At 43.5% G+C, this 231,678-nt stretch overlaps 85 protein-coding genes and 2 non-coding genes across 87 annotated transcripts; 43 read left to right on the top strand and 44 right to left on the bottom strand.

The window, feature by feature from the left end:
- The first annotated feature begins 4,192 nt into the window (after nt 1-4,192).
- On the top strand, nt 4,193-4,265 carry BDB00DRAFT_t14. The gene has a single exon. It is a non-coding gene; the product is annotated as a tRNA-Thr (tRNA).
- A 12,302-nt stretch (nt 4,266-16,567) lies between these two features.
- On the top strand, nt 16,568-16,651 carry BDB00DRAFT_t15. Its single transcript has one exon. It is a non-coding gene; the product is annotated as a tRNA-Leu (tRNA).
- A 4,766-nt stretch (nt 16,652-21,417) lies between these two features.
- On the bottom strand, nt 21,418-22,297 carry BDB00DRAFT_802240 (Mss4-like protein). Its single transcript, XM_053121942.1, has 5 exons — nt 22,084-22,297; nt 21,974-22,021; nt 21,808-21,888; nt 21,695-21,712; nt 21,418-21,607 (listed from the first exon to the last, which is right to left on the bottom strand). Exons 1-5 carry the CDS (start codon nt 22,274-22,276, stop codon nt 21,438-21,440), a joined length of 510 nt encoding a protein of 169 aa, XP_052984134.1. The 5' UTR covers nt 22,277-22,297; the 3' UTR covers nt 21,418-21,437.
- Nucleotides 22,298-23,027: 730 nt separating this feature from the next.
- BDB00DRAFT_802238 (uncharacterized protein) lies at nt 23,028-23,959 on the bottom strand. The gene has a single exon (XM_053121941.1). It carries the CDS (start codon nt 23,908-23,910, stop codon nt 23,197-23,199), a length of 714 nt encoding a protein of 237 aa, XP_052984133.1. The 5' UTR covers nt 23,911-23,959; the 3' UTR covers nt 23,028-23,196.
- Nucleotides 23,960-25,295: 1,336 nt separating this feature from the next.
- BDB00DRAFT_755736 (uncharacterized protein) lies at nt 25,296-26,367 on the bottom strand (the record flags this gene model as incomplete). Its single annotated transcript, XM_053118850.1, has 5 exons — nt 25,296-25,585; nt 25,660-25,722; nt 25,790-25,880; nt 25,950-26,122; nt 26,247-26,367. The coding sequence occupies 5 exons, from the start codon at nt 26,365-26,367 to the stop codon at nt 25,296-25,298; spliced, it is 738 nt and encodes a 245-aa protein (XP_052984132.1).
- Nucleotides 26,368-27,577: 1,210 nt separating this feature from the next.
- On the top strand, nt 27,578-29,691 carry BDB00DRAFT_802230 (fumarylacetoacetate hydrolase). Its single transcript, XM_053121940.1, has 10 exons — nt 27,578-27,712; nt 27,802-27,918; nt 28,013-28,185; nt 28,270-28,359; nt 28,463-28,616; nt 28,702-28,801; nt 28,876-28,911; nt 28,973-29,146; nt 29,210-29,358; nt 29,454-29,691. Exons 1-10 carry the CDS (start codon nt 27,614-27,616, stop codon nt 29,658-29,660), a joined length of 1,299 nt encoding a protein of 432 aa, XP_052984131.1. The 5' UTR covers nt 27,578-27,613; the 3' UTR covers nt 29,661-29,691.
- Nucleotides 29,627-32,685, top strand: BDB00DRAFT_543332 (Six-hairpin glycosidase-like protein). Its single transcript, XM_053117796.1, has 7 exons — nt 29,627-30,778; nt 30,866-30,908; nt 30,983-31,125; nt 31,213-31,493; nt 31,575-31,894; nt 31,991-32,275; nt 32,414-32,685. The coding sequence occupies exons 1-7, from the start codon at nt 29,762-29,764 to the stop codon at nt 32,455-32,457; spliced, it is 2,133 nt and encodes a 710-aa protein (XP_052984130.1). The 5' UTR covers nt 29,627-29,761; the 3' UTR covers nt 32,458-32,685.
- A 75-nt stretch (nt 32,686-32,760) lies between these two features.
- Nucleotides 32,761-33,653, top strand: BDB00DRAFT_752503 (uncharacterized protein; the record flags this gene model as incomplete). The annotated part of the gene is made up of 4 exons (XM_053118641.1): nt 32,761-32,832; nt 32,910-33,161; nt 33,314-33,496; nt 33,564-33,653. Coding segments are annotated over 4 exons (597 nt in total), but the record flags the coding sequence as incomplete, so codon positions are not given.
- Nucleotides 33,654-34,285: 632 nt separating this feature from the next.
- BDB00DRAFT_881459 (S-adenosyl-L-methionine-dependent methyltransferase) lies at nt 34,286-37,694 on the bottom strand (the record flags this gene model as incomplete). Its single annotated transcript, XM_053128081.1, has 5 exons — nt 34,286-34,495; nt 34,609-34,897; nt 35,034-35,276; nt 35,352-35,915; nt 37,627-37,694. 5 exons carry the CDS (start codon nt 37,692-37,694, stop codon nt 34,286-34,288), a joined length of 1,374 nt encoding a protein of 457 aa, XP_052984128.1.
- Nucleotides 37,695-39,308: 1,614 nt separating this feature from the next.
- On the bottom strand, nt 39,309-40,597 carry BDB00DRAFT_802217 (integral membrane protein mpv17 pmp22 family). The gene is made up of 6 exons (XM_053121939.1): nt 40,517-40,597; nt 40,421-40,438; nt 40,147-40,311; nt 40,003-40,059; nt 39,798-39,898; nt 39,309-39,727 (listed from the first exon to the last, which is right to left on the bottom strand). The coding sequence occupies exons 1-6, from the start codon at nt 40,578-40,580 to the stop codon at nt 39,521-39,523; spliced, it is 612 nt and encodes a 203-aa protein (XP_052984127.1). The 5' UTR covers nt 40,581-40,597; the 3' UTR covers nt 39,309-39,520.
- Nucleotides 40,598-40,784: 187 nt separating this feature from the next.
- BDB00DRAFT_802212 (ribonucleoside-diphosphate reductase small chain) lies at nt 40,785-42,377 on the bottom strand. The gene is made up of 3 exons (XM_053121938.1): nt 42,187-42,377; nt 41,753-42,086; nt 40,785-41,590 (listed from the first exon to the last, which is right to left on the bottom strand). The coding sequence occupies exons 1-3, from the start codon at nt 42,325-42,327 to the stop codon at nt 41,019-41,021; spliced, it is 1,047 nt and encodes a 348-aa protein (XP_052984126.1). The 5' UTR covers nt 42,328-42,377; the 3' UTR covers nt 40,785-41,018.
- An 842-nt stretch (nt 42,378-43,219) lies between these two features.
- Nucleotides 43,220-43,977, bottom strand: BDB00DRAFT_543146 (uncharacterized protein). Its single transcript, XM_053117795.1, has one exon. The coding sequence runs from the start codon at nt 43,802-43,804 to the stop codon at nt 43,349-43,351; it is 456 nt and encodes a 151-aa protein (XP_052984125.1). The 5' UTR covers nt 43,805-43,977; the 3' UTR covers nt 43,220-43,348.
- BDB00DRAFT_802211 (nucleotide-diphospho-sugar transferase) lies at nt 43,799-45,453 on the bottom strand. The gene is made up of 6 exons (XM_053121937.1): nt 44,885-45,453; nt 44,753-44,809; nt 44,580-44,662; nt 44,243-44,513; nt 43,996-44,165; nt 43,799-43,929 (listed from the first exon to the last, which is right to left on the bottom strand). The coding sequence occupies exons 1-6, from the start codon at nt 45,382-45,384 to the stop codon at nt 43,844-43,846; spliced, it is 1,167 nt and encodes a 388-aa protein (XP_052984124.1). The 5' UTR covers nt 45,385-45,453; the 3' UTR covers nt 43,799-43,843.
- A 990-nt stretch (nt 45,454-46,443) lies between these two features.
- BDB00DRAFT_784376 (dihydrouridine synthase-domain-containing protein) lies at nt 46,444-47,732 on the top strand (the record flags this gene model as incomplete). Its single annotated transcript, XM_053120458.1, has 2 exons — nt 46,444-46,701; nt 46,782-47,732. The coding sequence occupies 2 exons, from the start codon at nt 46,444-46,446 to the stop codon at nt 47,730-47,732; spliced, it is 1,209 nt and encodes a 402-aa protein (XP_052984123.1).
- Nucleotides 47,733-49,276: 1,544 nt separating this feature from the next.
- On the top strand, nt 49,277-50,721 carry BDB00DRAFT_802207 (uncharacterized protein). Its single transcript, XM_053121936.1, has 2 exons — nt 49,277-50,537; nt 50,661-50,721. The coding sequence occupies exon 1, from the start codon at nt 49,550-49,552 to the stop codon at nt 50,450-50,452; it is 903 nt and encodes a 300-aa protein (XP_052984122.1). The 5' UTR covers nt 49,277-49,549; the 3' UTR covers nt 50,453-50,537; nt 50,661-50,721.
- A 246-nt stretch (nt 50,722-50,967) lies between these two features.
- On the top strand, nt 50,968-52,031 carry BDB00DRAFT_756046 (serine carboxypeptidase S28-domain-containing protein; the record flags this gene model as incomplete). Its single annotated transcript, XM_053118876.1, has 4 exons — nt 50,968-51,163; nt 51,233-51,372; nt 51,465-51,545; nt 51,618-52,031. The coding sequence occupies 4 exons, from the start codon at nt 50,968-50,970 to the stop codon at nt 52,029-52,031; spliced, it is 831 nt and encodes a 276-aa protein (XP_052984121.1).
- Nucleotides 52,032-52,075: 44 nt separating this feature from the next.
- On the top strand, nt 52,076-52,968 carry BDB00DRAFT_543118 (uncharacterized protein). The gene is made up of 3 exons (XM_053117794.1): nt 52,076-52,281; nt 52,356-52,648; nt 52,727-52,968. Exons 1-3 carry the CDS (start codon nt 52,245-52,247, stop codon nt 52,901-52,903), a joined length of 507 nt encoding a protein of 168 aa, XP_052984120.1. The 5' UTR covers nt 52,076-52,244; the 3' UTR covers nt 52,904-52,968.
- Nucleotides 52,969-55,166: 2,198 nt separating this feature from the next.
- BDB00DRAFT_802194 (uncharacterized protein) lies at nt 55,167-55,551 on the bottom strand. Its single transcript, XM_053121935.1, has 2 exons — nt 55,452-55,551; nt 55,167-55,377 (listed from the first exon to the last, which is right to left on the bottom strand). Exons 1-2 carry the CDS (start codon nt 55,511-55,513, stop codon nt 55,254-55,256), a joined length of 186 nt encoding a protein of 61 aa, XP_052984119.1. The 5' UTR covers nt 55,514-55,551; the 3' UTR covers nt 55,167-55,253.
- Nucleotides 55,552-57,069, top strand: BDB00DRAFT_802191 (S-adenosyl-L-methionine-dependent methyltransferase). Its single transcript, XM_053121934.1, has 5 exons — nt 55,552-55,971; nt 56,082-56,344; nt 56,419-56,473; nt 56,538-56,689; nt 56,805-57,069. The coding sequence occupies exons 1-5, from the start codon at nt 55,680-55,682 to the stop codon at nt 56,985-56,987; spliced, it is 945 nt and encodes a 314-aa protein (XP_052984118.1). The 5' UTR covers nt 55,552-55,679; the 3' UTR covers nt 56,988-57,069.
- Nucleotides 57,070-57,125: 56 nt separating this feature from the next.
- On the top strand, nt 57,126-60,552 carry BDB00DRAFT_802185 (Rgp1-domain-containing protein). The gene is made up of 10 exons (XM_053121933.1): nt 57,126-57,255; nt 57,334-57,834; nt 58,020-58,484; nt 58,556-58,639; nt 58,709-58,876; nt 58,976-59,110; nt 59,187-59,408; nt 59,489-59,616; nt 59,692-59,878; nt 59,970-60,552. The coding sequence occupies exons 1-10, from the start codon at nt 57,243-57,245 to the stop codon at nt 60,281-60,283; spliced, it is 2,217 nt and encodes a 738-aa protein (XP_052984117.1). The 5' UTR covers nt 57,126-57,242; the 3' UTR covers nt 60,284-60,552.
- Nucleotides 60,464-61,115, bottom strand: BDB00DRAFT_724062 (glycosyl transferase; the record flags this gene model as incomplete). Its single annotated transcript, XM_053118224.1, has 3 exons — nt 60,464-60,569; nt 60,657-60,795; nt 60,863-61,115. Coding segments are annotated over 3 exons (498 nt in total), but the record flags the coding sequence as incomplete, so codon positions are not given.
- A 535-nt stretch (nt 61,116-61,650) lies between these two features.
- On the top strand, nt 61,651-63,678 carry BDB00DRAFT_802183 (transcriptional regulator of RNA polII, SAGA, subunit-domain-containing protein). The gene is made up of 5 exons (XM_053121932.1): nt 61,651-62,141; nt 62,262-62,485; nt 62,569-62,671; nt 62,755-62,924; nt 62,990-63,678. The coding sequence occupies exons 1-5, from the start codon at nt 61,691-61,693 to the stop codon at nt 63,470-63,472; spliced, it is 1,431 nt and encodes a 476-aa protein (XP_052984115.1). The 5' UTR covers nt 61,651-61,690; the 3' UTR covers nt 63,473-63,678.
- Nucleotides 63,679-64,371, top strand: BDB00DRAFT_802181 (uncharacterized protein). The gene is made up of 4 exons (XM_053121931.1): nt 63,679-63,765; nt 63,853-64,041; nt 64,128-64,185; nt 64,273-64,371. The coding sequence occupies exons 1-4, from the start codon at nt 63,763-63,765 to the stop codon at nt 64,323-64,325; spliced, it is 303 nt and encodes a 100-aa protein (XP_052984114.1). The 5' UTR covers nt 63,679-63,762; the 3' UTR covers nt 64,326-64,371.
- Nucleotide 64,372: 1 nt separating this feature from the next.
- BDB00DRAFT_950852 (uncharacterized protein) lies at nt 64,373-66,118 on the bottom strand. Its single transcript, XM_053129579.1, has 6 exons — nt 65,856-66,118; nt 65,558-65,755; nt 65,311-65,473; nt 65,005-65,225; nt 64,803-64,931; nt 64,373-64,735 (listed from the first exon to the last, which is right to left on the bottom strand). The coding sequence occupies exons 1-6, from the start codon at nt 66,051-66,053 to the stop codon at nt 64,451-64,453; spliced, it is 1,194 nt and encodes a 397-aa protein (XP_052984113.1). The 5' UTR covers nt 66,054-66,118; the 3' UTR covers nt 64,373-64,450.
- Nucleotides 66,119-68,189, top strand: BDB00DRAFT_802174 (protein serine/threonine kinase). The gene is made up of 13 exons (XM_053121930.1): nt 66,119-66,176; nt 66,249-66,270; nt 66,357-66,448; nt 66,537-66,601; nt 66,707-66,824; nt 66,905-66,967; nt 67,048-67,155; nt 67,237-67,333; nt 67,395-67,461; nt 67,545-67,605; nt 67,710-67,790; nt 67,864-67,918; nt 68,002-68,189. The coding sequence occupies exons 1-13, from the start codon at nt 66,162-66,164 to the stop codon at nt 68,076-68,078; spliced, it is 921 nt and encodes a 306-aa protein (XP_052984112.1). The 5' UTR covers nt 66,119-66,161; the 3' UTR covers nt 68,079-68,189.
- A 1,602-nt stretch (nt 68,190-69,791) lies between these two features.
- Nucleotides 69,792-71,063, bottom strand: BDB00DRAFT_755888 (FAD dependent oxidoreductase; the record flags this gene model as incomplete). Its single annotated transcript, XM_053118865.1, has 2 exons — nt 69,792-70,749; nt 70,858-71,063. The coding sequence occupies 2 exons, from the start codon at nt 71,061-71,063 to the stop codon at nt 69,792-69,794; spliced, it is 1,164 nt and encodes a 387-aa protein (XP_052984111.1).
- Nucleotides 71,064-71,798: 735 nt separating this feature from the next.
- Nucleotides 71,799-72,497, top strand: BDB00DRAFT_802129 (uncharacterized protein). The gene is made up of 2 exons (XM_053121929.1): nt 71,799-72,025; nt 72,243-72,497. The coding sequence occupies exons 1-2, from the start codon at nt 71,926-71,928 to the stop codon at nt 72,446-72,448; spliced, it is 306 nt and encodes a 101-aa protein (XP_052984110.1). The 5' UTR covers nt 71,799-71,925; the 3' UTR covers nt 72,449-72,497.
- A 1,480-nt stretch (nt 72,498-73,977) lies between these two features.
- BDB00DRAFT_723993 (uncharacterized protein) lies at nt 73,978-74,130 on the bottom strand (the record flags this gene model as incomplete). The annotated part of the gene is made up of 1 exon (XM_053118223.1): nt 73,978-74,130. A coding segment is annotated over one exon (153 nt), but the record flags the coding sequence as incomplete, so codon positions are not given.
- Nucleotides 74,131-74,545: 415 nt separating this feature from the next.
- Nucleotides 74,546-75,759, bottom strand: BDB00DRAFT_542774 (uncharacterized protein). Its single transcript, XM_053117793.1, has 3 exons — nt 75,691-75,759; nt 74,985-75,525; nt 74,546-74,889 (listed from the first exon to the last, which is right to left on the bottom strand). The coding sequence occupies exons 2-3, from the start codon at nt 75,522-75,524 to the stop codon at nt 74,632-74,634; spliced, it is 798 nt and encodes a 265-aa protein (XP_052984108.1). The 5' UTR covers nt 75,525; nt 75,691-75,759; the 3' UTR covers nt 74,546-74,631.
- Nucleotides 75,760-78,351: 2,592 nt separating this feature from the next.
- BDB00DRAFT_802119 (uncharacterized protein) lies at nt 78,352-81,768 on the top strand. The gene is made up of 6 exons (XM_053121928.1): nt 78,352-78,976; nt 79,081-79,254; nt 79,358-79,781; nt 79,849-80,412; nt 80,489-80,873; nt 80,961-81,768. Exons 1-6 carry the CDS (start codon nt 78,667-78,669, stop codon nt 81,744-81,746), a joined length of 2,643 nt encoding a protein of 880 aa, XP_052984107.1. The 5' UTR covers nt 78,352-78,666; the 3' UTR covers nt 81,747-81,768.
- On the bottom strand, nt 81,769-83,753 carry BDB00DRAFT_802113 (ergosterol biosynthesis ERG4/ERG24). Its single transcript, XM_053121927.1, has 6 exons — nt 83,491-83,753; nt 82,871-83,399; nt 82,585-82,791; nt 82,474-82,507; nt 82,183-82,398; nt 81,769-82,114 (listed from the first exon to the last, which is right to left on the bottom strand). Exons 1-6 carry the CDS (start codon nt 83,718-83,720, stop codon nt 81,831-81,833), a joined length of 1,500 nt encoding a protein of 499 aa, XP_052984106.1. The 5' UTR covers nt 83,721-83,753; the 3' UTR covers nt 81,769-81,830.
- Nucleotides 83,754-83,847: 94 nt separating this feature from the next.
- BDB00DRAFT_784365 (enolase) lies at nt 83,848-85,385 on the bottom strand (the record flags this gene model as incomplete). The annotated part of the gene is made up of 3 exons (XM_053120457.1): nt 83,848-84,287; nt 84,391-85,080; nt 85,205-85,385. 3 exons carry the CDS (start codon nt 85,383-85,385, stop codon nt 83,848-83,850), a joined length of 1,311 nt encoding a protein of 436 aa, XP_052984105.1.
- A 1,143-nt stretch (nt 85,386-86,528) lies between these two features.
- Nucleotides 86,529-88,622, top strand: BDB00DRAFT_802107 (mitochondrial carrier domain-containing protein). Its single transcript, XM_053121926.1, has 8 exons — nt 86,529-87,079; nt 87,145-87,198; nt 87,274-87,306; nt 87,458-87,543; nt 87,614-87,649; nt 87,713-87,900; nt 87,995-88,287; nt 88,358-88,622. The coding sequence occupies exons 1-8, from the start codon at nt 86,965-86,967 to the stop codon at nt 88,591-88,593; spliced, it is 1,041 nt and encodes a 346-aa protein (XP_052984104.1). The 5' UTR covers nt 86,529-86,964; the 3' UTR covers nt 88,594-88,622.
- On the bottom strand, nt 88,623-92,437 carry BDB00DRAFT_969407 (ATP-dependent protease La). Its single transcript, XM_053129834.1, has 5 exons — nt 91,407-92,437; nt 90,735-91,324; nt 90,393-90,659; nt 89,422-90,313; nt 88,623-89,345 (listed from the first exon to the last, which is right to left on the bottom strand). The coding sequence occupies exons 1-5, from the start codon at nt 92,392-92,394 to the stop codon at nt 88,729-88,731; spliced, it is 3,354 nt and encodes a 1,117-aa protein (XP_052984103.1). The 5' UTR covers nt 92,395-92,437; the 3' UTR covers nt 88,623-88,728.
- A 395-nt stretch (nt 92,438-92,832) lies between these two features.
- BDB00DRAFT_802094 (uncharacterized protein) lies at nt 92,833-93,205 on the top strand. The gene has a single exon (XM_053121925.1). It carries the CDS (start codon nt 92,916-92,918, stop codon nt 93,174-93,176), a length of 261 nt encoding a protein of 86 aa, XP_052984102.1. The 5' UTR covers nt 92,833-92,915; the 3' UTR covers nt 93,177-93,205.
- A 1,581-nt stretch (nt 93,206-94,786) lies between these two features.
- BDB00DRAFT_802092 (chitin synthase 1) lies at nt 94,787-98,064 on the top strand (the record flags this gene model as incomplete). Its single annotated transcript, XM_053121924.1, has 8 exons — nt 94,787-95,120; nt 95,206-95,426; nt 95,546-95,794; nt 95,907-96,467; nt 96,545-96,802; nt 96,896-97,331; nt 97,403-97,707; nt 97,788-98,064. 8 exons carry the CDS (start codon nt 94,790-94,792, stop codon nt 97,980-97,982), a joined length of 2,556 nt encoding a protein of 851 aa, XP_052984101.1. The 3' UTR covers nt 97,983-98,064.
- Nucleotides 98,065-98,602: 538 nt separating this feature from the next.
- On the top strand, nt 98,603-99,151 carry BDB00DRAFT_950832 (GRIM-19; the record flags this gene model as incomplete). Its single annotated transcript, XM_053129578.1, has 2 exons — nt 98,603-98,760; nt 98,870-99,151. 2 exons carry the CDS (start codon nt 98,603-98,605, stop codon nt 99,084-99,086), a joined length of 375 nt encoding a protein of 124 aa, XP_052984100.1. The 3' UTR covers nt 99,087-99,151.
- A 957-nt stretch (nt 99,152-100,108) lies between these two features.
- BDB00DRAFT_755771 (uncharacterized protein) lies at nt 100,109-101,224 on the bottom strand (the record flags this gene model as incomplete). The annotated part of the gene is made up of 3 exons (XM_053118856.1): nt 100,109-100,350; nt 100,451-100,669; nt 100,762-101,224. The coding sequence occupies 3 exons, from the start codon at nt 101,222-101,224 to the stop codon at nt 100,109-100,111; spliced, it is 924 nt and encodes a 307-aa protein (XP_052984099.1).
- Nucleotides 101,225-102,726: 1,502 nt separating this feature from the next.
- Nucleotides 102,727-104,455, bottom strand: BDB00DRAFT_802086 (uncharacterized protein). Its single transcript, XM_053121923.1, has 3 exons — nt 103,862-104,455; nt 103,717-103,800; nt 102,727-103,583 (listed from the first exon to the last, which is right to left on the bottom strand). The coding sequence occupies exons 1-3, from the start codon at nt 104,292-104,294 to the stop codon at nt 103,126-103,128; spliced, it is 975 nt and encodes a 324-aa protein (XP_052984098.1). The 5' UTR covers nt 104,295-104,455; the 3' UTR covers nt 102,727-103,125.
- Nucleotides 104,456-107,450: 2,995 nt separating this feature from the next.
- Nucleotides 107,451-107,729, bottom strand: BDB00DRAFT_752706 (uncharacterized protein; the record flags this gene model as incomplete). Its single annotated transcript, XM_053118644.1, has 1 exon — nt 107,451-107,729. A coding segment is annotated over one exon (279 nt), but the record flags the coding sequence as incomplete, so codon positions are not given.
- A 2,276-nt stretch (nt 107,730-110,005) lies between these two features.
- On the top strand, nt 110,006-111,138 carry BDB00DRAFT_752709 (RlpA-like double-psi beta-barrel-protein domain-containing protein-containing protein; the record flags this gene model as incomplete). Its single annotated transcript, XM_053118645.1, has 3 exons — nt 110,006-110,150; nt 110,246-110,583; nt 110,662-111,138. Coding segments are annotated over 3 exons (960 nt in total), but the record flags the coding sequence as incomplete, so codon positions are not given.
- An 894-nt stretch (nt 111,139-112,032) lies between these two features.
- On the top strand, nt 112,033-114,391 carry BDB00DRAFT_881444 (glycoside hydrolase; the record flags this gene model as incomplete). The annotated part of the gene is made up of 6 exons (XM_053128080.1): nt 112,033-112,054; nt 112,745-113,099; nt 113,246-113,460; nt 113,536-113,634; nt 113,717-114,072; nt 114,305-114,391. The coding sequence occupies 6 exons, from the start codon at nt 112,033-112,035 to the stop codon at nt 114,389-114,391; spliced, it is 1,134 nt and encodes a 377-aa protein (XP_052984095.1).
- A 614-nt stretch (nt 114,392-115,005) lies between these two features.
- On the bottom strand, nt 115,006-117,684 carry BDB00DRAFT_867956 (uncharacterized protein; the record flags this gene model as incomplete). The annotated part of the gene is made up of 4 exons (XM_053126408.1): nt 115,006-115,959; nt 116,088-116,657; nt 116,927-117,318; nt 117,414-117,684. The coding sequence occupies 4 exons, from the start codon at nt 117,682-117,684 to the stop codon at nt 115,006-115,008; spliced, it is 2,187 nt and encodes a 728-aa protein (XP_052984094.1).
- Nucleotides 117,685-118,611: 927 nt separating this feature from the next.
- On the bottom strand, nt 118,612-119,273 carry BDB00DRAFT_541934 (uncharacterized protein). The gene has a single exon (XM_053117791.1). The coding sequence runs from the start codon at nt 119,080-119,082 to the stop codon at nt 118,729-118,731; it is 354 nt and encodes a 117-aa protein (XP_052984093.1). The 5' UTR covers nt 119,083-119,273; the 3' UTR covers nt 118,612-118,728.
- BDB00DRAFT_881443 (alanyl-tRNA synthetase) lies at nt 119,066-123,066 on the top strand (the record flags this gene model as incomplete). The annotated part of the gene is made up of 15 exons (XM_053128079.1): nt 119,066-119,264; nt 119,368-119,626; nt 119,696-119,872; nt 119,959-120,169; nt 120,261-120,355; nt 120,447-120,523; nt 120,605-120,904; nt 121,148-121,246; nt 121,316-121,539; nt 121,621-121,747; nt 121,851-121,981; nt 122,053-122,236; nt 122,326-122,420; nt 122,501-122,827; nt 122,926-123,066. 15 exons carry the CDS (start codon nt 119,066-119,068, stop codon nt 123,064-123,066), a joined length of 2,646 nt encoding a protein of 881 aa, XP_052984092.1.
- Nucleotides 123,067-123,466: 400 nt separating this feature from the next.
- BDB00DRAFT_541943 (uncharacterized protein) lies at nt 123,467-124,689 on the bottom strand. Its single transcript, XM_053117792.1, has 2 exons — nt 124,680-124,689; nt 123,467-124,555 (listed from the first exon to the last, which is right to left on the bottom strand). Exon 2 carries the CDS (start codon nt 124,434-124,436, stop codon nt 123,630-123,632), a length of 807 nt encoding a protein of 268 aa, XP_052984091.1. The 5' UTR covers nt 124,437-124,555; nt 124,680-124,689; the 3' UTR covers nt 123,467-123,629.
- BDB00DRAFT_935902 (uncharacterized protein) lies at nt 124,338-125,118 on the bottom strand (the record flags this gene model as incomplete). The annotated part of the gene is made up of 2 exons (XM_053129210.1): nt 124,338-124,555; nt 124,664-125,118. A coding segment is annotated over one exon (375 nt), but the record flags the coding sequence as incomplete, so codon positions are not given.
- A 1,224-nt stretch (nt 125,119-126,342) lies between these two features.
- BDB00DRAFT_802059 (uncharacterized protein) lies at nt 126,343-128,161 on the bottom strand. The gene is made up of 2 exons (XM_053121922.1): nt 127,387-128,161; nt 126,343-127,281 (listed from the first exon to the last, which is right to left on the bottom strand). The coding sequence occupies exons 1-2, from the start codon at nt 128,061-128,063 to the stop codon at nt 126,672-126,674; spliced, it is 1,287 nt and encodes a 428-aa protein (XP_052984089.1). The 5' UTR covers nt 128,064-128,161; the 3' UTR covers nt 126,343-126,671.
- Nucleotides 128,162-129,495: 1,334 nt separating this feature from the next.
- BDB00DRAFT_867952 (uncharacterized protein) lies at nt 129,496-132,598 on the top strand (the record flags this gene model as incomplete). The annotated part of the gene is made up of 10 exons (XM_053126407.1): nt 129,496-129,594; nt 129,674-129,788; nt 129,959-130,354; nt 130,436-130,507; nt 130,601-130,803; nt 130,916-131,202; nt 131,266-131,327; nt 131,401-131,647; nt 131,767-131,903; nt 131,982-132,598. The coding sequence occupies 10 exons, from the start codon at nt 129,496-129,498 to the stop codon at nt 132,596-132,598; spliced, it is 2,235 nt and encodes a 744-aa protein (XP_052984088.1).
- A 149-nt stretch (nt 132,599-132,747) lies between these two features.
- Nucleotides 132,748-135,694, top strand: BDB00DRAFT_784351 (tubulin-tyrosine ligase family-domain-containing protein; the record flags this gene model as incomplete). Its single annotated transcript, XM_053120456.1, has 11 exons — nt 132,748-132,822; nt 132,902-132,941; nt 133,035-133,119; nt 133,185-133,452; nt 133,544-133,616; nt 133,686-134,152; nt 134,237-134,538; nt 134,621-134,994; nt 135,106-135,261; nt 135,368-135,540; nt 135,614-135,694. 11 exons carry the CDS (start codon nt 132,748-132,750, stop codon nt 135,692-135,694), a joined length of 2,094 nt encoding a protein of 697 aa, XP_052984087.1.
- Nucleotides 135,695-139,520: 3,826 nt separating this feature from the next.
- Nucleotides 139,521-140,144, top strand: BDB00DRAFT_784350 (uncharacterized protein; the record flags this gene model as incomplete). The annotated part of the gene is made up of 1 exon (XM_053120455.1): nt 139,521-140,144. One exon carries the CDS (start codon nt 139,521-139,523, stop codon nt 140,142-140,144), a length of 624 nt encoding a protein of 207 aa, XP_052984086.1.
- Nucleotides 140,145-143,831: 3,687 nt separating this feature from the next.
- Nucleotides 143,832-146,573, bottom strand: BDB00DRAFT_802047 (natural resistance-associated macrophage protein-domain-containing protein). Its single transcript, XM_053121921.1, has 7 exons — nt 146,176-146,573; nt 146,045-146,054; nt 145,409-145,972; nt 145,153-145,298; nt 144,930-145,052; nt 144,415-144,821; nt 143,832-144,267 (listed from the first exon to the last, which is right to left on the bottom strand). The coding sequence occupies exons 1-7, from the start codon at nt 146,555-146,557 to the stop codon at nt 144,136-144,138; spliced, it is 1,764 nt and encodes a 587-aa protein (XP_052984085.1). The 5' UTR covers nt 146,558-146,573; the 3' UTR covers nt 143,832-144,135.
- Nucleotides 146,574-146,872: 299 nt separating this feature from the next.
- Nucleotides 146,873-151,184, bottom strand: BDB00DRAFT_755994 (DNA polymerase phi-domain-containing protein; the record flags this gene model as incomplete). The annotated part of the gene is made up of 12 exons (XM_053118871.1): nt 146,873-147,094; nt 147,210-147,850; nt 147,925-148,267; nt 148,352-148,690; nt 148,776-149,087; nt 149,167-149,541; nt 149,620-149,804; nt 149,891-149,938; nt 149,999-150,146; nt 150,226-150,432; nt 150,526-150,804; nt 150,909-151,184. 12 exons carry the CDS (start codon nt 151,182-151,184, stop codon nt 146,873-146,875), a joined length of 3,375 nt encoding a protein of 1,124 aa, XP_052984084.1.
- Nucleotides 151,185-151,543: 359 nt separating this feature from the next.
- On the bottom strand, nt 151,544-152,246 carry BDB00DRAFT_867945 (uncharacterized protein; the record flags this gene model as incomplete). Its single annotated transcript, XM_053126406.1, has 4 exons — nt 151,544-151,670; nt 151,745-151,947; nt 152,032-152,073; nt 152,178-152,246. 4 exons carry the CDS (start codon nt 152,244-152,246, stop codon nt 151,544-151,546), a joined length of 441 nt encoding a protein of 146 aa, XP_052984083.1.
- A 2,043-nt stretch (nt 152,247-154,289) lies between these two features.
- BDB00DRAFT_867944 (uncharacterized protein) lies at nt 154,290-154,908 on the top strand (the record flags this gene model as incomplete). Its single annotated transcript, XM_053126405.1, has 4 exons — nt 154,290-154,382; nt 154,494-154,530; nt 154,619-154,742; nt 154,818-154,908. 4 exons carry the CDS (start codon nt 154,290-154,292, stop codon nt 154,906-154,908), a joined length of 345 nt encoding a protein of 114 aa, XP_052984082.1.
- Nucleotides 154,909-155,003: 95 nt separating this feature from the next.
- On the bottom strand, nt 155,004-157,505 carry BDB00DRAFT_867943 (kinase-like domain-containing protein; the record flags this gene model as incomplete). The annotated part of the gene is made up of 6 exons (XM_053126404.1): nt 155,004-155,032; nt 155,109-155,834; nt 155,918-156,006; nt 156,075-156,112; nt 156,187-156,302; nt 156,374-157,505. 6 exons carry the CDS (start codon nt 157,503-157,505, stop codon nt 155,004-155,006), a joined length of 2,130 nt encoding a protein of 709 aa, XP_052984081.1.
- A 341-nt stretch (nt 157,506-157,846) lies between these two features.
- Nucleotides 157,847-160,354, top strand: BDB00DRAFT_802028 (PXA domain-containing protein). Its single transcript, XM_053121920.1, has 5 exons — nt 157,847-157,870; nt 157,985-158,492; nt 158,612-158,971; nt 159,059-159,657; nt 159,741-160,354. Exons 2-5 carry the CDS (start codon nt 158,016-158,018, stop codon nt 159,946-159,948), a joined length of 1,644 nt encoding a protein of 547 aa, XP_052984080.1. The 5' UTR covers nt 157,847-157,870; nt 157,985-158,015; the 3' UTR covers nt 159,949-160,354.
- Nucleotides 160,355-160,367: 13 nt separating this feature from the next.
- BDB00DRAFT_541228 (uncharacterized protein) lies at nt 160,368-162,442 on the top strand. The gene is made up of 3 exons (XM_053117790.1): nt 160,368-161,558; nt 161,648-161,998; nt 162,059-162,442. Exons 1-3 carry the CDS (start codon nt 160,436-160,438, stop codon nt 162,373-162,375), a joined length of 1,791 nt encoding a protein of 596 aa, XP_052984079.1. The 5' UTR covers nt 160,368-160,435; the 3' UTR covers nt 162,376-162,442.
- A 66-nt stretch (nt 162,443-162,508) lies between these two features.
- Nucleotides 162,509-163,699, bottom strand: BDB00DRAFT_755882 (uncharacterized protein; the record flags this gene model as incomplete). The annotated part of the gene is made up of 2 exons (XM_053118864.1): nt 162,509-163,138; nt 163,220-163,699. 2 exons carry the CDS (start codon nt 163,697-163,699, stop codon nt 162,509-162,511), a joined length of 1,110 nt encoding a protein of 369 aa, XP_052984078.1.
- A 538-nt stretch (nt 163,700-164,237) lies between these two features.
- BDB00DRAFT_802021 (RNA12 protein-domain-containing protein) lies at nt 164,238-167,288 on the bottom strand. Its single transcript, XM_053121919.1, has 8 exons — nt 166,729-167,288; nt 166,362-166,656; nt 166,209-166,284; nt 165,580-166,118; nt 165,282-165,476; nt 164,994-165,139; nt 164,803-164,905; nt 164,238-164,717 (listed from the first exon to the last, which is right to left on the bottom strand). The coding sequence occupies exons 1-8, from the start codon at nt 167,074-167,076 to the stop codon at nt 164,386-164,388; spliced, it is 2,034 nt and encodes a 677-aa protein (XP_052984077.1). The 5' UTR covers nt 167,077-167,288; the 3' UTR covers nt 164,238-164,385.
- Nucleotides 167,289-168,579: 1,291 nt separating this feature from the next.
- On the top strand, nt 168,580-170,023 carry BDB00DRAFT_867938 (mitochondrial carrier domain-containing protein; the record flags this gene model as incomplete). The annotated part of the gene is made up of 6 exons (XM_053126403.1): nt 168,580-168,726; nt 168,812-169,007; nt 169,101-169,174; nt 169,256-169,391; nt 169,494-169,619; nt 169,746-170,023. The coding sequence occupies 6 exons, from the start codon at nt 168,580-168,582 to the stop codon at nt 170,021-170,023; spliced, it is 957 nt and encodes a 318-aa protein (XP_052984076.1).
- A 4,437-nt stretch (nt 170,024-174,460) lies between these two features.
- Nucleotides 174,461-175,401, top strand: BDB00DRAFT_540988 (uncharacterized protein). The gene is made up of 5 exons (XM_053117789.1): nt 174,461-174,663; nt 174,791-174,999; nt 175,072-175,104; nt 175,181-175,203; nt 175,295-175,401. The coding sequence occupies exons 1-4, from the start codon at nt 174,564-174,566 to the stop codon at nt 175,187-175,189; spliced, it is 351 nt and encodes a 116-aa protein (XP_052984075.1). The 5' UTR covers nt 174,461-174,563; the 3' UTR covers nt 175,190-175,203; nt 175,295-175,401.
- On the top strand, nt 174,926-176,149 carry BDB00DRAFT_801996 (diacylglycerol acyltransferase type 2A). The gene is made up of 5 exons (XM_053121918.1): nt 174,926-174,999; nt 175,072-175,104; nt 175,204-175,782; nt 175,860-175,904; nt 175,979-176,149. Exons 3-5 carry the CDS (start codon nt 175,236-175,238, stop codon nt 176,140-176,142), a joined length of 756 nt encoding a protein of 251 aa, XP_052984074.1. The 5' UTR covers nt 174,926-174,999; nt 175,072-175,104; nt 175,204-175,235; the 3' UTR covers nt 176,143-176,149.
- BDB00DRAFT_801992 (phosphatase phospho-type) lies at nt 176,150-177,635 on the bottom strand. The gene is made up of 7 exons (XM_053121917.1): nt 177,498-177,635; nt 177,323-177,430; nt 177,159-177,237; nt 176,999-177,100; nt 176,757-176,904; nt 176,598-176,668; nt 176,150-176,505 (listed from the first exon to the last, which is right to left on the bottom strand). Exons 1-7 carry the CDS (start codon nt 177,533-177,535, stop codon nt 176,314-176,316), a joined length of 738 nt encoding a protein of 245 aa, XP_052984073.1. The 5' UTR covers nt 177,536-177,635; the 3' UTR covers nt 176,150-176,313.
- A 257-nt stretch (nt 177,636-177,892) lies between these two features.
- Nucleotides 177,893-179,091, top strand: BDB00DRAFT_751515 (DNA glycosylase; the record flags this gene model as incomplete). Its single annotated transcript, XM_053118627.1, has 6 exons — nt 177,893-178,072; nt 178,152-178,342; nt 178,419-178,521; nt 178,583-178,614; nt 178,677-178,773; nt 178,858-179,091. Coding segments are annotated over 6 exons (837 nt in total), but the record flags the coding sequence as incomplete, so codon positions are not given.
- Nucleotides 179,092-179,545: 454 nt separating this feature from the next.
- Nucleotides 179,546-180,847, bottom strand: BDB00DRAFT_784338 (uncharacterized protein; the record flags this gene model as incomplete). Its single annotated transcript, XM_053120454.1, has 3 exons — nt 179,546-180,018; nt 180,134-180,608; nt 180,674-180,847. 3 exons carry the CDS (start codon nt 180,845-180,847, stop codon nt 179,546-179,548), a joined length of 1,122 nt encoding a protein of 373 aa, XP_052984071.1.
- Nucleotides 180,848-183,037: 2,190 nt separating this feature from the next.
- Nucleotides 183,038-183,463, bottom strand: BDB00DRAFT_867933 (uncharacterized protein; the record flags this gene model as incomplete). The annotated part of the gene is made up of 1 exon (XM_053126402.1): nt 183,038-183,463. The coding sequence occupies one exon, from the start codon at nt 183,461-183,463 to the stop codon at nt 183,038-183,040; it is 426 nt and encodes a 141-aa protein (XP_052984070.1).
- A 1,220-nt stretch (nt 183,464-184,683) lies between these two features.
- Nucleotides 184,684-186,659, top strand: BDB00DRAFT_801972 (DAHP synthetase). The gene is made up of 6 exons (XM_053121916.1): nt 184,684-184,931; nt 185,012-185,110; nt 185,182-185,408; nt 185,490-185,554; nt 185,638-186,330; nt 186,429-186,659. Exons 1-6 carry the CDS (start codon nt 184,791-184,793, stop codon nt 186,590-186,592), a joined length of 1,389 nt encoding a protein of 462 aa, XP_052984069.1. The 5' UTR covers nt 184,684-184,790; the 3' UTR covers nt 186,593-186,659.
- On the bottom strand, nt 186,660-189,387 carry BDB00DRAFT_801966 (5' nucleotidase family-domain-containing protein). Its single transcript, XM_053121915.1, has 12 exons — nt 188,986-189,387; nt 188,840-188,897; nt 188,663-188,762; nt 188,555-188,599; nt 188,425-188,490; nt 188,242-188,363; nt 188,107-188,156; nt 187,810-188,037; nt 187,501-187,716; nt 187,038-187,395; nt 186,867-186,955; nt 186,660-186,799 (listed from the first exon to the last, which is right to left on the bottom strand). The coding sequence occupies exons 1-12, from the start codon at nt 189,282-189,284 to the stop codon at nt 186,736-186,738; spliced, it is 1,695 nt and encodes a 564-aa protein (XP_052984068.1). The 5' UTR covers nt 189,285-189,387; the 3' UTR covers nt 186,660-186,735.
- A 5-nt stretch (nt 189,388-189,392) lies between these two features.
- On the top strand, nt 189,393-191,771 carry BDB00DRAFT_801938 (interferon-related developmental regulator-domain-containing protein). The gene is made up of 7 exons (XM_053121914.1): nt 189,393-189,862; nt 189,951-190,230; nt 190,322-190,563; nt 190,643-190,757; nt 190,840-191,074; nt 191,177-191,241; nt 191,332-191,771. Exons 1-7 carry the CDS (start codon nt 189,720-189,722, stop codon nt 191,515-191,517), a joined length of 1,266 nt encoding a protein of 421 aa, XP_052984067.1. The 5' UTR covers nt 189,393-189,719; the 3' UTR covers nt 191,518-191,771.
- A 1,937-nt stretch (nt 191,772-193,708) lies between these two features.
- On the bottom strand, nt 193,709-194,175 carry BDB00DRAFT_540209 (uncharacterized protein). Its single transcript, XM_053117788.1, has one exon. It carries the CDS (start codon nt 194,084-194,086, stop codon nt 193,748-193,750), a length of 339 nt encoding a protein of 112 aa, XP_052984066.1. The 5' UTR covers nt 194,087-194,175; the 3' UTR covers nt 193,709-193,747.
- BDB00DRAFT_916219 (uncharacterized protein) lies at nt 194,176-197,040 on the bottom strand (the record flags this gene model as incomplete). Its single annotated transcript, XM_053128707.1, has 8 exons — nt 194,176-194,885; nt 194,983-195,585; nt 195,679-195,823; nt 195,933-196,166; nt 196,320-196,383; nt 196,489-196,535; nt 196,612-196,777; nt 196,868-197,040. The coding sequence occupies 8 exons, from the start codon at nt 197,038-197,040 to the stop codon at nt 194,266-194,268; spliced, it is 2,052 nt and encodes a 683-aa protein (XP_052984065.1). The 3' UTR covers nt 194,176-194,265.
- Nucleotides 197,041-199,550: 2,510 nt separating this feature from the next.
- BDB00DRAFT_801925 (ubiquitin-related domain-containing protein) lies at nt 199,551-200,831 on the bottom strand. Its single transcript, XM_053121913.1, has 4 exons — nt 200,698-200,831; nt 200,333-200,622; nt 200,063-200,267; nt 199,551-199,979 (listed from the first exon to the last, which is right to left on the bottom strand). Exons 1-4 carry the CDS (start codon nt 200,729-200,731, stop codon nt 199,936-199,938), a joined length of 573 nt encoding a protein of 190 aa, XP_052984064.1. The 5' UTR covers nt 200,732-200,831; the 3' UTR covers nt 199,551-199,935.
- An 805-nt stretch (nt 200,832-201,636) lies between these two features.
- Nucleotides 201,637-202,754, top strand: BDB00DRAFT_801914 (ribosomal protein S10 domain-containing protein). Its single transcript, XM_053121912.1, has 4 exons — nt 201,637-201,731; nt 201,815-201,873; nt 201,961-202,061; nt 202,135-202,754. The coding sequence occupies exons 1-4, from the start codon at nt 201,717-201,719 to the stop codon at nt 202,500-202,502; spliced, it is 543 nt and encodes a 180-aa protein (XP_052984063.1). The 5' UTR covers nt 201,637-201,716; the 3' UTR covers nt 202,503-202,754.
- A 309-nt stretch (nt 202,755-203,063) lies between these two features.
- BDB00DRAFT_540135 (uncharacterized protein) lies at nt 203,064-204,245 on the top strand. The gene has a single exon (XM_053117787.1). The coding sequence runs from the start codon at nt 203,188-203,190 to the stop codon at nt 203,836-203,838; it is 651 nt and encodes a 216-aa protein (XP_052984062.1). The 5' UTR covers nt 203,064-203,187; the 3' UTR covers nt 203,839-204,245.
- Nucleotides 203,916-206,303, top strand: BDB00DRAFT_784331 (uncharacterized protein; the record flags this gene model as incomplete). The annotated part of the gene is made up of 6 exons (XM_053120453.1): nt 203,916-204,093; nt 204,253-204,557; nt 204,708-204,966; nt 205,064-205,836; nt 205,915-206,026; nt 206,101-206,303. 6 exons carry the CDS (start codon nt 203,916-203,918, stop codon nt 206,301-206,303), a joined length of 1,830 nt encoding a protein of 609 aa, XP_052984061.1.
- Nucleotides 206,304-206,451: 148 nt separating this feature from the next.
- On the bottom strand, nt 206,452-206,884 carry BDB00DRAFT_867926 (uncharacterized protein; the record flags this gene model as incomplete). Its single annotated transcript, XM_053126401.1, has 2 exons — nt 206,452-206,541; nt 206,645-206,884. 2 exons carry the CDS (start codon nt 206,882-206,884, stop codon nt 206,452-206,454), a joined length of 330 nt encoding a protein of 109 aa, XP_052984060.1.
- A 1,292-nt stretch (nt 206,885-208,176) lies between these two features.
- BDB00DRAFT_756090 (uncharacterized protein) lies at nt 208,177-210,117 on the top strand (the record flags this gene model as incomplete). Its single annotated transcript, XM_053118879.1, has 1 exon — nt 208,177-210,117. The coding sequence occupies one exon, from the start codon at nt 208,177-208,179 to the stop codon at nt 210,115-210,117; it is 1,941 nt and encodes a 646-aa protein (XP_052984059.1).
- Nucleotides 210,118-210,336: 219 nt separating this feature from the next.
- Nucleotides 210,337-211,365, top strand: BDB00DRAFT_539860 (chromatin modification-related protein EAF7-domain-containing protein). The gene is made up of 3 exons (XM_053117786.1): nt 210,337-210,519; nt 210,599-210,729; nt 210,810-211,365. The coding sequence occupies exons 1-3, from the start codon at nt 210,426-210,428 to the stop codon at nt 211,170-211,172; spliced, it is 588 nt and encodes a 195-aa protein (XP_052984058.1). The 5' UTR covers nt 210,337-210,425; the 3' UTR covers nt 211,173-211,365.
- Nucleotides 211,366-211,482: 117 nt separating this feature from the next.
- On the top strand, nt 211,483-213,153 carry BDB00DRAFT_801903 (delta-12 fatty acid desaturase). Its single transcript, XM_053121911.1, has 3 exons — nt 211,483-211,899; nt 212,104-212,220; nt 212,295-213,153. The coding sequence occupies exons 1-3, from the start codon at nt 211,558-211,560 to the stop codon at nt 212,994-212,996; spliced, it is 1,161 nt and encodes a 386-aa protein (XP_052984057.1). The 5' UTR covers nt 211,483-211,557; the 3' UTR covers nt 212,997-213,153.
- On the top strand, nt 212,990-215,633 carry BDB00DRAFT_801898 (uncharacterized protein). The gene is made up of 9 exons (XM_053121910.1): nt 212,990-213,513; nt 213,605-213,909; nt 213,996-214,095; nt 214,160-214,453; nt 214,523-214,710; nt 214,770-214,843; nt 214,915-215,032; nt 215,112-215,177; nt 215,252-215,633. The coding sequence occupies exons 1-9, from the start codon at nt 213,341-213,343 to the stop codon at nt 215,539-215,541; spliced, it is 1,608 nt and encodes a 535-aa protein (XP_052984056.1). The 5' UTR covers nt 212,990-213,340; the 3' UTR covers nt 215,542-215,633.
- A 42-nt stretch (nt 215,634-215,675) lies between these two features.
- On the bottom strand, nt 215,676-216,827 carry BDB00DRAFT_755865 (NADP-dependent oxidoreductase domain-containing protein; the record flags this gene model as incomplete). The annotated part of the gene is made up of 3 exons (XM_053118863.1): nt 215,676-215,849; nt 215,939-216,331; nt 216,432-216,827. Coding segments are annotated over 3 exons (963 nt in total), but the record flags the coding sequence as incomplete, so codon positions are not given.
- Nucleotides 216,828-217,413: 586 nt separating this feature from the next.
- Nucleotides 217,414-219,768, bottom strand: BDB00DRAFT_801892 (kinase-like domain-containing protein). The gene is made up of 5 exons (XM_053121909.1): nt 219,521-219,768; nt 219,024-219,313; nt 218,906-218,930; nt 218,640-218,813; nt 217,414-218,548 (listed from the first exon to the last, which is right to left on the bottom strand). The coding sequence occupies exons 1-5, from the start codon at nt 219,666-219,668 to the stop codon at nt 217,662-217,664; spliced, it is 1,524 nt and encodes a 507-aa protein (XP_052984054.1). The 5' UTR covers nt 219,669-219,768; the 3' UTR covers nt 217,414-217,661.
- A 269-nt stretch (nt 219,769-220,037) lies between these two features.
- On the bottom strand, nt 220,038-223,815 carry BDB00DRAFT_881429 (Rho GTPase activation protein; the record flags this gene model as incomplete). The annotated part of the gene is made up of 11 exons (XM_053128078.1): nt 220,038-220,698; nt 220,796-221,312; nt 221,384-221,507; nt 221,581-221,647; nt 221,729-222,151; nt 222,229-222,323; nt 222,413-222,855; nt 222,944-223,030; nt 223,117-223,258; nt 223,335-223,570; nt 223,641-223,815. 11 exons carry the CDS (start codon nt 223,813-223,815, stop codon nt 220,038-220,040), a joined length of 2,970 nt encoding a protein of 989 aa, XP_052984053.1.
- Nucleotides 223,816-224,282: 467 nt separating this feature from the next.
- On the bottom strand, nt 224,283-224,962 carry BDB00DRAFT_755925 (uncharacterized protein; the record flags this gene model as incomplete). Its single annotated transcript, XM_053118867.1, has 3 exons — nt 224,283-224,481; nt 224,568-224,679; nt 224,857-224,962. The coding sequence occupies 3 exons, from the start codon at nt 224,960-224,962 to the stop codon at nt 224,283-224,285; spliced, it is 417 nt and encodes a 138-aa protein (XP_052984052.1).
- Nucleotides 224,963-226,396: 1,434 nt separating this feature from the next.
- Nucleotides 226,397-229,380, top strand: BDB00DRAFT_935875 (kinase-like domain-containing protein). The gene is made up of 5 exons (XM_053129209.1): nt 226,397-226,721; nt 226,811-227,824; nt 227,897-228,492; nt 228,571-228,759; nt 228,848-229,380. The coding sequence occupies exons 1-5, from the start codon at nt 226,589-226,591 to the stop codon at nt 229,226-229,228; spliced, it is 2,313 nt and encodes a 770-aa protein (XP_052984051.1). The 5' UTR covers nt 226,397-226,588; the 3' UTR covers nt 229,229-229,380.
- Nucleotides 229,381-229,535: 155 nt separating this feature from the next.
- BDB00DRAFT_801887 (uncharacterized protein) lies at nt 229,536-230,847 on the bottom strand. The gene has a single exon (XM_053121908.1). The coding sequence runs from the start codon at nt 230,790-230,792 to the stop codon at nt 229,674-229,676; it is 1,119 nt and encodes a 372-aa protein (XP_052984050.1). The 5' UTR covers nt 230,793-230,847; the 3' UTR covers nt 229,536-229,673.
- Between the last annotated feature and the right edge of the window lie 831 nt (nt 230,848-231,678).

Here is a 231,678-nt window from a genome sequence, read left to right as displayed (position 1 = left end):
CTTTGTGACACCAGGAATGTTCTATCCAGGCCCCCTGGTTGAAAGGTACGCCTAGATATTTAAAGTTGGCCACAAATGGAATGGGGGTGTTGTAGAGCTTGTATGCTAAGGCTGGCGGTTCTCGGTGTTCTAGCACAGCAAGCTCGTCAGCAATGTCGTCGTATGTTGTTCGTGGTGGTGGTGGGCCGATTACCGCGCATTTGGCAGGATGCCATCGATACCCCAGATCTTGTGAATGTTGCTCAGCAACTCGAAGATAGCGAACCATATCGTCAGGTGCGGCAATAATAGCAACATCGTCAGCATACAATAGCGAGGACACAACGATGAGCTCAGTACCTGGTTGATTTGCTCCTGGACGGCCATGGTTCGGTGGTGTGTATCGTATTTCTTGAGCAGATGCCTCTGTCAAGTTTGCCATCGGTGGTGCACGCAAAATCAACGGGTGAGTGATGCCAGGGTGGGCGATACGGAGCTGCTTTGGCAAGCTGTCAATGAACGCGGCATACAGAAGAGGACTAAGAATAGATCCTTGTAGTACACCGCGGCGAGGATTGATGTGTCGTGATTGATGATTCTGGAGGATGACGGCCAGCCGTACCTCATTGAATAGATGTCGGACGAGATGGAACAGAGCGCTCGGCAGGTTTCCCTGCAACGTTGACCATATGACGTCTCTATCTACAGAATCATATGCGGATTGGATGTCGAGGAAGGCGATGGCGGGATGAAAGTCGTTTTGCTTCTTGAAATGGCGCACCAGCATATTCAAGGAAAACACCTGATCCAACGCACCACGATTTTGTCGGAAACCACCTTGCGCAATGTCCAGCATTGGCATATGTTCAAGCAAACGAGGCAATAAACAGCGTTCGAGTAGCTTACGAAAGGTGCTGGTCAAGCTAATCGGTCGATAGTTACTGGCCTCAGTAGGATCGCCTTTCTTGAAAATCGGAACGACTTGGGCAGTACGCCACGACACAGGCACCCACGACCAACGCCAACATACTGTGAACAGCTGAGACAGAATCACGGCCAAGGGAGCGGCGATCGGCTTCAGCATTGCACCGGTGATATGATGATCACCGGGTGCTTTGCGAGGGGCGAGCTTGCGGATGGCGGTCTCGATATTGACAGGATGAAATGGTTCATCAGGGTCCGATTCACGACCAAAGCGGATCGACCATTGTGAGGGCGGTTGTCTCTCACCACCAAACACGCCCGACAGATGCGACACCATGACCTCAACCGCCTGCTGAGGCCCATCTGGATGCGAGAACGTGTGGCTGGTCTGCCGATTGCGACGCATATGCTTGATAGCACTATTCATCTCGGCAACTGGTGCTTCGCTGATTCGGGTACAGAATTGCTTCCAGTGACGGCGACGAGTGCTTTGGAACACGGAGCTGAAGGCTTTGCGAGCTGCTTGGAACTCGGTTCACCTTTGGGCTTTCACGACGATGTTGTTCGGTGCTTGGCGCCAACGACGGTACATATCCTCTCGATGGTCTGCGCGTTCTTGTAACTCTTCGGTCCAAAACCATCGCCAGTGCTTTGGCCACATCTTGCCTCGTGTGACACTAGCATCAAGTGCTTCATATATCGACGCGAGTAGATCAGTGCCAGCCTGTTCTATCTCGGCGACAGGGATGACGGTGTCTTCACTTGCAAGTCGATTTGAGAGGCGGTCTCGTAGTGGATCGGATAACCGGCGAAATTCCTCGACATACAATCGAACAACATCCGGATCCTCAAATCGTTGGAGTTTCCAGTGTTGACGTGCTGCATTAGGTTCAGGTAAGCGAGGGATGGCGGTGTGCGGGGCGAATTCAAACACACAAAAGTGGTGCGGTGTGTTTAATGAAACATTATCGTATATCTCCATATGCGGATTGTTGACGGCCTGTGCGCGAGATATGAAGAGGTCGATGATGCTGGTGCCTTGGTGGTTTCGGAAAGTCGGTTGCCCATACGCCAAAGACTGGTTCCACACGTGAAGACTGTTGTCCAAAAGCCAGGACGAGAAACCATTGTTGGTGCGCGCGTTGTTTTGAGTGTCGCCTATGGTGCTCATGCGTGCATTAAAGTCACCAAGGATGATTGTGTTGTTGTCGATGCTGAGACGGTCCAGCCATTCAGTGACTGCGGTGTGCGGAAGTGTTGGTGGTAAGTACAAGGCATGGATGGTGTACATGGCGAGTCGGAGTGAGAGAGTGTTGTCGTTGTGGTGGGGGAGTTGATGGAAATGCATGTTGAGGTCCGGCCTTACTAACAGCGATACGCCACCAAATCCCTTGTTGCTTCATTCATGTGTTGTTGCATAGGTGTGGTACTGAAGCCAGTCAGTAGTGAACCGCCCGCGGATCAAGAAAGTTTCGGTAAGAAAGACCATGTCAAGGTCTTTTTGGATGCAAAAATTAACAATTTCGTCAGGCGATCGGTTGACACCAGACGCGTTCAATAAACCAATGCGCAGCTGGTTTATCATTAATCTTGATCCATAGTGTCCGCCTCACCGTTATTGTTGACACTCTTGGGTGACAACAGATTGCGAGCTTCATCAACCGACGAAATCGATTGACGACGACGACGACGAGATGCTGGTTTGGGACATTGCTGCTGGAATTGTGTCCAATATGCAACATCAACGTGGTGGTGGTCATCTTCGGGCAGTGATGTGAAGTGGCGCATGATGGCGACTGCGAGATGCTTCTTGGGCATACGAACACATAGTGCCAGCATCCGTTTTTGGTACAGCTCTTTGGCGAGTGCACCACGTTCGTTTTCTGCTTTACCCTTAATGACGGAGGGGTCGCTGATTGTTGATGCTGCTGTTGGATTGAATTCGTCCTTGGGTGTTGTTTTCTGCTGCTTCAACTTTTCTCGGAGCTCGGATTCGTACGACGCATGGATCAACAGACCCACCACTTCATGCACTGGGAAGTGTACGTCTATCACGCGTTCTTGGTCGATCTGCAACAATCTCAACGAATGACGGACTTCTCGGTGTGTGACCCATCGTGGCGTGGGCAAATACACGACGACGTAGCCGTTTTTGTCGCTTGCTGGCTGGAATAGGCGTTGTGCGCGCTCGATTTGTTTAGGGGAGGGGGGTACCACCTTCTTTTGCTTTGGGGCAATGTGTTTTGCAGCGACTTTGGCGTACAACGACTTGGCCGTTTTTGCAGTCGACTTTTGTTGCTGCTGTTGCTGTTGCTGTGCTGGTTGTTGCTGCTGCTGCTGCTGGCGTTCGATTTTCTTGAACTGTTGCTCAAGACGACGGGCTCGTTGTTCTTCAAGACGCTTCGTTACTACTGCTCGCTCTTGTTTGCGTCGTTCGTATTCTGCATCCGTTAGTGCCCAACGTGATTCGCGTGCCCCAGTTGGGTCAACTTCCATGCCTTCGACAGGATGATCCGCAGGTGTTACGGTTGGTGCTTCTGCTGGTGTTGCACGTTGCATAGCATCCTCAAGGTTGGCGATATGGGCGTTAGCCTCTTCGAGTTGCGAGCAGAGCTGTTGATTCTCAGCAATTAAAGCATCCATTTGCTTTAATTGCTCCTCGGCGGTGTGCATTCTTCTTTCGTTCGTGGTGATGCGGGTCTCCATTTCTTCGAGACGAGCTAAGAACGAAGGTTGCTGGCGTGGTACTGCTGCTGCTGAGGCGACTGAGGCGATTGACAAGGATGATACCATTGAGTGGTCTGATGCCTGGTCAGCCTAATCATCATCCTGTTGTTGCTGCTCGTGTTGCTGCTGTTGGCGCTGCTTATAGACCGCGTATATGCCCCGTGTTGCGAGGCGGCTATTTTTGGCGGTACGCGGTGTTGTTGTCGATGTTGTTGTGTCCCGTCGGGTGATGCCACTAGCATGTGGGCTTGGCGAACGGGAAGTATTATTGGTTTTGTTCACACGTTCAGAACGACGAAGGCTAGTGCGGACGCCGCTCATTGGTGCGATAACGGGAATGTGGGTTAAGGTACGCGTGTTGGTAATGGCGGTGTGTGTTGTGTTTATTTTGCTTTGTGCAAGCACGTTGGTAGATTCGGGTTGATTAATTTTGTATGACAGCGTGGTTGGGTGGACGGAAAAGGTAAGTGTTGGGGCGGGATTCGAACACACGACCTTTGGGGGAGTGGGTTGGAAAAAAAAAATATGAAAAAAGGTGCTTTTTGCCGCGCACAGATGACACGCCTTCTTGGCTCAGTTAGCTGAGCGTCTGCCTAGTAAGCAGAAAATCAACAGTTCGATTCCGTTGGGAGGCATTATTTCTATCCAATAGAAATTACTTTTTTTCTGTTTTTGTTGTCGTAGCCATGTTTTTCATGTAACACACACTTTCTTTTGGATTCCGTTCCCTTTTTGATAAACTTCTTGGTTGCTGCATTTCCCAGCTGCTTTCTCCTCTGTTGCGCAGTCGACTATTACATCACTGCCTGTTGCGCAGCTATTCTTATCCTCATTAACAGTATATTTTTATGAAGCAAATTATTATTCTTCATTACTGCAGTAGTTGGACAAAAACATATAAATATCCCCTCTCGCCACATACAATAAGCATTATCTTTCAAGTCATCTTTTATTCTTCTCTTACACTTTTGTTATTCTCTCTTTTTATTGGCTACAGTATCTATCGAAAAGATTCGACAAGTTAAGGCCACGAAGAGAGAAATTATGGAGGAAGAGTATAACCACACAAAGTAAACATTTAGAAAATATAGCATACTAGCAGTCCTTCCTCACTTCGCTCGGATGAATGAGCCCCTCCGCTTTGCTTCGTGTCATTCAATGGAAACGCGTCGCAAGGGGGTTCCCCTCTTGACCCCCAACCCCCCTGTGGAGCGAGGTTGGATCAATGTTTCGGTTTTAAATGCTTATTGTCTGTTATTAAAAACAAAAGCAAGATCATTGTGCAGTGAGAAGGAGTATCATAAGAAGTCGTCAAAGTTGGATACTTAACTATCTCCAGTTCAAATGCAATGAAAAAAAGTGTAGAGAATGTTGATGTAGTGGTATTGATAAAACGAGAATAGGCGATAAAAAAGAGAATAGGCAGCAAAAGAATTAGAGAAGAACTTTGTGGAAAACAACATTTCGGGTGTTTTGGCCTTGATGATCTGCGATACTTGAGTTCTCGGGATCTAACATGATTCTAATAGATGATGGGTGCGGACGCGTGACATGGCTACATAAAGTAGACCGTGGGTGAAAGGAGGCTCAGGCAAGTAGAGGCCAACAGTGTTGAAAGTTTGACCCTGTGCGTTATTGATGGTCATTGCAAATGTTAGGCGAACAGGGAATTGCGTGCATTCAAATAGAAGTGGGAGCGTGTTAGTGAAGGTGTGAGTGTTATGCGAGGGATTAAGACGATGTTGCCAGCATGAGGTCCAGTGGCTATTTCAGCTTCAAGTACATATCGTTGGAAAGAGCGTACAATCAGCCGTGTCTTATTGCAGAGACCACTATGGGTGTGCAAGTTTCTCAAAAGCATAATTGGGCAACCGACTTTGAGTTTTAGTAAGTGTGGTGGGAGGTCGGATGGATTCATGGAATTGAGCAGCTCTGGTGGGTATGTGATTTGATCCTCTGAATCATCCACGGTATCAGCGCTCTGGCCTGGGAAATGGTCGAGTACCAAATTATCAATTGCTGTACCATAGACATTCTTGGGAGTCAAGATGGAGCGACTGATGAGGTGATCAAGATCCACGCGTGGCGCGTTCAGGTCGCCGTAAATCGCTTCTATAAGCTCGTACGTGTTGTAATGTGGCATGAGCATCCGATCTGGTAGCCGGACTCTGTCATCAGTGGTTAGCACCGACAGCTCAGCACCATCACCGATGCAAAGTAAATATTGCATAAACTGGCCATGCTCGTTTGTGTCATTGGTGTTGGCAGGTTGTTGGACGCGCATGTTGGTTTCAAGGCGGTGGACGGTGACACTGGGCCAAATTGAACGATTTAGATGCTACTGTACGATTTGCGAGCGCGATGCATTTGGTATGATATCATAGGAAGGACCTATCAACAGGTTTGATGCAGATACTTTGATGTAAGTACTACCGCTCGATAGTAAAAGGATGCAAAGTAGAAGAGAGAATACAATGTTGTATACCTGGCGAAAGGCAACACCAAAGACCATGATTTCTTATCAAACGGAACATCGGCAAGCGCTGGATCGTCATGTTCCATGAGATTTTGGATACTCCTGTATACATACAGTATTAAATACGATGATACTTGTATTCAGCGTGTTTAAAGCGATGGCACTTCTCAGATGATGAAGGATTTGAGGTGAACTTCATATCGTGTTAAGGACGCTTATCCCCTCGAGTCTTTCTTCAATGCGATACCCGTCTACTCACATAGTCATACATTCATGTAGAATAATTTTCTGATCTGGAGGAGCCACACACCTTGGCGCATCATAAACGTGAGAGAGTAATATGATTGGATAGATTGAACCGGCTCAAATGCCGCGTAGCATGTGTGTTCGTTACTACTACATAACCGCGCAGCCGCAGCAATCATGCCGCTCTTCTTCCTCTTCGTCAACTTTTCTAAACCACAGCTATTCAATGTGAGTGTCATTGGAACGGATTAGAGGATCGGAGGTGTATGATATGTTTATGGTGGTGAGTGAGCAGAGCGTATGCAACCGGTTGTGAGTATATAGTAATTTCTCAAGATCCGTTTATCTCACTTTCTTTCTTTTTTGACACAGACTTTCTTCTCGTCTTAACCTGGTCCCTCTCCACTCAAAGCACAAATGCAAGTGTAAGTACAATATGGAAAGAGTGACGTGTACTTTGAGGTTTTGCATGTGGATGTGATATACGAAGGAAGATCTGAATTTTGACGTGTCCAAAAAAGTGTGTGTACAGCATACAGCCGCTGATGTTATCCTTCTTTCTTCTCTGCTACTACTGTAGGATTCTGACTTTTTGAAATGGTTGGTTCGGTTTTGGTGTTTGCACCCAACCCTTATGCACAAGCAGCAACTGTAAGTACGGTAGGGAATGAAATGTGAGCATGAGCTGGAGAGAAGTCGAGTGTCTGTTGGAGGTGCTGATGCCATGACGTGTCAAAAGTAGCTGCATATTTAGAGCAGCCTACTCATGATCTTTCTTCTTTTCTTTCTACTTCAGGTTCCGCTTTATGCTGGTTGGGTTGATCGTGTCCTGCGGACAAGTAACAGATAGTAAGTATAAGCAAAAGGGGACTTGAACATTGGTTGGTGAGTAGGATGGCCTGGGTGCTGGAGATGACGTGTCAAAGGTGTGCAGTGAGTGTGCGCAGCAGCGTGATGGGAAAGGGTTCCTGATCATGACGTGTGCAGTATGGCAGTCTCTCAAAAATTTTCCCCCTTTCTTCTCTTATTCTTTTTTCAGAATTAGTCGGGCCCTTCTTGCTTTTCCTCTCTCTAACTCAAGGCTCTCTTTTTCCAAGCCAAGGATGTCATAATAGTAAGTATAGTTGGAAAGGATTTTGTGCTTGTGTTTGTCTTTGTGTGTTTGAAGAACCAGGAAGATGTGTGCCGTGACATGTCAAAAAGTGTATGCAGCTGCTCATAGATGTTTTCTTTTTTCTATTGGAGGATGGCTCTGCGGTGATCTGTTTGGACTTGGATTGGCTTAGACCCCATCTCTCTCTGTCTATAAATTTGCTGTAAAACGATAAAACAAATGTAAGTATAGCTGGACTCAACTTGGTAATGCCGTGTCAAAAAATAAAGATAGCACAGTGTGTGAAACCCTCTAATGATCTTTTTCTCGAGCTAGAAGAAGTGTTTTTGTCTTGGCTGTGATTCTATGCTCTACACTGGCCGGGTGTTCGGCTTTCCTGTGCCTCATCATAGAAGTATGGGTAAGTATAGCACAATAGAATTTTTTTTTGTGCATGTGTGTGTGTTTTGATAGTTCCCTATTAACTATTTGTCTCTTTTGTTTCTCAGAATGGCGATAGTGCACAGACACCTTCATGCTGGTCAAGATTGATGCTCTACTGCCATCCCGCTCCTAGAAGCCGACCTGTCAAGTAGTCCATCGGCTGTGGTCCAGATCTATCCATCCATCTGGTCGGTGGCGTGTGCTTTTTGCTTTGTCTTGTCGGACCTGAGTAAGTCGTTAAAAGCCTCTTCTTCTTTGCTACATATATTATATCTTTATTGCTTCTTTGTATATTTTATCCTCCTTCCCCTCCTCCCCTTGCTCTGACCCAGGAAGTCGTTAAAAGCGTCTATTGCGTTCTTAATATTGTTTATCCCCCTCCCCTCCCTTCCCCCTTGCACAATCCATATCGTCGAGTAGCCGCTGTTCCGTATCCATCTTCGGATGTTGCATCGTTTCATGCGAACGGCATACTCTCCACACCAGGCAGCCTCCGGGCGTAAGTCCTGTCTTCCAGACTGTACCCAGGCCACAGGTAAAAAGTGCGCCTGTGGTCCCCGTGAATGAATGCTTTGCGTAAGTGTTTACTTTCTCTCTTTCTCTTTTTCTGTCTGTAGATTTATATGGAAAGGGCGGGGTTTCCTTTTTTGTGAGTTACAAAAGCTAACTCGTAACTCTTTGATTATTTTTTTTAATAAATAGATGTAAGATGATGTTTCATTTAATAAAATGATTGAGTGTTTATATGTTTCCTTAAATTACAGCGGGTGCGATAGTGAGAATAGTGAAAAGCTAATAGTAGTACAATACTTCGGATAATAATATGTTCCTATTGGAGATGTGATGGAATGATAGACTTTGGATGCTTCGTAGTAAGAAGTATACTTCTTTGCATTACAATATTGATGTACAGTAAGATGGCGTAGTAATAAATGAAGTATCTCGGCGATAACGAAAGGCTACGACAATATTGATAGCCATCAATGCTTTTATTACTGCAGTTGCCAAGACGACATTGATGTAATGCACAGCTCCTTACCTCTTCGTGTACACCTTTGCTACGCGACAACAATCGTCACTATCATTACCTTTGTTTTTACTATCTTTATATCAGTAGCTTATCATTGTATTTATCATCATTATATGCGCAATATTGCTATATATTGTCAGTTTCAAAAAATTGTAGTATAAATATGGGCCATCTTTAATAAATAAAAGATCATCTTTCATTTCTTGTTTCCTTCGTGGCCATTCTTCGTGAGTCGTCTTATAATCTCTGTCGTTTCATCTGACAAACGACAACTTTCTTATCGTGAGCAGCATCAGTGTCGAAGTCCTCTTTTTGGTGGATCAATATCGTAACCAATATAAAGGCAGATAACAAAAGTAAGAATAAGAGGTGTTTATTATTTGCGATGAATGAAGGTTTTTCTATGTTTGTCTAAACTACTGCGGTGATATGATTAATATCAAGGATACACATATAGAGGAGATGACGACTGTGCAGGACAATTGCTAAGCTATATGTGATGTAATGGTCGACTACGCGACAAGGAGAAAAGCAGCTGCTCGCAGTATGACAGTAAGCAAGAAGTGTATCAAAAGAAAGCAACGCTGATTTAAAAAGGAAAGATGATGAAACTATGGCTGCACTGTAGCAATTTTGATGTGTCGATGTCGATCTTAAGATAACCACCATATGCCACACTTGTGTCAATCATATGATCGTCTGCACACAGCCTGCATGGATGGCTTTCTCTCTCTACATCGCTGATAAGTTCTTTCACATATTGTGCACGACGATCACTCATCGAGTGTTGAGAATTCGTCTGCGCTGCTGCCGATGTGGAAGCTTCTTAGACTATAAGGTGCAAGTCAGCTAGAAAGGTCCTTATGAGTCCCGACTTTAAAACCTTGATAACTTTTCATTAAAACACGTGATCACCACAAACGATAGCTTTGGAACAAAATCCTTTATCGCTGCTTAAAAACTGGCTGAGGAATTAACGTCAGAAGTTTCCTTATTTGGTCACTTTTTGCTGGGCAATTTAGCATTTTAGCACCTTACTTCCACACCATCCCTCTATACATTACTTAGATTAGCTTCCATTGCACCAATTTAACATGGCCAGACTGGAAAAAACGCTTCAAAATTGGCAAATATAACTATGTTGAGGGCAAACGCGCCAAACAGATACGAGTAACGCAAGCGGCAGAGCAGGAGTCGACACGAGATCTTGAAGAAGACGCGACTGTCAGCGATGTCGAGGATAGTGAAGAAGAAATCACGGACGACGACGAGAATGAAGAATACGATTTGGAAATCGCTGAGGTCGACCTTGTCAGTGCGAAAAAAAAGCCTGAACGACGCGTTAATGTGGGTTCCTGGCACTGATAAGAAAGGACGCAACACCTATAACGCCAAAGACTCAAAGCGCACAGTTAAAAAGGCTAACGAAAAGAAAGAGAGAATGCAGCGAGGCTGCCTACGCGTGGATGAGATGTTTTGGCAAAAAAGGGTCGAGATGTAGATCAAGAAAGAAGAGGAAAAGCGGGCTGATGACGACAAAGTTGAATCAGCAATCGCAGCACTTAGGCCTTATGCAGACTGCAGACCTATATCGAAAAACGCCTGATGTTGCTCGTTTGCAGAGAGCGCGTTTTGCCACGTTGTATCACTACTTTATGATGATATCAAAAAAGAGGAGAAGACAGGCGCATCGGAGAAGTTGAGCACACTTCATTGGAATCGTGGTCAATGGTTTGCAAAAAAGGATCCGAGGTTGGGCAAATAAGTATTTGAAAAACTGGGAAATTGACCCCCCTGGCTAAAGGAGCCCGCGTCAAGACTGAGTCTATACTTGCTGATGAGCATATCAAGGACAAATGCGTTGCTTTTTTCAGGTAACTGAAACCAGAAAAAAGAACGGTCATTGAGTTGCGAGAGTATATGCTACATGACCTCGTACTAGATGAGGCCAACCCTGAACAGTGCATTGGGATTGCTGTATCTGAATTCACTGTATGACGATATCTAAAGAAATGGGGGTTTGAAATCGAAGACAAAGCCTAAGCGCCATACATCGACGGTTATAAAAGAGAAGACGTCGTAATTTATCACAAGGAATGATGGGCAACGAGAATGCTTGAGCACAGACAGCTTATGATGCGGTATGATGAGGATGATGAAGCACAACGAGTAGCTACCAGGGCTTAGGAGCATGAAGAAGTACTGGTCACACATGACGAGACCTACTTCTACGCCAACGACTGCAAGCGAGGCGTGTATTTGGCTTCCAATGAGAGCCTAATCAGAAAGAAAGGTTAGGGCCGTGCAATCATGCTCAGTGCTTTGCTTATTCCTGCCATGGTCTTTTTCCATACAAGACGATCATTCCTGGTGCTCAAAACGACAGCTATTGGAAAAAGCCCGACATGGCCAACCAGTTTGAATCAGCAATAGAAGAGCTTCAAAAATTGCATCCTAACTGCGTTGGCGTTTTCTGCTTTGACCAGAGCTCCAACCATTCTGCAATGCCCAATGATGCACTTAATGCGTACAGAATGAATACGAGCCCAGGCAGAAAACAGATTGTATCAAAAAGCGGCGGTTACTATGCACTATGACAACAATAGAGAATGGATAGTGCAGCTGATGGTGGATGCTAATGGTGTGCCTTGAGGACTCAATAATGTTGTTGTCGGTGCTGGTATTACTGATGTTGTGCCGTCATCTATAGTTACTGAAGCAAGCACATTTTCATTGTCATCAATGACATTAATTTCATCATTTCTATGAACCACTTCTTTAGGTATCAATCTATAATAATTAATTTTACTGTAAACAGTAAATACGACAGTTGCCGTAGAGGAATCCGAAGATGTGGTGGTAATAGCTCTTCTAGCCGCGCTTTATTCTCAGCAATTATATATAAAAAGTTTTTTCCTCTATTCTGATACAATCTAGTTCTTTCTAAGCTAAGTTAAACAATTTTTTCGTGTTTGTAATTAAGGGAAGGGCCAAGCAAGACGTTGGTACCATGGGCGGGCACCCACCACATCTTCGGATTCCTCTACGGCAACTGTCGTATTGGTCTTCGTTCCTAACCCAATCCTTGTTGCCTCCGCTTCATCCTCTGATGTGGTGGTATTGTTGTCCGTACGCGAAAAAATGCTTGTTGTAATCTGTCTACCGCGATCATGTTGATTTCGAGGACGATAATAGTAAGATTCGAAAGTTGAACTGCGTGTGCTCCAATGCCCATGTTCCTTGACGAGTTCCACTGGAATTCCTCGTTCGACCGCTTTTGTGCTAGCTGCCGATCTGGTTGAATGGGCCTTGAAGATAGACGTATCCACGCCGGACTCGCGCATTATCTCCTTCACCCAATTGGCTACTGTTATTGGACTAATCGATCGTGGTGTTTTTCGAATATTCGCTAAGAACAATGTGTGATCTACGGGCAGCTTGTCGCGGAGTGTTATCGATTTTTGGGGCCACATTTCTAACGTCTTCACTGGGCACATCTCTTGATCGTCAATTGTTCCCAACCGAGACACCTTGCTTTGCGATTCCTTCGGTTCCCAGACTATTATTGTAACGCCCGTGCATCGAACACCCTCGTAGTGTAACGTAACGTCTTTCTTCTTGAGTCTTCCTATGTCCGATCTTGTACGCCAAAGAGTCGCCAAACAAAGTAACATTATCGATTTCCTTTGTAGTTTATCCAGTGGTAATACTGCAGATGGTCCCATGACCGCAATTTTTCCAGTACCAACTGAATATCCCAAATCTCTTGACTAACATTTGGTTGCTTATACGTGGCTCGTTTCTTACTGGCAAAAAACTGCTTGACAAGCTGATTTTCTGCAATGGGTGGTTTCCATGGGTGTGTCGCCTTGTAGACCGACGCAACTGCTGACCTTATGCCATTTAGGTAGTCATAAAACAGACTTTCATGTTCTACTAGAAATTCGGACAATGCTTTCGGATTATAACCTTCTGGGTCTATGGGCGGTTCTTGGCAGGTACGCCATCTTGCATATCGTAGCCAATAACGATTGTAAGCACGCCTTGTTGAACTACGAGTCGCCCTCGCCAAATATTCAGCTGTCTTCAAATTCACGCCTTGTGCCTTCCACGCACGCGCCATAATCTCCATGCGGTCAGCGTTATATTCTTGTTGATCTGGAAGAGTATCGGCGGTTCTCGTGTGTGTTATAGGATCATCGGCCACCAATACTGTGTCTGCCATATCGGTGTCACTAGTACTGCTTGATATACCCGATCCTTCTTGAACTTGTGTATAACCTTGGGGATCAGTCGCCAAGGTGGATGTAAATATAGACCCTTGCTGGGCCATCGTTGTTGGAAGGCATCTATCGCCATTGCCTTCCCGTCTGGATGGAGTGTCCAATAATTCGCTAGTCTGTGGTTGTGCCACGCCGCGAAGGCATCTATCTTGAGAGGTCCCCGCTGCCGCTGAATCTGGTTGAACTTCATCCGCGATAATGTCCATTCGTATATTAACTTGGACCTTCTGCTTAAACGATCCGCTGTCTCGTTCTTGACTCCGGGTACATGAAAATACTTGACTGTCAGGTTGTGACGGATACATAAGTCTTGGATTTGTAATAATGCTAGCTGTTGTAGTTTTTCTGACGCTGTGCCTCCCTGTTTGCTTGCATATTTTAAAGCTGTGATGTTGTCTGTGTGTATATGCAATGTCTTGTTCATGCAAGTCTTGGTATATATTTCTAGTGCAATCTTGATGACCGACAATTCTCTTACGTTTATTGATTCCGCTTGGTCTGCTGTCCGCCAATACCCCGCATATTCTCCTAGTTCGGATGCCACGCCCCAGCCAGATAGTGATGCGTCGACATGTATTGTTACGTCTAGAGGTCGCTCGGGTGCTCTTCGAATTGGTAATCCATTCCGGCTTTCTGCTATGTTTTGCCACCAGGTTAGATCCTCCTTGGCTAACCGTGACAACGGACATGCTGCTTCCTAGTTCTGCCTGCTCTTGTGTAGAATCTTTGTCAAATCTCGCTGAATATGGCGGATATGTAATAGTGCGTCGCCTATCGCTGGAAGCATCACTGTCATCTTTCCTAGCATGCCTGCCACCCAGCGGCAGGAGAATGTCTGATCTTGGACTTGTTTGATGCGTTTCATCAGTTTTTTCATCTTGTCTTGTGGTACCTTGATGATGCCTGTAATGGTGTTGAACTAGAAACCCAAGAATTTTTGGACCGTCTTGGGTTTGATGTCGCTCTTCTTCCAATTGATAATAAGGAGTTATCTTCGGGGATTGGCTTGGGTCACAAAACTGAGTCACCAGCCAAATTGTGACCTTACACACATAATCGCATTGTAGAAAAAAATTGAGTACCTGCTAGGTCACCGCTATGAATCATTTATGACACATCTTGTATATGCCTTTGACATGACATACATCCTTAGACTCAACAAGCGTAGCAGTAACAATACAATAACACGTACATTGACTCATTCTCAATTAGATGAGCATCAGTGTTTTCTTTGCTATCACAAATGATATAAATAAAAGACCATTTACTATTCTCAAAAATGTTGCCTTTATTTTTTTGCAATACATTTCCAACTTTTCAAGCTCTACACTTTTTTCTAACACATCTTTGTCAATTATGTCTCTCAACACCACTGCCAGCTCCTCTACGTATCAGGTCTCGCAAATGGCTATGCGTGAATCTATGAATGAAACGCACCGTGAAGCACTCGAAGCACACCCAGCCAACACGAAGAAAACCTATGTCAATAAGCAAATGGAATACCGTCAATGGTGCGATAGAAGGATGCCACATCTGCCTATAGAAACTCGTTATATTGTGTGTGCTATAATGTTTAACCATATATCTTATTGTTGATATCTTGAGTGGTGTATTAAGTGGTTCATCACAATATTTTATATTCAAGACTAAAGGGAAAAAGAAAAGGATTAGGGGTATATAGGGAAGTTGATTTTCAACCACACTTTAACTATATATTATGCTTTCTTTAATACATGATGTGAGCTAAAGCTAATTTTTTTGTGATGGCACAACCCTTTACCTTTAAAAGTAGATGTTACTAGCACTGCTAGGAATTTGCGTGCCATCATCTTGGAGAGCTATATATATGGAGTTTTGTACTTCCAGTGCTCAAGTTCAGGTTGATTGACACTTCCTTCATCACCACATCAAAATCAGTCTTGACCCATCAACCCGAGTTTTGACCTGTCAGGTTGAACAGGTTAGGTTGGGTTAGTGTTTTCTTGACTCATGGGTCAATAGGTCCAACCCTTGACCTGACCTGTCCTATCCAATTGCGATACCTAATTAGAAGGATACTACTTCTTAGGGGTCGCAATTGGACGGGTCGGGTCGGGTCAAGGGTCTGACCCGTTGACCCACGGGTCAAGAAAACACTGACCCGACCCGACCCATTCAACCCGATGGGTCAAAACTCGGGTTGACGGGTCACTACTGATTTTGATTTGGTGACAAAGGAGGTGTCAATCAACCTGAGCTTGAGCACTGGAAGTGCAAAACTACATGTATACACAGCTCTCTAAGATGATGGCACGCAAATTCCTAGCAGTGCTAGCAATATCTACGTTTTGTGTGATTATTCTTAAAGGTAAAGGGTTTGTGCCATAACAAAAGAAATCGTTTGCGCTCACATGCATTAAAGAAAGCATAATGGTTAAAGTGTGGTTAAAAATCGACTTCCTTTAAATGCCCGTAATCCTTTTCCCTTTTCCCTTTTCTTTTCATTTCTTCCTTCTTCTTTCATTTCTCTTTTCTTAATTCCTTCTACGTCTTTTGTCAAATCTCGTCTCTCACTGTCACTCTCTATTGTCTATTCTCATTGTACTATTGCTACTTCTTTACTTTGCTACTTCTTTACTACTATTACATATATTGCTTATAGCTTACTTATCTTACACTTTTGAATATAAAATATGATCCCACAATGAAAAAGAATATAAGTACGTTTTATGTTACAGTTCTATAGCAGACATATTGACAACTACATCTTTAATATAATGATCCTTTCCAACAAGAAGATTGACTACTTGAATACAAGTACCTCATAGATATCATATGTATACACGGATTACAACGGGTCAACGGGTCGGGTCAAGGGTTAGACGGGTTGACCCGCGGGTCAGAAAAGCATCAACCCGACCCGTTGACCCGTCCTCAACCCGCGGGTCGGTTTTGACCCACGGGTCAGATTGCGACCCCTACTACTTCTATAGATGATATATAAAAAATAATATAAGACTTGATATACCTTTTTATAAGTAAGTATATTAGAAAACCTTAGCAAAAAATGTTTTTTACAAGAATATTAGAAATTTAAATTTTTGTATTCTTCACTATATTTTTGAAAGTTATTGCACCCATAAGCTATTATTTAATACTAGACCAGGTTTCTCCAGTAGATACTGAAAATATACAGGGAATATTGTAGGAACTGGGAGCATTTATTGAACAAGGGATGATCGTTGAACTAATCCATCCTTGGCAAAACCAAAGGGCTGAACTATTTTACAGGTCGACCTGGATTCCTATGGCAGAATTATATTTTTTTTCGACGCCATTTGTGTAGCCGAATTAAAATGTTTCTATGCTACAGCATACCCAACATCTCCAGTTTGACCGAGTGGTCTAAGGTGTCAGACTTAAGATCTGATCCTCGAAAGAGGGCGAGGGTTCAAACCCCTCAGCTGGAAACATTAAAATTTTGTCAATTATTGACTTGAATATTTACTCATGTTTGTGTAACCTTCACAGTAGCGGCGGCCCAGAGCTTTTTTAATTGCGTATGATCCGGCTTATTACACGTTTCTTTCAATGTTGTATAAGCGGAAAGGAAAGTAAAACACAGCCTTTCCTGGTAGATAGCTTTTGCTGCAATAAATAGTAAGAGGAAATATTGAAAGAAAAGCTTTCTAAGAAGAAAAATAATGGCCACATTGTAATTTCTTAATCAGTCCTTGTACAATGGTTTTGCATACTCTTTTACTCCTCTATCACAATGAGCTCATACTCAACGACCAAACTTATAGAGCCACCTAGTTGTATAGACAGTAATTTCATATATCAAATTCCAGCAATCATCCGATGCTAACCACACCTAGAACAAACAACACGCGTACGTTACCATCAAAACATACTCGTTCTCTCGATGTATTACTTGTGAAATGATAGCTCGCCAAAAATCATTTTTCTCTTTTCTTTGTTTAAGTCTTGTCGTAATTTTCTTCTTTGTTGTGGACGAGGTTCATGAAATTGTAATTTTTTAGAGGGAGAGTAGTAGGCTTTTTTTCACGAAATCATCAAACAATTGGTAACTAAACAGTGGAATCTTAAGGTTCCATTCCGTCCCCTTTCACATCAATCAGTTTAAAAATAACGTCGGCCCACTAAGTCGCGACTGATTTTATTATTAGAATATATCCATTAGTGTCATGACCGTTTTTTGCTTCAACCTTTAGACTACTGCTTTTTCTTTAGACAGATAGTATGTCCCGTGCCCTAGGGGTCTAGTGCTGCAGTTACATTACCATATAACTTGACCAGAACAGGTCTCGAAACACAAGAGTTTCTTTGGGACTACGGGCTTTATTGGGAATAGACTATGCTTCAATTGTAGCTGCGAATAATCTCTGTTTGATCAATTGCATTGAGAAGGCTTATGGAATTTTGGAGAGACGATGTCTTTTATTGTTACCGGAGGGGTGGCACAGACAGAAAAAATTGAGCGGTGGGAAAGGGTATATATGTGATTAGGGGTCGCAATCTGACCCGCGGGTCATGTGATGAATAGAGCTTTAATATAAGATAATAAGGGACAAGATTAAGTATCTTTGAGATGATGTTTTATTCCAACAAAAGATAAAGCTCTTTTATATTCTAGCTATTAAGACGGCGATATCAATTCATCCGACTAATGGATAAACTATGTGATAGAGGATGGATCAAGGACGTATCAGAACTTCTCCTGAAGTCGTTATGTCAATCGGGCACATCTTTGAAACCGGCGTTAGCTGATGTAATGGCCGAGGTACCTGTTGATAGGTTCATTGTCCTGTTCACGTAAGGTGGATCATCTGAGTGAGAGATTTTATTCAATAGTGTTTAGCCGAGATGCGTAGTTCATACGTGTGTGCTATAATGTTTAACCGAATATCTTATTGTTGATATCTTAAGCAGTGTATTAATGTGGTTCACCACAGGTCAAAACCAACCCGCGGGTTGAGGACAGGTCAACGGGTCGGGTTGATGCTTTTCTGACCCGCGGGTCGACCCGTCCAACCCTTGACCCGACCCGTTGACCCGTTGTGACCCGTGTATACATATAATATGTATGAGGTACTTGTATTTGAGTAGTCAATCTTCTTGTTGGGAAGCATCATTAGTTGTCAATATGTCTGCTATAGAACTATAGCATCAAACGTACTTAATTCTTTTTATTGTGGGATTATATTTTATATTCAACAATATGGGATAAGTAAGCTATAAGCAATATATATGATAGGAGTAAAGAAGTAGCAATAGTGCTATGAGAATATACAATAGAGTGGCAGTAAGAGACGCGATTTGACAAAAGACAGAAAAGGAATTGAGAAAAGAAAATCGAAGGAAGAAGAAAGAAGTGAAAAGAAAAGGGAAAAGGATTAGGGGCATATAGGGAAGTCGATTTTCAACCACACTTTAAATATTATGCTTTCTTCAAATCATGTGAGCCCAAGCGATTTCTTTGTGATGGCACAAAACCCTTTACCTTTAGGAATAATCACTCAAAACGTAGAGTTGCTAGCACTGCTAGGAATTTGCGTGCCATCATCTTGGAGAGCTATATATATATGGAGTTTTGCACTTCCAGCGCTCAAGTTCAGGTTGATTGACACTTCCTTCATCACTACATTGAAATCAGTCTTGACCCGTCAACCCGAGTTTTGACCCGTCCAATTGCGACCCCTATATGTGATAATTTGATAAAGAATCGATAGTTATAATGATTTTATTTAAGGCTTTTTATCAGTGACTTCTTTACCAGAGAATACCTGATAACACTTGAACGCATCCATTCGATCCTTCAGTATCATTTATGGCAGTAATTGAACAGGAAAGGCTTGAAAAAACCTGATTTTATGTAGCGGAGGTGATTTATATGAATTTCATGAAGGTATTATGTATTTTGAGTGTTAACTAGCTGGTGTATTTTGCGAGAGTGTTTTTTCATGGTCTCGTAAGATAGGAAGATGCATACGTCGTTGGGCTGGCAATGGGTACCGGGAAGGTTATACTGTGATGTCTACGAAGACAGGTAGTGGTATCCTATGACGTTAATGATGGCAGCTAGGAACAATTACACAAATGTTTGGCATGTTGTGGTGACCCGGTAAGTTCCCGAGCAGAAACTATGCTAATGCTGGCTGACGCGAAGGCTACTGACTCTACTATAATTACTTGTAGTGAAGATGCAGATGAATCAACAAATCTACAACAGACCGTATGACACGAACGGGTGATTGTAGTCTGCGCGCATTAGCTTCTTGTAAGGTGCGGTACCTGAAAGAAGGGCACTACTACCGTCGTATACCCAGAGGAAGGCAACACATATTTCTGTTTTTGCTGCCCAATGTTTACTAAATGGAATTGCTCAACGCTGGATAAATTGATACTGAGCTGTTTCATCTCTCTTACTGCAAATATAGTAATCCGCACATGAATTTTTATTCTGGATTAAAATTTTAACTTCTGCCGTGCATACAAGCAAAAGAAAAGATCTGTAGGGGGTACTTCATCTCGAGTAGTGAGAATGAGGTCAGGGAAAATGGCTTGTTCTGTTGTCGTTGCTGTTCTATTCTGCATGATGGATGTAGCGAAGTTCAAATTGGTCCCCGGTTAAAATGTAAAGAACGCGAGGTTATATACGAAATCCAATTCATGGTAAAGTATTGATTTTCAGTTATTGCCATGAACAGATTGTGAGAATAACTATCCTTCATCCATTGTTTTTAGATAGTAAGTTTCTTCCTTATTTATTTACAGAATGGATAATGTATGGACCCAAGAACACGTCTTCTAAAGCGCATCACCAGGAGGTATCTAGACTCTCTCGATACACTTTAACATGATTGTCAACATTACAGGGGGCTGCAACAGATGATTCTTTTCGGCTAATCGTTTTCGTTCTTGAGTTGGAATTTGTTTTTTCTGTGATTGCTTGTAGAAGAAATGGCCTGCTGCTGAATCTTCTTCGAACTTTGTGTCTTATGATTCACGTGTCGTCTATCATTTCTTCCTCGCCTGTTTCTTTAGGTCTGATATCGACTTCCATAGTTCGGTTCATTGGATAATATGATTTATTACCGTACAGCAAATAATAGAAGGTTCAAAATGACTCGGTGCCTGGCGAGTAGTACGGTACGCGAAAACAGCAGCTGGTAAATACGTGTGCAACTCGAGTTTTTCCTCTTTGTTTACTATCTTCATCATTCTATCTGGCGCCAAAATCCAGCGCTCACATAGCTCATTGGAAGCACTGTTCTCAGGTGAAATGGTATGCAATTCTATCGAAAAGGTATTCATAGCTATTTGAAACAAAGAATTTGGCTTCCAATATCAGATACAAATACACGCGACACAGAACGTTTGCTGATTACATGATCATAAAAGAATAGAATAAACTTTTTGCAGCGTTTGCGTGCGTTGAAAAACCTACGGCTGAAATCACACCTTGGTGACCAGCACGTGAGAGGGAAAATGTTTGATATCAATGTAGACAATGTAACGCAGCTGTTCACATATTGCAGCCTTCCCAGTGTGTTGACACCTGTCGCACCGTCGTGCATGTCCCATAACATACCGTACCAATAATCACAACGGCGAGCAAATTCGCGCAAGTTTTTGAAAATTAAAGTGTTCACCGAAGGGGTGCTCATGCATCATCCATTATGAGATGTTGAGCAGTAGCTTTCTTGTTGACTACAAATTTGAGAGGGGTGCCGCGACGATAGAAACGGTCAATATAGATAAAATAATCTTTGCTATGACTAGAGACGAAACGACGTCTTTTAAGAATACATCCTTTGTATGGACAATGATAATCTGTTGTTGCACTGTTTGCTGGTATGTATTTTGAAATTAGCGTGTGCTAATCGTTGAAATATATATAATGATAAACATGAATAAATTGCTCCCGTAGCGCCGCTGTGAACCTGCATTGTATCTCTAAATTCTGCGAATCTTCTACATACTTACCGCTTTACTAAATAATTCTTGCTCGTACATGTAATCCTACTTCCCCAGATTCCTTGAATCTTAACAGCAGTGATGCTAATGTAGAGAGCAACAAATAAGAGTGGCGTTTAAGTGCTGTGTTCAATATAAACATAGCATCATCCCGTTCTGACCGATTAAAACAAAGTGCTCTTTGCATTGGCTCATATACGGAGCACTGACTAGGAACAGGGGACTTCTTAATCAAGAAAGATCCAAAGTTAAGATTTATTTGTCATGAAATTTGAGGCTGACACTGTTGACACAATGTCTTTCATCAGTGGGCGTATCAAATCCTTCGCCCTTAAAGACGTGACCGAGGTGACCACCGCAGTTGTTGCAAACAATCTCAATACGTTCCATTCCATGGCTGCTATCTACGTTTCGTCCCACAGCGCCTATTAAAGCAAAGAACCCGGTTATCTCCTTTAACAACCATACCTATAAAACCGTTGTCATATCCCATTTTCCAATCATATATTTACCAGGAATTGCATCAAAGACTACAAACCGTTAAATTATAGTACAAACAGATATTGAGTTCTCTCGCAATGCATATGCAATATTTCTTCATGCGCATATAAAAAAAGTAACTCACATGCGGGCCAGCCACAGCCGCTGTCAAATTTGGTATCCGAGACATACAGCGGGGCGTTGCATCCAGCACAGTTGTAGACACCTAGAAACAATACAAAAAGCTTAGAAAACAGCGCTTTCTCAAGTATCACGGCTTGCTCTTTCACTTTAGAGCAACATGAGCATACCCTTTCCAAAGTGCTTGTTATATTCACCAGTACCCGCCATTTCGGTTCCTTTTGGTTATTTTGCTGTTTGTGAATAAAACCTATAAAACTTTCGCACACTTTTGGTTTACCTTTTCCTCTAAGAATTCGGAATTGCTCGGGCGTCAAGACTGCTCTCCATTCTGCATCAGAATTGTTGGCCATTTTTATTTGTGTCGAATGCGTTAAATGTCTTGCTAAGAACGAGATTTGTGGTACGTGAGAATTGGGTCGATAAGTAATGACGGTCCTAAGGTATGGGGTTTTTAATAAAGCGCGGAACATGATCAGTAGCGTGTAACCGGGATTTCATGTGAGGTTAAAACAGGTTTCCTACCCCCCATCCAATTATTCGCATTTCGCAGGATGACACATAGCCTGTAAAGCTGTTTTGGCCTACAATGCTCTATTTTGTGTCGACCGGTTACTGTGGCATACCCCACGTCACATTGATCTATTCGATCATCTTTGTCACCTAAAGCTTATTCAACGTTAATTTGTCAGTAGTATAAACAAGTAATTGCATAAATTTGGTCATTGCGGTTTTTGCCTATCCATTTACCTGCTTGTTATGAAGGAGTTTCCAAACCTGATTGACTTTTATTACTACTATCATGAATGCAGCTGGAACGCAATCAAACAAGGAAATTGTTAAGGATGGCGTTTTGACAACACTGTATGATACGTATCATCTCGCTTCTTATCCTGCTTACTGCTATGTTAGTAGCTATCTCTCAGAAAGGGGTTGCAAGTAATAAGTAACTTCCTCTTGTGATACTCGAAGAACTGGTGTGCAGATCGTCAATGAAAAGTGATGTAAACGAATTGACGTTATAGCTTATATAGTTTTCAACTATGGTCCTTTGTCTAATACCGCAGTAACTGTCAACTTCGCGTATATTTTTAACGGGCTATCTATTTAGTCTGTTTTATATATATTGAGCAAAACAGACACAATGTACGATGTGGAGTTTTCATCATAACATAGAGACTATTGTGGTTTGTATGGAATGATATATTTTGCAGTATAGTGACGATGGTACAATAGTGATGAGCGATGGAAAAAAAGATATTAATAGTAATAGTAGAAAACAAAGACATACAAAGAGAACAAAATAATATATACAAGCTAATATAACAATGGTACAAAAAATTATCAACAATTGACGATGGAGAGAAATCATTGTGTTTTGCGCTTTGGAGAATTATAACTGTTGCGATAAACCGCTTTTTCTGCAAGGGGAAAAATCGTCGGTACGAGTAGGAAGATGTCGCTTGCGTTCGCTCTTGACGCGGCCGATTGTTAGTTTCTTCTGTCGTACCATTTCGAGCTTGACAGCAAGCTTCCGGATTTCGTCGGGATTGGATCGAATGTCTCGAGAGTGTTTGTGGGTAAACATCCAAGCAGGCAACACAGAGTTGTTATTGTTGTTGTTGTTGAGATGTTGTGGCGCTGTTTCATCATCATTAGGAGCAATAGGCTGCCAGCATACATGGCGATGTCTTTGTTTGAGTGTTGGAGGAGCGCGTTTATTATTGGAAGGACAGCGTTTGGTGCCGGTGATGGCGGCGACGGCGGCGGAATAAGAAGGAGAAATGATAATAGGAGAGGGCGCAACGATGATTGCCGATGATTTTTTAGCGCGCGGGTCTTGCGGCAGGTTAGATAAAGCAGATGCCATACTGCGAAGCGCACGAGCCAAGACATTGTCGAAAATGCTCCAAGTGAAATCGGATTGTTGGTGGAGCAAGGTGCTTGCATGGGTGAACGGATCGAAAGATACGCTATTGACGATGGGTGTTTTAATAGTGCTTTGTCGGTTGTCGCTTTCCGCATGCTTTTCGTCGAGAACGCATGCCAAAGGTAGTCTTGTCGTCAGAAGAGGTTGACGGTCGGAATGCATGTAAAGGCAGAGCATGATTTAATAGTATAAAGACAATTACGAGGAAAGACAAAGTAGATAAGAGCTATTATAAAGGTGAAAATCTGCACAGAAAAAAAAAACCATCATCTTTATATATTCTATCTGCAAGGAATACCCACGCTCTTTAACGCCACGTTCGCTTTCGTCAGAACTTGGAGAACCCCACAAACAATAAACAAACATAGTATCAGCTGATGGAGGAAAAGGTGATGGATTAACCGCTTAAAGAGTACCGCCCGATAGACAAAGAGTAAAAACAAGCAAGCATGGCCTGAACACATCACCACCTTCGCTAAAACGAAGATACATACTATTTAGATGATGAAACTAAACGTCTTGTGGTGGTTATTCACTTGCATAATATTGACGTTATCAAAAGATCCTGGTGGCAGTACAAGTAGTGATAGTGATGGTGACGGCAATAGCTAGCAGTGGAACCGCTGGTTAGTCTTATTGCATAGGCGATCGCTGAGAAATAAGCCAGATTTCTTATTTAATTTTTGTTGTTGTTATTGCGCCGTTCCTTTGCCGGCGCGAAGTTTGTTGCTGTTTCTTCACTCGCTGTACTACTGCTACACATACAAACCTCTCGGATAGCATCGACGGCATCCAGACCTCCTCGCCGCTCATCTTTTTTCTCCCGATGTTTACACCCCACAAGGTTTGTTTACTTGTTGTTTATCCAACTCTCAGACGCTTTATCAAATAAAAAAGGAAATCCAAGTGTGTATGTGCTGCATCCACCCAGATCTCATTCTTTTAGCACATGTGGTAGCAGCCTATGCACCATTGAGGAGAGCCATTCTTATCGCCTACTGCGATTATCAAGTCTTTTATCTCCGAGACATGCCAACATTTGAACCCGGCTTATGCGGATCACAATGGTAAAATTACAGAAAACTTGAGAGTGTGTATAACGAAATATACTGTTTTGACGAATGCACATGATATGACGGCAGGTCAACCCTATCACATGGATTTTTGTTCTTGATGAAATAATCATCGAAAGATAACTGTGAAGCTTATCGGGTCATGTTTTCATTTTGTTTACAAGAAAACTCGTAGTATACGCACACCACCATAACAGGCTTATCAGCGACACACACACACACACACACACAGAGGGAGAGAGAGCTGGTCAGTCTACCAGTCCAACTGTTTGAACTCTTCTATCTCCAAACACGTAAACGTTTCACAATCACTTCTTTCCCGTCGTCATGTATAATCCAAGTTCATAGGGTCTTTGGAAAGAAGAAAGTTAATTTTATGATACACTGAACTCAAGTGCAATGTTCATAGGGGGGTGATTGGCTGATGAGGCCAACTTTGACAAACTATAAACAGAAAAACGAGAAAACAGAAGACGGGCTTTCCCTCAGCTACTTTCTAGCAAATGTAACGCGCATAGGATGGTCGGGTCCGAAAGAATAACCAGCCAATCCACTCTTGGCAGCACCGGATTGCATTTCGCTTTCGTACTCGACAAAGGCAATGCTCTTTTTGGTTGGAATCATACGCACTTCCTTGAAACCAGGGTAAGCCTTGAACAAATCCTGGATCTGCTCTTGAGTGACAGTCTCCGGCAAATTTTGTAAAAACAGAATGTTGTTTGGTGGCAAGAATTCGTCTGGAATGTGTTGCGTAGGTCCGGGAGGACGCGGAACACCAGCTAAACAGTTTGATGCACATGTCAGTCACTTTCCATCTTCTTGTGACTTGTCACCATCTAAACTTGCTCCTTACCTGGTGCAGGTCCTTTGAGCGCCTGCTTGTTTGCGCCTGGGAGCGGCAGCGACTTGCGTGCCTCTGTACACAATAAGTCTGTTAGATCCTTTTCCACATACCGTAACACGATGCCTTTCCAATCATTTACCCTTCCTCTTTAAGCGTTCTGCATAGTGATCGTCAAAGTCTCCGTCTCTCTTTGCATGGACATCCGACTTGGTGCGCGCGTATTGCACGACCTACGTAAATATTGTATTTAGCTCCTGTTAGCTTTTTTTTGTGCATCGGTTTGAGTAAAATCTTTTTACCATAGGTTTTCCGTATAATGAAAAGTGCTGGAGCTCCTTGATAGCCTTTGATGCGCTTTCCTCGTCGCCAAAGGCAATGAATGCCTGACCACGCATACGAATGTTACTGTAAGCTACCACATCGAGCACCTCACCAAACTGGCTAAACATGTTTTTCAATGTGTTTTTCATCACTACAAGCGAAAAACACGTTCGTAATAACTTGAGTATTTCTCCATAAACGTTATCATTGGATCTAGATCAACCAAAGATCCCAAAAAAAACTTTTTCCTTTTTTGATTTTCAATCTTTTGTTACCTGGCAGTTTAACCTTTTCGTTGAGATTGCTGGCATAGATAGTTGGGCTTGGTGTGGTGTTTAACGTTTGCTTTGACAAGGGAATACCGCCGGCGATGGCAGCTTGAACAGGTGGTGGCATACCAGGTGGGAATGCTGGCATCCCAGGTGGTGGTGGAGGAACGCCTGCTGGTAGAGGAGGCATTGGGAATGGTGGACGACCTTGTGGAGGTGGCATGGAAGCATTAAGCGGTGGCGGTGGCCCACTGCCTGGAACACCAGGAGGTGGTGGTCCACCAAATGGTGGAAGTGGCCTTGGTGGTTGTGCCATTTTTTGTTTGACTGTGAACCTGTCGAGTGCGGCCATACGCGGCTGATTTCTTTTGAATTTAAAGTTCGGAACTGAAATTGAACTATCATACCTCTCTCTATTTCGATCCATACAACGACGAGCTTAACTTCGGGCAAGCTTAAACGTTGCAATTGAACCGAGGCTGTTAGCTAGAGTCATCCTTCTTTTTATCTTTTTATTAGAGTCTCTGACAAGCTACAGAAATGCTCCACTTGCTCAATTTAACCGATCATTAGAGACAGATGTAGACTTCATTCAAGGTGGCGATCTTGAACGTTGCGATGCTACACACATGCGTAGTATTGAGGCATATTGAGCGTTTAATTCTACAGATATGGTATCCTCAGAGACAGTAGCTGGCCATAGCACCGTGTATTGAAGCGCTTAGTCATAGTAGAGTAGGATATGAAGGTAAAGGGTGGTATCAAATGCACATCGTGGTTTGGCGTGTGTAATTATGAATGCCATCAAGAGTCAAAGAAAGGTCCTAACTGCATCGTACAGCAGCAGCAGCAGCAGCAGCTTATGTACCTTAGTTGCAAAACTTGAAAGGCATGCCGCTGCGGAGTAACATCCTCTTTACAACATGATTTGAAGCATTGTTGATGTCCATGGGTCAGTAGTAGTGAGTCCTTACATCATTTTTTGCTTTGTTTTCGAAGCAAAATAGGAGACACGTGGTATGTATATAAATGCATCCAAAGTACGGGAGGCCGATAGTGTTGTCGTCATGAGCATTAAAGTGTTCGGTTTATTCGATTCAAGGCAGAAGCATGCGCGCGTCAGAAAGACACTCCGGTAACAGAGCAACGAGAACGACTAAGTGATAAGGAGAGAGAGAGAGAGAGAGAGAGACTAGATGAGATGAGGATGACAAAGCCGATGTCAGTCTGCTTTCACGCAGAAAGAGGGGAGGCGTGGGAAACATGAAAATTCCCACGTTCGCTTCGAGCGACCTTATTCATTTTTTTTTCTCGGATCCCCAAGCTCTTTTTCCTTTCTTCTCAGCACTTGAACTCTACTAGCAACAGCAATAATGTCACCCCTTCTTGAAAGCTTTGTCACCGTCTCCAAAGACTCCCACTTCCCCATCCAGAATATCCCGTTTGGCGTCTTTTCGACCGCACAGCAGACTGTAAGTTGTTATTGCTGCATTTCCCTGAAGACAAAGAGACCATGGCTTTAACGAATCCTTTGGCTACAAACAAAAAAAAAAAAAAAAAGACACCCCGTGTTGGCGTTGCTATCGGTGAACATGTGCTCGATCTCGCCGCTGTTGCCCATGCTGGCCTCCTGAACAGCATCGAAGGGCTCCAGGATCCAGCCGCTGTCTTTGACAAGGTCGGTAGGGCGGATCCGATGGAGTAGTGTTGCATACTGCTTTCTATTCTTTTTTTGTTACTGACGCCCTAGCTTTCTTTTAACTACTCTAAAGCCTGCCTTGAACGAATTCATGAATCTGGGAAAACCAGTATGGCGCGCAACGCGTCTTGCAATTCAAAAGTTGTTGTCCAAAGACGAGCCAGCGTTGAGAGACAACACTGAACTTCAGAGCCGTGCATTGGTTAAGCAGACAGACGTCACGATGCACCTTCCTGCACAGATCGGGTAGCGTCCGTTTATTCAGAACGTAATGTCTTTGGCGAACTTTGCTCTCTAACACACACTGTTTTTATTTATTTTTCGATGCAGAGACTACACTGACTTTTACTGCTCGCGAGAACACGCCACCAACGTTGGTATCATGTTCCGAGGAAAAGACAACGCGTTACAGCCAAACTGGTAAATATTTGGAACGTTGTGTGCTGCACGAGTGTGTGAATATATGCGTGATTCAGAGGCTAAACAGATGATCGTGACGTGCGTAACGATCACCGCTTACCAGGCTTCACATTCCCGTTGGCTACCATGGTCGCGCATCGTCCCTTGTTGTGTCAGGAACCGATCTCCATCGACCAGCCGGACAACGCATCACACCTCAGAATAACACCGGTCCCTTTTTTGCACCTTCGGCCAAGCTGGACTTTGAGTTGGAAGTGGTGAGATGGATATCTTTCTTTCTTGTAAAAACCCAGTGAACGCAGCACTCACTGTTTGTTTTTGCTTGTCGTCTTTCCTTCAAAGGGCTGGTTTGTAGGTCAAGGCAATCCGTTGGGCAAACGTATCGAAGTTGCCGATGCCAAAGACCATATCTTTGGCATGGTCCTTGTCAATGACTGGAGCGGTGAGGATGGGAGAGCTGGAGAAGCGTTTAGCTGTGTACCTGACTTTTACTCAACTCTGGTTTTTTTTTCCTAGCACGCGATATTCAAGCATGGGAATACGTTCCTCTTGGTGAGTGAAGAAACTAGTGAGAAAGTAGTATGGGAAGGTCCTGATATGATGAAATAAATAGGTCCTTTCCTCGGCAAGAACTTTGGCACCACACTTTCTCCATGGATCGTAACTCTGGATGCGTTGGAAGAATTTCTGGTCGACGGTCCTTCCCAAACATCTCCAGCACCACTGGCATATCTCCAAGAGAAACATAAAACGGCTTACGACATTGACCTTGAAGTCCAAATTAAGCGTGAGTCTTTGTTTGCTACCACTAATGGAAGGCCCACATGACCCAAAACTAACGTCTACACAGCCAAGGGATCATCCAAATTTGAACGGACCACACTCTCCAACCTCAAATACATGTACTGGTCCGTCACACAGCAACTGGCTCATCACACCGTCAACGGATGCAACATGCGCGCCGGTGACATGTGCGCTACTGGAACTATCTCTGGACCTGTAAGGCACCACTAATAAATTTGAGGAGCAACGAAAAAAGAAAACGGAGAAAACGTAGTGGTAACCGGCGGTGATATCATCGATTTGTTGTGTAGGAAAAGGGGAACTTTGGCTCGTTGCTAGAGTTGTCATGGAACGGAGCTAATAAAATTACTTTCCAAGACGGAACGGAGCGCACGTTCCTTCACGACGGCGATGAGGTCAACATGACAGCGTACAAGGATAGCGCGTCTGGGTACCGTATCGGATTTGGCGACTGTCGCGGTAAAATCTTACCGTGTCTGTATGCGCAAGATGCATAAATAAAACAAAATTCTCCTGGCTTTCTCTCCCTTTTATCATTGCTCTTTTTTTTTTCTCTTCTTTCTTGTTTGTCCCAACTGTAAAAGACACACAGCACATAATGTCATCATCAAACGAGAGTGCGCGCTATGCTGCTGACGCGCGCAAACAGCCTGTCGGCCTAGAAGACAAGGCCGGAGACCAATGGCACAAGGATATGGAAAGCACACACTGCAACGTCCGCACACGAGGCTACCTGCCCATTGAGAACTACGGCATTATCGGCAACTTGCACACGGTTGCCCTATGCGGTACCGATGGATCGATCGACTTTTGCTGCTACCCCGAATTCGACAGCCCAAGTATCTTTGCGAGAATGCTCGACAAGGACAAAGGTGGCCATTTTGCAATTGCACCGGACTCGCACGTCAGCAACAAGCAGCAGTACATGCCCAAGAGCAACGTGCTTGCCACGCGCTTCTTGTCGGACGAGGGTGTCGCCGAAGTTATAGATTACATGCACCGTCCTGAACGCAACCAACGGCTTTCATCCAAACCGCTGCTGCCATGGATTATTCGCCGTGTGCGAATCGTACGCGGCTCGGTCAAATTGAAAATGGAATGCTACCCGGCGTTTAACTACGCCCAAGACTCGCACACGACTGAAATGCTGCCTGTACGGCCTCTGTCAGCTGAAGGGAGGCCCAATATGAAACACTATCCAGAGGATGAGGACAACTTTATTACGTGCCAAGACCGTGTCCAATTTGAGTCGTCCAAGTTGAGTATGGATTTACGATACATTATCAAGACGGGCGAGATGCCGACGCCTAAGCTCAAGTTGATTATCGACGAAGAGTCGCACGCACATGGACACAAGGGCCCGGGCGTTTATGCCCATTTTGAGATGCATGAGGGACAAGAAGCGTTCTTTATATTCCGCGAGGTACCGAAATCGACCGTGGAAGGTGTCCACAATGTCCACGACCCGCCGTTGACGCTCAGCCTCATGGCTGCGTTGTTTCGACAGACTTTGCGTTATTGGCAGAAATGGATCGATCAGATCATCTACAGAGGAAGGTGGCGTGAGAATGTGATGCGTAGTGCAATGGTTTTAAAGCTGCTTACATATGAGCCGGTAAGTCTGTCGCGTTACATAAAGTAACTTTTGTACGGAGCGATCCTAATATGCTTATCTTGTCTGCACGTGTCACGCTGTAAAAAGACAGGAGCGGTGGTAGCAGCACCCACATTTGGTATCCCAGAAGGTAAATGAAAGCGTTTGAAAGTTTCCAAACCTGAAACAATGAGGATTTTCTCACACATCATGCTCCTCTTGTAGCCATTGGCGGTGCACGCAATTGGGACTATCGGTACCTGTGGGTCCGGGACTCAGCGTTCACCATCTATGCGTTCCTTCGACTGGGTTTCACAGAAGAGGCTTCAAAGTTTATGCAATTTGTAGAGGAGCGGTGCAATGACTTGGTAAGTAGGATTTTACGAGTTATCGTAAAATGTTTGTTTGATTGCTATGTCCTAAACCAAAGCCACTTCTTTCATATAATGGGTTAGAACCCTGACGGGTCTCTCAATATCATGTACAGTATCCGTGGCGAGAAATATCTGGAGGAAGTCGAGCTGAACCATCTAGATGGCTACCGCAGCTCCAGACCTGTGCGAGTTGGTAACGGTGCATACGACCATCTTCAACTGGACATTTATGGCGAGCTCTTGGACGGTATCTACCTGTACAACAAGTACGGCGCTCCAGTATCGTACGATATGTGGTGTGCAGTGAGAAAGTTGGTTAATTTCGTTTGCGACAACTACGCCCAGCCAGATATGTCAATTTGGTAAGAAATTTGACCGTCGATCTCATTTGTCTTCCAGTTCTCCCAAGGGATCTAACGAATCAACTTTTTTTTATATTATAGGGAAGTTCGAGGCAAGAAGCAGAACTTTACGTATTCACGCGTCATGTGCTGGGTAGCCGTTGACAGAGGCCTCCGGCTGGCAGACAAGCGGATGTTCCCCTGTCCAGACAGGGACAAATGGCTCAAAGTTCGAGACGAGATCTATGAAGAGATTCAAACAAAATGCTGGAATCCCAAGCTGAAGATGTTTACCCAGAGCATAGAGTCTCCCGAGGCTGTTGATGCCAGCTGCTTGATCATGCCGCTTGTCTTCTTCAGCTCCCCTGTCGATCCACGCATGCTATCGACCATTGAACGTATTTTGCGTCCACCCGAAAAAGGTAAGTTTTCTCCAAGAGCACAATGATCACTTTTTAAGATGTATCAACATTCCAGAACAAAGACTGTCTAGTCGGCGCTAACCACAAATACACTAGGTGGATTGGTGGCCAACAACCTAGTGTTCCGATACAACTTCTTGACGACAGATGACGGGCTGGGAGGACTAGAAGGGGCCTTTTCCATGTGCACTTTCTGGCTCGTGGAAGCCATGGCACGCGCAGGCAAATACGACAAGAAATATCTGCAGAAAGCAGTGCTCATGTTTGAGGAAATGGTCTCGTATTCAAATCATCTGGGACTTTTCTCAGAAGAAGTTGCTCGGTCGGGTGAGCTGCTTGGCAACGTCCCTCAAGCGTTCAGTCATCTTGCTTTTATTAGTGGTAAGTGCCTTGCTTTGTGTTTGTGTGTGCGCTGATATGGCAAGAGAAAGAAAAGCAAAAGAGGGAAAGTGGTTTCTTTTGCAATTTTATTGTTCACTTTAGCGTGAATTGCTATATTGACGTTACTCTCCTACATAGCTTCGTTCAACTTGGACCGTGTGCTCGGGTCTTCGTCCAGCTAAAGCAGGAGGAATGGGAAATGGGCAGTTGGTCTATTGTCACTATTACTATATAATACATGCATAGCACTCCGTAGCATATAATGTTCTATATTTCATTGACGATATTGTTTAAAAATAATAAGGCCCAGCTAGCACCGGCATTTGAATCCTTCCTTCTGATTGCCATCTCTTTGGCTCATTGATGCTATTTCTATTGTTTCCTTCTTCTTTAAACCTGTGTGTACTTTATATACAACTTTAACTCTTTCTTTGCTTTCGCTTTTTTCTTCTTCTTCCACGGAATACACTCCCTCTTTGCAGATAATGAAGACTGTCCGGCTTGGATTGCTTGGCCGTCGTTTCGATGCCCAATACACCTTTGATCTCCAAGGCTATGTGAGTCCTTCATCCTGTCTCTTTTCATTTTTCATCTCTCCGCGTTGGATGTAGCATTTATGATACGATTCCAATAGTTGTCAGTCCGTGACTTTAATTCTGCCATGAGCCTGTTCAACGAAGCGGTTCGACGCCATCCTCCTCCGACCCACAAAGCGATGTGGACAGGGACACTGGTCACTCTGTGGGTGATCGTTGCAGGAACAGTTTACATTCTTTGGAATTTTCTTTTGTTAGAGAAGAATGCGTATATTCTTCTGATCGTGCCCTCAATCATGCTCTCGACTGCAGTTTTATGGGTTTGGCGGTATCGATATTTGCATAGCACTGTAGGTCCATTTGCTTTGTTTTCTCTGTTATTATTAGCAGTAGCCAGATCCCGCCTCCTCTATTAATCCTTGTCACTCTTACTACTAGTCATGCAAACTAAGAAAAAGTATTTCATCTTCATCACTAACGAAAATTGTTATTTCATCCACAGTTTCAGCGCAGTCTTGTTGAGCTATGCAGCCGAATCAATGCCAGCGAAAACATTCGCGGAGTCAACTATCGCTTGACGAAGCATGGAATGGATGTCGAACGTCATGCATATGACAGTGACAGTGTCGTTGCGGGTAGTAGTCGCAGTAACACCACATCAACTTACGGCAGAAAAACCCATTATGTAATCACAATCATCAACTGTACAATATATGGTATTTCTTATGGCTGACATCGTTTGATACATTTAGGCACTGGTGATCGAATTTGATGACCGATATCGCGCATTAAGATACCAGCAAGAACAAGCATTACGGCCGCCAGAATTCGTGTTCTGCCCCCAGCCAGCATCAGCAGCTTATCAATATTCTCCGTATCCTGTTGCATTTGGCTCATCGACCATACCGCCACCACCACCGCTAGATGAGAAAATGAGATCACCGACATGGACAACAGGGGATCTTCATTACGATAGCAGTTTTAAGGAGACCAGCAGTCTCACCAATAACTGGACCGGCTGTGAGAAGCAATAGTAATAAAAGTGACAGCGGCACTATTAAAGTTCAAGAACAAAGGGATAGAGATGCTATTTGCTGTTGCTTTGTTATTCTTAATTAGGCCGTTTGTCATATTAAGAAATGAAAAGGGGGGAGGGGAAGCCAAGCCCCATATCTTTTAAAGACGGCAGAAGCTTTAAAAAAATGCTGGTTCGGAAAAATGACGGGGTAAAAGGAGTTGAGGTTCTGGCATTAGCGTACAAGAGATAATTAGTGGGGGGGGGTGGTTGTTATATAGAGGCTGGTTTTTTTTTGGGCTGTTTGCTGTTGTATGGTGCTCATTTTTTAGCATTAAGGGTGGGAAGAGAGAGCTACAATATGGTACAATGAGAAAAAGAAAAGAGAAACCCGAGCGCGATATGTAATCCAACAAGAAAAGGGGGAAATAAAAGAAGAAACTGGTGGTGACTTTTTTCTTACGAAGCAGCGGTGGTGGTGGTGCTAGCAGGCTTCTTTTGAGCATAAGCAAAATGAACATTTTCAAACGTTTTGTATTCGTTTGCTTCACTCAAGCATGCCTTAAGATGCTCTTCATACTGCTTTGCAGGGATGGCCAGTGCATGGCAAATCTGCGGACCAAGTGCCTGGTAATAGGCCTGCCATGACTGCAAGGTCAGTTGGCCCAACTATGTATGACATGAAGCGCGGCATTAATTATAGATTACTTACTCTTGTTATCTTTCTCTTGCACTGCAATCTCTCTCTCCCTCTCCCTCTGTGTGTCTGTGTAATCCTTTACCTTGCCCGCCCATTGTCCACCCGGACAGGAAATAAAGGTCGTGGTCACGTTTGTTAACTCATCACGCTTTTCCAGTCGCCCCTTCAGAGATCTGCCCATCTGTGGGTCGATATGCTGCATTTCCATCACTTGCTTCAACTTGGTGCTCAACTCGAGTGTTTTAGGTCCTGCGCGATACAATTCCGTGTCTGGTTCTGCAAGCTCAATCCATCCTCCTGGTTTGAGTAATCGTGCAAGATCGCCGAGTATTATGGGCCATTGTTTGGCTCTCACACCGAGTCCGATAAAGCTAACACATAAGATTATTATGTAAGGCTTTGTTGTTGAGTTTATAATACACAGGAGTTTATTCTTCGTGTGTAATCTCGCGTACATAAGCAAAACCTAAAAAAAAAAGTAAGATCGAGCTCGTATCACAAACATACCGTATGAATATGTAATCAAAAGACGCATCTTCAAATGGAAGTCCATCGAGTAGATTGTACTGATGAAACGTGCAGTTGGATGGCTTGATATCTCGTGGAAACATCGGATTGATATCTATTCCCACCACTTGGGACTTGGGGTACTCGCCTGCGATCTCCATGCTCCAAGATCCAGGGCCGCATCCCACATCCAACACTCGTCCGCCCTTCCGTAAAACATCACTCACTGGCGCCAGATAATTGCTAGTACATTTATAAACACGCTTATTATGAGTTCTTTTGATCGTTCTTGAACTTGGCAAGGATTAGAGAACTTACCCTTGAATAGCAAAGCGGACCATAAAGTGTAACAGATGGAGTCGGTCGACTTCATCATCGTCGCATGGTAGCATGTATGGCGACGATGGTAACTGATGATATTTCCGTCCAGCCATCCACATGTATTGTATGTCGCTAATGGTTTCTGGTGGCGTATGCTGACTATAGGTGCTGACAGTATTATTGCTGTGGGTGCTGCTCGCATGTTGCTTGCAGTCGGAATGATGCGACGCCACTGGTGCTAGTGGATGCACGGGCGGAGGTACGGCGAGCGCGTCAACAGCTGCAGCAGCGGTCGCAATAGCGGAAGATGGTTCATTGTAATGCTGATGATGATGTCGGTTGCGTTGATTATTGTTAGTAGGATGAGACGTTATTGATGGTGAGTCGAAGCGAAAAGAGGACAATGCGCGGAGTGGTCGAAACCGTGGACGACCGCTCGACTTGTCGTAGGCGACTGGTGACGGTGAGGACTGTTTGCGCATCTTGACATGACCGTCATCTGTACTTGATGCGACGACGGATGGCAAGGGGTATTCACGCTTGTAATTGTTATTGCTGTTGCTATTGTTATCTGAAGAAGATGAAGTCGACGGCCATTGCTGCGATGGATATAGGTCAGTAACAGTGCTAGGACTTCGTTGACGACCAAAGCGAGAGTGTTGATTGCCCATTAAGACATGTGATATGAAGGAGGTAATAGTAGTGGTGATAATTAAATGGCGGGTAGTAGTGTACTAGTAAGTAATATATGGGTAGTAGTAGTAATAGTCGTAGTGGTAGCAGTGATAGTCGTAGTGATAAAAGAAAAAGGGTATATAGGTTATAAGGGAGCGGAAGGGGTAAGAGAACTGGGGTGTACTTTTTGTTGTTTGTGGAGAGGAAAAGAGAAGAAGAAAAGGAAGAAAAAAAAATTGTATGCCACCATTATGATAGAGTATTATTTTGGCGGGAAAGTAAACAAAATTGGGTTTCATGCGTTTTGTACTACAACGTGTCCCATCAAAAGATAGAGGAAGAGCAATAATAATGGGAACATATAGATATGACGTGGTGATTGTTGGTTCCAAGGAGACTGTCTGCAGGAGTAACTAGCCTTTCCTTTGATTAGCAGCCAGTAGGCAGGACTGGCGTGCGCTTATGCCATTTTAAGACATTCGAAACGATTTGCTCCGCTTTAGCATTTTCCACTGTGGTGGGTCTATTGCCACCTTCGAAGTGGCGGAAGAATTTTTTTGATGATGACGCTGTGTATGTGGGGCACATCTGACATGCCTGCGTGGAGTCCTCACAGAATTCATCACTGCTATAGCCCAATAATCAGGCGGTGCTCTGGAAACCTTGCTCCTTCAAATACAAAAGGATTTTCTTTCAGACGACCTTGTACCGTTTGACAGGGCGACGCTAACGCGCGGCGAGAATTTGCATGAGCTTGGGACAGCGACGGAATCCGATGTTCGTCCTCCCTCCAGACAGCCAAAAGATTACAACGCATAACGCGTGTACAATTGTGTGCGGGTTAAAGCTCGTAGGGAAAACTAGTCGATGATAGAATTTGAAGGTTTCATATTGTACAGGTTGGCCTTGTGTGTAAGCAGAACGAGCAAGTTATATATTTTTTACAAATCACAGTCGTGATTGTACGTTCACAGAGATCACTCACCTATTCCTTACATGAACGTGTCCGCTTCACCCGGTGCTCGTCCACTATGTGAAAGTATCTTAGCTCACGTAAGTTGGGAGTCTTTAGCAGTGTCTTCCGATATCGAGATCTTGCAGCCAAGGGTTGTACCAGTGATTAGCGACTCAACCGATCTGTTTTGGGTTATAACCCGCTGAGCCAATGATTGCATATTTGACAACTATAAGATCCAATTGCTGCTTTAGTGCATATACCAACTGTCCGATTTGCAGCAACTGATTGATTGATAGCCCTAATTGGCACAGTAGCTAGCCTGATTTCGAGGCGCCTTTTGACAGCATCGGGGACTCTATATTGCTTAAAATGGTACCTCCTCATTGCCACTGCCGCTGCCAACTAGTGGCAAACTCCCGAATAACCTTTGGGTTTTTGCACAATCGAGAGAAATTTAGTTTTATGAGGTTTGCAAAGTCCTAGGTATCGCAAAAAGTGAGGTCACTTCCTCAAACGTGTTCTTGTCTGCAATGGATCAAACAGTAATTTCACTAATCTGCAGTAAACATAAGCGGAGGGAAGTACGCGATTTTTATTCAATACTTAAAAAAAGTGTTTCCACACAAAGTTACTTCTTACACATCAGAAATAACCTCGACAACATTAGCCTGGAGAGAATCCACACCGGCCACTAAAGTTAAGAGCATAACTTTGGCAGTTTTTGAAGATGATTTCTCCTCGTCGAGAAGTTTGAAATATCACTTTGTATTCTTCTCATGTTCCTCTTGTGTTCTATGTACCTTTCGCCCGTAGTGAGTGCTAAATGCTGGAGCATCGGGTAGTACATTGCTAAGCAGCGTTTGAGTCTGGTACTTCAGTAAAATCCTTGAGCAATGGCTCTTTAAGATAGTCATTTTGTATTAGTTGCGTTGAATATTCGCCAGCCCATCTGGCAAGGCTAGAACTTCTCAATTATTTCCAACATATTCTCTTATCCCCAATGTGCGTATAACACTGTTACCTTTCTCTTCATTTTGTGTGTCAAACCTCAGCTGTTTCAAACTTTCTTGGACCCCCTTGCGAAATGGTATTTGTAGGAAAAGAAAAAATCTGTCGATTACATTAGGCATCCAAAGCTCTGGTTTGTCACTGTATTTTCCTTAATTCTTAAACCAGCTGTCTTCGCTAGTGCTGTAAGCCGCGATGGGGTTGATCGTCTGTCTTGAGTATAGACAGTGTGATTCCGTGGGTGACGTTTTGTTCCGAAGTCTGAGTATAAGATTCTAACACTTCATTGAATGCTTCTTAGCAGTTGGCTCTGGAAGTGGCCAAAGTGATTTGTTGTTTGCTTTCCCTCTAGGACTCCTATATACGATCAAACGTTTGAACACTGGTTCTTGATATCCTGACGGAGCCACGGACGTTGTTGCTACCAATGTACTTATATCAAACGGGGAAGCGACGCCCTTCACAGTGACCATGCTCCGTTGCCATTGTCTCATGCCTCCAAGATCGGATTTCGGGTGTTGCAAATGTTCCATTGGGCATGTTGGAAGCACTCTTTGTGGTCGGTCGTTCTCGTTCGCATTTGGTGGGATGATCACAATGAATAGGTCCTGTATCTGGTTCTACTGGCGACTATTGCTTCGTACTGTTTTCATTGCCCTTTTTCTCTTTCTCAGATTATTGATGAATTATGGTGGTAGCAGTTTGTGGCCGATTATCCAACATTTCAGATGGCAAAGGGTCAAGAGCAGCAATGGGTATTTTCGTCTCCAAAACACTTTATATATAGATTGAAATTACGGATACAGTGCCACCATCGAACACTTGCAGCCACCACAGCGTACTTGAATACACAACGTTTATTTTCTCTGTAGTGTTGAGAGAACAGGGTTCTCTTTTACAGAGTAAAACTTTGCTGCAGCAACGAGGGGTCTCTATATAAACTTTTTATATCATTTTCTTTTCTCATGTAATGGAGTATGGAACAGGAATAAACAGCCTGTGTGATATTTTGTTGTAATCAGAAAGGGTGTGTGTCCCAGGGTGTTTTAGAATCACAGGAGATCATAAACTACCCATACTTTCATCATATGTAAGAAATTATAAGAGAGGTATGCCTTAGCATCCTCGCAGATAAGTTTCCTACTGATTGGATAAAGAAAAACACTCCCGTATCCCAAGTACGACGCCCTTTTATATCTTTTTCTCAAGGAAAATTTTTTTTTTGTAGTGCCCGCTCCGCACTCCGACACTTTTGTTGCCTAGCAACCAGATGACCCTTGGTAGCGCAGGTTCTTCCCGTTTTCGAATACACACCGAGGCTTACTGTTTTGGCCTGCCTTTTGACTTTGGGTCACTTCCTTTTCCTCACTATACGCACTCAGGCTGATAAGTTATGGGTAGCAAATGAAACTACCCGCTCAGAAGGTTTCATTATTTACATTTTACATATACACATATACACGAAGGAAAAGATATTTCTACACTATTAGATATATTCGAGCTTCTTCAATGGATCAATTGGAACCTAAGCAACTTGTTTTAATTCCTCAACTGGAGCAGTAGACGACGACTGCACTTCTAAATGCGCATCAGAAGAAGAAGGGGCTGATGATGATTGCTGGTTCATATAAGAAAGATAAGCGTTCCAGCCAAGCGAAATAACGTTCGATACCATGAGTCGATGATTCAGGGGCGTAAAGTAAAAGTTGACAAATTGAACAGCTGGCCAGATCTATCAATATAATGTCAGCAAGAGACTTTGCAATGTAGACATGTGGTAGTAGGCTTAGAGATATACTTACTTTGTAGTTTGCCAAAACTGCCGTTGTATATCCGTTTTCTAGTTTCTCTTGGATTTGGGCAATGGATTTTCCTTCAAGAAGACCTTGTGCCGAGAAGAAGCCTAGTGGATGTATTTACCGAAATTTGTTTACAGTATGGATTAACCTCACTGATCGTCTCTCGTTGGATAACTACTACTCTGCTATGCTTTTGTTTCCATTATACCTGCGATGAATATAGGTGCACAAAGCAATTGATCCGCTGCTACCTTCTTTACAAGAGCTATATCAAATTTATCAATATAAGCATAAGAGATTGCATGCCTGACTAGTATCCATCTTGGGTTTCATCTTGAAGAGAGGCCTATACCATTGAGAGGTGTTGATCCTTTCACGTTGAGCTCAATAAAGCGGTACCAAGTACTCAACACGGGACCAGCCACTGCACCGCCGAACCCTGCCATACGCAAAGTTCTCGATACTTCATGATGTTCAAAGCCTCTTTTTTCGACCGCTTGTTGAGCAATAACATCACCTATTATCGTTCAAAAGTGGGTTTCAAGTAAGTCATTCTTTGCTGCCCGTGAGTTTGACCTGCGATTAGCTGTGAATGTTCGTACGGAGGGGATCTCCATATATTTTACCTGTGCCAAACAGGAATGCTAGCATAAGTTGAGAACGATTTAGTCAGCTATTCTCGGAACAACTTTTAGTCAATATGTATGTATATATATATATACCTGTGGTAATACACTGGACCAGAATAGGTCGTCGGGAGAGTGCTCTACTGTACCAAGTAAACATGCTATTCTCAAGCCATGATATCAGGGGCTCATGTGTCCTTGTTTATATAGTTTTTCAAAGAAGCGGGAAAATCTTACCGCGGAAGAACTTACTTCAGCGCCGTTCAAGAGTATAGTTTCAAATAGAATGTCTATGAAGCGCACAAAGCAACAGCACCGCCATGGTCATCTGCGTATTTCAGCATATGTAAACAAGAGCTCGTTATTCTTCGGTGCAAAACACCCGGATAAGTTTAATGCTTTGATAATAAAAATAAATGTATGTACAAAAATGCTTTAAAGAATGAGTGGGGGAGGAGGGAAAAATACCATGGAAAGAAATGGTGTGTGTGTAGTAGGAGAAGGAAGAGAATATAGGATATACGAAGGGGGATGGTTTCTTTTTTTTTTCTTTCTTTTGTATGTAGTGTACTATGGAAGTGTAAGTGGGGGGAATGTATTAAAAGTCTGCGTCCAAAGTGAACTGCTTCTCTTCAGGGGCCTTGGACATGACGCCAGCACGTTGGTAGTCTGAGACACGCTTCTCAAAGAAGTTGGTCTTGCCTTGAAGCGAGATCATGTCCATAAAGTCGAAGGGGTTGGTCGAGTTGTAATGCTTTGGCAGACCCAGGGCAACAAAGAGACGGTCAGCGACAAACTCAATGTACTGACACATGAGCTTGGCGTTCATACCAATCAATGACACAGGCAAGGCTTCGGTCAAGAATTCCTGTTCCAAGCCGACGGCCTCGGTGATGATGAATCGGATGCGTTCATGCGAAGGCTGGTTGCGGATGTGGGTGAAGAGCAAGCAGGCAAAGTCGGTGTGCAAGCCTTCGTCTCTGGAGATCAATTCGTTGCTGAAGGTGAGACCGGGCATGAGACCACGCTTCTTCAACCAGAAGATAGAGGCAAAGGAGCCAGAGAAGAAGATACCCTCGACGGCAGCAAAGGCTACAAGACGTTCAGCAAAGGAGCCGTTGGAAGAGATCCAGCGGAATGCCCAATCAGCCTTCTTCTTGATACAAGGAACTATAGTAGAAAGGGGGAGGGGGAAGAGTGATTAGGAATCCGGAGTTCAGATAATTCGTGATACAAAGTAACTTGTCGCGGTTGCGCGCACGACGCGTGCCGCGTAAATTTGAACGCGCAAAAAAAGGTAAAAAAAACGAAAAAGGGACGTGTATAACTTACTGGTTTCGATCGCATCAAAGAGCAATTCCTTCTCAGCATTGTCCTTGATATAAGTGTCAATGAGCAAACTGTAAGTCTCAGAATGCACGTTTTCAATCATGATTTGGAAACCATAGAAGCACTTGGCTTCACTGATCTGGACTTCATTGCAGAAACGTTCAACTAGGTTTTCGTTGACAATGCCATCAGAGCTGGCAAAGAAGGCAAGGACACGGGAGATAAAGAAACGTTCATCGGCAGACATTTTGTTTTCCCAATCGTTTTGATCCTTGGACAGATCAATCTCTTCAGCGGTCCAGAAAGAGGCTTCAGCCTTCTTGTACATTTGCCAAATCTGTTCAACAAAATAAAAAGCCAGAAGGAAGATCAGCAAACAGGTCTGGAAAGTATATTTGTGATGTATAGCGTTACATTTATTACTGTATAGTAACTACCTCATGGTACTTGATTGGGAACAGACAGAAGCGTCTGGGGTTCTCCTTGAGGATTTCCTCATCTTCATTGTACTTGGAGGGTTTAGATTCAGGCTTGAGAGACAAGTCAGAGAGTTGTTGGGAAACGTCAGTGGAGGCCATGGTTTTTAGTGGTTTGTTTTATGTAAAGAAGAGAGAAAGTGAAGTGTTCTGGAAAAAGAAGCGACCGTTCACTCACCCCTCTTTTTATATTTTCTACAGCCTTACAGTCAGTCCCCTTCAGTCGTCACGTACGACCCCGCTCAAACGCAAGTCCGTCCTCTTTTTTTTTTTGTGGCGACGTTAATTAAAAAACGTTCCACTTGCAGCCAAGCCATTGGTTCTACTACTATTTGCAGACTTAGCTTCACACCTAATTAAAAAAAGCTATGGTGTCAGAGAAGGATAGTCTCTAGTTGAGATCAAAGAAGTGTTCTCGTATGTTAGATTATATTAGCGAATACTCTCCAAGTGCAAGTGCATAAAAAAAGAGTCGTCAAGGAGTAGGAAAGGCACTACAGCATAAATTTCTTCCGAGCATTGGCTTGAGATACTATCATGTTGGATGAAATGGGGGATGTGCATCTATGTTTTTGCAACACAGCATGTACTGCTCCAAAATAAAGAAGACAAGCTCCCTAAAAAATAGTTCTTGTTCTTTCATTGTATCCTTGTATTGTATAGCGTGCTTGAGCTGGAGATCGCGAGGCGGGGATAACAAAATGACATACCACGCGCGCATATATGCAGTATACGCGGTTGGACACGTCGTCACGCGTCGAGACGCGTTCACAACCTTTATCATCATCGTTCCATTTTAGAAAAAACAATCCTGCATGCTCTGACATTACAGAGACATAATGGCGGCGATAACGGCGATATGGGAACAAAAGGCCCGTTAATTATCCGACTTGGCCGTGCTTTTTGCGGTGCTACTACAGTGAGTTTAGTTTTATCTGATCGGCGCCTGGCTTGCAATCACGCGAATCAAAAAAAAAAAAAAAACTGAAAGGCTTCCACCCCCGCTTGTGTGATTTTATTTATGCGGCTGTCTTCGGTGGTGTGGTCCGCGCGATCTAATAGCCCCGGCTGAACAATTTTCACTGGATTCAAAGAAGCGGACAGATGGAGCAAGCTCAAGAAGTCAACGAGGTTCCGAATGGAGAGTCGTCTTGTAAGGATGGAGCCTTCCGTATACGTGTATGTCTGCACAGCTAATATTGTATAATGGATGTGTGGAACAATGGAAAAAATAGCCTCCAGCCAACTCCCTGTCGTTCTCAACTTTCCCCCAAGTCTTCTCGTTACCTAGGACCAGTTTACTTGTTCGGTTGCTACAGTACACATATTCTGTTATGCACATCGAAATTGGCTGGTTGCCATTGACAACAGATGCATTGGTTGCTATGTTACAGTGTCGCCATGTGTCGTTACGTGGCAAGCAGGGAAATGTAATTACTTGTTTTAGAGGGTTTATGTTGCACAGCGAACAGAACGATTCTATCTGCGCCTTGTCGGGCAGCAGAAGGCCAAATACGCAAATACAAAAAGCAGGGGAACACGGGATGCAGGGAGGGCACGTACGATCTGTTTTTCTCATGAGTTCATTTCTTTATTATTTTATGTATATGGCATGTATTTAATTACGTTGGGCGATAAGGTAATCGGTTCGTTGTTTGCCTGTTACTTTGAGGTATTCGGGTGTGCAGCTGTACCAGTGCTTATCTAATAGAAACAAGAATACTTGATAATAAGCACTCTGGTTGTAAATAACAGAAAGTTACGCCTTACCGAAGCTATTATCAGGGTCACAGGAACATTTCTCCGCTGGCAGCCATTCAGGCTCGGAAGGGCATTGATACCATGGGTTGTGGAAATAGCCAATATCGTAAAACCAGTGCACTTCCGATTGCTTCAGCATCAGCGCCGCTGCAATGCTGTGTACGGGTGCATCTCCCCAGCTAGAATGACATTATAGCGATCAGTGAGAAAAAAGATATAGTGCAAAAAATGTTTTGCAGTCTTCTAGAAAACCTACCGTTCATAAAAGAATCCACCTGCACGATCCAAATAATTAAAGTAGTCCAGATATTCTTTTGAACGTAACCATGCCAGCGAGCCAATTTCGAAATTACTCCAAAAATGGCATAGGTTGTACGACTCGCCACCGTCATTACTGATCCATCCAAGCAAACTCTCCGGATCATTCTTGGGCACAACATGGTCAGGATGCTCGTTTATAAAGTTTTTGACAGTCTCCCACAGCGTCGGGATAGTTTCTACGTATTCTTTGATCGATATCGTCCAACCTACCAAAGAAAATATTAAGTATTTGCCATGATTCCAGAACATATATCCTTTTTACTCGGCATTACCGTATTTCAACTGTTTCTCGCGCATCACCGTGAAAGGATCGTAGTCAATGTCGCACGTAAACTTTACATGTGGTTCCACACGCCTGTTGCAGAATTTTTTTTTCAAGATTTAGCAGCTTTTAATTAATTCTGGTCAATGCCACGCACTCCGTGCTGTTGTTCCGGTTACATACCAGTAATAGTCGAAGTCGTCAAGTAAAGGATGACGGAAGAAAAAGCCGCTTTGGAATCTGCAGCATTGCGTCAGTAAATGCAATTGCAACACTCGCTTCTATGTCCCTCGTTGCATCTTCAATATACATTACCGGCACATGTGTCGATACGATTCGCTACCGCCATAGATGATCCCCTTTGCAGCCATATCATCGCGTGCAGCACGCGCCTTATCCTGATCAATCCACTCTGGATATCCCCACATGCTTTCATCAAATGTGCCGTAATACGTATCGCCCGTTGCCAACCCGCTGGTGAATTCTTTAAACTTCTCGTCAAACGGCTCATTGTTTAAAAAGATCCAAGGATAGCCAAACTTGCGATTAAACCGATCTTCCAGTTGTTGCATGGTTTCCCGCATAGAGGTGAGATCGTCGTTGCGTACCAGTACGACAAAAGCGGCATTCTCGCGCGTTCCATTTTGATGCGGTTTGGGATGGTAAAGCTGTCCGCCGGTGCTAGTGGTACTACGGTGGCCTGACCGGATCGCACTCCAGGCACCATTCTGTTGTGCAATCAAGAGTAGCGTGCATATAAGAGATGCTGGTATGATTACTTTTAAAAGTGTTCGACCGATCCGTGATGATATCATTGAGAGGAAAAGACGGTAAAAAGGAAAGATTTGTGTGGGTTTGGGTTTAGCTCAAGTCAGACATACGCGCCAAGAGCTTGTTCAAATAATAATGACCCTTATATCTCTTTTTATAAACACTCTCTCCGCATCATGGGTGGTTATTAAGCTCAACAGCCCCTTTCCTCTCTATTCGCTTTCACCCTTTCTTTCTTCCCACTACAATTGTACATGTGCTACATCGTGGTGCAGTCTATCATCTTGTCTCGGTTTCTTGCCTATCAAATTACTTCTATCTGATCCGCAAAAAAACTTAATATTGCAGAATTAAATATGCCATTTCAGAAGCATAAAACGGAAGTGATGTTGCACAAGCCAGAGCTGGTGTACTCCATTTGCCGATGCCATATCTTTATGTGGATAAATTATATAAATATGACTCAAATCCATTAGCTTTTCTTTACTTTGCGTATTTTGGCCTGGCTTGGTATACAACAAAGAAGCACTTCACTGTTTGACACAAGCGCAAGACCTGCAGCTAAACACCCAGCGAATTGGTCTATATAGTCTTGTCTTTGCTTGGTTATTTAATCTCCTCTTTGCACACACGTTGCTAGGATAATAGGCGAACTTCAAATGCTTCCAGCCGTTCTTTATTGTCCTGTATAGCCACGTTTTTCTTCTGCTGATTCAAAATCAAGATGCAGCTATTGCTATCTATTCGTTTCGTATCTCATTGCTAAGCAGCAATGCCCTTGGAGCTCAGAGTCTTTCAATTTTCATTTTATAGCGAGCGCTGCCTTAGCATGAGCATTTAATACGATATTTCTACTGGCTATGTTAAGAAGAAAGGGAATCACATCGGTAGAATTTAACGAGTAGGTCAGTTTGCCAAATGACTGGATATCAGACGTATGAAATGAAACATGAAAATCAAAAATGATTGGTTTGCCACGGGGGGTGAATCCTCTTCAGAATATTAAAATTAAGTGTGGCTGGCTTCGAGAAGGAAATTTTAAACGCATGCTTTCGGCCCTGAGATCTACACTCAAGATCAACAGCCGCATTCCACTCGCAACAATGACAGGTGAAAACACATCGCGCAAGTTGGCCGGATACGAGTTTTATGAAAAGACATTGGGCTCGCCCAAGCTTATCCTTGCTCCTATGGTCGATGGCTCCGAGCAAGCCTGGCGTATTCTGAGTCGACGTTATGGTGCTCAAACTTGTTACACTCCAATGTTCCATGCGAGACTTTTCAGCGATCCTAAACATGGTGAGAAGTACCGACTTGATCAGTGGAGCACAGACAAGGAGGATCGTCCTACTGTTGTTCAGGTATGAATGAATGCTTCGTTATAGCTTTAGGTGAAACCTAGGTAGACAACAAGTGTGTTCATCAAGCTTTTTTTAAATAGTTTTGTGCCAACGATCCCCAAATATTGCTGAGAGCTGCAAAGTTGGTGGAAAACGACTGCGATGCTGTAGATCTCAACCTTGGCTGCCCTCAACATATCGCCAAAAAGGGCAACTATGGATCGTATTTGCAAGACGAGTGGGAATTGATAACCAGTATGGTTTCGTTGCTCCACAAGGAACTGGCCGTCCCAATTACTGTCAAAATCCGAGTGTTCCCGACAGTTGAACGAACAGTCGAATATGCAAAGATGATTGAAAAGGCGGGCGCTCAATTGCTTACTGTGCATGGACGACTTCGAGATCAAAAGGGTCATCACACTGGACTTGCGGATTGGGACAAGATCAAAGCTGTCAAGGAAGCAGTCAAGATCCCAGTGATTGCCAACGGCAACATCTTGTATCACTCGGATTTCAAGCGCTGTATGGATTATACGGGTGTGGACGGTGTCATGACAGCTGAAGGAAGCTTGTATAACCCGGCCATCTTTGCCGATCGAGAAATGCCTCCGTTGACTTGGGAAATGGCCAAGGAATATTTGGAAATCGTACGTGATCTCAAGACGACCGTGCGCTCCGGCATCATCAAGGGTCACTTGTTCAAGATTATGCATCCAAGTTTGCCACATCATAAGGAACTGCGCAATCGTATGGGCAAAGCACGTGATTGGCAGGAGTATTACGATGTCGTCATGGAACTTAAGAATAAACTGGAAGAGGATCGTGAACGAATCGGCGAGGATGAGCTGCGGGGACAACCGGATGAGGCTGGGATTCGCAAATATGGTCATTGGCGGTGCCAGCCCTACATCCGTCCGCCACTGCCCGAAGATTATGGAAAAAAGAAGGCCAAGAAGCAGGAGAATAAGCGCGAAGCTGGAGAGGAGGAAGCAAATGATGATGAGGCTGCGAACAAGAAGCTGAAAAAGGAAGAAATCGCAGCCACAGCCTGAAAAGGTTCATAGACCAGCATGAATGCTTTCCATATGTATATAAATTCGTATACCGACCTGTTAATTATGTTTGTAAAACCACCACCACACTTTTTGCATATCAAAGAGTTCTGGGGTTTCCGACAAAATTACCCCAAGACTCTCTTATTTTTTTTTTTATGTTTTCGCAGTAATAAAAATTATGGATTCCCCTCTCTAGTAAGTCAAATGTTGAGGCGCAGCTGGACCACTTTCTATTTCGGGTTATTCAGCTTTTGATGTAACTTCAAGAATTACATGATCTTTGTTCATCATTGTTTTGATGAACAAGGTAGATACTCAACAGTCGAAGTGAAAGAAATAGAAGGAATGCATTATTAAATAGCTTTGAGGCTCTACACGAAAACCAGAAAGTGGGAATGAACAGTGTTTCCGTAATGTTGTTTAGATCAACAATTCTGTATCACACGGTTTTCTGTTCTGTGAAACTCGAGAACTCGAGAACAAAGCTTTTTTAGTCAAACTGATCTGTAATCTTTCTTTCTTTTGCCTCTTTTTTACCGCCTCCCACTACGCCATTATGACCGCTGCCCAGCACTATGACGACAGTAAGTGAGCTTCCGCGCGCATCGAAGGACACATCGTCGTTAACGATAATATGGGGTACCAGTGAATCTGGTAAATGTACGGTCGCCATCCTACGAGCATTCTATACACGAATCACGGTCGTCTTTCTCTTCAGTTTCCGACTCGGGTAGCTCAGTTCAAAGTGATGGAAGAAGAGCGCAGCCACCAGAGAAAATCGTCGAGGTAAATATACCAGTAAGAATTAAAAACGAGTATTCAACCTTTAAAAGAAAAAGTACGAATAAGCGATTCTTCATTGATTAGACAAGAGAGCGCATCAGTACACATACTTTGCTCGAAACGAGTGTACTACCTGTGCTGAATATTCTGGCTACACTTTCGTTAATTGTTGGGATTGTCTTCGTCTATGCTCGAGCAGACGGAAAACCAGTAAACTTTACTATGGCTAGCATTCCCGTACCTTCACTTTTGGCGCTTCTTGTCTCGCTTGCTGTCCTTTTTATTGGTGGAGGCATAGGCTAGTAAGTCGGGAGTGCGAAGAGACATAAAAATAACAGCACAAGATTACTGATCAAATCAAATTTATAATAGTGCTGTATCAGAATATAAGTGGGCTCGATTCCAGCGTACTGCTAGCCAGCTAGCTCTGCTAGATGCATATGATGCCTGCTCGCGGGGTGTTGGCGGTAAGTCAGCCTTGTTGTCGTTCCTATACATACACAAAGCTTGCTAACATGATAATGACAGGTGCCATCCGAGCGATACCTTCTCTACGGCTTGATGCAGTATTGCTAGCGACGATCATTTTCTACTTGGGAATTCTTGCCATTGGACCTGCCGCTCAAGGAATCATCAGTGCTCGAACATACGATATCTGCAGTAACGCAACTGAAGAATCGCTTTTGATGGTGAACATCAGCCAGCCATTTTTTGAGATCAATGCATCTACAAAGGATCCAAGAACTATAACGGGGGTCCGGGACTTTTACAGTGTACAGCTTGGTCTTCGACAATATTTCCAGCAATTGCCTGTACAGATAGCGGACAGTTGCAGCGTAGACGCTATCAATTGTAGTTACAATGGCATCGGTATTCCGTATATCGGATTTGAATGCACGCAAACTCCTCTCGACAATATTCGAATAATCGACGTGCACAGCAACAATATCACCACGGTGGAAGATTACATTGACATTTTGAACGAAGATTTCCTTTCCTTATCAGCACCTGGCTTCTTTTACGAAGCTTCCATGGCCGGTCGCACGCACTACGACTTGAGAAACATCTCGCTACCGTACAATTATTCATCAAGTTCCGAAGCAGAGCCCTTCGACCAGGGCGCACGAGACAGTGTCGGGGATGTAACAATGGTGGTCGTTAGTCACGAGAACACGATGAGTTATCAAGGTCTCGATTCTGACACCCTAGAGGCGCGAAGATGTACGCTTAGACCATACTACAACTGGACAGAGATATACAATGTACGAGGAAACATCGGTTTCAACATCTTGTCATCCGAGCCAGTGACAATGGATTACGACAACATTATTGGGAACAACGTATATCTGAATGAAGTGGAAGATTCGGACGTCAATGCCACTATCCAGTTAAACATGTATGCGCTACAGCTGAGTGTGATGCGAGCACTTGTGTTGGGCGAAGGCGGCATAGTGCATCCTGTATATAATAGGGATACTGTGGAACAGAATCTACGAAACTTTTCCAACTATCTTGGTCTCACATACGTTCTTACATCACCTGGTGGCTCGGATGAACTTATCACAACAACGGGTCCATATAAAACCACTTGCAAGGAAACCGAGCTTCTTTTTGCGTTAAATCCAGCGTCCTACTATCCACTGGCTTTATGTCTTCTCGTCCCGTTGGCCTGGTGGACAGTGACATGGATCGTCAGCTTATACCAAGTCAATGGCGTCTCCCGTGGACATTCCCAAGTTGCACTGCTAGTCAGTGGCCTCACCCCTGTAGTCCGTGAGAAGATGCGGGGTACTATACACGAGAATCAGTATGCTGTCATGACTGCTGCCGGCAAAGTCAAAGTCAAATTTGGTGAGCGCGCTTCGGATGGCCAGCCTACTTTTGGATTACCGCAAGAAGTCAAGCCTATTGGTGTCAGACGCATGTCATTTTGATCTCTTTTATTACCTGTACTATCACCCATCCATTCACATGTTCCCGATATATTGCTTTTAATTTAAGTATGCATATATCTTCTGTCTAAATAATGAGCTTAATAATGAGCTTATTTCTCACAGTACGTAAAGCTGTGTGGTGTAATAATATAGCCCATCAGCAGTAACATAATCAGAGTAAATCATCCGTTGTGTGGTAATGCAGTACCTTAAACTCGCTGCCGCATGACAAGAGGCGGGACTTCAAACGGTGTTTCTATTGACTCGCGTTCGCATGGGCATATTTTTTCAGGTGCTCATAGACCGGCCATCGGCTTTTTTTCGTTTTCTGGGAGGCGTACGAAAAATGCGTCACTTTCCTTGTTTCCTATTTCTCTTGGCCATCGTCGGGCTAAGTCATGCAATTTCTAGACCAGGATGGCGTTTTGAGTAGGTCGAAACCATGAGTTATAAATTAAAGAACAAAACGGGAAAATAAGAGTTTGATTTCCCTAAACACGGATACAATGCATAGTATGTTACAGCAGCAGCGCATTCGAGCAGCAGAAGCTTCCATATCACCATCAGCCTCTTCGACAGCCGCTGTCAATGAACGCTATGGCCCATTCTATTTTGATCAACCGGTCAACCATTCGGACCCGTCGGCAGGAACGTTTAAGCATCGCTACTGGGTAAACACCGATTGGTATGAAAACGGCGGTCCAGTGATTTGTAAGCACCTTACTCCTTCTTTTTACCTTGCTCCTCGCATATATAAGCTGTTAAACCGCTCATGTATAGTATATAATGCTGGCGAAATGGATGCGATATCACGATCTGTTTATGTGACAAATTCTTCCATGGCACAACTGGCCGAGCAGTTAAACGGCATCGTTATAGTGATGGAACATAGATGCTACGGACAGTCGCAGCTAGGAACGGTAAGCAAGAAAAGAGAAATTGCGATCATCTGTCTCCCGGGCACTCACCACATAGATGTACCCGTGCTGATATATGTGAATTGTATGAATAGGATTACTCGGTTCAGTATCTGCGTACATTGAACACAGAGCAAGCATTGGAGGACATGGCAACGATTATAAGAGAGATCAAGGTATTAACGACCACATTGTTTCATTTGCAGATCCTTTTGTTTCTGTCACTGACGATCTCTTTGCGGTAATAGTTGCCAAAATTGGAATTACCTCCAGCGCCTGAAACAAAATGGATCGTTTATGGAGGTTCTTACAGCGGAAACTTGGCTGCGTGGATGCGTTATCGCTATCCTGACATTGTCTTTGCTGCCATTCCATCATCAGCGCCGGTTCAAATGAAATATAACTACTATGAGTACTTCTATCCTATCTGGAAATACGGTCCGAAGCATTGCATCAACGCCGTTGAGGAAGTTATCCGCTATATCGACCATATACTTTTCAGTCCGTTCTCAGAACCGAAACATCGTCTTAAAGAGCAATTTGGTGTGAAAGACTTGGCCCACGATGACGACTTTGCTGATTGTATGCTTCATATGACTTTCTCTCTTTTTCTGTATTTTGTCATAAAGTCATCCAGATCCAGACAATTCACACATCATTAATCCATGTTGATCCATATGTAATCCTTTTGGTATACTTAGTACTCAGTTATCCACTTGGACTATGGCAGTCAATGACACCAGCAGAAAATCCGTTTGAGACCGAATTTTGTTCAGTTTTTGACGATGCAAAGGATCTGCATGGATATATTGATGCCTTTGCTGGATACACCGCCAATCTCACCCAATTAATGTGCCAGGATTATGCTTCCGTGAATGAGTGCCTGGATTCCCACGATCCAAAATCGCCAATGTATACAGATCTAAAATCCGAAATACGACCTTGGTTATGGCAGGTGTGTACTGAATACTCTTATTGGCAAACAGGCGCACCATTATGGATTCCTACTATCGTTTCACGTAAGTTGGATACCCGCTGGTACCAACGACAATGTCCTCTTCTTTTCGGCGAGCACAATGTGCCTGCCCGACCCCAATGGCGTGCTATCAACAAAGAATATGAAGGCTGGCATATCAAACTCGATAGAGTATTTTGGATCGATGGTGAATATGATCCTTGGAGAACTTTAAGTGTACAAAGCGACTGGGCTCCTGATCGACGACATTGGAATGAAAAGGATGCCCGCTATGCTGTATTACCACATTCAGTACATCATTGGGTAAAGTATTGCATGATTCCGTGCTCTATAGCAGTGTAGTATATTAACTGTAAGAGTTGTCCATTTTGTATATGTTAGGATTTCTTTGTTTCGGATTATGTATCCGAAGATATCAAGCAACTACAGAAGGATATGTTCACGACACTTAGCGCCTGGATTGCGGATGCCAATAATAGCAAGGAAAATGGTCAAGAAGACAACAATAACGATAGCACTCAGATACCATCTAAGTTTATGTATCAAAACACTCCTTGATAATTTGACACGGAATAAAGTCGTATAAATGCGCCGGTTCCGTTGTCTTGACAAACAATCTGGACTAGCAGTGTACTGCATGCTCTTACAGAGCTCAAACTGTCTATGCGATAGGAAGGACAAAGTATAGCCTGTTGAATCCCCCAAAACACCATGTCGTAGCACAAAGCAGACAATCTCGAAAAAGATTGTCCAAGGCGCCCCTGTTCGAACTGAGCAGATTGCTTGGAGCTCTTGCCATGATGCGTGATATCTTATAAATGGGGCGAAACCCAAGTGTGGCGTGCCTATATAACTTCTTTCAAAGTGATTAACAACTCAAAATTATCTATACAGAACGTCAAGCAGCAATTCGTGTGCTCCAACGTATGGACTCGTGCACAAAGCAAAGACACAATGGTGGAGCAGCCGGCCGGAAAGCACTTGCTGTAGACTGGTTTCATGGGCATAGGTTAGTTTTAAATTTGGGAACCATAAGGAACATGACAACACACTCAAGATACTTTAAGTGTAAGCTAATTGCATACGGTATTTACTCACAATTTTGGTCGGGGTTCTAAAGGATATCAAGGAGACTGATAGCAGTGCGTTTTTTGGAAGAGCATTATATCAAATTCACCAGGTATGCAATGGAATAAGATATGAGAACTGTTTCTGAAATGCTTAAAGGACAAAATAAGTTGATTTGGTATAACTCATTAAGTACTTATATACATGTTCACTTACCGTCATTTATTCAATGCACTCAACCACATCTACTGCTTTCCGACGAGCAAGCGCGTGGAAACTGCTGCCGCCTAGCATCAAATAATAAGTGCAACGACGAGACTTAGAGGTGACAAGCGGGCTTCAACATCTATTCGACGACGTTTTTTTTTGAAGTGCAGACAGTTGATTTTGGTACAATTTAAACTATACACATGTAGACGAGGAAAGACAACACGTCGGCTAACCCATATCGCAAAGGCTGCCCACTATAAAAAAAGCTATGATGCGATCAAGGATTTCAGGGTAAACATAAAAAAACATTGGATGGCAAGGTTTTAAGGCCATTCATCCGTGCACTTGAACATATATAAGTCTTGTAATGTACCCTACGTTTATAGCCACGTAATTATTCCTTTTAATCTACAGTATCGTAAATTTAAGTACTAATGTACCCGAATAATCTTAGCAATAGCAACTACAGAGGATTGCCAAAGTCGAAAGTCTATAAGAGGCCAAGCTCGATAAGTAAAAACTTGAAGTTTTGGGTTATGCTGTTGAAATTGATCCCTTTCAATTTCTAGCGTAGGCTTTTTGCTAAGCTTCTTTTTTTCTAGTCCAACGAAAACTCCAAGGTGTGCAAAGAGGCCAAGATTAGAGTTACGAAGTAAGATGTAGAGTATAGCGAGATGTATCAGATTTACAATGTGTATTTGAAAAGCTTATATTTTAGCGTTTACAGTACAAGGAACTATCAAACCGACATCGCAACGAAAAATGGAGAGCATTGGTACACAGCCAAAGCACCAAGTCGCCGTATATTTGGCAATATACGCAAAATCATGATTAACCAATTAACACCGGACTTGTAAGAGGATTCTATCAATAAATATATGATAAAGCTCTTATTCTATCGACGTAAACTCTATTATCACACATAGCTATTGCGATGTATTTAAATAGACTTTGAGTTGAAGGGCTGGGAAGCAACACAGTGCAAGACATCTATCAATCTACAAATTGATTCAAATAGTCTAAAAACCATAAAATCTAATGACAGTAAAAGCTTCTTGTTTTGTATTTCTCCATCATATGTTACTCGCATCTAAACAAGCAATGTAATGAAATGACCTGATGCTCATAATTCCGTACGCATGTAGCATATGTGAAACAGGGATTGAACCTGAACCCAATTTATGAACCGATGCTTATCTAAGTATGTATCAAAAATAAGGTCCACACACGCCAAATGCAGCTGATATTCCGGCTAATGCACGCTTTTTTGCTCTTCATGCAGTTTCCCACGATGATGCTAATAGAATAGAGACTGCGGGTGCATAGGATCGGGCTGAAGAAGACTTATAACTACTGGTGTCTATGTGACAATAAACACTGGTAGTACGGTGTGGGACAGGTTGCTCTGGACTTTTTGTACTACAAACGAGAACAAACCCAGTTCCAAGTATGTACACAAAACTTTAACCCTTTCCTTTTCGATATCTTTCCAGTGTGGGGGAAAGCACGCGACGTTGTGTTCCAGTATTCTTGGCCCGCATATGCCCTACTTGCCGATCGTTTAACAAGAAAAAGCGAGGATTGATACTTTACTATAAGCGAAGGCCGCACTACTAAAAAAGTGTATTTTTCAACCTCTCTTTAATATACGAGCAAGGTTGTCCCCCAGCTGGGATTTTTGGCTCGGGGGGAGGGGAAAGAGGGGCGATCTATATCCAGTGTGATGCAGCAGTAAACGTGGCAGTGCGTAAACAGTAAGTGGAAAATAGAGAGGTAACACGATGTGCTCTAACCCGTCCAGCCAAATATGATGAACGGGATAATGTAGCAATTACTCTCACGAACCAAAGGGCGAGCTATGATTGTGTTCGATAATGACGATACGAACATTTGATCGGAACACACTTCTTGTGAAACCGTAAACGACAACTTTTCTGTGCCTCCCGACCTTTTATTCTCGGCTTGCTTTGCTTCTTCGACCAACTTCTTTGTTTTGCAAAACCGGGACCTTCTCTTTTGAGAAATTCAACTCGAAATTTAAGAAATTCGGCGGACCATGGGGAATCGCATTTCTCGGAGGTCCAGGACATCTCAATCAGAGAGTGGTACTGGCGGCGACTCAGTCGATTACAGAGTTGGCGCCGTGTCTACTACTTACAGCGCACCGAACTTCCCCGAGCTGCCAATACCTGCGAATGAACTGGAGATAACACGTCAGAGACACGAGCACTTTTTGTTAAAGCACATTTTCCAGAAAAGCTATTTCGCCCCTGTGGATAGCATACTGCAGGATTCGAACGCAGTTATCCTAGATTATGGCTGTGGACTGTGCGGTACTTGGCTTGTTGGTAAGGAAAGAGAAAACCCCTACTACAAATAATAATACTTCATATGACATCTTATAGTCGTCGTTTCTTGAGTATTAACAAGTAAGATGTAATGAAAAACGTGTAAACAGAGATGGCGAACGATTATCCAAATGCCAGGTTTCATGGCATCGATATGTTTAAGCTTCCCGAACCAGAAGACGGGTTACATATACCGCCAAACTTACATTTTGACAAGGCAAACATATTACAAGGAATCCTTCGTCCCAATGACTCGTTTGACTATATCCATCAAAGGGCTATGCTACATGCCTATCATGGTGATGACATTGCTTACGTGATGCGTGAATTAATGCGTTTGCTAAAACCTGGCGGATGGCTTGAACTGGTCGAGGTAAGCGCATAAACTATTATCATTGCTCTAATTTACGCAGCTGATTGTTCGAACGTAACGATTCCTGTAACTAGTACGATCTTGTTCCTAAGCGGGCCGGTCCGCTTTTCGCAAGACTCTTTGACGTTGGTATGTCTGTTCAGAAAGCCTAGCAGGATGAAAAAAAAAAATTGACTAAATCATCTCTTGACAGTTTACAATTATTTAAAGTCTCGACAAAAGCATATATTTCACGGACCAAAATTACGTCGATTTCTTACGGACGGGGGCTTCCAAGATATTCATTTCGAGTATTCGTCCATACCGATATGTTGGGGCGGCTACTTGGGAAAACTCATGTACGAGGTATGTGTGTATATGCATTGAGTTTCTCTTTAATAAGTCGACAGACTAGGTGCTAGGTACGCATTTTATTCAAGGGGCAGTAATAATAAGAAATTGATAATACCAACGATTTTAGAACTGTTTAACGGGGTTGCGGCATCTTGGGCCTGTAATATATCACGAACTATTTAATACTGATGCCGGATTCAACGAGGCACACTTTGAGGAATATATCGATAAGGCGTTCGATGAATGTGTACAATACCAAACGTTTATGAATATTCATTGGGCATATGGTAGAAAGCCCACTAATGCATAGAATACTTATATTAATTAATAGCATTATACCTCTATATTTAATATCATTATTAATTTGTTGATAGCAAGCAAAATCTATTAATACAACCACAACAACTGCACCCAATTTTGTTTTCTTTCAGACTACTCGCAACAAAGAAGCGGGAGTTGTAAATGTCCTAAACTCAATTCTCTGGTTTGAGCAGAAAGAGGGAAGCGTGCATTTGCCTGCAATAGCTCTTTTTTTTTATTTTACTGTCTTTTTTCTACTGCTAGTATGAGCGTCCTTGGTGTGTATTAACCTCTCTAAATGCTGCACGCGTGAGCATTTCAAGCAAGAATTTAATAACTCACTTCATTCATTATAGTGACGACTACATTTTCACAAGGTGCTGTGTTTTATGCTGGTGAGACCGTTTCCTGCACAATCGAGTTCAGCAACCCGCTACCAACCCTTCCAAAAGCGCCGAGCGCTTCGTCGTCATCCTCTTCTTCGTACAGCAGACGATCAAGCACACGCTTTCATCAACCTTCACCGCGCCATCTTCAGGGCAATGGTGGCCACAGTCGCTCTCACTCTTTGAACTCTGCGTCAGACATAAGCGTGACCTCGTCCGGTAAACCGTCGTCCTCTTCGCCGCCGTCGCAACAACCGCAACAACCACAACAGTGGGAGCGCCAAACCAAAAGTGCTTCACGGGAAGTCGAAGGCTTGGCGCTTTTAACAGGGTCGACTACTAAATCGGCAACGACTAGTCTGACTTCTTTGGCGTCGTCGACATTTTCTTTTTTTACTGGAAATTATAAGCAAGACCAGCAATCTACGCGTCAAGATGGCCAGCGCGAAACACGTTGGGATGCACCACAATGTAAAGATTCAAATCAATACGGGGAAAACTGTATGGCTTGGAGAGAGAAAAGGTGGCATAGAAGAGAAAAGAAGAAGAGTGAAAGTAAAAGGGTCAAGATAGTAGCAGGAGGAGTGTGTGCTGGATAATGATGATGCTAAAGATACTGCATTTTTTTTTATTCTGATCAACTGTTTTGTATACAGCGGGCGAGCAAGGGACTATGATAGCAATGCAGGATGAAACAGTCGGAAACCCTGCGGGAGGTGAGCCGATTTCAATTGAGCTTGGCGATACCTTGACACCACGATCCAGTATCGATACACAGTCCATTCGCGAACCCTATCTGGACGCCAGTCGTCGTAGTTCGGTCGACTCTTTAGCATCCAATCATCCGTACCATACGGCAGCGCGAGCATCACAGTTGTCGGCACCGCGTCTTTCACAGTTTCTCCTCAGATCGTCCTCTGCCCCTTCTCTTGTAAAAAAACCTGAGCATCTTCTTTGGGGATTTGCTCAAGTGGTTGGAAATTTTATCGTTGACCCATCGCTCATCAATAACAACGAGTTTGCACCCTTGAAACGACGAACCATGTATCGTCCACACGGATCTGGCATGGGTGGAGGAGGTGGTCTGTTAATGGGCAAACCTGATGCGCATTCCAAGATTGGTAAACTGGGCGATATAGTATGGGAGAGTGCATTTGTTGGTTTTGGATAGAGTATTGACAGGGAATATTAGACACGCGAACGACTCCTGTCATTTCGACTCCACCCTCCATCCTTTTTGTTGATCTTGATCTGGCCCCGGGCGAAACGAAAAAGTGTAAGGCATACATGCATCTGATATCCTAGCGCTAAAAGTGGAAGCCTAATAGATAATTGTACAACATAGTTTCTTACAAACTCAAACTTCCCAATGATATCCCGCCATCACACCGAGGCAAAGCAATTCGTTTTACTTATTCACTTGTTGTCGGTACACAACGATCAAACTCATCTCCATCGAATGGCCAGGGTCAGGTTGTGCAGATACCTTTCCGAGTGCTGAATCACGTATCTGGTATGTGGAAATGATAATGTAATTGCTATGGTGAATCCACGGCTAGAAATGGTTTTCATTGAAACTCAACGTAAGGCGGATATGTTTCTTGAAAATTAGAGGATGGTTCTCGGCCAATATACGACTTGATGAACCCTGTGGTCATGTATAAAGATGAAGCTATTGTGGAAGCCTTTTCAGAAGAAGATTTCAAGAAAGCAAAACTGAGCATGAGGCGAACAAGTAGCAAAGCTGGTATGTTTATCCCAATAATAGCTGATACACATCTTCTTAAAAGAAAGGTACTAATCGTGGTTTTTGTGCGAGTTAGCAAGTGATAAAGCACGGAGTGATTTCCTCGACTATGTAAATGAGTTATCGGCCCACAGTTCGGAGAACGAATCATTTTCCGAAATCACTCGTCGAGAAAGTGATGCATATGATGAACCTACTGCAGAACAAAAGCAAGATGATGATGACACCGCAGAAAAACGGATGTTTGGTAGAGCATGCGCACAGATTGTATCACGGATAACAAATAGTAGTCGGAAAGGTACAAATGTTCTGCTCTCAGTGTTTTGAACTGCTGGTTGTTCTATATGCTTATCAACTGCGTTCTTTTTCTTCCTTTAGCTATGTTTGATATTTGCAAAAGTAATCAGCGTGTTGCACAATTACACATGACAAAAACAGCATATCGGCTAGGTGAAGCAGTACTTGGTGTACTAGATTTTGAGCATGCGATATTGCCGACTTATGAGGTAAACTAGAAAGGACAAAATGAAATCCGTATTCTATTGTTGTTCGCAGTAAACGATTAACAGAAATGCAAATAGGTATCTATCTTACTGGAAAGCAACGAAATTATTGAATCAGATATCGCCCTTCGACCTGCCCAACAAATTACAAGAATTTCACGAAAATGCTATGCCGAGCATCATTCATTTTGTCTTTCTCATCGACGTTTAGCGTTCTCTTTACCGATTCCTTCTATTGCCTCACCAGAATTCCAAACAACAGGAGGTAAATATATGTCCAAGAGACAAAACAGAATAAGCCGACTTAATAGAACTTGTTTTTCAGCTAATCATGCTCATGTATGTACATTTATTAGTAAAACTGCAATATTATCTCAAGTTTGAATTCATTGTCACCCAAAAACCCGCCGCTAATCCCGATACTACTACTTCCACTACCGCTAATCATTCCTCTCCTTCATCCTCCTCCTCCAACAGTACTACCGCCACCTCCAGCATCCCTGCATCCTATATTCCAATTAATGTTGATGAACGACATAGACATTTTCAAAGTGCGCAAGACGTTGACGTGAGCACATTTGATTGTCAAATCCCTATCCGGGTGTATGGATCACCGGGAGGAACTGATCGCGCGGTCTACGGTCGTCCATACACATTCCTTGTACAGTAAACCAATGTCTTCAACTCTTTTTCTCCTCGACTAACCCTAGTTTACCTTTTCCCCTCTCATTTTTTCTTCAACATGCACTTACGCACAACCTCATTCTGTTTGTTGCTGATTCGTTCCAACACAAAAGTGCTCTGGACCGAAGAAAGAACAAGTAAAACCACCATTTTGTAAACATTACGTGAACCCCATATGTGTATTCAATAAATTGGCAAATGCGCTGGTGGATGGAGGCGGTAGCCGAACCAGCTCTTTGCTACTGAGCTCATCAACAGCATCAATAAGGTTACTACCACAAAAAGGTATGAAACCAGCTCGTTAAAAAACTGCAATGCTGTATATGTGGCGTTTCGCGAGATTTCTTTGAAAAGCATACCTCGGGTTGCTACATATGCAATAGCCTTTGTCGCTCATTGCTTGTGCAAGTTCTTGTTGATGGTTATCCATTAGAAGGCTGTTGCTTACTACAATCAGTGGTTTTGGTATCCTTAGTGCCTGTAAAATAGATCCTGATCCTATATAATATTCTCGAGTTAGTGACCTGCAGTGTGGTGAATATCAAGCTTGTGTATATGAGTTTACCAGCATGGCTAATCACTAGAGAAGCTTTCTCCATGTCTTGCGTTATAGAAGGCTTGTAAGCATAGCCTTGCAACGTGAGTTTACTGTTGTTGTCATTGCTGCTGTTGTTCCTGTTGCGCTTAAAGATCGATTCAGACGAGCCGTACTGAATCAACAGCGTTTTATATCCTAAGCGCTCGAGCGCATTCAGAAATGATGCCGCGGTACATGCTTCTACAAGTGAGTCGAATCCCGTGGAGCCCACAGTGACGAAAACAGTTGTCATTGTGAAATCAAAAGTAAAGAAAAGGGCTGTTGGTTCCTGCGTGGAGGATCGGCACACGAAAAGAAGATAGGCGATGGTGCCTTGTGGCACGCGAGAAACGATATTAAAATATGCCCTGACAACATTAGACATTGTAAATAGCATGTCAAACTTGGCTTATAATAGTGCTGTGTACCGTTTTACTGTACATCGGTCAGTAGCTTTGCCAATAATCATTGATTCAGTGCTCTATACCTACACATCTTTCTGTCTCGCATATGGCATAGATTCAAGTAGTAATGTTTTGATTTTCGTTTCATCAATGTATTCAGACGACTATAAGCATGCCTGTATGTGAATGGGTTCCAGTCGTTTCCCTTGACACAGCCCAATGCCTTTATAATTTAAAAGCGTTATAAGAGCTGTGATCTGTTATGAAAACCAAAAGCAATACAAAGCAGTTGTCTGGCACTGAATCAAAAAGATTTACATACAAACCTCACCACGCTGCTGTCTCTTCTTGCCCCTTTCTAATTTCGCTTGAGTCACACACATACGCTCTTTGTACTTTAACAAAGTGGGAAATGCCTGCTGAAGTCGACATGGTGCCTGCTGTCGCTACCACCACAACTACCACGACGGCAACAGGATCAGAAGCACAACAACAACAACAACAGCAGCAGCAGCCTGATTCAGCAACAATTACAACAACGGCGGCGACACCAGCAACTACAACGACGCCAGCCCCTACTAATGCTCCACCAGTAACAGCAACACCACTTAACGATTCAACAATTGCTACGAGTAATTTGGAAATGCCATCAAAAAAGAAGCAACTAGTCATCAAGGGTAAATTTCCCAGTACCATGACTCCAACAGGACGACAGGACGTGATCGCACTCAAACAACGTCTCGCCGATGCCTTGGGAGACAATGGCCCGTTATACTGGGATGCTTTAAAAGACTTCGTCGCTGGAAAGCTTAATCGACAAGAATTCGACTTTTACGCTAATCTATACCTAAGTCATGAAAACGGTAAGCGCAACACCATAGTCAGTTCGTCACTGTAACAATAGACAGACAAACAAGTGTTTGGTTGTACCCATATGTATTTGCTAAACAAGAACATTTCTTTCTCCTCCATATTTATCACAGCTTACCTCCATAATGCCTTTATTCTAAGCACTGTTCATAACGCTCAAACTGCAACCCCTCCACCATCCAAACATCGATCTGTCGGCTGGGCCAAACGGAAACGTGGCAAGGATGGTAGTCTGTTAGATGGAGACAATGAAAGAGATCCTTTAAAGAAAAAACTTAAAATGGATGTCATGTCCTTAAGCAAAGCTGATCGCGACAAATTGAAAGCTTTGGTCAAGGTATGAAAGTAAAAAGGAGAAGATAAAGATTTATAAACGCTCATTGAGATCGATACTGAACAAAAGGGCTTACATTCAAACAGGCAGGAGACAAGGATAAATTGAGACCTTTTGTCGATAAGCTCTTAAAACCACGCATAAGTCGAGTGCCCCAATTGCCATTACCTGCGGAACAACTTCCACAAAGTGAGCACCACATTCAATCCCAAGGATAACAAAAAAAACAGTGGAATCATAGGATTAAATAACAAAACCTTGAAATTTTGTAGCATTTAATGCAGACTACGCACGAGGTTTGTTAGCACCACTTTGCACAGATTTAAAAGAACTTCCTGGTCCCGAAACATTACATGCAAGGATGACAAGTATTGCGCTGGAACAAGGGCTGGTGAAAGGAGTGACTGAAGAGGTCGTGAATGCCATGTTGTTTGCCACCGAAGTGGGTTGAATTTTAGATTTTTGGGCGTTGCTTACGATATCCATCGTTATTAATCGAGTATGTAGAGCTACATCAAATCTGCGATTGCTAACGCAGTAACCAAGCGACGAATCAATCGGTCTATCGGATTAACAATGGAAAAAGATACACCTGAAACGCGATACGCAGCAATGGAACAGATATTATCATCCCAACCTCTCCTTATGCCGGAAACTCAAAACATACCTTCACCATCAGCAGCTCAAAGTCCCTCCCTTGATAGCAATGACAGTAGCAGCAGCAGTAGCAGTAGTAATAGTGACAATAGTAGCAGCAGCGCGAGCGTAGCCAACGACATTTCATCCTTTTCCTCGTCATCATCTTTAGCTACACCCGTCGACTCGATTTCCTTACATGACCTTGCTTTTTCGTTCTCTATCTCGCCTTATGTTCTGGTGGAGAATGCTCTCAATGCCGAACGACTTACGGCACTCTTGACGGATAGTGAAGATGAAATAACGGATGACGACTTAGGCGATACTGGTTCTGAAGGAGATTTCGAATTATAGCAGCATTGCATTTTCTGTTGTAGTTTTCATACTTATGAATAGTAGCAGATGCTCATTGCATCATATTCTTTAGCGCCTTTTTCTCTGTATCACATTGGAAAAAAGCTTTAGGACAAACTTTTCACCCAGTATGTATGCACATTGTTGGAATGATGCTGACACCTACCAGTGTGTGTGCAACCTTATCCAAAATTCGCTTGTCGTCGCCTGAATTCTTAAGCAGCTTGGTCCCTTAGTGCGTGTGTGTCTTTTTCACGCCTTTTGAAAGAGAACATTACTGATCTTGGTTCATGGTATACACCATCCATAATATAATCACGCTTAACTGACAATAAGCATCTTCTAATAAGACGTTAAAATCTCGGGTGACTGTGCTTTAGACCATTGAAATCGACGAAACATTAAAACGACTATCGTCCCGGCGAGGCGTCAAAGCTGTTGTCATTTTAAACAGTGAAGGTCAAGCAATTCGATCAACACTCGACGATGAGCTGACGAAGCAATATGGGCAACTGATTTCTACACTTGTTCAACAAGCACGAACAACTGTTGCTACTTTAGATGAACAGGTAAAAACGAGTGCTGCTGTGTGTTCGTTTAGCTTGAGCTTGAGCCAGCTAGACTAACCCAAACTATGACTTCTTCTAATTGATAGAATGATCTTACGTTTTTGCGCGTACGTACGAAAAAGCACGAAATAATGATCGCTCCAGGTATATGTGATGTTTATTTCTCATTGTGTGATACGTTGATTATCGCTTACACTTTCTCTCTCTTTTTCCGTTTAATACATCATGTAGATCACGAATACCTCCTGATTGTGGTTCAAAATCCACAAGAAGCAATGCAATAAAAGTTGTTTTGTTATATTTTTTTTTTCTAATAAAGAAAAGAGTATATGTACAGAATGGTGATATTGTGATGTATGTAAAATGTTTGGCGTGTATGTGTGTGTATGTAAAATATGGCTGTAGGTAATTAGAGTGTCGGTTGACTTGTGTCTGGTTTTGTTGGTGACGATGACTCCAAACGCTGTTTCTTTGAGAAGCGCTCGTTGTTGAGTAGATATTCAAGATCATCTTCGTGCATTTTGCTTTGCAGATGACGCTCCAAGTCGTATTCGCGAGTAAACTTGTGGTTACAGTTTTTGAAAGGACATGCCCATCGCCGCCTCGAGTTTTTCTCGGCATAATCATAACCAGTGATCATATCTGCGATACTCCGCCCAAGCCCTCGCTGTCGTTTTTGGGATGCTCGTGGTCTCTAAAAGGGTATGATCTATCAGAATATTTGGATCCAGCTGTGTCTTCAATTAATTGATCTCACTAACCGAATGTGATTGTTCATGTCGTTCCAACAACGACCTGTATGGGAATCCTTTGTCACAGCCCTCAAATGTACATTTGTATCGATTGGGACGCTCATGAACCAGCTCGATATGCATTTTCAAAGCCTTTTTCTATAAAACGACAAGCATTCAGCAAAGGGTTATTCAACGAAGAAAGAAGAATTTTAAAATTCGTTTATCTTACCGAAAAAAAGGGTTTTGAGCATTCTTCCCAATAACAAGAAATAGGATCATGATCAACGTGCTTGCATTTGAAATGTCGCCTTAATTGAACTTGCTTTGCAAACGATTTGCCGCAAACTTCACAATTGACGGGATGATCGTGTGCAACATGATGGCGTAGCTCTGTCCACCTGGAAAATCTTGCAGTGCATTCAGCAAATCCGCATACATAGCGCGAATCATCTAAACAAGATATTTAACAGCCATTCGTTTCTTTCATATACGCATATGCATAGCCGACAAAGAGATTACATGATATTCAATGTACCTGAGTGCGTTATTTCGTGCTTTTTTAATTTGCATGCGGTATCAAAGCTTTTACCACAGCCTTCCATTGTGCATGGAAACGGTTTTTTACCAGTATGAAAACACATGTGATTGCGTAACTGGTATCGTTTGGCGAACGAATTACCACATCCAGGCCAATCGCACTATGTCATATTTGTCATTTAAATGAGTCTGGCGTTGATCTACCTCTACTCCTTCTCACGCATAAAACATTTCCAAAGTCTAACCTTGTGTGGTGTTGGTGCTGTATGCAAAGCTTCATGTCGTTGTAAATGTTGTTGCGTAGCAAAACCTTTACTGCAACCTGCAAATGAGCACTTGAAGGCAGTCGATGCGTCGGGATCATGTCGTCGTGCGTGTGCTGCTAAGTGGGTTGAACGCATATACGATTTGCCACAACCGGGGAACACACAAGCAAATGGTCGCTACAATGCGTGCGAGAGTTAAATTTATACAGCAGGATAACCTAAGAGTACCAAAAGAGTACCAAAAGGTGGCAAACTTTATACATAGTACAACATATACCTCGCCAGTATGGGTACGCTCATGCTCCTTCAGTTTGCTAGGCTTTCGGTAGCTTTTTTCACAGCCGTCGAGCGTGCATTTGTAGATCTTTTCTGGCACAGTTGTCAAGCTGGTTCTATTGATTTCGTTTTTATATTGTTTCTTCGAGTTTTTCAAATTCGATTCTAGCTGATTGCTCGTAACTTTAAGCGCAATCATTGATGGCGCTGTGCAAGCAAAAAGCTAAAAAACAAAAAAAAGCTAATTTGAACTCAGGGTGGCCTATTCCTCTCTTCTTTTACTACTGCTGTAACACACTACCAACCCATGGATAAATATCAGGTAAAGAATCAGTAAAGCTATAGATGCCATTGCTCGAATAAGGTATTGACCTATTCTCTTATAATTATATAGAAAATAGAAAAGCTAGGTGAAGGTGAGTATCAATTTAGTATTGTTGTTGTTATTGTTTCCACTTCTAACAGAAAAGAAACAACGCACACGACTATTTAATTCCTTTAGGCACGTACGGTATCGTTTATAAAGCACAAAATCGAGACACAAACGAAGTTGTAGCCTTAAAACGTATTCGACTGGATAATGAAGAAGAAGGAGTATGTTGCTATCCGTTGTGAAAGTCATCCCCTTCCGTTTCATCTGGCTGTTGTTGGCTGACTACATCTATTCTATACGTATGTCTAGGTTCCATGTACTGCGATCCGAGAAATATCGTTACTAAAGGAATTAAAACATGTCAACATTGTCAGGTTATTATCAGTAAAAATATCAAACTTATCTTGTGATGAAGCTGAATTGCACAAAGAGGTTAGAATGAAGGGTTATAACATTTATTGTACTTTGCATAATATTAGGCTTTACGATGTTTTACATACTGAAAAGAAGTTGACGTTGGTGTTCGAGTATTTGGACTCTGATTTAAAGAAGTTTCTGGATTCCTACGGTGGCGACATTGATATTATAACTATTAAAGTAACTTCCTCTTTTCGAGTTGGGTGGGTATCTAAGAAAAGAAGGGGACATTATTACTAATACGATTGATCCTATTGCAGCAATTGATGTACCAGCTGCTGAAAGGAATCGCATTCTGCCATGAACACAAAGTGCTCCACAGAGTATGGTTGCTTCTTTCTTTGTGGATGGCCCATGAATAGACGATGTGCGACTCACGCTGCAAATGGTTTTGTATGAATAGGATTTAAAACCGCAGAATTTACTCATCAACAAAAAAGGGGAGCTCAAGCTTGGTGATTTTGGTCTCGCTCGAGCATTCGGTATACCTGTCCGTAGTTATTCGCATGAGGTTGGTTTTGCTAACATGGAGTATCGAGAAAGATTCTTAGAATACATTGATGTTGAATGCTAACGAGTACCCCCTTTTTAGGTTGTCACGTTATGGTACCGTGCACCAGATGTATTAATGGGCTCCCGACAATACTCCACGTCTATCGATTTATGGTCTGCTGGATGTATCTTCGCAGGTAACTTATAGTGGCTCACTAAAAAAAGACATTTCTGAAATATTTAACTCGTGTTTAACAGAAATGGCGTCCGGACGACCCCTATTCCCAGGCAGCTCTATTCCAGATCAACTGCAGCGCATTTTCAAATATCCTTTTTATAATATTTAACATATTTTGTGGTTCATATAACCTGTGGATTGTTTGTATTTTTCCTTGATTCCATTTGCACAGTGTTAGGGACCCCCACCGAAGAGACATGGCCTGGCGTATCTCAATTACCCGAATATAAGGTAAAGCTCTTTATCTTTCTTTACTACTTCCTTTGCCAAAACAACTGTATATATAACACTCTGCTATCTCTCTTTTCCTTTCCTCACGTTTTTATTTCTACTAGCGTGACTTCGAGATGTTTGCCCGGATACCTTTAGAAACACTTCTCCCGAAATTGGATTCCTTAGGCATCGACTTATTAAAAGTAAGTGGTCAACAAATGCGTTGGAGTTTTACCATTAACATGATGATCTTTTTGTTTGTTGCCTTACTCTTAGCAACTCCTTCAATACCCGCCCGACAGACGCATAACTGCCAACGATGCCCTAAATCGTATGTCTACTGTCACTTACATGCAACATATGGATCATAAGAGAAGTTTATTTAATGTGCTTTGTTGATGTTCTCTTTTTTAGATCCGTACTTTGACGATCTTCGGAAAAAAGAGCAAAACATCGAGAACAGCCTCAGAGTTGCAAACGATACAAAATGAAGTAACTGACAGCACAACACCGATTATATGACTCAACTTCCAGCATCACCCTTCTATACAACCATACATATTATAATTACATTCATAAATAAAAAAAATCCAGTACTGTAATTAACTTTTGTGGAATTGTGTGCATCCAATTGCTAGGTTGGATTTATGGAAATACCTTCAATACTGATGTCAGCCAAAAAAAAGCACTATGTACATCCACTTAGTTTTCCCTTCATTCCAAACGTCTATCAAGTCGGCAAATACTGGAATTTGTCGGGATCATTGTGCGGCATGAGGCTTCGGACTACTAAGTTATACTCCGGCAAATAACTGTCAAACCTTAATTTTCTGGTCATATCGACTACACTTGTATCAACAACATTTTACATCCAAGTTGAGAGGAATACATGTTCAGTGAAGTGGCAACGTCGACAAGGTATTATACTAGTCAATACATTGGCTCTGGTGCATGGGCAATGGGTACTCGCTTACTATTCGAGACACACGAAATGCCGCACACGGGGCTGGTCATCCATCATCCGTGAGACAAGCCGACTTTCTCTATTATGTTGCACCATCATATCTCATGAATGATGGCATACTATATATACCATCATCCAAATATAGACAGTTTCTTATTGGATCAAACAAGAAAGATGGGTCATGAAAAGTGAGTACAGCTACCATCTTTTCAATTACTAGATGTCCAGCAAGCCGAACATGATGGCTATTACGCAAGACGTAGATTATATCAGGGCCGAGACTAAAGAGCCGGCATTCAATACCTTACAATATACACCGATTTATCAAAGCTTAGACATGAGCTCATATTGATGCTCCGTCAAGCGATCAATGAAGAACCAGCTAAAGAGTTCTCTACAGCTGACATCTTACTAGAAGGTGTGTTGTCACTGACGTACTGGATCATATATACCATACATCATTGTTAGCCACCGCCTTTTCATAAGCACTAAACGCACAGCATTCATATGGATCTTACATATTATGGGGTCAACAAAATCACTGAGTTGGCACAGCTCAACCTTCTTCTAAATGCTAGTGACCGGAAACCTCAGTGCCGAAGGCGCGCAGACGACAAAGGCTCGTAGAAATATGAACAATTATAGTCAAATAACAGCACTATGCATAATAAAAGCAACCAACAGATTTGTTTATCAAAATGGTCAAGCCACAAAGCGCACGCTTGAATAAGAAGATGCAGAATAAAAGAAATGGCACGTCGCCAGTAACGAATGACACTATGATGTAGTTGGTGCAAGAGCTGTTACTGCAAAGAAGAAGCGTCTTTGATTAAGACGACTTATGGCTTTGTGACAATCTTCTTGCTTGCTTACTATTCTCATTCGTTGCGCAGCAGCTTTACATATGACATACACAGCAGGCGAACAAGGATATGATGGGACACGATGAATGTTTTATTTTAAAAAGGCTATTACGTTTTTCGATTCTGGAGATAAATGGATGGAATAGTATGCAACAATAATACAAGACGTAGAAACAAAAACAACGATATTCTTCGTGCGACCTTCATCATCCCTCTAATAATACTTAAGATTCTATAATACATATTTTGCAACATAGGTTACTTCTCTATGAGATTATGTACGTATTCTGCGATTGCCATACTGGACGTCAAGCCAGGACTTTCGATACCGATCAGCGAAAAGAAGTTGGCGTATCCATCTTGCTTTTCTTCTTGGATCAGAAAGTCTCTAAATGGCTCACCAGGTCCTGCAAGCTTCGGTCTAAGAAGATGTAGCATTGTGAGATAAATTTGCGACTCATAACCAACGAGGAGCAAGAAAACTGTTTTTCTTTCCAGTACCTTATGCCAGCATAATCAGGATGTAATTTGTTAGGATCAATATGCGGCATGAAACTTCGAACCGCTTCCGCGAAGCGCTGCCGATCGTTAGAGTCGTCTGGTACATTGTAATCGTACGGGTCGTCAATATAATGGATATCGGGACCAAACTTGATCTTCCCCGCCATATCCACAGTCAAATGTGTGCCAAGGCCTGCGAGATTCTTAGCCGGACAAGGGTAGATAAGATGGTTGACTTTGACAGGTCCGTTGTATGCATAGTAGAATCCTCGACCGTAGTGAAGCTTGTATTTATCGCCCAGCAACAAGTTCGATACTTTGTCCGCATGCAAGCCGGCGGCATTGAAAACACGCTTAGCTAATACGGTAGTCACCTCTGCTGAACCTGGTGGCGTGGCGAGGTCGACAATATAACCATCACCACCCTCGGTACAAGGTTGGATCGCCATCGCCGAGGTATACAGACCCAAATCGCCCCCATTCTGAACAATTTGTTGCTCCAAATAATCCATAAATAAGTGAGAGTCGATGATGCCGGTTGTTGGTGATAGCAATGAAGCACATGCTTTGACTTCAGGTTCCATGGCAGCTGTCTCATCGCCAGTCAACATGCGCGTTTCGACACCGAGTTCGTTTGATTTGTCATGCAATTCTTGAAGATAGCTTTGCTGTTCTCCGGTTTGAGCGACGACAAGCTTGCCAATCTTGTTGTATGGAATGTTTGTGTGCGAGAGAAGACTGTACATAAGATTTTTGCCTTGGATGCAAAGCTGAGTCTTCAAACTATCTTTGGGATAATATATGCCTGCATGGATCACTTCACTGTTGCGGGAGCTATATCCCCGTGAATGTGAACAAATGAAAACCAGATATAGCTCGTGTTAACAAACGCTCCTTTCAATATTTGCACGCATATACCAGGAACACTATTTCCCGCCATACCTGGTTTCCTCGCCACATCGCTTGTTTTTGTCAACGACAATGGTGGTCTCTGAAGGTCGTTCGCGGGTCAACTTTTCGCCAATGGCCAAACCGATTACGCCGGCACCAATCACAAGATTGTCCACCTCCATGTCGGGTATTTTGATAGTTGAAAAGGCGCGTTGGAATTGAGGCACACTGGCTTTAATGGAACGAAGTAAAGACATTGTTTGTACAGGGCAGTGTTGTCATCAGAAGCATAATATAAGCGTCGCTGGGACATATCTCCGGAACTTGTATTAGACGTTTCGGGTGCCTTCGTTGTATGCTGTTTTTGGAGACATAGGAACATAGTTTAACCGTGAGCTTTGGCAACTTCAATAAAGCCATACTTCAATAACCAGCATGTTCTGCTGAATTTATTTAACTATACAAGGCTCATTATCGGATGCGTCCTCCTTCTCCTCTTCTGCTGTTTGCCCTTGCTTGATCACGTCTACAAGCCAAACGTGCGCGGAGAATTGTTAATATGAACAAACGAAACATGTTACGCGTACACGCTCGAATCACTCGTTTGACCTCGACAGTCTATCTGAAGACAGAGAGCACTATTATGAGCAAATTTGCATTTATCCTGATGTACTAACAATAACATATATATCAATTCTGGGAGAATATGTGTTCCTACCTTAAATGTAAAAAAGCCACATATTTTACGCTTCATATTAATTCAAGCACTTGAGAACTGCGATGGAGGAGCTCCCCACCGGGAATTTCGTGGCTCATGGATTCAGGATGAATACAGAAAAAGCATCCTGTATTTTTCTGCGCTATTGGGTGATACCGTGCGGCGACATGGTGACGTGAAGAAGCTTCTCGTTATTAGTAGCATTAAAACGCATATGAGTCTCAGTTTGAATGCTATCATCGACATTCTTTTCGAGAAGTATGGTGATTTCATTCTGTTTAATGACGCTTAGTTGGTATAAATATTCAAACTCGATACAATAACCAAGTTTATATCGACTCTTACTGGTATTATGTATAGGTGCAGCAATGACCGAAGCATAAAAGAATGAGAATGCTGACATGTCAAAGGTCCGTGTTTCTGTCGAAGGGGAATTCGGACGCGTGACGAATCTGTGGAGCGGGTTGGATCAAAAGAGGTTGCAGCGCTCAATGCAACTGTCTGTTGGTAAGCATTACAAGCTTGCCACATCTTAAAAAACTAAAGCATTGCATGAAGGAGGGGAGTCAAAACATCAAAGTTCTTTGGTGTGAAATCTCTTTTGCTTGAAGAAAACTTACGTTTGCCCAACGAGCAATACAGAAACATAACAAGTGGCGACTAAAGTAGCAATCAACCTTGTTTCTAGTATCTCTTTTTCTCTTCTTCCGTTCCTTACCTTTTTTTGATTATTCATCTCCATGCATATCGTTTGTCCCGACTTTTAAATATACACTTAAGTATTCAGATCTGTTGAGATCAAAACAATCCAAAATGATCCACTATTTCCAGGTACGCGTGAAGTTTACTGCAACGAAAAGAACCTACTATATTGATGCTGCTGTTGTTGCCGAAAAGGAGAGAGCGCAGCGACAAGGCTGTTAATGGACGTGGTCGTCTCGTTGAGTACAGCCGACTCTTGCTGCGACTGACGGAGGGCGGAAAAACTAGTAATTCTATCATTTATTGGTGCTGTTGCTGGGCACGCTGTTGAGAGCGACTCGTGACCTCCATGACCGCCGTCAAGCGATCGCTACGGTCGTCGACGACCCGGCGACGTGAGCACTACGCAAACGGGCAGCGACATTCGCTTCGTCTTCGTCTTTGTTGTCTAGTAGTTGCTGCTGCTGTTTGCGACGCTGGTGTCAGCCAAGAGCGAGAGCAACCATCTCTCTCAGGACGTTCTCCCCCTCCTGTCGCCCCTCGGCGACATGGTCCCGTTCCTTTTGCTGGCGGCGCGGAAGTCTTGGTACTTTGTAACAACAAGCAAATGAAGTGTAATCGAGCAATGTGCCGGCGTAATATTCTGGTAAGACATTATCTTTGTTTATCATCCAAAAAGAACCAACGTGGAAAAAGACGTCCGCGCGTAACAGGTCCAGCTCGGACGGCTCTGACCCTCCAAGGCCGGTTGCTGCAAACATAGCTTCTTGCAGATGCTCTTCGTCTTGCATCATCTCGGCAAAGCGCTCGCGGCAGTAGCGAACTGAGATACTCGCTACCAGCTTGCCGGCGTCGATGAACGGCTGTTGAGCCACAGTGCCCTTAGTAGCAGTGATGCTGCCGCGTAGTTGCTGGTAGTAAGGCTGCTGCGCCTCGATGGCCTGCAGCATGTGCATATCCAGCGTTTTGCTGGGCACAATCCGCCTTCTTGTCGAGGCGTCATCCACAGATACAGACCGAGTCAGCAATGAGGAGGTATGGATAGGAGCAAAAGAAACAGCATCCTGTGTGCCTCTGGAAGGCAATGGCTGCGAAGCGGTGGTGGCGGCAGGAGTGGTATACTACCAAAAAAACATATGATGTTCATGTTTTAGGATGATTCAGGCGTAGCAACGTTGAAGACGAAGGAGCTGTCGAACAGAAAAAAGAAGTTGAGAGCGAGCGAGAGGATACAAACAAAACAAAAGCAGCTTTGCTTTTAATCTGACAGATTGACAACTTCTTCATGATCTGGAAGGTTAGTATAATTAAATGAAGCGATTCTATTGGTAAAGCGAAAGTCTTTCTATTCTCAGTGGGATCCTATTTGGCACGCCTTGGGCCGAGACTTTCTAACGTGACGGATTATTTTGTAAGGTCATGTGTGTAAATAGAGTACGCTACGCGAAACGTCTCTAGTGGCTGCATGTCCGATTTCCGCCGAATCAATATTGCTCGTCGCTGTGTAATCAACAAACTTTGTATAAGCATTTGGAGGCCACAGCCAAAAAAGTGCTACAGATTTTATTGGTTTTCTTACTTGATAGCATACAGACATGAGGTACATACACACACACATATAGTTTGGGGAAAGCATACAGGAACTTAAAAAAGGAAGGAATATCATGAGTAACATATAAATAAATTTAATAGCTGCTTCAGCAACTACTACTGGTCATTGAATCTGCCGTTCCATCTTCATTATTACAAGAAACGTTGCGTTTGTGTCGAAATAACGTGTCTTTACGTGGAAACCTCGTACCGCATTTCTTACAGGTATGAAACTGTTTTTTCTGGTGTTTTGTTGATATGTGGCGCGCCACATCCCGTTGCCTGGAGAACGTTTTTGGACATTGGCCACACTTTGCGCGTTCCCTTTTCTTGCTTTTTACTCGTCCGTGGTTAATTTTTTGCAGCGGGCGTAGATCAGTTATGGCTGTGGTAGTCGTCACAGTAGTAGTGTCGCCATACGGATGATGGTGTGCGCGACGACTTCGGTTGGTGGAACGCTTTCTTCTTTTCGTCTGTTTATTATCGCCACTTACGTATTCAAAAGGGTAGTACGAATCCGATGCTACTGCTGCTGAGGCGTCAAATGGTAAATCGGTATCAATTTCCGGCATTAGTGCACTCGCTTCGCCACTCAATCTTTGCGGTGAAAGCGTGTCATGCAGTACTGCTCTGTTCGTACTCATAATACTACTGGCAGAAGTTGGGCCATCATTCTCGCTGCTGACATTGCTGCTGTTGATGATATTACCGTCAGATTGCCAGGTGCCGGTCCCGTTGAGAGCAGGAAATTGACCTGTGTTCTAAAGAAGCAATGAGAATCGAGCGCCATTAAAATGGCACGGCTGAAGTGCCTGTCATGATAGTACCATAGTTGCTGATCTTAGGGTATGTGAATTCATTACCTCGTCAATAACACCTTGATGATTCCACCAAAAGTATTCTTCGGTGGGTGTACATGGCGATAGCGATGACAATTGGGGATGACGCTGCTCTTCCGAAAAACTCGTGTATATTTGTGATGATGTAGCAGTGGTGTGGACTATTTGCGAGTCTAGGGACGGCTGTATACAGTAGTCTTGATACTGATGTGATGGAGCGGTAGCATAGGGGGTCTGATAAAAGAAATTGTGACCAACAAATGTAAGTATAATCGAGGAACAACACGGCGACATACACTGCTTCTGTATGGTGGGAAACAGAATCTTACATTTGAATATTCTTTTTGATATAGGACCGTGTTGTCGCCTTGAAATTTACTTTGGCTTTGAGAAAATGGTGATAAAATTGGATGGAATGATGTGTAAGTTGCTGCGGTATCTGCTATTGTCGTCAATGATTCTGGTGCTTCGGCTGTTGTGGTTTCATTGTTGCTGCTGCGGTTGACGACACTGTCGCACAAAGGTGCATTTGGATAGCTCGAGCAGTTAACCGGATACGCAAATGTTTGCGCCGAGAAGCTCTCCATAGCTGAAGGAGAAAAAGTTGGGAATGAACTTGTTGTAGCGACTGTTGTTATAGAACTAGAGGGAGTCATACTGGGTGCCGCTTCATCAGAGCTGAACGTTGTAGTTGGCGTCTCGGGAGGCTGCTGGTGGCAGATGCTGTTGATTGTAACACCGCTGCTGTTCTCTGTCAGCCAACGCGAAATAAAGCAATCGTCTTCTTGCAGCTCAAAAGAGCCAGCGGGAGGTTGCGACGTAGATGTCAAACCTGGTGACAACGCATCATATTCTGGTAAAGTGGCCATTCTAAAGTGCATGGTGCGAGCTTTTAATTAACAAAGTGCCTGTAATGATATGCATGAGCAGAAATGGCGCACAGTAATAACAACAGCACCAAATAACTCCCCATGATAGTCGTTGAATGTCTGCTCATAGCGTTTACAGAGTAATAACGAAGAAACGATGACCCACTTTATCTCAGAATGTTCTCTTTCCGCAGTATGCAGTGGATATAATGTGCAAAAGGTAAATGGTGATAATGGGAGGTGGAAGAATTATAAGAAAACTCATGTTTTTCCTGCGCCTTTTATATTGGATCCAACTGTCGGTGCGTGCACTGATGTTTTGCTTTGATTGCAAACATAATCCCACCTGAGTGGGGTCTTCCATTGTTACACCACAGGTCTCAACTGAATAAACAAACAACACAGTTCTCAAGGAGTATGAGAGCAAGGACGCAAACTTCCTTTTTAAAAAACCAAACTTCCGTTGCCTTTCTAAGCACGAGCAGGTTAGCAGCAATTACTGACTTCGGTAGGTGCAGATTACAACTTTCTTTTAAAAGGTAGAAAAAGCAAAAGGGCCCTTCCCACGATTTCTGGCATGTAGCACAAGAAGACAAAAAGCAACAGAGATTTTTTTACTTATCCCATACGTCAGCCCCTTTCAGCGATACTAGGTTTTGTTGGGTGAAAGCATTTCCGTTTGAAATGCCAAGGCAACCTTTTCCTTGGTCGGCGAAGAGGGACAGAACGGGCTGCGACGAATGAAGTCTTGGGACTTCGGGGATGGGGGTAGTGCGCCGCCTCAAGCTGTTCCACGCAGAACATCAACCTTGTTCGTGTTAGTTTGTAAGTTTTCGCTCAACGTTTTGGTCATTAGATAACAACGAGCTCGGTAACCTATGGATGCTTTTATTTTAAAACTGACCATGTGTCATATCTTGTCATGGAGATTCATACGGATACAAAATAGATTTATAGTAGCATATTCATGCACTACCTATTGTAAATGGTCCTCTGGATTTACTTGTAGCTTCTGCTACGCACAGCTTTTATTCGGCGTTGTTTCGGAGATGTACCTTTTCTAGCTAGCACCCAGGAGTTGGGAATACACACCAAATGTTCCTTACCCATGATGTGTCATTGTGATATTATGTCGCGCCCAGAAGTTATATTATGCGATGTAATGATCTGCATTGTTAACAAGGTTTATTGCTTCCCTTCCTCAAGTCGCAAACATAAGAGCTTTTGTCTGTAGCGATATTACGGGCTAAGCCCGTGAGCCCGAATATATTCTTCAATAGGGCAATCCGAGAATTTACAGCTATTTACATCGCTTTCAGACGTTTTATCCCTCATCAAATAACATATGATTCTACGAGCGCTTTATGCATATCTAATAACAACACCTTCAATGGATCACTGCAGCGTATGCACGTATAAGTTATAGTACCTTCCTTAAAACGCGTAAAGGAAATGGAAATGGACAACCGCGCGTGACAACGGATGGTTCTATTCAGGTTCGCGATTGAAACCTTCTTTTTTTCTCAAAACACTCACAAGTCATTGTCGCGCAGCATAAAAGAAAGGTATGGTTGGCTAGATTCGTTGATTATCCTGCAAGAGGAGGACCCAGACCTTTTTTTTTGCTGACACACTTTATTTCAGTATACATATTTCGGTGCGGCAGATTTTATACTGTGCCACTGATAATGGCAATAGTAAAAGCTGCATGAAAGACAACTGTGCATGTTTGAGCGAGAGGATGTGTTTGTTCTGTATTAGCTCTGTATAGTAATGTGATTAGCGCCACCCCCATCTTCAATCGTTTCACCATTGGAACACGGGTCATCTCCAGGAGTCGCCTAATACAGCATAGAGCGTCCGTATCGCGGAGAACAGGTTTTTATTTACGCAAAATTCGATGACATCAGACATATACATACGCAGTAACTTAGTTATGAAGTAGCACTGGTGGCTGTAATGATATGGGACGAGCCCGGGTCTCTAAAGGAGAATAATGATAATGCTAGTGGTCAGTGCACTTGGATACTTTCAATATGCTATAAAACAACAAAACAATTCATATAGTATGACGCTTCTGTGTATGGAACTGACAAAGAAGATGTGCAAGATATACGCTTTCACGATGTGTAACAGGAGTAGTATAGCATGACACAGAAGGAGCTCGTTACTCTATTTTTTACAAACGAACAGCCGGGTTGATTAATAGAGCCAAGAAAACGAACATAGGCTTTTAAAAAAGAATCTCTGTATCAGCATGTGGGCCCTGAGAACTGCGCAACCGGAGACGCGCTTTGGGACCTTCTTTTTGTTCGATGATGACCTGTGGATCCGTACTTGCCATCTTTTCGGAGGTAGATCCGGTTTTCGTGTCACCTCAACTTTGTTGCTATTATGCTCCCCTTCTTTCGCAAAAAGCTTACCCGCATGCGTTGTCGTGAGGTATAGGCTCTAATTTTATTAGAGATGTGCATACGAAATATATGAATTTGAATTTGAATGCGTTATATATTAATGCATTCTTTGTAAACTCTTTTGTATAAGATAAGTAGTGGTAAATAATGGCCAGATTTATGTCAAGGAAATCACAAGGGATCGAGTGGCATTTGCCGCAGTGCGATAGATACTTCTCGTTTTATATATGCTTTACCTACTACTGTCTAGTATGAGTGTAGAGGTATGTTTTATGTCTCGTAGATGGCACCACGTCTGCTAGAAAGCGATCGCCTGGATCTCCGAAGAGTACGCGTTTATGCAAACTTAAGAACTACCGTGCGCATTGACCCACAACAAAATAAACAGCTTGGCTGTAAGCGATAGGTGATGATAGAAGTTCAAATCACATCGTAACAGAACTAAGAGCTAGTGGATATAAAATGATTGTTGCTAGGATAAAAAAAACCTGAAGTCAAGTGTCACCCAGCGACGATCATGCGTTCTTCTTCAATACACAAGTCACTTACTTCTCCGTGATTAAGGTGCCACTTCGAGACCGACCTGACCTTCTCGTTTCTTTTTCTTCCAGGAGAGTTAAAAAAGAGAGATACAACAACACCATCCATCCATACGACACACAATGTAACTTTTATTACTCTATACTCTCGATAGGCTTTTCTTGAATCAATCTCTCGCAACACTATGCATGTTATATACGTATTCACATAACCGCTTCATCGTTTTCTTTTTATCTTTCATTTTCTTTGTCAGATCGAGGCCAACAATCCTAATGACTTCATACGAAACACGCTTAACACAACCGAATTCGGCAGGGACTAAAGGCTCCCTTCCAACCGGCAATGGACAGAATAATGTGAAAAAACTCAAATCTAAATATGCCTCGAAGCTATCTACTCTTAAAGAGTTATTCGAGGATTGGTCGGATGAAGATTTATTATTTGCCCTACAAGATGCCGATGGGGATCTGGAACTGACAATCGAACGGATTAGCGCGGGTAAGAGACTCGAAATCAGGAATACTTGTTTGCTCTTAGAAGAGGAAGCATAGAGGTTTACAGTCAATAACCTTTTCTCTTGTTGCTATTCCTTTTATTTCTAGGACACGCCGTTCAGTGGGGCGAAGTGAAAAGCAAAAAATCAAAGAAAGAAGCAGCTCAAAAGGCAAAGGCAGCAGCAGTACAACCCGCGACGTTATCGACCACTGCGTATTCACCACGTACGGAACGCACGCAAATACCACGAAATAATAATGAACGAGGTCGAGGATCTCGAGGTAAAAAGAAACGATGAATACTGTTATTACGTACCAGCTGAGACACGAAATGAATACTAACGGTTGCGGTTCTGATGAATCGATAATGACGAAAAAAACATAGGCGGCTCGACGTCAACTCGCAGTGCTCGTGGAAAGCCTACCGCAACATCACAGCAACCTTCACAAATACAAGCTGCTTCATGGGGAAAGCAAATGAAACCAGCACAATCTTCTGAGCGCGCAGCAGGTGGTTCCTGGGCCTCCATTGCTTCTGCCCCCAAGCCTCCAGACGCATTAGACGAGCCTACAACTTTGAATGATTCATTGAACACAACTTCGACGAACGCAACAGATGGCTGGCCCGCCACAACAACTCGCTCTCCTGATGATACCTGGGCAGCAGCAGCCAAACCATCTTGGGATGATAACGAAGAACCAGCGAACCCTACTCCTTCTCTCCATACCGAACAAAAGCCTCCTATTCCTACCGCAAACTCCTCCACCACTACCTCCTCAGCACCTAAAACTTGGGCAAGCCTATTAAAGTACGCGATATAAAAATGACTATTCGACTTTGACGTATCGGTAGTGACTAAAAGCTTGCTATTGTAGATCGAAACCTGCGCCTGAACCTGAAACGAAACCCGCCATCGCCGCATCTGAAGAACAAGCAGTCAAGGATAGTTGGAATGCCCCAGCTGAAGATACTTGGAGCGCGCCCACAGACAACGATGGATGGGACACAGAAGCAAAAATTACGGATAAGACGACGACGACCGATCCATGGACTGAACCAGATCAGCCAACCTCATTTGGTTCCGCACTGTTAAAGGAGGATATAGCGGAAAACACCAAAGATGAGCAGAAACAACCACCACCCCAAATTCCAGAAACACTGGATTCAACAACAGAAGAGCCTATGGATTCCACGGCTGAAGCAGAAACTGCAAACGACAAAGAGCAAACCGCATCGTCATCATCATCATCATCACCATCACCTCTTCCACAGCCTGTTACTGTAGATAGCAAAGTGAGACAGTCTGTAGGCCGTCGATTGCGACAGGATGAACCAGTGGTTCTTCCGAATAGCGCCACGCTTTCAGGTGTCGATGTAAAATTCGGCACTTTGAGCCTGGAAGATTCAACTGTAGGCTCTTCTGTGGATGTTAATTCTAGGTAAAGGCCGATGAGATATCGACTTTGGGTGAGTTGTAGGATTGCCAACCTATTTTGTCAAAAAAAATTGTGATAGATTGAACGAGCATGATAAGCAGGATCAAGTACAAGTTCCCGACGAAAAGCCAACTTCAGTGGAGCCACAGCAAAGTTATTTGAACCGTTATACTGCGAATGCACCAGCTGCAGTTGGCCAAACTACTGGCTTGGCAACCTCTGAAGCATTCGCGGATCAGGCATCCTATTTGAAGCAACAACAGCAAGAGACTATCCATGCACAACAACAGCAGCAGCAGCAGCAATCACAGCAGCAGGTCACTGGTATGGACCATCTTACGTCCGCATACAACTCATATATGCCGAATCAACAAGTTGCTGGTGTTCCTGGCTACGGTGTGAATCCAATGGGATCTGTACCTGATTATGGCGTCTATGGTACCGATGCACAACGCGCTGCCATGGTGAGTAATTGTGTCGGTGTTAAAGTTTAGCTTTCATAGAACATTTGCTCACCGCGAGATGTATGCGCACGCTATACGAACCGCTAGGGCTACTATGATCCCAATTCATTCGACCATTATTCGCCTTCCGTATCATCTGGCAACGCTTATCAAATGCGTGATAAGTACAATCAGGAAACTAGTGCCAACCAATCTAGTATGCAACCAAATGCCCAGCAAACGCAGGCTATTCCACAACAGGCACAGCAAATGTATCCAAACATGCCATACTATCAATACTATTATATGCCAAACCAGTTCGGCGCTTATCAGCACTCTACATATGGTCAGCCATTTTTGAACAAAAGCATGTATCAAATGTACCAGGGATCAAGCAAACCAAGCAGTGCATCAACGAGCAATACCCCGTACAATGCCCAGCAAGCACAGCACTTGTACAATCAATCGCTTTCTGGAGCCGCTGGTCCGACTGGTTACGATGACATGTCTGGTTTGCATCAACAATTTGGTAGCGGTAATATGGGACTTCATGACTATCAAAAGCCATCGTCGTATGGCTCAGGCCCACAAATTCCTGGTTTCCTCGGTGGAAACTTGTCTGGCGCTACTGCACAACAACAGCCTCAACAACAAGCAGTGCAACAGGCGGCCGGTGCCCAGCAGACACAGGGAAAGCCTGATCCAAGCAATGGCCAATATAAGCCGGGCGGTTCCCAGCAGCCTGGAATGCCAAATCCTTCCAATTATTTCAGCCACCAGCAACAGCAACAAATGGCTTACACACAACATTCCCAGCAGTTCCCCGTGCCCCAGCATATGGATAGTGCCCAGCAATTGCAACAGGGTCGTCAGCAACAGTATTGGACTCAATAAAGCGATTTGAAATATTTGAACTCTCTTATTATAAATATTACATTTAATTTTACTAAAGTACGTCTATTGGCACTACTATGGCAACTAATAGATGCCAGGGATGATTCTGTACTTTACAGTCGAACAGTACTTTTCCCAGTCCTCTCCATACTTCTTTCTGCACTTATCATCATCACGACGCTCGCGATGGATCAGCAAGATTGCAAAATAGATGCAGTAGAAATAAGGAATGACAGAGTTGAAACCGCAGGGCAGACACCAGGCTATTGACATGAGCCAATCGCCCAAGTAATTGATATGACGTGCCTTACCCCACCATCCAGAAGTAATAAGACGAGAGCCGGCTTTTGTTTCAATATACTTCAAGTCTAACATCAGGTACTGCGGGTTACTATTACATGATTCTATCTTTGAACAGAGTTCGTATGACTCTTACCTTTCACACTTGGATCGTTTGGATTCGTTCGGAATTTGTCCTTTTCGCTATTAGCAGAACGGAAAATGTAAAGGCCCAAAACTTCGATTCCCACGATGGCAATAACGCTGATGATAGGAAGATCTACGGGGAAATCGGCAAGGTAACGGGCCTGAAGACTGTACATCATGGGTACCCAGCACAAGTTACCAAAGGCGAGCATAAATCCAAAACCATCTAAAAATAAGATTCGATGAGCCTTCTGTTATCTGTCAAAAATTCTGTATGAACAATCAAAGCATAAAATTTTACCTGTGGTGATATCCATCGTAGTAAGGATCGAAACCTAAGAAGCAAGTTCCATCATGAGGACGTCAATAACACTCCAATTCAATCCTACAGAAAAGCAACTACTTCGCCTACCTCGTTATAAAGCGCATCCAGGACGTAGATAGCTTGGAATGCTACTACTAGGATCATACTGTTGGTGACCCTGTTCAATGTAGCATACTGCTTGAATGCCATGCAGATATCTATCACCAACCATCCAAGAAGACCAGGACGCAGTTCGGTGAAAAACTTGAGATCGAAATTACCAATACGTGGGTTTAGCTCGCGTCCAATCATGAACTACCCACAGAAATAAGATATAAATTTTGTAATAAGCAACAAGAGGAAGACATACAATTTAGGATCATGATAATCATACATCATAAATGGGATTTCCTGTGTTACCGCCCAATGCCAAGAGACGAGGTTTGCCGATAAAGCTGGCGACATAAACACCAATGGATACAGCAAACGCCACAATTAGTGAAGCAACTGCCAGATGCGGGAAGTTATGGTAGACCCACAAGGGAGCGTAGAGTCCTTGCGACTTATGAGAGAGCATTGAGATCATAAAACCGGTTTGTGCGGCCGAAAGAGCATTCAGCTTGTACGTGAGACGGGTTCCGTCGCGCAATTTGGTTCCTTGGACAGTTTCGCCAGGCATTGCGATAGAGTATGTGATGATTTGGGCCAAAAAACCTAGGAACCATAGTAAAGACGAAGGCTTCCAGCTGGCAGCTAAGGAGCTCAGCATTTCCCACGAGAAATTGCCTTGCACTATATCGGAAGCGAATGCATAAAGTCGGTGGAGCGGGTCATAGCCGGTACTGTCGCAGCCAAAAGCAAAAGCGAGAACCAGTACTGGCAGTAGCGTAATCATGGCAAAGGCGCCGAAGGGTCCTCCAAATCTAAACTGTCACTTAGTATTCGCAATGCCTCTTAATGATACCATTACTAATGCACTTGTAAAACTTTTGTGTCTAGTGCTTCTTCTCTTACTCGTAATGCTCAGTTTTGGGATTGAGCTTTTTCCAGTCGAGGGGCTCCTGCTTCACAGATACCGAATCGCTGTCCGAGCCCTTGGGCTTTCCTGTGTTGGCATTTGGCTGGCTCCGGGAAGCAGTTTTCGAAGCCTGTACATTCTGTGATGCAGATCCTTTCTTTTGCTTTCCCATGATGAGATGAAGAAAAACACAGAATTCTTTTGTAAAGCTCGCGCGCGCTCGCATTATTATTTGGTGGAGTTTTAATTTACATTTGTGGGGTTTGTTATGGATGAGTTGATTATACAAACAGTGGATGCTTCATATGGATTCTTTTTTTGTTCTTTCGCTATGGTATACAGAGTTAAAGTATTTACAGTTCGTGAGCCTTGCGGAAGTTTTCACCAGCGTAGATTGCGTTGTCACCGAGCTCTTCTTCGATACGGAGCAACTGGTTAAGCTTGGCCAAACGCTCAGAGCGGCAGGGAGCACCAGTCTTGATCTGGCCAGTGCGAAGACCGACCACCAAGTCAGCAATGGTAGTATCTTCGGTCTCGCCAGAGCGATGGGAGACCATAACGCCCCAGCCAGCAGCCTGGGAGTCCAAAGCAGCCTGGATCGACTCGGTGACGGAACCGATCTGGTTAACCTTGAGGAGGAGGGCGTTGCAGGCCTTCTTCTCGATAGCAGTGGCAATGCGCTTGGGGTTAGTGACAGTCAAGTCATCACCGACAAGCTGGAAGTTAGAGGTAGCCAGCAAGTGGCTCCAATTGTCCCAGTCATCCTGATCGAAAGCATCCTCAATGGAGACAACTATATATCACGCGTACATATAGCAAAAAGCAACTATTAGCCGACTACTCCCGCGTTATAACCCCCGACGCCCGCCGATATATCAAAAGCACACACTACTTACTGGGGTACTTCTCAGCAAAGGATTTGTACAAATCAGCAAGCTGCTTGCCAGTGAGGTAGTCAGCAGCGTTCGAGTTGGGGTTCTTGAAGTCCAAGTCATACGAGCCGTCAACGAAGAATTCAGACGAGGCACAGTCCATGGCAATCTTGACCTTGCCAGTGTAGCCAGCCTTTTCAATAGCAGTGACCAACAACTCCAAACCTTCCTGGTTGTCCTGGATGTTAGGAGCAAAACCACCCTCATCACCAACGTTGGTGGCGTCCTGACCGTACTTGTCTTTGATGACGCTCTTGAGAGTGTGGTAGACTTCGGAGCCGATCTTCATGGCCTCAGTGAACGAGCTAGCGCCAGTGGGCATGATCATGAACTCCTGCATAGCGAGCTTGTTACCAGCGTGCGAGCCACCATTGATGACGTTGAAAGCAGGAACGGGGAGCACGAAAGGCTTCTTGGAGCCAGCGATATCGGCAAAGTGGACGTACAATGGGACACCCTTCTCACCAGCACCAGCCTTGGCAACAGCAAGGGAAACACCCAAAATGGCGTTGGCGCCCAACTTGGACTTGTTCTCAGTGCCATCGAGCTTGAGCAAGAACTCGTCAACAGCCTTCTGGTCGACGACGTTGAGCTTAGACTCGATAAGTGCTGGGGAAATGATCGTGTTCACGTTCTCGACGGCCTTCAAAACACCTGATTTTTTTTCGTCAAGATTATTTGTCATACACGATACGCGGTTTTTTTATGCTTTAGTGAGCTGGTAATCGTGAATATAGCACGCCATACACACACAGAGAATTTGCAAGTAATAGCTTACCCTTGCCGACATAGTCTTCCTTGATCTTGTCACGGAGCTCAAGAGCTTCATGTACACCAGTGGAGGCACCGGAGGGGACACCGGCACGGAAAACACCCTTGGCGGTGGTAACTTCAACTTCGACGGTGGGGTTGCCACGAGAATCGAAAATCTGGCGAGCGTGAACCTTAGAGACAGACATGATTATTTGGGATGTCAAGGAGAGTAAGAAGACTAAAGACGCGTTCGTGACAACTGCCTATTTATACTAAGCGACTTTTTCCGAGAAATATTTCGATCAAGCCCCACATGAAAGCGCATGATCCGAATAACGGAACAGATTTGGGGTTCCGCGGATGATTCTGACGTCAATTGCTCGCTTGCCCCCGCAATTTGGCGGAGAACACCGCGTATTTGTCGGCTGTTTTAGGCGGTTGGAAACCAACCCGGTAGGCCACACCCGGATCCATTGAATTCAGGCAAGTAGATGAGGGAAGGGGGCACTGGTCGAGTATATGCAGCGTTGAAGATACCGATATACTGCTTCCATATCGCGTTATAAAAGTCACTGATGATATACTCATGGTAAAGGCGACATGTCTTTCTACCGCACCGTGTACAACTTGATCCCCATGGTCCGTGCGTACACTGCTTTCTCGACGACTATGTACATATAGTAATATAACATTAGGCTCAATTTCAGTGTAAGATGCATACAAAACGACTGTGCATTAACAGTTATATTCAACAATGTAAATATTGGACCCGTCTCGCGTAACAGACCGGGCGCTCAGATGCAAGCGTTCCAAATAAGGATTTCTTCCCAGAATGTAGTTTTTTGCCCTCATGCGCAGATGTGGTCGCGCTTAACACTGTTAAAGAGTATGCCATTAACAATAAGCGAGCCTGGGCGCTAAGTATCAGCATTAAATTCTAACTCTCTAATTAGAACGAAAAATCAGTTTCCAGTTTCGATAAGATATAGTGAAAAATCGATTAGGGTAGCGACGATGATCGAACCTGCACATCAGTAAATTGATCAACTGTAGTACAGCTCATCAAAAATTTAAGCCAGTGTCAAAGAAAGAGAGAGAAAGAAACAGTACGGTGTGACACTAGAAACTGCGAGTTTGTAAATTTCAGTAAAAAATAGTAAGTGCGTATGGTAGCACACACGAAGCGAGCATAAACATACTACGTATCGGTGTCGACTTATGCTTGGTCCATTTGCTAATCACCAGACCGTCGTGTGCTACAAGTTCCTACACAGTGTACTTCTAAACTCAAATTTTAAAAAACTCTTCGGGGAAAAAGAGAAATAAAGAACCTTTCGCAAACTTTCAATAAGAGATGTTGTCTTTATCCCGTGAAAAAAGATCGCTGGTGATGAGCGTCACCATAGTAAATGAAATAAACCGTTTCGAGCCAATGTGTTACTAACACCACCCCCTGAATGAACAGCTGAGCTGCCCTTTCTCGTTCTTGATTGGTGTGTATCCGATTGCCGCATTATTCCTCTTATCATGAAACGTATATTTATTTTTGTCATCGTCATCGCCTTGCATGTTATTAAATATGAAAAAGCATAGAGATGATTTTTGGGTTGGCGGGCTGGTAAGAAGTATCAGTATTACTTTATCTTTAAATCCCTAGAAGGAGATAAATACGTAATCTTGGGCAACACAAAAAGTCTCTTGTTTTTGATAACATACGTCTGATAAACGTACATATGCAACAAACACACCAGTCAAAGCTGAGTACACTACGTAGTAAATTTGTTAATGCACAAAGATTCCCACGGGGTTTTATATCTGCAACCCACAAACATCCATTATTTACGTCTCTTCTCTCTTTCTATTGTAAACTATAAAAACATGCTAGACATTGATGAAATACGTGAGCAACATAAGATTTCAAGTTATCTGCATAGAACAACACCATAGTAATCAACATGTATTTAGCGAGTCAGCATACAGAAAGTACAGTTCCATGTTTCATAGCAGGACTTGTAGGAGGTACGTCGTCTTATTGATTTGCCGATAGCCAGCCACTGTTTCAATAAGCTCAATGAAGGTACGATCGATGTATAGGTCTCTCTGGATTAGCTGTAGGACATCCGTTCGGTAAGAACAAGGCATAATAGCAGAAAAGAAGTACAAGAGTCAACATATATATAGGCTAACTTGGATATTACCGGAATATGTAGATACAGGTACATACACCTGGGAAACCTTTGTAACATCTCTCCTTTCTCACGATGTTATTGTATAATAGTCAAAGTGCGTCTGCAGACACAAAAGGCGTCGTCGAAATATAAAGGAACGGTGGACTGCTTTATCTCAACCATACGGCAAGAAAAGGTTTGCTTGTTTTTATATATACCAATATACCAGAAATCTACAATTACTCCAAGATTAACTTTTTTTGCAGGTTTTTGGTTTGTACAAAGGCATGGCCTCTCCCGCGGTAAGCATTACACAACTTTCCTGCAAAAGTATAGAATTTTAACAGATTCAATTGGTTAGTTAGGCCGGTGTCGCAGTAGTCAATGCCCTCGTGTTCGGGTCATTCGACTGGCTTATAAAGTTACAAGAAAAATATCGCATTAATAATGCAAAAGTCACTGATTGTGGTGATCAAGGCGACAAAGCCTTCAGCCGCCAGCCGTCACTATCACAAATCATGGCTGCAGGAATGGGTGCGGGTGTTATTACAAGGTATTTTTGTCCTTAGTAACAGGAAACCAGACAAAATCTATTGAGAGACAGATGTTGTTCATTTACTGATATCGCTGGAACTACTTTGATAAAGCTTCGTCACTTGCCCAATGGAATTAGCCAAAGTTCAACTCCAGAATCAAACACATAGTACGCCAATGAAAGGGCCTATAGATTGCTTGACACACCTTTACAAACGAAGGGGAATACGAGGATGCTTTACAGGAATGACGCCGACGATCGTTAGAGAGCTCAGTTTTGGGCCATATTTCGTCACTTACGAATGCATATCCAGAATTTCAGGCAATCGCGCAGTTACAGGACCAAAAGTGATAGTAGCGGGAGGTATCGCTGGTATCATCGCATGGTGCTCAACATATCCTGCAGGTATACTTCTTTCTTTAATGCTCATAAGATTCAAATAAAATATATCAGCTTGCTAACATACATCTCATAGATGTTATTAAAACACGTATTCAAGCAAGCCCAGGCGAGTATAAGAGTATGATAGATTGCGCCCGAAGGTGCTACCAGGCTGAAGGGATCGGTATTATGTTCCGAGGACTTTTCCCAACATTACTGAGGGCCTTTCCATCCAACGCTGCTACATTTGTTGCCTATACATGGACAATGAAAATGCTTACAGAAGATACTAGAAATTTGGGCCAGCAAAATGCCGCTGCAGTCATTTAATAAAGCTCACCGTCTTCACTGACCAGAACAATTACAGATTCTCAGTACTGTATGTCATTATGTTTTTATTATTTTGAGAGACGTGATATAGATAATGAGAAGAAGCATACGTGTATACAAGACAAAACTGGCTACTTATGATTCATTGTTGCTGTCACCTGACTTCTCATCTTGTCTGCGCATTTCTGCTTCTGGTAAGGCGTTTTCCCACACATTTTCTGCTTCTACTTTGGATACATTTTTGAAGCATATTTTAAACACATCGTCATAAGTATCCACAGGTATACCAGTGATCCCTTCTTTGACATGATCCGGAAGTTCGTCCCAATCAGCAAGGTTATCTTTAGGAAATAGGATAGTCGAAACGCTGGAACGCTTCGCTGCGATTGTTTTCTCTTTCAGACCGCCAATCTGTAACACCTTGCCGGTTACAGTGAGTTCGCCTGTCATGGCAATATCCGGATCCACCGACTCATTGAGAGCCAGTGAGATAAGCGAAGTTGCCATCGTAACGCCTGCAGAGGGTCCATCTTTGGGTACAGCACCTGCAGGACAATGAAGGTGGACACGGGCTTTGTCGAAAAATCGATTCTTGGGAAAATAGGACGCCATTAACGATTTCGCAAATGTATATGCAATGCTTGTTGATTCTTTCATCACGTCTCCGAGCTGACCGGTTTTGGATAGGTGTGGATGCGATTTGGGTGTGAGCGACGTTTCCAGCACAGATTCTATATAAAGCGATGATCCGCCTGAAATAGCAACAACGCATATCATTAACAAACCACCAAGCTTAGGATGTAAAAAAAGCATAAACAGTCCACTTACCCATACTGGTCCAGGCCAGCCCCATGATTACTCCGGGAGGTGTTTTTTCATACAGCCTATCAGCTTGGAAAACCGGGGGACCAACATAATCTTTCAATTTACTTGAAGAAATCTGGAGGTCAATGTCACCAGGAACCTCCAGGGGCTTTCTTTCCTCCTGCGTTTTCTCTTGACCGGTCTCTTTTTCGGGCGTTGTCTGCTCCGCCTTGATAGGATCATTTGATCGTTTGTCGTGAGGCAATACTTTGGGTGAATCCCCCTTCTCTTGTTCAAAATGATCTTCTCCAATATGCTCCACAATGTTGTAAGCCGCCTTTCGATACACCTTGTCGATTTGCTTCTTTAGGTTACGAACACCACTCTCACGACAGTAACTCTTGATTAGCGTTTCGACCGCATCCTTCGTCAGAACAACACGAACGTTTTCGAGTCCTGCTGCGATCTTTGCTGCTGGGGCAAGATAGCGCTCGGCAATGGCTTCTTTTTCTTCTGCAACATAGCCTGATAACTGGATCACTTCCATACGATCTAGCAGTGGTCCAGGAATGGTATCCAGCACGTTAGCTGTACAGACAAACAGTACTTTGGAAAGATCAACGGGAACATCCATGTAATGGTCCAAAAAGCTCCCGTTCTGCTCTGGATCTAACAGTTCAAGCAGGGCCGATGAAGGATCGCCTTGGTGGCCACGACCGATCTTGTCAATTTCGTCAATTAGAATAAGTGGGTTCTCGGTCTTGACCTTCTTCAAAGCCTGAATAACTTTGCCTGGCATGGCACCGACATAGGTCCGTCGATGACCTTTAATTTCAGCAACGTCCGACAAACCACCCACTGAAAACCGATAGAACTCGCGGTCTAAAGCCCGGGCGATGCTTTTGCCAACTGATGTCTGAATGTGAGAGTAAATATTGTGAAGGATGTTGGTAAGCATTATCCTCTACCTCTTTCGTGAAAGTGTAATGTACTACCTTTCCCGTTCCCGGAGGACCAACTAAGCATAGAATCTTGCCTTCGACAGTGCCACGCAGCTTGCCGACGGCGATGAACTCAAGAATACGCTCTTTGACATCCTTGAGTCCATAATGATCCTCATCCAAAACCTCCTGTGCGTGCTGAATGTTGTAATTCTCTCTTGATCTTTGACCCCAGGGTATCTGTGTAATCCAGTCGAGATAGTTGCGCGTAACGTTGAACTCGGATGCGGCAGGCTCGAGGTGAGCAAGCTTGCTGATTTCCTGTTGATGTAATATGAAAAGTCTAAGAAATTACACTATGATAGGCTGAACTGTTTTTCCTGTCTTGTAACCAACCTCATCAAAAACCTTCTTAACCGCTGCAGGCATGTCTAATTTTTGTGCTTTTTCCTTGAAATCTTCGACAAGCTTGTCCTTGCCGTCACTTTCTATACCAAGCTCCTTCTTGATCCCTTTCAGCTGCTCCATTAGATAGAACTCGCGTTGACGCTTGGCGATCTTGCTTTCCACCTCCTTTGAAATTTTGCTCTGCAGCTGAGCATTCATGAGTTCTTTCTTGAGCACGAGAAGCGCCTTTTGTAGTCGCTCTTCAATTGGTAATATTTCGAGAACTTCTTGTAGTTCTTCCGGTTCAGCGGCAGAAACAGCAGCTGCAAAATCCGCTAGCTTCCCTGGTTCCTCAAATACGTTTCCAGCAGATTGAGACATTGAAAAGCTGGCAATCTGATCTCTAAAAAGTGGGTTCAGAGAAGCAATGTCTTTGAAAACGGACACGATTTCCGATGTGACAGCTCGAATAGTTTGATCCTTTTTGGAATATGGTGGCTCTACTAGATTTTCAACGTTCGCTAACGATACATGATGCTCCTTTGCAAGGAATGCTGTTGCATATTGCGCTTCCTTCTTTTGATCTTCTGCTGTTTTTTCTATGGTTGTAGTAAGAGTGATAGAGTAATTAATAACAGCATCCTTCATATGTGAATCCTCACTCTTCGCCTATGGCATTACCATTATACTCCTGTCCTTTTTCGCTAATTGCGTAAACTTCATCTGTTGTCTTCATCTCTACATCTTTCTTCTCAGTTGCGGTTGGTTCATCGCTGCCGTTCTTTTTATGCGGTGGCTCCATGTTTTCCATTACAACGCCTGGAGGAATGAGGTCTGTGATTCTGATCCGCCGGTGAGGATACAGAACGGCTGTCAATCCTGCGTCTTGTTTATCTGCACTTGTTCCGCCTCCGGAATTCGCCGGAAACACACTCGTAATTTGTGCAAACACGCCTACATCATATACTTGATCCATGCTTGTAACGGTATCCACATCCAAGTTTTCATCCTTGAGCAAAAATGCGCCGACATATGGCTGACCCCGTTTAAGTAGATCCTTGATCGCCGAAGTCACATTTGGATCCTTGACAACAACAGCCTTGTAAAAACCAGGGAACAGTGGCCTCCTCCCGATGGGGAGCGCTAGGACTTGAGGATATACTTCTGGAACCGACGGCTTTTGCAACTGATTGTCGATGACTTGGAATACCGAGGATGGCTTCCCATCACCACTCCCTCCATCTTCGCCGTTGTTATTACCCCCACTTTTATGGTCATTGCTGTCACCATTGCCTGACGCTGCACCAGAGCCATCGGCAGGAATACCACCAGAGCCTTCGTCTTTAGGGTCTCGTTCGCGTAAAAACGCGTTAGTGGATACGGATCGAAACCGTTGTGTTTCACCGCCTTTGCGTATCGGTTGTAGCATAACGAGCACAGCTCGTGTTGGACTTGCTTTCAGTGTTTTGTATAGTGCGTCGCCTCCCCATACTGTCACCGGTGAACCATTCAATGTACTTGACGAGAATGCACGTACTGAAGCACCGCCACTACTGCTGCTCGCACTGTGCAAGGCCGTCGAATTTGTTTGTAATTGTGAGGCGAAAACATTATTTAGCTTACAGCGCGGAATCGTTTTGGAGACATGAAAGAGAAATGAATTGCTCATGGTCAATTAAGGAGTGAGGATTGATTCGTCAGCAAGAGGACAGCCACCTGCGTATTTGCATGATTTCTGTCTCAAATTTTCCGAACCATTGGGCGAGGGAGGTCGGTGTCACTAGGTTATTGCAAAATTTGTGTTCCCTAACAATTCTGGGTATCCCCTATTGTTTACTGTAGCTAGGCTACAGTACGATGTTATAGTGCAGGTGTCGAAACAGCATGAGTATGTGCGCGGATAGACGGGGGCTATTTCTAAATTCATTATGTAAAGATGTCTGAACTACTAAATTACAATAGCTGCAGCAGCAACAGCTTGTTTATGCAAGCTGATTAGTAGCCCCTCAATCCTGCTGGTTACCGGGTGGAACAATCAATTTATCTCTTGGGTTGTGTATATATAAGGGCAGTATCTCAATCCAAATTTCTCATACATCACTATCATCAACCCTAACAACCAAAGAGTATTCTTTCATTTTCATCCACACCATCACCACCACTTGGCACCTGTCATCGTACGTCATCAGCATGAAGCACTATACATCATTTGTCGTTTTTGTATTACTCTCTCTGGCAGTGCTGCTTCCCGGTAGCATCATCCAAGCAAAAGAAAACGTGCAGTGTCCTATTCCTGGAGGGAAGATGTATGCGCCCGTTCCTGGCAGCTATTGCGTCGACTACTATAGCTGTGCAGGCTCAACACCAACAATTATCAGTTGTCCTGGAGGATGGAGGTTTGATTCCAAAAGTCAAGGATGTGCTTCAAGCGCACAAGTTGATTGCAACTAGTAGCATCATTTTAGCTTTCTCTCTTTTTTCCTTGTTTTGTTCTTTTCATGTAAATTTTAGAGAAAATAAAGTCAAGAGAGTATAATTAGAAAGGCCATTATGTCTTGGCATTAATTCATGTCTGCATGAGCGTACACTCTATCACTAGGTCGATATCAAATTAAGAGAGAAGGAGAAAATCCACGGTAATGTAGTATAAGATTCTTCTTAACGGAAATTTTTCCAAGAAGCCCATATTAGTTTGATGAAAAAGAATGCAACAGCAGTACGGATGAATTATCGTTGATGCTGTCTTTGCGCGCAGAGTTTATAAGCTCCACTTCGCACTCTGCATCTTGGAACGACGACAGCAGTGATAGCCTGCTTCTATCTGTATTCTAGAGTCTGCGCAATAATATAGTATCTTTTCCAGAATGTTGAAAGAGCTATGATTAAACATTTGAAGTAACAATAGTTGTCAGGAAGAAGTATTACAAAAAGTCATTGCTGGATTAAGCTCTCGCTTGTAAACTTCGAGCAAAAGCAAGTAGGATCAGCGTTTGTGTTGCGCTTAGATTTCCTGTAATAGAAGGCGCGGGCGACATTGACTCTTGTCAAAGAACACCGAGTGGCTAATGCCACACACCCTGTTTTGTGCACCGTGCGGCTCTATCCTTAAATTTGCTGGAGGACTAAAGCGCTTTGAACCCGTACTGAGCGGAAGAACAAAAACCAAGAAACGCTATCGGCTCGCTCCGTTATATTTTGGCATTGAGGGCATATCAAATAGGAGCGTGGAGAAGACTGTGCTGATGAAAGCAAAGAGAGAAGTGGAGTAAGAAAGAGAAAGCTTAAGCGGTGTTAATTTACCCTCTCTAATTGATCGTGTACTAGTGCATATGTGCTAAGGGCATGTTCCTTTGTGTTCCGTAGATGGTGCGGCAATTAAACTTTTCCACGTACATCTTTACAGCTCAAAGTTTCTCATGACTGTGGCTGAATCAAATGGCCTATACATTACAACCGTCGTTGATAACTTAGACTAGTGTATATATCAGACGCTTGCTTCGTTCTGATACCTCGCTGAATGCATATGATAAAAACATAACCGATAGCTAACGGCTCTAGAAATTGGATGGCCGCATTGATCAAGACAGCACATGGAAATGTGTCCAGAAGAAGAAGACGAAGCAGGGCGGGCTTTAGTTGTGAGTTGAGAAGGTAAGTATGTAGTACAGATCAATTTGCGAAATACGAGTGGGACTTTTACGCGTGCTCCGTTCACGTTTATAGACTTTTCACCGCCGAGTTATAATTGGAACCCACTCTTTTATTTACAAGATCAGCTCAGGGGTCGAAAAAGCAGAAAGAAAGCTGCAATCATTTGCTCTATTATTGATTCCCGCTTTCGGTGTAACCATGTCATTTTCCTGGCCATATAAATTGCCAATGGTCCTTTCACTGTACTGTTTGCTTTTCCTTTTGCAGGTTGGATCGTTTGTAGGTATGCATTGATCGCAAATGGACCCTGCCAGTGAAGGCAATGGTACCAATGGCGTTGTTGTTGCTGGACGCATTTTGTATTCACCTCGTCTTTGTTTCGTCTTACTATGTCTTAACATCAACGACAGATCATGTATCATAACGACTTCGATTCAACAAGGTCGCCAGGTACACCACCTGTGCCTCCCTATTCCGAGCAATATCCATTGCAAGATACGTCATTCTCGCACCAACCACCCATGCAGCGTGGCAACGACCCATTCCATGAAGACCAGCAACAGCAAATTGAAACCATGAACCAGCCGTTGCTTGGAAGCCCCATGTCTCCTCATGTAGACTCGCCACGATCACCCTTCTCTCGAGTTGCTGGCGGCGGTGGCGGACTCCAGTTTGTAGAGCCGCCTTCTCCAGGTCCACGTTTTGGAGAGGCACCGCGTAGACAGCCACGACGATACAAGACAGGCAAGCTTTGTTATTCCCAAGCCGATTGTAGCTTTTACTATGGAAGATATGCTAACGATGGTGGTTTGTTTGTGGACGTATACAGTGCGAAAGGTCAAACTTACGGGCGGTAACCTTGTTTTGGACAACCCAGTACCAACAACTTATTTGGACCGTTTGCCCAACAAGCAGGATCATGAATTTACCCATATGCGCTATACTGCAGCCACTGTTGATCCATCCGAGTTTGTAGACAAGAAGTACCAATTACGACAGAACGTTTCAAACAGAGAAACTGAGCTTTTTATTGTGTTGACCATGTACAACGTAAGACAGCGGATGAGAGAAAGAGAATGAGACAGCAAGGGACCCCCTTTTTAGTGCAGTTTGCATCTGCACAAAAGGAAAGTGAAAGACGGAAGGAAACTGACCAATCGCATTTACAGGAAGACGAGGTGCTGTTCTGCCGTACATTGCATGGTGTGATGAAAAACATTGCACACTTGTGTTCGCGCACTCGTTCGTCGACGTGGGGTGAGGATGGATGGAAAAAGGTGGTTGTTTGTGTTGTTTCTGATGGACGTACCAAGATCCATCCGCGCACGCTGTCAGTTCTGTCGGCACTGGGCTGTTATCAAGAAGGTGTTGCTAAAAATATTGTCGAAGGCAAACCCGTCACCGCACATATCTATGAGGTATGTGTGCATATGAAGTTTAAAAAAAAAGAGCTATCACGCTCGTGCAGATTGACTCCTTATAATGATTAGCTTGCTCGCTCACCCGCTCACTCTTATCCGCATATGGTAGCACACAACCCAAATCTCTGTGGATCCCGACATGAACTTCCGTGGGTCAGAGAAGGGTATTGTGCCCACTCAGATGCTGTTCTGTCTTAAGGAAAAGAATCAAAAGAAGATCAACTCTCATCGATGGTTCTTCCAAGCTTTCGGCCCACTTATCAACCCCAACGTCTGTGTGCTTATTGATGTCGGTACTCGTCCTGGTCATACATCCATCTACCATCTGTGGAAGGCATTCGATATCAACAAGAACACAGCCGGTGCCTGTGGTGAAATTCGTGCTCTTACTGGCAAGGCAGGTGTTGCCCTGTTAAACCCTTTGGTCGCCTCCCAAAACTTTGAATACAAGATGTCCAATATTCTCGATAAACCGCTGGAGTCTGTCTTTGGCTACATTTCTGTGCTGCCGGGTGCTTTCTCAGCATACAGATACACTGCTCTCCAGAATGACGTTAATGGAAATGGCCCGCTTGAAAAGTATTTCTTGGGTGAAAAACAACACGGCAGCGACGCTGATATTTTCACCGCAAACATGTACCTGGCTGAAGATCGTATCTTGTGTTACGAGGTAAAAATTTCATTTATATGAGGAGAAGCTTCCATGAATTTGGTCTCTAATTACTCTATTTCTGTAAACACAACTAGTTGGTCGCGAAGAAGGGTGCAAAATGGACCTTACATTACGTATCAAATTCTTATGGTGAAACCGATGTGCCCGACACCGTTGCTGAATTCATTTCCCAGCGCCGGCGCTGGCTCAATGGCTCGTTCTTTGCTGGCATCTACGCTCTCGTACACAGTGGCAAACTCTGGCGCTCAAACCATAACTTCATCCGCAAAATCTTTTTCATGCTTCAAGGCATTTATCAAACTTATCAGCTAATTTTCTCTTGGTTCGCTATTGTGAGTTACAGTGTCTATTACTCAACTTACCAACAATCAATGATACTTACTCAGTGACTCGATGCTCACACGATAATGCAATGTGTACATTAGGGCAATTTCTATCTTACATTCTACATCATGACTACCTCTATGGAATCTGACTACCTCGATCCAAAACCATTCTCTTCCGATGTGGCACGATATTTGCATATCAGTTTTAATTACGTATACATTGTTCTACTCGTCATCCAGTTCATTATAGCCATGGGTAACCGACCGCAAGGTTTCAAATGGGCATACTTTTTAAGTATCGTCTTCTTTGCGCTGCTCATGGTCTACATTATGTTCTGTACCGTCTGGATCACGGCTGTTGGTGTCGACAGCGCCATTGACGAAGCCCAAGAATCGGATGACATGTTAATGGCACTCATAGGGCAAAGCGCATTCAGAGAAGTGATCATTGCTGTTGTGTCAACGTACGTCATCTACTTCCTTGCGTCTTTCATTTTCCTCGATCCGTGGCACATGTTTACCAGTTTCATTCAGTGTAAGTCCATTATTATTGTTATTTGAAAACTTGGAAGCATTCTTAACAGAAATTTGTTTTTTTAACTATAGATATCTTCATGTCGCCATCTTACATCAACGTGCTCAACATTTATGCTTTCTGTAACACCCACGACGTGTCCTGGGGAACCAAGGGCGACAACAGTGTCTCAACAGAGCTGGGTGTTGTCAAGGCAAAGAAGGGCAAGGATGGCGATTCTCATGTGGAAGTCGAAGTACCCACAGAACAAAAAGATCTTAATGAACAATACGAAGAAGCGTGTATGGAACTGAAGAAACAAGTCGTCGCGGCTCCTGAAAAGCGTGATGCAAAGACCAAACAAGAGGATTACTACAAGGCTTTCCGTACTCGACTGGTATGTCATTTTTCTTTCTTTCTAGTATTACAAATGACCTAGTGAAAATAACAACGATTTAAATTTCACTGTCATTATAGGTCTTATCATGGGTCATCACCAACATGGCTTTAGTGGCTGTTATTACAAACGGTCAAATTCTTGAATGGTTCGGTACTTACGAAGAGCGTAGTACTGTATACTTGGGCTTCATCCTGTGGTCCGTGGCAGGTCTTTCTGCTATTCGTTTCATCGGATCATGTCTCTACATGGTCTTCAAAATATTCCGTCGTTAATTAATCACCTGTAACTTTTCTTCCCTGTATCATCATCTTCATATACTACATCCCAATGTGCAGTAAAATTTTCATATTACGTTCACTTTTATCGATCAATGTTTATTCTTTATTTGCAAGCAGTAAAATCAGGTAATTGACAACATAAATTTATCAGAAGTAAATATTTTCAGTTATACTGTATACGTATCTCGGGGAGACCATCTGTTTATGCCACTTCTAGCTCAACGCCTACTTATAAGGTAGCGATAATAGTATAACGCCAAGATATGTCGTCCGCTGCTTCAATAGTTCACGCAGTTGCTGGACTGCATACGTTGCTAAATAGCGGTTCGTTTGATCAGCACACTTTACTTGGCGATAACAAAAAAAAAACGTAGACTGCTCCGTAGCCCAGGATGTCGTATCTGTCACTTATATAAGTGATGTGCTGCAGTTAAATCTAAGAATTAGTTTAAGCATTTGTAAAATGTAAAAGGGTGAAGAGCAAAACCAAGAAGTGCCTAGCAATATAGTTACGTCACAAAATTTCGGAACTGGGTCGAGTGTAAACAGAATCTCGCGTCTTTTTTAAAGCTGCAGCAAAGTCCAAACTCCCCACTCTTTATAATCTAATCGCAATGACCCAGGATTTACCCCCCAGTGGTGGATACAGCGAAGTACGATACCGCCGTTATCTTCCAAAGAGAGGCCCCTCCGGTCTCGTCGTTGTTGGTGGCGTTGCTGCCGTCATGGCCTTTGGATTCTACCGAGTTGCCCAAGGCAACTTGGAACGACGGTATGATGTTTACATGCGCATTTCCTTTTGATCGATGGTTTTGATGGGAAAAAAAGAAGAACAGGAACTCATCATACATATGCAAATGTTTGCTATTCGGCATTGTTAGAGAATTAAAGCGTGAAAACTTGTGGTCGCGCATTCACCTCATTCCCTTGTTGACTGCCGAAGCCGATCGTGACATGCACCGCCGTACTGTTGCCGCAAACGAGCGCGAAGCCGAGATCATGAAGGACGTCAAGGACTGGAAGGCTGGCGAGTCTGTTTACAACAACACCAAATATTTTACCCCTCCCAGCTACGTCGCTGTTCCCGAAAGCAACTAGTTCTTCTCTCGTTTTTCCAGTTAATAGACTCCATCCAAAAAAAGAAAAACATGGATTTTTTTTTTGTTTTCGATACACGTACAGACGCACGCCAATTTGCCTTTATTTGATTATTCTTTTACGAAGAAAGAAGCATCACTCGTCACAACACACACGCTGATCAAATGTCATGCAATGGTATGTTTGACTGAGGAGTGACTCTTTGAAGAATTTTTTTCCGCAATGGTTTATGACGAACATGAAATAAGTCAGTATGTGCTGTGTGGATAACTGCCCGCAGAATGGGAATAGAATATCGTGGCTGGAACTTTGGGTTGAAGGTTGGGGCCTGTTATGAACGCTCAGAGTGTACACAACCGGGAAGAGACATGTTGTGCAAACTAGGACTTCCTTTGCCTGAAGTTGTAGCTGTAGTCATATCTATGAGATGTACCTAGAAAGCTACTGCTAATCAGCATTGTTACAGGTTTGCAGATTTCTGTAAAGCTTTTACAGAGCTATCACACTCTCTTATCTCATGCATGCTAAATCCATCATCATCAACTTGATCTCAACACAGTGCACCCAAAACAGTTTGGTTTACAAGAATGACCTTCATATTTTTAACAGCGTATTTGGCGTGCAGTATGGATTGTGGCAAGATTTATTTATGCTATAATGTGTTACAAGATGAAATGATGGGATTACGGAAAATTGGACATAAGTATACAGTGCAATTATTTCTTTGCTGCTCTAGGCTTAGTAACTCGCTTTGTTCTCTTAGCAGCAGGCTTTGCAGCCTCGACTTCCTCCTTCTTTTGTGTTTCGTCAGACTCGGTCTTTTGACTTCGCTTGCGCTTATTTACTGCAGCTTTTTCCTCTGCAGCATTCTTGGTAGCAGCCGGTTTGTCTTCCTTGGCTTCTGCTTTGTCTGAGGTGTCACCCTTGGGCTCATTTGCCTTTGCCTTCTTGTACCTTTCATACTCGACAGCCTATATACATATATTGTTGTTAAAAACATTGATTTGTTCAAGCAAAAGAAATTAAGAAAGGCTAGGCAAACTTACGTAACCAGGGAAATCATAGTCGATGCCGAGATCTTTGATCTTCTTCCTTCGCTCATTCTCAGCCTTGACCAAGTTGGCGATACGCTTTTGATGCTTGTCTAACGACCGCTTTTGGTTGTGTTTCTTTTGTTGAATGAGCGAGGCGTTGGCCTTGCGGAAACGTCTTGATGAAAATTTGAAAAGGTTTTCATGTACGCTCTCCTTCGGCAAAACCTTGCCTATGTGTCAGAAAAGAAAAGAAAAAGAAGTCGCGCCTTTAGTAAAAGAAGCTAACGACTTCAACTCCTTCCCTACTCTATCCCAGTTATTGATATTTACATTGTAACAAGTGACCAAGCAGCAAATAGTTATCCATCGTTTCGGCAACAATCTCGGCAACCTGTGCTGACTGAAATTCGATAAAACCGTAGTGCTTGGACTGTCCATGCTTGTTGCGGGCTAATCGAAGTCTAGTCACCTTGCCAAACTGGCTAAAGTAACCCTTCATTTCATCCTCATAAAAACCATGGGGTATTCTGCCGAGGTAAATGACACCAACTTCTTCGTCCTATATCATCGTGAGCAGATATTATTAACGCTAAAGCTCCTAGAAGCATAAACGAACATAGCTCCATAAAATGCATTTATACACAGCGCATTACTTACAGTTTTGACTGGTGCCTTTTTCTTCTTGTCAAATTCGGCTTTAGTCTCTTCTTTGCTTTTCTTGACTTGCTCGGGATCAAGGGAAACGACATCCTCTGAGCTTTTGAATGCGTCGGTAGAAGCTTCCTGATCATCGTTATCACTATCGCTTTCATCGTCGTCGCTTGCCATGTCACCAAGAATTTCCTTGCGCAAGGCTTCTTCCTGCTCTTCGGTCATCACTTCTTCGTCAGCAGCGTCCTCGTCGGCGGACTGTTCTTTAACGTCCTCCTCCTTTTCCTCTTCTACTTTTTGTTCTTTGGCAGCCTTCCCCTTTTTGGTGGTCTCGACATTCTTTTTCGTTTCGGCAGGTTTCGTCTGCTTACCACGCGTCGATCTCTTTTGGACAGCACCGTTTGTAGGTTTGCTGTCGGCTTTTCGTACAGCAGCTTTGGTTTTGGGTGGCATGGTTGTAAGTAGTAGGTATGGATTGTACTGCAAGATCAGCTGAAAGGCAACTTTTTTTTTGCGGCAGGAAATTTGGACAAGTTGAGTGGCTTGCGGTTTCCAGATTTGGCATCAGCTGAGTGATAACTGCCTCTTGTGGTTGGCTATGCAAGAATCAATGTCGATAATATTACGACGTTTGGTGTATGTATACATCGTTTGTAAGACATAGCACCAGGTAGATGATCAGACATTTTATGTACATTATGCTGCCTTTACAGTACAGCGTAAGCAGTCCGCATAAGCCGATCTGTAGCTGACGCATAGTAGTCATATAAACCACGCATGTACGTACACTCTGCTTCCCTACTATAACCCTATAGCGTTTCTTTGACCGAAACTCCTTATAAATACTAAGACTGCTACCACTTGGAACAATGCAGGCTGTTATAGTGTGATCATCAAGGAGTTATCAAAGAGCAGATGAAGCTTATTCAATTTAGCGGTGTTGCTCCTCAATATTCATTCGTTTTCCTGGATGGCTCATGTAAGTCTGGGCCTGCGCTTCTGGAACTTAAATTCGTATCACGGTAGCAAACAATGGTTCGGAGAAACCAACCATTTCAAAAGGCCTAAAGGATGTGATAACATAGCGTCATAGCTTCCAGATTAATCATTGTACAATCGACTTGGTAATTATAAAGCGTGTAAGGATAACTCTTTGCTAGTTTCATACGATATGAGCATCAGAGAATGAAGGCTCACCTACCGCTACACTGAGATTCGTAATATCGTAACATAGCTCCCCTGATCAGTATGCCTGAATTGCAATAAGGGCTGTCGAGACGACCATAAAAACGGTCAGTTGGTCAACCAACAAGTCTCACAGAAAGAAGGAAATCGGTTCTTTTAGCACGGATAGAAGATATTGGGGGATGGGGCCAAGGCGAGAAGAAACATGAGGATGGAGATTTAAACAAAGACTCCTGGACTTACTCGGGTACCTTACACTAAAAACTCAAATAAGCGCTATTTCTCACGTTTACTATTGTTTTATTGATCTACAATAGACTTCCGCCAGCTTTCACCAAAACAGGCAACTAATAATTCAAGTTGACATCTGTATACAAATGTTTATTGTTGCCAGAGTCGATTGCAGAAAAGACAATCAGCTACTACAGCTTTCATTGTATACACCGATGATTTTGGCTCAACTCATATCTCACGCAGCAATCTCGACGCAGAAAACTTTTCGCTTGGTCCCTTGAATTGGGGAGCGGATCCAGTCGTAGGGACCAATACACGCGGAACCCAAAGCGGTTGTTTCAGATGAATTTATTAGACGCGTTTTGTAAATGTTTTCCCAGAGGTTCGCGACATACCTAGGATACATCGCCTTTCTTTCTGGTTTCTTACACATTTTTTCTCGGCACATAAACCTGGTAAGGCCATTATCCCTCTTGTCTAAAGCCACGCTGTCGATCAGAAGAAAACATCAAGTTGTGAACAATGTATGTGACATGTTTGAACGATAATCAATGAAAAAATTTATTGGATTTCTTTTTAAAAAATGGTGAACAAACAGGTTAACGTAATACATACAAGGTAAGAAAAAAGAAGGAGGTCTTGGCAGGATAGAAGGTAAGTATGGGAGAGGAGGGCGGTATAAGAGGGAGTGAAATAAATAATAGTATAGCACTAGCAAAAAGAAAAGATAGAGATTATAGCGTACGTAAGATACAGGGTGTGTCGGTGAGCGGGTGTGAGTTGAGATGGTATATCGTGCGCTGCAATGGATCTGTGCGTGCCGGTGTAGAAGGCATGTTTTTGTTGTAGTGGTAGCTGTAGTAGCTGTAGCGCAGTATGTGGTGATTGAGTGATGATTAGCGATGGATGGATGTCGTCTTGAAATAAACGCTCTTTTACAACGACACAAAATAACATGCAACAGCGACAAGGGCGACAAGTGAGTAAGCGGCTGTAACACGGGTGGAAGCACTATCACTAAGCTCTACTTCGTTCCCGACACTGTATTCAATGTTTTTATAATAGGTGTAGGTGTCAACGGAGGTAGCATATTTAGTGTCACCGCCTCCAAAGAAAGTGCTGAACATGAGGCTGGATACTGCGATAGCGTTGCTTGTTCTATATTTGAGCGATTGCTGGTTGATGACCAAGGAACCGTCTTGCCAGACTTGCAGGATGCCGTTGGATTCGGTTGCGTTGTTGATTTTGACGTACATTTCTAATTTCGTCCACTGGTTGGTCTTGAGTTGGATGACGCCACGGGAAAAGCTGATACCGTATTCGTCGTTGCACTGGACAGAGCCAGAACCGCAGATGCTGTTGTCGGGGATGTAGGCGTAAGCTTCTCCCGCTCCTATAGTGCGGATACAAGAAAGGTCGTTTTAAGTTCTGTGTGTCTCGTGAAGCTTTAAAAGCAGAAATACGAGCAGCGTGCATGTGTGTGCATTGCGCCTGTGGGATAAGAACATATACAAGACGAGACGTACCAGCTTCACGCCACATGAGACGCATCGAGAAGCAGTTGGAGCCGGTTGCTTGGTTACCGCCGGAGCAGCTTTCGTCCGGCGAGCCTAATTAGAAAGTTTAAATTACGATAAAGCTAAATTGATTTCGTTTGGGGTCCAGTCATACCTCCAAACAGACCAGGTAACTTGCCGCCAAGAACCCAATCAAAATTTTCTGCGAATGCCAATTCGTAGGTCAAGAGCGCGCTATCAAAGTTGCCGTCGATGGGCACCGCATTAAGCTCGACACCGCCCATGCTGCCGTCGTTGGACTTGGTGCCACTGGGCGAATACGAGCCTGCTGCGTACAGGACACTCAGTACCGTTCCGTTCTGCGTGATGGGATCGCTTTCGAACGAGACATCCGTGTTGCCGTAAAAGTTGCTCGTCGAGATACCCCACTGGTCCGCCATGAAGCTGGAGGCGCTGCTGCCAGAGTCGCCCAACGGAGCCGTCCATGTCTGCTTGAGTCCAAGTTCGCTGGCGCGATCAGAAAGCTGGGCCATTGACGAGGCCAGGATGCCGGACGAAAGAACCACGAATTGCGGGAGCCAGTGCATAATCGAAAAGGTTCTGCGTGAGAGAGGAATTGGAGGACGTGGGATAGAAAAGGTAAAAAGAGCGAAAGGAAAGGAAAAAGTGAAATAAAAGAAAAAGAAAAGGAGAAAAGAATTAAGGGAAAACGAGAGCGGCACTTTTGGTACCTGGAAAATGGCACGCACGCAGCGCACACAAAAAGACACAAGAGAGAGCCCTGCTTAATTTATACAAGCGCCTAAAAATAACAAAACACTATGGAAAGCCCGGTGCCATAACCCGTTGCGACAGATTCGGCCTTCTCTTTTTTGGATAAGCCCCATTTCGCCACCCTCCCCCCACGCTTTGATGCCCCGTTTCTTTGTTTTGAGGTCCTAAATTTTCTTGGGGTGAAGGTGAGGTAGCAAGAAAGCAGCACCGTTCGGAAATTGATGCTGCTGCTGATGAATGGTTGCTAGACACACGCTGAGAGTATATCGGAGGGAAGCACACAGCGTCTTCTGAACGGGGCTCTAATACAAAGTCCCACTTTGAGAAAATTTGCTTTTTATATGCTTAACGTTCTTGAGGGATTGGCATTTGACCTTTTGAACGCGAATGTTCTATAAAAGGCTTTTTTTTGTTGATACCGGATAACTCGATCGGACGTGCAGGAAAACTTGAGCTTCTCTTTGCAGCGCTTGTCACAGTTCCTGAGCCTGATTTCTAACCGCCGATGTGTGTTGTTTACATTCTCTTTTCCCATGGAATTACAAAACACCGCATTCCCATAGTTGGTTGACGCGAACACTGAGTCTGACGTGATGTCGGCTGGTATTGCGTATTGCGAACATCTTTCTCGCTGCGTTATGTTTGTCTTCATACCCTAACGGACGTGTCTCTGTTCCGTGTTGTTTGTTTTTAGGCCCGTTTTGGTTTCTGCAGGTACAAGGTGTTGTGCTATTACCTGTCCTTTTTTCCCGTAAGCGACCGGTATGCATAAAGTATATTTATGGAATACCGTATGCAGCCTACACTACAGGCATTGCCTCATCTCCACTTTTGCCCACGTTTTATGATAACTGAGCGTTTATTCACTGCCAACATGCATATGTGACGCGTGCTTTGTTATATCCTGCAACGAGAGGGCACTTTCTAGCAGTCTGTGTCTAACGCTAAAATTTTCATCATTGTGTGTGTTTGTGCGTGATGAGGGTTATCCCGTGCACTCAATAAACAGGCTTTCTGTACGATTTGATAATAAGTGCTCTCATACGTGACACAAGCACAATGAAAAAAATGCATTTATTACGGCGTACAGTTATAATTTTTCTGTGAAATGTACGTGACGCAAAAAGAATGATCAGAGCTGACTCGACTGTGGTCCACGCTGCAAAAGCGTCATTCCACCCTCTTGCTGATGGAAAAGCGTAATCATTAATTAAACAACCAACAAATATATATGATCATCATTTGATGTAATTATGGACAATAGTTGCATCCATGAGTTATGGATAGCGGGTCATATCAGTGGTACGTAGGACGATCGTGCTACTGTTAATTTCGCCATAGAAAGCACCGTGTTCTTTTTATTTCTTAAGAAGTAGACCTAAAAAGCCGACAATCGATGTTTAATACAATATTATACTCGATTATAGCTCTAGCGATAAAAAGCTTTGCTGTGTATAGGACGACCAATTTTAATCGCCAAGTAGAACCTTAGAGCTAACTATGTCCCTTTGATTATAAAAGACCGAAACAAATTGGATGAAGCATTTGTAACTATGATATAGAAGGGTTGCTTCTTTTACAGCCTTATCAACGTGGTAAGCATTTTCAATTTCAGATTCATTATATGAAGGAGCAACAGTGATTATTGATGATCCCTCCTTTATGAGGAAAACCACCCCATAGCACTGGTGTCTTAACTTAAAATGATACTGCTGAGTGCCAATATCCAAAAATATTAACGATGCTTTTTACTGCAAATAAGATGCATGTCAACAGATAACGCGCAAATTTTCATATGATAAACTCACGTTATAGGCCTCATCACGCATATGCCGCCGACTGCTTTTGGTAGCAAGGGAGTGTCATGATGAATCGAAATTTATTGTTGTCATAACCTCGTTGCTTCTACTGACGACGATGCCAGCTGAAACAGGTAGAGATGGAGGGTATTTCGTGTAAGTTTTAATGAATTTATCGTCATTCTCTTAGATGCATGTCATCGTTAGAAACCTCCTATGTTTATAGCTATCACTTTAGAAATACTTATTCAACTTAGAGTTATGGTTAACTGCATACTGTCGTGTTGGTAGTAGGTGGATAGCGTTAACAGACTCGCTTACGTATTAACGTATCATATAGGCACTGCAGTAATTAACTCATGATTATGTACACAATCTTATAATAGAACAGCACGTGATAAAGATCATCGGGGATACCAATAATAGAAAAGACGTTCTTCATCTGCGAGAAAATTTCTGCTTTGAAGCTTAGTCCACCAGTGATAGAAAAAGATAATGAACATTATATATCATCATCAAACCAAGTCGAAATATATGTATCTAGCGGAGAAAACTATAAAGAAAGTACATGGGGTACTTGACGTTAACCGCAAACACCTCGAGCTACGTCTTGCTCTGCCTGCTCTGGCTTCACGCAGTTTGAAGCAGGGCAATCAAACACGATAAATATTATATTGCAATATGGATGAAATATTCAGCTATAGATCCTATACATACACATTTAGAATGACTTTACCAGATATATTTTACGATAATTAAGTTTAGCGGGCTTAAAAAAGTATTCGCAGAACACTAATACGGTAGTAGAAGAGAAGCATCAATGCTTGTAAGACTATGATAGTGACAAACAAATTTGATTGGTAGCAAATGGTGGTGAAAATCATAAAGCGAAATGGTGGATTGAGCTACTAACAGATTACTGCTGATATATGTATTACTTTGATCCATACAAGATTTTTATATATGAGGGGAAGGAAACAAAGGCACAGGATGCGATGATTACAAAGATGGATATGATTAATGGTATAATGTGAGGGTAAAGGGGAAGAGATGATGTACATATTGTTAGGTTCGGTTTTACATAGCCATGTCCTCGCCTTCTTCGTCGTCATTTTCGACCAGATCAAAATTGTTTGCCCTTAACTTTTGTACGTCATACTTGTCTTCAAGCATCATACGTTTGAGCATTTTTTCTGCCATCATTTTCCCGCGCAATTGATCACACGTTGCTTTGAGTTGGTTGTTCTCTTGTCGGACATGCTCAAGCTGACGTTGCAATAGCTCGTTGTCGCGAGTAAGCGAGCCGATCGTGGACCTCATTTGTCCATGCTGCTGATTCTTTTTAGCACGGTATTTTGCAGATGCTGCCTTGTTTCTCTGTCGACGTTCCTGGAGTGAAAGTGTAGCTTCCGGCGACTGTTGCGAGAACGGTGGGGATGACGTCAAAGAAGATGACACGTTGGTATTCACATTGTCTAAATATGGGTGATACCGTCCTCGCTGTAAGTTCGACGACGACGACAACGACGACGAAGGTGGTAGCGATTGAGGTTTTTTCCGGTTATCTACCTTGAAATCAGATACCAATGGTCCACAGAGCTGAGACGACTCTGAGATTATAGAAGAAGACGAGAGGCTGGAAAATGAGTTCGTAGGACTGCTCAAGTCTTCACCCGCTGTATTATCGTTTGGTGGGGATGTGATAGCAGAAATGGCCATTGGGAAATGCATGTTCTCGACAGGTTTGGTCATTGTCAGCATAATGACTGGCGTTTTTGTTGCGGTGTATAAGAGGAAAAAGTAGGTGGGAAAGAAGAAGAGGAAAATAATCGAAATCGCAGCAATCCTTTTTGTGTGCGTGTTCTGCTATCTGTTTTATATGGAAAAAGGAACTTTTTTTAATTATTTGACAACACGCATTTCACGCGTTGATATTATTACCATACCGCAGCCTGATCCTCAAGTGCGCTTTATGGACATATTAAAAATTACAATAAGCAAACCGCATCATCACCATCATCACCATCTTAATAAGCATATTAGAATTCAGAAGCGCCACCGTGCACCGCTGCTGCTGCTGCTGCGTGCTTTTGCTGTGGGTGCCGCCCACACCATGCAACACAACGTAGCCTTCCATCATTAACAGCAGTGTAGGATATACAGCGCTGCACCCACAACACATCGTACAGCTGTCGAAACTTGTTTAGACAAATTCAGTTCATTCCCTGCATAGAGAGCAGGGTAACAATAACAATCATACAGAGCGTTTGAAAGTGTTTCGTGTTGGGGGGGGGGCTATATTAGTATCTCATCAGATTGTGTGTATGGCTTATTACGTAGTACGTACTACATACTGCCAGTCGTATGAGTATTTGTTGTGCTTGTTAGTAGGTTGAATGATCATGTTTACATCTCCCATGACGTCCAAAGTGTCTTTTGCTTAGCAACTGTCTGTGTATTGAGACTTTTGGAAAAGTGACATTTACTTGCGTGTCTATGACATCTCATATTCTACACACGCATACAACAAAAAGACAACAGGACTTGATTCTGTCCGGTTTAGTATCTCACAGACACAACATATGGGAAACTCAGCAGGTACGTGTGTACATAGTGCGTAGAGAGGATGCATGCACACAGATGCGGCGAGAAACACATCCTAGCATATTAATAACGCATTGTCCGTCAGACCTTTTACAGCATTACCTAACAGTCAACAAAGATGCCCTTGGCTGCATATATAATATCGGTTGCTCTTTTTTTGAGGTCTCACGCAATAATACCATCGGATCGCATCCGACTGGTGAGCATACAAGATTCTGAGACGCGAAATAAAGAGATGAAACTTCTGATGACCTGCCTTGATGTGTGCCAGCCCGCCCTGAGGACGTCAAGTGACGACGAACACGGAGAGGAAGGGAGGGAGGGATCGATGCATTACATTAGTTATTTATGCAATGTTTTTTTTGTCCTTTGCTTGCCCTGCAGGATTGTTTTTAAGACCTCGGCGACCGAGTTCTATAATAGTTAAAGCACGAGTTTAAAGGTTTCCCGGTTTGAATATTGATACTGCACATATTGGATTGATGTAAATGCGTACCGGACCATCGCCCCTCTCCCCCCATCATTGGTCGATCCATTTGCCATGCTTGTTCGCGACTCTCATTACGGCCTTTGCAAGCGGGGATTTTAGACCGTCTGTGTAACAATTTCCGGAAGAATGGTTTAGTGAACATGATTCCATTTACCACAGAGAGAGAGAAATGTCGGATCCGAGGATATTGTCACATAAATTGACAGCTTGCGGTTCGGCTGCTGCCTCATGCTAATCGTGATATTAATTATCTAATTATATTAGATAATCTAGAAGCAACGATCCGCAAGCCTGGGCTTACACGCGTCCCGCTCTTCCTTTATTATTTATTACTGCTAGCCAATATTGTCGTCGGAGAAGCAATGGCCTCATATAATCGTTTTAATTATTCGTTCAACATCGTCTCATCATCTAGAAATCGTTTCTTTTCTTTCAAAACAGAAGGATCGAAAAAAGATATAAAAGAAGAAGAAAACATCTATCCTTTTTAGTTCCTTACTCTCTCCTAGCATCTCATCACCACCACCACCCCTCCCACTCGTTTTACCTATTATCACATAACAAAACTACAGAGATGAAGACAACCTTCCTTGGACTTTTGGCTACTGTCGCTCTCGTCAGCGCTTATCCTGCAAGCAGCGGCTCTTCGAGCGAATGTAGCCCTATCTACGGCCAGTGTGGTGGCAAGCACTGGCAAGGCACGACTTGCTGCGCTGAAGGCTCGACCTGCGTTCCTCAGGAAAACAACGAGTACTACTCTCAATGCTTGCCTGGTGGTATGTTACCTTATTTCACATAGTCAAAACGCCAAACGCATATGTCCGGTGTAACCTCATGTATTTATACGCAACTGTTCGTGTACCACCCACAGTTGCTTCCTCAAAGACTACTACTACTGCTGCTGCTCAAACCACCACGACCGAGGCCCCCAAGTCTACGACAACCGCTGCTCCTAGCAAGACCACCACTACTGACGAAGTAGAGGTACTCACCACCACTTCTTCTAGCGCTGCTGCTACAAGCACTAGCGACAGCAGCAGTGGTAGCGATTATGCGGCTGTCTCTGGCGGCAAGGCTGGTGATGGCTCGACCACTCGTTACTGGGATTGCTGCAAGGCCTCGTGCAGCTGGCCTGACAAGGCTTCTGTTTCATCACCCGTGAGCGTCTGTGCTGCTGACGGTGTTACGTTGGCTGACGCCAATGAACAAGTATGTAAAGAACAGCAGCAAATGAATCATGTCATATCATACTAGTATACTCATGAAAACTTTTCGTTTTCTCTCCAGAGCGGTTGCAATGGCGGCGGTGGCTACATGTGCACCGACAACCAGCCTTGGGAGGTCAATGAAAACCTCTCGTACGGTTTCGCTGCTGCTTCGATTGCTGGCTTGGATGAATCTGGCTGGTGCTGCGGCTGTTACGAGCTCACTTTCACTTCGGGTGAGATCGACGGCAAGAAGATGGTCGTCCAGGTCACCAACACCGGTGGCGATCTCGGTAGCAACCACTTTGATCTTCAAATCCCTGGTGGTGGTGTCGGTATCTTTAACGGTTGCGAGTCCCAGTGGAATGCTCCCTCGAACGGCTGGGGTGAGCGTTACGGCGGTCTCAACTCTGCCAGCGGCTGTACCGACCTTCCCAAGCAGCTGCAGGCCGGCTGCGAATGGAGATTCAACTGGTTCAAGAACGCCAACAACCCATCGGTCTCCTTCAAGGAAGTCACTTGCCCAAGTGAGCTTACCAAGAAGACCGGTTGCTCCAGAAACTAAACACTTTCTGCAGAATTTTTGTTTCTCTTCATTTTTGACTTTACTTGTGAAAGCAACTATTCAGAATAAAAAGAGCACAAAATTTCATTTTTTTTTACTTTATAATCTTTACGGATTTGCGTTTGATTTATGCGCTCTCTGTTTGCATAATTTTTTTTTACCGTAGACAATGTTGATGGCTTGTTGTGAATGACCTGTTGAAGTTGGAGATACCAGTAACAAAATATAGTCATAATTACAGTAACTTACTATTATGTGTTGAGACCAATGGATCAAAAGAGTTCGCGTCTAGGTGTATAACTCAAGGCTGATAATTTACAGATACATGTAGCGATCAATGCTCGTATTGGTATGATATACACAATTTCACCAGCTGATCGTAGCCTCACTGTGGGATGACAAACCGATGTGTGCAATTGAACTAGTAAGGAAAGAGAGGTGCTTACTAAGTTGCCGTTTCCAGAACGTCTTTCAGGTTTTTGTACCACGCGACAAAATAATACTATGGCAATTCGGAATTGAGAGAGACACTCACAAGTACGTACTTGTCCGCTAATGTTCAACAAGATGCCACTTTTCCTCATTATGAGGAAGCTATAAAAGAACAGGCTCTCGCTCATCTATAGTATACAAGTCTTTATGTTCATGTATGATTTGTTACAGCTTAAGTACTTAGGATTTAAGGCCAAACACACTATCTCTTTTTTTTAGTATATGGAAATAGAAAATTGTTACATTAACCGCTAGATCATTCCGGCGCCTTGGATCAATTTGCCATACATGTTACGGAGCATCAACATAATGTATCATGAATTCGTAAAAAATGTCTATTTTTGTTATAGCCATGAGCTGAACTGGGAGAAGAAAGAGTTAGGACCTCTTGTCTTCATGTTCGCTACGGAATTCTTGAGTTTCTTTGCTGTATAGTTTTGGTATGTTATATATTGTCCGATACTGTCATTTCTTATTATAACGTTGATGGAGTTTCAGCATGCTTTAGAATATAAAATTGGAGAAAAGAACCCGGGGATTAGAGTTCTCTCTCAGGGGTTGCATGAGCTTGTGTGACACAAACTTAAATAATTGTGCATCACAATATATAGTTTAAAAGGAGCATCTTTTTTTTTTTTTGTAGAAAGGAGCATCTTTTTCTCTATTTACTCACATAATCTGCCAAAGTATATGACTTCCTCCATGATATCAAGGATCCCATATCGATGGAGACTCGTGTTCATTGGATTCGGTACAGCGTTTATTCTTGCACAATGCTGGATCTTAGCGACGCAGCCAAGAGCACAGATCCAACAGCAGTATCAGCCAAAACCAAAAGACCAAGACTCAACAACACAATCACTTTACGGAATCGACACCTTTGAATCGAGTTTACCACCAATACAAAGACAAGATTTCGCGTTTCGTACAGATCCATACCGGCAGTCAGAAGTGAAAAAGGCGTTTGTACATGCATGGAAGGGATATAGTACGTATTGCTTTTCTGCTTTTCATTGTAAAACAAGCAGCTGGCAGCAGAACAAACAAACAAAAGAAGCAAGCAAGCAGTATGTGTGTATACAGTATTATAACGATTCTGTGACAACAGTGAAATACGCCAAGGGTCATGATGAGCTCATGCCTGTTTCGCAACAATACAAAAACCCGTTTGGAGGCTGGGGGGCAAGTCTGGTGGATGGGCTTAGTACGTTGGTGGTGATGGAGCTCCATGAGGAGTTTGAGGAAGCTCTACCTGAATTGGCAAAGATCAATTTCACAGTGGACCAAAAAGTCAGCGTGTTCGAATCAACGATCCGGTACCTCGGTGGTCTGCTATCTGCGTACGAGTTGACAAATCAGAAACACCCAATACTGCTTCAAAAAGCAGATGAGCTGGGGCAAGCGCTTCTGCCTGCTTTCGAAACACCTTCAGGCTTACCGCCGCACGAATGGAATCCAGTCAAGTATGTATGTGTGTGTCTTCTTTTCTTTTTGGTTCCCAAAGTGATCATGTAATAGAGAGCGCGACCTGTGTGACCTGAGCAAAGGAAGGAAGAAAAGGGTGTATATGAGCTAATTGTGGGGTTCTATATATACTTTATGTATCCAGGGGTCTGGCGCCTGGCAATAATACCCTTATTGCTGAAGTCGGCACGCTGCAGTTGGAGCTTTTGACATTGGCACTGCACACGCAAAACCAGGTTTACGCAGAAAAGGCGCAAATCATCACCGACTTTATTGACAGCGCCGGATACGAGCATGGCATGTACCTTCCCGGACTGTATCCAAGTGGCTTGCGAGCGGATAAAGGCCGATTTACCGACTGTACGTATATATGTGGAGAGGTGGAGGGAAACGGGCATCAGGAACATCGTTTATTATGCTGACATGTGATCCAAGCCACCTGCAGTTTTGGAGCGATGGGAGATAGCGTGTACGAATACTTTCTAAAGGAGTATATCCTTACGGACGGCTCCATACCGCAATATGGGTACCTATGTAAGCTTTACTGCTGCTGGTTTTACAAAGAAAGTATACGGAGAGTTGGTTTGCATTAATAACCTTGAGGTGGAAAATGCAGATACCCGGTCCATTGACAGCATGAAGCATCACATGCTAAGACAACTGCCAGGGACCGAATTTCTTTTCTTACCGCCGTACGATACTCGGTCAGGCCAGGCAAAGAACTTTATGGATCATCTGACATGTTTTGTTCCGGGCATGTTGGCTATGGGCGCTCAGATCTTTGATCGACCAGAGGATATGGTGATTGCAAAAGGATTGTTGGAGACATGCGTTTACATGTATCGCAGCTCAGAGACTGGATTATGTCCAGAAACGTGGTTTGCTTCAGACACGGACAAGTATAATCCTTTGACATATGCCCGTTCAAAGGATGAAATTAAACATTCTCGCGAATGGTGGTACGCAGAGGGAGTATACCAGCCACATGAGCCTGCGTCCTCAACATCGTCATGGTCTGATTTGCTCCAACCCTGGTCTGCTACAGCCTTGGCTCCTGCAAAATTGCCCCGGCCTAACGGTTTACGCGCAGGCGATAAAAAGTACATGCTAAGGCCAGGTAAAACACAGGCGTTTTTGGATTTTCCTACTCAAAAAAAAAAAACTTAAAAAATACACGCCCTTTCTATGTGTGCACGATTTATAGAAACACTTGAAAGCATTTATATCCTGTATCGTATCACCGGAGACCCAAAGTACCAAGAGTATGGATGGGAAATATTCCAGTCGTTAGAGACATATTGCAAGACGGATGCGGCCTATGCTGCCATTTACAATGTGGATGACAAAGAGACGAGCAAGATGGACTCTATGGAAAGGTAATGCAAAGGACTACTACTACTACCGCATAGTAGTAGTAGTAGTAGTAGTAGATCCAGAGAACTCATCCACACATGCGATAAAGGCACCATCTGATAATTGTTCATTCTTTTTTGTTTTTTGGTTAGTTTTTTGTTTGCAGAAACGATGAAATACCTCTATTTACTTTTCAGCCCACCCGAACTGATTTCGCTAGACAAATTTGTCCTCAACACCGAGGCACATCCATTCCTTCGTCGATCCTGGGAGTGAAACTACCGCCTGGGTGGTTTATATGTTGTATTCTGTTTGTTTTGTTGGTTGCTATTATTATACATATACAGAAAGAAGAAGAAGAAAAAAAATAAAAGGATTGGGTGTGTAGTCGAGGGGGTGGGGGGATATGAATGTAGATTAAACAAATGTAAAGTTTTTCTTTAGGAAATGGTTGTCGTATGAAAGGTATTATTGGAGGGAACGCTTAGAAGAAAAAAGAATGAAAGCATAAATAGCGAGAAAGAGAGAGAGAGAGAGAATGGGATTATGTGATCAGAATAGTTGGTTCAGTAAAGAGTCTGTGGATAGGTAGCCCAGCACAACATCGTCATCATCCATCATCCGGGAGCCAATATGTGGATCGCCTGGCGTAAGCATATCATGTTCGTCTATGTATCGTTTGAGTAGCTCGTCCGTCGCCCGTTCTTGCTGGCCAAATAATGACAGACCACTACCGTCCATCAAGAACTCTGTGGCATTGTAGAAATCATTGTCAACGATACCGACCATGGTAGGTTGATGGCGTGGGGAGCTATGGTTCGATGGATTGCTGCTGCTGGTTCCACTACTGCTGGTCTCGACGCTCAAGTGGCAACTCATGTCGTCTGCGGCACAAAAATCCTGCGCTGATGCGGCAGCTGCAGCTGCAGCTGCAGCCGCGGCGGCCACCACATCTTGACTATCATTTCCTTGACATAACATGAGATCGCCTCTGGATGCGGGTAACATGAGATGATCGATCGCGTAATCCGCAAGATTGGCGTTGGAAAGGAGACCTGCGGATGGTTGCTGATGCTGATGTTGTTGTTGTTGTGGAGGTGGTGGTTGAGGTGTTGTTTGCTGCTGCTGCTGTTGTTGTTGTTGGATATCGTCGATGTCGTCGTCTTCAAGGAAGACAGGCTCATCTGCGACTTCTGGAGGAGGGGAGAAGCAGTCGCGAAAGTCAAGTGAGACGGTGGTTCCACTAAAGATGGATTCCTCGTCTTCTTGCCGACGCTGCTGTTGACGCTTTTCTTGGGCAGCCAGCTGTTGCTGTTGGGCGGCAAGCGTCTCGGCGGTCAGCTTGAGTGGTTGTTCAGACCGTGGCGGTGGCGCAAAGGGCGCAGGAGGCATCCGAGAAGCATATTTGCGAGGATTGAGATGGGGCGCAAATTTGATCCGGTAAATATCGAGCACACGCTGCAGCAGGCTTTTGCGATTGGCAAGTTGCCGTGGATTCAGCCAAGCCTGGGAAAAGAAAAGGAGGCAACACAGCACACACACACACACACACATGTCAGTCAGACAAACACAACAAACAAACACGACGGATCGTATACCATAAGTTCGCAAAAGGCCATGTTTGTTTACGCTACCAGTTTCCATCCCAGTTCGTTGCATCGTGCCTCATCGAGCTGGCGTTGCGTCACTGCAGGCGTGTTGGCCGTGATGTTGATAGCGCGTGGAAACACACAGTTGCTTTTCCGGAATGGCGCATCAATCACATCCAGGGGCACAGTTTCGACATTGATCCGTATCCGACATTTCGTGCCCTGCGGTCCGTCGTCGATAGAGATTGTCTTTGGCAGATATCGTTGCTGCTGCTGCTGTTGCTGTTGCTGTTCCATCGAGGCCATGGTCTTGAGCATCTTGTCAGCTGGTTCGTCGGCATGGCAGAGGAGATGATGGTCGTTCTCGGACTCGCGAAGTTTGCGTTTACGAAGTGTCCCGTTCAGCAGTTTCTCCTGTCGTGCCACGCGTCTTGACCGCATACTCGGATAACGGTTCCGGTAAGAATCGACTGCGCGCTGGATAAGGCCTCGTTTGCCAGCAATCTCGTTAGCATTCAAGCTCGCAAGCTTCCATCCCAAGACATTGCATTCGGTCTCGTACGCCCATCGATTGCCGCGATACGTTTCACGCGGGAGGTTGGCACGTGGATACACCTGAAATTTCCAAAGAAGAAAGAAGAGTATTTGAAGATCAGTGACACTGGTTTTCCTTTTTGCGATGTGTGTATGCGTTCAAAATCCTCTGTTGCAAATTGTGCTCCCCGTTATCCCCATATGATGCATTTGTAGTAGAACAGAGGAAACCAAAACCACAATGGGGATGGCAAAAAAACAAGAGAAAAAAAAAGACGTTTTCAAAACGCACTCCCTGTATCTATCCGCTCGCACAACGAGGATTTATTGTACAACGCAGCATTACTCACGCAGTTATCGCGCTTGAACGTTTCGTCGAGTTGGTTGACGTTCACCTTGTCCAGATCCGTTCGAATGCAGTATTGTCGAAGGATCCGATGATGCGAATACACAAAGCTGACCCATTCGACCCCGTCGCGGTTTTCAGTGAGGGGCTCATGGTGTGAGACAGTTCCATCAGTGCTGTTTGTATTGTCATTGGTGTTCGATGACGATGATGATGCTGTTGAGGGTGATGGTGGTGTTGATATTTCAGCATCGCCATTGTCATTATCGGTCTTGTCCACTGCCGATATCGCATCTGCCAATGCCATTGCTACTTGAGTGGCGGCACTACTCCATACATCCTGTGGCTGTTGTGATGATGATGATGATGATGATGATGGTGATAGTGGAGGACTCACTGCAGAATCAACAAAGGAGAGAGAGAGAGAGAGACTGCGTTTTAGCATAAAAGATAGATGATTACAAAAGGAGATTGTCGGAAACTTGTGGTACCTGTCGTCGTCGTCGTCGTCTTCTTCTTCTCTCTAATCTTGTTCAGCGTCTTTTCAATTATGCTCAGCTGCTCGGCGGTCAAGGATTCCAGTAATGATTCAGCCTTATCTGTTGGATGCAGAAGATCGTTGACGCAGAACTGGGTCTGTCTGGACTGTGGAGAGGTCGCGGCGAGGGTGGCTGCAACAATGGCAGCTGCCAACGATGTGGTGGTAGAAGATGGTGACACCAAATTATCTGTAGCGGTGGTTGCACGGTTGCTGTCGTCCATTAGAACAACAAGGATAGACACCAGACAGGGCGGGAGAGTGGGGAGGGTGTGTTTTTGTTGTGTTAGTAAAAGGTGGGCGTGTGGAAAACGACGCGTTTCCAGAAGCGAGGGGATGTGGAAGAGGTGAAAGAAGGGAGAAGAGAGAGAGAGAGAGAGAAAGAGAGTGGACCACTTTGTTTGCTTTGCTGACTTTGTAGAATTTTGAAAAAAATTGGGTCGGTTGTTGTTGCGGAGGAGGAAACCCGCCAAGTGCAAAATATATGTTTGTAATGAGAAAATCAGAAACCTTCGTGGATGCGTAGCGCGCTGGAGGGTTTACTTTGGCCAAATTCCTTGGCTCATTCTGGTCCTCGAGGTCCTGCTCTGAAGAATGGAACTAAATACTCTTGGGTCGTCAGAAATGTTGGGTGCCCTGTCTTTAGCATTGGCCCCCCTCCCCTCTCCTCTTCCGATGCCCCACCTTTCCGTTATGACTCTAACTAGGCGGGAGATCACTCTTCTCGTGACCGCAGTGACTCTATTCAAGCGTCTCAGAAACGAAAACGCTTCCGTTGTCTGTTACATGTCATCACACACACACACACACGCGCGCGCTTTTGTGATAAAGAGGGCTGGCTGCTGGGTGGCGGGGGCCAAGTGTGGAGTCTCAGAAAAGGGGGACCCACGACGGGCCACGACCTACCTACCGGCAATTTTCGGACAGGAAAAACAATTATCTTACACGCTTTTCTAATAGTTTTCAAGGCCATGCAGATCGCTCTTTCTTTTATCTCTTTTAAGCTTTGCATCTCGCTATAGCCGTGCCGCATCTATTTAGCTTCTTGACGCTATTCATGAGACGTGGGGCTGTTTTGCATATGTGGTCAATGCAAAGGACAAGCCATCCATCTATGAGCTTCGACGGGCGATCACCGCTTTTGTCACTCAGTGCAACGCCGGTAATTCTTCTCCGGCCCAATGACTCTTTTAGTTTGTAATGTAGCACAACAAAGTATGGCACACGGGAACACAAGAAAGAGTATGTTAGGCTAAACGTTTCCAGTCCTATCTGCACGGACTCCACGCGAGAAGTTTAACCGGCTCAGCCGGCCGCCGAAGAAAAAGCAAGACAAGCAAATTCCTGGTTTCCGTTATCTGCAGAAACCTGGGGGATGGGTGGGGAAGAAAGAGGAAGCCGGAATAAACAAGCGCAATAGACAAACTTAGAAAAGTCGAGTGGCATCTTTGTCGCATTAAGCGTATGCACAGAAACAGGGTCAACCCTGAGTCTTTTGGTCTGCACAGACGTTTTTCGTACCTGTGGTGGCTATTTCCAGACGGAACTTCATAATCAGGGCGTAAAAATTTCTCGTAGACCTTGATACTTACTATTCTCTCAGCTATGTACAAAGTCGGCATACTGCGGGCTGGTCCCCGTCGTGGACTTCACATATGTCAACCTGCTCGCTTTATCCAACGACTGTCCTCGCCCGAGCTGCGTTCACGCTTTGTCGACTACTTTGAAAAGCAAGGACACACTCGCGTTAAAAGTGCCAGTCTTATTCCTCACAATGACAAGAGTTTATTGTTTACAAATGCAGGTACGTCCATTCAATCAACGTTACCTCCGTTGATGTGTATGCCTTCATGGATAGAAGAAAGAAGCTCGTTTGAAACAAATGTGTGTCACCTCTCTTTTATTAGGCATGGTGCCATTCAAGGAGTACTTTATGAAACCTGACACTGCACCCTATAGTGCCGCAACGAGTGTACAAAAGTGCATGCGCGCTGGTGGTAAACACAACGATCTCGACAATGTCGGCTATACTCCACGGCATCACACGTTTTTCGAAATGCTGGGCAACTTTTCATTCGGTGGTTATGGTAAACAAGAGGCGATCGCGTTATCGTGGCGATTCTTGTTGGAGGAGCTGGAACTGCCACTGTCGCGTCTTCGAGTAACGCAAGTACATACTATAACCGAACAAAAAAGGAGGGAAACTTGGGAACTGACCAAGAACAAAATCTTTAGTGTACTAGAAAATGACGAGGAAGGATATCAACTCTGGAAAAAGCAAGGTTTGCCTGACGAGAAGATTGTCAGATGCGGCATGGAAGATAACTTTTGGTCAATGGGTGACGGCGAAGGACCCTGTGGACCCTGCACAGAAATTTTCTGGGATACCATGGACGACAGTTTGGATGAGAGGTAAAGAGGATTTACATAGACACACTTCTTGCTGCTCAAGGACCCAAAAAAAAACACAAGCTGAAAACATGAAACTCAATCGACAGATGGTTGGAGATTTGGAACTTGGTGTTTATGGAAAACTATCGGACGGCTGACGGCAAGCTTACCAAGCTTCCTACGCCCTGTATCGACACTGGCATGGGTTTGGAGCGTATGGCATCCGTTTTACAAGATAAGCGCAACAACTTTCAGATCGACCAGTTTCGACATTTGATTGGTGGGCTTCGTCAGGTCTTGAAGAGCAAGAACGTTGCGGTATGTGGACTGGGTGCATGGTGTCAAAGTGATGGGATGTGGATGTATTGGACAGCAAGTTTGATATTCACTGGGGCAACATCTTTCATAGGTGTCTTCTTCGGACGATCCAACCGCGCACGAAAAAATCATCGCGGATCATTTCCGTGCAATGTGCTTCCTTATTAGCGACGGTGTCGTACCAAGGTACACATAGAGAGCGAGGGGAAACATAAAGTAACGATAAGTCAAAGTTTTTTTCTCAAAGGGAAATGATATGTTGTATATATATATATAGCAACATAGGACGAGGCTATGTATTACGACGCATCATCCGAAGAGCATTGCGGTCGGCTCATCAAGTGGGTATGAATGGTAAGCTTTCTAATTTTTTTGTTCTGTGTTTGTGCAAAAAGAAAGTTTGTACGTACTTAACTGCGGGATCATGAATTATAGAACCATTCTTGACGGAATTATACCCTCACCTACTGGAAGGCTTTGTGGACGGCTCCTATCCGGAACTCGCCAGCCGTGCCTCCTCGATCTGCAACGTCGTTGCCAACGAAGAAGCTACTTTCTTGACAACGCTGAATCGCGGCTTGTCGCTTCTGAACAATGTCTTTACACACCCCGACCATCAGAAAAGCAAGACAATTCCACCAGATGTCGCGTTCCAGCTCTATGATACGTTTGGATTTCCATTCGACCTAACTTTAATTATTGCGCAAGAAAAGGGATGGACTGTGGACATGAAGGGTAATAGCTCTATCTCTCCAAATAATGGATCATTGGAACGAACCACTCATTTTTTTTCATGTTAGCTGTCGAGGCTCTTAAGGAAAAGCAAAAGGCACTAGGACGAGAATCATGGAAAGCGGATAATGCGCTCGACAAGGCTAGATTGTCAGGTAAGTGACCCGCCCACCAACCCAATCGAGTGGCAAAAGCTGCCTGACAAACAGCAAAAACAGCAATACTCAATACAAAACAAACTTGTAGAATGGCGCAACATGAATATTCTTCCACAGTTCACTGGATACAACCACGACTTATTGCATCAAGAGTCTCAAATTGTGGCAATAGAGGCAACGAAAAAGGGTAAAATTTTCACCAACCACTCGATGTGATATATATATATATAAAAGAAGACTGACTTGTTCTTTCAAGGTAAAAAAACGGATGTGACCTTGTCGATCGATCCATGTCCATTCTATGGTTTGGGCGGTGGTCAGATCCCTGACAGTGGCTCACTTACTTTGGCCAATGGAAGCCAATGGCACGTGCTCGATGTATTTCAGCCCTATGAGGGTGGTATTGCTCTTCGAGTTGCGCCGGCAGATGGCGCTAAGAATATCGACCGAAAACTGGAGCAAGACAAGGAATTCCTCGAGGTAAACTCAAAACATACAACAACATTCATTGGAAAAAGAGATAAAATTAGCTTAAAAAGGTGCGGGTTTATTATTATTTAGGCCGGTCAACTAGTACAGACTTCAGTGGATTTGGAGAAGCGTACAGGAGCTGAAGTACATCACACTGCTACACATTTATTAAATGCCGGTCTTCGAGCTATTCTGAAAACAGATATCGTACAAGCAGGTAAATATATATCTCGCTGAAACATATAGAGCGTAATGGAAAGGTTACGCGGAAGAGAGAGAGGGAAGGCCTTGCTGATCAATAATGTACGTGCATGCATTAGGCTCGACGGTGGAACCCAATAAACTGCGATTCGATTTCACTTACGGCAAGCCATTGACGCCATCTCAGTTGGATGCCATTGAAAGATGGATCAATGATGCTAGCAAGGCGGGTGGTGCTACAAACGTTCAAGTAAAGCATTGGCCACCTTCTTAAAAAAAGAGATTCGGTGGATGTCACACAAAGCTAATGTTTACGTGTAGCACATGAAACTTACAGATGCTGTGGAATCTGGTGCGATTGCAGCCTTTTCCGAAAAATATGGGGAGATGGTTCGAGTTATTGAAGTGCCGGGCGTAAGCCGGGAATTATGTGGAGGCACCCATGTCGATGATGTGCGTCGACTATATCCATTCAAAATCTTGAACGAAACCTCGGTTGCAGCTGGTGAGTGTTAAAATGTACACTGTCATGGTGCTGGCCCCCTTTTTTTCACATACCGAAAAGCTTACAAGCTCTTCCCGGAAACATGTTAGGCACGCGTCGTATCGAGGCGGTTGCGGGACTAGCATGCATTGAATGGTACAAAAAGACCTACGAGCCCGTGCCTGATATCCTAAAGATGCTACGGGTAAGGAGTGGTTGCAACCTCTGCCAAATAGAGCAGTAAGAAAAAGAAAAGATCATGCAATGCTTATACAAAAGTAACAGGCTAGCAGCACCAAAGATGCAGCAGCGAAACTAGAGAAAAGCATGCAACAGACCCGTGACATTCAGAAACGACTGGACTTGGTTACAGAAAAGTTAGCAACAGCAGGTGAAGTGATTGTGCACCCCATTGAAACGCAGCTGGAGAACAATACGAAGGTTCCTGTGCGAGTCCATTTGATCGACAGCGACCTGGATGCTGGCTTTATGCAGAAACGTGCCAATGTCTTGAAGGAAACGCAGGCGGGGTATGCGCATGTTTTGCTCAGCAAGAACACGATCGTGGTTGCTGTCAACACTTCCAAGATCCAGGACCACACGGCCAACTCGGTAAATGCGCTATTTTTAGTTTTTTTCTAGTATATATATATAGAGAGAGAGAGAGATGCTACGGTAGAGATACCCACACGTTAGATGTACAAAACTAGATATTGCGACACGTGCTCAAGAGCGTCAAAGGTGGCGGTGGTGGACAAGCAGAGTATGCTCAAGGACGACTCGCAGAAGCAGTCTCGGACATGGACGGAATTGAGTCCAAGATTATTCCTGCGCTCAAGGCCCGTGCGTAAGAGTAGCAGCAGCAGTAGCATTGGTAAAGTTGCAAAGAAAAATGATTAGAGATATGCAAGCAAAAAAAAAAAAAGAGATTCGCATTTGTACATACATGATATACTTTAGAAAGACAACCCACTTTTTGTAACTGTAGCCCCCTCCCCGCCCGCCCCCCCTTATCTGATACGGACGGGAGCGGCTCCGAAACGAGGGGAGAAAGAGAAAGAGACAGACAGACAGAGAGAGCGCGCGCATTTAAGGAGAAGTATTATTACTTTGTGTGCTTTAATTGGGAAACAAAAAGAGTGACAAGTCTGTGCAAAGTTTGATTTATTACATTAGCGTGCGAGTGGTGTGAGAGGGAAAAGAATGCATGTGTGAGTGTGTGCAGAATACATATGAGCAATGCCAACAAGATGAAAAAAAAATAAACAAAAAATATGTGCAGTGAAGTAGAGAAGCAAAATTGTGTGTGTGTGTGTGTGCAGTGAAAATGAAAAGCAAGGAAGCATGGGGAGAGTTTAAGGGAGGGAGAGCAAGTACAGGAACAAGACGAAGAAGAAGAAGCAGTTTATGGTATTTACAGGGCAACATAGGTCTCGAGCTGGGGCTTTAGTGCCTCCAACTCGGGTGCCACGTCTCCAGAGAACTCTTCAAGGTATGCCAGCACATCTTGAGCGAGGCTTCGCACTGCTGCTGCTTGATGATTATCGTCGTTGTCGTCGTTGTCGATAGTACTTGCATAGTGATTGTTACTGCATAGTTGGCGACGACGACGCGACGAGGAGGGGCACTGAGGCAAGTGTTCGTGCTGTGTCCAAAGGGCGGCCGTCTCGAGACTGACTTGGCTTCTCACAAGGTCAGCGACGGGTGGCATATCTGGCCCCGGGGATCGCGATGGCAACAATGGCTTTGGGTTGAATAACTGGCTCTTGGTGACAGTGGTTGTTGTTGTCAATGGCAACGGCGTAGTAACTGCTGAGGGTCTTTGTAGTAGAATGGCGAGCTGTAATTGAATGTGTAACCAAACAAAGACAACGCCCATACAAAGAATGGCATCCGTAGTACTAGCTGTAGTAGCAACGGTGCTGATATCACAGCAATCGTCTGAAAATGATGGCACAGAGTAAGATGAAGTGGAGGGTGTAAGCGAAGCGGAAGGGGAGAACTGGTCGTCTTCAGATGAGTAAGAGGATATATCATCGTTGTTGCTACTGCTGCTACTGCTGCTGCTTGTGCTTGTGCTTGTGGTGTTGTCATTGCTAATGCATTTGGGAGGTTGTTGTACGAAAATCTTCTGGAATCCGCGAGATAGAAAAGAGCGCTGTTCGTCAAAAGCATATTTGAGTGATAAGGCACTCAGTCGACGGTGGACGTTGGTAACCATAGTGGGGGAGATATGATATACTGGTGCTGGTGATTATGTAGAATGGTGTATACAATTGCTATGTATGAACAAGGAAGCAGGGAAAAGAGAAAGAGAGAATAGCCCGTTCTATTTGGCTCCTATCGTATTTAAATACAAAAAAAAATGAGTGGATGACAGTTGATGGGGTCCCCCACTGCTAAGGATAACAAAGTCCCTCCTCGACAAATTACCCACCCTCGACCTACCTATCTGCCTACCTACCTGCTTACCTATTCAGACCTCCCCTCTCCCCCAAATTTCGACAATCGAAGGAAAGAAGAGATAATTAGAAATTATGGCTCAATAGCAAAAGTTCTTGAATCCCCAGTTTGACAACAATGGGGAACACACGCTCACATACCTCATTCTGTGTGTACAAGAAGGTTTTTTTTAAGGGTTGTTCTTGGTTTACGAGATAAAAAAAAAGTGTCGCCACAAAATATAATGTAATATCTCGTGGTCGTTTTCTGTTTACACCGTATAATAGAGTGTGTAGACTGCATAGCACATAATACAGACATATATGCGATCTTCCAGGAGACACATTTACATAGTAGCAGTAGACACTGTTCAGGAGGCACAAGAGAGAGAGAGAGAGAGAGGTTCTCGGCCTGCTGCAACTCAGCGATGAATCTAAGGAGTCTTTTTTTTGTGTTTTGGCATTTTATGTATACATTCTCGGTCTCTGCCTCTCTTTTCTCTCCGTCTTGCCACGCTCCGGATAAATCCCCCCTCCCCCAACAACCAAGCATTACTACCTACTACCCAAAAATATTCTGCTTGTCTTACAAAACCAGTTTGACTGCATAAAAAATTTGGGTGTGTGCGTGTGTGTGGAATGATGATAGGCCAGGGTTCTTTTCTTTTGTGACACGACTGTCTGTCTCTCCCCACAAAATAGAGCGACGATCATCATCGTCATCCACCTTTTTCTTTACTCCTGTCTTTTTTCTATCAGATTTGATTCTGTTCACTCCCACATCATACAGGTTCTCCCTCCGTTCATTATTTATTAATGACAATCACCACTATCATCATTGGAATCTCTCCCCAATAGCTGCTCTGTCAGTCTTCGATAGCATGGTTGTGGTCACTGAAGAGAGTGTCATGAGCCCGGGCAGAAATGCAAATCTGCCCACAAAAAATTCATTTAAATCAATTTTATGAGATCTATAAACTGATACTGTGCCGCGGGGACTTGCTACTAGTGCCTTCTACGGAGCCTGCATGACAGCCGATCAAAACATGGTCCAATAACTTTCTGAATATTGCACACCGTAGAAGCTAGCAATATAGGGTCTTTGTATACAGCAATATTCCAACGTATATACCTAGTGTCACATACACACAGTTTACAATTTCATTTTCAACGATTGGTTACCACCTTGAAAATTATATGAAGCTTAATCTAGTGTGGCGCGATACACGGCTGTGAAAGAAAAAGATGTTCTAGAAACCCTTATTAATGAATTAACTGCTGATTCGCAAATGGTGCTGTTAGTTCAGGTACACATACCACGACAGCATAAAGGATCATGTATTACATATAAGCAATCCTCCTTCGCAGTAAGAATGCCAGGCACATCATCAGCGTTGTTTTTCTTCCGGATGTGACCACGTAGTATGTAGCATACATATTATCAATGGATGTCAGCTTTAGAGGTTATGTACACATGCGCTTTGATTGACATACCCTTTTTCTTCATCAAATATGATGTACATTCATTAATTTGGTCTCCTGACATCTCATTTGAGAAGAATTTTTGCTGACTAAAAGCACAGTGCATTGATACATGCGTAGCAAAACTGGTATTTGCCCTAACCCTTCATTTACAAAAAGATACGCTTGCGTTATATAAAAGAGAGGATTTGTGTAACTATGCCAATCAATTTAATGCTAAAATGGGTTGCCTAGGTTTTTAATACCGCTCTCTTTACAGCCCCGGCTTTCTCTGAGACTCTGAGCATCCAAGATATACACATTACTTGATCTTCGTTTGATTGCAGAGAAGAATACATTGACAATAAAAAAGTACAGATTAAGAAAAGATTGAAAGAGCCCGTCTAACGTAATAACGTTCTGACCTCAATATGACATATGACATAGGATATGTGTGTGATATAGAACTGTCTAACAATCGTCGTCACCGTTGCCCATCCGCCAATTTGCTTCGACCGATTCAGATCCCGTTGCGCGGCATAAATAATCAAGAATTACGTAGTTTTGGCCTTGTCGGGCGATCCATTTGTCCGTTCAACCAGCTTCTCGACCTCGACGACATAGCGTCTGGAAAAGACTTCGATATAAAAGCTCGCACCATTAAAGATGCTCGCAGTGAACATGGCCATGAGGAACAGGGTATGCAGCCAGAAGCTCTTGTACAAAAAGTACGTGGGTATGGTTGTCACGGTATTATAGAGAAACTGGAGGAACATGAACATGTACATCTTGTATCTGGCGCCAAAGATAAACGAAGCCTTTTGGATCAAGCCACGCTGTCCGTGCGAGTCATCCAGGAGCCACGAGTACGAGGTCACCCGCAGGCCCGACTCAACCTTTTCTCGTCTGCGCACCATGATAAACACAAAGTACAGCGCCTGCCAAATCGAGTAACCAACCATGGAATAGACCATGGTGTCCCGAAAGCTCATGTCACTGGCGTCCTTGAGTGCTGGGAATCGCATGTCGCGATAGATTTCTGGTGCCGCGTTGCCGCAATCCAGCTCCGGTAGCCATCGGATTGTGTATGTGACGAGTGCAGGAAAGATGTGGATAAACACGGAGGTGACCTTATCGAGCGAATGAAACACAAGTGAGTTGCGCCTAGTATACCCAACGCAATAATAAGTGTGAGAGAGATACTCTTACACTCCTTTGCCATCCCCATGCGTCCATCCATCGGCAGCCTTTTATAAAGAATGCACCTACCATGTGATAATGGCCCAGGCCACCGGTCCGTTCGTCAAGCAATAGGTGGCGATGAAAAGCGGAGTGGACGAAGGAAAGCACCAGAGGAAGAGTAACGTCATGGCATTGACGAAATAGCACAGATCAAAGATGAAATAGTGCCATTTTCGGACCTTGTAAATGAGGTAACGTAGCGACAACAGATAAACCGACTGGATCGTGTAGTACAGCGGGATCCACGTCGGCAGCCGAGCCGCCAATGCAGGCGACACGCACGCGTTGCCCACACCGACGACAAACGAAATCTTGTCTCGCAAACGCACCGTCTTGGCGTCGCGATTCATGCGTTCATTGATAGAGTCGTACTGTTTCATCAGCCTGCTTTGGATCTTTGTCCGTCGTTGTTCAAGACGAGATGTCTGCATCCGTAGCTTATCCTTGGTCTTATTGGTCCACTCGCTCGACCGTGCCCGAAACTCGCGCTGCTTTTCGTTCAGTTGGTGTGTCACTTGTTCCAGTGCCGCAGAGAGCATGTCAATCATGTCAAAGTCGTTTTCTGACACAAAGTCGGCTGTTGTCCATCCGTCAATCATGTCAAGGTCATGTTCAAACTCGAGTAGATCCTCATCGGCAATGCTACTTGTAGGTGACCCATTCAGTGAAGGTACTGGTTCTTCATTGGACGCTGGTGAATCCATGTTGCTTTAAATAATGAGTGTTGTGTACTTGTCTTTTTTTTCTGGGGCGAATATAGGAATCGCAAGAGTTTTGAAACGGGAAATAAGAAAAAGAAAAGAGGAAAGGGCGAAGCGTTCAGTTGCACTTGACAAACCCATATAAAGTAACCCAAGTTGTCGGTCCCGTCGGGCCTCTCACACGCGCCATGCGGCCCAGCTATAGTTTGTAAGCCCATCTTATCAATAACTAACCACGCGATCGCTTTCAATTCTCGAACACGTCCTTGTTGACCACAACCAATCCGGCAACGCGTACGGGGCAGCACCATCGCACCATAGGAGATGCATAGTATTTTTAAGCGACAGCTAATTTAAGCAGCCGTTGTACACCATGCATAAACCCTGACATCCAGCCGTCATATCAAGGTAAAAGAAAAGTACGCGGACATGCCCCCCCCCCTTGACTAGCATTGTGAATGAAATGCTATTGATAATAATTACAGTGCCTGTTGTTGTAACGAGGAAGAAGGGGAAGGGAGGGGTGAGGGTAAGTGATTATTGAGCCCGTTTACTTAGAGAGGCTCTCTTTACACAGCAGAAAACGATCGCGCTATCTAATTTGTTTAAGCTTTTACATTGTCATAATCATATGAAAGTGCAATACATTGAATCGGAGCCTACATACAGAACAGAGAGAGTGAAATGCACGGACGACATGGACTATATATGGCATTCGAGCAAAATGTAAGAGGTGGATGGTGTCCAACAACTTTCATATGAATGTGTAATAGGGAATTAAGGGTTCACTTTTCTAATATTAGATGCTGTCTAACACGAGCAATGTCCCGAAAAGGATACTCCAAGCTGATCTGTGTTCAACTCTGTCTCTCTCCATCTTATTGTTGTATGATTCGATATATATTTATCGTTTATCCGTCGTCTTCAGGAAGAGACCAAAAAGTGCATCATTGCAAGATGGAGCAGCAGCAGCAAGCATGGAGCACATACATTCGGCGTGAGATAGTAGCAATCAGTCCGTGGAAAAGTTACCCCAATATTCAAACGCGAACCCAACAATCCCTAAAATAAGTTGCAGCAAGCAAGTCCATCTCTCCCGCCTTTCTCCGGGGTAAATACGCAGGCAGAAGCAAAGTGTTTGATACGCACTCTGCCAGCCAGAATAAAAAGCAGCAAGTATTTATTTTGAGTACTTTGAGGCACGCTTTTCCACTTCTTTCTCCTTTCTTTCCCTTCACTCTCTCAATCGCACACACACACGCACACACACACTTTCTCGATATCTAAGGATCAAAGCAATAAAGCTCTTATCACACAGAGAAGCAACTTTGCACTATTTACCCTTCTATATACCTATACACCGTTCGTAATGTCACTGTTACAGAAATGGACCCACAGCTTTACGTACGATCTCGCCTTGTGGATCTTTAACCTCATGCTGGATATCTTCTTTCGAGAAGTTCGGCCACGCGGAGCACATAGAGTGCCTAAAGAAGGCCCTGTCATATTCGTTGTTGCACCTCACGCAAACCAGGTACACAAATATTAAAAAAAACGGCGCGTCACAACGACAGCAAACTAATACAACAGGAGAAAAAACCTGACGAATCTAGTTTGTCGATCCACTTATTCTCATGCGAGAGTGCGGTCGAAGGGCTTCAATATTGATTGCAGAAAAGTCAATGCACGAAAAAACGATTGGGTTTTTCGCCAGAATGGTTCACGCGAGTAAGTGTCTTTTTCCTTCTAATGTCGTTGTAGTTGTCGTGCGTATCGTCTACACACACACAAATAGAGAGACAGATAGATAGTGAAAAGAGAGAGAATGTGTGGAGAGGGGGGGGGAGGTATATGAAGCGGGGATGGGAAACGAACGATCTGAAACATTTCTTGCATAGTTCCCGTCACTCGCGCACAGGATCTCGCTTTCCCCGGAAAAGGGCGGATACAGCTACTGAACCGAAAATCGGAACCTTTACGGATCACTGGCATCGATACCCAATTTACTACCCAACTGCGTCCTCGCGACTCCATCACACTGCCCAAAAACGTAGGCAGAGCCGAAGTCGTCCAGGTCGTGTCCGATACCGAAATCATCATCAAAAAGGAGTTCAAGGAACTCAAGGCGTTAGATCTGTTGACATCCAACGACGGTACAGCGTACAAGTGCATGCCTCATGTGGAGCAGGACTCTGTATATCACTCAGTACACAACGAGCTTAACAATGGCCAATGTATCACTATTTTTCCCGAGGGTGGCAGTCATGATCGTGCTGAGCTGTTGCCGTTGAAAGGTAATATACACCGTCAATAGCTAACTATGATCTCACATAACTTATGAATTTTGTATGACGTATTACTAACGTGTTGTATAGCTGGCGTAACTTTGATGGCTCTGGGTGCCATGGCAAAATTTCCTGGACTGGACGTCAAGATCGTTCCTGTCGGTAAGTCATTACAGCGACAAACAGACAGCCTGACGATTTAATATGAAAAGGTCTAAACCAACAAACATCATGAACAAAAAAAATACAATCTAGGTCTCAACTACTTTCATGCCCATCGTTTCCGTTCTCGAGCAGTTATCGAATTCGGTAATCCTATCACCATTCCTGAAGATCTTGTCGAAAAGTTCAAGCTCGGAGCCGATGCCAAACGAGAGGCATGTGGCAAGCTACTGGATACCATTTATGGAGCACTCAAGGCTGTGACAGTTAACGCAGGCAGTTATGAAACACTGATGGTACATAGTGCAATAATAGGACAAAAAAAAGAGAGAGAGGGCCTTGTCGTAGCCAGCAGAGGATTCATTAAGCCTAATCTGACTATATTTAAACGGGACCTACTGTTGTTAGCTTATTCAAGCAGCACGGCGATTGTACAAACCCGCATACCGAAAACTGCATATATCTCAAGTGGTGGATCTGAACCGGCGGTTCCTGATTGGGTATAATTTGTTCAAGGATGATCCTAAAGTTATCGACTTGCAGCAGCGGGTACTGGCCTATAATCAGATGATCAAGTATCACGGAATCAAGGACCACCAAGTATCCAAAACCGATTTGGGTGGTCGACGAACGGTGGCACTCTTGATGAAACGTATATGCATACTAACTCTTCTCACGCTGTGGGCTTTCCCAGGGTAAGTCAAGTGCGATCAAAGAATACAACCTTTATCATTTGTTTAGCTAATTCATCGTTATAGAGCAATTCTCAATCTTCCTGTTGTCATAGTAGCCAAGGTTATCAGTCAGAAGAAAGCCATAGGTAACAAACAAAGAAACACAATTGACATGGTGACATTTCAACAGAAGAGCTAATATGCCATGTTGGATGTTAGCTGCTGTCAAGGGCTCGACTGTCAAGATTGCAGGCCGTGATATATTAGCCACATGGAAGATTCTCGTTGGCTTGGTCTTATTGCCAGCTTTATACGCTTTTTACAGTTTGCTCATGTTGGTTGCAGTATTCCAAACACATTGGGAGCTCAAGTGGAAGCTTATCCTTCCCTTGGCCACATGGACCTTGCTACCATTTGTATCGTATGCCAGTCTTCGTTTCGGAGAGATTGGTATCGATATTCTCATGTAGGTTTTCTTTTCTCTTTGCTTGATAACTCCAGTAGTAAACCTGTTCTACCTACATCAGCAGTAAACTTTGTAATATGTATTGCTCCCTCAATTTTATTCACTGTTTTTACGACTAGGTCCCTGCAACCACTTGTCATGTCAGTCCTAGACCCTGACGGCACCGAGATAATGCGAAAAAACCGTGAGAAGCTGTCGCATGATCTTACAGAGTTGATCAACGAATATGGACCCAAAGTATTCCCCGACTTTGATGGTAATTTCTTGACATGTGTTTTCACACATAAAGCGATAATAAAAACAATCCTAATTGTTGTTTATCTTTCTCTATCAGCTGATTACATATGCCGAACTACAACGACGGCAACTACTTCATCATTTACCACCTCTGCAAAACTACCAACTGCACGACCTGCACCTATCCGGCGCTCAAGCTCCAGCAGTTTCATCAACTGGTCATCAGCAACAAGTAGCAAATTGCCCAGAATCGCAAGCGGCTTCTTCCAGCAAGCAGTCCGAATGGGATTGGACGACAAGAACATATTCAACTGGGGCCGTATCGAAGAATCATCCGACATGGACGACAATTCATTCTATTTGGATCGTTTCAATGGAGGCATTACACCAACGAGCAGTCGGAGTCGACGTGGATCAGCAAGCGAATCCGATTCATCGTCACGACCTCGAAGTCGAACAGGCAGTTTTGCTGCTGCTGCTGCTAGCGTGGATGGATTCCGCGTCGAGGCAATGACGACCTTGGTGGAAAGTGGTACCACCGCAAATGGTAGTGGTGTGAAACAGCGTCCCTTACTTAAAATTGAAGATTATGATGAAATGGCAAGTGAGCCAGTAGCACAACAAATGGATGGCAAAAAACGTGTAGAGGACGAAGGATACGCTGGCGATCGTGAAGAAGATGGACCCATTGAATTTAACAAGAAGAATAAATAAATAAAAACGATCCATTGTTTCCGGCCTCTTTCTTTTACTGCATCACTTGGAGTTCATCGTCCTCTGGCTGAGTTTTCTGTCACAGCCTATCAAGATTTTTTTTGCATGAAATAACAAAAGACACAGTTTCTTTTGTCTCAACGAACATAATGTCGTCTGCTTTTGATGCGTTTGTCACTGTCCATCAGTATCAACTTGCTGCGATTCCCAAGGATCTATGGCTGGTTAGTAAACACTGTCACTCTTGTTTTCAAAAAAAGCTTATTACTCGAATTAATAAAATAACGCGTTATTTATGATTAGCCATTGTTCATGAAACTCGGTGAAGATTACCTCGATGCAGGTAAAAGATTCCCCTCTTTCTATGGAAACTTGACGATTCCCACAATAAAGTCAGAAATTAACAAGAGATAAATGAAACACAACAAACTGCTAGGCAACCATGTTGAGTTACATTACGGAGATCCTCTCGAAGGTTACTCGCTTCACGTCAAAGCTGACCAGACGCTCAAGAAGCACAGGTGTGTGAGACAGGCTTTCAAGAATAAAGTTCTGTCAACTAAAATTTTACTGTGGCTATTAATAGTGAAATTTTTCTCGTTGATCATGCATGGACCACCCAACCGGATAATGCGCACAAGGAACTGGCCGAAAACACAAACTTATTATCTCGCCTGGAAAACCTGATGGACATTGAATCTGAAGAGTTCCAAGAAGAGGAAGACAGTGACGAAGAGGAATTGGAACATGACGAAGATGCCATTAAAACCGTTGCAGAACAAGCCAATGTCAGCCGTGAAACGGCGCGTGAAGCACTCGTGACCGAAAAATACGAAGTGGTTAATGCAATCATGGTAAAAATAACGGAGTCCATAGAAAGAAAAAAATTAAAGTACCTTGACTGACACGATAATGGATCTATGACAAACAAAATAATTTTACCAGCGGTTGACATTGGATGAAGATTTCAAAAAGGAAAGCGAACGTCTTCAAGATCAAGTTCTTGGCCAACTCATTGGTAAAGTGTATATCAATGTTTATTTGCACATCAAGAATTACCTTTCTAATATGTCCATTTGAATTATAGCGAGCGGAAAAGCGCAAGAAAAGGAGGACAAGGTCAACAAGGAAAAGGAAGAGCGTCGTAAAACACGCCATGCTCAGTGGCTGAAGGAGCGCGTGGACCGTGTGTGTGATAAGATGTGGTCGTATTTGCAGACATACTCGTATTCCGTCCTCAAGCAGGATGGTCAACCTGAAACACAGACGGCTTGGTATATCAACGATGAAGTTGGTTCTGCGCTATCCCACTCGTCAGATCCAAACATACTGTGTCTGCCATTCATCTTTTCTCGAGGAGCAAGTGGCATGATCCCTTACACGGTCATGTTCCCTATCAAGGATATCGCTGCTGGCGAAGTCATGACATGCGATTTGGTTCCCAAAAACCTTGAACGATCGCTAGATAAAGCTGCTTATCTGCTGGCATATGAACACCGTGTCTTGCCTGGTCAAGAAGTTGCAACACCCGATGAGATCAAGTCACTCGCTAAGGTTTGTTGTTATATAAAGCTTATCTATTTCAATACTTTTGTCAAAACATAACATAAACCCTATGATATCTCTGTTTCTCTTTAGGATTTCCGAGATAAGTTGGCAAAGCAAACATACCAACCATCCGTTGCATTACCAGCTAAGAAATCAAGTGAGAAAAAGCTTGGAGAAGGTGATCCCATATTGGTTTACACAACGACTGAGTTCGTTCGTCGCAACTTGTCTGCACCTCACTTCAAGCTCACCGATGCTCTTGAGAAGGCCAATATCATTTGGAGCAGTCAGGATTTTGCCGAATGGGAGTCGCTCAAACCCGGACAAATGGTGAATCAGTTCCGCTACGAGAATTGCTTGACGTACAAACAGCAGTTTGCAGACTTGATCCAGTAGGTCTAATTTCCCCCTTTTTTGCTAAATGCTACTCCCTAGCAAAATACATGTATATACTTATGTTTTTAATCACTATAGGAAAACGTATGGATCCCCAGCATGGATAGTGCCTACTTATAACCTCAACACCCAACTTGCTGAATTTGTGGGTCACTACCTTAGTGACGACGGTGATGAAAATGACGACCAGAAGCATCACGAAAACCTTTGGATTTCGAAACCATGGAACTTTGCCCGTGGTCTTGAGATTTCAGTGAGCCGTGATTTACCCAAACTGATCCGACAACATGACTCGCCTACGCCAAAGATCGCTCAACGCTATCTAGTCAAACCATGCCTGTACAACAGCAAAAAGTTCGATCTGCGATACATTGTCCTTGTCACCTCAGACGGTACTGTGAATGTGTACAAGATGTTCTGGATTCGGTTGGCCAACAAGAAATACAACACTGGTAATAAAAAAAAGAAACTAGCTTATCGACCATTCCAACTTAAAGTAGAGACAACAAAGAGTATCAATTGCTAACACCTACATTGGAACGACTACCTGTAAATAACACTAGATGATTTGGATGATTATGAGGCTCAGTTCACCGTTATGAACTACTCGAACTACCAAATGACACAACTCGACTACAAGAGCTTCATCCACAACATAGAAAAGCAGCATTCCATTGATTGGAGCAAGGTGCAGAATGATATCAATGGAGCCATCAAAGGTAACAACAACTTTCCGTGATAATGAGGCGTATTGCTTAATCATTATAGTTAAGCGTCAAAAATGACAATTTACTGTTGACTAACAATATTGGGTAAATCTAATAGATGTGTTCTTGGCAGCTGCATCAGAACAGCAACCATTAGGATTGATCGACAACAGTGCTTCGCCATCCTATGAATCGTTTGGAATGTACGGTGTTGATGTGCTGCTTAATAACGAATACCGCCCCATCATTGTCGAAATCAACTTTTCGCCAGATTGCACGCGTGCATGCAAGGTAAATAAAAGAAAAGAAAACTGGGAAATAGTGCTCTGTAAAACTAATCTTGCTTGTATAAAATTCATCTTAGTATGATCCTCAATTTGTCAACAACGTTTTCGGTGCTGCGCTCGGTGATAAGAAGGGATTGGAGGCGTTTAATGTATTATAAATTAGTATATGTAACAGTACCATATCATCAATAGTTCGCTATGCTGCTTTATCTATAAATAATGCTGTAAACGTTGCAGCAATGCCACACTATTGTTTGTACGTAAAATACGGACGGGTATACAATGGGAAACACGTTAGGACGTTAGTGGCCTTACCAGACCCATGCTCAAGTGGTAATACAAGTACAGTCATTTCAAAAAGTAAAGTCGCTGATTTTGAGTTTGATATCGTGCAAAAAATCTTCGTGTGCAACAACAAAGTCGCTTGATCCAGCAAGGAAGTCGTAATGAGCTTCTTTTATTTTTGCCTGTCGCTTAGCAATTGGCATTTTTATTTGGGTATAAAAACGAGTGACATCCCCTTATTCTTTTAGTTCTCTCTTTTTTTTTCTTTCAAGTGACTTCAAAGGCTTTGTCTCCCATTCTGCCAAATGTTTTGTGACCTCCTTGTTCCTCATTCTAACATCGGCAGAATCCTCAAACCAACATTGACTCAATTTGGGAAGGAAAAAGAAAGTGGGAAACTCCTTCCGTTTATGGCAGGAGTTTCCCATTGTCGTTGGCTTGAGGATCAAAATCTTCGATCAGCGTGAAACTCCTTCCGTTTATGGCAGGAGTTTCCCGTTGTCGTTGGCTTGAGGATCAAAATCTTCGATCAGCGTGAAACTCCGTCCGTTTATGGCAGGAGTTTCCCGCTGCCATAACAAAAAAAAAAGGCCAGGCACCTTTTTCTTTCCTGACTCACAGGATGGAATTCATTACGCTTGGGGAAACAGATGCACGAGTATGCAATCATTCCGTTTGCTCTACGAGTCTTGGACCAGCCAACAAGTCTGGTCTCTGTTCGAAGCATAGAAACATCAGCGACCAGCAATGCTCCCATGACAACTGTATTGCAAAAATTAGGAAAGACAACAAATCAGGCTTCTGCAAAAATCATAACAACCTCAGCTCCTCCAAAGAATTATCGACCTCAAGTTCACAACCAGGTTCCTCTAAGTCCATTCCAACAAAGCAATTGATTTGGCCAATGGTTCTGTGCTCTTATTGCAACGTATTGCCAGTGAACGCACTTATGAATGAGAAACGCAAATGCCAATCATGCAGCAAAGCCAACAGCAGCAATAAAAACAATTGCAGCAAAAAGCGCCAACGAGATAAATACATGGCATTTTCATTTGTAGATGGATCCAAGCGCGCTTTCAAAGGCGCGTCATTCATGGACGATCGAGGTAAAAAGAAAAAAAAACACAACACTTTTGAATTATTGAGATTACTGACACCTTCTCTGGGCAATCACCAATCTTATCAGTGGACAAAGGCGGTATACTTATAATTATAAGTATTTAATAAAAATATTAGTAATCAATTACTCATGGGTAATTAAAAATCTTTTAAGTAAAAAAAAAAAGGATTTTTTTTAATTAAAAAAATAAAAACATCTAAGTTCTCTTACCATTTCAATAAATTTTTAAAATGGTAATTTTAAACACAGAAATTCTTGTATCTACTAAATCCTTAACTAAAAGTATAAGAAATCTTATGGAAGAGGTTATGAAGGAATATTTTGATGATGAAGTGTTGGTAGAAAAAAAAGAAAGTAAGATGAAGATTATGGAAAATAAAATAAATGAAAAAATGAATAAAGTTAAAGATAAACAATTTTGGTACTTAAATAGTAGTGAAAATGTTTGCACTTTCATACATACAAGAGGTAAGAAAGAAGGTCACATGTGCCACAGGAAGATTAGAACTAATATTGGAGATAACAAGCTTGATTATCTATGTTCTAGTCATAGTAAAATTCATGTGCCCAAGAAAAAAAATAAAAAAATTGTTTTACCACCTTGCATATCTATTGATAATGGTAATCCTAAAAAAGATTTAAAAAAAGTAAAAAAAAGAAAATCAAAAACAATACATGTATGTAATAGCGGCAACCTTAACTTGGAATATTTTATAAAAAGCTTATTACATTAACTGCAGACGTTATACATACAACAATATATCCTATATAGATATTCATTTATATATAGGAGGGGGAGATTATCGAATTATTTATAATGCACCAAGATTATTATTTTTAATATATTCATTTAACATTTCCTTTTCATTAAATTTTTCTATTGTTAGCCAACTATTATCACTATCGGAATAATCTTTCCATTTAACTAAAAATGTATATAAACCATCTTTAAGTTTATGGTCAATAACAGCTTCAATTTGATAGGATTTATAATTTTTTTCCTTTTGTTTTCCTTTTTATTTTCTTTTTTTAGACCTTTCATTGAATTTAGGGACATCTTCACCTTCACTTGAAATATCTTTATGATTATTAGAATCTTCATCTGAAAACTCATCAATAACCATATTAATTTCTGATACATTCATATTTAAGAAATTCATTTGTAATTCAAGCATTTTATCTAATTTATCTTTATTTTGCTTATCATTACTTACTACAATATCTAATAATTTATTTTCAACAGGAAATTCAAATTCATTTGATTCCCATAGTTTATGATGGGGTAAAATTGGTACATTAAATTTATCTACAAAAATACTAATATTTCTTAATAAACAGGCAACCTTAAATTGTAAATTGTAAAACTTTATATTATCCATTCTAACAACTGATTTATTATTATTAAATCTATAAAATTTATTACCTAACTCTGAAAACTGATTTTCTATTTTTGAATGAAAACTTCCAAAGGTCTTATTAAAATGGTCTTCAGTTATAGATAAACTTTCATTAACATTTTTTCTAATAGGATAAACAAAATTAGAATCACTATATGTATAACCTTTTTCAACAGCTAAATCTACAAATTGGTTTACAAACAAAGTATATCCGCCGTCGATAGCAATAGTATCTTTATCATCCATTTTGTGATATAATTTCATATTAAGAAACATTGAACCATCTGAACTATCTGAACAAAAATTACTTTTGGATATAAAAAGTATCATATCATTAATATCACTAACGATTTGTGTTCTTAATCTATTTTTTTTAAATTTGTAAGAATATAATCTGCTATGCTTAATTTCTGTATCCACATAATTGATTCTTGAATCGTGACCGTCAAGAATTAAAGTAATATGTTTAAACAAATCAGGATTGTATTTATGTACTGATAATATTCTTAATCTTATATTAGAAAACATAGTATCTAATGACTCATTAACAATTTTGTTTAACCTTTTATAATTATCTTCATCCATCTAAAATTTTTTATAAAAGCGATGAAATGTACTTTGTGGAAGATATTTATCTATTTCTTCTTTCCCAGCAATACCTGAAACTAAATGGTATAATAAGAATAAACCTTTTTCAATTTCATAGTAAGGTCCAGGGTACTCCTTATTGCCATATAATACTATTAAAAAGAAAAATACAGCAATATATCCTAATTTTTCTACTAATTTTTTTTAATAATGTCTATATAATTTATATGTTTCAACTCAGTTCTATGTTTATATTTATGATTAATAACAGGCCAATTATTATTCAAAAAAATCCAATGATTTATAAGAATTGAATTAATCTCATTTGTTATCAAGCTATTAACATCCATCATTATTACTTTTTTAATAAATAGAAATTCAATTTTTTTTTGGAAATACAATAGTAATTATAAATTTATAAATAGTCTCCTTATTTATAAAATTATTATTACTTATGGCTATGAATATATCCACAAAGCAGAAAATGGCGCAAAATTGATGGATTTGATACCCGTTAGAATGCACATACAAAAAGACTTGGCAGCTGCCACCACGGATCCGTTTGGTTTCTTCACACATTCTTGTATCAATGATATGCACAATGCAGATGTTGTATTTGATACCAAGCAACACCAAGGCACAACTTTGCAGGTCACCTTGCAGCTCCCGGAGGAGGAAGAAAGACCGCAGGCCGAATCTCATCAAGATGCGACGTACAGCATCGAGGCAGCATTGAAGCAGGCTGGGTTTAGCAAATTGTGCAAGGCAACCGGCCTGCTCGAACAACCGGACGATGAATTATTGGACATGTTGAGCATCGAGTTCCATGAGAAACCACAGTTGCTGGCAGGCATTGCGGATCTCCTTGTTAATGGGATCATACGCTACAAAAATCTGTTGATCAAGATTTTGACCGTGGAATCTTACTCGCGTCACGCATCTCTAGACATTCATAATGAATCGCAAGTATTGGAATCAACGTATCCCATTCAAGGGCGCCTTTTTTGTGGAACAGTGCCCGCTGCAGATGGCAGAGGTTTGAAACAAAAATTGATCGTTGCTTCCAAGACAATGAATGCTCTCTGGACTTGGGGTGTGCTGCCTAGCGTTACGGAGCAAGTGCAGAGAGCATTCATTGTCTTGGAAGCAACGATCAATTTTTGTTTCAAACCTCTGCCATCTGCAGCGGGCACTGTTCCACAAAAAAGGCGCCCTTGAATGGGATACGTTGATTCCAATACTTGCGATTCATTATGAATGTCTAGAGATGCGTGACGCGAGTAAGATTCCACGGTCAAAATCTTGATCAACAGATTTTTGTAGCGTATGATCCCATTAACAAGGAGATCCGCAATGCCTGCCAGCAACTGTGGTTTCTCATGGAACTCGATGCTCAACATGTCCAATAATTCATCGTCCGGTTGTTCGAGCAGGCCGGTTGCCTTGCACAATTTGCTAAACCCAGCCTGCTTCAATGCTGCCTCGATGCTGTACGTCGCATCTTGATGAGATTCGGCCTGCGGTCTTTCTTCCTCCTCCGGGAGCTGCAAGGTGACCTGCAAAGTTGTGCCTTGGTGTTGCTTGGTATCAAATACAACATCTGCATTGTGCATATCATTGATACAAGAATGTGTGAAGAAACCAAACGGATCCGTGGTGGCAGCTGCCAAGTCTTTTTGTATGTGCATTCTAACGGGTATCAAATCCATCAATTTTGCGCCATTTTCTGCTTTGTCCACTGATAAGATTGGTGATTGCCCAGAGAAGGTGTCAGTAATCTCAATAATTCAAAAGTGTTGTGTTTTTTTTTCTTTTTACCTCGATCGTCCATGAATGACGCGCCTTTGAAAGCGCGCTTGGATCCATCTGCAAATGAAAATGCCATGTATTTATCTCGTTGGCGCTTTTTGCTGCAATTGTTTTTATTGCTGCTGTTGGCTTTGCTGCATGATTGGCATTTGCGTTTCTCATTCATAAGTGCGTTCACTGGCAATACGTTGCAATAAGAGCACAGAACCATTGGCCAAATCAATTGCTTTGTTGGAATGGACTTAGAGGAACCTGGTTGTGAACTTGAGGTCGATAATTCTTTGGAGGAGCTGAGGTTGTTATGATTTTTGCAGAAGCCTGATTTGTTGTCTTTCCTAATTTTTGCAATACAGTCGCTCGGACATGGCCTTCCGGAAGGGGGACGATAGCGATAAACAGCCAATAAAATCCATATTTCGTGAGGATCAAGTCGTTCTTGGGGCTGTCTCTAGTTGCCCTGTTGATGACGACCTGATATCAGCAATACGCGATAAATACGATGACGATGCTAAGACCGCAAGAATCTTGAACCTCGTACAACACCCTTCCAGCATACCCAGGCAGCTTCACGTCAAGATGAGCCGGTATCGCTTCGACGATGATTCAGGATTGTTGTTCCTCGATGACCGCATCTATGTACCTGATGTTGATGCGTTGAAGTTAGAATTGTTGCGGCTACACCACGATCACCCAGTCTCAGGCCACTTCGGTATCGCTAAGACTTGCGAACTGTTGGCTCGGCGTTTCTTCTGGCCGGGACTACGTCAATTCGTCAAACGTTACGTCTCCAATTGTCGCACCTGCAAACGCTCGAAGCACTCCCGTCAAGCCCCTCTCGGTGAGCTCAAGCCCTTACAAGTACCTCCTCGTCCCTGGTCTTCCATCAGCATGGACTTCATTGTTGGTTTGCCATCCTCGTCAGGTCACAATGCAATTTGGGTTGTTGTTGATCGATTGACAAAAATGGCGCACTTCGTCCCATGCAAGGACACCATTACGGCCAGCGAATTAGCCCACCTTTTCGTCACGGAAGTTTTCCGTTTGCATGGTCTACCCAATGATATTGTCTCGGATCGTGGCGCACTGTTCACGTCGCGTTTCTGGCGTTCATTACTCGAGTTGCTCCAGATCAAGTCAAATATGTCAACAGCTTTCAGGCCCGAAACCGACGGACAAACTGAGGTAGTAAATTCAATATTGGAGCAGTATCTTCGCGCGTATATCAATTACCAGCAGGACGACTGGTCTTCCTTGTTACCTGTTGCCGAATTCAGCTACAACAATTCTGTCCAGTCAAGCACGCGCCATACTCCTTTTGAGGCCACCTACGGTTACCACCCACGTTTTTCTTTGTTGCCAGCGCCCCAGGGTTCAGGTCTCTCTGGTGCTACCGAAGATTTTTGTAAGGAGTTGAAAGAACTTCATGAATCGTTGAAAAGTGAAATTCGCCTCGCCCAGCAACAGCAAGCCGTGTTCTACAACGCGCACCATCGAGCCACACCAGTCTTCAATATAGGCGACTTCGTTTATGTCTCTAGCAAAAATATCAAGACTGTTAGGCCATCTTCGAAGCTTGACCATACTCGCTTGGGCCCATTCAAAATCATTGCGCGTGTTGGCTCCCATGCCTACAAGTTGAACTTGCCTGTTGCACTACGGGTTCACCCAGTGTTCCACGTTGCCCTGTTAACGCCTCGCGATAACCCGGCGACTCCGGACATTCAAGACCGTGTACCTGCGCCATTGCCTCCTGTAGAAGTTCAGGGCGAAGAGCATTTCGAAGTCGACAGTATACTTGACAGTCGCCGTCGTCGGGGTCAATTGCAATATCTAGTTGCGTGGAAGGGATACATAGATCCCTCAGAAAACACCTGGGAACCAGCTTCAAATCTTTGGAACGCCGCTGACGTAGTTCGTGACTTTCATATGCAGCATCCGACCACCACCATCACCTCGGCGTTCGACCCGCTCTCGTGTTACTCGAGCCTAAGAGGGGAGGTAATGTTATGAACATTCCTCGACCTCTACTAAGTGATCACCCTCAACCTCGATGATCACTTATTAAATCCCCAAGTAACAATATCATCCATCATCATCGTCCGAATTAACAACCCTAATACCAATCTTTCCGTTTATTCGCATTATTAAATTCCATAGTAAAAGATATATAAACACCATAGTCTTTGAATAATAAAACATCAGTCAGATATCTTGTTTCCATCCTATACCTTGTTCTTGTTTCTTCCCTCACCATCTGGTCTCCTACCTCCAGGTTTCCTTCTTGTCTTGTCCTGTTCTTGCTGAAAGCACCTAGCACATTCTCGTCCGGTCTTTCTGTCCCTTCTTGTCTTGTTCCTGTCCGCACCTTACATCATGGGAGCATTGCTGGTCGCTGATGTTTCTATGCTTCGAACAGAAACCAGACTTGTTGGCTGGTCCAAGACTCGTAGAGCAAACGGAATGATTGCATACTCGTGCATCTGTTTCCCCAAGCGCAATGAATTCCATCCTGTGAGTCAGGAAAGAAAAAGGTGCCTGGCCTTTTTTTTTTGTTATGGCAGCGGGAAACTCCTGCCATAAACGGACGGAGTTTCACGCTGATCGAAGATTTTGATCCTCAAGCCAACGACAACGGGAAACTCCTGCCATAAACGGAAGGAGTTTCACGCTGATCGAAGATTTTGATCCTCAAGCCAACGGCAGCGGGAAACTCCTGCCATAAACGGACGGAGTTTCACGCTGATCGAAGATTTTGATCCTCAAGCCAACGACAACGGGAAACTCCTGCCATAAACGGAAGGAGTTTCCCACTTTCTTTTTCCTTCCCAAATTGAGTCAACATGTTGGTTTGAGGATTCTGCCGATGTTAGAATGAGGAACAAGGAGGTCACAAAACATTTGGCAGAATGGGAGACAAAGCCTTTGAAGTCACTTGAAAGAAAAAAAAAGAGAGAACTAAAAGAATAAGGGGATGTCACTCGTTTTTATACCCAAATAAAAATGCCAATTGCTAAGCGACAGGCAAAAATAAAAGAAGCTCATTACGACTTCCTTGCTGGATCAAGCGACTTTGTTGTTGCACACGAAGATTTTTTGCACGACATCAAACTCAAAATCAGCGACTTTACTTTTTGAAATGACTGTAAACCAAAGAACAAGACTGTATTTTTTGTGCAAGATTGCGTATATGGTACATAGAAGTGGGAGATACGAGGAGAAAATAACAACAAAGGCGATTCATGTGGGTGTGCGTGAGTCGGTAATATAGTAGAATTGATGAAGTGATGTGATGGTAAATGTATAGTTCTGTTGCGTTGAAGAAGTAGAAATAATGGAAACGGAGAAAAAGAGTGGGGGATTGAGAAATTGCTTTATGAAAGAGTGCGGATAGGGTGCATTTTTAAGGTTCTTGTCGCAGAGAGATTTCTTCATCGTCACTGTTTTCTGGAATAGCCATCCAGCCATCGTCGTCGCTATTAGCGCCCTTTGGCACATAATCCAGGGGTAACCATACCATATAGGCAAGGAAGGCCTAGGCAAAACACAGGGGACAAAGAGCAAGTATGTGGCGTTTCAGCTTTTCTGATATAAAGTTTTCTATTGTTCCTTGCAGCAGAGTTTTCGCACAGACCACCTCCCTTTTTTGTTACTGCATGAAATTAAAAAACAATAAACTTACCAGGTAAACAAGACCAAAGGCACCAATCATAACAAAGGACCAGACCGATGTGATATGCGTAACGAATAAGAATACGTTGAAGCCGACGACTACGCCAGTTAGCAGCCAGCAGATGACATGCAGCACAGTTGACGTAGTAAATTCCGCAGACATAACAGCTGTGGAAGAACATAGTTTCAGAATCGGGATCAGGACTGGTGGAAGGCACACGCTTTGTAGTACATTCAGCAGTTCGCCCATGGTATCAAAATGATCGACGGCGAAAACTGCGACAAGCATGGAGGGTATAAGTGAGATACCACGCGTAATGGCAACTCGATGCCAGTCTTTGCGGAACATGTTGCCAAAGAAACCCTCGGTCACATACTGGCCTGCAAATGTGCCCGTCATCGTTGAGCTCTGTCCAGCTATATAACAATGATAGTAGTAGCAGCAGCAGCCATCATGAGATGCGTAAGTCCAAATCGAAAATGTGTATATTTATTACAGCAAGTACAAATTGTTTATATATTTACCTGCAAGCAAACCAGCACCCCAAAGATATTGTGCAGCAGAACCTAATGTCCGTTTCAGCACTGCATCTGCATCCGCCAAACCAGGCAGATCAATATTGTCCGGTGCATCAGGTTTGTAGAACACTATGTAGTATATCGGGAAAATGAAGCAGTTATTATCAGGGGGGTGGCGGGCATGGTACACTCTCTATGTATATAAACCAGACACATGTTCTTCAATTACCTTGGGCAAATACAACAACGATCGCCAAGTTGACCAAGAACGAAAGAAATAATGCCAAACCAGACTCGATTCCGAAATAGAAGTTGGCTTCTTTTCGCTTGCGCACGGTCGGCTCAGCTCCTAAGTCCCGCGATCCTACCAATGCACTAAAAACAATAGATTCTGGCAGTTTAAGCCTTTACGCAGAGAAAACAAACACTGCATTCCAATCCACCCATCCCACCCTCCGGGGGGCTTTTTCATTTTTCTTTTTTACCTGTGCAAAAACATATTGTGAGGCATCACCACAGCACCCAACATGCCAACAGCTTGAACTACCGCGTTCTTTGGTACGACAGGTACGGCCAATCCACGGAAGATCTGCGCCACGTCCGGTTTTGAAACAACCATTTCGACCCAAAAACACGTGGTCATCACCAGGATCAGCATCATGAAGAATGCCTCCATTTTGCGCATGCCGTAGCGCTGAATCATCATGAACGTAAACGTGTCGACTGTCGTGATGAGCACGCCCACCCAGAGGGGTAATCGGAGCAATATATGTAATGCGATCGCGGTGCCAATAATTTCCATTATATCTGCGCCAATAATCGCTATTTGAGCAAATGCCCACAGGACAACGGACATTCTCGTTGTATACGATTGTCGAATCAGTTGTGCCAAATGTTGTCCAGTAACTGTTCCGAGTCGTGCTGACAAAAGCTGAAACGCTAGGCCAGTGACATGTGCCCAAAACAACAGCCATAGTAAACTGTATCCTGCGATCGCGCCTGCTTGCAGATCCGATTCTAGGTTGCCAGGATCTAAATAGGCAATCGACCTATGTTGAAGAACAAGTCGTCAGTCGTCACAGCTAAATGAGAGGAGTTCCATATAGCAAGTCGTTTCTTACATTAACCATCCTATATAGAAAGCAAATATACCCGTCAGCATTCTTGGATACATAAACCAGAAAATTATACGAAGCATGTACCCTCTTTTCGGTAGTGCCTGCTCCTTGTGAAAAGTATAAAGACGACATACCTGGCCCTGTGTATTTCCATAACTTTTTAAAAGAGAAACATGAATCGGAAACACCACCGGTGTCGATCTCGGGTTTAAATTCCAAGTCTGCTGCTCCACCACTTCTCCGCCTTGCTCGTCGTCCACTGGTACTTTCTTCGGATAATAATGATGCATTTTCTGACCCGTCGCCATCTGGTTGCTGTGGTTTAAAGGAATAGGCGTATTCGTTCATGAGTCCCATTTCGCTCTCATCATCGAGATCGTCGTGCAAATGAGACGCATCGTGGGGTACCATTGGGCAAGTATATGAGAGAAGCGTCGGGAAAAGAAGAAGGTGGAGGAGGATAAAAGGGCAGGTAAATTTAGCGGCCGTCACAACATAAGAGAATAGTTTTTTCATTCTTTTCGGGAATTCATGTGAGATTCGAAGCGGGTCCCCCCGCATTTTATTTTATTACAGTAATAATTTGTTGCTTGATTGATTGATTGATAAAAAAAAACAAAGAGAGAGAGAGAGAGAGAGAGCGCGATTGAGAGAAAAAGAGGAGAACACCAAGTTTCTTTTAATGTTCGAATAATGCCAATAATTGTTTTCGTAGTGTTTCTAATGATGGCTTGTCGCCGTAGTTTTTGATGCTTGTGATGCGTGAAAATGATTCATCTACCTTCCAGGTACTTTGCAGATCCTGTTTCAATGGTCGTTAGTTATCTGTTTTTATTTCTGCTGCCAAGCCAAGAGAATTTTCCTTACCTCACTGCTAGCTAGCTTTTTATGCTTTCGTACAGTGACAAGTATGAACTTCAAGAAGGACCGCATGCTGTTGGTGTCCAGCACTTTTTTGTCGGTTGCATCGACAGCGTTGTCAATGGTTTCTTGGGCTATCTTTGCGATCTTTGGCACTAAGGCCAAAAACAGCTTGTCGTATGTTTCCGATGACTAAATGCGGGTCAAAAACAAACCAAGGGGAGCGGGGGAGGTTGTATTAGCAGGAGGAATACCGACACAACGACGACTACCAGCAAAAGGTATTTAGGCTGTAGGTGGTACAAACCTTATCAACTGTGCGGCTCAGCACGGTGCTGATCCATTCTAAATTTTGGGTATGTCTGTAGTTGTTATGGCAGGCACTGGGGTTGATGAATTCCAGTAATGAGTCGAGGAGAGGCCATGAGCTGTACGGGAAGTTCTTGGGGAGGAAAGCGGCAAGGTCGTATTCGATGCGGGTGTGTTTTTTCGATCGGTAGTAATCGCACAGGTTGGCGCAGTATATGGCGTTGGTCTTGTCGAGCGTCTGCTTTGTGTCCTTTTGCATATCGTCTGAAAGCATGATATCTGCTCCGCCGAAGATGCTTTTTCTCAGATAGATCGACAGTTGCACACCCATGTCCGCCAGCTCTTTGCTGTTGGCACCCTTGTTCTTGGTGAAGTCATGGACGGCGTTCAGGATCTCCAGGGCGCCATCGACATCGTCCACCTTGGGATACTCGGTTCCCTTGGCGAGCTTGTTCTTTAAGAATGCAATGATCTTTTGCAGGAACTGGTTCGTGGCAGGTCGGGCAGGGGTCACACGAAGGATGTTCAACAGTGGCACAATTGTTTGCAACACAAGAGGATTTTCCGGGTTCTTGCGAACAAAAATGATCACGAGATCAGCAACGCTGTTCTTGAATTGGTAAACATTCTGTTCGCCCTCTGCAATTATCAAAGAACCGTGGTCAATAAAGCCTTTTCTTCTTCTTTTTTTTTTTTTTACCATCGTCACTTACTGTTGTCTTTGCCACTAACAAGTCTCTTTTGCTTGAAGATTTCGGCCAGTTTATCGTCGAAACCAAACATAGCATCATCATCCAAGTTTTCATCTTCCGTGTCATCCTCACCGGCAAGAACGCCCTGGTTTCGCATAGCTTCTTCAACCTTGCGTCTCAATTCTTCATCAACCTCTCCGTTCTCTTCTTCATCGTCATCTTCTTCAGATCCGCTTTCATCCTCATCGTCGTCATCTTCCTCCATCTCAACGTCCTCGATCACTTCCACGTCGCTGTCAACCTCATCCATATCTTCGTCGAAAAGATCATTGCTTTCGTCCTTGCTATCACTCGATGACAGAAGCTGATTACCCACACATCCCAACTTAATTAGCACAAGAGTCCTTTTCAAAGTTTCAAGTAAAAACAACGGCATTCATCAACTTACATCGAACAGCAATCCCAAGGTCTGCTGAGTGACTTTGTGCGAGAACATTTCGAAAACTTGCTCGGCAAGGTTCTTGAGCATAGTCGAAGAGTTGGTCACAAAGCTGACCAAAATATCAACAATAACATCAATGGCTTCTGGCTCTGTTTCTTCGCCATCGCCCTTGGTTTTCTTGCTCTTCTTGCCCTTGGCTTTCTTAGTGGATGTGATCTTGTCGTAACATTCGAACAATTCGGAAAGCACGCTTTCTGTTTCTTCCTCGTCAATCATGTAGTGCAAAATCATGTGCAAGAACAAGAGTTCAAATCCACGCTCGATGCTGTCGTGCTTGTCGTCACCCTTCATTTTTCATAATAGATATATTATTTAGATCTGTATGAAATTTCAAGCTTTTTTACACCAGCATAAAAATAGGATGGTTTACCTTCTTTCGCAAACCTTCCATAAGATTGATTGCCTTCTTGCAGGAAGTTTGACTTTCTTTCGAAAGGTCTGTTCTGGATTGCAGCGACTTGTCCTTGACAAGCTTCTGTTGTGCTTCGTAGACACGGTAGACCCATAATTCACCATCATCCATTGTGCCGTTAAGTCTTCGGGATCGCAACGACTTAACACCAAGTTCCTTTGCCTTTGAAAGAGGAGGCGTCTTTTCCAAAGCCATCAATACCGTCTGGAAACTTTCTTTGCATTGGTCCACAGTTGCTTCTGACAAGGGCGTAGCTGGCTTATGATATCCCTATTAATACAAAGTCGTACTGTAAGTGAGTGTACTCCTCTTTATTGAGAAATAGCGTTTCGTCCAAAAAAAAACATACCTCAATAAACGAGCCCTTGGAGGACGACTTTTTGACTTCGAAAAATGCATACACCATCAAGAACTTGACAACGGACAAGAGCCAATCCTCTTCTTTGGGAATGGCATTGTTCTTGACAAGGAAAGTCATTTGCTTCAAAACCCAAGCGCGTGGCGCATCTGCCTGTGTTGCTTCGGATTGCTCAATGAACATCTGGGCAAGGTACTCGAGATATGACTTGATGCCTTCGCTGTCCATCGTTTTGAGGATGTTTTCGACAGTGCGGGTTCTGGTCAAGCGATCAAAGTCTGGACGACCTTGGTTGCCTTGTAACTGGGTTACCAAAGCAAAGCCGGCCTCCTTGTTCTCCTTGGCGACGTCTTGAATGACATTGGCCTACATGCCTTTAATGAGCCTTATTTCCGAACAGAGAAAGAAATTAAATCAACCACATCAGAAGAAGGGAAACATTACCGTATGAACCGCAACTTTGTTCAGATAGCGGTCACTGACAGAAAGGCTGTTGATGAAGCATCGCATAAAGTTCTGGGTGAAGATGAGCGACATTTGATCGGAAGTAAGACGACGAAGGACCTTTTGGACGAGCTTGAAGCCCCAATACTTGCGACCCTGGGAGGAGTTATTGTCAAACAACGTATCTAATATACGGTGATGCAGACAATCAATCAATATCACAAACCAGATTATCACTCAATAGTATTATCACTATCCTCATACAACTTACTGTCAACACAGACATCCCAGAATTCAGCAAAAGAAGCCGTCTTATCGCCTTCCGAGGGCTTTGCCTTGCTATCACCCTTCTTGTTCACACGGACCTTCTTCTTCGGACGATCCGACTCTTCAAGCTCGGCGTGTCCATTAGCTTGTGTTTGTGGCTCCAAGTATTTTGTTAAGAAATGATCCCACACGGAATGCAACTGTGGCTTCCAATCGGCAACCTTTTGACCCTTTTTCTCTCCATCATCTGAGGGCACTTCCTATAGAGTAGTCCAAGTACTTGAGTCATCAAATCAAACCGAAAAAACGAGAATAAACTAGAAGGATGCAAAAGTGTACCTTCAGAACAGAAGCGAGGTGGGGAAGGTTGGCTGGTGCGAGGACGTTGGTGCCTTTCCAGTCTGCGAATTGGCTGGACAGATCAACTTCAGGGAGTTGTTGTTGGATTGCCAATGCAAGATTCAGTTCGTCTACGTCTGCAACTTCGGTCAAAAAGAGTTCCAGAATTTTTGCCACAGCTTGGTCCTTATATTCCAGATTCTTGATCTTCAAGAAATTTCCCAAACAAAGAAGAAAATGTCAGTTATCCCGTAACCCTAATTGTATATACACCCAAAACAAAAGTGAAAATTCATTTACATGTGGAATCAGGTTGATAACAACGTGGTGACAGATTTCGCCAACGTAGGATTTGACCTGGGCCATTTCTTTCAAGCTGTCGAGCATACGTTCAATATCCTGAAATGTTGTCGTGGGTCTCGAGATCATGCCAGCAGCGACAATGGCGATCATTCCAAAAATACGACCAAACAACATGTCCCGCGTCTCGTCACCTGACATACCACTAGCACGCTCGGTATATTTGAACAAAAGATCGAGGACAAGGCTGACATTTACTACGTCGGTAATGGCGAGAAGCTGTAGTAACAAAGAAAATTTATGTGTCAGAAAAAAACCTACACGGTGTTCGGCATATACCACGCAATAAAAGCTACTGCTGTCAAGTGTTTTTATGGTAGTACCTCTGTCAATGCCAACGAGAAGCCTTGACGAGCACCTTGACGAGACGAAGGAAGACCTCGCAAAAGACGACGCAAGGCATAAGATACATCGGGGGCGCAAAGAGTGTCGAGTTCGTCTTCGGTAGTAGCGGTCTTATGCGTTCCATTTTGAAGAGCTGCTTCGTGATCTTTTTGAAAATCGGCCAACGATCGTACAAGGGACTGTGCAGCGTTAAGCCTTACAGCGGGATCGAAGGAGGCGAGATCCCAGTAGTGCTGTAATGTGGAGGCAGCCATGTGAAGTTGATAGCTAAGATACTCGGAAAAGCTGGCATTTTTTGAAATTTTCGAATGCCACTTTGGTCACCAAGCCACAACTTTAACCCAGCTTAATCCCAAATGCCTTTTCTTTTGCGGAAATGACCCATATGAAAGGAAATCCAAAGTTTATAGAAAGAAGTCTATACAATATATTGTGAACTGGGAGTGGTTTTTTTTTGTATCTACAGGCGTAAAAAAAAGAGTGTGTATATATCTTTATTGTTTATTGGTGAGCAGCAACAAAGCGCTTTTGAGCCTTTGAAACTGTTTCTTTGAACTGTTCCACCTCTTCCCAGCAATCCAGCGGTCGGGATGAGTTTTTCCTAAGCGTGATATTAGTACAGATATCGAAACACATCCAGGAACATAAAGATACAATATTGAGATGACAAATACTTGTAACATGCTACTACAGCTTCCTGGCGCTCAACAATTTCGGCTGGGGCATCCTTGGGTGATGATCTGAAGAGCAATAATAGGCAAAAAGTTAATATATGCATCATCTGGAACTTTTCCTTGTCGTCTTGATACATTACCTCTGGATACGCTGAATCATGTTTTCAATATCGGTTCCCATGGCAACCGAGTTGTGATCCTTTTCAATGTTGCTCTTTGCAAGTTCGCTGTACGACTGCTCGTTTACGTCGTTCTGCTGAGACTTTGCGCGTCCCAATTCTTCAGCAACGCGCTTGCGAACCTGTTCCTCTACGTCTTCCGATCGAGCACTGCTTTCGCTTGACTACATTATCACAGGTATATAAAAGTCAATCAATAAGCTGTCCGTTGTGAGTGGTGATCGTCGTCAGGCAGGAGAATATTTCACCTTTTTTCGGGATTCCAACGAATCGACAAGGCCTTGCGAGAACTATCAAAATAAAATAGCACATTATATTGAGTCAAAATTCCCTTCGCTGTAACAAAATTTGACAGAATAAGTGCTAATTGAAAAGGAGAAAAAAAGGGTATTACCTGCAAAGGAACGTTCTGGTTATAAATGATTACGGGCTCGCCTGCCGTCTTGGATTGCGTCGTACCCATTTGTGCAATTATTATTTTCCAGGTGGGCGGACCGGGTTTGGAAGTCGTGAATTGTGGCCAGCAAGCAGCACGAGCTCTGCTGTCTGATGTCATTTAGTAGTCACGATTCGTTTAAGTTGCTCGATTAGGCTTCCTTATATGGTCGTGCAAAGGTACCTGTGCTCCATATCGATTTCGCGTAGACAATGGTGGTTTCTTTCAAATAAAACCGATAATTAGTCAACTATTTAATAATGTGTTTCTATCAGTGCTTATCCCATTCATTAGACCGCTGATTTGCGTCGAAACGGGCCGTGTTGTTTTCCGTATACATTAGATTTTCTGCGGTCGTGCTACCCGCGATTGCTTAGTGGCATAACCACAGATACAAAAAGAATGATTTGCTCAGGGAACCACATACGGAAACGCGGGATTCATACCTTTGTATGAAAAGCATAAGTCGCATGCAGCAGACTGTTTCACAAGGAGCATCACAAATAATAGTATTGTCAACAACAATCAGGTATTGACAGTAGAAATTAAAGAAGACGCGTCCATTAAAATCTCTATTCGATCAGCACACTTTCACAATGTGTACGAACACTTAAATATATTATTCAAAAGTGAAAGTGGACCAAAGCGAAGTCTATAAATATAGAGATAAAAGAAGTCAAGTTTTTTTAAAGGTTGCTTGTGAATGACCGGCTTTCGTGAATTACTTTCGTTCCTCAAGGAAGGTAATTCTCCTTGCTTTTCACAAGCCTCAACTCCTGGCGAAGGTTACACCTCCACAGTTCCTACGAATAGAAGACACACCTTTCAAAGAAAATTTGAAGGCCTGTTAATGGTGGAAATATCCATGTACCTCTCTGCACTCTCGGCTTCTTTTAAAAGGATATAATGATGATCGCAATATACAAAGATAAAGGGAGCATAGTCGTCCGAAAACAACTATGATTAAGCTGTTTTCACCCGACATTCTCACTAGGACACTAGTCCTAGATAAGACGAAGAAGATGAAGCAAAGTGGCGGTTGTACGTCAAGATCATTAGCGAGTCACTTATTCTTTCTTGCTCAAACGTACACCATGTTGGGCCATTAAAACGGTCTCCTTCAGGTAGAATAATGTAAAAGAGCAGAAGTCGTGAATGTACACCGCAAGCAATAGCGGATATTGACTCTGCTCGTACATCACTTGGGTCGCTAGTACATGACAGTCTTTAAGAAAAGTACGGGCCGTTCATCAAAGCCATGTAAAACACCGTGCTACACATTGCCATAACCTGCTCAATGCAGACACTTCAAAGTACACATACTAACAGTTGTTTTCATTTTCATAAGCTTTGCCTCCTTATCGGAGCGGTCAAAATATATCTGTATTTATCAGTTGCTGATATCTACAACATTTTGTGTGCCAGTCATAATGACATTTATTGACCCTACATTATTTCATGTAAACACAAGCACCCTATGTACACGTAAACAGCAGTTGACATCGATAGATCGATCGCCAAGGGTAGGACAGGATGAACTCGTTGTTTACGAATTGACAGGTTTACATATCAGGTTTTAGGGTTCTACTATTGCTAGTCGCATGATTATTGGTCAATTGAATTTTTCCAGTCTGAATCTCCAGTTTAAAAAAATTGGATTTGCAGCCCGAAAAAAAAAGTCTTGCTCATTTTTCAAACTAACTGTTACCTTCAATGGTTGGTAAATATGGCATTCAAAGACGTCAAGTTGCATTATTACATAAGCTATGCAGCCTTCATTTGCACGCGCATTAATATCTCTGCGGTACAATCTTAGAAACAGACCGTGAATTAAAAAAATATAGCGGTAGACTAAGAAATGGTTCCCCCGCGTGAGGAGGATACACAGATTACGTGGTTCCGAATCGACTAGAAATGCAGCGAGTAGACAATTGTGTGTGGTGCGTGTGTAACTTGTGGGAAGCTCTCTCTTTTTTGCGGGGTCTTTCACGTGTGGTCGCTATTACTTACGAGAACAATTGGTTTGTAATTGAAATTGCCTTTTTCTCACTTTCCACACAACCCTACGGAATGGCAATCGTGAATCACAACTATTCGCTTCGAACAGAACCCGAAGGCGGCTTTAAGACGCTAGATAGCTTTTATCCTTACTATTTGGGAGAGGTATGTTGCTGTTGTTGTTCCGTTGCCATGGAAACCACTTGACGACCATCCACCAGCGCCAAGGAAACAAAAATAAGCTCACGTTGAGATTCTTCGCATGATCAATTGTAGCATTGCCACAAGACGAATCGTCGACTCCACATTATAGGTATAGCATGCATGAACCAAAAGTCTTAGAGCCAGTTGTAGATGGCTTGCATATTTGTTGACACACAAAAACCACACATCACATACAGGAACAACAAATTCCGTCCTTATTACAATCTTGGCTATTGTTAGAAAGCGTCCCCAGCTTCTGTTGCTGTCGCTGGTACAAGGCTACGCTTTAGCCTGGCTAGGCCATTTTGTGTTTGAGAAAAAGTAAGCTTAGAAAAAGAGACGAATGTTGGTAGTGTGGAGAACTAACAACGAGGCACATTACATTTTCAAACATAGCAAACCCGCCACGTTCAGATACCCAATATATTCGTTAATCTGCGACTTCAAGATGTGGTCTGAGGTGGTCACTGGCAAGCGCAAGTTTTAATCATGTATACATGGCATCTTGTAAAATAACAGGTCAAGAAGTAATACTTATATCTACTTTTGAGACACGCAAGTAAACATTGTATTATCATTATTTTATGATTCGGCGTTTTTTTGAGTTGTTGCTATATTTTCGCAGTGTACGCGACTTAGTATGTTGGCTGTAGGTTACGCTTTTTGTAAATATGGTACTGCTGATACTGTTGTCATCAAACGGTGGAGAGAGTCGGTCTACATGTCGGGAATTTGGAATAAGTTGCACTTGATCTTCTTCGGGCTCGCCATCGCTGTCTTCTGCAGTGACACAGGGGGAGTTCCTGCTATCGTAGCCATCACTGCGGTTCAGGCCAGCTTCTGCCATTATACGGAGATCATGTATATTTTTTTCACGATCCATTGGTGCTAGAGTATAGCACTGTGGATCCGCTGGCCATTTATTGGTACCGTCATCTATGGTAGAGCCATACTCCGGCACTTCTTTTAACGATACATTGCTTGAAAGTGAACTTTGGTCTGCCATGCAGACATCAGTGTCGTCGTCGTCTTCTTCTTGTATGCTGGTGTTGTTGCTGGTATAGGTTTGGTTATCGGTGAACGTATTTTCATTTGAGATTACGCGTAATTGTTGCTTCATGCTGACCGCGAATGATGCACTATGCAACTGCTCCACAAAGTTCAGTGCTTTTGCAGCCGTCAATCGTTTGCGTGGATCATTGTGAAATCCCATTTGCAATAAAGGACAGAACGCCCGGAGTGGCAGGGGTATCATCTCGGATTGAAAGTCGACTACTCCACGTCTGCGTCGTCGTCTTAAAACTTGGCTTTGGAAAGATTCGCTTTTCATTGGGCTCATCAAGAGTTCACCCACTATCACGGTTCCCATAAACACGTCAGAAGCGAGGTAGAACTTGCGTTCGTCAATCATTTCTGTAGTTTTTCGAAAATATTAATCATTATGGCGCAATGGTCGCCATTATCAGGTTGTCTTTTAGTTTTAGGTAACTTCTTACCGGGTGCTGCGACTTCATCTGTCCAATTTACACCATCTTCAGTATCTTCTAACATGATAAACTTCGCACCATCCATCCGTACACAAGAACTATAGCATATGAGAAAAGTAAATAATGCATATACACAAGCAAAGTTCGGTTTTAGGCTAAAGCTTACCCAAAGTCGGTGAGCACAGCCGATCCTGAGTTGTCGATCTAACATATCAACAAGGTTATTCATATGACTCCAAACTAGTCCCCACTGTTTCGATGTTTGTCGTTTGTTATACCAGCACGTTTTCCCGCTTGATGTCAACAAGGCCTATCCCAATATCGTGTGCGTCTGTTATAGCTGAAAACAAGTTGATGGCTATGCGTAATATCTCCAGAGGATGTAGTCGACCACCTGTTCCACAAGAATAGGGAGTGAGTTAGTCTAGGCCACACAAGAATATAATAGTAAAAAGCAACACGCACTGTTCTTGCTGTCAAGATATTCTAACAGATCGCCATGTTTATAATATCGCTGTACTGCAAAGTGCTCGATTTCGTCTTTCCCATGCTGGCATTTTCGAGGCGTCTTATATACCAGGTCTGAACGCTTGCAGGACAGCACGCCGACATACTGATTCACCGCCCTGCAAACGGAAAGCAAGGCAGCAAACTCTAATTCGCGCGCTAATCGTTGTTCGAATTGGATACGCGGCTGGTTTGTCCGCCGCGTCTTGCATGCAACGAGTAATTGACCGTATTTTGCAGTGACAACTCTGCCTATCCGTCCCTCACCAATAAGGTCGTCTTGGAGCACCAGCTGGTTAGGAAGGATCTTCAATGGATAGGCGAATGGAGAACTCGACACGCTTTTTTCGTTGTCATCATAGTTTTCTTTTTTTCTAATTTTTGTGGGTCTTCCCTGCTTCTTGGGAGATTCGGCGGGTGCTCGTTGTCCTTTTTTACATACACCCTTCTTTTTTTCCGTGTTCGTAGTAGGTTTCCTCGGTTTCCTTGAATCTCTAGGCTTTGAAGTTGTTGCTTGATCCTCCACATCTTCATCTTCGTCATATACTGTGTCGGTCTCGGATGTGCGTCTTTTAGACTTTTTGGGTGATGATGGAGCTAACGTTGTTTGTTTGCATCCCTCGAGCTCCTTACTATCGCTTTCCTTCTTGCGCTTTGCTGACATATTCGATCTTTTGTCTTGTATGAGTCGTGGAGGCCTACCTACTCTGTTGCGCGAGTTCTGTTGTATCAAGTCATCCTCGTCGTCGGCTTCGTCGTCCTTATATTCGTCTTCATATTCGTCTTGATATTCGTCGTCTCCGCGTTCGTCGTCCAAAGCCTGCCATTTGATAGCCTTCGATATCGTAGATCTTGCTATTTTGCGTGCCTGAACATTGTTAGGAACCGGTGCCGCTTTTTTGCTGGTTGTTGTTGTTCCCTTTAATTCCTGCTGTTTGTTGGCGTCATTAGCCATTTCGGTTTTCAACCTCCACGATTCAAATTCTTCTCGTTGCTTTCGAGTCAATCGTTGATGAATCATGCCCGATTCCTCCAGATCAGTAGCACACTGTTGGAACAAGGCAAGTTGGTAATCGTCATACTTGGACATAAAAGCAGGAAACGTAAAATAAAGGTAGGAAAAAGAGAGAAGGTCAAACCTATGCAGCGGAGCAAGTTTTTTAAAAAATAACTTAACAACCTGAAAACAGATCACGCTCTTTAAGGCTTTCGGAATCAAGCCAAAAATTGAGTTGTTCATCACTTGGCCCAACTTCAACAAGTAGAGTAGTAGCACATCCAGGACTGTGGGGTGCACGGCATCTGAGCGACGTGTGTATTACACACGGAGCCCCCCAATGACAAACACGATGCTCCTGTGGAGGCAAATGGAATGAAAACGTGTCAACGAGAATGACATATCGAGATTCCATACTGGTGTATTTGTCGGCGGCCGCTTTGGCGAATTTCATGCAGGTACCACTACTTTCCCTTTCGCGTATACGCGAGAAGAATACATTATCAAGCTTTCCATTTCATTCTTCAAACGTTTCATTGCTGTGAGAATCTTCTCCGATACATGGTGCAAAGCTTCTTTAAAGCCATATACGATAGATATACGATGGTTTTATCGAAGAAAGCTCGATTTCCATGGTTGGTCACAACGAGACATTCTACTACCGTGCCAATTTCGAAGCTGATCATGTCCCACCCAGGGTGTTGGGCCGTTTTCCTTCCTCCGCTCTTTCCTCCACGCTTTTCGATGGTAGAATCAAGTAAGGAGACGGCGACAGCAGCACAACGACAACAGCAGCAGCCTCCACCGACCACAGACGCTTTACGGTCCTTCCATTTACGAGTACTTTTTCCTCAAATATTATCTCTTCCGAAAAATGACCCCAAACGAATCAATGCACCACCACGAATTACTCGTTCCGCTGCCATCGATTCAGAGCTCTATACCTACATTGCGCTTTTAGTCCGGGACTTCATCCACCCTTGGTATCGTGTAGTTACCAACGACCAGGATTTCTGTGCGGAAATCGTACGCATTTTTACTCTTATTATACGCCAGCTGGAAGATCGTTTTTGCAATCAAGTAAATAAACCTCATGTCAAGTTAAAAAAAATCGTTATCTCGATTTGTTTTAAAGCGATAGCTTTGTCTTTTGTTCGCCAACCAAAACATATACCCCTATTACATATGGATCATTTTAGGTAGACTGGACAGAGCTGATTTTGATCAGTGCAGCTAACCTTGTAACGATACACTATCATGACTATCGCCAAGCCAAGATACGACTGCATATGAGCCACGCCGGAAGCACAGTCTCGTTGGAAACCTTATTTCATGGATCGCAACCGCATTTTGCACTTCAGAGGGAACGTTCTCCCCAGCAACAGACTGAGTACCTACGAGCACTGACTGATGAGATCCTAAAGGTGCTACTCGATCCAGCGGATTACAACAGCGATTGTGTTCGGCACGTTGTTCGTGAGTTGTTAGCAAACTTGGTTCTTGCCAATATTATTGAAGGACTGGCAGATCCGTATATTATTCATCTAATTATTTGTAAAGTAAGCATGATATTTCTTATGTGCGTATAAATGTGTGATGTGTCGTCTATTATCTAAAAAAATGTTGGATATGCGTAAAAAACCAAGCTCCTCGATTCGTATACCCCACTTGTTGAAGAACTAGAGGCTTCAAACCAATTTACCACTACACCACCACAACCGCCACAGCCACAGCCAGAACCGAGTGCTAAGCCGGACAAGCAGCCATTAAAAAAGCAGTTGGAAGAAGCACAAGCTACGGAGCTGACAGAATCCTCTCCAGTAGCATCCGTTACCAGTCCGAAGAAAGAAAGCTTACCTAGCCACATGCAACGCCTACAAGAAAAACGGAGGCAAGAAGGCGATGAATTGATGGATGCGGGGCGTGAAGAGCTAGATGCAGCGCGTAAGCATGAACGTCAGCGGTTCTCATTTATCTATATTACACTGCAAGTAATACTGTCACCCATCCGTGCCCTGTGGCTTTATATTATGGCTGCATTAACGCATTCACAAGAGCGGTATCAGCAAGTGGCAAAACATACAAAACGAACTCGTCATGTCCGGCTTTTGGAGCCGTGGATGTACTTTGTACGTGTCGCCTTCCTCGTAGATGATAGGCCGGTGCTACAGTGGATGTGGTACATGGCGGGTATGTTTTTGTGGCCCTTGGTACGAGTACTCGGTGGGGGCTTGCTCGTGGATAAGTAAGTGCATCACTTTTCTTTGTCTGTGCGCGTGCGTATGTGTAAGCGTGCTCTGATGGCAGTACTGATATTTTTTCGTGAAGGTTTCTGGAACAGGCTATTCTATATATTCTCAGCGAAGACAATCTTGTATACTACCTACAGCTCGGGCGGTATTTGCTATGGCCTAACGGCACATTCCTTCGAAAAGGCGAACCTGTCAGTGATGAAGAAAAGGAACAGCTACGGATAAGAGCGGAAAGACTACTGACAGTATCGTTCCCAGGTAACAGAAGAGATTCTTTATCATGAAAACATTGTAACATGTGTCGATACTTATCGATTTGAGATAGAAACCTTGGGGAAGATGCTGTTTGAAGCGGATGATCTGGATCAGCTGCAATTTCATATCCACAACGCACTTGAACCATTACAAAACCAATATATCAACAGACACCTCATGTTCTTGCTCGTAGACCTTGTCGCATCCAAGATACTACCAGAACTTGTAGAAGATTAATGTAATATGTATACATGTATGATACCTTGTGAGTGTTTCTATTGTCGCTGTGTCTGAGCTGGATACTCGGTTATTTGGTATGCGAGTTATACAATAATGTTATCCAATTGGACCTTGGTATTTATTGGTGGTCATTTATTATCATAACCTAAACTGTAAAAGGGCCATGACAACTTGAAAAAAATAATAATATGAAACCTGCAGTTGATTTTCCGAACGAATGCCGTTCCTGGGTTAAAGCTTTCTTTTTTTTTAGGTTCTCTCGCAATACATAATCTCATGCTTAGCAGACGATCACTTACGTGGACTACCATTGTAGTATTCATTGTAATAATCGGTCTGCAGACAAGCTCATATTTCAAACTTGCCATCTCAATACAAGATGACTCAATCGTACCTAGCGATTCAACATCGGAACCTGTTCCTCCTCCATCAAACTCACAAGGCTCAGTTGCCCATGTAACAGGCTACAAGCGCGATTACACAACAATATGGGGATATGCAACATCATTGTTGATGATATACAGTGTATATGCAGCACTACAACGGTGGTGCCTTCGCTGGCGACGGGACATCCTTAGCGATCGTGGCATATACTGTCGATTCCGACGCATCACCGACCGTGAATTTCGAATATTAGACTCAATATGGACCCTGGGCGAAGCTGCTCAAGTTTCGACACTCGTTTTGTTGAATAGTTTATTTATTCTGCGGCAACGAGTTCTTGTACAAGAAGAAGGCGGGCGAGACCTGTTCCATCAAGAGTATGCTAATCGGGCTGCTCAGCTAGCGTTGGTCAACATATCGGCTGCAGTTTGTTTATCGGCACGGCATATGCATAGCACCTATCGATTGGGTATAGACCAAACACTTGCATGGCATGCTTGGTTTGCACGACTTGGTGGCCTGTGCACATTATACCACGCCTGTTTTCAATTCGCACGCAAATACCATCTCAGCAACTACCACGGCATGTTTGACGTCTTAATGTCCAACGCACGTTATATAACGGGTACTGTTATGATAGCGGCCATTTCTGTTCTTTACATCGGCTCCCACCCTCTTGTGCGCGCTGTATCCTATCGCTTGTTCCGGGTGACTCACCTCCTTGCGTTTCTGACCATTGTCATGCTTGGCGTATTTCACCACTGGACCTTTGTGGTATTTTATGCTGCTGTCGCATGCGTTTGGTTTGTTGATCAGTTCAAGTTGTCCTGGCCAGCTCGGCTCGTGTCCGTGAAGTCTTTACCGAGCAACATTGTAAGGCTGCAAGTGGAACCATCCTTTCCAATCGAAGCTACGGATTTCTCACCTGGGCAGTTTGCATTTGTTTCGACTACGGGCAGATGGCTGACACAAAAGCTATACTCTCATCCATTCTCTATCAGTCGGTTCGATCAAGGTGGGTGCGCATAAAACAGAGAAAAACCAGTAGATTAGGATTGACTCTATGTGATCTGCTACTCTGCTAACACGCAATTCCGTATATAGAACCTGCAAGTAGTTTGTCAAGCAGCAATGGTAGCACATTGTTAAGCGACAAAGGAGGCAAAGCTGTTTTCACTTTCTACATCAAGGCAAATGGACGAGACACAGCTGCTCTATATCATCTTGCAAAGTCGGGAGACCATGCCTGTATAAAACATATGCGAATGAGTAAACCCCTCGGAAGGCCCTTTGTCGACATGGCAGGTCGCAGCTATGGAGACTTTGAAGTGGTGGTCTTGGTAGCAGAAGGAATCGGTATAACACCGTGGATATCTGTTATGCAGCAACTGGGCCAAAGGGAGCTCCATGTTATAACTAAATATATAACATTAATATGGAGTGTGAAATCGGCAGGTAACGTGTCGGAGAACTAGTAAGGGAAAGCAAGCTCTAACCCGAAAGAATTATGCATAGATACATGCGAAGCCTTTTTGCCAGAATTGCAGTCGCATCTAACAGATATTGATTACACCATCAACGTTTACGTTACTCGCGATAGTGTGTCAGACCCAGAAAATCCCTTGCCTTCTTTTTCTGGACTGGAGCTCACCAAGGGTCGTCCTGACCACGGGACTCTTCTCCGAGATATTCACCGTAAATACCCTACAACTGATACTGCACTCGGTGTATGTGCACACGATGAGACCATCCAGCGTTGTGGGAATCTTGCGCGAGCTTTTAGCACCGACCAATCAGTATGGGCAGTACGATGTGAGCGATTCGAGTTTTGACGATCGCATTGTTGTTTATATATATATAAACTGTCAATTTGTACATAGCATTGTATTTTTTTGGTTTAAAAACCATTTTATAATATACACACACAGATGAATAATTATGTAGAAATAAAGGATCAAAACACGATCACATAATAAGACATTCTGTTTTACGTCTCCTTCTTCTACTGGTATGGCTGCTCTCCGTGTCTTCCTGTGTAGGTGCCAGGGCTTTCAGTCGTCTCATAGCAAGCCGATGGCCCAAACAAGCTGCTTTGCGGTACCATAGAACGGCCTCTTCCGTGGAAGTATCTCGAGCAACACCAATTCCGTTCTCTGAATAATACCCAACAAGATAACAGCCATTGGCAACGGCAAGTTCTATCGGTTTCTCGCCAGCATAATAGTCTCTGGCTTCTATGGGAGCATTGGCCGCTCGCTTTGCCCACAAGTACGATTCTCGATCAGACTGTGGTAAAACACCAGGCGTGTTGGATCCCGTCAAATACCATCCGGATAACCCCAGCGCTGCCTGTGGATTTCCTTGCTTTGCTGCATTCGTGTACCAGGATATCGATTTAACATCGTCAACCTCGACCCACGTACCCGTCTCGTAGAACTCGGCCAATTTACACTGACTGGCTTCATAACCCATCTTGGCAGCACGATGCAGGAGCTGAAGAGCATAAGTTGTGTCTGGGATCAAGCTTGTTTTGTCACATTCTCCAGTCAGTTGGACCATGGCGAGCGCGTGCATGGCATAAGGAAGAGCTTGAGCCTCGGTTGCTGTAAGCAATAGAGAAGATGACGACGATGATAACAAGGACGAAGAAGAGAAAGGCGCCGCAGATTTGGCGACTATACTGTCGGCTGCACGCTGGATCCAAGACACACCGAGTCTTGCCTGTGGCGCATGCTTGTAATAACCATGAAGTAGAATCACTCCAAGCTTATACATGCATGTTGAATGCGATAATCTAGCACCCCTTTGATAGTATGCTATCGCGCGTCCGAAATCTTGGCGAGTACCAAGGCCCAACTCATGGCACACTCCCGCTCGGTATATCGCTTCTCGATGATTCTGTTTGGACGCTTGAATATACCATGCACATGCCTTGGCTGGGTCGTATACAAGCCCAAGTGCGCCAGATCCATGGCAGGATGCCAGCAAAAATTGAGCATCACTGATACCTGGCTCACCCATGTTATGCCCAGTCTTGCTCAGCTTACGCAAAAGCTTTCGCGTGTGTGTTTCCAAGGCGTCGCGTAGCATGGTTTTATCGAGATGAAGCGAACTGGTACTACCCAGATCATTCTTGGTTTTCTGGATCCATTGCATCATGTCAAGGCATAATTCGAGCTGCTGTTGTCTGTCGCGTACTTGCTTACAAAGGGTCTGAACCTCTTTTGCTGTAGTGGGCATCGGCCAGCGTCGTGTGCTGGTACTAAGACTAGTGCGCGACGGCGCTGTCGTCGCAAAGGTACTTCCAGAACGTGAAGAGGCTGCTGCTGGAGCGGGTGGTTGGTGCTGGCCATAAAGTCTGCGCCTATGTGGTTGAGGTTTCTGGAGCTGCTGGCCTAGCGACTGAGTGCTTCCCGACGATGAGGTGAGTATAGTCGATGACGACGAAGGATTAGAGGGTCGGCTGTAGACGTTGTTATTGATAGACAGTGACTCGTTGGTAGCGTTTAAATGCCGTGGAGCTTTTGCGGCTGTACATGGAGTAGCAGTAGCAGCAGCAGTCCATGCGATGCTTTCAAAGTCGAATGACAGATCATTGTTGCACAAAACAGGAGGATGTGCAGCAGCCATGATCTTCGTAATTGTTTGTTAAACAGGCAGCTCAACAAAGCAAAAGAAAAAAAAAGAAAACAAACGGCGGTGTGTTCGAGAAATCATTCATCTGTTTTTTTTTCTATTTTCTGTTTCCTTGGGCTTGAGCAAGGGAGAATTGTGGATCCAACATCCGTTTTGTTTCTGCGTCTATTAGAAACGCAAATAAATTATTGTTTATTCCGACTTTTTCAGGACGAGGTACAATCTTCCCATGCCACCGTGACCATATTGCGCGCTTCTGTAATCCTTCTCTCGTAAGTTTCAATATCCTTCTGCGTTTTGTCGATCTTGCTAAGGAGGTAGTTGATGCGGTTATTGATCTCCTTCGGTGGCTTTCCGTTGTAAATGTTGGATAGCGATGTCACTGTTTCCTCAAATTTGGATATACTATCCTCGGCCAATTTTTTGAGATACTGGTTTGTTTCAATCTCCATGGTAGCAGCAAACACTTTATCCGAAACAAGTCGGTCGAACGCCGTGTACATCACTGGTTTTCCTGGACGAACCGAGTTGGCGCGTCCTACAATTGCAGTATTTGTGTCACTCGTCAATGTATATGCTGGTAGTTGTCAGTGATCTAGTAATATTGAAATACATGTACGTACCATCTTTGTAAAGAACTGTGATGAGTTCTGCGCGCTCCATTGCCCAGAGAGGCTTCTCATCGCCTTTGAAGAAGGTACCGAATTTCAGCTCGTCAAAATTGACCTAAAACCACGATCGATTAAAATCAAAAATGTAGATCGTTTGATCATCAGAGCTCGAATACACGTGAAACCATCAACAGGAAGCTTACACTCTTGGTTAGGGATAGCCCTTTAACGATCTCCCAAAACTGAATTGCAGACCACTCCATTTGGTGCTCTTCAAGATCTGCTGTTTCATTGAAACCATATTTACGGATCTCCACGACTGTGCGTTGAACAATATCTTCAAGGGCATCTAAGAACAACAAACAATCATCAGTTAGTAAGCAATCTTTTGATGTTGACTGATTGTCCGTGAGCTGCTACTGTTGTAAAAAACCCCGAACAAAAGAAAGTATACAAACACAAGCACTATGCACTAACAAATAGTATTTTACCTAGTGGATCCATCTTCATCTTCAACTTCTGCACCAGTAACTCCAGTTCAGTAAGTCGGCCACCCAGCGCAACGACAACCGAGTGTAGTTTTTCGTTAAGCTCCTTTGTACCTAGCTGACGAGCAATAAACGACAGAGACATCTCTGGCGAAGCATCCGTAGTCTGAATGGTCTCAAAACTTCGTCCAGGCAGTGCTTTTCATTCAAAAAAGATAAGTAATAGTAATAAAAATGTCAATACCTACGCATGTATACATCCCATACTGCTGCTCTTTTATATCCCCGCTTTAACAAGTACCTTTGTTCAGAATCTTATTAACAGAAACGTTCGAGCTGACAAACACAACGTGTGCCACTTCATTTTCAATGAGCAGACTAGCAAAGTGGGAAATCTCGGTCCAAAGGTGCTCTGTCATAGAGGTCTCTCTGTGCATGAAATTGTCAAAGACAATGACTGGAATATCTTTACGCACATCATGTGGATCCCTCTTTTCGTCGTTTTTCATTTCGAGCTTTCTGCTAATCCAATATTTGATGCCATCGTAGATACCGCGTTTCTTTCTTCTGCCGTCCTCCTTGAATTCGTCACTTTGAGGGGAGACGTCGCGAAGTGCGATAGCTGCTGATTCCAAAATTTTTTGGATTTGAGCTTCTGGTGACGAAGCAATACCCGCGCTTTGGCCTGTCGATGCTGCAATAACCGTATCTAGGAGCTTTCCCATGGAGGAGACCCAGGTGAATACCGGGAAGTAGCCCAGCTGCTTGGCCAAATCGACGATCATCTCAGATTGGTTGCGGGTATTGGCAAGTGCTTCGCAGTCGATGAGAATTTTGTTACTACATCGTGATTTGGATTAAAGTGTCAGTCAGAAATGAGGGCCCTCTAATCCAACATCCCTCTTGAGCATTAAATCCATGTATACTTACTTTCGATCGGACAATGCAGCCCTTACTACACCAGTCTTTCCTGAGCCTCTTGGACCAGTAACAACAACAAACGACTCTATAGTGTACAAGGATGTTTAGTGTTTTGCTATCTACACAGCTATGATGTACATGTGCTGTGCTGTCTTTCTTTACCAGGAGTTTCATTGAGCCAAGATTGAATCTTCTTGATATCTTCGGTGTCTTCTTCGAACACGGTTGCCTGGTCATTGTGTCGGTCTACAGCAACAAGTCGAGCCCATGTTTCTCTTCGCAGCCATCGATAGAAGTCATATTCTTCTAGGTTGAAGCGTTGCATCACGCGCGAAGCAATGAAGAACTCACGCATTGGATCAAAGATCGAATATGTTATACCGGCAATGATAGCAGCGAGGATGGGTACTGTGATTCTTGGATGCTCCATAATCCATTCTTTGACCACATTTGTACGCTAGCATAGAGTGCAGTTTCTTTTGTTACTCATGCCATGTTAAGCAAGTATCAAATAGAGAAATTGACGTACCAGTTGTCTCTCATACAAAATGTTAAGTCTGTTACCTTGGATTAGATGCCCGTGGAGACAGTTGCGAGCACTTGTGGCGGATCGGACACGAGTGAACTGGACAATAGCATAACGGGCTGGTTCTTTAGAGGTAAACGGGTTAGGATGGAGGGCAATATCGTAGATTTTTCCATATTCTCGAAGATGCTTGTATAACCGCTCCACAGTGACAGGCTCGCCTTGAAACTCGATTCGCAATCGAGGAGATGGATATCGAGCGACAAGGTCTTCAAGGAAGGGTTCACCTTTGACCAAGAATGCCCGAATTTGCTGTAGATTGAATGATGCGACTACATTGTTTGCCTTCATATGCTCTTCAATTTTATGCACGATTTCCTGTGCCACTGCCTTTTTGTTTTCCAAAGTGCTCTTGAATCCAAACTCGACAACGGCTCCCCCATCCTTCGTGCTTTGAAAAGTTACGTGACAAAATTTCGTATTGTGTTAAGACCCCCATGTCCATCGCCATTGTTCCATTCTCCCAAATAGAATACTTACCGTGCTTCCATATGCGTCACTTTGAATCCGTGACCGATTTTTTCTGCAGAAGGTAGTGCCTTGGCTGTACGTGTATCCAAGCACTTTTTCGCATTGCGGAAGAAAACCTGTCGGATATCGAGGACGTTAAAGCGCAGCGGGAACACGTTGTCAAGGTAAAACATGGCCGTTTGCTCTTGCTGTGAAGCTTCTCCGCTTGCCTCTTTCGCAGCACCTTTGAGCTTTTAGAAAGAAAAATCTATCAGCAAACTTTCCTCATTTTGTTTGCCAAGTAACTGTCTTTACTGTTTTACCGGAATGCCGGTGACAGGATCGAATGGTCCCTGAGTAGCGAGGCGCCTGTTGGTGCATGCGAATCCGCGCCGAGCTGCAAAAGTATTTTGCAAGCCTGGACGAGTATAAATCCCAGGAAGGCGCGTCTGCTGACAACTAAACGTGCCGAGTCGTGAATACATTTCGAGATGATCTTCAAGTCAACAAAACGCAAAAAGATAAACCTCAATCAGGCCGCGCGGAGTCTTAACGTGCTGCAGGATTCTCATAGAAATGTTGTGGGTTCCATAGACGACATACAGCGCTGAGAGGAGAGTAAAGTAAGAAAGAAAGAGAGAGAAAGAGGCGGTAGGGAACTTCAATAGATCGCATCTTTTGGCTTTAAAAGCCGCACCCCCAATGCAAGCTAGGGGAAGTTTCTGTGCAGACTTAGAGTGAACCTTGTTGTCCGATCATGCGGGTGAAGAAAGAGTGAAATAACGAATGATGGCGATGATGATCAGCGTGCCGCCGTTGTTCTTGTGGCGTGCGGACCCAAGAGCTGCCGCTTCTCAATACATACATGAAATCTGCAATGGAAAGGTGAGTTATTGCTCGTTTGTTTACCAGAAGCGCTTATTGTTGGATTATTTTTAAATATGGACATTTGGGCAAAAACGACCAATTACAGCTTGAAAGAGACAAAGGTCCACTATAGCATCACTCGCGAATATAAACGATCCAAATGCTGAGAGATGTGTGGCAAATTGGTCAATAGGCCAGCAAACAGATAATTATCGACACCACCGTCATCTTCGGCATGGGCGTAGAAAGAATTACCGGGTCCAATCCCCCTTTTTTTCTGGTTCTCCAGGAGGATCTTGTAATATCACTCACTCTCCCTAATATGTGGTCGCCCACTCCCCCCCCCATTAAATGAAAATGCATGCCAAGTCTTGTCGACGTTTTGCCTATAAAAGCACTCCTCGGTGTTCTGATGCAGCCCGTGCCTTCTTCTCTTTCTTCTACCCTTTTTTTACTTTTCAATTCTATCAGACTATCATGAGCCGCGACAAGAAACCAACTTCATTAGTCACGCATTTGGTTGCCGGTGGCACTGCCGGTCTTATGGAAGCGTGTACCTGTCATCCGCTTGATACGATCAAAGTCAGAATGCAGCTTTCCAAGAACATTAACCGAAACATGGGGGTAAGATTCTCCTTTGCTGCTCTTCTGTGGCTATAGTACATATGTAGCACTATACTGATCTATGCTGCCTTATCCGTATCCATAGGGCAAGCGTCTTGGATTCGCAGGTGTAGGTCTCAAGATTATCAAGAACGAATCGTTCTGGGCTCTTTATAAGGGTTTGGGAGCCGTTGTATCTGGTATTGTCCCTAAAATGGCCATTCGTTTCAGCTCGTTCGAGCTCTACAAGTCCTGGATGGCGGATGCCAATGGCAAAGTTAGCACCACTGCTGTCTTCTTAGGTAAGTAAATGTTATTGCAAGCACCAACATTAGTTTCTATATTTGCTTTCTTCCAAAGCTAGTATACTGACTTGTACTGATCTATTATATTAGCTGGTTTGGCTGCCGGTACAACTGAAGCTGTGCTCGTTGTGTCCCCTATGGATTTGATTAAGATTCGTCTGCAGGTATTAGGAAGAAAATGTATTTATGATGGCATCATTTTGCTAGTCTAGTTAGACTAAAACGTTTGCGGGTATAATTCTTAGGCACAACGTCACTCAATGGCAGATCCTTTGGACATTCCAAAATACCGTAACGCCCCACATGCCGCATACACTATTGTCAAGGAAGAGGGTGTTCGCGCATTGTACAAAGGTGTTACCTTGACTGCATTGCGACAAGGTAGAGTGTTTTTGTTTGCTGCAGACATGGAATATAAACAGGAGATGGGATGATAAGGCTGATGCACATGCTCGCATTGTTGTTTGCTACTTTCATGTTTAGCCACCAATCAAGCGGCAAACTTTACAGCGTATCAAGAAATGAAAAAGTACGCACGTCGCGTGCAAAACCTTGATGAACTTCCCTCTTATCAACACTTGATTCTCGGTGGTGTTTCTGGTGCTATGGGTAAGTTAAGGGTACAAACGTGCAGAGTTTCGGGATAGAGAAAGTTGCACAACTCTAGTGCAAAAGGCAAGGCGGATAATGGGAAACGGGTAATTTTCTGAGATACTCCTTTCTACTATAATTTAGGTCCATTGTCAAACGCTCCGATTGATACCATCAAGACCCGTATTCAAAAGTCAAGCGCACCAGGAACTGGTTGGGAACGCTTCAAGACCGTCACCACTGACATTTTACAGAAGGAAGGCCCTCGTGCATTCTACAAGGGTTTGACACCTCGATTGCTACGAGTTGCTCCTGGCCAAGCCGTTACTTTTATGGTGTACGAGAAGGTCCGCAGCTGGATCGACATGTTCTCTGAAAAGCTGCAGGAGGGAGAGGTCACGAAGATGATCGCTCAAAAGTAAATTACGCACATATATTACACTTAGTATTCCTTTTCGTTACATCATTCATATACGATAATCATCCGCTTTCTCTTACGCTACTCTCTCCTTCTTTCTATTTGCTCAACTTCACCGGGCTGTACACTCTCTATTCATCCCCCATCTCCTTTCTTTTAAACATCACCATAGCCTAAGACTTCATACTTATTTTTTGTATGCCTTTGTGAAATTGCATCATCGGTGGGATCGAGTCTCTCCGTACAATAATAAAAAAAAGAGTTTTCCTTCACATTTGGTTGCCAAGAAAAAATTAGGAGCCCCTGGAATCGGCTAAGAGGAAAAGGGGATGGCGAAAGGCCACACCTAAAGCTATAATTCATCCCTTCTCGCATTAAGTTCAGCATGGCTTCTAAGGGAGATGACAGGTTACAAGAAGACTTCCGCGGACATCTTCATACATATACGCTTGCTCGTTTTGACGCTCAGATGAGCATCATAGAAAGGATGCTCAGAATGTTTGTTGCATATCGCATATTTTTAAAAGAACAGACATGCATGTATCTCGCACAATATGCACAAGATGCATCCAGAGAAAACGCGCAAGAAGATCCTGCCTTGTTAGTATATGTATCCCTATCAACTCAATGTTATAAATGAGCTCTACCTGCTGCCAATACTACTGCTTAAAATATATCATGCACGTGACGGCAGTAGTGCAATGTTATGATATAACTCAATGTTGATAACAGGTAATATCTTTGATAAAGCACTAGTGCTTTGATGAGATGATTTTAAGATATGGAAGCATCAGAAATCCGACCATGCGTTGATGTTTACATCTGATGTCCTAATTTAGTGTACACCTTTAGTTCACCAAAACAGTACGATCATTAGTACTCAAATCCTTCAAGATGCTCATATCCAACACACAGTGGTGATCCAATATGCTCTTTACAGTTAAAGCGGAAAAGGTTCTGGATACATGTATGCACTATTGGTACTTCTTATAGTATTAAAAGACAAAGCATAATTCAATGTTAATATTTATAGAAATGTTTTGTCCAAAAATAGATCAATAGTACGTAAAAAGCAACATTGTAATGCTGTATACGTATGTTTTGGGTATATCCTGACAAGAACACTAAACTAGGACAAATAGAGCCATGTCATTGTATTTTAGATTAGGATATGCAGAACACAGCCCATATTTATGCTTCAATATTTTTACGCCTAAAAGAATTAGCATAAGAGTACATGCGCTTCGGATATCTGCGTTTTGCTTTGTGTTTCACTATAAGATTTTTCACTTTTCATCTCTCTTCTAATATGATAACAACTGACACATATAGACAGCATAAATGCACATTGTTGACTACATGATCAAATCCCATATTATCTACATATAATATACATGATACATATGCACCCTTTTCGGTAGAGATATAGTAGAATAACGACAGAAACGCCACAACGACACAAAGGAGAAATACACAGTGTTTTGTGATTGTTGAAATTAACTTTCAGGAAACAGAGTAAACTATTAGTTCTCTATATGAGCAAGCCTCCTCCTTATTTCATCTTTCTTTACAATTTTACAATTGGACGTGCGTATACCGAGAATACGTGCCTCTTTAACATCTACAATTATGAACATGGCGCGTGAACAGATAAATCAAGATGCGCCCAAAGGAATCGTTGCATATACAGCTTTGATATACAGTACGTACATCACGCATCAGGAGCACAGAAGAATATGCTGACATTAAAAGGCTTAGACATGTCTGGTGAGCAAGTACATACGAACCGGCCAAGTAGAAAAACAGTTCCGCGGCTGCCAGACACTAACGTATGAATTGCGAGAATCTAAATATCCACTTAATTCTTAAACCATTAATATGAATTTATGGGCATGATTGTAGTTTTCGGAGGATTAACACAATTTTCCTCCTTTCCATGCAAAAAACAAAGATCAACAATGAGGAGAAGATAATAAGAAGAAAAACCGCAGTAATTGGATACGGTAGCTGATTTCATTAGAGCTAAAAAAAAAAGGTGGTATATATAAAGATCGACTTATTACAGGAACGCGTATTGATTGAGTCTTTTGAATTTTGGAGTTTTGACTTCTGGGTCTATGACTTTTGTGCTTCTTAGATAAACAGCAGCTAATGCTGCTTCAAGCAGCCTGAATGTAATTTGAATCAAAAAGTGAGTATTTTTGGACAATGTTGTCATCCACCTCACATGTCACTCTCATCTTTCGGCTTGTTGCTCGACAATAGTAACGGCCTTCCTTTGTGTTGCTTCATGTTTGTTGTTTGTGATTGATAGGTTTTCCATTTTCGTCATGGGCTGGTACGAATGGGGCTTGAGATATATCAAACAAGAGTGTTCGGTGCTGGTATCTTTAAAAAATGTGTTGTATGCGTTGTCCTGCTATGATATCAGAATACTAAGCAAGCACAATTTTTTGTATTGAAGTAAAAATTATATTTATTCTGCTTATATGTATATAAGTGCTGACATCTGTAAGTCCCGGTGCTTCAAGTGCTTTGGTGACATTCTTCGGAACCTTGACCCTTGAGAGCCACTTGTGGGGTACGTGGTGAATCCACACTTTTGCAACTCTCGGCAGAGGCAATCCCTTGTCTTCTGTAGCACCTTCTCGAGATGTTTCATCATAGTCTTACTGCTCAAAAATCTCCCGTTAACTGCAAATTTTTATTTTTCGCAACCTAGTTACCGGGAATCCCCTTGATGATTTCTAGGAAGAATGACCGCCGGCTATTACGCAAAAAGCAAAAGAGATTGTTTTAAAAGTAGACAATCACATAAGAGATTTACTTGAAATACACAGAATCTCTCTCCCCTTTTCTTTTGGTTTTTGATTACGCAGCGAGCCGCCCCTGTTCTTCTTCATAAAGAAAATTCAACATAAATAGAAAGATGGGGAGGCGACATGCGTGGATGCTCGGGAGTACACACCTTTTGAACTACAAGTTTCGTTGTGCATATTCATTAATAAATGAAGCAATGAATCATATTCCTTAATATAGCGTGACTCATTTGCTGTCCGGTAGCGAGCAGGTCTATGGGACAATGCCATAACCCCACAAGAACAACGATGCATGGCTCCATCCAATATGATACTGCAGAAAAAGAAGTTATTTTTTTTATGAATGACCACATTCCATTTGACATAATGACTTCTAAATGCATTGATATCGGCATCATTTGATAGCCATAAAGCTCTTACTACACTCTTTGAAGAATATGAGCAAGCATAGTCAAAGAAAAAGCAACTTGCATGGAATAAATTGACGGGAACGAATTGTTTTCCTTCATATTAGCCGTTCGTAAAATGAGTTGTGGGCATGTTTAAAGAGGGAACTTCACATTTTTATTAAGCGTGGCCAATTTCCCAAGCGATATCTTCCGGCATTATACATTGACATAAATGTAATGCTATCAAAGCCTATATAATTATTTCCTTTTTAATGCACATCACTGAAGTGTTATAAATGGGTAAAACAGGAGCAGACACGGGTGGAAGATTTGACAGGATTCGCGAAAGGGCAAGCGTCCGCTGCATAATTGTATTTTCATATTCAACAGCTACTTTCACCGGACCTGCTGGATAAGGCAGAGTGATTTGATCAAGATGACATGCCTGTTGATAAGTAGATTGTGCTTGTATAGCTCGATTAACAGGGAAAGATAGCAATGCTGGTGTTTCCGTGATTCGAGGGTGCTATTATTAGGGAAGGAAGGAACTCGCCTACCACATGTGTGGCTATAAAATTGAGCTTAGTATGTATGTCACATAAATATGCGCATAATACAGCCCATTTTTTGAGCCTCAAACGCTAAAATAAAAGTTAAAACATGGATGTAGTCTATCTGTTACTTTATATTTTTCCATCCAAATAAACTGATTTAGATTTAGCCTTTCTTTCATAAAGTGGACATCTACACGATAAGTTTCGTGGTGGGCTCCCATACCAGCAAAAAGATAAAGAACGGAACAACAGAAACGCCACATCAATGACCTACAAAGGAGACACAAACAGCTCTCTATGATCGACACTATTGACTAGAGATGACAATAGATATCAGGAGGAGAATCAGATATGCATTCAATATCGAGGAATTAAAGTGCAGTAAATCGTCACTTTCGCGTATGCCTCCTGCTTCTTGCAGTCTCCCTTTAAAATGATCGCTTCACTATCTTTCTTATTTGACTTAGACGTGCATAAACTCGAGATATACGTTGTTCCCCAACATTTTCCCTTTTTAAGTATGACGGGTGATAATATAAATGGGGGTGAACCCAAAGGGATTGTTGGATGGGCCATTTTATGCTACGTTGTACATCATACAATCAGCGCAGTTTCCTAACTACCAATCGCTATCTGTTTTTATGGGAAAAAAGAGGCGACGCATGCAAAGAACCCCAGCTATCCATTTAAAGACACGGCTCGATTTAATTCCTACACTTTCGTTTCTCGGCAGCATTTAAAAGCATCGCATACGATCTTGGTGGAATCCAACAAACGTTATCATGCCCAGCGAAAAAACTTCACAAACCACTGAGGACGACTTTCTGCCTCGCATGGCACCACTCAGTGTGCCGTGGAAACGTCGGCTTCAAACTGCAGCAGGTTGGTGTCATGACAGCAATGCATCTCTGAATAACTATGTCGTCGTCATCGTCGTCGTTTGACAGCCTTCTTATTATGGCCAACTCATTCCAAACTCATTTCGGACAATCCAAAAAACTATGTATAGTACTCTTTTGGGGAATCGAGCCAGCCCTTTTCTTTTGCATATTCCTATTCCTCGCAGCAATTCCAGTGTTCTGGCCTTTAGCTATTGCCTATGTTATCTGGCTGTGGATGGACCAAGCTCCTATACGAGGTGGCCGGAGAAGAGAGTTGGCTCGAACCTGGTCATATTGGCGTTATTTTGCTGACTATTTCCCTGCAATTATCACCAAGGTATTTTCAAGTACCCAAAATGCAGTTCAAATCATTTAAGTAGTTATCCTTGCATAAACGAATTACCAACAGGAGGCCGACTTGGATCCTAGCAGAAACTATTTGGTAGGCAAAGCAATGTCCTAGTTAGTTATTTCGTAACCCCAAAATTTGACCTCGCTTATCTGATGATGTATCAAAGTTTGGGTAATTTGCTTTTTTAAGGTGCTACACTGTTGCACAGGAGCCCGTGCGTCATGCCTCCTTTCTCGTCACTCATTTTGCTTGACATTTTGCGATCAAAATGCGTCTATAGCTACCATCCCCACGGAATCATTTCCGTCGGTGCTATCGTCACGTTTGCCAGTGAAGGCAACGGATTTAGCAAGCACTTTCCCGGTATAACGCCGTCATTGATGACGTTATCCAGCAATTTCAAAATCCCTTTCCATCGCGAGTACATTCTGGCTCTCGGCATGTGTGATGTCTCCCGTCAATCATGCAAGAATGTTTTAAAGTCAGGAGGCCCTGGTCGGTCCATTGCTATTGTAATTGGTGGGGCGTCTGAATCGTTGAACGCAAGGCCTGGTGTGATGGATCTGACCCTAAAAAAGCGTCTTGGCTTTGTAAGAATTGCATTGGAAACAGGTGCTAGTATGGTTCCCGTCCTCAACTTTGGCGAAAATGAGTTGTATGAGCAGGTATCGAATGACGACGGATCATGGCTTCGCAAGCTACAGACAAAAACCCAGCGTTTAGCCGGGTTTACACTGCCATTATTCCACGGCCGTGGCATTTTCAATTGTAAGTAATTCTATTTGAATCACTTTGATAACGGAATAAATCAAAAGGCTAACAACGGACAACTTTGCTCAATGTAGATGATATTGGACTCTTGCCGCATAGACGACCTATGCACGTTGTCTGTAAGTAATTGATAGAAGGGTCCAAAAGTCTGAGTGATAACACTGCTAAGTATAATGAATCCGAACAAAAATAGTTGGCGAACCAATCCACCCTCCTTTAGGAGTATCTGACGAAGAAAAGGATCAAGTGGTACGAGAACTGCATGACAAATACATGCAGAACTTGAAGACTCTGTACGACAAATATAAGGATGAATATGCACCGGACAGAGTTAAAGATATTGAATATGTCGAGTAAAAGCGATTGGATAATTTCTTGTTATTAAACTAGATCCTACACTGCAACATCTCCAAATCCGCTAAAGTTTATAAAATATGTGATTGTGTATATCTAAAGTATCTATTTATAAGCGGACAGCGGGTGTGAGGTGCGTTGGGGCGTTTCTAAAGGTACTACTGGACTGACTCATCACAATGAGGGCACTGCAGCAGGTTTAGCGACAGTTTCAACAATAACTGCATGATCCTTCCAATATGTCACTTGGACCAAGAGTCTGCCCGCAACCTCTGGTTTTGTTGTCAGCGCCCTGGCCAACTGCTTCCCGTTACGAACAAAGTATAAATCGGTGTGCTTCAGACGCAATCCAGGGCAATAGTCATTCTTTTTTCGATATGAAAATTATGGTCACAGATGCATTAGTGAACCATTTGGCAAGTCGAGTGATCCATTCCCATGACCATGCACATACATACCATTCCATCACCAACATACATGATCCTTCGGAAAGGACCATGGGTAGCAATGTACCGATCCAGTTCTTGGCCTATTTGTATTCATCATGCTGTTAGCAATGGTACAGGATTCTGGAAGAAGAATGCCTTCAATCTACTGGACTTGTGCGATTATCATACCTTTACAAATATTAACCGTGCATGTGTTGGGACAATTATGTGGCGCTTCAGTTGACAGAATCCGTCTGTTGATACGCAGCCTGCCTTGATCATCCGTATATGCGGGATTCGTAATGATGTCAGAAACAAGATCACGGACACCGTGGGCCTGTATGCAAAATAGCAGCAAGTCAGCCTATGATCGACAACTAATGACGGTACACATTACGCAATTTGATGAGTTGCAATATATAATGTCGTACACGCAAGATAACGTCTATGAAAAACGTATTGGCATCTGACAGGATAAGGACACGTGTATTGCTTGCTCGAAGGGACTCGAGTAGCTCCAGGGCAGATGGAACCTTGGATATGGATTAGTACGAGTATTCAACATTCCAATTGCATGCATCAAGTACATACCATTGGTACCCTCTGCAGCACTTTTTCGATATCATCGATTGAGCTACCACCATCCTGTATTTCACACAGCGTTTGATCTCTGTATTGTTACAGTATGTTCATATAGTCATTAGGTGCTCAGTGCTCATGATATATAGTTTGTTTTATCTTGAGGTTTTTCTTACATTAAATCCGTCCACTGCATTCTTTGTGCGGAAGGTGGCAACGAAGCCCACTTGTTAGGACAAAAGTGTTTGCAAACAGTAGCATCGCTATCAGCCTCAATTAGGGACCTATTATATTCATGTCTATCAGTTTGCTGAGTACTCCCAAGTCGAAGAGCTACTTGCGTGAAGTTACCAGTCGAAATCAAAAACTGCAAGATCTTGAACCGTCATTGTGTAAGGTGGGAAAGAGAACAAAGTGAGAAGAACATGCAGATTTTGGCTTTCCGATCCGTTTTTAAAATACCTCAAGCATCGGCGGCGGCACGAGGGCCGTGTCAATCCGGATTCGCTCGGCGCTGTGTGTGCGTGTTTTGAACCAAGAAACAACCGCACGTGTACTACATTCTTGATTCCTGTTTGAAAGCCATAATGTCGCTTCGCCGCAGTGGTCGTCTTATCAAAACAGCAGTAAAAACCGATCAGGTGAATGAATCAAGGCCGATCATAGCAGAAGAACAAAAACAAGAACGACGCCGTGGACGATCGCCACCTTCTGTGCCAACCGCAACAACGACAGTCAAGACAAAGACGAAAAAGCCGACGACGCCGATCAAGCGCGCCAAAATAAAAAACGAACAACAGACATTTGACGAGCCTCAGAATTGGCGCACTGTGTATGAGCGGATACGGGAGTATCGAACAACTGTAACTGCACCCGTTGACACTATGGGCTGCGAACGGCTTGCGGAGGACAAAGTGCCGGAAAAGGTTCGGCTCTTTTTGATTTTCATGCTATCTGACATAAAACGAGAGCATTTTATTTAACTATCGACCGGCATACTTGTAGGTATCGCGGTTCCAGACGTTGGTATCGCTGATGCTATCCTCGCAAACAAAGGATACGGTGACGAGTGCAGCTGTCAAAACTTTGCAATCGTCATTGCCAGGTGGTTTGACGTTAAACAGCATTCTACAAGTGGATGAAAAGGTTCTAGATAGTTACATCAAGAGTGTTGGATTCCATAATCGAAAAGCAAAGTACGCGGGCAGCGAAAAAAGGAAATGTGGGTAGAGGTGGCTCTGGTCAAAAGTTCTGATAGAGCTTCTTTTCAAGGTATATCAAGGACGCGGCTGTCATTTTACGAGACACGTATAATGGCGATATCCCGAACACTATTGAAGGGCTGACAAGTTTACCCGGCGTGGGACCTAAGATGGTAAGAACTGTACTTTAAGGATAAACGCATGAACTGAAGCTTATTTCTGTAATTTAATTAGGGATATCTCGCTCTGCAATGTGCATGGAAAATGTAATATAGCACGATGTTTGATACATAAGTTGTAATAACCTACAACGGGTATACATTTATAGAAATGCTGGCATTGGCGTTGATGTACATGTGCATCGGATCAGCAACCGTCTTGGATGGTGTGACACTGCCAATGGGCTACCGGAAGATACCCGAAAGGTACATAGCAATTCACTAGATCTTTTATTTCTCTTGCTCTTTATTGTATGTGCTTTATGTGTTAGTAACCAATGTTATCCTTAGCAACTGGAGTCTTGGTTACCGAAAGAATATTGGCGACCCGTCAATCCTTTGTTGGTTGGCTTTGGACAAGTAACATGTCTTCCCCGGGGCCCAAAATGCGGTGAGTGCCCGGTTAGCGAATACTGCCCGTCTGCAGTTACAGCTGTAAAGAAGGTCAAAAAGGTAAAGAAAGAGGTGACTGTCGATCCGGGTGATCATCATGTCAAGGTCAAACTCGAGGAAGATCAACATGATGCCAAGACGACTACATTTACTGGTGAACACGAGCCAAAGCTGATCAAGACTGAGGACAGTCCACTAGACTGGTGATAGACACGGGACATGTCTCGATCTTGCTCAATGAGACAGAAATAGAAGCTGGTTCGTTGTTAATAGTTACATGACTGTAAAAGTTTGTCTTCAAAATAAACGTTGATCAGGTGGGCTCTGTGGTATCCACATCGCCTGCAATCCTTTTTTGTCGCTATTCTCTCGAGTTAAAGAGGGAAGTTACACTGTAATTGCCTGTTGCTGCCAAGCTTGATTTTTCTTTTTCTTTTTGGGTTATATTTTGGGGAGAGATGTTGTGTATGTTTCAGAAAAGGTGACCAAGATGAGGGAGAAAAGTGAAATAGTAACATGATGATAATAATAGTAATAATTTACAGGATGTACAGAGTAGGTAAACAGTAAGGAAATAGGGGATGGATCAGGCTCGAGAATGCGGTACATCATTCTGCTGGCCTTCTACGAGATGAGGCACATGGCGATCGCCTCCATCGCTTGAGCCTTCTGGCCAGTATCCTCCTTGCTGGTGCTGCGGATAGCCACTGTATTCCTCTTGTAACGCGCTGGGATAATATGGCACGCCGGTAGATGGTGATGAGTACCGAGCCGATGTTTGTGGCGATGTGTCCTCGTAGTAAGCACCGCCAGGCGAAGGTTCCCGATAAGGCGCGTAGTTTACGTTCGGATCTTCCTCACCGATCTTGCTGACCGGCCGTAATGGTGCAACCAGTGGACGTGCGTTGCTCGATGCAGCACCGCTGCTGCTGCCGGGAGACATGGATCGGGCCGCTGCCATATCTGGGTAATTGGCATAGGGGTCATCGAGATCTTCGCCGAATCCGTTCTTCTTTTGTTGCTTTCGTCGTCTTCGGAGAAGGAAGAACACGAGTGCCGCTATTTTTTTTGAGAATTGGTAAAGGGATACCCAGTGCGTGGTGTAAAGATACCAAGCCATTAGTTCCAAAAGTCTTTTGCCAAAGAAAAAATTAGCGCTTTCAGTATGCCTTACCTAAAATGCCCAGACCGACTACTCCACCAACGACACCGCCGGCTATAGCACCAGCATTGGTTTGGTTCTCTCCAGAATCACTCCCTTGGCTAGTTTCAGTTGGGCTAATAGGCGTGTAAGATGTGGATGTGATGGTGTATACATTGGTTCCAGAGCTAGTAACGGTAGTCACATGGACTTCAGAAGAAGAGGGCTGCGGCTGCTCGCTTTGGCTAGGAGACTGTTCCGATGATGATGAAAGTGACGGTGACGGTGATGGCGGTGTAGTGGTGGTAGTAGTATTATCAGCAGTAGTGGTTGGGGCAGGAGAAGGAGTATTATTATCTGTTGTAGTAGGTGGGGCTTCATCAGTAGTAGTTACCGTAGTAGTGATGGGTTCTCCACCACTGTCAGATGATGTAGGCGGATTGTCTGAAGAAGTGTCTGGAGGGGGCGTAGTAGTCGGCTCCGGTGAGCTCGTAGTAGGTTCTGGATCCTGGAGTATGTTTCTATAGTTATATACACTGTTTACAAATGAATTCAAATATATCTTTGCCATACACTAGAGGTTGGAGGAGGCGTATCGGTAGTCGTGGGCTCAGGGCTTGAGGTTGGCTGAGGTTCGCTGGTTGTCGGCTCCTCAGTGGTGGTTGGTTCTGGTTCCGGTTCCGTGGTAGAAGTTGGTGGAGGGGCTTCGCTTGTTGTAGGGTCTGGGGCGGGCGAGTAGTCACTCATGACAGAGCAGGAGAGGGTGAAAAAGTGGAAGAAGAGGCAGAGGAAAAGGAAAAGAGCAAGGGAAAGGGAGAAGGTTTAGATAGGATTTGACATCGAACGGATACAAAAAAAACTAAAAGAGGGCTTGCAGCAGCAGCATCCATTTTGAGTAATTTCTTTAGCCCGCAAGTCGCACAACAGTGGTCAGGCTTGTTCTTTTTTCGAGCTTTTTCTTTAACTCAGCATTGCTAAGTTAACCGCCTTTCTCTTCTTTTTTGTATGTTCCTTGTGCTATATAAGAGCATTGGTTTGAACCTGCACACTGCACGCACCGCGGTTGTTTAATGAAGAACGTGGAGGGGGAGACTTGCGTGAAAGCCGCATGGCTTCTACTGCCGTTTTCTCGCATTTGGGCCAAATATGGATGGAAATGGTCAAAAATAGACTTGGCGTGCATTTATGTCGCCTATTGAACAAAGGGATGAACTGTTCCGTGATCTTAATCTCTCCGATAAAGGTTCTTTTCTTTGAGTAACACAGCACGTCGCGTCTCGTTGTTATACAAAGGTGATGTTGTAAGTTACACGCAGAAACCTTCTATTCTAATCCTCTTGATTCTGCGATGTCACATTAGAGACATGCCGCAGAAGCTATTCAGTCGCTTGCATGCTTTCTAGTTGTGATGCGTTTCCCCTTAGGAAGTGCCGTCTTCTCAGCAATCCTCTTTTTAAAAGATCGGAGTCAATGTACAACTTTGGTTTTCAACAGAGCACGGTTCACCCTGTCCCGCGCACGCGTTTTATTGTTCTTTTGTTTCCTATTTTTTAAGAAAAGGTTCGAATGCGACGAGAGTCAAGTTAAGCTAACGATCTTCTAGAGTGCATGATCGTCTTGCGCCTCAAAACTCTTCCTCTGTAATATGCACAAGCGTGTGCTGTATCTTGCTTTCGTGGCTAATTGAGTGCTTTGATTTTTAAAGAAAGGAGAGTAAGGTTGTGGTGATACTCCCCCCCAGGATCATTGTGGGATGTGCCCGCAAAGTAATACTGGGTGAATTGCGAGCTTTTCATTTAAGCACGGAAAAGAGCGGAGTTTTTCTCATTGTTACCCATCAGAGGATTTGAATTGGCGCGCTCCCATTCCATTGTATGCAGGGTTTCTTTGGCTGCGCTGCAGCTTTCTTGCTCGACCATTTTCGTCGGTGGGTTGGTTGCATATCATACAATATCATCAAGTAAATGTGATTGCAAGTGGCTTCTCTGAGCATGTTTAGCTGGCACTACTATGCTTAAGTTTATATTTCAATTGCAATATCTATCTCAGTTTGCGTCAATCAAGTTTGCGTTTTATACTAGTCACCATTACGTCAATAGGTCTGTCGGTTACCATAACAGTCGTACATCTAATCGCTATATTACCCGAGGAGCTCATATATATCAAGGCAACAATAAAGTGTATGCCAGCTCTGGCTTTAGAAAACGAGCGGGACTTACGTAATATCGCGCGAACTTGAAATCATTGTTTTACACTGTGCTCTCTTCGCCACAATAAGCAACTGGCTGTGCTTTTCTCAAATTGACCTGATCTTTTTCCAAGAGAGCTTTCTGTGAGTCGCTCAATCCGATTCATATAATTGGATTTGGAACATGTAAATGATGGTTGAAGCATTTTTACTGCTCGGTAATTAAGGTGCTTTGAGAAACACAACTACTGTATGATGATCCTCCTTATACTCAGTGTTTATCTGGAGACTTGGGCCATTTGCCGGCAACAGCTCTTAACATTCATTGTTTTTTGTACGAAGGTAATAGTCCCATTCTCTTTCTTACGATAAGAAACCCCGTTGTTGTGTTGCGATTGCTTCAAAATGGTCTGGTAATGAAAGCGTTATATCTTCTTAACGCTTTTTGGATACGGCGCGCAAATATTTGCCATCAATCGTGAATTGCGTACAACAACAACGTTTTCAAATTTAAGATAACTTGATAATACTGTACTTTAAGCTGAAATCCAAGGAAGTCTGAAAAGCTCTTCATTGCTATATATGAAAGATCATGCTACCGCTGCTATTGTTACTTCAAGTTGAAAGTTATGCAATCGCTCAATGCTTTCGTCAGACATATGATGAGTGGGACGATTTTCAGTATAACCATCATCTCTGCCCATAGGTTATTTGTGGTAGAATCGCTGACGACAACATCTTCCCAAGCATCAGCGCAGCTCATTATCAATTTCCACCAGACGTTTGAAACATACAAGCATGTGCCATCGCTTGCTTGAGAGAGTCGTGCTAGAATGGAATGTGCAACTTCCACTGGTTAATTTCGCGATAATATCGATACGGTTATCATTGCGCGCCACTGCTTTTGCTCTTGCGTCTTCGAGCTCTTCATGGCACCATTGATGATATATTGCTGTGCAGGGATGTGAACTTGCTGTAGAATGTTTCAGTCCCTCGTCGTATGCCTCGATTGCACGTATTTGATATCCGTACGTAGCATAGATATTTGCTTTACAAAGATATCCAATGGATGATATTGGGGCGTACCCGATCATTCGTTGTGTATCTGCAATGGCTGAGTAAAGCTTGCCTTGTATTGAGTAGGCATAGGCGCGAATCTCCAACAACTCGAGCATTTGCGCATTTCGTCAAGTGCAGCGGATGCCATGTCGATAATTTGTGAGAACCTCTTGCCGACAATGATGGCCTTATTGAGATTACAAAGTGCTGTTTGGTATGGCACCAACCTAATCGCGTGGATACGTGGTTGGGAAGCTGCGCCAGAATCCGTCATCGTTGCTCGGTGGTTGATTTGAAGAAAAAAAATTGTGACATAAAAAAAATTGGGATGGAGTCTCTGTACATAATATGCAGGAATAACTCATTGATGTATTTGAGAGTAGCAGAAAGTACGCTTTCGCTTTATAAAATGTTTTGTCGTCGACTTCACATGCAGAAGGATGATTCAAAAGAAAGATAGGATTATGCTTAAACAACAGCAGTTGAAACTTATATCAACGAGCTACAGATCTTGAAGTAGTCCTGCTACATTGGTCGCGTAGCTATGCTCGCTTGAGATTTAGTAAAGATCACGAGTCTTCGTCGTTCACGCATCTCTGTTGTTGCTGGACCTTTTCAATGTTCGAGAGCCACATCCTATTGAGCTCCATCTCAGCAGATTGCATACAGCGAATCAATCCTTATGTCGAGCTGCGTAAGTCGAATTTATAGTAGAATCCTTCTAGACAATTACATTACACTCCTGCTGCACTTTCCGCTGTATTAACTTGCTGGGAACATACTGCATGCCCTTCGTGATCAGCACATCCTGTTATACACATTTTCCTTTATATATTGCATTAAGATAATCTCGACGGGGCTGGCGAGACAGTATTGTAAGTTCAGTTAGCATAGCTATTTATTGTAATCTCGAGCTACGAAGTTTGTCTTTGACTCAGCCATTTACTGCATAGAGAGAACGTCGATCAATCATCACTGTTTGAAGGATGTATTGCTTTGCGGATATAAGCTCCAGCTATTATCCAGAAGGCTACTAATGATAATAAAGAGCTTTTTTTTTTGCTCCAGAATATCCAAGTGATTATGGAAGCTCCGTTTCTCGCTAAGTGCATTAATTCATGTACGTTGTTCGGCTCAGCGGAATTAAGACCGAGGAGCGCAAAATTATATCAAATTATGTTGCTTTCTGCTGACAAAGTTAAGGCTGAAGCTACATGCCTAGTTTAGTGCAAGTAGCTCAATATGCACCAGATACGATTATTTTGGAGTGCATAACAGACGTATGCACACTTCGCCCATTGTTTATGCGTTTAGGCTTAGTACACATGTTGACTCACAACGCAACAGTCACCAACTGCAATTTTATGAAATGACAACCTTAATAAGGTGAGCGGATTTCAACACCCTTTTTTTCTTTTCATTCTCCACAAATCTACCGTTACTATGGCAACTACTAACAACTGGTCTCCAGACAGCTGGAAGTCCAAGCCAATTGTCCAAGACGTCACTTACGAAGACGAAGCTCATGCTAAGCGAGTCGTTGACAAATTGGGTCGCTTGCCTCCCATGGTGTCAACAACAGAGGTATTGAATCAAAATCGCGGAATTAAATCAACTTTTCATCCCTTACTGATCCGTGCGCTGTTTTTCTTTTGCTGTGCTAGATCGAAAAACTTCGGGAACAATTGAAACAAGTTGCCCTGGGTAATTCGTTCCTACTTCAGGGTGGCGATTGTGCAGAGCTGTTTGACTATTGCTCTCAGGTACGTATACTATCAAAGGGAACAATTCTGTCAAAAGTTTTTTGTTGGTGTAACTAACACATGATCTACAGGACCCTATCGAAGCTAAACTTAAAGTGCTGCTCCAAATGTCCCTGGTACTGACGTGGGGTGCTCGAACATCGGTCGTACGTATTGCTCGTATGGCTGGCCAGTATGCAAAGCCTAGAAGCAAGCCTACGGAAATGCACGAAGGACAGGAGATTCTTTCGTTCAGAGGTGACAACGTCAACGGTTTCGATCCTAAAGACCGCAAGGCCGATCCGGAAAGATTGTTGGGGTAATAATACTTTGTATATGCGGAAGAGCCATATGATGCTACGATGCAGGATGATACTGAGTACAGATCCAATTGAATTAGTGCGTACTTCCACTCTGCTGCTACTCTCAATTACGTGCGAACACTGCTAGACTCTGGATTTGCAGGTATAGTTGAATGGAACAATATGGGCCTTGTTACTTGTGTCCAACTCATTGTTTCCTTTTATAATCCTTGCTCGCCTAAATAGATCTGCACGCGCCATCACAGTGGAACCTCAGCCATGTGCGATCAGACGCGGTGAGAGGCGAATACCAGTCCATCGTAACACAACTCACCGACGCACTCGATTTCATGAAAACTGTGGGTGCTGATAACGGCGGCAAAAACAACGCTTTACGATCTGTCGACTTCTTCGTTTCGCACGAGGCACTGCTTTTGGAATACGAATCCAGCCTGACACGTTTGTTGACATCGCCTTCTACTAACACCAAAAAGTACTACAACACTGGTGCACATTTCTTGTGGATCGGTGACCGCACGCGCCAGCCTGACGGTGCGCATATTGAATATATCCGAGGCATTGAGAATCCAGTGGGTCTCAAAGTTGGTCCTACTACCAATCCAGAGAACCTTGTTGAAATCCTCAATCGAGTGAATCCCAACAAAGAGATCGGCAAAGTAACTCTGATCACTCGCTTTGGAGCGGACAACGTCGAACAGTATTTGCCGCAACACATTGAAGCAGTCCGCAACGCTGGCCATATCCCTGTTTGGGTATGTGACCCAATGCACGGCAATACCAAGAATGCCAGCGGTGGCATCAAAACGCGTCATTTCGTCGACATTATCCAGGAGCTTTCTCAAACGTTCAGAGTGCACAAGTCATGTGAAAGCAAGCTCAACGGCGTTCATTTCGAACTCACAGGCGACTCCGTAACGGGTACGATACAATTTGTGAAAGAAAGTGCGAGCGTGAACATTGTGGGGTGAATTGACTGAATAACAATGTATGTATCTCAATGTTTTGTTACAATGTAGAATGTGTGGGTGGCTCAATGGATTTGACAGATGAAGATTTGTCGACCAACTATCAGACATACTGCGATCCACGCCTTAACTACGAACAATCGCTGGACGTCGCTTTTCTGATCGCAAAGTACTATCAGAACGAACGAAACAATAAAGATTTCCCAAGTCTGTAGATGGGTTGGCTGGTCCTCCAATTGAGATCGACAGAAACAAAAAAATACACAACTAAATAAAAAAAAGTGTCTATTGTTTAAGTTACGTTTAAATAGCATCAGCATCAATGTCTATAAAATTTTGTCGTGAGGGAGACTCATGCTTATGAGCTTCTAAGTAGCTCTTTGATTTTGCCTGTGTCGATAAGTGTTTCCACGAGACGTTCACTAATAGCAATAAGATTAGCAAAGAATGTCCACGGTATTCATACAATCCCGGGTTATAACGACTTACTGAGGCAAGTATGTACGGTCTGGATAGAAGACATAGTCAAGCGATACATGGTTCAGGTTTGCAACGTTAGACATGTAAATATCTGCAAACTAATGGCGTTTTCCATTGATGCTTAGTATTACTGCTGTTAATCCTCATCCTTTACCGCACTAAAGCTTTTACCAAACTTACTGTACGGATCTTGTTTGCAAAATAAGTAGGATTTTGGTAAGTTCGGAACACACTGCCAAAAGACCGGTTGAACACGTTTCGTAACTCGTGTCGGGCATTTCGTCTCTCTGATGACCATTCATTAATCAGGTTTTCGAGTCTACCATCAACATCAGGTTGTCCATAATAACTTTGTGCTTCTACGATAAGACGCTCGATACGAAGTAACCAAGCCAAGCTATGACGATAGCTTGAGGTATTACGGGTCTCGATCTCCGCAGCTAGCTCGTGAATGATAGCACCCGTACGCCATCCTTGTTCCACTGTAGGATCTATCAGATCCGAAAAAATGTGATCGCCAAAATAGAGTACCTTTTGTCTGTTTTACAAACCCCCACAGTAAATTCCAAAAAATTATCAGCATTTCTATATACAATGCATATTGTTCATATACACAGATACCACCGATAGAGTATAGATTTACCCTGACCAACCGGTAATGCGGCTGAAATCTGTCAAGTTTCCGCCCTGATAAACTTCTCCTTTCTCAAACTTATGCACTGGATCCCACATTGGTTCTCGCACTCTTCGGAATGGTCTCCTTGACCGGTAGAAATCAGGCTTTCTTGCTGATACGATGACACAATCAAACAAGTCTCGCCAATCTGGACTGGATGTTAGGTATTGCATACCCTTATCACTAGTATTAAAGATCAAATTAGTCAGTAATATGTGTATGTTTTTTGGCTTCTTTAGTGTTCTGTCCCTTTTTTTTTGAAAGAATATAACATACATGAATGGTAAGCTGCTATTTGTCAGCAAGAATGTCTTTTTACCATTCTTTTTAAGCTTTTTAAGAAAATGGACGAGCTGAGGCGACTTTTCAAGATAGTTTGGTATGTCGCTAAGTACCGCGTGATGTAAGCGCCCTCCAATTCCGAATGCGCTATTCATGTTTGATCCAGTGTGCAAGATCCGTGCCGCTTGATTCAAGTCATCGGATAGATATCGCGGGTGGAAACTACAGAATTTATATATCTCTGTGAAAAATCAAGTTTAATATAATTTATTTCTGTAGAAAAAGTATTACCTGATGTTATGTCTCTTGAAATATTGTTGCACATCGCTAAGCAAACAAGCCTGTCATAAAGATGGGTATTTAGAACACATTTAATATATGCTCAATGAAGAAGTCTTTTTTTTCGATCGCGGTATATGTCAGCACCTGAGGTATGGAAAATAAGTCATTAAGCTGAAACATGTTGGTCTGGAGATAACGCGGTGCAATATGCGTTCCATTGTAATAACGGATGACTTCTTCCGGATCAGACACACGATCTCGCCCAGCTATATTAATCGGATCCCATTAATTGGAATAGCGCGTGGCACACACACCCATCCTACTTACCATGAACTGTGTTTAACTGTATGTTGGCATAGCTATCTATTTTCATCAGCCAGCCCGTATTGATATCTGTGCAGGTAAATCATCGGTTAGTTACATATGACAATATCATTTGGTCGTGTAGATTCAATACCATAGTGAAGTCCTCTAATTGCAAAGGATGGATCGAACTCAAGATCTATAGTAATCGGGGTAAGTTAAAAAATCGAATGAATAGTTTGGATCGAGCCAGATAATATACCTTTGATATGTTTTGGATACCGTAGCATGTCGACCAAAATATCACGAAGTATATCATAGATTGTTCGGGAAAGGTTGTCGGTATAATTTGCTAGTGTATACTGGATACCGCAAAAGGATGATAAACCGCTTGTTACTCACATATTTAATAAGAGGGAGAAGTAAGCAAATATCGTACATCGTAATCAAAGCCATAGACTTCAGTATATTTAAGGTTGAGCTCGTTGTTAATAAACCTATATATAAGCCCTGTTAGTTATCTCCTCCTTAGAAAAAGCGGCATCAAAAGTAAGTAGGACAAGAAAAAAGTAGGTAAAAACGTACACTTGGTTTGGACTAGTAACGCCAAAACCGTAGATTGCCTGAGGTAAATGCTCATGCGTCTGTATTCCGTGTTGGTTATGACTTTCATACTGATCTGTTATGCCACTGACCGAGAAGATCTTGGCGTGATCGCGTTCAGCAGCGGCAATGTGTTGCTGTTTCTTATCGGCGAACTCTTTTCGTAGTTGTTCGATAATGGCGACACCATTGCTGTTTTCGCGTCGTTGAAAAGTCAATCGCGAGCAACGACTAGCAATTAATCGCAGCACTCTTTCCTTTCGCCGTAACACCGTGAACATTGCTGAAGGAAGGAAGAAGAAAAATAAAAGTGAAAGAAGAGTAGGCGGGGGGTTTGACCGAAGCGCACGGATGAATTCATGCGCTGGCGGGGAAATGTTTGCCCTTGACTTTTAAAATAGAAAAGGCGTATTGTTGTCTTGCTTTCTGTAAAGCGCGTCGCTGTGCACCATCTTTCGCCCCTTGCAATACCACTGTCAAGGGCGATAATTATAAGTGAATCAAAAATGCAGATGACTGGACTCACCCTACATAAAAGCAGTTTAATCTTGGTGATCCAAAGATGGGAGCACCTGCCTACATATAGGAAGTGCAATCATGCATGACCTCTCCTTATAAATTTTGCTGCACAGCAGAAATTTTTATTGTGGTGTTACTTTTCCCTTTTCTGTCTCGTATGAAAACTTTTTTGAGTCATTATCTTTCATTTGTTTACCATGCCCACCCGATACTCTAAACGTTCTGCACGCAAAGATCAAGACAGTGAAAGCACGTTTGAAGAAGTAAATGGTTCTCCTGGAGTTGGCTGGATCGATAATCTAAATCAAGCAATTGACGATCTCCAAGTGAATCGAACAAGGTAAACTTGCGCGCGCCACTTCCTCCTTAAATCAGACAACCCCCTTTGCTTTCTTTATTTCAATAACACGTTTTTTATAATTCCCAAGTGTGCGAGAAGAATCACTTGCGTCGATCGTTACTTTGCTCACTCGCCACTATGCTGCTGGGCCACTGCAACCACGAAACGAGGAACTGTTGACTCTTTTGAGACGATCGTTGAGCAAATCGAGCAGTGCCAAGGAATCAGCACTGGCTGCACAGGCGATAGCGTTGAACTTTATCAGTCATGGGGACGCCGTGGATGATCAAGACGAACTATATCAACAGATTTTGCCTGCATTGAAAAAAACAACCAAGAATGCAGACAGCGTTATCGTAAAGTCCAACGTAAAGTCGTAGTAATGGGAACGAGAGATATCAAAGAGATAATAGAAATACGAAAACTTACGAATGTGTATACTGGCTTTAACATTTTCAGTGCTTACATACCCTTGGCTTGGTGACGCTCATTGCCGGATCAGATATCGATACGCAGCTCGTGCGCGACTTTGTATTCGACCTCATAGAAACGGATGGACAGGATTTCAATGTTGAAGAACTGTCGCCGCAGCATATAGATCAACTGATGTGCACGGGGCTGCGTGTATACGGCATTCTTTTTATCAGTACCTTTTACGAAGGCGTTGTGGACCCAGAGGCACTTTGGGAAGAGATTGAAAAGTAAGTGTGGGGATTCGAGTCAATCATCGGTGTATGTGTGCATGTGTATCTAATAAGCGGTTTTGATTTGTTATCTCAGAGTAATGCCAATGCACGAAGTTCTACTTGAATCAGGAGATAAAGACGTCCGCACCGCAGCAGGCGAGAATGTCGCAGCGATGTTTGAAATCTTGCGGATAGCTACATGCAGAGATGTGAGTGTCCATATTAGCATTATGCTTAACCCCACCATATATATACAAAAGCTGACGAATATATGCTTGCTGTTGTATTAAGAATGAAGACGAGGATGAAGACATAGAGCACAACGATGATTATCAGTACGACAATATGGATGAGTTATTGCGCACCTTACGAGAGTTGTCAGTGGAGAGCAGCCGACGGCAGAGCAAAAGCAGCCGTGCAGAACAAAAATCGATATTCCGTGATATTGTCAAGAGTGTGGAAGACGGCGAACCTCCCATTGAAGTACTCAAAATCAGTGACAGAGCTATCACATTTCGTGGATGGTGTAAGTAGTCAAACAAGCAGACGTTTTTTTTTTCTTGATAACAGTGGTAGTAAAGTGTTCTTCTTATTGACGTTACTTTAAACATATCTATTTTTTATGCAGCCAAAATTTTGATCTTAAACGCTTTTAGAAATATAATGGGTCAAGGACTTCATCTTCATTTGCGGGTAAGTTTGTGCCACTTTAAAAACAATCCTTTATCTATTACAAATATGTGTTCCTTCTTTCTCATGTATACTAAATCACGCATACGATAGTCAAATGATCTTCTACGACAAATCTTCCGTTTTCCGGCTTGGTATTTTAGAGCAGGGGACGATGATTCAGACAACGACGACGACTTAAATCGCATGTCCAAAGTTGACCGGAAATACGTCTACGACGAAAACAAAAAGGCGCGATCAAAGCAGCTTAGAGACGCAAGAAGTTCCAAAAGGACCTGAACTGAACTCCTTAATACAAAGCCAAAATTCAATACTATATCACTATCATTTGTTGGCTCTATTCTTATCTTCCTGCGTATACCTCATCTTTATTTTCCTCGTCCACTACACATCTTCCCCTCAGAGCCAAAGAAAATTGTTATCACTACTACTACTACTATGTACTACTAGATTACTCATACAGTATATCCTATTATTAATAAAAAAGTATCTGCTACTTTGAGTGTATTTTACACTTATCTGTATAAATCAAGAAAAAGCACATGTAATAGACCGGTACCCATAGTGAGGACAAATTATACATAAAGCCTTCGCAGTAGCACAGGCTGGAGAATGACGTTTGTCATTAGTCACAACACAAGGCGAGTAAGAGAAACGATGACAACTTCTTACTAATGAGAAAGGTTGTTTTTGTTTTGCCTTTCTGCGTCAATAGCCACAATATAGAACAGGGTAGAATGATTATCGTCTCATCTAACTACATGGAGGAGGAGGCTCGATAGTTTGTAATGAATACCGCCGTAGAATTCTGAGCTTACGTGAAACTATACTTTACGGTTCTCTGCACAGCACAAAAACGCAGTGTGAAAACTCCAGTGTTGGCAATACTCACGTTGACCATTTTTCACGGACAGTAAGAATGTAACATATTCACGCGTGAATAATACATGCCAAATCAATTTTTACGCGTGAATAAACCTTCCTATACTTATAAATGGACTCTGGAGCCTTTGCTTTCTCTCTCTCTTGCTCTCCCTTAAGCATTTCCAATTGATGAAGGTTTATTCACGCTGGAATATCCACGTACATTTTTCACTTTTTCACGGCGTGATTATTAGCTCTCCGAATATTCACGGTGAATAATCCAACACTGGAAAACTCAATCATGATGCGTAGTACGAGATATGCTACTTTAGTCAGCTTACCATTAATAACGTTGTACATTGGCCAAAAGTTTCTCGGATGATTACTAAATTTCCCCCCTAACTTTGCGCATATGTCTCTTTTTGTGTCTTACCGATAACCTTGTTTTGTGGTTACAAGGACGATAGGGAACTTCAAAAATGCAATGACCATTACGTTTTATGGAACTCCTGTGCTGACTGATGATACTGTAATACGTTTGTGTCTAGTGTCATGAAATGTAAATAGAACAGAAGTAGTTGGTACCTTTAGGTGCTTTTTCGTATGCAATCTGTATGCTTTCTTAGATTCTCAATTATCAACGTTAAAGGATAACCAGTTGTAACATTCCAACTGCAACTTCTAAAGGGCGGTATTCGCGGACTGGACAAAAGCGAAAACGTTTTCTTCCGTCTCAGTCGATCATAAAAGGTAACCCAGAGGCATTCTTCTCTTATCCAATGCAGCAGCTTGTTGTACGACAATGTCTCCGACACTATTATGTAACTCAATGGGTTGTCACGGAATTCAAACCCCAATTGAGAAAGGATGACTGATCTTACTAGTAAAGGTAGTAGTAGCAGTCTAGTAGCTTTATATGATAGTGCTCATATTCGCCAGGTGAGAGATACAGTATCACTTCTTGCAACCCATACATATACAATATCTGCTACAAAATTAGTGTCTCTACAACTAATAAAGAAAACAGTAGACGCAATGTGTTATGATTATTATATGTAGCTTGTTGGCACATTTTATGTACTGGAACACATATACTTTTTTTTCATATGTAAAGCGAAACATAGCTGGCTTCATTTACGTTACAAGAATGTTCGCCAAGCACTTGTTATGCTTTGTACATCGTTGCTCCTGAGCGTTATTCGAAAGCAACGCTCTTTGAAAAGGGATCGAGCTGAGATACAGCGTGCAACGTTTGTCGAAAACCGGAGTCCCACTGGTATGCGTGTATCAAATAGTATTGAACGGTAACAGCTTTCAAGAAAGCTATCATGAAAGAATTGGGCACATATCCTTGTTAGTGAAAGTGCTTGCAAATACTTATCCTTGAAGTTGCACACTACTGACGAATTAACACAAAATCGCTTTGCTGCTTCCAATAACAGAAAGTTATGAAGGCGAACTATGTGTTCCTTTGTGGGGTTTCGTATACAGTCATTGTCGCACCTTGAGTCCAATTTATGTTAAAGGCCTAGAGTCCATCAAGTACCGATCGAGTCGCCTGGTTTGATCCGTACCTTTCTCTCCCAATACAACCTGACGAACAGCGTCAATGACAGGAGCCGAAGGCGTTGTTTTCGGCGATTAACTATACCCAGGTACAGTATCGGGTACAACGTAACACATATTTTATCTTTTTGTGATGGTGAAGCGCGGACATATGGGAAGCGAAGGTTCCGCAACGACAGCAGATTGAGTGACACTTTAGAAATCTCTTGACGTAATGACAGAATGCGAAATTACCACCTAAAAAGGATACGATCATGCATAGTAGCACATAATGACGGAAACAGGATGTATGGTTGTAGTCATCTAGTCGTGCGCTTAACTTTTTAATAAACTGAAAAGGAAATGAATGAAATGAATGTATGTAGAAAGAGAGAAGAAAGAAAAATGTGCAATGAAGGTGAGGAGGACATTCTATCATATTATGGGTGTGTGTACGTGTGGTCGTGTCATGTTTAACATAGACTCTATAATAAAATCTAACCTATTAGAAGGCAGGTATATAGTTCTATCGAGAAAAATATGCAAAAAAAGAATAGAAACAAGTGCTGAGGGAATAAGAAAGATGTACAGAAAAACTCATCATTCTACATAAAATCATCATGTTCTTGCTGAGCTTTTGGATGTGGGGGTAGCTGGAGGATCCCAGGCCAAGGATGTGACGGATGGTAAACTGGAGCGACGGTATTTGTATTTGGTGCTAGTAGGTGCGCTTTTAGTACTGATGGTTTCGACGTCTTCTGTATGTGACGGCAGATCAGGAGCGCCATAAGTAAAATGGTTGTGTATAAAGTCGTTGAGTGATGATGTGGATGATTCGCTACTGCTGCCACTGCTAGCGCTGACAGCGCTGATAACGGAGGAAGAGCCTCTTGCTGAAGAGGATCCCCAGGTGTGATAGTCGCGTTGTGTCTTACTGCTTCTAGACGGGGGATGGTATGTAGCAAATGAGCGGCTTTGTTTCGGTGTAGGTGGTAGACGGCGTCGTTCGGGCCTGACCGGAGGTTGGCTGTTTAAGGAGAGTGAGGACGTCTGAGAAATCAGAGAAGAGGCATAGTTGGATGGAAGTGTGAGTCGACGAGGCATACGTCCAAGTGCTTGGGAAGAGCTTGCGGCTTCGCCTTGGACCATTTTGAGGAACTGTTGTTCATCAAAATATTTGAGAGCTGCCCATGAAGGATTCAGAAATGCGAACCGTTTCTTCAGCATACCGAGTTTCTCTGCAGAGACAATATCAAATTAAAGGTTAAACATAGGCAGAATTTTTTGACTCTTTGTCATCCAAATGTCAATTGCGTTTTTCGAAGAAAAACTTACGTTTGCCGATACCGCCTTGAGCGCTGATACCATGGAGCGGTTTGTCAGGGGCTGGTAAAGTACCTTTTGTGCCTTGGCGTAGAGGTTCTTTTCCCTTGACCAATCGACAAATGTTGCGTGCAATGCAGACGCCTGCCAAAGTGGCAGCGTAGCCGGTCTTTTCCTCGATAACGTTGGTTACATCGCCGCCGGCAAAGATGTGGGTGTATTTCCAGTGGTCGAGCTGAAGCGTCGGCTTAACCCGAATTCTGCCCCAGCTGTCGAGACAAACGTCAAGATCTGAGCTGTTGAGAAGCAACGAGTTGTTGGGACGCGTTCCGGTAGCCATAAAAATCTTGTCATAGCCGCTATACACGCGGCCACTGGCGCCAAGGTAAATGCCACCGCTTTCACTGCCGTCTAGACCGATAATGCGTTCGTTACACACAACTTCGATGCCTAGATCGAGCAAGTATTCCATGGCCTTTTCTCGCTGCTGTGCTTCGCTCCGACTAATGACCATGGAATGAGACTCGACTAGCGTCACATGTTTATGAGGGTAAGGTCCAGGGAAGGTACGCAAAGCAATTTCGGATGCTAGTTCACATCCTACAAGGCCTCCGCCTATTACAAAAATCAACATAAATCGATTAATATACTTAGTCACCTCCGCGCACGTTCAAATATATTACTAGAGAAGAAATGTACTTGACATACCGACAATAAGCACGCGCTTTGCGTTTAATAATTCTGCGTTGCTTTCTTCCAAACCGGTGAGACGGTAAAGAACCGAAACGTCATAGGATTTGAGCTGCGAAGCATAGGAACTTCCGGTTGCAATCACCAGGTAATCAAAGTTAATCTATACAGAAGAATTTACAATAGCAGCAAATAAGTGATTCGAGGTTTTTACACTCTGCTTTGTTGTTTTGATAGAAAATGATAGTATCTTTGTGCAGAGGCACCCGTACCGTTTCACCGTTGACTTGGATCGAGGTTGCATCGTGGCCAATGTCTCTGGCGTAACCAATTATTACTTTGCCATTCCGAACATAGGCGTCGTGTCGTACACGCATTGAGCTTGTCGCTTCGGGATTTACAATGCGCCTAACAATGCCAGGGGTATATTCGAAGGAATCTGGGGTTGCCAAGCAAATCAGTAAGCAACCAGCAGCATTATAGACGGTGCTAATAAGTCGAAGTACCTTTCGTGTCGATTACTGTAACGTGAAATAATGGCATAGGGTCTAATATGGATGCTACTGTAAATCCCTGTTTGAGGTAAACATGGTTAACGTTGTACAACAGCGCTGTCAAGTACAGAAAATATAAAAAAAAGTGGGCTTTGGCAAACTTACGGCAAATCCACCTCCGATGATGACAACCCGTATTTGATTTTTCACTGGACGATGGTCGAATGCGCTACGGTAACAAAATCCACTCGTAAGCACATGCGCATTTCGGAAGAGAAAGGGAGGAGATAGGTGTGTTGTGTTGTGCGTCATTCATGATGTGTAATACACTTACTCGATGTGGATGTTTTTTGCACGGATAAAATCTTCCAGTTTTGTCGTCTTTAAAATAGATGTGTATTAGGAAAACGAGCGCTAAGTCGAATGTTTTATGATTGTTTATTATCGTGTGCCGTACCAAGACAGCAAGAATCTGACTTTCAGTATCTTGAAGAACTTCTATGACATCTTCGCGTCGAAGGATAGCCCATTGTAAGGCTTCCATGTCTCGTCGAACTTGTTCTTTGGTTGTAACATTTTTTAATTCAAGGCCAGCGCCCTCGGTTAAGAAGGACTTGTATATTCTGCAGTTGTTATTGTGTATAGTCAATACATGAAAATTTTCTCTTCCATGGGCATGTCAAGTACGTTAAGCTGTTGCCTCATTTTCGTACCTGTTGAGCGCGATTTCGCGGTTGGAGGAGTCGCTTTCGTATCGAAGCTGGGACATTGCTTCAATGAAGAGTAGGTTTTCGTGGGCGCCGCAGCGGCGCAAGTATGATTCAAAGGAGCGTAATAGCCTGGGGTCCGAGAGGACATCTTGGAGTAGGCTGGAGGTTGAAACCATGGCGAAGTTGAAAAGAGGTTTATTTTCGTTACAAAGATAATGAGCCCATATAAAGGATCTCTTGATCGGAGAGAGTATAAAGGAAGAGAGACCCTTAAAAAGAAATGGTGGGTGGGTGTTTCTGGGGGGACCAGCGCAAAAGGAAAAAGAGCGTGCGCTTTGGGTGGCGTGTTTGAGACGCACATCAGATGATTTTTTCAGCCAATCAGATCGGTCCCCGGCGCTGTCATGTTTGTTGCCGTGCAAAGTAAATTGTCCACTGGCTGTAACGTGGGGCGTTTCATAGCAACCAGTTTACCCGCCCTTTCTTAATAAAGCACCTAATTTCAGGCCCACACATATACCGGCCACCAGCAACTCCGGTGGATGGCATGTATTGTGACGCTCCTTCAATATTGTCTTTCTATTAGTTTCGTCTAAAAGAAGTAAAGGACGAGGAGGGCAGGAAAGCAGCAGCGGGCACAAATATGCTCCACCGTAAACCTTCTTTTTTTCGCTCGTAGAGGGAGAGGCGCGCGCACGTCTATCATCGCCAACTCTCCTCTATGATACAGCGACCTGCGCTGTGTGACAAGCATGACGAGCTTCACAAAGCACAGACACGATCGGTGCACTACCTTCTATTTTGGGACCAGGGCATGCGGATCTTAATCATGTCATGCGACCTCTGCTGCTCTCGCGTTTTTTTGCCCGGCCGTCTCCTCCTCCCCCTCTTTCATGTCAGCTCAGGGCTCATCGTTACGATATTGTATACGCCGATGATAACCCACATGCTAAGGACAGGGGCTGGATATCCACCTCTATGAGTAACCCGGTTCCGTTCTAAAATGGCGTCTGCGTGGCGGCAGCAATGACAAACTCTAAAATAGCAGCTGCTTCTGAAATAGCATATTCAACCCACCAATTTGGGGAAACATTGGGCTATTCTCCACGCGGCTGCTGAGAAAACTTTTTTTGTGGTTGCCTTTGTAATGGCGCCAAAGCGGACAACGGTAAAATAGCAAACAAATCTTCAATCCTTCTAGCATTTACTCTCAGCTCCCAACGTCTCTTTGTGTATTACACGCTCTCTTCGGGCGATCTAGTTGCGCGCCGGCTGGTATATCGGGGCAAAATGGTATATCATACTTGATTTCCCGAAAAACCTTGGTCTTTTTTTTTTTTACCGTGCATGCTATAATTTACATTCCACCCGCCTCCGTCTATGTTGGCGTATGGAGACGTTGAGTTTGTTATGGGATAAAATATTTAACGTCAAACGCATAACGGCCACCTGTCAAAAATAGGACCCACTACCATTGTTCGAACATAGACGTTGCCTGGTGTTTTGGGGTATATCTGTAAGTTCACGGGCCCGGGCCGATAGCCACCACTTTTCTTTTGCCATTCTGGTCTCCGTTTCTTCTGTAGCAAGTACTCTCGACTGATCAACAATGTACAAAATAAACTATTATTGACATTTCGTAGAAAAAGACGCGTCATCGAAGAGTACAGGTGCCCTCTAACTCTGAAGCTTAACTTTATTTAATGTGGTGGTCGCATAGTTATTTGAGCACGTTCAAGCTTTTTTCTTTCTTTTTTTTTCGATGGTGTCATTCCCAATGCTAAAAGTGTACCCGAGCTCCTATGGGCAAACAGGAGATTGTTTTTTTTTTCACGGTGTGGCAAACGCATTTTATCCGCGACGGAAAGGTTCTCGGGGGGCAGTGGAAACGGGCGTGATTGATCCCTGTTGAATCGACAACCACGACGCACAATTGACTTGTAGTCATGTCTGACGATCAGATATCGAACATCAACACAAGTAGAGTAGGTCATCATATCGCTCAGTCGGTTTCTCTCGGCAACGCTGTATACCGTGCATGACACACAGACTTGAGCCTTGAACCTGTTTGTTTAAGTTAATGCTGACTTGCAATTTGACATGATCACAGTGCAAGCATGATTGGTCCCATCATATTGTGCTATCAAGATCTCTCATATTTGAAATCATTTCCAAAACAGGATTGGAACGTATTATCAAAATGTCGGTTTTATCGTATAGGCGAAGAAGGTTATCGATCTTTCCCGAAAAGGAGGAAGAGCAGTTCCCGTAATAGCATCATTCACTCCTACTTTATGGTACATTTTGCGGATCTACGTTTTACATTGCTCTACGGAAGTAAGAGAATATGCAAGAAAAAGTATCTTAGGTAGTCAAGGAAAGATCCGGAGCTTCCAGCCAGAGTCGTATGCCAGTGAGCGATAGTGCACCACCTGGTGATTTTAACTCGTCTCCAAGGAGACTCTATGTAGCCAATAGCAACAACACATAGCATGTGTGAGCTTCAGAAATAGACACGTTGTAACACTATTTTTGCTCTTAGTCCAACCTCCATGAGGCTCGTTTTCTTGTAGGCAAGAGAAAGTTTCCACTGTCTTTATCTTCCGTCGTCTTGCTCCATCACGCGCTAATCGTTCTTCCTTATATAAAGAGGCGCACAAGAAAAAGATTTCTATGCTAAAACTGACTTCGAAGCAAGCATCATATCATCACGCGACAGATAAAGCCACTTTTTACATCAATGAGTATGCCTTGCAACGCCACGAGAAACAACATCGTCGATGCTTCAACACAAGGGCGGGGTTGGGGCTCGGCTCACTACAGAATCAGTTGTACTTATCACCCCGCAAAACGTTGAATAGAGATGTCATAATAAATATTCCCAAGCGCCTCGCACGGAACCCTTTATGAGTGGACACTTGGTCGCGGATGACTAAAAAGTGAATCCAAACTGTGGGGTAACATAACTCTTGTGAAAAAGCAAATAGGTAAGAATGCGATAAGTCTTGTGTGATAAGAGATGGATAATATATGCGCCCGCCTAATAGCCCATTTATTATGCACTCCCAGATTTAACGGTAATATAATTCCACGTTCATTCCATTATGTAGCTCATCTTAGGGGAAAAAAGAAACCAAGACATTACATGAGTCCCTGTAACCTTTTCCATACGAATAGAAAAAAAAACAGACGACTTACAGTCATCCAAGGTGATATGATCCTTGAACACCGTGTACCACTTTTTCAGCATAATCTTCTTCGGATCTGTGCCAATCTGGGCAGCAACCAGCTTCTTAAAGTCGCCGACCGTATCTTGAGGACTACATTTGACGCGCACTTTCTTGCCCAAACGGTCATTGACCTCGATTTCAATCAAGTTGTATTGTGGTGCCACTTTCTTTGGCTAAAACATGTGGGAATTTGTTAGAAAAATTGATCTAGTCGTCACAGATATTATTTATCTGGTACCTGTTCTACTTTCGACGGTTTGGAAGCCTTAGGTGACCGGCTGCGTCGTCGTTGCCGTCGTTCAGGCGATTGTGAGCGTCTTCGACGTGGAGATCGGTTTCGACGAGGGGATCTATCTCGGCGTCGTGGAGATCTGTCTCGGCGTGGCGATCTGTCGGACGGTGACCGGTTACGGCGGCGTTCTCGTCGATCGGGCGAGCGGGATCGTGAACGATGACGGCAGGATCGACGGCTGCTGTCGTCTTCCTTATTGTCGTCACGACGCTTTGAAGATGAGCTTAAATCTTGATCTAATATTCCATACTTACTCAGTTAGATAACCATTTCATGAATAGTCATTGTAAACATCTTTTGTGCAAATTTACCTTTATTATTTTCGTGCTTTTTGAATTTCAACATTATGTGTGAAATGAAAGGTTGTCTCGGTTCCAACCACCCCCCTGCGGAGAGAGCTTTAAGGCGTAACCATCCCGATTTAAACAAAAATTTATAACTAAATGCATATAAGATCTCTTGTTTCCTTAGTCTTTCCTGGATTACAAACAAAACTTTTCGTAAGTAAAAGTAGAACCAGTACATGTATACGTTTTTTCCTCTTTAAAAGGAAGGAAAGCGCTGCTTCTTTATATTCATCTTACAGTATAATATATAGATCTGCCATGGTTTTGTGTGATAAGGTACAATTGTATAACCGTATGAGTATTTTTCATATAGTGCACATATACAATTACATGCTCTTGCACCTGAAACTTCGATCTTAGTTTTCTTTAATAGTAAATTGATGATTAACAGGTCGATTATGGCTAAGATGTCCCTCCTATGACATGATAATCGTGATACTTGTAACCTTCATCAATTCTTCGTATATTGCAATATGTACCCACTAGCACCTTTTCAGAAGAAATTTGAAATTATTTGCAACAATTATATATCTTTTTGGATGCTAGTAAAGTCTGAAAAAAGAGTACTATATTGATAACGCTGGTAAGGAAAGACTGATAAATAAAAGCAGAAGCTCATCTTTGATATCTGAGTGCATAGTTACTTGATATTGGGGGAAATGAACACTCAAAAGTATTGGATGAGCAAAAGTGCTTAGAATACATTTCCTGCTTTCTATCATTTACTCATAGACAAAACATACATGGCTCAATGACACTATCCATACGCCTCTTGCCTTATTAATTATCTCAGTCAGCGTGGCGAATATCAGTTGCCAAAGTCACCTTACTGGAGCGAACCGAGTTAAAAAGCTGCCGTACTAACCTGTCATATGCTGGCGAAAATTCCAGCCAACCTGGCTACTCGATTTGCTCCGCTCCTCCAGCTGGTATCAAAACAAATATTTTTCTGCTTGCAAAAGTTCCGTTTTGTACTTTGAACAATGTCTTTGACTGCAGTACGTGGCTGAAAAACGAATAACAACGTCAACGAATGACAATCAGTCTGTCCGAAGCTAAATTTATATTTGTTGCATCGTAGTTACGGAAACTGCCCCTTCGTGTCGCCGGCCATTCATATACATCGGCACGATCGCTCGTGTAAGCCATTTGACAAAGAAAAAAAATACTACACAGGGCCTTTCCTATACCCAATAATAACACGAAAATCGTTCTTGTTTTTGACAGCTCAAAAGCTCAACCGAATCATGCCGAAGTAAATGAACACAAAACGATCGATTTGGTGCCACCCTCTTCGAAGCATGAAAACTCAATTGAAGTGTTTGAAGGTACAAGGAGCAAAGGCTCATTGGGAGGTGGTGCACTCTTCTTTTGTGCTAACCGTTAATAAATGTTACTCAGAACCCAAACGGTTAAAAGCAACACACGACATTCCAGTTTGCAACTTGCAAATGCGCGGATACCTGCCCCAGCAACTCGACTTTTACGCCGATTTTGCACAGCGTGCAGCATACCATCTGGGCATGCCGTGCACGGGAACCATCCGACTACCAACACAGACTTCACGCTGGACGGTGATTCGATCACCTTTCGTCCACAAGAAGTCGCAGGAAAACTTTGAGCGCAAGACACACAAGCGACTGTTGCAAATCAAGGATGCGCATCCAGACGTTGTCCAGCGGTGGCTCCGCTATTTGACAATGAACGCTCCCGCTGGTATCGGTTTGCGTGCCACCACCTGGGAGTTCGAACAGCTCGAGTCGAAGTAAACGACGTTTCAACCACAACCACAACAACAACAATTCTCGCTACACTCTCCTTATGCAACCTACACCACATCACATCAGTCGCAACACCACACGCCGAGCAACACACTTATTAGAATTCAAAAAATGAAAAATGTAATAAATGAGAAAAAGAGAGACCCGCAGTGCGAATAAAGTCGGGGGTATTGTATGAATTAGAAATAGTATGATTTTGCTGCTGTTGCCACCCATGTGTTTTGTCTCATCATTACTCTGGTGCTACACGATACTATTGTCATGCTGCTACTGCTGCTGCCAATTGCCCGGTACTCTCGAGAAGAGGGGTTTGCATCAGCTTTGAAAGCTTGGGGCCACGTGGTGTCGCCTCTTTTTTCCTCTTTTCTTTTGAGCCGTGCATGATTTTCTTCTCACCTCAGAACAAGTGCACATTTTCCGAATAAAGGCTGGCTGCTAGCAGTTCTCACACACACAACAATACACAACAGACACATCACACACACAGATTTATTATATATACGCACTAACAAACACACACACACACAACAACACACCACATCATCACCCGCTTGGCTACTCTCACCCATCATTCTCCCTCACTCCCCCGCACCACCCCACTTTCACACCACAACCACAACCACAACACAAGCAACACTGCTTCACTTGGCGCAATCGTATTACTCTGCTTTGAATGTCCTCGTCTACAACTTCCTTGGGCCCGTCCGCCCATTCTTATGCCGGCCCGTCGTCGTCCTACTCTACCGCGTTTCCTCCGCTCCAGTCGATCCCGTGGAACTTTCAACATCACCATCACCAATACCACTCGAATCAGCATTATAAAAAGCATTCAACGCACGCAAATCACCAGTCGTCACTCTATCAGTGCTTGGCTCCACCAAAATACCCGGCTTATTTAAAGCACACGCTCTATGCTGACTTGGCACTTGAACAATACAACTATTACCAGAACAAGCGTTCATTTTTTCCTTCCGACCATAACCACCATCATAGCAATAAAAATCACTGGGGTATTACTGCTGCTGCTTCTTCTTCTACTACTGATCATGACCCTATGCCGACTGCTGCCGAGTCTTCTTCTTCAGATTCACCGTCGGCTAAAACTCACCATGGACTTCCCTCTGCGTCCCCGTTGTCGTCGTCGTCTTCTTCCTCGTCAACGTCGCAATACGCGTGGGCGGAAGAAATAGATTTACGGCTACCCACCTGCTGGAATCAAAAGGCCAAGTCTCGCCATATTGAAATTGGACGGAACGGGCTCGACTTGTCGTACATTGGTACATTGATTGTTTTGGGGGTGGGGGTGTGGGGATATATAGTATGAGCAGAGTGTAAGATTAAGCGTGTGCTGTGCTGGTCAGATGTTTTTTTTTATTATTATTTCTAATTTGGATGGCTTTTATGACTGTGATAGGTCCAGGAAAATCTGAGACGCATGCTGCTTCCGTCAGAGCCAACTTTCCGATGCGTCGTCAGTGCGGAATCTATTACTACGAAATGCACGTCATTTCCAAGGGGGATGACGGATATATCGGGTTTGGGTTTTGCGGGGAAGACAATGAGTTGGATCGCTTGCCAGGTAGAGAATAACTCTATTCTCCTTTTTTTCCTCTCGGGCTTGCTAATAACAACCCCCCAATGCACCATTTATTTCCAACCCCACCCCCAAAAAAAAGCCTAATCACTTCCAAGCGCTAAATAAGCTTCAAATGCATTAACTTGCTTACATGCACACTAGGTTGGGATGCCAACTCATACGGTTACCATGGCGACGACGGTCACTCGTTCGCTGGCTCCGGAATAGGCAAAACGTACGGTCCCTGTTTTACCACGGGGGACGTTGTTGGATGCGGTGTGAATTTTGCAGAAGGCACAGCCTTCTATACCAAGAACGGATCCTTTCTTGGAAACGCCTTTGAAGAAGGCATTTTGACACCCGACATTGACTACTACCCTTGTGTTGGTCTGCGCACCCCTGGGGAGCATGTCACTGTGAACTTTGGCAGTGAGCCGTTCATGTTCGATATCATACAATATATCAAGGTAACTTACCTGTTCGTAGTGTTCTGCTTCCTGGGCATCAAATATACAATGATTTGATTTCATGACCCTTTCATTCTCACTAACTCGTACTCTGACGATACCTTTCCACTTTGAAATCGTTATCTCCATGCTATTTGTATGTATATACAGGACTGCAAAACGAGATGTTGGAAAGACATTACCGGAAAAAAGCCTTCGTCGCGTGAGAAATTCTCAATTCCCCGCCCAGGCAAAAAGCTCCACGAAACTTCGGAACGACTCGACCAACTTGTTCTTTTTTACCTGCTTCATCATGGCTATACCGGTGCTGCAAAGGCTGTTGTTCGTGATTCCAAACACGTTTCCGGCAAGACACTCGATGTGAAGAACGATCACTACACTAACGAAAGGGATCTTGAGCAGCGGCACAGTAAGCCTTGACATTTTCTAACATTCTGACGCCACTTTTTTGAGTGCTACTATTCAGCAAACAGTTAAAATTGACTTGATACGATGAAATACGTTAGGTATTCGTGCAGCGATTTTCTCAGGCAATATCGACGATGCAATTGAGCTTACACAAAAGTACTACCCTACAGTATTGAAACAAGGAGACAGCAAAAGCCAGGATATCATGTTTGAATTGAAATGCCGTAAATTTGTCGAGATGATGCGCGAGTACAGTGAGCGAAAAGACGACGAGGACGACCGAACAAGTGTTATCAGTAACAACAGCAGTGGCAACCACGGTAACTGCTTTTCGACAAACGGTATTCCTGAAGACGATGTTGCCCCAACAAACGACGTTAATATTATCGAAGAATCTTACAACAGTAACAACAACGGTCGCGATCGACGTCGTTCAATGAGTGGAGGTAGCTCTACCAGCCATGCCACAACACCTTCCATGCGCGTTCCTGGACGACGTCGCATGAGCTATGCTGCCATTGCAGCTTCAGCGTCACCAACCAACAATCACAACAACACGGCGATGAACGGTGGAGGCGGAGCTTATGTGCCTTTGATATCTTCACCGACAGATCATGAATACGACGAAGATAGCCATGGTCTAGCGGGTATACGGCGGCACCGGCGACTTTCTACACGTCGAAGCAGCACTGGAAGCAGTATCCTGAGTGTCAATAGTAGCAACAATGTTCTGCTCGAACAAGATCTGGAGATGGAAGATGACGACGACGAACATTCGCCTATCAGTATGAAGCGCATTATGAAATACGGTCAACATTTGCAAGACGAATACCGTCATGATGAAAGAACAAAAATTCGTGAGAGATTGGTGGTAAGCACATCTCATCTTGTTACACAGCTTTCTTCCTACCACATGACAAACAATAACAATGACACGACGGTCATATAGGATATATTTTCATTGCTGGCGTATCCAGACGTTGGCACAAGCCCTGTTGCTCATTTGATGCACAAGTCAGGACGAGACGAATTGGCGACTCAACTCAATGCGGCTATTCTTCGTAAGTGCATGGGATGTTCTTGCGATATCTTGCAAAGTGTATCTAATTAATGCACCCTTTGGATTCTACAACAGATAACCAGAGTAAGCCTGATATATCTCCGTTGGAACGGATTTTTCGTCAAGCGATGGTGGTCAATAAGGAGCTAGCGTATGCCAAATCCGGCAAAGCGGTCATTCTCAATGTTGAAGAGCATTGCTCTGCTAGCAACAATGTATGCACTGCTCCCTCTGATGCTATCAATACTAATACTTCTTCACTCTTCGACCAAAGCTGAGTGATGCACACACTTATTTACATGCAAATATTCCAATGGTGTCTCTTGCCTCCGCACTCCCCTCTCTTTCCCTTCCCTCCTTTTGTATTTCTGTCTTAAAAACATGAACATCAATATGTAATTACACAAAAAAATAAAAATTATGAAATTAAAAATCATTAGGATCAGTAGATACAGGTGCTTCCATCCCCTCAGGCCAAGTGCCATCCCGTTTCCATCCTTGGACAATCACTTTGACCTGGTAGAAGCAATGGCATGGTGACACAAAATATTGTTACTAAACCATATACTTCATGTCCATCGGAAATCCACACGAGAAATAAAACTGTAAAGCCACTTACAGCAAACTTGAGCGGAATGGGCTTAACGCTCTCTTTACGACGGACAATAAGGTGATCATAGCAGCCTAACAAATGCTTCTGATCGTCCAAGCGTTCGTCAAACCATGCATTCGCTTCGACAGCGCGAGCGTTTTGTAAGGCTAATTTATCGTCGGTTGCAGTTGTCCATGCCTTTCTTCGCGCATGCCAAGCTAGTTCTCCAGTTGATGTCGTCGTCGTTGTTGCATCATCAACGGCCATGGGCTGAACAGTATAGGAAAAAACGGAGTTGACAGCACTGTGTGAAGAGAGAGAGAGTGAGCTTTGCGGAGCTGTTGCATTTGCCGCGGCCATTTGGGAGAACCTGAAAGCGGTTAATTCTTCCCCTAAAAGTACAAGCCACTCTCGTCCTATTTGACATCACAGAGGCGTGTCTTGCCTGGTTCTGACTTGGCTGTATAACCAAATTTATTCCCTATAACCGTGGTCCCCCACCCCCAACTTATGAGAACTGCTGTGCGATGTTCATTCAGCTGAGCGAGTCATGCGTTCGCTCAATACACTATACGGGAAGAATACGCAGTTATCGCCATGCAGCAGCCAAACCCTTTCGTCTAAAAGGGCCATGTACAGCAACAGCAAGAGCAACAACACCACCACCACAACGATTGCTCCATGTAGCCAACCGTCGCCCTGACTTTCAATCCATGTCACCACCACCACGAAAATCTGTATTATCCCGTCCCATCGATCGCCACCCAGTTCATTATACCACGCTCGCGCTTCGGTCATCGCCTCTTTCCCCTGACGACGTGCTTGTGGATACCAAGGGGCGATTCGACGCCAACCTGCGACAACCCAAATCAGTAGCCGAACTATGGACCGCGTATTTGGCTGTTCGTGCCGCTAATAATACTACCACCAACACGACTCCTTCTGCTACTATTGACGACAAAACAACAACGAGCAATATCACCTCCGAGGAATACGAACAGTTTATGCGTCATTTGCATTTTCGTGCGCAAGAGACTCGGCGGTCTGTTCAGTGGCAACGAATTGTGCGAGTGTATCAGGATGCGTCGGACGACGGTGTTGTTCCCACCAAGACGATGATGTTAATAGCTATTTCAGCATATGGACGAACGGCACAGCTTGACGTGGCACGACGGACGTTTTCTGGATTGAAGCAACTGGGATGGGCAGACGAGTTGGCGTATTGGCACATGTTGGAAGCTTCATTGTATGCAAGTCGAGACAAAGAAGCGCATGAAATTCTTCAAGAAGGTAAATCCATCATGAGCGACGAGATGATGTCGCGTTGTTTGGAACGTTATGTTGAAGTCAGCATCAAGAAACGGAACGTTGCACGAGCAATGGCAGTGGTTCAGGAATGGATGCCAGCACACCCTACCGAACGATTGGCTAAAACCATGTGGACTGGCTATGTGCAACTGATGAAACGGCATGGTGGGCTTCTGGCTGCAACTGTGAGCGCAGGCGGTAATACTCATGTCAGGGATGCAAAAGATGGACTGCTTGATATGGAGGCATTTATGGGCGAGTTTGGGAGGCGCGTGTCAGACAGAATTGCACTGTCACCGAGTGTTCAGGCGATTTTCACAGCCAAACACCTGGGAACCCTTATGGATATTTGGACAAAGGCCCATCCGGATCATATACCATCACAGAAAACATATGATGCTTTACTGGCTATTTATGCTGCAGAGGGTGACATGACACGACTCAACAGTGCATTGGCGGATATGCAACAACACAACATTCAACCAACCCAATACATGTTGAACGCGCTCCTCCGAACATCTGTCACCAGCCCGTCGTACGCCAAGGCGCTTTACAAGGCGTCGAATCGGTCTAACAAGCTGGATAAGGAGGGTTATGCATCATTTATTCAAGCATTTGTCAATGCAGGGGACCTGGAATCGGCACAGCGCGTGGCAAAACATATGAAAAAACGTCCATTTACGGTCAGCACGAGCTCTCACATGGCGATTGTGCAGGGATGGGTCCGGCAAGGTCAGGTGGAAAAGGCAGCGGCTTGGCTCGCCAAATGCAATTACGCCAAACTGGTCAAGAACCAGTGTCAGGCAACGCTCGATCCGTATGCTATTGTCCTCGAGGGCTATCTACACACTGGCAAATGGGGCAGATGCATGCAGTTATTGGACTCAATCAAATATGAGGCTCCCATGGCTCAGCAGAATCGGCGTATTGTCAAGGCGACGCTTGCGGCACGAATTGCAAGGGGCGATTTTGGAGCCTGTGAGCGCATACTGCGCGAGAAACAGATCGATTTTACGCCAATGACGATTCAGCGGATCACACACACGACACTGGATATGAAGGAGAACAACACGTATAGCGTTCCGGGTCGATCGGTCGTGAAAGGATTGGAGTTGATGGAGACGTTGTTGGATCTTCGGGTCAGTGCAGCAGGCCTCAGTCGACTTATTGATAAGCTAGGCGAGCGGGGCGATATTCAGGCCGCTTATGATTTGTACCAACGCGCACGGAACGACGGACGTCCGTTATCACTGGGTGTTTTCCGCTCAATGATGGAGGCTGCGATTAAGAACAACGATACAGCCATGGCAGAAAAAGTTACTTACCATATAAACCAAACTGGAAGTGAACATCGACATCAAACGCGTCCTTCGCTTTCATCCTACAATATGCTGCTTAACGCCTATGCTTCACGGCAACCAGAACCCCATCTTGCACGTATGACGCGGACATTTCGAAAAATGTTAGAGGATGGACACAAGCCTGACGTCGTTACGTACAATACACTTATTAAGGCGTTTGTTCAGATGGAAAACCAAAAGGCCGCTCGCAGTATTTTTCAAGAGATGAATGCTGCTGGACACCGAGCCGACAGCTGGACGCTCAACACCATCATCCAAGGCTGGATAGCGCAAATGGACTGGCACAATTTGGAGCAGTTCATCAAGGAGATCAAGATCGATGGGTATGTTCTCGATACAGTCACATTTAATGTGATGCTGGAAGGTTTATTACGACTCAACAATTACGAGATTCGGATGACCAAGCTGTGGAAGCGTCAGAATCGCTGGTCGAAGCTGAAACAGCATGAGAAGCATCCCAAGAACGCCCCTTCCAGCAAGACTGTATGGGAGATCTTTGAATCGGCTGTTGGTGTCAAACGTGCAGATCTGGAGGAAATAAATGGCTCAGTGGAGCAGCAGCTGCAACAACTAGAAGAAAATCGAACGCGGAGGCGAATGGATGTGGATCAACAAGTGGCGTTTAGACGTCTTTCGCAACTACAGCAAGAACAGAACCATCGCCAGCAAAGGGTGCCACTGCAAGTCTCTACTAATGATGCATTCTATACGCTATTCCAGCATGCCAAGCCGGACGAAGTAACTTTTAAACTCTTCATGAAAGCATTTCACAACGCCAACGATGCCGAATCAGCGTCCAAGATCCATCGATATTGGACAAACCAGAACTAAAATTGATGATACCACCATATACCTTTCCTTTCTCTTTTCTCTTTCTTCTCGCTCACATGTACAAACAAAAACCGCACCCTCTTTGCCCGCAATAACTAGTATCCTGTTAATAGTCTACATAACCAATAGAATCTTCCTCTCATCATCAACAAGGCATTTTTTGTTGCTACATCGTCATAATCATATCAGAAAGTAATGCAAAAGGCCTGTTTCGAAATTTCTATCTCTTTGGCTGCAGCTGAGCTCTCTTTTCTTCTAGTACATTTTTTTGTCGTGCACCAAAATAAGTAAAACGCGCGCGCGACATTATGGAATACGATGACAGCATTACTGGTTCTAGAGATTGGGACGTGAATCTAGAATTGACGCTTTTGAATGCCGTTGCACGATGCAAACCTGTTGGTATGATGTCCACGCAGTATCCTTCTCGCGTTTCCTTTTCACTTGATGCTAACAATCTCTGATTGATTCATGTATACAGGTATCCATAAACATTTCCGAATAATCAGCATTCAGCGACAGTTCAATGAAAGAAGCCCCACACAGTTTTCACTACAAGAGATCCGTGATCGCCTGAGTGACTACTACAGCGTGGACGCGCTAGAAGAGTTGGTAAATATTATTGTGAGAGACTTGCGTAACGTGAAAACAAAAAAGTAGCATAAGCTAACACTGTTATACGTATATACAAGGACAAAGAGGACGAAGAGGACGAGGACGAAGAAGAAGACGATGCATCACTACACGAATTCAGTCTGCCGCTGGATGAATATGAGCAATTGATATCCGAGCATCGACAGGACGAAGAGTCATCCCCCTCATCATCCCCCTCACCCGCAAAGAAGGCCCGGACGATGATTAAAAGGGAATCGTCTCCTGTGTCGTCCATGAGCCCAACCCCGACTCCGGAGCCGGAAGAAGGTAAGATAGCCAGCCCTTGCTGTCTCTGTCGGTTGATTGATTACACACACACACACACACACGCACCCCTCCCACGCGTCCACTTTGACCTGATTACTCCTTGTTTTCTCCGCCACTGCACGGTTGTTATCTGAACAGGCAGACCAAGTTCACGGCGATCCGCTAGAGGGTCTACAAAGAAGGAGAGCGGACGCAAGAAACAGAGCACGTCCTCGTCCAAGGCTACGGCCAGCACATCCTCGACCCATCGACGCAGGAAACGCTGAGATAACACACATGTGAAAGACCAAGCCAACGATCTTCGTTGGATTCAAACAGCCAACAACTTTTGGGGACCAATCTGCGCGGTTCGCTGGGACCATCGTAGTTTCAATTTTTTTGTTTTTTTTATTCCTTCAGAGAGAGAGTGTGTGTTCTTCCCCCTTTTTTTCAGAATAAAGGCATCTTCTTTACCTGTTCTCTCTGTCTCCCTCTTTCTCTCTCTTTTCCCTTTCTTTTCTCTCCACTCAGAAGATTCCGATGACGGCAGACGATAAGACGACGAAGACGACGGCACAGCCGGTGGTTGATGAGGCTATCGAGCGGGGCTGGGAAATCCCCAATTTTACTATCAAGGAGATCAGAGATGCTATTCCGGCCCACTGCTTCCGTCGAGACACATTCCGTTCATTCACCTACGTATTCCACGACGTCTTCATTATCGCCGTCCTGGCTTATGCTGCGACGTACATTGATACTATCCCATCAGCAGCTGCCCGTGTCGTGCTGTGGCCCTTGTACTGGATTGCCCAGGGCGTCGTCGGCACCGGTGTGTGGGTCATTGGCCATGAATGCGGCCATCAAGCCTTCAGCCCGTCCAAGGTACATCACATCATTTAAGCTCTGTTTTTTGGGGGGGCGGGGCTTGTTTACATTGGGGTTGTCGGTGGGTGTATGGATATCCATACATACATCCATGGCTGGCCATTACAGAAAAACAAACAAACAGTGGGCGGCAGTAGTAGTAGTAGTAGTAGTAGTAGTAGTAGTAGTAGTAACCAACACCCATCATTTGCAATACTCTAGGCTATCAACAATGGCGTTGGCATGGTGCTGCACTCTGCACTGCTTGTCCCTTATCACTCCTGGAGAATCTCACATTCCCGTCACCACAAGGCCACCGGCCACATGTCCAAAGATCAGGTATGCTTCCTTGAGCTTTCTGTCTGGCTGAAATCTATGTGTTTTAGTACTGATCGCAATAATCTCCAAACCAGGTCTTCCTTCCCTCAACACGCTCCGCAGTCGGCTTGCCAGCACGCGATCTTGATCCTGAGGGCGATGGCCCGCACAGCGCCTTTGATGAGTCCCCGATTGCCGCACTCTGGGGCATGTTCCTGATGTTTGGCTTCGGCTGGCCCTTGTACCTGCTCACCAACATTGCTGGCCAAAAGTATCCTGGCTGGGCCTCGCACTTCAACCCGTACTGTGCCATCTTTGAAGAGAACCAGTTCTGGGACGTCATGCAATCGACAGCCGGTGTCTCAGTGACGATCGCCATCCTCACCTACCTCGGCCAGACCTTTGGCCCCCTTGCCGTCATCAAGTTCTACGTGATCCCATACTTTGGCGTCAACTTTTGGCTCGTGCTCATCACCTACTTGCAGCACACCCACCCCGATTTGCCGCACTATCGCGAGAACGTCTGGAATTTCCAGCGCGGTGCTGCTCTCACCGTCGATCGTTCCTTTGGCATCCTGGATTACTTCCACCACCACATTTCCGACAGCCACGTTGCCCACCATTTCTTCTCGACCATGCCCCACTACCACGCTGTGGAGGCCACGCATTACATCAAGAAGGCTCTGGGCAAGCACTACCAGTCGGATATGACCCCCATTGCTGATGCTTTGTGGCAGTCGTGGAAGCAATGCCGATTCGTTGAAGATGAAGGCGATGTCGTCTTTTTCAAGAGCTAGACTGTCTTATATACTTGCTACATAACATAAATACAGAAAGCCCCTCTCATACTTTTCATCTTATCCTATACTCACACACACACACACACTCTCTCTCTCTCTCTCTCTCTATCCTCTGTTTCTACATTTCATCTTGTATATCTTCATTTAATTTGCTTTGTTTTCCATTTAAAAAAAAGTATCATGTGCCTAAAGAAGCGCACAGACATGCAACCTTGCTGCAAGTGTAAAACCGCTGATGACGCATTCATACATTCTCACATTTTCTGGTGCACTCGCACGCACGTCTTTGATTTTTGACACCGCTCAGACCTATTTTCTTCCGTTCTCGCTGAGAGTGATCAATGACAGTAACAGTAGGCGATCGTGTTCAAGTAAACCTCGATTTCGCCACAGTGCGCTTTGTCGGTGCGGTGGATGGAAGCAATGGCGAATGGCTGGGTGTCGAATGGGACGATCCAGCTCGAGGCAAGCACAATGGCACGCATAATGGAAAACGCTACTTTACATCGTCAAGGTAAAAGAAGCTATCTCCGTATTAAAAGGGGAAAACGCTCACACGTTGCTTTTTTCATGTGGCTTTTATAAAACCAAATAAACCCCACCAGTGGACACGAAACAGCATGCTCGTTTATTCGTTTCCATCCCACCAAAGTACGCACAGCGCGTCCGTTCCTTCAAGTTCTGATGGAGAAATATCTCGATTTACCCTCTGGATGCGACGACTATGACGCTGGAAAGGATCTCGGAGAAGTATACTTTGGTGGCAATAAGGGTCTCGTCGTGCAAACTGTCGGATTCGAAAAAGTTCAACGAAAACAGAGCCAGTTGACAAGCTTGACCGTTGTTGGTTTAGCCAATCTTCATGTTGGGCTAGCTGGACCGCCTGGTGAAATAGCAGCACAGAACTTTAGTGAGTGATTTGTGCTAATTAGATAGTGTTGCTGGTTCGCTCTTCTCTGCTAATACGGACCATATCGTTCGTGTGATGTGGGTTAGATATACGTGATTTAGACCTATCAAAAAGTTTAATTCGTTCCTGGGATACCTTGGCCGACATTGTATCCCAGCTTCCTGCTTTAAACCTTCTGCGACTAAAGTAAGTCTTTCATCATATCCCTACCGTACAGTATGTATCCATTACTCAATAACAATCGGAACAGTTACTGCCGTATCGAATCTCCCCCGGATGATTCATCAAAGTTATATCGAAACAACACATCGCCTTTCGCCTCATTGACAACGCTGGCACTTAGCAACACATCCACAACATGGGCTCAAGTCATAAAACTTGAACCGCTTTTACAAAAACTAGAGGATTTACAACTCGGACAAAACGATATCCAAACAATATCGGGCGTTCGATCCGACCAGTTCCAACAGCTAAAATGTCTTAATTTGGAGAACAACGATATCCAGCAGTGGAAAGATATAGAGAGTCTTGGAAATTTAAAAAGGTAAAAGCTTTCGTCAAAGTGAAATCTCCCTCCCACTCCCACTAAGCAGTGAGTATATGGTTTCTATAGCCTTGAAATTCTATATTTGAACGGCAATAAGATTCCTTCGATCGAACCTATTCCAGAACGAATGCTCTCAAGCTTAATATATCTGAGAATCGAGAACAATCTGTTGGATAATTGGAGCAGTTGGGATATGCTTAATACTTTGCCATCTTTAAAAAAATTACGATCCAAAGGAAATCCTGTATTTAAAGGTAAAAGGGAATATCGTGTTTATCGAGAGAAACAATCGAGGCTGATCTCCCACATTTAGAAATGGATCCAGAACATGTAACTGCTCACATTGTAGGCCGTATAAAGGGACTGGCTGTAGTCGATGGCAACACGGTATGACTATGGAGGAAATAGCAAGAGAAAGAGATGTTTATAACTGTGGCTAATTTACTTTGTTTTGAAAGTTAACTGGTAGAGAACGCACAGATCTTGAGCGATTTTACCTAACATTATGTTCACGCACTGCGCCTACACATGAAGAAATTGCACGGATACATCCGCGTTACAAAGAGCTATGTGATGGTTAGTCCTGTGTGATTTTTAGCTATGAAAAAGATGTTAATATGTGGCGTATAGCTAAAATCAATGAAATACGATCTAGCTCATGGCGAACCGGGATTGTCGGTAAAGTCAGAGAAAGCAACAACAATGAGTGATCGACTTATCGGTAAGATTGATGATTAATTACATCGCTATCATTCGTTACAAGTTGCACTGACAGAAGAGCCCTTATATATTTAGGGATCACGCTGTCCCATCGCTCTGAGCTGCCGTCGAATGCAAAAAGCAAAGCTGAGCTCGGGAATCCTATCAAAACAGTTGATAAAAGAGTTCTTGCTACCATGCTGATTCGTAACTTGCGCAACATTGTCCAAAAGCTATTCCGTATTCCTGCATCACGTCAGCGTCTTTATCTCTTACAGCACTCGCCTTCTGGTGATCTGATGATAATGGACCTCGACGACGAATTACGCGACCTGCGGTTTTACAGTGTTGAGCAAGGTGATGAAATTGTGGCGATTCAGGATTAACTTATACCTATTCCTTGCGTGATGTATAGTTGCATTACATAACCTTATCCAAATTACAAATAACCCTGTCGAGGGCATTTAATACAATCACATTTAAACTTAAACAGAGGCTTTTATTTTCTCCGCTTCTTTCTTTACGTTAAGTAATGAGCAGGATTGGGAGTATACGCTTCTTCCAAAAACTTAGTATCTTCCTCCGAAAGTGTGATTTGCAAGGCATCGATGGCATCGTAGAGATATTCTTCCTTGCCAGTACCCACGATAGGTGCTGTAACATATGGCTTGCTAAATAACCACGCTAATGCGATCTACATATACATTCGGTGTAAAAGAAAAGGACGTGTATGTTCGCTATTGTATCACAACAGGATAAATAATGATGTATAGCATAACATACCTGACCCGGCTTTACACTTTTCTTGGAAGCAAGCTCCTCGACGCGTCCAATGATGGCTTCGTCGTATAGTTGACCAAACATAGCATTTGTCTGCTTGCTTCGAACTGTGTCGCGCTTTTTACCACCAGTGAGTAGACCCATGGCCATAGGTGACCAAGGAATTTGAGCAATGTTCTGATCCACGCAGTAGGGGATCATTTCACGTTCTTCCTCTCGATAAAGGAGGTTGTACAAGTTCTGCATGCTGGTAAATGGCGTCCAACCATGTTTGTCTGCTATATTGTTTGCCTTTTGGAACTGCCACGTCGGCATCGAGCTCGCACCAATGTATCGCACTTTGCCAGACTTGATAAGATCATGCAATGCTTCCATGGTTTCTTCAATGGTCGTATTCTGTCTTGGTAAAAAAGGCGCAATTAGCTACCCTCAAAGAGCTTGTCTCTTTTACGCCTCGCTGAAAAGTCTATCATATGATATATCAAAATTAACTTACAGTATCAAGTCGATGAATCTGTAAGACGTCTATATAATCCAACTGAAGTCTCTCCAGCGACCCTTGAATGGCATCCATTATATGCTTTCGCGACAATCCCCATTCATTCACCATCAAGTCATCGCTTTGGAGAAGCACATCCTTTGGTGGAGCGTGGTCCCCGACTTGTGCCATGACAGGGAAAAAGATTTTGGTAGCAACAACGATTCTTCCGCGAGACATGCCATGGTGCTTGATAGCTTTGCCCAAGACACGTTCACTTTCACCGTTCGAGTACATGTTGGCAGTATCGAAGAAGTTGATTCCGGCCTGGTAAGCTTTGCCTATCAAGTCGATGCTTTTTTCCTCATCCTTGACCCAGTCCGCCCAAGCAGATGACCCATAAGACATACAACCGAGGCAGATACGCGAGACCTTATATCATGTTGTTGTTGTTTTTCGTAATGCACGCTGTCAGTTGAGCTGTTTTCATTGCGCTGATTTTCCCAACAGACGAACAATAGCGAACTGACCTTCATCCCGGTATTACCAAAGCGAACGTATTGCATTTTATTACTTTGCATATGTATGGTATGTAGAAAAAGATAAAGAAGAAAAATAACTTGAGTAAAAGAGAGAGTAGTGAAGAGTAAGTAGGCGAGAGAAATATATGCGCGAGTTACGGGGTTGAAGAACAATGAATCTTAAAGAAAAGGGACAGGTAAGGGGGTGCAAATCCACACTTTCTTATATACTTTTCCTATCATATTATTTCCAAGTACGTACCATTGTCGCATCGTCATCCTCAACCAGAAACGATTTGAGAAACGCGCGTTCTCAAGATAGCATTCACGTTACTACGGCATAAGCAAGCACAACATGTGTAGCAAAACGTCAACCCACAGCCACCCCGTGCGCAAAAAAGGCAACGAACTTACGACAGCCAAAACAACCAAACGTGGTAACTCGCCAGGTCCAGATGACACAGCAATGCAGTCCTTCTCTCTCCCTCTTACACCTTCTTTTCTCTTATTTATTATCACTTCGTCACCTCTCCTCACCAAACATCTTAATCAGGCTTGACTTTTTCCCTCTCTAGAAGGGGGTTTTCAGTTAAAGCACCACCTCCTACTACATATTATTTTCTTCTCAATCACTGCACCGCAAGGAAGCGACAAGAATGCTCTTAGCGTATCGTCAGGGGGTGTGGGGAAAATGAGTCAAGGTATACGACACTATATATTATGCATATCACCAGTCACGACTGAGATGTCGTTCTAGTGCCTGCACATCCGCGTTTGATGGGCCGACTAACCGGCGTCTGTACTCCACCCGTATACTGTCATCACTATCCATCAGCTTAAAGTCATCTTCATCCATATCCTCTGGCTCACCGACAAAACGATCGGACTCTGCGATAATCATGCTTTGGCCTCCTGCTGTGTCCTGCACAGCAATATCGCGCCCCTTTTGGACAGCTGCGACTGCATTCATGTGAGCTTCTGCTGCAGACTGTGATATGGGTGTCGAGATAGAGCTGCCAGTGTAACGCCGTCGGGGATGGCAGCACGGATCGTACTCGGACAGGCTGCTGTTGTCTGTGCTCGTACTGCGCATCGTACTCGACGTGGTTGCCACTCGCAGACTGTTTTGTCGGAACGTCTCGCGACATCCTTTGGACCGCATCACTTCTCGTATGATATGGCGTCGCAGTTCATGCTCGTCTTGGATATATTCAAAGCTTTCAAAATCAAAAGACTCGGCACAGTCGATCTCCTCTGTTGGATCCCGCATTTGTTCTACAAACGGATGCTCCAACCCTTGATCCGCAGTTATCCGTTGTGTCGGGTCGAGATGCAGTAACTGCTTTAATAAGTCGATACCGTCAGGCGAACAAGTGGGGAACTGTGCTGCAAAATCAATCGGCTCTTTAGGTGGTGGTTGGCCATCACCGTCTCGTAAGTTTTTGATGTATTCAATGACAGATTGCGATGTCGTTTCATCCCAGAACGATGTATCTTCTGGAAGACCGAGGATGCCAACAATTTTGTGCAACTGATCCACATAGTCCGTGCCCTTGAAAAGCACTTTGCGCCCCAAGAGTTCAGCGAAAATGCAACCCACAGACCACATGTCGACTAAGTGGAGTTTTTTATCATTTTAGTTTTACAATTGGTAATCGGTATAACCATATTGAATTACATTGTTCACGTAAGAAAAATCACTTACTCGATTTGTCATAAGTGTTAGTGCTCATCATGATCTCAGGAGCTCGATACCAGCGTGTCACGACATAGTGGGTCATGTGCATGCCTTCCAACTGTGCAGACATCTTGGAATATCCCCGGGCCATGCCAAAGTCGCATATCCGTAAATCGCAGTTTTGATTCACGAGAATATTCGCTATGGATTGCTTTTTAGTATCGTCTATTTGGATACAACCTCCATTTCCCACACTTAGCAACTCCTGATAGCAAGCAGCCCACAATTATTACCTGGTTTTAAATCACGATGCAAGACCTATTATAAGAAAGAGACAGTATTGGATCAATGGAACGCCAGAAAAAAAAGAGTATCATAACTCTTTTGCGTCAGTTCGTGTGTATCGCTTACGTTAGCACTGTGGATGTACTTCAATCCCGAAAAAAGTTGATACATGAACCATTGATAGTGCACGGGTTCGAGCTGAAGGCGCGAATGAATGATATCGGCCATGGTGGTGTCGCAACAGTCCTGAATAAGGTACACTTCGTTAAAGCGGTTGTAGTCGACAATGTCCATGGCTCTCAAGTTGATGATGCGTGGATGCCCGTTAAAATGCTGCAGCAGCTTGATTTCGCGCAGGCACCGCTTTGTGATAAGTTTCTTGTCGAAAATACGAAAGCATTTTTTGATCGCGACAACTGTTCGAACCGAAGCAAATGAGCAAGAGTAGAAGAAGTTGTTAGACAGAGCAAAAGTCCAACTGTTTTGATAGAGATATGTCCCTTTTCTTTTCTGCTCTGTAGCCTTTGCACTTGACTCTTTGTTTCCCCACACACCCGGTTTAGCTTCTCCCTCTCTCTCCTTCTCTTCCTTTCTTTCTGTCCTGGCTGTGTTTTCTTTCTTACCGTCATTCGAGTCAATTGCAATAGCGCTACAAACAGTACCGTAGGATCCCGATCCAACTTTGCGAATGATTTTGTAGTTCCGTTCAATAGTGAAAACCTCGCGACCCCCTTCGAGCTCTACAGCATAATGAGTGTCGGCAATGGTCATTGGCAAAAGGGAATCAGCGCGAAGAGAAGAGCCAAGGAGCGTTATAAGCGGAGTGGAGCAAAAACCTGTTTTGTGAAACAGCTCATGCTGTGGACAGGCGGAATGAAGTTGCTGGATAAGTAATATAGACCAGATCTCTTTATATATACTTTATTGTAAACGAGCTAGCCTCAGAAAGGGGTGGAAGCTGCAATATGTACTATTCAATTATGTGTAGCGGAAAAAGACAAGGAAGTGTATAATTAATATATGAGAAGAAGAGGTATGCCGTGTGTATATTATTCTTTATGCGTAGAATCTACAAGAGATGACATGCATGGGTCAGTTATTGCACTTCTTTTCTGGTACCTGCATGATGCTCTGGAACACTTACTTTTTGTTTATCAGATATATCAGCAGATTAACGTTGACCTTGACCATGCCGTCGAGGACCTCCATCGTCTGCGCGCCTTCGAATTGTGTTTGCAGCAGGTTTTCGTACGGCATATCTACCTGCATGGAAGGGATGCCCCAGCGAGAGTATGTTCCTTCGATCGAGACGATACCCACCTGGTCCATCGACAAGATAATTGAGATTTTGTCATAGTCTTTGGGCTCAATTTTGGCGACATCCACCAGGATACCCCGCTCATAAAGCTGTTTTCCGCTGTACTTGAATGACCCAAACTTGGGCTCGCGTCCTTCTTTCCGTAATCGACGGACGTGGAAATATTGTCGGGTGAATGGCAGACCATACCGCGGTCGCTCGCCTCGCTTCTTGACCATGTTTTGCATGCAAATGCTCAGATAGTTTTCGTAATCGTTGCGTTGCTCGATCAAGTAGTGCTTCTTCTTTTTGACATGTATTAAAGTCTGCCGGACCCGACTTAATTCTCCGTCTCGCTGAATCCGCCGTTGATTTTTCCCGGTAATATCGCGTGCAATTAATTTGATCACTTGTTGATAGTCGTTCTCGGCAGAAAGAACGCCACTCTTTGCGAGATAAAATAAGAGACGACTAGTAACCACTTTAAGCTGATAGAATCCGAGACTACAATTGTTCATAAGAGAGGCCAGATTTAGCGTTTTGTTTTGTTTGTGTAGTTCTCATTCTCCCACGTTTTTTTAAGGTTTCTGTTTTTAATTACCTTTGTAGATCCAAAGGTGGATCCGATTGACTTAATTTAACGTATCGCCGTTTTACCGCTACCGCATCCCCTTGATCTGCGAATTCAACTGCCTTGAGTGTCTGCCACGCCTCCTCATGCTCTGAAGTGACAGGTGCTTCAAGAATCGTTTTCAAGGAATCGCCACTCTGGATCTTGATTGTGTAAATAACGAGACGCTTAGAGTCGACCAATAATTGCTGTTGTCGGGCTGCAGGATCCATGGAGATATTATCAGATGGGTGGCTCAATGTCAAGCAAAGCATAGAGTCAGGAAGCTCGAGTGATGGAGTGAACGGCGAAGGACCGAGCTGTTCAATAATGGAACGGAGAGGGCCGCCAGCTTTTTGTACTTCAAGATCTTCAAGGTTATGTTCAATGGCATAGTGGAGATGGAATAGTTCGTAGGGTGAGATGTATACTGTTGGTTTGTGTGTGCTGATTTGGTCGTTCATCTCATGGATATCAAAGTACGTTTCGGGTTCCTCGACGTTCGTCACTAATCGGATTCGAAAGCATTACAATCAGTATCTTGTTAAAGAAAGCTCACGCTAGGGTCATAGTACGCACATTCCATAAACCAGTTTGCGAACTCCTTTGAAGATTTTTTGACGAATTCGTTTAATGGCGCGAGGAAAATGTCGTTGTTATCAAACTCTTGACCGCTAGATATTTGCTGCAGCATCTTGGCAACCTGTGATAATGTCTTTTCAATTAGTTGCTAGCTCTATATCTTACAGATGTAAGAGCATCAGCTTTTTACATACCTCTGCTAAGTTCTTTCGCTGGACAGGGAGAACAATGGCTTCGATGACTTCATACTGTTCCGGTGCGCTAAGAGAAATTGTTGTGTTATCCTTATTGAATACAAGATTATCAAAACTCTTTCAATCCCAATGTTGAAAAAGAACTTACACAATAGCTGGATTGAGGTATCGGTAGTAGATGAAGTTGCCAATTATACGGATGATGCTTTCCTGAGGCTCGTTTGGAAAGGCTTCTTCCATGGCAAGGCGCAGTTTACGCGCAATAATGCGGATACCATAAGGCACATCGTCTACGGTGGCTGTAATGGCTTGAAGGAAATGGGTAGTAATCTCTCGCAAGTGACGCAAGTGCATGACGAATGTAGCGCATACTTCCTCATCCTGCAAGGCATCCTGAACTGTGGCGGAGTGCTTACGCTTGGATGGCCGACCTGTTCGAGATTCTTCTTCGTTTATTGCCTTATGATAGATGGCAATTGGGTCGGTTTCCAGATCGAGGTACTCATTCTGAACAATGCTGCTGACCAAGGGGCTCAGAAGCTTCCGGAAAAACATGCGTTCTTTGGCACCTCTGTGAAAATTTCTTTATGATTAGTAACTTTCGATGGCTACGTCAAATTAATGCTGTGTATCCAATGATTGGCTTACCGATTGGTTTGTACAACAAGTTTCATGAAAGCATAATTGCTACGCATAAATTCTTGAGTACTCCCAACAAAACCCAATTCTTCGTCGATGCAACACTAGATATAACAAGAAAGATAATTAGAAAAAATACCAGCACCTTCATACGAGTCGAAAGCGAAAAAGCAGGCGAGCCGGTAATAGTTACCTTGCAAAGGTTGATCAACAGGTATTCTTCACGGGCATTGGTTGCATAACCGAATAAGGTCAATACGGTTGACTCGATTAATCTGGCGCTAACTCCGGCACCAAGATCCCCGCGTCCAGTCATTGACAATAATCGAGCAAGGTAGCAGGGCTCAGTCTGCAACAGATAAGCCAACCTTTGATACAAATCCAAGCGTTTGCGACTTTCCTTATCAATGCCGCGAAGAGAATAAGGGTTAGTGTTGAGGCTGTTTGCAGCGAGTTCGGACATGCGTCGGAGTTGTTGCTTCTTTTTGAATGCACCACTGCTCTTGACAACTTCGTCAATGGTGATGGCGTTGCGTAAGAATAAGCCGATTTGAATATCAAACGCATTGACGTGGGCGTCCATTTGAGTGTTTTCGCGAATGTGTTGAATCACTTGTTGACGCATATCCTCCAGAGCTATTAAATGTAGTTGTAGTTAACAAGAAACATGCTAGTTAGCTTGGAAATTTCTGATAATTTGTAGCAAAATGACACGAATTTTTACCAAGTTCACGGTCAAAATCAAGGTCGCTATCATCAAGCAAATGAACAAAGTTCTTGACGGTGCCAACGGATGGATTGCTATCAGTAGCTATCAATGCAAAGAGAGAAAAAATGGGTTTGTAAGTGAGAGGCTGATAATAGCACTGATGCGAACAATCTCTTTTAATAATTTACTCAATTTTCTGTAGGCATCACCAACAAGCTTGTTCTTGACAAAGTTTTGGATTCGAACGATCTTATCCAAATTTGACTTGTAATGGGCCAGCGTGTTTTGATATTTCATTCTTGCGAGGTATCCACGGGCACCAGTTTGTAGCTAATATTAAAATTTTAAAAAAAATTAGACATTTTCTGAAAACTTCCCCTATCTCATCAGTTGTACGATGATGCACCTTAATAACCCAATCTTCTGAGCTTTCAAAAGTGATCTTCTTCTCTTCAAAGTCTCGTCGCAGCAGCATGCCACGTGCCTGGGCTTGGACCCGTGATAAATTCGACACAAACAAGGTGGATTGGTGAACTTGATGCATCTTTTTAAAATTGTGGCGTGCCAGCCAGGTACGTGCCACAGACTGGCATATTTTAAGTTTCGCCATGTTTTCAGAATCGGCAAAATGAGCTTCAAGTCCTATAGTCATTGAGTTAAAACGCGATTGATGGTCCCATCATCTTTTCCTTTGGAGAGCTGAAATACTTACTTTGCTCGGATGTCATTTCAGGGCTAGCTCTGTGTTCATATTCCAAATCACTCTCTTCATCCTCTTCAATAATCAAGTCGGGCGTTGTAGGAGTATGATAATTTGTGTTGTAGTCGATACCATCTTCGTTCAATTCCTTGCGCAAAGACGAACCAACGCCTTTGAAGTCGGGCATTTTCACACTAGACGAGTCGAGCACACGTTGGGTTGCGCTTAATTCTTCATCTAGAATAATGTATCCGATGAACCAGTTAACATTCTTTCTTTCCTTGCAGGGATCATCTGTGAAAAAAAGCAGGATGTGTTTTTTATTTACTTACATGTAAACTGCAAGGTGCCGATTAAATCCTTGATATTTGGAGCAATGTTGCGTCTGGCCAACAAATGACTATATGTACTCCCGGTGTTAGACATGAAGTCGTGACATGCTCGCTCCAACCTGCTATTAGTATTACTATTTTACCTGAGAGCATGGATACAGTATATAACTTTAGGAATATTCTTCTTTTCGTACAGATCGGTGAGTTCAAACCAAAAGATTTGAGGAAGCCGCACAACGTGCAATGCATCGAAGAAGAAGTTGATATTGTCGGAATGGCGGAACTGCAGTTTTTTGCCCTACAAACAAATTTCATGCGACAGTCAATATCTCAACAGTTCCAATCTGTGTACCTTTTTCACCACCACCAAAACACATAACGATGAGCATACATAAAAAATTTTACGAACAACGCCTTCGGTGAACCAGGCAGCAAGCTTGGCGAGAATGATACCGTTACGCATGGATTCTTCCAACTCAGTAATAGGTTCGATTTCCACCTGAAGACAATCTTCGATCCATCTTTATTATACACGCAACGAGATGGATTGTTAATATGATGATTCATTTTGCGCAGTAGATGGATGACATTATGGAAAGAAACGCACTCTTTGGCTTCACCAATGTGGCACAGGTATTCGTATGCTTGGATTTTACCGCGCATTTTGTCCATCCATCGATAGTTTGCTATACCGTCGTCCTTTTGAAGACGAATGCGGCCTGTGAATACACACACAGGCATTTAGTTAAAGACATACCGATTCGGGTCTATTGCTCGACATTTTCATATTGCACGTTGCTGCTATACCTTGCATTCCTATATTGACAATGACGGTTTGCACATTAGTATAAGAAGAATACAAACCATGATTACTGTACAATATTCCGATGACATACCAGCAACATCCTCGGCGCCTTCAGTGATAGTGGGGATGTGGAGGCCGGAGAGACCGTCACTGCCAGCTATATTCGTTAATTCCTTGAGCGGTGTATTGTTTGCCATTGTTGTTATTGTCTTCCTAGGGACGCATAAAAGGAAGGGGTGGAAGAGACGGAAGAGAAAGTAGAAGAAGAGAAAGAAGGCGAAAAGGGTTGGCGGGCAATGCGTGTAGGACTGATATTGGGGTTATAGTGTATTATACCGAAAATGGACGTGTAGTAAACAAGAAACTAAATGTATTTTCATGTCGTCTAGCTATTTTGCATTCCTGGGACTTTCTTTTTTGCCGCATGTGCTCACTCTTCCTCTCTCTGAGTGTGTGAGTGTGCGTGTGCCTTGCCGCTCACTTCTATGTATGTTAATGGAACGATGATCTCTCTCGCTTCGCTCTTTAGACGTCGCGCAGGAAAGAATAGGAGAGAAGTACGTCTGAAAGAAGCAGCTCATGAAGCAGTAGTCGTCCAATTGGGCGTAGCTGAAGTAGCAAATGCCCTCTTTGAGAATAGTAAACAATGTGGTCTGCTATCTACCACGCATGCATGTTTACATGTTTCTACTTTGCTTTTTGTTTTGTTTTGTTCTGTTCCATATCGGTCAAAAAGAATGGGGTCAGGTGCTGATCTTTTTGAGTTACGACGACGACTTACAATAGCCCTCGCACCCCCGCTTGTATTTAATTCTCCTTCCACGAAGATTGCTGATCTCATTTGACCATTGATGACCAATTCTTCTCTTTATACTTTCAGTCACGCTGGTCATATGACTTTTAACTAGGACTCTTGTCAATACCTTTGGTTTCACCGTCACCATTTGGACACTGTAACTAAAAGCAAGATGGTACATTTCTATTAAAAGCAAAACTCAGGAACAACCCCACTCAGAAGCATGGGTTCTCTCCTCAGGTGAAACGACGAATTTTCAACGAACGACGAACCACAAACAAATACTTGAGCATAACATCAACGTGGAGCAGATGGTGCTTATAGTGAATGGAAGCTTGTGCCGACCTTAAAAATTGAAAGTGATTTCTTTCTATCGTAATGTTTTCCGTTGCGCTTGAGTTACAAATGTTCGACCTTGAGCTATCTCTTGAATAATGCGATGATGCAACTTGCCACTATGCATTTAGCGTAGGCAGGGAAACCAGACTCACACACTGCGTTTGTGTGTCTTTTTTGATGAGAATATATATCCGTCGATGAACGTGTCCACTCGCTCAAGACTGACAGATTGAAGGTCCATCATGCTGTTTTTTCATATAGCGATGGGCAACTTTGCCTTTTTCGGTTACAAGATGTGCAGAAGATCTGCGTGTTATTGCAGTGCTGTTTTCGTATATATCCACTGAGTCCGGTGATAGCTTAGCCAACGGATAGCAGCAGAGCACACGAGTGTTTGAAGTTTCCGTGGAAACGTATTGCTTGTGGTGTCGTCATCGCCCCAAGCACCCAATTTGTCGCAGTGAATTTTTCTACGGTTTGCGCAAGAAGAAGCCTTTTTCACTCCTGATGGGAGAGCACTGAACGCAAAAGGCAATTGGACAGGTTTGAGTTCCCGCAACTGAAACGACGTTTCTGTGCTGGTTGGACGTCTCTCGCTCTTTTCAAACTAGTACAATTCGCTCATTCTTCTCTTATACCCTCACTTTGCTTTAACACACACACTCTTTCTTTCGCTCGTAATTGAATCATGTCGCCCATGTTGACCGACGATGTTGATTCTTCCGCTCGTACTGACTCGTTAGGCGGATCTAGCAAGTTCTGGCACCGCCCTTCTGAACAGTTCGAGGACTCGTCGTCAAATGGTGGTTTAGAACACCAGGGTACGATCCCACTGTACTGCTTCTTTTTTCTTTTACTCCTGAAATAAGGGCAAAGTATGCTCACTATCTATGTCTTTTGATATTTATAGAAACGTTCCCAATTGGCGACGACTACTACGGGGAAAACAACCTCTGGTTGGGTCAACAGGACCAGGCGACAACGAGTACCTCTCAAAAGCGACGACAGACAAAGATGCTTCTTGTGGTGCTTATCGAATCGTTCTGCAGCGTGTACGGTGAACGACCTGAGGCCAACCACAAAGTCTTTTTCCTCATCTGTCAAACGTTACGCTCGCTTGGTTTGATTGACTCAGAATTTGTCGACGAGATGGCCAATGTCCGATCCACGTATCAAAGCGCCTTCCAGCGTTTGTTTTACACGGCCGTACAGACGGTCCGCGACAGGGAGCTATTCCAGCAGCATCAGCGGATGATCATGCAGTCGCCATGGGCTGATAGCGAGAACAATGGTCAACCGCCCTCCATATCGGAAACCAACACGTCTTTATCCTCCGAGCAGTTGCTGTTCAACCTGTCTGTTCAAAACTCGCGTTATCGCAACGACTTTGTCGAAATCAACATGCTAGGAAAAGGCGGGTTCGCAAGTGTTTGGCGCGCGCGCAACAAATTGGATGGCATTGATTATGCTGTCAAGAAGATCCGGCTGGGAAGCAACTTGGATACGGCACGTCATGCGCCTTACGAAAAGATCTTCCGAGAAATTAAACACTTGGCGCGGCTAGAACATAAAAATGTGGTGCGTTATTATTCGTCGTGGCTCGAACTGGCTGTGGACGACCGTGTAGACGAAGAAGACGAAGAAGAATACGGAGACTACGAGCAAGATGAAGACGACGAAGGCAGCATTTTCAATGGCCGAGACCCAATGTTCGACGATAATGAACTCAGCATTCAGTTTGACGATTATTCTCAACCCAACTCTCGAACTCACATCGACTTTGCCGACTACAGCGTCACGGACTCTAAATCGAATAGCGTTACTGTATGCAAGCAAAAAAACAATTCCCGATCATCTAAAGATACAGTCAATCCATCATTTGATGGCGAATGGGTGCTGTATATCCAAATGCAATTGTGTCCAGGTAACTATTCGCAGCGACAATCTTTGCATGAATCTCGTAACATACTGCTTGTACTTACTTTTTCTTCTTTAGCAACGCTGCATGATTATATCAAGTTTCGCAATCAGTCCGGTGAAGTCGATCCTGAACGAAACATTGAAATTTTCACCGAGATTCTAGAAGGTGCCGCTTATATCCACAGTCAAGGTGTCATCCATCGCGATTTGAAGCCGACAAACATCTTTCTAAATATGCCATCGTCTACGGTTGATTACCCACACCGGAAATCCAGCCAGTCTTCGCTGCGTCGTCGCAGTCGAGCCAACAGTTTTGCCAGCCTATCATCAAGCTCACCCAGCCATGGGAGCGGAAGCGCCGGCCACGACCATAGCTTCTCGTTCGATTCTGTCCTGACTCCCAGCGGTTTGCGCGAATGCATGTGGGACGAACCATGGATGCCAAAGATTGGTGACTTTGGCCTGGCTGCTGCAATGGATACCGAGGATGATTCGAACTCGCCTGCATCTATGTCTATGTTGCCTGCACCGCCGTTATCCGACAGTCCAAAGAGTAGCAGCAGCGGCCATAGTGCTAGCCAAGTCAGCCAACAGAGCCAGCAAAGCACACAGTCGTCGAGACTTCGACCATCGATGCAGCGGAAGCATACCGTTGGTGTCGGCACGCGAACAGTAAGTCTGTTTCACATTATTAAATGCAGACTTTACCAGTCAAAGAAGGTGTGAAAGGCTAACCCTATTTATTTTAAGTATGCATCGCCAGAGCAGCTCGCACGTACACCAAACGCCTATGGCGAAAAGGTCGATATCTACTCTCTGGGAATTATTTTCTTTGAGCTGTACAAGCCATTTTCGACAGCAATGGAACGTGCGTCAGAAATCGAATGCTTGAAGAACGGTGTGTTTCCCGACGGTTTCGTAGAAAAGTACCCTAAGGAGGTAAGAATCGTGCTTTGTTAAAGGCTATCACGGCTATCACTAGAGTGTTTCCGCACTTATCAAGTAAAACCAACTGATGTTTCTATAGTCTGCACTTATTCTATGGATGATGGATCCTAACCCTAATTGTCGACCCACTGCTGCACAACTACTCGAATTTGAGCTGTTCAACAACAACGATCCTAACGACAGTACTTTTGCGACATTGCAATCCGAGTTACAAGCCAAATCACTTGCTTTGGACAAAAAAACCCAAGAAATGGCAGTATTGTGTGCTAAGATGGAACGTCTCGAGCTCGAGAAACAGCGGGAAATGTCTCTTATGCAGCAAGAGAAATTGGCCATGCAACAAAGACTGCTGGAATTGGAACAAAAGTTGGAGAAGGTCGATTTGGATACAAGAACTGCAGCAGCTACTGCCACTACCAATTTGACGCCACCACATAAAGTGGCAGCTGTGTCCCAATAATGAACTAGTTTTCACATGTATATATAGACCCAAAGAAAAAACTGTTTAAAATTGTAAATACTCTATACTCCCCCTCTCAACATCATAAAACTTAAGAAAAATACATACCGTCATTGATTTTTATGATATCGCAATTAACTATGGTGAATTTGCTAACGTCGTAGTAAACTGTTCATATACTTTTCTAAGCAACCACAGAAGTGGTAAGTGGTCATTATCAATCATGACAGGCATCACATACATTGACTTAGTAACCGTCACACAAGATATGAGCACTGTAGCGTTAGTTATAGTTATTTAAAAAGATGCATGCTTTAATGATGAAAGAAAAAGAGGATCGAGAATAAGTAAATACAATGTTAGGAGGAATACATGTTTAAAATCTATTTATGCTTCTGTGCTTTTTGTGGTGATCGGTTTTATATGCCCATTGATAACTTGTCGGTTATTTGCCTGCTTGGCCTTGACCGCGGTTGTTACCATTCTTGAAGCCGCCTTTGTTAAAGCCGCCCTTGTTAAAACCGCCCTTGTTAAAGCCACCTTTCTTGAAGCCACCCTTATTGAAGCCGCCCTTCTTGAAGCCGCCCTTTTCCTGATTAGGTCTGCGGTTGATCTTTGAAGATCCACGAGGACCAGCATAGTCCAGACGCAATGGACGGCCATCAACGGTGGAGTCCCGCAGAGCACTGAATGCTTTAACGGCGGAATCCTTTTCTTCAAATTCAACAAAACCACAGCCCTTTGACGATCTTTCTGGTCCAGGCTTGGTAAGCAGTGTGACGGAAACGACTTCACCATGTTGGGAAAACAAGTTTTCAAGTTGCTTTTCGGTGACGGCCCAATCGAGATTGGCGTAGAACAAAATGTTGCTTTCTTCAGAGACGGCTTCCTTCTTGCGAGGCTCGTCGTGGTCCACCTTAATCTTACGGCCCATGAACTCGACGCCATTCAACTTCAGGGCAGCGTCGTGGCCTTCCTTGTCCTCAAAGTCAATGAAGCATGTGCCCTTGTTCTTGCCACCCGCACCGTAGCTCGACAATCGGATCTCCTTGATGTCGCCACACTTGGAAAAGTGTTCCTTGACCTGGTCGTATGTTGCGTCATAGTTAAGCTGGCCAACAAAGACGGTAAAGCTCGTCTTGGGTCCCTTTGGAACGTGTTCAACCTTCAGTGCCTTAACTGGCTGCTGCTCCTCTTCCAAATCATCTTCGGCCTTGCGCTTCTTGCTGTTCTCTGAATCCGAGCTGCTGCTGCTCTCCTCGTCGTCGTCATTTTCTGACATTTCTTGTTCTTTTTCAGTAGCCTTTTCTTCCTCTTCCTCTTCCTCTTCCTCTTCCTCTGACGATGAAGAAGATCCAGACTCGCTGTCTTTCTCTTCGTCGGAAGCGTCCTTCAATTCCTCGTCATTGTTATCGGCGTCGGATTCCGATTCACTTCCAGATTCTTGCTGTTCTTCCTTGGCGTTCACTTCTTGTTCCTTCTTTGACTCAACCTTGGCGGCAGCAGCGTTTTTACGGGTTGCAACAGCCTTTCGAGCAGCGACCTTCTTCTTGTTAATAGGCATGTTACTGTGTATATGTGTTAATGATCAATGGAGAGAAGAGTGGATCTGAGAAAAGTTTTCCTTTTTTATATTGAAATTGAATTTTTGAAAGCCCTTTGTTCATGCGACTGAGCAGTCACATTAAGGGTTATCCCGCCAATAGTGCGGGCGTTCCCGTCAAACCACAGTTGCAATTGAAGCTTAAGCACGTATATCGGCAATTATTGCAACTAGTTGCAAAGAGCTCGAGAAAGTTACATAAACGCAATAAAGCGATAGAAACAAGCGTATGTTTCGGATTTTTGTAGAACACAGCATATACTAAGCATCATTAGGATAGGTTACTTCAATATACACGCGATAGATAGTAAATAAACTGCACTGTACACACGCTGCTGCGTGACCACTGATCAGTCAAACGGATATCCAGAAAGGACGAGCTAGTGTACAAACTGAACTCTACATATACGATGACGATTTTGTTCGCTGTCTATGCTGCCGTTTGAGATCGATGATCTCACGGATAATACATCCTCCCATTACTTGTCCTACCTGTGTAACCTCCAACGCGCAGTTGACAAATGACCTGGCCATCAGCACAAGGTTGAGGGGTGATTACCACTATTTCCATTCCTTGGTTCCCTTTTTCTAATTCGGGAAAATGTTCTGGGGTCAGCAAAGGACCAAAAGGAAAATAAGCGGCGAAGAAACTAGACATACCGTAGCCATACACACATCCGTCTGTTGCGCTGACGAACCCAAGTGTAAAGATATTGGAATAAGAAAAGGCAGAGATACAGGAGCTCACCAGAGTAATCCAGCGCTGTATAATAACTGTTACAAAGACTTTCTTATTTTCCTTGGTTGGAGTAGCGCTGCGGCAGACAAACGAAAGAGTCCGTCCATC

This window comes from Zychaea mexicana (assembly GCF_025766255.1).
Source record: "Zychaea mexicana strain RSA 1403 chromosome Unknown BDB00scaffold_7, whole genome shotgun sequence".
Classification (NCBI taxonomy): Eukaryota; Fungi; Mucoromycota; class Mucoromycetes; order Mucorales; family Lichtheimiaceae; genus Zychaea; species Zychaea mexicana.
This window is presented reverse-complemented; position numbering and strand designations above follow the sequence as displayed.

Bases quoted from the DNA above. Each gene is read 5' to 3' on its own strand.
- BDB00DRAFT_935875 (XM_053129209.1), top strand. From the start codon at position 226,589: ATGTCGCCCATGTTGACCGACGATGTTGATTCTTCCGCTCGTACTGAC. The intron at 227,825-227,896 runs GTAACTATTCGC...TTTCTTCTTTAG, and splicing joins CCAAATGCAATTGTGTCCAG to CAACGCTGCATGATTATATC. The intron at 228,760-228,847 runs GTAAGAATCGTG...ATGTTTCTATAG, and splicing joins TAGAAAAGTACCCTAAGGAG to TCTGCACTTATTCTATGGAT.
- BDB00DRAFT_801992 (XM_053121917.1), bottom strand. From the start codon at position 177,535: ATGACGGTTCAAGATCTTGCAGTTTTTGATTTCGACTG. The intron at 177,238-177,322 runs GTAAGAAAAACC...GTAACAATACAG, and splicing joins ATGCAGTGGACGGATTTAAT to AGATCAAACGCTGTGTGAAA. The intron at 177,101-177,158 runs GTATGTACTTGA...TCCATATCCAAG, and splicing joins TGCTGCAGAGGGTACCAATG to GTTCCATCTGCCCTGGAGCT.
- BDB00DRAFT_541943 (XM_053117792.1), bottom strand. From the start codon at position 124,436: ATGGTTACCAACGTCCACCGTCGACTGAGTGCCTTATCACTCAAATAT.
- BDB00DRAFT_802119 (XM_053121928.1), top strand. From the start codon at position 78,667: ATGTTATATACGTATTCACATAACCGCTTCATCGTTTTCTTTTTATCT. The intron at 79,782-79,848 runs GTACGCGATATA...TTGCTATTGTAG, and splicing joins ACTTGGGCAAGCCTATTAAA to ATCGAAACCTGCGCCTGAAC. The intron at 80,413-80,488 runs GTAAAGGCCGAT...AAATTGTGATAG, and splicing joins TCTGTGGATGTTAATTCTAG to ATTGAACGAGCATGATAAGC.
- BDB00DRAFT_541934 (XM_053117791.1), bottom strand. From the start codon at position 119,082: ATGCCGACTTTGTACATAGCTGAGAGAATAGTAAGTATCAAGGTCTAC.
- BDB00DRAFT_802174 (XM_053121930.1), top strand. The intron at 67,606-67,709 runs GTAAAGCTCTTT...TATTTCTACTAG, and splicing joins CTCAATTACCCGAATATAAG to CGTGACTTCGAGATGTTTGC. The intron at 67,919-68,001 runs GTATGTCTACTG...TCTCTTTTTTAG, and splicing joins TGCCAACGATGCCCTAAATC to ATCCGTACTTTGACGATCTT.
- BDB00DRAFT_801925 (XM_053121913.1), bottom strand. From the start codon at position 200,731: ATGTTGAAATTCAAAAAGCACGAAAATAATAAAG. The intron at 200,623-200,697 runs GTAAATTTGCAC...ATGGAATATTAG, and splicing joins AAAGCACGAAAATAATAAAG to ATCAAGATTTAAGCTCATCT. The intron at 199,980-200,062 runs GTAAGTCGTCTG...TTTTCCCCTAAG, and splicing joins TCATATCACCTTGGATGACT to ATGAGCTACATAATGGAATG.
- BDB00DRAFT_801996 (XM_053121918.1), top strand. From the start codon at position 175,236: ATGCCTCCTTTCTCGTCACTCATTTTGCTTGACATTTTGCGATCAAAA. The intron at 175,783-175,859 runs GTAAGTAATTCT...TGCTCAATGTAG, and splicing joins CGGCCGTGGCATTTTCAATT to ATGATATTGGACTCTTGCCG. The intron at 175,905-175,978 runs GTAAGTAATTGA...GAACAAAAATAG, and splicing joins ACGACCTATGCACGTTGTCT to TTGGCGAACCAATCCACCCT.
- BDB00DRAFT_801938 (XM_053121914.1), top strand. From the start codon at position 189,720: ATGCCCACCCGATACTCTAAACGTTCTGCACGCAAAGATCAAGACAGT. The intron at 190,758-190,839 runs GTGAGTGTCCAT...TGTTGTATTAAG, and splicing joins GGATAGCTACATGCAGAGAT to AATGAAGACGAGGATGAAGA. The intron at 191,075-191,176 runs GTAAGTAGTCAA...TTTTTTATGCAG, and splicing joins TATCACATTTCGTGGATGGT to CCAAAATTTTGATCTTAAAC.
- BDB00DRAFT_802094 (XM_053121925.1), top strand. From the start codon at position 92,916: ATGAAGCACTATACATCATTTGTCGTTTTTGTATTACTCTCTCTGGCA.
- BDB00DRAFT_540209 (XM_053117788.1), bottom strand. From the start codon at position 194,086: ATGATAGAATGTCCTCCTCACCTTCATTGCACATTTTTCTTTCTTCTC.
- BDB00DRAFT_801972 (XM_053121916.1), top strand. From the start codon at position 184,791: ATGGCAACTACTAACAACTGGTCTCCAGACAGCTGGAAGTCCAAGCCA. The intron at 185,555-185,637 runs GTATAGTTGAAT...TCGCCTAAATAG, and splicing joins GCTAGACTCTGGATTTGCAG to ATCTGCACGCGCCATCACAG. The intron at 186,331-186,428 runs GTACGATACAAT...GTTACAATGTAG, and splicing joins CACAGGCGACTCCGTAACGG to AATGTGTGGGTGGCTCAATG.
- BDB00DRAFT_802059 (XM_053121922.1), bottom strand. From the start codon at position 128,063: ATGGATTCACCAGCGTCCAATGAAGAACCAGTACCTTCACTGAATGGG. The intron at 127,282-127,386 runs GTAGGTGCATTC...TGGGTATACTAG, and splicing joins GCCTGGGCCATTATCACATG to GCGCAACTCACTTGTGTTTC.
- BDB00DRAFT_802240 (XM_053121942.1), bottom strand. From the start codon at position 22,276: ATGTTCCGCGCTTTATTAAAAACCCCATACCTTAGGACCGTCATTACT. The intron at 22,022-22,083 runs GTAAACCAAAAG...AATAACCAAAAG, and splicing joins CCGAATTCTTAGAGGAAAAG to GAACCGAAATGGCGGGTACT. The intron at 21,889-21,973 runs GTATGCTCATGT...TATTGTTTCTAG, and splicing joins TAACAAGCACTTTGGAAAGG to GTGTCTACAACTGTGCTGGA.
- BDB00DRAFT_802230 (XM_053121940.1), top strand. From the start codon at position 27,614: ATGTCACCCCTTCTTGAAAGCTTTGTCACCGTCTCCAAAGACTCCCAC. The intron at 27,919-28,012 runs GTCGGTAGGGCG...ACTACTCTAAAG, and splicing joins CAGCCGCTGTCTTTGACAAG to CCTGCCTTGAACGAATTCAT. The intron at 28,802-28,875 runs GTGAGGATGGGA...TTTTTTTCCTAG, and splicing joins CCTTGTCAATGACTGGAGCG to CACGCGATATTCAAGCATGG.
- BDB00DRAFT_539860 (XM_053117786.1), top strand. From the start codon at position 210,426: ATGGAATACGATGACAGCATTACTGGTTCTAGAGATTGGGACGTGAAT. The intron at 210,520-210,598 runs GTATGATGTCCA...TCATGTATACAG, and splicing joins TGCACGATGCAAACCTGTTG to GTATCCATAAACATTTCCGA. The intron at 210,730-210,809 runs GTAAATATTATT...CGTATATACAAG, and splicing joins TGGACGCGCTAGAAGAGTTG to GACAAAGAGGACGAAGAGGA.
- BDB00DRAFT_540135 (XM_053117787.1), top strand. From the start codon at position 203,188: ATGTCCTCGTCTACAACTTCCTTGGGCCCGTCCGCCCATTCTTATGCC.
- BDB00DRAFT_543118 (XM_053117794.1), top strand. From the start codon at position 52,245: ATGAGTGCCTGGATTCCCACGATCCAAAATCGCCAAT. The intron at 52,282-52,355 runs GTATACAGATCT...ATTGGCAAACAG, and splicing joins CACGATCCAAAATCGCCAAT to GCGCACCATTATGGATTCCT. The intron at 52,649-52,726 runs GTAAAGTATTGC...TGTATATGTTAG, and splicing joins CACATTCAGTACATCATTGG to GATTTCTTTGTTTCGGATTA.
- BDB00DRAFT_802217 (XM_053121939.1), bottom strand. From the start codon at position 40,580: ATGTTTACTTGGTACAGTAGAGCACTCTCCCGACGACCTATTCTGGTC. The intron at 40,060-40,146 runs GTATAGGCCTCT...AATTTGATATAG, and splicing joins AGGATCAACACCTCTCAATG to CTCTTGTAAAGAAGGTAGCA. The intron at 39,728-39,797 runs GTAAGTATATCT...TTATATTGATAG, and splicing joins CAGTTTTGGCAAACTACAAA to ATCTGGCCAGCTGTTCAATT.
- BDB00DRAFT_802207 (XM_053121936.1), top strand. From the start codon at position 49,550: ATGGCCGGTCGCACGCACTACGACTTGAGAAACATCTCGCTACCGTAC.
- BDB00DRAFT_802194 (XM_053121935.1), bottom strand. From the start codon at position 55,513: ATGTTCGTATCGTCATTATCGAACACAATCATAGCTCGCCCTTTGGTT. The intron at 55,378-55,451 runs CTACATTATCCC...TTTTCCACTTAC, and splicing joins TTGGTTCGTGAGAGTAATTG to TGTTTACGCACTGCCACGTT.
- BDB00DRAFT_801903 (XM_053121911.1), top strand. From the start codon at position 211,558: ATGACGGCAGACGATAAGACGACGAAGACGACGGCACAGCCGGTGGTT. The intron at 211,900-212,103 runs GTACATCACATC...GCAATACTCTAG, and splicing joins AAGCCTTCAGCCCGTCCAAG to GCTATCAACAATGGCGTTGG. The intron at 212,221-212,294 runs GTATGCTTCCTT...TCTCCAAACCAG, and splicing joins GCCACATGTCCAAAGATCAG to GTCTTCCTTCCCTCAACACG.
- BDB00DRAFT_802181 (XM_053121931.1), top strand. The intron at 64,042-64,127 runs GTAAAAACGAGT...TCTAATTGATAG, and splicing joins TTGCTACTTTAGATGAACAG to AATGATCTTACGTTTTTGCG. The intron at 64,186-64,272 runs GTATATGTGATG...TACATCATGTAG, and splicing joins CGAAATAATGATCGCTCCAG to ATCACGAATACCTCCTGATT.
- BDB00DRAFT_801914 (XM_053121912.1), top strand. The intron at 201,874-201,960 runs GTAAGCCATTTG...TGTTTTTGACAG, and splicing joins ACATCGGCACGATCGCTCGT to CTCAAAAGCTCAACCGAATC. The intron at 202,062-202,134 runs GTACAAGGAGCA...AATGTTACTCAG, and splicing joins CTCAATTGAAGTGTTTGAAG to AACCCAAACGGTTAAAAGCA.
- BDB00DRAFT_969407 (XM_053129834.1), bottom strand. From the start codon at position 92,394: ATGAGCAATTCATTTCTCTTTCATGTCTCCAAAACGATTCCGCGCTGT. The intron at 91,325-91,406 runs GTAATGCCATAG...CTACAACCATAG, and splicing joins AAAAGGACAGGAGTATAATG to AAAAAACAGCAGAAGATCAA. The intron at 90,660-90,734 runs GTTGGTTACAAG...TTACATCAACAG, and splicing joins TTAAGAAGGTTTTTGATGAG to GAAATCAGCAAGCTTGCTCA.
- BDB00DRAFT_802185 (XM_053121933.1), top strand. The intron at 58,640-58,708 runs GTAAGGCATACA...TGTACAACATAG, and splicing joins CCCGGGCGAAACGAAAAAGT to TTTCTTACAAACTCAAACTT. The intron at 59,617-59,691 runs GTAAACTAGAAA...AAATGCAAATAG, and splicing joins CGATATTGCCGACTTATGAG to GTATCTATCTTACTGGAAAG.
- BDB00DRAFT_802211 (XM_053121937.1), bottom strand. From the start codon at position 45,384: ATGATATCATCACGGATCGGTCGAACACTTTTAAAAGTAATCATACCA. The intron at 44,663-44,752 runs GTATGTAACCGG...ATTCTGCAACAG, and splicing joins GACGACTTCGACTATTACTG to GCGTGTGGAACCACATGTAA. The intron at 44,166-44,242 runs GTAGGTTTTCTA...ATGTCATTCTAG, and splicing joins GGTGGATTCTTTTATGAACG to CTGGGGAGATGCACCCGTAC.
- BDB00DRAFT_802047 (XM_053121921.1), bottom strand. From the start codon at position 146,557: ATGAAAAAACTATTCTCTTATGTTGTGACGGCCGCTAAATTTACCTGC. The intron at 144,822-144,929 runs GTAAATATATAA...ATTGTTATATAG, and splicing joins GGGTGCTGGTTTGCTTGCAG to CTGGACAGAGCTCAACGATG. The intron at 144,268-144,414 runs GTAAGTTTATTG...TGTTTTGCCTAG, and splicing joins CCTTTGGTCTTGTTTACCTG to GCCTTCCTTGCCTATATGGT.
- BDB00DRAFT_540988 (XM_053117789.1), top strand. From the start codon at position 174,564: ATGCCCAGCGAAAAAACTTCACAAACCACTGAGGACGACTTTCTGCCT. The intron at 174,664-174,790 runs GTTGGTGTCATG...AACTATGTATAG, and splicing joins TCGGCTTCAAACTGCAGCAG to TACTCTTTTGGGGAATCGAG. The intron at 175,000-175,071 runs GTATTTTCAAGT...AATTACCAACAG, and splicing joins TCCCTGCAATTATCACCAAG to GAGGCCGACTTGGATCCTAG.
- BDB00DRAFT_950852 (XM_053129579.1), bottom strand. From the start codon at position 66,053: ATGATTGCGCTTAAAGTTACGAGCAATCAGCTAGAATCGAATTTGAAA. The intron at 65,474-65,557 runs GTTAGACTTTGG...AATATGACATAG, and splicing joins CAGCACCAACACCACACAAG to TGCGATTGGCCTGGATGTGG. The intron at 64,736-64,802 runs GTTAGTGAGATC...ATACCCTTTTAG, and splicing joins GACATGAACAATCACATTCG to AGACCACGAGCATCCCAAAA.
- BDB00DRAFT_801892 (XM_053121909.1), bottom strand. From the start codon at position 219,668: ATGACCATTGCCGACACTCATTATGCTGTAGAGCTCGAAGGGGGTCGC. The intron at 218,931-219,023 runs GTAAGCGATACA...TTCTTATAATAG, and splicing joins AGTACATCCACAGTGCTAAC to GTCTTGCATCGTGATTTAAA. The intron at 218,814-218,905 runs GTAATAATTGTG...AGCAATCCATAG, and splicing joins GCATCGTGATTTAAAACCAG to CGAATATTCTCGTGAATCAA.
- BDB00DRAFT_802212 (XM_053121938.1), bottom strand. From the start codon at position 42,327: ATGGCCTCCACTGACGTTTCCCAACAACTCTCTGACTTGTCTCTCAAG. The intron at 42,087-42,186 runs GTAGTTACTATA...TTTGTTGAACAG, and splicing joins TCCCAATCAAGTACCATGAG to ATTTGGCAAATGTACAAGAA. The intron at 41,591-41,752 runs GTAAGTTATACA...TTTCTACTATAG, and splicing joins CTTTGATGCGATCGAAACCA to TTCCTTGTATCAAGAAGAAG.
- BDB00DRAFT_542774 (XM_053117793.1), bottom strand. From the start codon at position 75,524: ATGGCCACTTTACCAGAATATGATGCGTTGTCACCAGGTTTGACATCT. The intron at 74,890-74,984 runs GTAAGATTCTGT...TTCTTTTATCAG, and splicing joins ATCAAAAAGAATATTCAAAT to ACCCCCTATGCTACCGCTCC.
- BDB00DRAFT_802113 (XM_053121927.1), bottom strand. From the start codon at position 83,720: ATGCGAGCGCGCGCGAGCTTTACAAAAGAATTCTGTGTTTTTCTTCAT. The intron at 82,792-82,870 runs GTATGATTATCA...TTCTGTGGGTAG, and splicing joins CAGGAAATCCCATTTATGAT to TTCATGATTGGACGCGAGCT. The intron at 82,115-82,182 runs GTAAGAGTCATA...ACCTGATGTTAG, and splicing joins AAACGATCCAAGTGTGAAAG to ACTTGAAGTATATTGAAACA.
- BDB00DRAFT_801887 (XM_053121908.1), bottom strand. From the start codon at position 230,792: ATGCCTATTAACAAGAAGAAGGTCGCTGCTCGAAAGGCTGTTGCAACC.
- BDB00DRAFT_801898 (XM_053121910.1), top strand. From the start codon at position 213,341: ATGACAGTAACAGTAGGCGATCGTGTTCAAGTAAACCTCGATTTCGCC. The intron at 215,033-215,111 runs GTTAGTCCTGTG...AATACGATCTAG, and splicing joins TTACAAAGAGCTATGTGATG to CTCATGGCGAACCGGGATTG. The intron at 215,178-215,251 runs GTAAGATTGATG...TTATATATTTAG, and splicing joins AATGAGTGATCGACTTATCG to GGATCACGCTGTCCCATCGC.
- BDB00DRAFT_802028 (XM_053121920.1), top strand. From the start codon at position 158,016: ATGGTTTTATCGAAGAAAGCTCGATTTCCATGGTTGGTCACAACGAGA. The intron at 158,493-158,611 runs GTAAATAAACCT...GGATCATTTTAG, and splicing joins AAGATCGTTTTTGCAATCAA to GTAGACTGGACAGAGCTGAT. The intron at 159,658-159,740 runs GTAAGTGCATCA...TTTTTCGTGAAG, and splicing joins GGGGGCTTGCTCGTGGATAA to GTTTCTGGAACAGGCTATTC.
- BDB00DRAFT_802086 (XM_053121923.1), bottom strand. From the start codon at position 104,294: ATGCACTGGCTCCCGCAATTCGTGGTTCTTTCGTCCGGCATCCTGGCC. The intron at 103,801-103,861 runs GTATGACTGGAC...CTTTCTAATTAG, and splicing joins GTTACCTGGTCTGTTTGGAG to GCTCGCCGGACGAAAGCTGC. The intron at 103,584-103,716 runs GTACGTCTCGTC...TCCGCACTATAG, and splicing joins TCTCATGTGGCGTGAAGCTG to GAGCGGGAGAAGCTTACGCC.
- BDB00DRAFT_802129 (XM_053121929.1), top strand. From the start codon at position 71,926: ATGTCAAAGGTCCGTGTTTCTGTCGAAGGGGAATTCGGACGCGTGACG. The intron at 72,026-72,242 runs CTGTTGGTAAGC...TCCGTTCCTTAC, and splicing joins GCAGCGCTCAATGCAACTGT to CTTTTTTTGATTATTCATCT.
- BDB00DRAFT_543332 (XM_053117796.1), top strand. From the start codon at position 29,762: ATGTCATCATCAAACGAGAGTGCGCGCTATGCTGCTGACGCGCGCAAA. The intron at 31,494-31,574 runs GTAAGAAATTTG...TTTATATTATAG, and splicing joins CAGCCAGATATGTCAATTTG to GGAAGTTCGAGGCAAGAAGC. The intron at 32,276-32,413 runs GTAAGTGCCTTG...TCTCCTACATAG, and splicing joins TCATCTTGCTTTTATTAGTG to CTTCGTTCAACTTGGACCGT.
- BDB00DRAFT_802107 (XM_053121926.1), top strand. From the start codon at position 86,965: ATGCACAAAGATTCCCACGGGGTTTTATATCTGCAACCCACAAACATC. The intron at 87,080-87,144 runs GTGAGCAACATA...ACATGTATTTAG, and splicing joins GCTAGACATTGATGAAATAC to CGAGTCAGCATACAGAAAGT. The intron at 87,307-87,457 runs GTAAGAACAAGG...ATTGTATAATAG, and splicing joins AGCTGTAGGACATCCGTTCG to TCAAAGTGCGTCTGCAGACA.
- BDB00DRAFT_543146 (XM_053117795.1), bottom strand. From the start codon at position 43,804: ATGAGAAAAACAGATCGTACGTGCCCTCCCTGCATCCCGTGTTCCCCT.
- BDB00DRAFT_802238 (XM_053121941.1), bottom strand. From the start codon at position 23,910: ATGCTCTGCCTTTACATGCATTCCGACCGTCAACCTCTTCTGACGACA.
- BDB00DRAFT_541228 (XM_053117790.1), top strand. From the start codon at position 160,436: ATGCTTAGCAGACGATCACTTACGTGGACTACCATTGTAGTATTCATT. The intron at 161,559-161,647 runs GTGGGTGCGCAT...TTCCGTATATAG, and splicing joins TATCAGTCGGTTCGATCAAG to AACCTGCAAGTAGTTTGTCA. The intron at 161,999-162,058 runs GTAACGTGTCGG...AATTATGCATAG, and splicing joins ATGGAGTGTGAAATCGGCAG to ATACATGCGAAGCCTTTTTG.
- BDB00DRAFT_802191 (XM_053121934.1), top strand. From the start codon at position 55,680: ATGGGGAATCGCATTTCTCGGAGGTCCAGGACATCTCAATCAGAGAGT. The intron at 55,972-56,081 runs GTAAGGAAAGAG...ACGTGTAAACAG, and splicing joins GTGCGGTACTTGGCTTGTTG to AGATGGCGAACGATTATCCA. The intron at 56,690-56,804 runs GTATGTGTGTAT...CAACGATTTTAG, and splicing joins TGGGAAAACTCATGTACGAG to AACTGTTTAACGGGGTTGCG.
- BDB00DRAFT_801966 (XM_053121915.1), bottom strand. From the start codon at position 189,284: ATGTTCACGGTGTTACGGCGAAAGGAAAGAGTGCTGCGATTAATTGCT. The intron at 188,364-188,424 runs GTAAGTAGGATG...CGATTAATATAG, and splicing joins ACAGTTAAACACAGTTCATG to CTGGGCGAGATCGTGTGTCT. The intron at 188,038-188,106 runs GTAATACTTTTT...TAAATTCTGTAG, and splicing joins TTCAAGAGACATAACATCAG to TTTCCACCCGCGATATCTAT.
- BDB00DRAFT_802021 (XM_053121919.1), bottom strand. From the start codon at position 167,076: ATGAAGGCAAACAATGTAGTCGCATCATTCAATCTACAGCAAATTCGG. The intron at 166,285-166,361 runs GTAAAGAAAGAC...TGTACACTATAG, and splicing joins TTGGCTCAATGAAACTCCTG to AGTCGTTTGTTGTTGTTACT. The intron at 164,906-164,993 runs GTAAGCTTCCTG...TCGTGGTTTTAG, and splicing joins GGCTATCCCTAACCAAGAGT to GTCAATTTTGACGAGCTGAA.
- BDB00DRAFT_802183 (XM_053121932.1), top strand. From the start codon at position 61,691: ATGCCTGCTGAAGTCGACATGGTGCCTGCTGTCGCTACCACCACAACT. The intron at 62,142-62,261 runs GTAAGCGCAACA...TATTTATCACAG, and splicing joins ATACCTAAGTCATGAAAACG to CTTACCTCCATAATGCCTTT. The intron at 62,925-62,989 runs GTGGGTTGAATT...TCGAGTATGTAG, and splicing joins CCATGTTGTTTGCCACCGAA to AGCTACATCAAATCTGCGAT.